Source organism: Aquarana catesbeiana, linkage group LG06 (assembly GCF_042186555.1).
Source record: "Aquarana catesbeiana isolate 2022-GZ linkage group LG06, ASM4218655v1, whole genome shotgun sequence".
NCBI lineage: Eukaryota > Metazoa > Chordata > Amphibia > Anura > Ranidae > Aquarana > Aquarana catesbeiana.
The window spans coordinates 269,380,643-269,669,000 of record NC_133329.1 but is presented as its reverse complement, the minus strand read 5'-3'; positions in this window follow the sequence as shown (position 1 = coordinate 269,669,000).

Genomic DNA, 288,358 nt, shown 5'->3' with positions numbered 1-288,358 from the left:
CCCCGAATGGGTTGAACATAGAGTGGGATATTAATTGTTTTATTAATAATAGTTGAAAGAAATTTTTTCACGGATGATCCTCCCCTCTTTTTATTAATAATAGTTGAAATTTAATTTTTTACAGATGATTCTCTCTTTTTCTTTTACTGATATGTATCTTTATTGGCAATTCATCAACATGCATTTACCCACCATGCGTTTTTAGATATATTTGGACAATTAAGTGTCCATTGTTTGATATATACATCATGATGTTTTTAGTAAAATGTAATCACGTTTATATATTTTTTATTGGAGATATGGCTGATGGGGAACTTAGGTCCACCCATATTTATTTCGGTCTTTATGCACCTTAATCTTATGCACTTTATCATGTGCTTCATACTCGTGAACTAGATGGTAGTGTGGAATACACATCTTTGAGTTGTAGAAGCTGGTTCATGTTTCTACACATTAAAAGAAATTTTGGAGTGTGTCCTGCACTTTTTTTCTTTAGCCACTAGGTGGCGCTGCATGGCATACAGCTTTGCTTTTTATGTATTCCTAGGTTCACACCAAGGAAGGATCCATGTATGGGTGGTTTCCATTGGGCTGGAACGACTAGTAACATAGTACTACCATCCGCCCCTGTTCCCCCTCAGCCAATGAATGAGCTAGAGCGCTATGGCGCTTGTGTATTTAAAGCGCATGCGCGAGCGTGGCCACGTACCCCTGATGACGTCAGTTGTGACGAAACGGCCGTAGGGTCACAACGTAAGCATGTATCGCTCATGCGCGATTGGATTTTAAACGGCGGTGGAGCTTGCTTTATTTCTCCTCGTCAGAAGCTTTGTTTTTTTAGATATTTTTTGTTTCTATAAATTTTTAAATAAATTGGCCAGATCATTCTGCACTATTGGAGTACTTTTCTTTCCTTTTTTGGGGCACTTGTGGTTAAATCTTTGCTGCATCCTGTGGCCAAGTCCTAGCTGTACCCCGTTTGGGAGCCCCTCTTGGCTTGCCATAAGAATACCTGGTGAACACCTGGAGATTATTGGCGAGGACATCTTCTGGATCTACACATCTCTACTGAGCCTGTTTTGACCCCCCTGAATAAGGGTGGTCGCAGGCTGTCCGGTAAGCCTCCAACTTTAATCCCTTGGCGGTGGGCAACAGCTGCGGTGGAATATTGAACCAGAATTTGTGTTGGAGTGTCACTACATTTTGGGACTTTTTGCTCATAATTTTTGGGACTGTCTTAATTTTATTTATTCCAATTTTTTCATTGTGATCACTAAGTATAAGGATCAATTAACACTATATAGGTGAATAGAGTTTCTCATCATATGTTGATGTAATTCATCTTTTGTTGCCACATTTCACATAACTCACTTAAAGTTCACCATCTTTACATGTACTTTTATATCACTTTTCATTTTTTGGATATACGCAGGTGTATATGATTTATTTTCAGTGTTATAATACACGCATATGGACACTGGATTATTTTAGATTAAGTGGTATATGGTCTTTATTTACATTATTCACTTATTTTATGGGTCCTGCTTATTTACATATATTATTATGTGCGTATTAGTCCAGCGCTACACTGTTCTATATAATGTCCCTACCATAGGTCACCAAAGAAGCTGCAGCTCCAGCCCCACCTGTTCTTACCTCACAGGGTGACTGATCTCCAAGAAGACCACACCACCCTGCGGATGCTTATCTCCCAACAGGGTTGGTTCCCCTAGGCCAGAAGCTCACCTGGTTATCTTGGCTCCAAAATTACTTTGACACTCACATTTTTAACTCATAAATAAATCTCAAACAGTGCCATGCAGTACAAGAATAATGTGCAAACAAATAAAGCACTGTAATAAATTTCCCTATAGCCACATCAAAAGGCAACATAAACCACAAGAATTAAAATGAATAGCAAAAGAACAATTAAGCAAACATCCATGTGATTTTATGATTCTATGTTTATATTCATATATCCATTCAATAATAAAAGATGCCAAAAAAATTGAACTTCTCGGTGCATTTATATTCTTTCAATTAAATACTTACTATGTGCATATATCCCTTCACCATATGCTCTCACCTTTTTTACCAAATTTTGACCTAAAAGTGGGGTCTTCTTTGTCATGGTTGTTCTGCCTTTCTTCTTTCTACTGATGCTCTTAATTTGCCTCCATCCTCCACAATCCCACGATATATGCATGAGATTCTCTCAAAAAATTATAAAATATATAGTGCTCTCTATATGGATAACTATATTTGTATTAAAAATGAGAATGTACTCAACTTATTATTTGCACTAATACTGGTGCACATCAGTATCCAGGCATGTACTATAAAGTGTGTTCCCTCACGCTACCAAGTGAAAAAACAATTTAAATAAATGATAAATGAAACTGCTGCTAGACCTATAGTGTACACAGTGTACATAAATGAATAAAATGGTGAAGTGATCAGCGCAATTTCTAAATAATGAATATGAATGACAATATAGAATAGTGACATACTAAATGCCACAAACAATAAGTGCAAAATAGTCAAGCTACAGTCCAAAAGATTCTTCCAAATATCTATCAGACAGTCTTTCAAAATAAAATTTCTGTGCAAAGAAACAGTGTTCCCATGACTTCACACAATTGTTTAATGCTCACAGAACTCTCACCTCTGTGAAATGGTGAATCAGCCTTATGGGTATCTTTGGTGGTGGCTGGCTTCCACTTCCAGGCTCCCAGCTACCAGGTCTTAGTAGATCACTCAAGGTTCCGGGTACCTTTATGAAGTGGTCAATCAGCCTTATGGATTTCTATGGTGATGGCGGGCTTCCGTTTCCAGGCCCTCAGCTACCAGCTCTTGATATGTCACCCAGGGTTCCGGGTACCACGTGCGAATACAATAAATGCCTCCCATAGTGTAAAACGTTTAAACAACTAAAGGGTTATTTAAAAGCCAAATGGAATCTTACATAAAAAGAGTTTAAAAGTGCATCAAAGTGCAACAATGGCATTACAGATGCCTCTTACGTCACTTCCGGTCTGCTTTTTACTTCAGGCCATGGCCTAAGTGTTACGTCACGTGACTTCATCAGGGGAACCAGATTGGATCTCAAGTGATGCTATTTATGTGCGGTAACAGGAAGTTGGTCGGCCCCTCCCATTGTCTATACATTATGAGCTACAGATATTACTCTGCCTTTGTATTTAACCAAGAAAATGTCTGCTATGTCATTGAAGAAATTGCCTTCAACAAAATGGCCGCAACATCCTGTTACCGCACATAAATAGCATCACTTGGGATCCAAATCGGTTCCCCTGATGAAGTCATGTGATGTAACATAACGCATAGGGCATGGCCGGAAGTAAAGAGCAGACCGGAAGTGACGTAGGAGGCGCCTGTAACACCGTTGTTGCACTTTGATGCACTTTTAAACTTTTTTTTATGTAAGATTCCATTTGGCTTTTTAATAAACCTTTAGTTGTTTAAATATTTTACATTATAGGAGGCATTTATGGTATTCTCACACAGTACCTGGAACCCTTAGTGACATATCAAGACCTGGGAGCTTGGAAGAGGAAGCCCGCCACCATCAAAGATACCCATAAGGCTGATTCACCATTTTACAGAGGTGAGAGTTCTGTGAGCATTAAGCAATTGTGTGAAGTCACAAGAACACTGTTTCTTTGCACAGAAATTTTATTTTGAAGGGCTGTCTCATAGATATTTGGAAGAATCTTTTGGACTGTAGCTTAACTATTTTGCACTTATTGTTTGTGGCATTTAGTACGTCACTATTCTATATTGTCATTCATGTTCATTATTTAGAAATTGCGCTGATCACTTCATCATTTTTTGTATTATGGATAACCTTCAACAAAATGGCTGCCCACACACTTTCAGGCTAGCTTTGTGGCGTCACCGGCTCCTCCCAACGCGTTGCATCATCAAATCACATGACTTCACATGACGTCATCAGAGGATCATATTTTTACCACTTACGGGTAAGTTTTCCCCTACTTGCCGAGGACTTGTTCAGGCAGCTCAAGGAAGAAAGGAAGCTATAGCTGAGCTGTCTAGGAGAAACTCTGTGTAACAGGAGTTAATCGAAGCCTGGTTTCATTGGATGTATGCAGAGTGGAACACTGGTCATCATATTTACATGGACTGGGTTGAACTGATCAAACCAGATTACTCCTACACAATTGTACATCAGGTGCACAGCCCCAACCCGATCAGAGAAGATCATGCTCCCAGATTCTAATTTCTAAGTTTGAATAGAGACTTAAAGTTGTTTTTACCTGCAATTCCATTTCTTCTGTTTCAAGTTATTCTGCCAAAGTATTTATGCTGTTTATTGTGTTTTTGTAGTTAATGTATGCCTTGTACTTATGTAAAAGTTAGTCGCAGCCAGGACGGCATGCCAAAAGGGGAGGGCGAGTGCAGGCAAGTTGAACTGTGCTCAGGCTGGGGGAAAGGGCTAAATATTACTAGCTCAGTTCCTGGGCTTTTGGTCCTAGCCAGCCCACCTTAACGCAGTCAGGTGTTCCATCCTGCGTATATTGGCTATAGTAGACAGGAGCTAGTGGGAGGAGAAGGAGACAGTTAACACCATGGAATTACTCTTTTTGTCGCTAGTAAGATAAAGGCAAAACAAAATATACTCTCTTATAAGAAGATAGTATTAACAGCGCTAATAAAATTAAATGAAAGTACTCAAATAGTCTATGGCTAATAAATACAATAGCACTAAACTCTTGAATGAACGAGAGTAAATATAAACATAAAATTAATAATAATAAAACAGAAAGTTCAATGCAGTGGCATGAGAAACAATAGTCCCAAATCGATCATTCATACAGATACCAGCGATAGCATGTAATACACCAGCGGTAGTATGTGAACACCACTTGTAACTACTGCATAAACTCAAGGTTTTCTTATGGACAGTTCATTACATGCAGTGGACCACAGTCAAGATAAGGAATTGTATTCCTTCTGGAGTGCACATATCCATGGGTAACTAAACCTTCACCACATCAGCGCATGAATACCCCCTATGGATGTAAGCTTACCAGAGGTAAGAAAAAGTCAAGCCTGTCATTTTCTTTCTCCCTTAGATCAGCTCTTCCACCACCAGAATCCCTCAGTCCTCCTCAGTCAGGATAATGCAATGCCATGGTAAACACATGTAGGAAATAGAAGGGGAGGCTCTCCATAGTGTAAAATTGTTTATTGAAAAGAATCCACAAGAAACCCCCCTTATTAAATGCGCTTACACAATAGAAGTTAAAAAACAGCCTGACATAATCAGCATCGGCTCACCGCTGGTCGGAGCTCCGAACGGCCCACCCACCACGATGAGTCCCGGGATGACGCTGCCTGTCTCCAGCTGGTAGGTCGCGTGGTCACGCCCTGACACGTTTTGTAATTCCGTCTTCAGAGGGTGAGGCCACGCAACACGACTCTACAATTAAATAGCACGGGAAGCGTCATCACCACGGGAAACATCAGACTCATACCCGCCCCTCTGTGGAGGGTAAACAACTGCAATGCAGCATCCCATCCATTCATAAAAGCTCACTCTATGTTAGCACCATATTACTAGGCTAATCATTACCCATGCTTCTCAAAATTCATAGTGTATAATATAAATACATTAAGTAATCATGTAATCGTTGAAATGTGTTACCGGAATTGATACAAATCAAAATCCCAGCATTATATTGAAATATTGATCATAACATCAAATTAGATCATCTTCTAGAAAAGGTTTGATTAAACACACATTGTTGAAAATACCCAGATGATGATATCTATTAAACAGTAGAATTTCAATCTAAGATACATCAATATAAATACCCATAGCTAAAATACCTACTAGGTTCACTAAAAAAGAAATAGGTAATGTGCCTTTGTATCGAGCACAAATTCTCATAAAAAATTCACATAAAGGATTAATTCACCAGCACATTGGAAAATCTACATGAAACAATTCTTTTCAAACGCCCATGTTTGTATATTACATACATCAGGTAGATATGATAGCTAAAGATGCACCAATATTAAAATACTGATACTAAAATACCCAGATAATCATAACTGTGGAATTGCAAAGTTTCAATCCGAATAGACAAAAGTAAACCAATATCGATACCCATAATTAAATCTGATTAAGATGACGACTAAAATCGTAAACTGGAGGGATATATTCTCTGTCTTCTTTCAAAAACAGGCATACAATCCCAAAATATAAGAAAAAAATGAATCTAAAAAAAAATGTTCTATAAATCCTCCAGTATACTGGAAAATTAATTAAAATCAAGTAAAAATAAAAAAAAAAAAATAAAAATAAAAAAAAAAAATAAAAATAAAGTGAACCATGCACCTTATCAGTATAACATAGACTACAGTAATTTAGTCATAAGGAGTTAATACTACAATGCAACATAGAACCCTAGAAAAATCAATAATGGGAGCCCACTAGTATCAATAATTGCTAATAAAACAATTTAGGTTGAGTTCAATATTCAGCCCATTAGGGCTAAGTGTATTGGCCATAAATATCCACAATGATTCACGCTTCGATATCTCTCTGACCATGTTAGCTCCTCTCCAGTTGGGGGTTAATTTGTCAATACCCCAAAATTTAAGGCCCTCTGGATTCCTATCATGCTTCTCCCTGAAATGCAATGATACGCTATGTTCTTTGTATCCTATCAGGATGTTATATATATGTTCTGACACCCTTTTGCCTAAAGTCCTTTTCGTATGTACATAAGGCCGCACGGACATTCTAAGGCATACACTGACATGCATGATATGAATTCTTTGATCTGGAATTCCTTACCATTAGCTGTTGAGGTAAAGCTGGTCAAACCCCTCAGATGTGTAGTGACTTGCTGACAAGACCTACACTTTCTACATGCATAGAAACCTGCTCGGTCCCAGAACATTTTCGTTTTGTTCGGAGGATCCAGTACCTTTTTGACCACCTGGTCGCCAAAAGAAGAGGTCTTTCTGTATATAAATGGCGGATTAACTGGTAGGTGCATACTCAGCACCATATACTCCAATGTTTTCTAATGATGGTCTCTATTTCACGATATTGTTCATGGTACCTGCTTATAAAGCCTCATTCGTGTTTAGAATCTTGTTCTTTTGTTTTGGGGACCAGACAAGCTTTTTGTGAATTAGAGCCCACCTGTGCTATCAACTTTTCCAGAGGTTGAACCTTGTAACCTTTTTCCACAAAACATTTTTTAATTACTTCTACCTGAGTCACATAATCGCTATCTAGTGTGCAATTGCGGCGTATACGTGTGAATTGCCCTTTAGGTATATTGCGCAACCATTGTGAGTGATGCCCACTCTGTGCTGGGATATAATTATTGTGATACGTACTCTTAAAGAACGCCTTAGTATACTGATGATCCTCTCCCTTCCTTACAGTAACATCCAAATAGTGTATTTCCTCCTGACTCCAATTAAATTCTAATTTGATGTTGTTAGCATTACTGTTTAACCATTGAGTGTATTCAACTAGGGAGGCCTCGGTGCCCTGCCACACCATAAACAGGTCATCTATGTACCGTTGGTAGAAGACCAATTCTTCTCTCCTGTTTCGGTATATCCACTTGTCCTCCTATTCACTCATGAACAAGTTTGCCAGGCTTTGCCCATTGCAATGCCGGTTTTCTTGTTTTCTTACAACAGCAGCTTGTATTTCATCTTATTTTATTTTTTAAAGTGGATTCATTTCCACTTTCTCTTTGTCATCCTTTGAGCGCTAGGACCAGTGTTGTTTATCAACCCTGGTATTTGTTTTATCTAGTAAGATAAAGGCCCTCAGCCTCCTTGCAGGTTTGGAGATGCCCGGAAAGGAGAGGCGTAGCAAATAATGAATAGGGTTTAGGGGATAGTCACATTCAATAGATTATGTTGAAGGGTCTGGACAAAGGCCCAAAAGGGTTTAATAAGGAAACAATCCCAAAAAATATGATAATGAGTGTCTACATCAGTACTGCATCTACAGCGAATGCGGGAGGCTTCTGGGTTATGAGCATGTAAGATATCTGGGGTCCTATACCAAAATAGGAGGATTTTTAAAGCAGTCTCTCTCTGCGCCATGATTCATGGTACCTTAGAGGCAGATCCCCAAATGTTATCCCAATCTGTTAGAGAGATAGATTGTTGAAGAGCATGAGACCATTTGCTCATATAGGAATGACTAGACTCGGTCAAGGGAGTAGCTTCATGAAGGAATTTGTATATGGCTGAAATCAAATGAGGTTCATGTGGACCCCTAGCACATAAAAGTTTGAAACCAGTAGGTTTTTCCAGAGATAAGCTAGGAGATTTGGCATCTCGGAATCTGATATTTAGATTGTATATCTGTAAAGGGTAAAAATTCATGGGTCAATGGGTGAACTAAGTGACGGAGTCGATAAACCCCTGCTTGGGTCCAGGGAAGCACACGGTTATAGGATAAGCTATCAGGCATATCTGGATTAAATAATACATTCAAAAGTGGGGGGCAAGGAGAAGAGAGAGAATACCCTCCAGAACATTGTTTCCAAATTGATAATGTGAATAACATTGGGGCCAAACAAAGACTTCTTAATTGAGGCATACAGTATCTCACAAAAGTGAGAACACCCCTCACATTTTTGTAAATATTTTATTATATCTTTTCATGTGACAACACTGAAGAAATTACTTTGCTAAAATGTAGTAGTGAGTGTACAGCTTGTATAACAGTGTACATTTTCTGTACCCTCAAAATAACTAAACACACAGCCATTAATGTCTAAACCGCTGGCAACAAAAGTGGGTACACCTCTAAGTGAAAATGTCCAAATTGGGCCCAATGTGTCAATATTTTGTGTGGCCACCATTATTTTCCAGAACTGCCTTAACCCTCTTGGACATGGAGTTCAACAGAGTTTCACAGATTGCCACTAAAATGTCCCCTTCCACTCCTCCATGATGACATCACAGAGCTGGTGGATGTTAGAGACCTTGCGCTCCTTTACCTTCCATTTGAGAATGCCCCACAGATGCTCAATAAAAGATGCTCAATAAAAGTTTAGGTCTGGAGACAGGCAGTGGTCATCTTGGAGGTGTGTTTGGGGTCATTATTATGTTGGAATACTGCCCTGCGGCCCAGTCTCCGAAGGGAGGGGATCATGCTCTGTTTTAGTATGTCACAGTACATGTTGACATTCATGGTCCCCTCAATGAACTGTATTTCCCCAGTGCCAGCAGCACTCATGCAGCCCCAGACCATGACACTCCTACCACCATGCTTGACTGTAGGCAAGACACTTGTCTTTGTACTGCTCACCTGGTTGCCACCACACACGCTTGACACCATCTGAACCAAATACGTTTATCTTGGTCTCATCAGACCACAGGACATGGTTCCAGTAATCCATGACTTTAGTCTGCTTGTCTTCAGCAAACTGCGGGCTTTCTCGTGCATCATCTTTAGAAGAGGCTTGCAGCCATGCAGACCAATTTGATGCAGTGTGCAGCGTATGGTCTGAGCACTGACAGGCTGACCCCCCACCCCTTCAACTTCTGCAGCAATGCTGGCAGCACTCATATGTCTATTTCTCAAAGACATCCTCTGAATATGACGCTGAGCATGTGCACTCAACTTCTTGGGTCGACCATGGCGAGGCCTGTTCTGAGTGGAACCTGTCCTGTTAAACCATTGTATGGTCTTGGCCACCATGCTACAGCTCAGTTTCAGAGTCTTGGTAATCTTCTCATTGCCTAGTCCATCTTTATGTAGAGCAACAGATCTTTTTTTCAGATCCTCAGAAAGTTCTATGCTATGAGGTGCTTCCAGTGAACTTCCAGTGACCAGTATGAGAGAGTGAGAGCGATAACACCAAATTGAACACACTTGCTTTCCATTCATATCTGAGACCAATTTGGATATTTTCACTTAGGGATGTACTCACTTTTGTTGCCAGCGGTTTAGACATTAATGGCTGTCTGTTGAGTTATTTTGAGGGGACAGCAAATTTACACTGTTATTCAAGCTGTACACTCACTACTTTACATTGTAGCAAAGTGTCATTTCTTCAGTGTTGTCACATAAAAAGATATAATAAAATATTTACAAAAATGTGAGGGGTGTACTCACTTTTGTGAGATACTGTATATCGGTCCAAAGGTGACCAAACCATAGAACATGGGTGTACAGGGGATGTAATTTCCATTTCAATCTTAGACAATCTATTTGGGGTGCAACGTGATGAACAAGAGATGATAGCTCGTAAATGTGTAGCTTTTTAGTAAATCTGGTGCTCCCAGGCCACCCCTAGATCTCAAAGCCTGGACCACCGACCCTGCAATCCTATGGGAAGCATTATTCCATATGAAATTAGGGAAAGTTCTCTGAAGTAGTTTAAATTGAGATAATGGAATCGGAACTGGGAGTGTCTCAAACAAATATAGCAATTTCGTGAGTATAGACATTTTAACATTGTTAATTCTTCCAAGGAGAGAGAGGGGGAGGGTAGTCCAATGCTTCAATAAACAGTTATTTTCTGTAAACAGAGAAGGAAAGTGGGCCTGATAGAGGGTGGAATAGGAGCTGGTTATATAAACACCCACATATTTGAGCGTATGGGGACATCAGTGGTAATTTAAATTTTGCTGGAGAGTGTTAGGGAGGAGCAAGGGAATATCTATAGAGAGGGCCTCAGTTTTGGTTTGGTTAATCCTGAAACCTGATAAAGAACCAGAATAGTTTAAAATCTTATGTAGTGAAGGGAGAGACGTAAGCGGTGAGATAATGTTAATGGTACATCATAAGCAAAAAGGGAAAGCTTGCACTCCCGTTGTCGCTACAGCTCCCCTTGGTTGAGAGTGAATGGCGGTAGCAAGAGGTTCCAAATTAGGGATAAAGAGTAAAGGTGAGAGGGGACAACCCTGCCTAGTACCATTACTCAAGGGAAACGATTGTGACAAGTTGTACTTGGGAGGTGGGTATAGAGTATAATGCTCGCAGAGCATGGATAAATGGACCGGAAAAACTGTAATAAGAGAATAGCAAACATAAAGGACCAATTCAGGCGGTCAAAGGCCTTTTGGGCATGTAGTCTTAAAACCAGGGCAGGGCGTTTAGTTTTGGTTAGGAGATCTATGAAGTAAATAGTACTTCTGGCATTATCACCTGCATGTCTAATAGGGACAAAACCAACCTGATCCCTGTAAATTAAGGATGGGCATAATAGTGAAAGTATATTTGCAGCGATTTTTGTAAAAATGGTATAGTCCAAATTTAATAATGCAATGGGATGGTAATTATCAGGGACTGACAGATATTTGCCTGGTTTTGGAATAACTGTGATGTATGCATGAAGAAATTGGGGATGAGGAATAGTGCCCTTCATCAGGGAGGCAAAAAAGGTTTAACAGATATGGAGTTAGAGTTAGGAAAAGGTTTTATAATAAGAGTAAGGTAAGCCGTCAGGGCGTGGGGATTTATGTGATGGCAATTGTTTGATGACCTCTGCTAATTCTTCAGCTGTAATAGGCATGTTTAGCTTAGATCGATTTGCTGAGGATAATTTGGGTAGCTGCAAGGAGGCAAAGAAGGAGTCAAACTGTTCCTGTGTAAACTGAGAATATGAATCTGCACTCAAGCAGTAATATAGCTTGTGGTAAAAATCCCCAAAAACTTTGGATATAGTACGAGGACAGTAGGTCAGAGTACCGTCTGGTCGGAGCAGAAAATCAGGTATGGAAAGAAAAGGGCGGGGTTTAAGCCTGTGTACGAGCATTCTATGAGGTTTGTTGGCATAGTCCTAAAATTTTTGTCTAGCCCATAATTTTGACTTTGAGATATTACCCATATCTAAAGACTTAATACAGTTACGTAAAGAAACAACAGCACGTAGACTTTCCACCGCAGGGGAGAGGAGCAAACGCACCCCTGCAGTACGTAGTTGGTCAAGCAACAGCAATTTCTGAAGAGTGGATTCCCATTTTAAACAAGATCTAGCAGAGATGCATTCGCCTATAAAAATGGCCTTATGGGCTTCCCCTACGGTGGAGGTCTCCGACACTATACCATCATTAGGTTGGAAGAACTCCGACAACTTCTTCAGAAGTTGATCCTTGTGTGATGAACGTGGGTGTCAGATCCCTGCCCTCCTCGCTAACTGGCAACGAAGGACCGGCCAACCTCACACCACGCTGTCACTTACGTAACAATGCCACTCTCAGCTGCGCCCAGCACAAAGATTTTCCAGCTTGCGGGACCACAATCTAGGTGCGAGCAGCCTGAGAGTGATTGTCACTGGGCTAATTACACAATTAACCCTCTAACTGCCACCCCCGTTTAAAAGACCGAGTCGGGGGAGACTCGTAATTTTAGCAATACCAATTATAATTTTAGAATAAGCGTCTGCCACGCACACTGCCACCACAGACAGGTCTGCTCAGAGTCTTACTCTACAACAGTAGTGCCCTTCAAGAGGCAGGTTCGTTTATAGCTTGCATTAAGAGCTTTAGAGACAAGGTTAACACTTTTCAACATAAGGGTTTATTATGAAAAGGTCAAAGTTGATGCAAATAAAACATTTACAGAAAAAAGATGTTTCAAAAGATAAAGACAATATACAGCCACAAAGAAATAAGGTAGAATTGGGAAGAAAGAATACTTGCAATTAATGTCTGAGGGTTGATCAGAGTTCGATCGATGAGCTAGGTAATCGGTTCTCGACTTGGCAGATGTTTCTTCTTGGATGGTAAAAGGAGAACTGACCATTGTTTTGGCATCTCCTCTTTTCTGTCAAATCAAAGGGGGTGTTGACAGCGACCAGTGACCAATCGTCTGGTCATCTTGTTTAGGGGTTGGTTGCTGGGAGGTGTCTACACTCATGACCACATCCCAGGTAGATTTTGTGATACATTCATATATCTGCATCTATAGTGTTTACAGACTGCAAATATCCATATTATTATTCAGCGTGGGATTTCCTGCAAAACAAGTCTAAACATGCAATATCTATAATGTATAGTCTGCTTAGGAGTTATAAGTGGTACCAGTGGTTTCCCATATGACCTGACATAGGGGTGTCTGGACTTGAAACGTTACATATTATCTGAGGAAACTAAATATGTCCATATTATGGCTCTGCTACTACTAAGTCGGAAGTTATGAAACATGCTGAAATTTCATACTTATCCCACTGAGGTGTATTCAAACATTTTACAACCAGGGCCTGTTGGGTCTCTGAATGGAGAGGGTGACAGTTTTACGACAGGCCTGAACACTGCCCTTTCAACAAGCTGTTTTTCTAATGACCTAGCCTGGTTCTGTTTTCTCTGTTGAGATAACCTTTTCTGTTGAACTTAAAAAGCTTTGAATTCCTAAGACAAGGGAGGAGGGAGGAGGGAGTTCAAATTTCTCTGTAATGTTACATGGTTAGCCAAACTGTCATGGCTACTTCCACACAAGACGGCAGCTAGCTACAGCTTTTCATGTCCCGTACGTGATATCATTACACCTTGATTTTAGGAATCCGGAGGAAGGATTCTTTGAGAGGCCAATGACATGTTTTTTTAGTCGGAGTAGGCGAGATCCAGAGGTATGGGTGCATGATCTGATCATGTTATAGGAATAATTTCTGAGGATACCAAATGTGTGCTGACTAGGGATGAGCTTCGTGTTCGAGTCGAACCCATGTTCGACTCGAACATCGGCTGTTCGCCCGTTCGCCGAATTGCGAACGATATGGGCCGTTCGCGCCAAATTCGTGTGGCGCGTCACGGCCCATAATTCACTGCGGCATGGCAGTGCATTGCTTGCTGATGATTGGCCAAGCATGCACTATGACCCGCATGCTTGGCCAATCACAGCGCCGCCTGAACAGAGAGCCATAATTGGCCAAAGCCAAGGAGGCTTTGGCCAATTATGGCTCAGGGGATTTAGTACACGCCCCACACTATATAAGGCCGCCTGCACGGCAGCCCTGTGTAGTGTGTGTTCCGGCGTTCATTGAGAGAGAGAGAGAGAGAGACAGACAGTGTCATTTGATTTGAGTTAGATAGATTAGGCAGAACAGTCAGTCAGTTAGCTGCACTTACAGTGTATTGTGTATATATATGCATCCCAGGTGTTGCATATATATATATACACTGTATTCAGTTTAGCTAGATCCGTTCCTGTTATCTTCTAGACTATTTACATTTAGTGCAGTGCGTCCTGCTCACAGTGTTCAGCTAGATCCGTTCCTGTTATCTTCCTACTGACAGGCAGGCTTGTCTGGTTACAGTATATAAAGCTACCTGAAGAAAATTACTGGTGTTCTATTTGATCCTATTAGTACCACGGTCAGGCAGCTAGACTATTTACATTTAGTATAGTGCGTCCTGCTCACAGTGTTCAGCTAGATCCGTTCCTGTTATCTTCCTACTGACAGGCAGGCTTGTCTGGTTACAGTATATAAAGCTACCTGAAGAAAATTACTGGTGTTCTATTTGATCCTATTAGTACCACGGTCAGGCAGTTAGACTATTTACATTTAGTACAGTGCGTCCTGCTCACAGTGTTCAGCTAGATCCGTTCCTGTAATCTTCCTACTGACAGGCAGGCTTGTCTGGTTACAGTATATAAAGCTACCTGAAGAAAATTACTGGTGTTCTATTTGATCCTATTAGTACCACGGTCAGGCAGCTAGACTATTTACATTTAGTACAGTGCGTCCTGCTCACAGTGTTCAGCTAGATCCGTTCCTGTTATCTTCCTACTGACAGGCAGGTTTGTCTGGTTACAGTATATAAAGCTACCTGAAGAAAATTACTGGTGTTCTATTTGATCCTATTAGTACCACGGTCAGGCAGCTAGACTATTTACATTTAGTACAGTGCGTCCTGCTCACAGTGTTCAGCTAGATCCGTTCCTGTTATCTTCCTACTGACAGGCAGGCTTGTCTGGTTACAGTATATAAAGCTACCTGAAGAAAATTACTGGTGTTCTATCCCAGCTTAGTGCAGCTACAGGCCATTAGTATGTCTGGAAGGCCAAGAAGGAGAGGCAGACAGTCACAAGCCAATAAGAGAGGGCAAGCAGGCTCTGTGTCTAGTGCTGGTCGTGGAGACGGTGCATCCTCATCAGCACGTGGCCATGGGACACGCTGGGCCTTTTTTTCGGCAGCTGGCCGTGTTGAGCCGCAACATGCGGAAGACTTGGTCGAGTGGATGACCAAGCCGTCCTCATCCTCCTCATCCTCTCTCACCCATGCCCAGGGTGCTTTGTCTGGCAAAGCAGCGGCCTCTTCCCTCAGCTCAATGTCATCAGTGACTCCTTCCCTAGCTCCACCATGTCCTCATGAGGATTCCCTCGAACTGTTTGACCACAGTGTTGGGTACATGCTCCAGGAGGATGCCCAGCGTTTGGAAGGCTCTGATGATGATACTGAGCTCGATGAAGGCAGTAACATGAGCACGGACAGAGGGGGTGCCCAAGAAGGACAGCAATCTGGCAGTCATGCTCCCCCTGCTGCAGCATACTGCCAGGTTTGCTCCAGTGATGAGGAGGGAGGGGATGATGAGGTCACTGACTCAACGTGGGTGCCTGATAGGAGAGAGGAGGAGGAGGAGGAGGAGGAGGCGGCACATCACCAACGAGGCAGGATGCCCTCCAGGGGCCAGCCTAAGGGCAGCACATTGACTGCATCACACCCCAAAGCTCCACATGTGCAGGGCGCTGCAGTCTCTGCGCGTTATTCAAAAAGTTCTTTGGTGTGGGCATTTTTTGAGACGAGTGCATCAGATCGCACCGCTGCTATTTGCAACATATGTCTCAAGCGTATCTCACGTGGCCAAAACATCTCCCGCTTGGGTACCACATGCTTGACCAGACATATGTTGACCTGCCATGCAGTTCGTTGGCAAGCGTATCTAAAAGACCCACACCAAAGAACAAAGAGGATCTCTCCTTGCTCCTCATCAGCTGAGATTTCCAACCCCACTAGACCTCCAGTCCTCTCTGAGACCTGCAGTGAGAGGAATGAAGGTGTAGAATTAGGTGTGTCACAGCCAAGTACTTGTGGGCAATCTGCTTTTGGTACACCGACGTCAGATTGTACCAGGCAAATTTCCCTGCCCCAGCTGCTGCACCGCCGAAAGAAGTTTGCTCCCAGCCATCCACATGCCCAGCGGTTGAATGCTAGCTTGGCAAAATTGCTAGCACTTCAACTGCTGCCTTTTCAGTTGGTAGACTCTGCCCCCTTCCGTGAGTTTGTGGAATGTGCGGTTCCTCAGTGGCAGGTACCCAAACGCCACTTTTTCTCACGGAAGGCGATTCCGGCTCTCTACCGGCATGTGGAAGGCAATGTCCATGCCTCGCTGGACAGGGCGGTCAGCGGTAAGGTGCATATTACCGCTGACTCATGGACCAGCAGGCATGGACAGGGCCGTTACCTAAGTTTCACGGCACATTGGGTGACTCTGCTGGCAGCTGGGAAGGATGCAGGACAAGGTGCAGTAGTGTTGGAGGTTGTTCCGCCACCACGCCTCCAAAATGCTGATTGTGACACACCTCTCTCCTCCACCCCCTCCTCTTCTTCTTCCTCCATGGCCTCTTCCTCGGAACCAGCGGTGCTCTGTAGTCGTTCAAGGGGCTACGCAAGTACGCAGGCCAAAAGATGCCATGCGGTGCTTGAGCTGGTGTGCTTGGGGGACAGGAGCCACACTGGGGCAGAGGTTCTGTCAGCTCTGCAGGGGCAGGTTCAGAGGTGGTTGACGCCACGCCAACTTAAGGCAGGAATGGTGGTTTGCGACAATGGCACCAACCTCCTCTCTGCCCTCCGACAGGGACAAATGACCCATGTGCCCTGTTTGGCTCATGTCCCTAACTTGGTGGTGCAGCGGTTCTTGGGCAGGTACCCAGGCTTACAGGATGTCCTGAGGCAGGCCAGGAAAGTCTTGTGCATTTCCGCCGGTCATATAATGCCAGTGCTCGGCTGACGGACCTCCAAAAGGAGTTTAACCTGCCCAAGAACCGCCTAATCTGTGACATGCCCACCAGGTGGAACTCAACGTTGGCCATGCTGCAGCGGCTGCACACGCAGCAGAGGGCCATCAATGAGTACCTGTGCGACTATGGCACCAGGACAGGGTCAGGGGAGCTTGGTTTTTTTTCCCCACGCCAGTGGGCCATGATCAGGGATGCATGCACTGTCCTGTCACCATTCGAGGAGGCCACGAGGATGGTGAGCAGTGACAGTGCATGCATCAGTGACACTGTCCCCCTTGTCCACCTGTTGGAGCACACGCTGCGTGGAATAATGGACAGGGCACTTGAGGCAGAACAGAGGCAGGAAGAGGAGGACTTCCTTAGCTCTCAAGGCCCCCTTTATCCAGACAGTGTTCCTGCGTGCCCGCCGATCACACAGGAAGAGGAGGAGGAGGAGGAGGAGGAGGAGGAAGATTGTGTCAGTATGGAGGTGGAGCCTGGCACTCAGCATCAGCAGCAGTCTTTAAGGGATCAGTCCCAAGAAACACATGGACTTGTACGTGGCTGGGAGGAGGTGGCTGCGGACGTTGTCGTCCTTAGTGACCCAGAGGACTCCGGACCGAATGCCTCAGCAAACCTACGCTGCATGGCCTCCCTGATCCTGCAAAGCCTGCGTAAGGATCCTCGTATTCGTGGTATCAAGGAGAAGGACCAATACTGGCTGGCAACCCTCCTTGATCCACGTTACAAGGGTAAGGTTGCGGACCTTATCTTGCCATCGCAGAGGGAGCAGAGGATGAAACATCTTCGGGAGGCCTTGCAGAAAGGTCTGTGCAATGCGTTCCCAGAGACTGGGAGGTTACAAACTCCTGTTTCTGGACAACGTGTTGCTGAGGCTTCGGTCAGTCAAAGAAGGAGCGGTGGAGAAGGTGGCCGTCTGACCGATGCGTTCAGACAATTTTTTGGTCCGCAGCCCCAAGGTATGATCGGTTCCAGCAACCATCGCCAGCGTCTGTTTTACATGGTGCAGGAATACCTAGGGGCAAGATCAGACTTGGACACCTTTCCCACCGAAAATCCTCTGGGTTACTGGGTCTTGAGGATGGATCACTCGCCAGAGCTTGCACAGTATGCAATTGAGCTACTGGCCTGTCCTGCATCCAGCGTTCTTTCGGAACGCACATTCAGTGCTGCTGGAGGCGTGGTAACCGATCACAGGGTGCGTCTGTCCACCGACTCGGTCGATCGGCTGACCTTCATAAAAAGGAATGAGTCTTGGATCACCACCAGCTACCAAGCACCTGATGCTGATGTAACCGAATAATTTTTTTTGAAATCTCAGATCCCTTCAAAGATTGCCTATGCTGATGTTGAGTGACTATCCCTGAGTAATTATCCTCTTCCTGCTCAATCATCACGCTGATAGCTTGTAAGAACATTTTTGGTTCTGGGCGCCACCACCAGTGCCTAAGGCACAATTTTTCAGCCCCTGTTTAACAGGGGCGTGTTAATTACAATTTTTGATGTAATACTTTGCAGCAGGGCTCGTTCCTGCATTCCAACTAGAGTGTCTGTGAGGGGTTGCAGTGTTGTGGCACCAGCACCAGTGCCTAAGGCCCAATTTTTCTGCCCCTGTCTAACAGGGGCGTGTAATTACAATTTTTGATGCAATACTTTGCAGCAGGGCTCGTTCCTGCGTTCCAACTAGAGTGTCTGTGAGGGGTTGCAGTGTTGTGGCACCAGCACCAGTGCCTAAGGCCCAATTTTTCTGCCCCTGTCTAACAGGGGCGTGTAATTACAATTTTTGATGCAATACTTTGCAGCAGGGCTCGTTCCTGCGTTCCAACTAGAGTGTCTGTAAGGGGTTGCAGTGTTGTGGCACCAGCACCAGTGCCTAAGGCCTAATTTTTCAGCTCCTGTTCAACAGGGGCATGTAATTACAATTCTTGATCTAATATTTCACAGCAGGGCCCTGTGAGGGCTTACAGTGTTGTGGCCACAGCAACACCTAAGGCCCAAATTTCTGCTGAGTATATAGGGCAGGACCCTACTTTCAAACATCTAACTTACAAACGACTCCTACTTGCAAACGGAAGGAGACAACAGGAAGTGAGATGAAATCTACCCCTAGGAAGGGAAATTCTCTCCTGTAAGAGTTAATATGGGAAAACAATTTCTCCTTTCCACTGATGCTTTCCAATCCTTGTTCCACAAAAAACCCAAATTTTCAAAAAACATTTTTCATTGGGACAAAAAGTGAGGTGAAATCTTCTGAAGAGGAGGAAAGACAGCAAAACAAATGTCACAGGGGTGATAACCCTTCCCTATGTTTTCCAAAAAGCTTAAAAAAGATTTTTTGGCTGGAGCTAAACGCTTTAAAAATTTACCCGTTCAAAGTTACAAAGAGATTCTACTTAACAACAAACCTACAGTCCCTGTCTTGTTTGCACCGCCTGTATACTGCTGTTCAGAGTATATAGGGCCTTTCCTTATTTTAATTTGGGTGCGGGGTTCCCCTTAATATCCATACAAGACCCAAAGGGCCTGGTAATGGACTGGGGGGTACCCATGCCGTTTGTCTCACTGATTTTCATCCATATTGCCATGACCCGACATGACATTAAACCCGCAAGCAGTTTTAAATGAGATTTTTTCCTTTAAAAATGACATTTGGTGCAGGGACTGTTCTAAACACGGGAAACACGAGCCACTTTACAGGCCTACTATAGACACACCCCAGGTACGATATTTAAAGGAATATTTCACTTTTTTTTTTACTTTAAGCATCATTAAAATCACTGCTCCCGAAAAAACGGCCGTTTTTAAAAGTTTTTTTTGCATTGATACATGTCCCCTGGGGTAGGACCCGGGTCCCCAAAACCTTTTTAGGACAATACCATGCAAATTAGCCTTTAAAATGAGCACTTTTGATTTCGAATGTTCGAGTCCCATAGACGTCAATGGGGTTCTAACGTTCGTGCGAACTTTCGGTCCGTTCGCAGGTTCTGGTGCGAACCGAACCGGGGGGTGTTCGGCTCATCCCTAGTGCTGACACAAAGAAATTATCTAAGTGGGAATAAAGTTTATGTGAGGGCGAGTAAAACATAAATTGTTTATGAGTGGGATGTTTGACCCACCAGGAATGAAAAAGGTTGTGGGATCTAATACATTTTTCAAAAGATGTGGACAATCTTTGGGTGTGAGTTGATGTGGTAGTTTTGAAAAGAGTGTGTTCTATCTTTAGTTGGAGACATGCACATATTAAAATCCCCACCTATGATCATAAAGGGTTGTGAAAAGGTTTGCATTTTCACAAATACCTCTGTAAGAAACCCTATCTGCCCAGAGTTAGGTGCATATATATTAACCAAGGTGAAAGATGTCATCATGTAAGCACAGTTCAGGAGAAAAAAACGGCCATGAGGGTCAAGAAAGGATGATTTGATCCGTACTGGGCATGTACGTTTTATTAAAATCACTACACCAGCCTTCCCAGAAGGGTCTGAAGCTACGAAAGGGGTGGGAAATAGTTTGGAGGCAAATTTAAAGGAGTCCTCTGCTTGAAAATGAGTTTCCTGGACCATGATCACATCTACTTTAGAAGATTTAAATTCCTTCAAAGTTAGCCATTTCTTATAGATAGAGTTCAAACCTTTGACATTACACAAAAAAATACTTAAAGCCATAACGGACAGTATATAAGCAATGCAATTGTCATCCAATCAAACAAAATAGAAAGTGTTGTCCATGGTGTACAAGAAGAAAGAGTCATTAGTGGACAAATATTCAAAAGAGTTAAAGAAACATCAATGAAGATAGGAGTTGTAGCCAAACACAGGTCAAAAAAGGACCTGCGAAAAATAATAATAAAAAATACAACATTGGTGAGAAGCCTGAGGGAATCCAAACCCTCCAGAATCCAAGGCCGATGCCGAGGACAATGGAGAGCAGCATGGTGGCTCACAATACCAGGCAAGCAGGTCCGTCACCTTCCGAAGAGCTTAAAAAGTAAACAAAATGAAGAACCAAACAAATATTGAGAACGGTGGTAGCAAGTAGTCCCACAGGTGAGGAAACCAGATCCCCACACCAGGATCTTCAACTTGTAGAGTACAAACCATATTCGTATATACAGATCAGCATGGATATCAGTAGAAAGCCATCAGGTGGGGTATCCAGAGGAAGCAGCCATTGAGGGATGGAAGAAGCTTTCTGTGATCTCTGCCACACAGGAGTCCAGACCTTTCCAGTAGAAAACGCCCATGGAGTAGGAAGGGGCAGTTGAAGATATTCTTCAGGAAGTGATGGGAGATCTAGGTTGCGTAAAAAGACTTCACTTTTGTGGAGATCCCGCATGGAATATTGTGCCCCATCTCTGGGGGCTGACAGCCGGAAGGGAAACCCCCAGCGGTAAAGAACCTAATGGTTTTGTAGGTGGGTAGTGACAGGTCGCAAGCTCCCTCATTTAGCAAAAGTGATATATGATAAATCACTAAAGATTTAGATTTTGGTGCCTTTGTAATCCAGTTGGGTTGTGAGGATTTCTTTACTTTCGTAGTAGTGAAAGTGAACAATAATGTCCCTGGGATTAGCACCTGGTGGTGGTTTTGGGGCCAAAGATCTGTGGGCCCTATCAAGGCGCCAATCTATATCTGGAATGTGGGGAGCCAGGGTAACAAAAAGGCCCAAAAGATAGGGATGTATCTCCTAGTCACTTATGGACTCAGGGACTCCACGGATCTGTAGGTTCTTTCGGCGTTCCCTGTTTTCCAGGTCTTCTTGCTGCATTTGAATTTGGGAGACTGTATGTTTAAGGGCAGCATTATCTTCTTCTAGGACATGTACATCCTGTATTAGTTCATCAAATTTGTTTTCAAGGGTATTGGTACGTTCTCCTAATTGGGTAATTAACCCCCTGAGTTCATGTGCAATTTTCCCCACCTCTCTGGAAATATTATTGGTTAAATCCTGCAGCAGGGCTTGCAGCTTTACATCCAGGACTTCTACAGTAACTTTCGCAGCGAGCCCCATTATTGGTATAGGTGGGACCCCTTGCAGAAGACCCATCTGTGATTGCAAGTGGATAGGTGGGCTCCGGCGGGTCATCCAGAGTACCCGAGGCCAGGGATTGCGGCCTAAGCAGGAACCGCTCCATGAACTGGGGAGGCCATGACTCGGTACAGGGCTGGGAGATGTTTTTCTGATGTCCAATCTTACCCATGGAATGCCTGGGCTCTTCCAGAGGTAGATGGTGTAGCTCCCGTGGTGATAGGTGTAGTCAGAGCAGAGTGGGAGCCTCAGAAGGGAAGACGGGGACTGGAGCCAGGAGATCATGTGTCCGCCATCTTACAAGACTAAGATGTTTTTCATATTGAACTTTTCTGCCCTGTTAGATTCTTCACATGACCACAGTCTCTGCCTGATCCCAGGCATTGATGAGCTGGCTCTGAGTGAAAGGTATCCCCGCATGCACAGGTGCAGATGACCCCTCTCTCACGCAGTTACATATTTCAATTTTTTTTATGAATCACTGGACCAGCAGGCAAGTTTTTTTTGTGTTGAGACCTTCACATATCTTTAATATTGATTGGACCCTGGGCAAACATTTTCTTGCCACCCCCCCCCCCATGCAATTTCGCTCTCCGCCTGCCTGCACACCATGGACTGGGGTGGTGAGGGAACCCATCAATAGACAGAAAACTCCTAGGGATCTTAGAACTCCTGGGATCAGTGGCAGTGCTAGGGGGAGGGGAGGGTGTGATCAATGGCAATGCTGATTTTTTTTTTACCAACTACCAATATAAGGAGGAGTTTCAATACTGGCCACCAATGTAATAGGGGTTTACACTGACCACTAATGTAAGGGGGACCTTCACACATTTGTGTTTTGGAAATGCATGTAAAATCAGTTTCCTAACACCACAGAAACGTGCTGCCCTTTAGCAAATACACAGCAGTGCCATTAATAGTTAATGGCACCCTCATGCATCTGCTGACATGTGCTGTGCAACCGTGTGATTTTGAAAAAATGTTAGGGACTTCTTCTGCATTTCTAGCGCTTAGAGCAGTCCATTGAAATAATTGGGCTGCCCTACACGTCACCCACTCTGTCAGTACACCTTTGCATCCTAAAACCCCTGCTAACCTCTGCACCCCAAACCTCCCCCATCCTCTCCACTCCAACCCTCAACCCCTTAAACTCTACCTTACTCCTCTGCTCATCTTTGCACCCACCTTCCTTACCTTTATACATCCCCTCTATGCTCACCTGCGCACCCAAACTGTAATTCCTTCTCTGCCTATCTCTGCACACCCCATACTACCCCCCACCAATTTGCTTACCTTTGCAGAACAGACTGGTGTTAGGCTGAATGACCACAGTTGCAAGCAGGACTTTCAAGCATACCCCTTTATCTCCGCAGTGGGCAGCATTCAGTATCGGTGATGGTGTATATGAACTCAGGGGGGCATGCTATACATATGAATGCTGCCGCTATTTACATATCAATGTTGGTTATTTACATGTAAACACAGGGTCTGCAGTTGAGTCATCAGTACACAACAATAGGGCAGAGCTGGGCAGCATTAGTAGCAGCACTTTACACTGAGATATTGGGACACAGCAGGGGACTAAAACTTCAAGGGAATTTAAACCGGGATAATTGGCAAGTATGAGGTAGCTGTTTTGGGCCCCACAACAATGACAGGGCCCAGGACAGCTGCCCCTTTTGCCCTGCCTTAACTGCTTGACATCCGCGCTATAGCCGAATGACGGCTACAGCGCGGACCTGAATTCCCTGTGCACGTGCCCTGCGCGCGCCCTGCAGGGCGCGCGTGGAGCGCGCTGTGATCACCGAGTCACTGAGACTCGGGTGATCACCGATCCAAGTAAGGGGCTGGTCCCGGCCCCTTACCATGTGATCAGCTGTCAGCCAATGACAGCTGATCACATGATCAAAACAAAAGCTCTGTGATCGTTTTTTTTTTCTCCTCGCGCTGACAGTGCGAGGAGAAAAAAAAGCCGATCACCGTCTCAGCAGCAAGGGACATCGGTCCCGAAGAGGAGGAGGCAATAATGCCTCATACGTGCCTCAATTGTGCCACAAGTACCCCCTGCCAGAGCCACCTGTTATTGACACATCACAGTGCCCACAGTGCCCACCAGTGCCACGTATCAATGCCCATAAGTGCCACCTATCAATGCCTACAAGTGCCACCTATCAATGCCCACCATTGCCACCTAACAATGCCCACCAGTGGTGCCAATCGGTGCCACCTAGCAGTGTACAAGATCAGTGCCCATTATTGCCACCAATCAGTGCCCATCACTGCCACCCATCAGTGCCCATCACTGCTACCTATCAGTGCCCATTGGTGCCGCCTCATCAGCGTACATCAATGAAGGAGAAAAATTACCCTTTTAAAAAATTTTATAACAAAATATAAAAAAAAATAATTTTTTTTTTTTTTAAATTCGCTCTTTTTAAATTTTTTTAACAAAAAATAAAAACCGCAGAGGAGATCAAATACCACCAAAAGAAAGCTCTATTTGTGGGGAAAAAATGATAAAAATTTCATTTGGGTATAGTGTTGCATGACCGCGCAATTGTCATTCAAAGTGCATCAGTGCTGAAAGCTGAAAATTGGTCTGGATAGGAGGGGGGTTTAAGTGCCCTGTAAGCAAGTGGTTAAAGACGACCCTGACACTAACTAACAACTTTGAGGTAAACAGGCCATGTCCTTGGAAGCTACCTAGGTCTTACAGTGAAAGGGGAAATAGCACAGTAAATGATTGAATGTCTTGCAATCATTCATTCTTTCTTCATAATTCTCCATTTCTTCCTTGACAAAGCTCAGCCTTTCAGAGCATATATAATTCTATTGTAATGCATGGAAATCGAATATTATGGATGTGATATAGGGGTAAAAAAGAGCATGCACATACACACCGTTTTGTATTTCATTCTTAACTAAGTACTAGAAAGTGGAGGTTCTGTAATTCAAAGATTGCACTAAAGCTTCTAATTCTGTCTAGCATTAAACTATACAGAGTACTGTGCACTGTGTGGCAAGTTATTATACCTAATTCAGAAATCATTGCATATACTGTATAGTTTCATTTAAACCCACTGCAGATGAAATTAAATGAATTGTCACTGTTACACATTTCAAATAATTAGGACAACAGTGCTGAAATTACACTAGAATATATTGATTACACATTATATTGGGATTATAACAGTGTTTCTCAAACCTTTCTTTTAAATACCATCTAACAGGTCATAGTTTCCAGTTCTCTTTTTCTTGTTTTTCTGGAGGATAATTAAAGATACAAATACCGGTTAAAAAAAAAAATAAAAGTATGGCGACTGTCAATTACAACCATTGGTTCCTAAGATTCCCTCCTTCCTTAGGGACACTAAAGATACAATAAATGCTTTAAAACATGTGAGGTGTGATCCAGACTGTCTCTTGGTCACAACTCATTTATATTATTATAGTTATTATTATTATACACGATTTATGTAGAACCAACAGTTTATGCAGTGCTTTACAATGTAGAGGGGGGACAGCATAATTACAATACAGTTCAATACAGAAGGAACAGGAGGGCCCTGCTCATAGAGCTTACATTCTAAAGGGAGGGGGTGGTGGTACAAAAGGTAATAGATTTGGGGAATGATTTAATGGGGGTGGCTCGGGGACAGTTGTTAGGTGGGTGTGGGATAGGCTTCCCTGAATAAGTGAGTTTTCAGGGATCTCCTAAAGGTGGACAGGTTAGGGGTTGATCATATATACCGGAGTAGGGAGTTCCGGAGGATAGGAGAGGCTCTGGAGAAGTCCTGAAGGCGAGCATGAGAGAAGGTAACAAGGGAGCTAGAGAGCAGGTGGTCCTGGGAGGAGTGGAGGGGGCGATTTGGACGATATCTGCAGATGAGGTTGGTGATGTAGCTGGGGGCGATGATGTGGATGGCCTTGTATGTTGTGGTTAACATTTTGAATTTTTTACAATGGGGTAGGTGAAGCCAGTGAAGGGATTAGCAGAGAGGGGAAGCAGTCACAGATCGTTTAGTGAGGCGTATTAGTCTAGCAACAGCATTCATAATAGACTGAAGGGGGATAGCCTGCGTATAGGTAAGCCATTAAGGAGAGAGTTGCAGTAGTCAAGGCGGGAAATAATCAAGGCATGAATAAGTTGCTTTGCGGTGTCATTAGTCAAGAAGGGTCGAATTCTGGAGATTAGGGATGAGCTTTGTGTTCAAGTCGAACCCATGTTCGACTCGAACATCGTCTGTTCGCCCGTTCGCCGAATTGCGAACGATATGGGCCGTTCGCGCCAAATTCGTGTGGCGCGTCATGGCCCATAATTCACTGCGGCATCGCAGTGCATTGCTGGCTGATGATTGGCCAAGCATGCACTATGACCCGCATGCTTGGCCAATCACAGCGCCGGCTGAACAGAGAGCTGTAATTGGCCAAAGCCAAGGAGGCTTTGGCCAATTATGGCTCAGGGGATTTAGTACACGCCCCACACTATATAAGGCCACCTGCACGGCGGCCCTGTGTAGTGTGTGTTCCGACGTTCATTGAGAGAGAGAGAGACAGACAGTGACATTTGATTTGAGTTAGATAGATTAGGCAGAACAGTCAGTCAGTTAGCTGCACTTACAGTGTATTGTGTATATATATGCATCCCAGGTGTTGCATATATATATATATACACTGTATTCAGTTTAGCTAGATCCGCTATTGTTATCTTCCTACTGACAGGCAGGCTTGTCTTGTTACAGTATTTACAGCTACCTGAAGAAAATTACTGGTGTTCTTTTGATCCTATTAGTACCACAGTCAGGCAGCTAGACTATTTACAGTTAGTGCAGTGCGTCCTGCTCACAGTGTTCAGCTAGATCCGTTCCTGCTATCTTCTTACTGACAGGCAGGCTTGTCGTGTTACAGTATATACAGCTACCTGAAGAAAATTGCTTGTGTTCTTTTGATCCTATTAGTACCACAGTCAGGCAGCTAGACTATTTACAATTAGTGCAGTGCGTCCTGCTCACAATGTTCAGCTAAAACTACAAGTTAGTGGGGTGCGTCCTGCTCACAATGTTCAGCTAAACCTACAAGTTACTGCTGTGCGTCCTGCTCACAGTGTTCAGCTAAACCTACAAGTTAGTGTGGTGTGTCCTGCTCACAGTGTTCAGCTAAACCTACAAGTTAGTGGGTGCGTCCTGCTCACAGTGTTCAGCTAAACCTACAAGTTAGTGGGGTGCATCCTGCTCACAGTGTTCAGCTAAACCTACAAGTTAGTGCGGTGCGTCCTGCTCACAGTGTTCAGCTAAACCTACAAGTTAGTCGGGTGCGTCCTGCTCACAGTGTTCAGCTAAACAAGCAAGTTAGTGGGGTGTGTCCTGATCACATTGTTCAGTTAAACCTACAAGTTAGCGGGGTGCGTTCTGCTCACAGTGTTCAGCTAAACCTACAAGTTAGTGTGGTGCGTCCACCTCACAGTGTTCAGCTAAACCTACAAGTTAGTGGGGTGCGTCCTGCTCACAGTGTTCAGCTAAACCTACAAGTTAGTGGGGTGCGTCCTGCTCACAGTGTTCAGCTAGATCCGTTCCTGTTATCTTCTTACTGACAGGCAGGCTTGTCTTGTTACAGTATATACAGCTACCTGAAGAAAATTGCTGGTGTTCTTTTGATCCTATTAGTACCACAGTCAGGCAGCTAGACTATTTACAGTTAGTGCAGTGCATCCTGCTCACAGTGTTCAGCTAAAACTACAAGTTAGTGGGGTGCATCCTGCTCACAGTGTTCAGCTAAACCTACAAGTTAGTGGGGTGCGTCCTGCTCACAGTGTTCAGCTAAACCTACAAGTTAGTGCGGTGCGTCCTGCTCACAGTGTTCAGCTAAACAAGCAAGTTAGTGGGGTGCGTCCTGCTCACAGTGTTCAGCTAAACCTACAAGTTAGTGGGGTGCGTCCTGATCACAGTGTTCAGCTAAACCTACAAGTTAGTGGGGTGCGTCCTGCTCACAGTGTTCAGCTAAACCTACAAGTTAGTGTGGTGCGTCCACCTCACAGTGTTCAGCTAAACCTACAAGTTAGTGGGGTGCGTCCTGCTCACAGTGTTCAGCTAAACCTACAAGTTTGTGTTGTGCGTCCTGCTCACAGTGTTCAGCTAGATCCGTTCCTGTTATCTTCTTACTGACAGGCAGGCTTGTCTTGTTACAGTATATACAGCTACCTGAAGAAAATTACTGGTGTTTTTTTGATCCTATTAGTACCACAGTCAGGCAGCTAGACTATTTACAGTTAGTGCAGTGCGTCCTGCTCACAATGTTCAGCTAAAACTACAAGTTAGTGGGGTGCGTCCTGCTCACAATGTTCAGCTAAACCTACAAGTTAGTGCGGTGCATCCTGCTCACAGTGTTCAGCTAAACCTACAAGTTAGTGCGGTGCGTCCTGCTCACAGTGTTCAGCTAAACCTACAAGTTAGTGGGTGCATCCTGCTCACAGTGTTCAGCTAAATCTACAAGTTAGTGGGGTGCATCCTGCTCCCAGTGTTCAGCTAAACCTACAAGTTAGTGCGGTGCGTCCTGCTCACAGTGTTCAGCTAAACCTACAAGTTAGTCGGGTGTGTCCTGTTCACAGTGTTCAGCTAAACAAGCAAGTTAGTGGGGTGTGTCCTGATCACAGTGTTCAGCTAAACCTACAAGTTAGTGGGGTGCGTCCTGCTCACAGTGTTCAGCTAAACCTACAAGTTAGTGTGGTGCGTCCACCTCACAGTGTTGAGCTAAACCTACAAGTTAGTGGGGTGCGTCCTGCTCACAGTGTTCAGCTAAACCTACAAGTTAGTGGGGTGCGTCCTGCTCACAGTGTTCAGCTAGATCCGTTCCTTTTATCTTCTTACTGACAGGCAGGCTTGTCTTGTTACAGTATATACAGCTACCTGAAGAAAATTGCTGGTGTTCTTTTGATCCTATTAGTACCACAGTCAGGCAGCTAGACTATTTACAGTTAGTGCAGTGCATCCTGCTCACAGTGTTCTGCTAAAACTACAAGTTAGTGGGGTGCATCCTGCTCACAGTGTTCAGCTAAACCTACAAGTTAGTGGGGTGCGTCCTGCTCACAGTGTTCAGCTAAACCTACAAGTTAGTGCGGTGCGTCCTGCTCACAGTGTTCAGCTAAACAAGCAAGTTAGTGGGGTGCGTCCTGCTCACAGTGTTCAGCTAAACCTACAAGTTAGTGGGGTGCGTCCTGATCACAGTGTTCAGCTAAACCTACAAGTTAGTGGGGTGCGTCCTGCTCACAGTGTTCAGCTAAACCTACAAGTTAGTGTGGTGCATCCACCTCACAGTGTTCCGCTAAACCTACAAGTTAGTGGGGTGCGTCCTGCTCACAGTGTTCAGCTAAACCTACAAGTTCGTGGGGTGCGTTCTGCTCACAGTGTTCAGCTAGATCCGTTCCTGTTATCTTCTTACTGACAGGCAGGCTTGTCTTGTTACAGTATATACAGCTACCTGAAAAAAATTACTGGTGTTCTTTTGATCCTATTAGTACCACAGTCAGGCAGCTAGACTATTTACAGTTAGCGCAGTGCGTCCTGCTCACAGTGTTCAGCTAAACCTACAAGTTAGTGGGGTGCGTCCACCTCACAGTGTTCAGCTAAACCTACAAGTTAGTGTGGTGCGTCCACCTCACAGTGTTCAGCTAAACCTACAAGTTAATGGGGTGCGTCCTGCTCAGAGTGTTCAGCTAAACCTACAAGTTAGTGGGGTGCTTCCTGCTCACAGTGTTCAGCTAAACCTACAAGTTTAGCAGCCTTTTTTTCGGCAGCTGGACGTGTTGAGCCGCAACATGCGGAAGACTTGGTCAAGTGGATGACCAAGCCGTCCTCATCCTCCTCATCCTCTCTCACCCATGCCCAGGGTACTTTGTCTGGCAAAGCAGCGGCCTCTTCCCTCGGCTCAATGTCATCAGTGACTCCTTCCTTAGCCCCACCATGTCCTCCTGAGGAGTCCCTCGAACTGTTTGACCACAGTGTTGTGTACATGCTCCAGGAGGATGCCCAGCGTTTGGAAGGCTCTGATGATGATACTGAGCTCGATGAAGGCAGTAACATGAGCACGGACAGAGGGGGTGCCCAAGAAGGACAGCAATCTGGCAGTCATGCTCCCCCTGCTGCAGCATACTGCCAGGTTTGCTCCAGTGATGAGGAGGGAGGGGATGATGAGGTCACTGACTCAACGTGGGTGCCTGATAGGAGGAGGAGGAGGAGGAGGAGGCGGCACATCACCAACGAGGCAGGATGCCCTCCAGGGGCCAGCCTAAGGGCAGCACATTGACTGCATCACACCCCAAAGCTCCACATGTGCAGGGCGCTGCAGTCTCTGCGCGTTATTCAAAAAGTTCTTTGGTGTGGGCCTTTTTTGAGACAAGTGCATCAGATCGCATAAGGTGCATATTACCGCTGACTCATGGTCCAGCAGGCATGGACAGGGACGTTACCTAAGTTTCACCGCACATTGGGTGACTCTGCTGGCAGCTGGGAAGGATGCAGGACAAGGTGCAGTAGTGTTGGAGGTTGTTCCGCCACCACTCCTCCAAAATGCTATTGATTGTGACACACCTCTCTCCTCCACCCCCTCCTCTTCTTCTTCCTCCATGGCCTCTTCCTGTGCTTTGTCCTCGGAACCAGCGGTGCTCCGTAGCCGTTCAAGGGGCTACGCAAGTACGCAGGCCAAAAGATGCCATGCGGTGCTTGAGCTGGTGTGCTTGGGGGACAGGAGCCACACTGGGACAGAGGTTCTGTCAGCTCTGCAGGGGCAGGTTTAGAGGTGGTTGACGCCATGCCAACTTAAGGCAGGAATGGTGGTTTGCGACAATGGCACCAACCTCCTCTCTGCCCTCCGACAGGGACAAATAACCCATGTGCCCTGTTTGGCTCACGTCCTTAACTTGGTGGTGCAGCGGTTCTTGGGCAGGTACCCGGGCTTACAGGATGTCCTGAGGCAGGCCAGGAAAGTCTGTGTGCATTTCCGCCGGTCATATAATGCCAGTGCTCGGCTGACGGACCTCCAAAAGGAGTTTAACCTGCCCAAGAACCGCCTAATCTGTGACATGCCCACCAGGTGGAACTCAACGTTGGCCACGCTGCAGCGGCTGCACATGCAGCAGAGGGCCATCAATGAGTACTTGTGCGACTATGGCACCAGGACAGGGTCAGGGGAGCTTGGTTTTTTTTCCCCACGCCAGTGGGCCATGATCAGGGATGCATGCACTGTCCTGTCACCATTTGAGGAGGCCACGAGGATGGTGAGCAGTGACAGTGCATGCATCAGTGACACTGTCCACCTGTTGGAGCACACGCTGCGTGGAATAATGGACAGGGCACTTGAGGCAGAACAGAGGCAGGAAGAGGAGATCTTCCTTAGCTCTCAAGGCCCTCTTTATCCAAACAGTGTTCCTGCGTGCCCGCCGATCACACAGGAAGAGGACGAGGAGGAGGAGGAGGAGGAGGAGGAGGAGGAAGATTGTGTCAGTATGGAGGTGGAGCCTGGCACTCAGCATCAGCAGCAGTCTTTAAGGGATCAGTCCCAAGAAACACATGGACTTGTACGTGGCTGGGAGGAGGTGGCTGCGGACCATGTCGTCCTTAGTGACCCAGAGGACTCCGGACCGAATGCCTCAGCAAACCTATGCTGCATGGCCTCCCTGATCCTGCAAAGCCTGCGGAAGGATCCTCGTATTCGTGGTATCAAGGAGAAGGACCAATACTGGCTGGCAACCATAACCAACCAATATTCGCTGGTTGCGGACCTTATCTTGCCATCGCAGAGGGAGCAGAGGATAAAACATCTTCGGGAGGCCTTGCAGAAAGGTCTGTGCAACGCGTTCCCAGAGACTGGGAGGTTACAAACTCCTGTTTCTGGACAACGTGTTGCTGAGGCTTCGGTCAGTCAAAGAAGGAGCGGTGGAGAAGGTGGCCGTCTGACCGATGCGTTCAGACAATTTTTTGGTCCGCAGCCCCAAGGTATGATCGGTTCCAGCAACCATCGCCAGCGTCTGTTTTACATGGTGCAGGAATACCTAGGGGCAAGATCAGACTTGGACACCTTTCCCACCGAAAATCCTCTGGGTTACTGGGTCTTGAGGATGGATCACTGGCCAGAGCTTGCACAGTATGCAATTGAGCTACTGGCCTGTCCTGCATCCAGCGTTCTTTCGGAACGCACATTCAGTGCTGCTGGAGGCGTGGTAACTGATCACAGGGTGCGTCTGTCCACCGACTCAGTCGATCGACTGACCTTCATAAAAATGAATCAGTCTTGGATCACCACCAGCTACCAAGCACCTGATGCTGATGTAACCGAATATTTTTTTTTTAAATCTCAGATCCCTTCAAAGACTGCCTATGCTGATGCTGAGTGACTATCCCTGAGTAATTATCCTCTTCCTCCTCAATCATCACGCTGATAGCTTGTAAGAACATTTTTGGTTCTGGGCGCCACCACCAGTGCCTAAGGCACAATTTTTCAGCCCCTGTTTAACAGGGGCATGTAATTACAATTTTTGATGCAATACTTTGCAGCAGGGCTCGTTCCTGCGTTCCAACTAGAGTGTCTGTGAGGGGTTGCAGTGTTGTGGCACCAGCACCAGTGCCTAAGGCCCAATTTTTCTGCCCCTGTTTAACAGGGGCGTGTAATTACAATTTTTGATGCAATACTTTGCAGCAGGGCTCGTTCCTGCGTTCCAACTAGAGTGTCTGTGAGGGGTTGCAGTGTTGTGGCACCAGCACCACCACCACCAAAGGCCCAATTTTTCTGCCCCTGTTCAACAGGGGCATGTAATTACAATTCTTGATCTAATATTTCACAGCAGGGCCCATTTCTGCACCCACCAAGAGCGAGTGAGGACTTACAGTGTTGTGGCACCAGCACCACCACCACCACCACCAAAGGCCCAGTTTTTCTGCCCCTGTTCAACAGGGGCATGTAATTACAATTCTTGATCTAATATTTCACAGCAGGGCCCTGTGAGGGCTTACGTTGTTGTGGCCACAACAACACCTAAGGCCCAAATTTCTGCTGAGTATATAGGGCAGGACCCTACTTTCAAACATCTAACTTACAAACGACTCCTACTTGCAAACGGAAGGAGACAACAGGAAGTGAGATGAAATCTACCCCTAGGAAGGGAAATTCTCTCCTGTAAGAGTTAATATGGGAAAAACATTTCTCCTTTCCACTGATGCTTTCCAATCCTTGTTCCACAAAAAACCCCAAATTCTCAAAAAACATTTGTCATTGGGACAAAAAGTGAGGTGAAATCTTCTAAAGAGGAGGAAAGACAGCAAAACAAATGTCACAGGGGTGATAACCCTTCCCTATGTTTTCCAAAAAGCTTAAAAAAGATATTTTGGCTGGAGCTAAACACGTTAAAAATGTACCCATTCAAAATGACAAACAGATTCTACTTAACAACAAACCTACAGTCCCTGTCTTGTTTGCACCGCCTGTATACTGCTGTTCAGAGTATATAGTGCCTGGTGGCCCCACACCTTTCCTTATTTTAATTTGGGTGCGGGGTTCCCCTTAATATCCATACAAGACCCAAAGGGCCTGGTAATGGACTGGGGGGTACCCATGCCGTTTGTCTCACTGATTTTCATCCATATTGCCAGGACCCGACATTACATTAAACCTGCAAGCAGTTTTAAATGAGATTTTTTCCTTTAAAAATGACATTTGGTGCAGGGACTGTTCTAAACACGGGAAACATGCGCCACTTTACAGGCATACTATAGACACCACCCAGGTACGATATTTAAAGGAATATTTCACTTTTTTTTTTTTTTTACTTTAAGCATCATTAAAATCACTGCTCCCGAAAAAACGGCCGTTTTTAAAAGTTTTTTTTGCATTGATACATGTCCCCTGGGGTAGGACCCGGGTCCCCAAACCCTTTTTAGGACAATACCATGCAAATTAGCCTTTAAAATGAGCACTTTTGATTTCGAACGTTCAAGTCCCATAGACATCAATGGGGTTCTAACGTTCGTGCGAACTTTCGGTCCGTTCGCAGGTTCTGGTGCGAACCGAACCGGGGGGTGTTCGGCTCATCCCTACTGGAGATGTTGCGGAGGTTAAGGTGGCAAGATTTAGCCAGTGATTGGATGTGGGGGCTGAAGTAGAGGTCAGAATCAAGGATTACACCCAGCACCCTGGCATGTGTGGAGGGATCAGTGGTTGTGCTGTGGACCTTAATGGTAAAGTCACGGGGGGGACTGGGAAGTAGGGATGAGCTTCGAGTTCGAGTCGAACTCATGTTCGACTCGAACATTGGCTGTTCGCAAGTTCACCGAACAGCGAACAATTTGGGGTGTTCGCGGCAAATTCGAATGCCGCGGAACACCCTTTAAAAGTCTATGGGAGAAATCAAAAGTGCTAATTTTAAAGGCTAATATGCAAGTTATTGTCATAACCCCCCCAGGGGACATGGATCAATGCCAAAAAAAGTTTTAAAAACGGCCGTTTTTTCAGGAGCAGTGATTTTAATAATACTTAAAGTCAATCAATAAAAGTGTAATATCCCTTTAAATTTCGTACCTGGGGGGTGTCTATAGTGTGCCTGTAAAGGGGCGCATGTTTCCTGTGTTTAGAACAGTCTGACAGCAAAATGACATTTTGAAGGAAAAAACTCATTTAAAACTACCCGCGGCTATTGCATTGCCGACAATACACATAGAAGTTCATTGATAAAAACGGCATGGGAATTCCCCAAAGGGGAACCCCAAACCAAAATTAAAAAAAAAAAATGACGTGGGGATCCCCCTAAATTCCATACCAGGCCCTTCAGGTCTGGTATGGATATTAAGGGGAACCCCGGCCAAAATTTTAAAAAAAAAATGACGTGGGGTTCCCCCTAAATTCCATACCAGACCCTTCAGGTCTGGTATGGATTCTAAGGGGAACCCCGCGCCAAAAAAAAAAAAAAAAACGGCGTGGGGTCCCCCCAAAAATCCATACCAGACCCTTATCCGAGCACGCAACCTGGCAGGCCGCAGGAAAAGAGGGGGGGACAAGAGTGCGGCCCCCCTCCCTCCTGAACCGTACCAGGCCACATGCCCTCAACATTGGGAGGGTGCTTTGGGGTAGCCCCCCAAAACACCTTGTCCCCATGTTGATGAGGACAAGGGCCTCATCCCCACAACCCTGGCCGGTGGTTGTGGGGGTCTGCGGGCGGGGGGCTTATCGGAATCTGGAAGCCCCCTTTAACAAGGTGACCCCCAGATCCCGGCCCCCCCCCTGTGTGAAATGGTAAGGGGGTACATAAGTACCCCTACCATTTCACGAAAAAAGTGTCAAAAATGTTAAAAATGACAAGAGACAGTTTTTGACAATTCCTTTATTTAAATGCTTCTTCTTTCTTCTATCTTGCTTCATCTTCTGGTTCTTCTGGCTCTTCTGGTTCTTCTGGTTCTTCCTCCGGCGTTCTCGTCCAGCATCTCCTCCGCGGCGTCTTCTGTCTTCTTCTCCTCGGGCCGCTCCGCACCCATGGCATGGGGGGGAGGCTCCCGCTCTTCTCTTCTTCTTTTCTTCTTTTCTTCTTTTCTTCTCTTCTTCTCTTCTTCTTCATTTTCTTCTCCGGGCCGCTCCGCAATCCATGCTGACATGGAGGGAGGCTCCCGCTGTGTGACGGCGCTCCTCGTCTGACAGTTCTTAAATAACGGGGGGGGGCGGGGCCACCCGGTGACCCCGCCCCCCTCTGACGCACGGTGACTTGACGGGACTTCCCTGTGGCATTCCCCGTGACGTCACAGGGAAGTCCCGTCAAGTCACCGTGCGTCAGAGGGGGGCGGGGTCACCGGGTGGCCCCGCCCCCCCCGTTATTTAAGAACTGTCAGACGAGGAGCGCCGTCACACAGCGGGAGCCTCCCTCCATGCCAGCATGGATTGCGGAGCGGCCCAGAGAAGAAAATGAAGAAGAAGAGAAGAAGAGAAGAAAAGAAGAAAAGAAGAAAAGAAGAAGAGAAGAAGAGAAGAGCGGGAGCCCCCCCCCCATGCCATGGGTGCGGAGCGGCCCGAGGAGAAGAAGACAGAAGACGCCGCGGAGGAGATGCTGGACGAGAACGCCGGAGGAAGAACCAGAAGAGCCAGAAGAACCAGAAGATGAAGCAAGATAGAAGAAAGAAGAAGCATTTAAATAAAGGAATTGTCAAAAACTGTCTCTTGTCATTTTTAACATTTTTGACACTTTTTTCGTGAAATGGTAGGGGTACTTATGTACCCCCTTACCATTTCACACAGGGGGGGGGCCGGGATCTGGGGGTCACCTTGTTAAAGGGGGCTTCCAGATTCCGATAAGCCCCCCGCCCGCAGACCCCCACAACCACCGGCCAGGGTTGTGGGGATGAGGCCCTTGTCCTCATCAACATGGGGACAAGGTGTTTTGGGGGGCTACCCCAAAGCACCCTCCCAATGTTGAGGGCATGTGGCCTGGTACGGTTCAGGAGGGAGGGGGGGCCGCACTCTCGTCCCCCCCTCTTTTCCTGCGGCCTGCCAGGTTGCGTGCTCGGATAAGGGTCTGGTATGGATTTTTGGGGGGACCCCACGCCGTTTTTTTTTTTTTTTTTGGCGCGGGGTTCCCCTTAAAATCCATACCAGACCTGAAGGGTCTGGTATGGAATTTAGGGGGAACCCCACGTCATTTTTTTTTTTAAATTTTGGCCGGGGTTCCCCTTAATATCCATACCAGACCTGAAGGGCCTGGTATGGAATTTAGGGGGACCCCCACGTCATTTTTTTTTTTTAATTTTGGTTCGGGGTTCCCCTTTGGGGAATTCCCAATGCCGTTTTTATCAATGAACTTCTATGTGTATTGTCGGCAATGCAATAGCCGCGGGTAGTTTTAAATGAGTTTTTTCCTTCAAAATGTCATTTTGCTGTCAGACTGTTCTAAACACAGGAAACATGCGCCCCTTTACAGGCATACTATAGACACCCCCCAGGTACGAAATTTAAAGGGATATTACACTTTTATTGTTTGACTTTAAGCATTATTAAAATCACTGCTCCTGAAAAAACGGCCGTTTTTAAAACTTTTTTTTGCATTGATCCATGTCCCCTGGGGCAGGACCCAGGTCCCCAAACACTTTTTATGACAATAACTTGCATATAAGCCTTGAAAATTAGCACTTTTGATTATTCATGTTCGTGTCCCATAGACTTTAACGGTGTTCGCATGTTCGAACGAACTTTTTTCCTGTTCGCATGTTCTGGTGCGAACCGAACAGGGGGGTGTTCGGCTCATCCCTACTGGGAAGGAGGAAATATAACAAGCTCAGTTTTAGCAAGATTGAGTTTGAGAAAGTGGTGTGACATCCATACTGATATATAATTCAGTAAGTTTGAGATCCGTGAGGAGATCGAGAGGGTGAGTTGAGGTGTGGAGAGATAGATCTGGGTCTCATCGGCGTAGAGGTGCTATTGGAAGCCATGGGAGGTTATCAATTGGCCCAGGGAAGAGGTATAGAGCGAGAATAGGAGGGGCCCAAGGACGGAGCCTTGGGGTACCCCAACAGAAAGAGAAAGAGGAAGAGGAGCGGAGGAGATGGAGTTGTAAGTGACACTGAAAGTGCGCTGAGATAGGAAGGAGGAGAACCAGGATAAAGCAGAATCACAGAGGCCAAGGGAGTGTAGTTTGCTGAGGAGGAGCAGGTGGTCAACTGTGTCGAAGGCAGCAGAGAGGTCTAAGAGTATGAGTATGGAGTAATGGCCATTGGTTTTAGCAGTTAGTAGGTCATTGGTGAGTTTTAGTAGGGCAGTTTCAGTGGAATATTGTGGACGGAAGCCAGACTATAGGGGGTCGAGAAGGTTGTTGTCCGTGAGGTAGCGACTCATTAGGTCATGGACAAGGCATTCGATGAGCTTGGAGGAAAATGGGAGCAGGGAGATGGGTCTAAAGTTATTCAAACAGGTGGGGTCTAGTGAGGGTTTTTTAAGTATGGGGGTAACCAGTGCATGTTTGAGCAGGGAAGGAAAGGTGCAGGAGGAGAGGGAGAGGTTGAAGATGTAGGTTAGGGAGTTAAGGATACCGTGGGAAGGTGGGCGCAGTAATTGTGAGGGGACAGGGTCCAGGTGACAGGTGGTGAGGTGGGCAATGGAGAGGAGTTTATCAACTTCATCGGTGGTAACTAGGCAGAAGGAGGAGAGTATTGAGTGCGGTGTTGGACCTGATGTGTTGGGTAGGGGAGGAAGTTGAATGGTGGGTATCTCCTTGCGAATTGTGTCAATTTTGCTTTTGAAATGGTTGGCAATCTGTTGAGTGGTAAGCAAGTTGGTGGGTGGGGGCAGTGGGGAGTGAAGGAATTAAGGGTAGAAAACAGTTGATGAGGTAATTCGTTATATACAATAAGTCCCTATAAACAGTGACAATAGATTTTTGATCTGTTAGTCTTTTTTATGAAACACAACTACTTTTGGTACAGAAATAAATATTACTTACAAAAAAAGGTAAAGTAAATTTGCACCAAGCCTGGCAATCCTTTTTTAAATCTTATTGGGAATGGGATGCCATCTATAATTGCCAGAGACCTGAGATTTCATTATGGAAAAGGTACATAGGCAATGCCCTCCTTTTATGGCAGGTCATTATTGAGCCTCTTTACACCTCCTTGGCCCAGCTGAATAGCATGGAATTACATGAAAGTGATTTTTTTGGACTTGACTATATATAAAACAGTGAATACCAACTGTGGACAAGGACCTATTTAAAAAACAGACCACAATGGTTATTTCCCATGGGCTAGCTGTCACCACTCTTCCTGGTTGAGAGCTATCACAAAAGGGCAATTCTTTTGGGACAGAAAAACATGAAGACAAATTTGAGAGGATTTGAATGGTCCTTTATTACTACATATTGAGACCAACATTATATTGTAAATAAGATATTAAGAGAGCTTTGGGATATAATAAAGAATGACAAGGTGCTCCAAAGGTTATTTTAAGAAAGCTCTGGCTTTTAGGGATAACATTTCCCCGAATCTTGTTGAACAGCTAAGTAAAGTTTCTCTGTTTGGGGGATTGACTGGGTTGTTCCCGTGTAAAAGATGCAGGGCATGTAAGCGAGGTAATCCAAATATAGTCCACACAAAATCTTTCACATTAGTGCTACTAATAACAGTTACAATATTAACGAGTTCATTTGTTCTACTAAAAATGTGGTGTACCTTCTCCAATACCCATGTGGTCTACAGCAGTGTTTCTTAACCTTAAACGTGAACCTTTTTCTCTATGCCTTCTATCCCTGGCTCCCCCCAGGCGGTGAGTACATCTCATCATTGTCAAAAGCTAAACTAGATGCTAGCCTGGAAGCGATGTACAATAGACTTTCTGCAAAATTCCAATCTGAACTGCACAAAACCTCCCATACACTGTCGCAGGAGATTGCAAATCTGGGTACTAGGACTGACAGGCTGGAAACTAAACACAACAAACTAGCCCTGGCATATAGTGATCTCAGTAAAGAGCATGAGACATTATCAACAGCATTTAACCAAATACAGTCACAAGTAGGAATGAGCTCGATGTTCGGGTCGAACATGAGTTCGACTCGAACATCGGGTGTTCGCCCGTTCGCCGAATATCGAACATTATGGGGCGTTCACGGGAAATTCGAGCGTCCGTGGAATGCTCCATAATGCACTGCAAGATCGCAGTACATTGATGTATGATGATTGGCCAAAGCATGCACCTGAACTGCATGCTTTGGCCAATCCCAGCACCCTCTGCTAAGAGAGCCATAATTGGCCAAAGGCAGGGTGTCTTTGGCCAATCATGGCTCAGGAGGACTAAGTCCACACCCCACACTTTATAAGGCTGCCTGCACGGCAGCCCTGTGTAGTGTTGTTGGCATGGATGGAGACATAGCTTGATTTAGATTTCAGCAGGCAGGTTATTCAGTTAGTGGCAGTGCATTTAATATATATATATATACAGTCAGTCTAGTATATATATATATATATATATATATATATATATATATATATATACACACTCTGCATCCTGTCAGTGTAGCCTAGAGATCTACATTCTACAGTGCATTCCGTGGTGTACTATTTCTAATCTACTTCAGGCGGTGTATTTGATATATATATATATATATATATATATATATATATATATATACAGACAGTCTAATATATATATATATACACTCTGCAGCATCCAGTGTAGCGTATATCTACAGTGCAACCATAGTGCAGTTGCTACTACTTTTCTGGTGGTGTACATAACACACAATACAGTGCAACCGTAGTGTAGTTTCTACTACTTTTCTGGTGGTGTACACATTATACAACAGTGTAGCCATAGTGCAGTTGCTACTACTTTTCTGGTGGTGTACACATTACACAATACAGTGCAACCGTAGTGCAGTTGCTACTACTTTTCTGGTGGTGTACACATTATACAACAGTGTAGCCATAGTGCAGTTGCTACTACTTTTCTGGTGATGTACACATTACACAATACAGTGCAGCTGTAGTGCAGTTGCTACTACTTTTCTGGTGGTGTACACATTACACAATACAGTGCAACCGTAGTGCAGTTGCTACTACTTTTCTGGTGGTGTACACATTATACAACAGTGTAGCCATAGTGCAGTTGCTACTACTTTTCTGGTAGTGTACACAGCACACAGTACAGTGCAACCATAGTGCAGTTGCTACTACTTTTCTGGTGGTGTACACAGCACACAAAACAGTGCAACCATAGTGCAGTTGCTACTACTTTTCTGATGATATACACATCACAGAATACAGTGCAGCCATAGTGCAGTTGCTACTACTTTTCTGGTGGTGTACACAATACAGTGTAGCCATAGTGCAGTTGCTACTACTTTTCTGGTGGTATACACATTACACAATACAGTGCAACTGTAGTGCAGTTGCTACTACTTTTCTGGTGGTGTATACAGCACACAAAACAGTGCAACCATAGTGCAGTTGCTACTACTTTTCTGGTGGTGTACACATTACACAATACAGTGCAACTGTAGTGCAGTTTCTACTACTTTTCTGGTGGTGTACACAGCACACAATAGTGCAGTGTGGTGTTGCCAAACAAAATATACATCATGTCTGGAAGGCCACCAAGGAGAGGCAGACGCTCACAGGCCACTAAAAGAGGGGAAGTAGGCTCTGTGTCTACAGTCAACAGTGCTGGTCGCAGACATGGGGCATCGTCTGCAGGTGGCCGTGGGGCATGCTTGTCCTTTTTTTCTGCTGCTGGCCGTGTTATTGAGCCAGAACGTGCAAAAGAGTTGGTGGAGTGGATAACAAAGCCGTCCTCATCCTTCTCATCCTCTGTCACCTAGGCTCAGAGTAGTTTGCCTTCCAATGCAGCTTCCAAAGTGGCCTATTCCACCGACTCCTTGTCTACAGTCACTCCTTCCCTAGCCCCACCATCATGCATGGAGGAGTCCCCCGAACTATTTGACCACAGTGTCGGGTACATGCTGATGGAGGATGCACAGCGATTGGAATGCTTCGATGTTGGTTCCCAGGTTGAGGAAGAGAGTAACGTGAGCCTAAAGAGAGGGGGTGCCCAAGAAGGACTAAAAACTGGCAGTCATGTTCCCCCAGCTGCAACATACTGCCAAGTTTGCTCCAGTGATGAGGAGGGAGGGGATGATGAGGTCACTGACACTTCTTGGGTGCCTGATAGAAGAGAGGAGGAGGAGGCACAACTTCAACGAGGCAGGATGTCCTCTAGGGGGCTACTTAAGGGCAGCCACCTTACTGCATCACACCGCAGAGCTCCGCAGGTGCAAGGCGCTGCTGACTCCCTGCTGATTTTGAAAAGTTCCTTGGTGTGGGCCTTTTAGGACACGTGTGCAGCAGATCGCACCGTTGCTGTTTGCAGCCTATGTCTGAAGCGGATCAAGCCTGGCCAGAACAGCAGCCGCTTGGGCACCACATGCTTGACCAGACATATAACTACCTCAGATGCAGTCCGTTGGCAACAGCACTTGAAGACCCACATCAAAGACAAAGGCGGACTTCTCCTTGCTCCTCATCTGGGATCTCTAACTCCACTATACCTCCAGTCCTCTCAAAAACCTGCACTAAGAGGAATGAAGGTATAGCAATAGGTGTCCCAAGTACTTGCAGCCAGCTATCTGCTATCAGTACACCTCCATTTGATTTTAGCAGGCAAATTTCCCTACCCCAGTTGCTAAACCGGAAGAAGAAATTCAGTCCCAGCCATCCACATTCTCAGCGTCTGAATGCTAGCTTGGCCAAATTTCTAGCACTGCAACTGCTGTCTTTTCAGCTGGTAGACTCTGCCCCCTTCCGTGAATTTGTGGAATGTGCTGTACCTCAGTGGCAGGTTCGAAAACGCCATTTCTTTTCATGGAAGGCCATTCCGGCTCTCTACCGGCATGTGGAAGGCAATGTTTTGGCCTCGTTGGACAGGGCGGTCAGCAGTAAGGTGCATATTACCGCTGACTCATGGTCCAGCAGGCATGGGCAGGGATGTTACCTTACCTTCACGGCGCACTGGGTAACTCTGCAGGCAGCTGGGAAGGATGCAGGACAGGGTTCAGTATTGTTGGAGCTTGTTCCACCACCATGCCTCCAAAATGCTAGTGGTCATTCTGCCACAGCTCTCTCCTTTACCCCCTCCTCTTCTTCTTCCTCTATGGGCTCTTCTTCTGATTTCTCCTCTGAACCAGCGGTGCTCCGTAACTGGTCAAGGGCCTACGCAAGCACTCAGGCAAAAAGATGCCATGTGGTGCTTGAGTTGGTCTGCTTAGGGGACAGGAGCCACACTGGGGCAGAGATTCTGTCAGCTCTGCAGGGGCAGGCTCAGAGGAGGTTAATATCATGCCAGCTTCAGCCAGAAATGGTTGTATGCGACAATGGCACCAAGGGATGGTTTTCAGTCCCCAGAAACCCAAGGAGTTTTACGTGGTTGGGAGGAGGTAGTTCCTAACAATGTCATCCTCAGTGACCCAGAGGACTCACAATCAAATGTGTATGCAAACTTATGCTGCATGGCCTCCCTGTTTCGGCAAAGCCTGTGAAAGGACTATAGGATTCGTGGTATCAAGGAGAGGGATCATTACTGGCTGGCAATCCTTCTTGATCCACATTACAAGGGTAAAGTTGCAGAATTCATCCTGCCTTCACAGAGGGAGCAGAGGATGAAACTTCTTTAGGAGGCCATGAAGAAAGGTTTGTGCAATGCGTTTCCAGACCCTGGGAGGTTACAATTTCCTGGTGCTGGACAACGTGTTGCTGAAGTTTCGGTCTCTCAGAGAGCGGTGGAGAAGGTGGCCGGCTGACCGATGCCTTTAGTCATTTTCTTAGTCCTCAGCGCCAAGGTCTGATCAGTTCAAGCAACCATCACCAGCATTTGCATTACATGGTGCAGGAATATCTTGGGGCAAGAGCAGACTTGGACACCTTTCCAACACTGGGTTGGAACTGGGTTACTGGGTCTTGAGGATGGACCACTGGCCAGAACTTGCTCAATATGCAATTGAGCTACTGGCCTGTCCTGCATCCAGCGTTAGTTCTGAATGCACATTCTGTGCTGCTGGAGGGTTTGTAATGGATCATAGAGTGAGCCTGTCCACAGGCTCCATTGATAGGCTCATATTCATAAAAATGAATCAGTCTTGGATCAGCAGCAGCTATCAAGCACCTGATGCTTATGTAACTGATTGATTTTTCTATGGCTGTGGGATCCCTTGAAGACTGCCTATGCTGAGTGACTATCCTATTCCTCCTCATTCTTGATGATGCTAGCTTCCAACAATATTTTTGATTTAGGGCACCACCACCACTGCCTAAGGCCCAATTTTTTTGCCCCCGTTTAACAGGGACATGTAATTACAATTCTTGATATAAAATTTCACAGCAGGGCCCATTCCTGCACCCACCAAGAGTAACTGTGAGACCTTACAGTGTTGTGGCACCACCACCACCCAAGGCCCAATTTTTCTGGACCTGTTTAACAGTGGCATGTAATTACAATTCTTGATATAATATTTCATAGCAGGGCCTGTTCCTGCGCCCAAAAAGCGTAACTGTCAGGGGTTACAGTGTTCTGGCACCACTAACACCTAAGGCCCAATTTTCTGCAGAGTATTTAAGGCAGAACGCATAGTATATATACTTCTGTTCAGAGTATATAGTGCCTGGGGCACCCCCATGCCATTTTTTTTTAATTTGCCGTTTTTCTCAATTATTTTCATGTATATTACCGGGACCCGTCAATACATTACAGCCGCAAGCAGTTTTAGATTACCCTATATACTCGAGTATAAGTCTAAATTTTCAGCCCCTTTTTTGGCATGTAGCAGCCAGCGTGTGCTACATAGCACTTGGCAGCCTCTCACTGTTCAAAAGCCACGCCTCCTCCTCGTCTGTGATAGGCAGTCAGTGTAAAGCCTATCACGGACATTCTCTCATCCTCGTCCGTGGTATGAGGATGAGAGAATGTCCGTGATAGCCTGACCGCTGACTGCTGGGAAATGGAGTTTTCTGCCTATCATGGATGAGGAGGAGGCGCGGCTTTTGAACAGTGAATGGCCGCCGCACACTCTGATCGGTGCAGAGCGGCACACGGAGGATGCACAGGACACAGGTAGGATGCACACAGACACATGCACACAGACACATGCACACAGGTACATATACACATGACACATGCACACATACACAGGACACAGGTACATATACACAGGTACATATACACATGGCACATGCACATATACACAGGACACAGGTACATGACACATATACACAGGACACAGGTACATGACACATGCACATATACACAGGACACATGACACATGCACATATACACAGGACACATGCACATATACACAGGACACAGGTACATGACACATGCACATATACACAGGACACAGGTACATGACACATGCACATATACACAGGTACATGACACATGCACATATACACAGGACACATGACACATGACACATGCACATATGCACAGGACACATGACACATGCCCAGGACACATGGAGGTATACAGCTGCAGATGGGCATTGTTGACCCTCTTTTTCCACTTACAGTAGCTGCTGCATTTCTCACCCTCGTCTTATACTAGGGTCAATAAGTTTTTCCCATTTTTTTGTGGTAAATTAGGGCCTCGACTTATACTCGGATCGACTTATACTCGAGTATATACGGTACTTTTTTTCCTTTAGAAATGTCATTTTGCTGTGGTATTGTTCTAAACATGGGAAAACTGTGCCACTTTACAGGCATACTATAGACACCCCCCCCCCCCCCCCCAGGAATGATATTTAAAGGAATATTTCATTTTTATTGTTTCACTTTAAGCATTCTTAAAATCACTGCTCCCAAAAAAATTGACGTTTTTAAAACTTTTTCTTGCATTGATACATGTCTCCTGGGGAAGGACCCGGGTCCCCAAACACTTTTTAGGGCAAAAACTTGCATATAAGCCTGTAAAATTAGCACTTTAGATTTTTCACGTTCGTGTCCCATAGAGTTTAATGGTGCTCGCGTGTTCGAACAAACTTTTTTGCATGTTCAGATGTTCTAGTGCGAACCAAACCGGGGTGTGTTCGGCTCATTCCTAGTCACAAGTGGAAGACCTGGACAACAGGAATAGATGCAATAACTTGCATTTGCGTGGTATCCCAGAGTTGGTCACAGATCTGATTCCCACTGTCATCAGGCTGTTCAAGTCTCTCCTGCCAGACTGCGAATCTGCGGCCTTTACATGTGACAGGATCCACAGGGTCCTTAGACCGAAACCCACAGTGGATAAACCGCCACACAACATTATCCTTTGCATGAAGGATTTCCTTATGAAAGAAGACATCCTACGGGCTGCCAGAAACACGCCACGTATCACCCTGGATGATTATACTGTTCAAATCTATCTGGATATCTCGTCCACCACATTGGACAGATACAGGGGTATGAAAGAAGTCACCACAGCACTTCAAGCGGCTCGGATCTGCTACAGATTAGGCTTTCCATTCAAATAGGTGATTCCGCATAATGGCTCCACATATGCTGCCACGACGGTGCTGGAGGGTCAAGAGATCCTGGTGAAATTGGTCCTCTTGGATGCAGAAGTGGTACATCGCCCACCCTTGACCCCCAGGCCATCTGAAATCTGGCACACATCATCTCCCAGACGGGATAGAAGAAGATTTCGATATGAAATTGGTTAAAGGGGACAACACTTAATGAAGACACACGGATACAGATAACTCTATGAACAGCTCCGTTTGATTCAACAACGATGCACTTTCAGTTTTAAAGCATCCATTTTGTCAGGAGCCTGTCCCTTGGTGCTGATGCATGACCTCCCCACCCAGCAATGATGCCAACTTTTTTACAGCAAGGTTCCTTTTACTGGCTCCCTCTTTTGTTTTAGAGCCAGGGTATGCTGTGCAGCTGGGTTCAAGACCTAGCTGTCTCAGTTTGGATGTTCTATTTTCAGGATATGAAAATGTTCCTGATCCCATTTGCTTTTTGTTTCTTAAACATTTTCTGATTTTTTTTTTATCTTGTTGTAAATCTCAGTTGTTCTTGATCATTCAGTTTCTTATAGGTTCTCATGAAGTAGATAAGATCATGGTACCTTCATTTGATGATTTGGTTTTATCTGGGTTGTCCTCAATTTGTCACCAACAAGATGTGGCAGCACCTCCTACAGCAATGGAGAATGAGGGTCTAGGCCCCACATTTGACAGTATCCTAAACACCTGCTGTTCACTTATTCAGCTGAACACACACCTTAATCTTGTCTAATGGCAATTAATTGCATCTCACATAATGTCAAAGGCTTTAACTCACCCATTAAAAGGCGTAAGACCTTCTCATATTATAAGCAACTCAAGGCTAAAATGTTATCGATTCAAGAGACACACTTCTCTGAATCTTCCCACCCCAAATTCTTCCACAGAACATTCCCACAATCTTTTTACACCCTTCATTCCTCGAAGAGTAGGGGTGCTGTCATATTTCTACACACTTCCTTCCCATTGGAAGTTCATTAGCTATACAAAGATAAAGAAAGTCGCTTTTTTATAATCAAAGGGGTCATACATAATCGGGAGCTTACTATTGCTAGCATTTACATTCCCAATGACTCCTCTGCCTCCTTCTTCACACCCTTTTTTGATATACTAGCAAAATTTCAATTCCTGCATATGATTATAGGTAGGGGCTTTAACATGGTAATGAACCCCACACTGGACAGGTGTACAGCTTCCACTAGTTCTAGATATAATAAGGGGTAAACAGTGCTGATCAGCAGACATAAAAAGGACCCTCAGAAGCAAAGTAAAAACTTTTTTTTATTGTTAAAAAAATAATAAAAAATTGATCATTCAAATCACAACCTACACCCCAGACTTCACCCCAGCACAATACTTACTCCACCACACATCCCTACTAGTGTCATCTTATAAAAAATCCCTCACCCCTCACCTGATCAATGCTGCCACTCAGTGCATACCGGTTCATTGGAGAACCACTAACACACCTACAGTCGCCGAATGGATTAACCGCGTAGACAAAATGGCAGAGATGGAAAAACTTATCCACCAAGCCAAAGAAAACCCCACTAAATTTCAAACCAAGTGGGCCTGTTGGATACATTATAGACACCCCATGAGCAATGGCAACCCTCATATCAATACTTGAACGCTCATATATGGAAGGATAATATGTACCCGACTGTGTCGCCCAGGCATTCCACCACCCACCTCCCCCCCTTTACCCTCATATCTTGCACACCTTACCCAACACCTTATACTACCCAGATTCACCATCTTGAGATACCAGGTCCACGGACCTCACCACCCATCCTGCAAGGTGTATCACACCATTACGACCTGCAACAGTTATACCTGCAACTACCTAATCTCTTACACAAGGGCCTTTACCTGACCACAAACAAACCACCTATAAACTAAATATTTTATGCATTTCATTGACCCCCGCCCGTTCACAGTTAGTTCCCTATAGGGGTGTTCGGGCAATGGGGTGGGCTGTTAAGGTTTGTCTCTACCTTACATGCAGTGGAGGATTAAGGTGGTCATGGGCCCCTAGGCTACTTTTTGTGTGGCCCCCTCCTAAGCATGCTTTACCAGAAAATAAATTATTTAGTGCCATGTGTAAAAGGGTAGACCTATATTACATGCCTCAAGTGCAACTCTCAGGTCTACAGCCCAAGCACATTCAGACATGAGCCTACTATAAACAGCAATGCCACAGAAAAAAAGCATTCAAAATAAACCTGCAAGCTGGTAACAGATTTTACCTTTCTAAACCAACAGTCAGGCCAAAAACGTCTGCAGCAGCTCCTGTTTAACTGAGGCAAAATCACAACATCCTGACAGAGACCAATCGAAATGCTGTGTAATATTCCAATAAAATAAAAGCCATACAAATACCATAAACAGCAGCAGCAGCACATAAAAGCAAGCAATAATCAACAGCAGAACAATCATATGTTCCAACGGCAGGAAGTGCCAGCATCCATCGGCACAGCCTGTCCATCGGACACCACTGCAGTCCAGGAAACGGACCAGACTCACTCCCAGGATATCTGGCAGCTTTTGCCAACATGCTTGTTCACTATGTACCTTTGTGAGTACCTTTTTACAGTTTTATTAAACTCCATGTTTTTTACTGCACTTAGAGTGGCGCCTTTGTTTCATTTTCAGAGTGCATATAACACGCACCCTAACATTAAGAGGGAAGTTTCAGGAAAAAAACTTCCCACAGCCCCCTGCACAGTACACAGCGCCCCTGCACAGTACACAGCGCCCCTGCACAGTACACAGACCCCTTTCCCTGCACAGTACACAAACCTCTGCACAGTACACAGACCCCCTGCACATAACACAGCCCCCTTTCCCTGCACAGTACACAGACCCCCTGCACATAACACGGCCCCCTTTCCCTGCACAGTACACAGACCCCTTTCCCTGCACAGTACACAGACATCTGCATAGTACACAGACCTAAAGCCCCCCTGTACTCCCAGGAGACCCCCAGTCTCCTGGGAAAGAATACTCTAAAGTTGAGAAAACATCACAGTGTTACACTTATTGTTATACTTATTTCAGGCCCTGCTTATTAAGATATCTAAGTCCTATCTTATCAAACTCCAAGCACTCTTGAATAGGTTCATTTGAATGACAAACCTTCTAGATTCTCTAGGGAAGTGCAGTATCGCTCTAATAGACAAGGTGGCCTAGGAGTCCCTATTGTGGCTGTATTACTTAGCCAGTAGATTTACACAACTGGCTCAATGGAATATAAAAAATTCACAGGTCCCATGGGTCAGATTTGAGCAAGATTTTATTGCCCCATTCTACCTCCCGGGGCCTCTGAATTGGGTTTCCGGAATCAGGTAGTAGCTCACTCGTTGAAACTATGGGATTTTCATAAATTGAAATTAGCTCTTATTTCAAAAGTCCCCCCATGTGCATCATTCCTGGGGTATCCCAGGCTCCCCTCCGCCTTTGAGGACCCAGATGCTCTTCATTGGTGGAGTACCCAGGGTTTGACCACATTGGAGAATTTCCAGCAAGACTCAAAGTTTGTCTCATTCTCCCAGTTGCAGGCCCAAAAAAAATATTCCAGCAAGAGAATTTTATCATTATCTTCAAATCCACCATTTTTCTCAGACACACTAGTTATCCCATCGGACTCGCACACCTTTTTTGAATCCCTATGCCAGACTGCCCCTAGACAGAAGGACTTAATCTTAGGGCCCCAAATGAAACCATATGACCCTTTGGGAAAGGGAATTACATTTGGAATATGATTACCTGGTCTGGGAAGCAAACTGGCAGAATATGCATAAGTGCACTAAATCTCTGACCATATGGGAAACAGCGATTAAATTATTTACCCGCTGGTACTATACTCCCACACGATTATGTAGGATTTACCCGCAGGCCTCTTCATCTTGCTTCCAAGGCTGTGCTCTCCCGGGTTCTTTTTGCAAGTGTTCTGGGAATGTGAATTTCTGCAACCTACTTGGAAAAAACTCTAGAGCTGATAAATAAGTTGGCGGGGAGGCACATAACTCTGACTCATATCCACTGTCTGTTATTTGGTAAAATCCCAGATATCCTGAAACACCTAATGAAACTAATACACACTATTTGTATTGCGTTGCGATGGGCAATCACCCTTAACTGGAAGTCTAATACAGTCCCATTCACGCAAGTCATCTCGCGTGTTGATCAAATAATGTTATCCGAAAAAATATTTCATACATTGCATGACTCCATTCCTACCTATGATGCAAAGTGGAACCCTTGGTTCATCTATCGTCTTCAAGAATGACCTGAGTTATTGTTTTCTTTTTATTCTTTTCTGTATTGGTCTCTTCTGGTTGTGGTTTTGTTTTATATACCATATAGTTGCTTAGATCATACTGAACCAACATCTTTTAGTATATCTTCGAATGAATACAATATTTGGATGATCAATATATGACCTTGTATGCTAATTGATTTTTCAATATGTTGGTTTATATCTGATATCATTTTGTACTGTAAACCTCTTTATCTTGATAAAAACGCTTAGTAATCAAAAGAATAGACTCACCGATCTTTATGACAAATGAAGAACTCAAGAAGTGTTATACTGGTGGATTTTCACCCCAAGTGTCTCCAGATTTGGCAGCCATGGATATCCTATTCACAGCAACAAGGATTTAATCACTATCTCCTATCTATATGACTAGCTGATAAGTAGCCCCCCTAGAATTTCTTAACCCTTCAACCCTGATTTTCTCTGTCTTTACTTTCTTCCCATTCTACTTTCATGCTTCGTGACTGCATGTCCTTTATCTGTGATCCTTAAAACCTCTGTATAAAACTTTCTCTTGTGGAATATTACTGGCTGTGCTGGATAGTCTTACACACCTTCTATGCTGCCTTATGTTTTGATACTATTTCCTCTACATAGGGGTATGTAAATTACATAATTTGACACTATTTTACCCTATCTATATCTTTCCAACCATTCACTCTGTCCCCACTTAAAGAAGTTGTACATTTGATGTGAACTATTCTATTTATCTTTATAATTCAGAATACTAACAACAACTTACAAAGCCATCCACAACTCTGCCCCTGGCTACATCACTATTACTAACTTACAACAATGAGACTTTAAATATACCTCTGATGACCATAGTATACAATAAGATCCAACATATATATGTAGCACCCTCTAGTGTGCTAGGAGTGATAGTACAGTTTGTAAGAGTAGGTAACCTTCCAGGCTTGGCTGGGAGTGGCTCAGGGTAGTGCTGGGTAACTCACGGGTAGTATCACCAGGACCTCCCACTTCTTTCCAGAATGTTCTGGTGTTTTCTGAAAGACAATGGAGAGGGGAGGTGGAGAGGCCTGGGGTGTTCTGAGAAGCCCTGACCAATCCCCAATCTGGATTGGCAGGGGGCAGGCCTCCTTAAATACCCAGGGTCAGCCCAGCTGGGGAGGCATTGATCAGGTGGAAGATGGAGTGTTAGGCTGTCGGGGACTTTGAAGGAGCTCCCCAGTCTGGGGGGTGACCTTGGGCCTGGGCTTTGGTGCGGATGGGACCCTCTTACAACCCACAGAGGTATCCTTACTGGTACGCACAGCAGGAGCAAGAGAGGGCAGCGGGAGAACACTGCCGGGCAAGTCTCCAGGAGTTCCACAGAGGCAGCCAAGAGGGTTGGTGAGTGTTTACACAGTCGGAAGGACTTGGAGGCATGCCTGAGAGGACTGAGATGCAGCAGTCTGGGATGGGTACAGAGCCAGTCTGGAGGATTGTGGTGGCACGGGCAGTGAAAAGGGGCAGCTGCAGCCAGGAGGGAGGGCAAAGCCTGACGAGGTGGTACTGGGGGCAGTAGCCACAGAGACAGCTAGCACTGGGACTTTCTATTTTTTGCTACACCATAGGGGCCCATGGTCCCTACCTGCAAAGGGCATCTGCTTTAGGCCTGGCTGAGCAAGTATCAGGACCACCAATCAGTGCTAGCTGGTCCGGGAAGTGCAAGCAAGTGATGTGGTAGAGAGAGAGAGAGAGAGAGAGGAGATTGTATATACCATGGTGTATATAGTTGGTCTCAATTTTGAATATCAATTATCTGGGCATCTTATAAGTTTCCTATCCTTATCCAAGTTAAATTCCCCTCAATAAGATACAAAAAAGTGCAAGGACTGCTATCATGTCTCTGGTCTGGATGCTTGAAAAGTGTGTGCCTGGCTGGGTGGGGTGACAGACGGACTACTACACTCAGCAGCCCCTACGGGGGTACCCCTAAATTTATAAAAATGCCAATTTTATTTGTGCATAAGTTAAAAATCTAAACTATATAAAAAAGCTGTTGCAAAGAGATTAATCACAGTCTTGATGTATGTCCGTGGAAAAAGGTTTACGTGTTTCATGGTTTTACCGCTTCTTCAGGACCAACAAGGATTTATGCACACAAAGGAATACATACAGTGGGGCAAAAAAGTATTTAGTCAGCCACCAATTTTGCAATTTCTCCCACTTAAAAAGAAGAGAGAGGCCTGTAATTGTCATCATAGGTATACCTCAACTATGAGAAACAAAATGTGGAAACAAATCCAGACAATCACATTGTCTGATTTTTGAAAGAATTTATTTGCAAATTATGGTGGAAAATAAGTATTTTGCCACCTACAAACAAGCAAGATTTCTGGCTCTCACAGACCTGTATCTTCTTCTTTAAGAGGCTCCTCTGTCCTCCACTCATTACCTGTATTAATGGCACCTGTTTGAACTTGTTATCAATATAAAAGACACCTGTCCACAACCTCAAACAGTCACACTCCAAACTCCACTATGGTGAAGAACAAAGAGCTGTCGAAGGACACCAGAAACAAAACTGTAGACCTGCACCAGGCTGGGAAGACTGAATCTGCAATAGACAAGCAGCTTGGTGTGAAGAAATCAACTGTGGGAGCAATAATTAGAAAATGGAAGACATACAAGACCACTGATAATCTCCCTTGATCTGGGGCTCCACGCAAGATCTCACCCCATGGGGTCAAAATGATCACAAGAACGGTGAGCAAAAATGCCAGAACCACACGGGGGGACCTAGCAAGGCAACTTGGAGGCGACTTTAGCGCGACTTCAGCGCGACTTTGAGCAACTTACAACGCGACTTAAAGTCACCTCCATGACAGGAGACTTTGCCTGTGGCCAACCATAGCTAAGCAGCTCCTGTGACATCATTCTTGTTCCTGTTCTCTTTCCTGGTTCCCTGTTCCCTGTGTTCTCTGTTTTCTGCGACCACAATGTTCACTTTGCTTTATTTAATGACAGCTGTCGTAACAGCTGGTGTGGCAGTAATGATGGAAGAAGAAGAGGAAGAGAGGAAGCGAAGGATGAGGATGAGAAGAAGACGTCGCTACTGGATCCATCCTATTATTTCTAATAGAGATAACAGAGGCCAGTTCTGGGCCATGTATGAGAATCTGCATGTGTTTGAGGACAAGTTTTTCAACTATACCCGGATGTCGATCGCAAGGCAAGTACATATCCTATATGTGGATCTACACATTTGAACTAGCCTATTTGTCATATATTTTGTTTAACCACTTAAGCCCCGTCCCATTTTGCTGATCAAAGACCAGAGCACTCTATGCGATTCGGCACTGCATCGCTTTAACTGACAATTGTGGGGTCGTGCGACACTGCTCCCAAACAAAATTGACGTCCTTTTTTTCCCACAAATAGAGCTTTCTTTTGGTGGTATTTGATCACCTCTGCGGTTTTGATTTTGTGCGCTATAAACAAAAATAGAGCGACAATTTTGAAAAAAATGCATTATTTTTTACTTTTTGCTATAATCAATATCCCCAAAAAATATATAAAATACATTGTTTTTCCTCAGTTTAGGCCGTTACGTATTCTTCTACATATTTTTGGTAAAATAAATCGCAATAAGCGTTTATTGATTGGTTTGTGCCAAAGTTATAACGTTTACAAAATAGGGGATAGTTTTATGGCATTTTTATTAATAATTTTTTTAATAGTAATGGCAGCAATCGGCAGTTTTTATTGTGACTGCGACATTATGGCGGACACAGCGGCCAATTTTGACACTTTTTGGTTGCATTGTCATTTATACAGCAATCAGTGCTATACAAATGCACTGATTCCGGTGTAAATAATACTGGCAGTGAAGGGGTTAACCACTAGGTGGCAGTGTAAGGGTTAAGTGTGTCCTGGGGCCGTGTTTCTAATTGTGGGGGGGGGCTGTGTGTGACACATCACTGATCTCTGCTCCGATCACAGCAGAGATCAGTGACAGTGTCACTAGGCAGAACGGGGAGAGTTTACATTAGCATCTCACCGTTCTTCCTCCCCGTGAGACTATCATGGGTATCACGGTAATGTGTGGGTGTAGCTCCAAATGGCTGATATTTCTTATTTTCAATATAGTAAATTAGCTTTTTTATTCATTTTACAGTTTCGATGAATTGCTTCATCTGGTTTACATCCATCTGGAGCGACAGAATACATCATATAGGAGGAGTATCTCACCAACTGAAAGACTAATTATTACACTAGGGTAAACCATCTATTTTTCGATGCACATTAGTATTATATTTGCAACATTATAGTAAAGTCAAGCCTGAGCTCATTTGTCTGGGCTTCTCCAACGGGTCACATGAGTGCAATTCTTTTGCACTCCTGCGCCCCCTTTTCAGTGGAGAGTGATCAGAAGTCCACCTTGTGCAGACGTCACCAAGATCAGTTGAGGCAGCGCATCATCCTCACTTCCAAAGTTCTTTATCCACCAGCTGCCTGGACTGATGGCAGTGCCAGCCACTCAGCAAGCTGCTCTCCGCCCCTCCACATCTCAGCGCTCCAATGAGCGTGGAGGAGCAGAGCAGGAGAGCAGCTGACTAACAGTCAGAAGCTCTCAGCTCGGGGAGAGAACCGAGCCATTGTCGATGTTTGTTGACTCAGTTCTGTGTGAAGAAGCTGCAGTGGACAATTGCAGCATTGGTCCAAAGCTACATCCACCTAGGTAAGTATGATTATTCCAAAAAAAAACATATCGTTGAATAAATTTTGCAAAATTTAGCACACAAACATCCATTAATTTTAGAATAACAAACATATTTTAATATTATAGTGTGTGTGTATATATATATATATATATCTAAACATATCTAAAACATAAACTTTTTTTGTCTTTTTTATTTACAATTGTTCATAAACTGGTTCGTAGCCAGAAGTTACAGAGCTGGTGGAAGGCCTTGGGGATGGTGTTGGTGGGAAATTGTTGGAATGCTGACTGAATTGTTGGTACACTGGTGCGCCAATTGTTGATGGAATTGGGGATGGAGACGGATAGGGGATTGGTGGATGGGCAGGATTCATGGTATTGCCATACTCATCAGAGTATGGACGGAAGCAAGGGGGATAGTAGGGGTGGGTTCTGGGCGGTGGAGGGTTAGGGTATGTATAGTAGGGACCGGATGGTGGTGGTGGTCCAAACACGGGTGAGGTGGGAATTGATGGCTCATTGCGCATACTGGCTTCATGGAGGTCCATCACTGCCTTCTTGACAGCATGCTTGCGCTCCTGGGGAATTTTCTGAAGCATTCCTGCGACCATTAAACCAAAGCCATGATCTTCTGACTGTAGATCCTCTAATTTTTGGTTCATTTTTTCGACAAGTTCTGCAAATCTGTCCATATTATCACTGTACCTTCCCATTGGTGGTCTGCTCCTACGCTGGCTTCTGAGCCGGATAGGCTGAGCTGGCTGCTGTATGTTTGATGAAACCTCTCCTTGGTTGCTCTTCTGTGCTGCTTCAGAATCTTCCAAAAGAGAATGATCCAGCAAAATTGACCCTCCTGCTTCTTGGGATGCTGCTTCTTGAGTTGCTTCTTGAGTTGCAGCCTCTTGCGATTCCTCCTGCCCTTCATCAAGCACTTCCCAACTGGATTGTGTTCTGCATTAAACATAGAATACAGTTAAGGCACCCCCTTATTTATAGAATTGTATAGTATCACTTTACAAATATGAAAGATGTTATCTCACTCTCTCAGATCCATAAAAGGTCTCAGAAACTCCAGTTCGTCTGCGTGAATGTAGGGTACCACCCTTTTAGTTGCAGATCCACTCCTGGCACTCCTGGCATTAATTTTTTGGAGGTACCTCTTAAAGCAGTCGCGCAATCCCTTCCATCTAATTTGTAATATCGATACTGCAAAATATAAATAGGAACATAATGATTATGTATTTTGTCTTTCAGATATATGGCAACTGGTCATTTCCTAATTAGCCTACATTATGAGTTCATGGTGGGCAGGTCGACAATCAGCGGCATCATCAAAGAAACCTGCCAAATCTTATGGGATGTGCTTAACACCATAGTCATGAAGAGGCCTACACCAGAGAATTGGCGGGATATTGCAAAACTATTTTGGAGTCGGTGCAATTTCCCAAATTGCATTGGAGCTATAGATGGGAAGCATGTGCGTGTTATAAAGCCTGTTGGTAGTGGAAGCATGTACTTCAATTATAAAAAATATTGTTCTTTTGTACTGCTGGCCATGGCCGATGCAAACTACTGCTTCACCTATATAGACATAGGATCCTACAGTAGTAGCCGCGATTCACGGATTTTTGCTAATTCCTCTTTTGGTGAAAAGCTACGGGATAACCAGTTAGATATTCCTGAGAACTGTCCTCTTCCTGGCACAACTGAACACCCAATACCCTATGTGTTCATCGCATATGAGGCTTTTGCATTGGGGGAACACTTAATGAGGCCTTATTCCAGTAGGAACCTGACCAGTATTCAACTATCGACTAACAAGGGCAAGAAGGGTGGTTGAATGCAGTTTTAGTATTCTTGCCAATAAATGGCGTTTGTTACATACGCCTATTGCATTAAACATTGAAAATGCAATTATTGCTGTTAAAGCAGCTTGCGTGCTGCACAATTTTGTCCGGATACGTGACGGGTACCGTTTCGAGGATTCCCTTATGCATGACATGGAAAGTGCACACCTCATTGCTACAAGGGGATCCAGCGATGGTGCCACTGTTCGAGAGCAATTTGCTTCTTACTTTCTTTCACCAGCTGGTGAATTAGAATGGCAAATGGACGCCATTTCATAACTGCAGTGATTAAATATATATTTTGCTGCTGTTACTTTTTCTGTAAAGTTTTAGAGCCTGCAGTTTACTGAGTTTCTAATTTTGTCATGCTATGTTACTGTCGTTAATGTTTTAAATACTATTTTTTGGTTACATTTGACAACTGTGATAATAAAGCAATCATTATTTTGGCTGATATTGATCATTCATTATCTACATTTATTAACAATAGAAGTATACATCATTGAAATACTGCACCTGGGTTCTCCATAGGCCCCTTTAACACGGGAGGTGGGGGCATCGGTGGTAAAAACGCTATTTTTAGCGGCGCTTTACCGTCGTTTTAACAGCGTTATTCGCCCACTAGCGGGGCGGTTTTAACCCCTGCTAGCGGCCAATAAAGGGTTAAAATCGACCACAAAGTGCTGCTACAGCGGCGCTATGCCGGCGCCCAGCATAGCGCCGCTGTAGCGGCACTTTGTGGTCGATTTTAACCCTTTATTGGCCGCAACAAGCAGAGTGGCCACAAGTTACTCTTTACCACCAACCTCAAAAATATAACCACCAGGATATTGCCAAAAACACAATGGGGTCCCGCTTACCTTATACGTTTTAGCCAACTACATGTCCACAAGGCAACCTCACCACAAATGCCTCAAACATACAGGTGCCTAAATTCCCCAGGATCTATCCAAGGGCCGCCCATCACTTCACGGGAGTGCATCCTTAAGACTGCAGGTGTGCCCATGGAATGTTGTCGAGCCTCTCCTTCCCCTCTCCTAGGCGCCAGGAGTACCAAAATGGCACCGGACCGAAATTGTGCAAGCCGGAAGTTGCATATACCAAAAAGCCACATCATATCCGGTCCCAACATGGAAGAGCGGGCTTGAACGGGACTCATTGCCAAACAGGCATAAACATAGTAGAAAATGCAAAACACAACAAACCCACATGCATCTCCCAGCAAATCCAAGATCAAAAGGTCCAGAACCCCCAATAAAAAGGCCAAAAAAAAAAAGAAAAACTAACCCAGTGTCGAAATACCAACCAAATCGCTCTCTTCACTCCTTCGAAGACTTCCTGCTCTTCCCTATTTTCAGCCCATCCTCCACAGTTATTACCTTTAGTATCACTTGACCCTCCCTTTTGGATTGTAAGCAGGGCCCTCTGATTCCTCCTATATTGAATTGTATTGTAACTGCACTGTCTGCTCTCATGTTGTAAAGTGCTGTTTTACAACCCCACATCATTTTTTCCTTTTTTTCTGTGTATTTTCAATGCTACCATTTAAGCTACAGTACATGTTCCCTATGGCAGTGCCAAGCTACCCATGCTACTTTTTCAACAACAGTTTATCTGAAAAAAATGAGCTAATTTTACCTCTCAAAGACTTAAATGGGGTTCATTGCTAAGTTTGATGTTTGTGGACTTTGCTATGGGTTCACCAAACCTGGCTCAATCCAAACCAGAGCAGATTCATCCATCCCTAAAACCCATTAGAATTTATTTTCTGAAATACAGAAGAAGAACAGCGTATGACAAAAAGTTAAACTATATGTCCACTGAAAAGTTGGTTTAAAACAAAATGAAATAGTTGTTTTTTTATGCATCTGAATGAAAAGTAATAAAAAAATATTTTATCCATAAACTTTCCAGCATTTACAATAATATAAATGAAAGTTCAGTTAAGAATGAAATTAACAACTGTTTGCTGTGATTGGTTATGCTGGGAAAACAAGGCCAATGAGATTTACTTATCCTGTAGAGTTTCAAGAACTGACAGTGAGCTAAAGAAGGTAAATTTTACTTGCTCTCAGCAAATCTGAACTGTTTGGTGAAATTTCTTTACCTTGGTGCTTCAATCTGCAGTAAATAAATATCGAATGCAAAAATTAAACATTTCAAGCATTATTATCACATGTGATAGTATTGTTTGATCCATGAACCAGTGTTTTAGGCATTAATAACTGCAAAAAATGTATCTGTAATTTTAACTCCTGTTCCACAAAGCTTTTTTTCACCTAGCAAAAAAGGAAAGTGTATGGTTTTAGCTTGAGCTTTTCACCATATTTGCCATGTTATATAAGCACCAGCAGCACCAAGCCCCGAGAACAGGGAACAAGAAAGGGAAAAGGCACGCATGGATAAAAAAAAGATAGAACAGGAGAAGTCTTGGACATGCTTGTATTAAAGGGGAACCCACCTATGATATGCAGTTGAACAAAAAATGCATAAATATTACACAAATAAATTACATATAAAATATATTTACAAAGATAAAAAGTCATCAAAACATATAAAAGTGACACATACGCAAAAAAAAAATTATCTTCAAAAACCGTTTCAACATAAATAAATATGGGAAAAGATAATATTTACAAAAAAAAACAAGTTCTGGCTACAGAAATAGGATCACATCCATGATGGTAAGCAAAATATTGTGCTACTGGGATAAGATAAGGAAGCTGTCATATATAGGTAGCACTACCTATGAAGGAGCTGCTGGTGAAAATGGGTTCTCTGATCCTTGCTACCCACTTCTCAAGCTGCTTCCGTACTGACACACACGTTTTTGTTTTTTTACTTGCTTTGAACAGAAGATTGAACACAAATATTTCAACACTCTGTAGCCAGCTGCTACAAAGAGACACAAGAGGCATGGAATAAGCGATCCTATTGATTATTAATTGGCAAAGTGGTCATCTAACAAATGCAATCAAAGTCAGTTACATTACTCTTATCAGCACTCTGGATGAGCAATAGTTACAACGGAAACAGTAGTACACACAAAGTATAGATAGTAATTAACGTGGTAGCCCAAATTAGCTTACAAAAAAGGAAATTCAAACAAATTCCAAATATAGGTTCAAATCAAAACCAAACAACCTGAATAAGATATCACTATAACACCCGACTCCGCTGAATACAGGCATATGAAGTAATATCCAAAGTGCACATGTATACACATCAATGTTCAAATAAACAGAAACATAATGTTATAAAGTGACAAGTCCACATACAGTGGGGACGGAAAGTATTCAGACCAATTAAATTTTTCACTCTTTGTTATATTGCAGCCATTTGCTAAAATCATTTTAGTTCATTTTTTTTCCTAATTAATGTACACACAGCACCCCATATTGACAGAAAAACACAGAATTGTTGACATTTTTGCAGATTTAATTAAAAAGAAAAACTGAAATATCACATGGTATTTAGACCCTTTGCTCAGTATTTAGTAGAAGCACCCTTTTGATCTAATACAGCCATGAGTCTTTTTGGGAAAGATGCAACAAGTTTTTCACACCTGGATTTGGGGATCCTCTGCCATTCCTCCTTGCAGATCCTCTCCAGTTCTGTCAGGTTGGATGGTAAACGTTGGTGGACAGCCATTTTTAGGTCTCTCCAGAGATGCTCAATTGGGTTTAAGTCAGGGCTCTGGCTGGGCCATTCAAGAACAGTCATGGAGTTGTTGTGAAGCCACTCCTTCGTTATTTTAGCTGTGTGCTTAGGGTCATTGTCTTGTTGGAAGGAAAACCTTCGGCCCAGTCTGAGGTCCTGAGCACTCCATAGAAGGTTTTCGTCCAGGATATCCCTGTACTTGGCCGCATTCATCTTTCCCTTGATTGCAACCAGTCATCCTGTCCCTGCAGCTGAAAAACACCCCCACAGCATGATGCTGCCACCACCATGCTTCACTGTTGGGACTGTATTGGACAGGTGATGAGCAGTGCCTGGTTTTCCCCACACATACCGCTTAGAATTAAGGCCAAAAAGTTCTATTTTGGTCTCATCAGACCAGAGAATCTTATTTCTCGCCATCTTGAAGTCCTTCAGGTGTTTTTTTTAGCAAACTCCATGCAGGCTTTCATGTGTCTTGCACTGAGGAGAGGCTTTACTCTGCCATAAGGCCCCGACTGGTGGAGGACTGCAGTGATGGTTGACTTTCTGCAACTTTCTCCCATCTCCTGACTGCATCTCTGGAGCTGGGCCACAGTGATCTTTGGGTTCTTCTTTACCTCTCTCACCACGTATCTTCTCCCCCGATAGCTCAGTTTGGCCGGATGGCCAGCTCTATGAAGGGTTCTGGTCATCCCAAACGTCTTCTATTTAAGGATTATGGAGGCCACTGTGCTCTTAGGAACCTTAAGTGCAGCAGAAATTTTTTTGCAACCTTGGCCAAATCTGTGCCTTGCCACAATTCTGTCTCTGAGCTCTTCAGGCAGTTCCTTTGACCTCATGATTCTCATTTGCTCTGACATGCACTGTGAGCTGTAAGGTCTTAGAAAGACAGGTGTGTGGCTTTCCTAATCGAGTCCAATCAGCATAATCAAACACAGCTGGACTCAAATGAAGGTGTAGAACCATCTCAAGGATGATCAGAAGAAATGGACAGCACCTGAGTTAAATATATGAGTGTCACAGCAAAGGGTCTGAATACTTAGGACCATGTGATATTTCAGTTTTTCTTTTTTAATATTTCTGCAAAAATGTCAACAATTCTGTGTTTTTCTGTCAATATGGGGTGCTGTGTGTACATTAATGAGGAAAAAAATTAACTTAGCTTATGATTTTAGCAAATTGCTGCAATATAACAAAGAGTGAAAAATGTAAGGGGGTCTGAATACTTTCCATCCCCACTGTATATATATATATATATATATATATATATATATATATCCTTCCTCCTAGCGGCCACTTGGATGGTCTTGATACCCTGAGTACTGGCAGCAATGTTTTTGCATACAGAAAATACACAGCTACTGAGCAGAGAAAGTTGAACTCTGGAGTTGAAGGGGTTACCATCCCTGGAAAGCAATGCTAGTGTTAATGGGACGTGCAGAGCCAGCAGCAGTGTACAGTGGGGTTCGTATGGGAATGCAAATGCTGAGTGTCTGTTGAGGAGGTGGGAAAGTGTACCAGCAGAAATTGTGTTGTTTTGTCTCTGAAATGCGTGCCGGGGTTACCAAACCCTAATCTACAGCAAAGCTAGAACAGGACAACTGCCTGGTGTTCAGATATGAACTCCTGTGATAAACTTGGACCCTACATGTGACAATTAACACTAAATCACAAAACTGTAATACACATCTTAGAGAGAAAAATTATACAAAAATGAAATTGTCCTCATTTTCTGTTTTGACCTTTTATTAGACAATTGCCTGCAAAAGAATAATTACAATTGCAACCTCAAACTCAAAATATTACAAAGTATTATTAGCCAAAAGTACAATTACAAAACAGCTTATTCTTCTAACAGCGCACTGCTGGAATATGCAAAATTTGGTAAAGCATCATTATGGCTTCACAAGTGTGCACAAAGTGTGATTATGTTAGCAACAAAATAGAGGCTTTGTCAGCTTTTGACACATGAAGCTAACTGCTGCTAAGCTGGATGTATTTTTAAATAATGTTTGACACAGACAGAGATGTCAAGCTACCTTGAGTGGAATAAAATAGCATATTAAAATCATAATTAGAAGCATTTGCTTAAACAATAAAGTGTTCCACATAGCAGTTTATTTCTAAAGACACTGTCACTGTAATTAGTCATCCTGGTACTTATAAAAGCACTTTAGCTTCAGGAAGTTGTGATTTCTGAAATTTTAGGTTACGCAAGGTTATAGCACCTCAACCCCTTCTGTTTAAAACTTTCTGACCTTGGGTGGTTTCAATGCCCTATTCGCATTCATGTGTTATTTCAAGATCTGATTTATTGTATTGGAACATAACAGATTATGTGCTGAGCAGTATAATGGAAGCCCATGCAGCATTTTTATTGTATACATGTGAATGCATTATTAGCCCAATGTTACACATCTATCTAACACAATTTAAAGTTTCCTTCAGCTGTTTTTAAGTAAGTTTTTCTCTGTCAGTTTTTTGAATACGCACTCCCCTGTGGCCTGAAAATGGAAAAGCTTTCAGTTTTTAACATACAGGTATCACTGCCTGCAAAGTCTTTTCCTAAACACTTTAGAGCTAACAAACTCAAATGACATTGTGTTGGTGGACTGAATGTTGTTTAATTCCCGCCTCCTCTCAGCAACCCTTTAACTGGGTGTTAATTTCGGGAAGCAGGGTGAACTTCCTGATCATGTGGTCACTGGCTGTCAAAGTGTTCACATGATGAGGAGTCTGTCCTTCTGGATGCACACAGTGAGAGTGCTCCTAGCACAGAAACCTCACCTACCATAAATACATATGTGTGGTGTGTGGGTGTTAGGGCCCACCCTCGCTGCCACCACACATACATTTCATTGTCAGGAACAGGTTAAAGGGTTAGTTCACCTTTGCCTGTGCAGATAAGAGATACTGTATCTGTGAATAAAGAAAAACTGTGCCACTTTATCTAAAGTTGGATACTACTCTTATGCCCCGTACACACGGTCGGACTTTGTTCAGACATTTCGACAACAAAATCCTAGGATTTTTTCCGACGGATGTTGGCTCAAACTTGTCTTGCATACACACGGTCACACAAAGTTGTCGGAAAATCCGATCGTTCTGAACGCGGTGACGTAAAACACGTACGTTGGGACTATAAACGGGGCAGTGGCCAATAGCTTTCATCTCTTTATTTATTCTGAGCATGCGTGGCACTTTGTCCGTCGGATTTGTGTACACACGATCGGAATTTCCGACAACGGATTTTGTTGTCGGAAAATTTTATAGCCTGCTCTCAAACTTTGTGTGTCGGAAAATCCGATGGAAAATGTCCGATGGAGCCCACACACGGTCGGAATTTCCGACAACACGCTCCGATCGGACATTTTCCATCGGAAAATCCGACCGTGTGTACGGGGCATTACTATAGGTGTAGGCCATTTGCGTACTTTCTATATTTCCCAAAGCCTGACTAAAAAACTCCCAGAGATGGCATCATCCTTCTTTGTTGCTAGGATGTTGCTAAGACACTCCCAGTTACTGCTGTTACTGCTCAACCCCACCATCTTGGGAGTAAACTCTCAAACCCCCATACATGTGTGGTTCTTTATCTTCTCCATAGCAACACATTACTGAGCTCAAAGCTACTGTGAAAGTGGAGTGTATTAGCAATGTCCTAACAACAAGGCAGGACATAACGATACCTTATCTTTGGGAGTTTTTCAGTCAGGTTTCAGGAAGAACGTAAATGAAATACACATATAGCATGGGCATCATTTAAGTTTGGTCAAAGCTGCACATTTTATTTTTGTTTTTTTGGTAAAAGTAAACTAACCTTCAGGCTCGGTTCACACTAGTGCGATGCGTGAACCCTGCAAATCCACTGCGGGTTCCCATATCGCACCTGACTCGCAAGGCAGTTCACACTGCACTATGCATACTGCTGGGAGTGTCAATACAATGTTAATGACACCCCCATTTCAGTTTGCATATTGCATGGGTGTGTGTAATGTGTTAAAGTGGCCACTTAAAGTCACATCAAAGTCGCATTTGGAAGACAGGGACAGAGTGTTGCCAACCTATAACAGAAAGTACCTAAGCAAGGACCTTCATGAAAGGACCAAAAGCTATTATTTGAATCAAAGCTTCAGATGTCTAATTTTTGATAATTGTTTTTTTGAAATGGCAATAACACATTAACCACTTGCCGACCGCTTAACGCACATATACTGCGGCAGAATGGCACAGGCATCCAAAATCACGTAAACCCACATATATGCATCCAATGACATCAAATCATAAATGTAACAGATGATAAAAGTAAAGTCCATAGATATAAAGGAGCTAAGAGGAATCCCCTGGTAATTCTCCATGGAAATCAGGTGAGAAAGTGAAAAACAAACACACCCTGCACAGTGATCCTCCACCACCAAACATATGTGCTTACCAGATGGAAAGTACAATAAGGCACGTCTCAGGACTATATCCAGGTCAGGTCCAGATACCGCTATAGATGATAAGCGTATAAAATGGGTCCCAGTAACCTAAATGATATCCCTCCGTACAGCGTGGCTCCAACCATACCACAACCCGAATTAACCACATAAGGGTAGAAGAAAGGCAGCCATAACTTGAATCAGATAAGGTAGTTTATTTAACCGGTTCAATACAGGGCATTTTCATCCCCTTCCTTCCCAGGCCAATTTTTAGTTTTCAGCGCTGTCGCACTTTAAACGACAATTGCGCGGTCGTGCGACATTGTACCCAAAAAAATTGACGTCCTTTTTTTCCCCACAAATAGAGCTTTCTTTTGGTGGTATTTGATCACCTCTGCGGTTTTTATTTTTTGCGCTATAAACAAAAGAAAAGCGACAATTTTGAAAAAAACACTATATTTTTTACTTTTTGCTATAATAAATATCCCAATTTTTTTTTTAAAAAACAAATTTTTTCCTCAGTTTCGGCTGATACTTCTACATATTTTTGGTAAAAAAAAATCGCAATAAGCGTATATTGATTGGTTTGCACAAAAGTTATAGCGTCTACAAAATACAGGATAGATTTATGGCATTTTTAAAAAAAAAATATTTATTTTTTTAGCAGCGATTGCGATTTTTTTTCGTGACTGCGACATTTTGGCGGACACATCGGACACTTTTGACACATTTTTGGCACCATTCACATTTATACAGCGATCAATGCTATAAAATTGCATTGATTACTGTGTAAATGTGACAGGCAGTGAAGGGGTTAACCACTAGGGGGCGGGGAGGGGTTAAGTATGTTTCCTAGGGAATGATTCTAACTGTAGGGGGACGCACAAGGGGAGGAGACCGATCAGTGTTCCTCCGTTCTGGGAACACAGATCGCTCTCCTCAGAGCTGACAGGCTGTGGATCTGTGTGTTTACACACACAGATCCACGGTCCGGCCCGGTTAATGGGCAATCGCGTGTGCCCGGCAGACATCGCGACCGCCGGGCACACGCACTGGGTCCCGAGCAATGCGGCGGGCGCGCGCGCACGCCCCCGGCGGCGCGCGCGTGCCCCCTAGACGGCCGGGAATCCCAGGACGTCATATGACATCCACCCAGGATGGGAGATCCCATCCCAGGACATCATATGACTATAGCTGGGTATTGAAGTGGTTAAAATAGGTTAAAACACTTACAAAATAGTTGTTGCAAAAAGAGCATTCGCCAGCCGGCAAGCGAGCCCCCATTCAGAGTTGAGTGCGATGACGTCAAAGCGTCAACCTCCCGACGTATGTTTCGTCTTGTCACTGACGTCGTCTGGGGATGACATGTTGCACATGTTGACTCCTTGCATTTTCACTTTTTTAGTTTTTTTCTATATATGTTTTCTGTTTGTTGTGTTTTCTCCACAGTTAAACTGCTGCTTTCTTGGGGGGTTTTCTATGATAGCGCTGGGATTTTTCTGTTTTTTCTGTAGGCAAAATCACATACCTGGTGCCCGAGGTGGTCGGCTTCATTAGGGGAGTGATCCAGGCTGAGGGGGAGGCCACTCATTTGTGGCCACCCCCTCGCGATCGATCTCAATGAATGACAATCTTCCTCTGCTGCTGTAATGTAAACAGCGGCAGAAGAAGTGATGTCATCTCTCCTCAAGCCGGTCTTTTCGTTCAGGCGCCGAAGAGAAGACATCGATGTGAGTTGCACAACACTACATTAACAGTAGAACACACTAGGCACATTTTTCACCCCCCATCACCCCCCGATCACCCCCCTGTACCCCCTGTCACAGTGACACCAATAGCAGTTTTTTTTTTTTGCATTGGTGTCAGTTTGTGACAGTTATAAGTGGTAGGGCAGTTAGTGGTAGCCCCCTTTAGGTCTAGGATACCCCTTAACCCCCCCTAATAAAGTTTTAACCCCTTGATCACCCCGTCGCCAGTGTCACTAAGCGATCGTTTTTCTGATCGCTATATTCTAATAGGGGAATGGCGCTGTTCACAGACAATTGAAAAACCAAAAAAATGAAAAAATATTAAAAAATTGACAATATGTGAAAAGTGTACACCAAAGTCCACAACAGACTGAGTGAAAGATTCCTGCTAAAATACTGCAACCTATTCCATTGCGTGTATTACGTAAGATGTGGGTGTGCAAATCACTACCATTGGTGAAAAATAAAAATCATATGAAATATAAGAAATAAATAAAAGTGACATTTAAAAAATATCAATATTTAAAAATCCCACTGACGTGCCCAGTGACATAAAAAATATATGTAAATAGGCCAAGTGACATAAAAAATATTAAATATAAAATATAAACATCTGTAGTTCCTCTGACATAGACTGTGAGAATCAAAAATATAAGTGCAAACAGAATATGTATATATATTATAATAAATGGATCAATCAAGAAAATGTATCAATCAAGAAAATGTAAAAAAATAGAATGGACTAATATGTGGATGTGTGCAACCAAAAAAAGTGAAATAATTAATGTGCACCCATAAAAATAGTCCAATATAAATTGTCCAATATATGTGAAGGAGATCCCTGTACACAGATTGTATGTGTATCCAACAGGTGTATAATCCCCAGCAGGTTTTCAATACTAATGTATCCGTGTTTTATAAGCCCCCACTTGTGCCCTCACTCATCAGAAAGCCCAACCCCTGCAGGGGTGAAGGGCATGAGTAGATCCTGTGGCCGAACTCCTTCCCTCTTAATCCACAGTGTTCCTTATGATGGTATCCACCAGAGTAAATCCATGTGTATGGAGAAAAAAGGAACCCCTTATAGTGTAAGTCCATAAATCCGTAATCAGTATTGAAAACCTGCTGGGGATTATACACCTGTTGGATACACATACCATCTGTGCACAGGGATCTCCTTCACATATATTGGACAATTTATATTGGACTATTTTTATGGGTGCACATTAATTATTTCACGTTTTTTTGGTTGCACACATCCACATATTAGTCCATTCTATTTTTTTACATTTTCTTGATTGATACATTTTCTTGATTGATCAATTTATTATAATATATATATACATATTCTGTTTGCACTTATATTTTTGATTCTCACAGTCTATGTCAGAGGAACTACAGATGTTTATATTTTATATTTAATATTTTTCATGTCACTTGGCCTATTTACATATATTTTTTATGTCACTGGGCACGTCAGTGGGATTTTTAAATATTGATATTTTTTAAATGTCACTTTTATTTATTTCTTATATTTCATATGATTTTTATTTTTCACCAATGGTATCGATTTGCACACCCACATCTTACGTAATACACGCAATGGAATAGGTTGCAGTATTTTAGCAGGAATCTTTCACCCTGTCTGTTGTGGACTTTGGTGTACACTTTTCACATATTGTCAATTTTTTAATATTTTTTCATTTTTTAGTTTTTTTCAATTGTCTGTGAACAGCGCCATTCCCCTATTAGAATATATTGTAGTACGTGGATTTCACTCCGGTGTCTTCCGTTTGCCTGGGGTTCTGCAGTTGCAGTTCCTTGTTGTTATTGATCCTAAGCGCGGAATATTTGATCTCCATCGTTTTTCTGATCGCTGTATTAGTGTCACAGGTGACGCTAGTTAGGGAGGTAAGTATATAGGTTCACCGTCAGTGTTTTATAGTGACAGGGACCCCCATATACTACCTAATAAGGGCTTTAACCCCCTGATTGCCCCCTAGTTAACCCTTTCACCAGTGATCACCGTATAACTGTTATGGGTGACGCTGGATAGTTAGTTAGTTTGTTTTTTATAGTTTCAGGGCACCCTCCGTTTATTACCTAATAAAGGTTTAACCCCCTAATCACCTGGCAGTGATATAAGTTAAGTTTTAGGGTCAGATAAGGTCTGCGGCACCCCAGGCAGCGCCAGGTTAGCGCCAGTACCGCTAACACCCACGCACACAGCATACACCTCCCTTAGTGGTATAGTATCTGAACGAATCAATATCTGATCCGATCAGATCTATACTAGCGTCCCCAGCAGTTTAGGGTTCCCAAAAACGCAGTGTTAGCGGGATCAGCCCAGATACCTGCTAGCACCTGCGTTTTGCCCCTCGGCCCAGCCCAGCCCACCCAAGTGTAGTATTGATCGATCACTGTCACTTACAAAACACTAAACACATAACTGCAGCGTTCGCAGAGTCAGGCCTGATCCCTGTGATCGCTAACAGTTTTTTTGGTAGCGTTTTGATACAGTCGCTAACAGTCAGGAGCTTTTTTGCCTGTGAGTCTCACTAGTGTACCACTAAATTTAGAGCCCAAAATGGCAAATCGAAGATACACTAGTGAAGAGGCCTACACGTTTCTGAGCATGACAGTGAAGAGGAAGTCATTCATCTGTCAGATTCAGGCTCAGAATACGATCCTGTAGATGACAGTGGCTCCATGACAGATAGCTCTGACGACAGAGTTGTGGTCCCTGCCAAGGTCAGGCGTACCAGACCCCGAACTTCTTCTTCTGTCATTGATGTGCAAGAACCGCAGGTCCCTTGTATGGAGCAGAGCAGTACTAGCGCCGCTATTCCTTCTCGTGAACTGGCAAACACCAGCGGCCTAGTACACCCTGGTTGTACATCCAGCACTGCACTGACGTGGCGAGTCCCATAAGTGCAGTTCAAGCTGGCGAGGTGGCAAGCACAAGTAGTGTCCCACTGCCACCAAGAAGACGAACACAGGCCCATCGTGCCCATAGTGCCCTTCCTGCTGCATTAGCCAATCCTAATTAGAAACCCACCACTTCTGCAGCACCCGTACTTCCCCCATTCACTGGCCAACCCAGCATTCAGGTGGAAACAGTTGATTTTACGTCACTTGATTTTTATTCGCTGTTTTTCACCGAAGATCTCTATAGATCTATTGTGGACCAAAGCAATTTGTACGCTGGTCAACACATCGCCACTATTCCCCAGTCCTCCCTTGCCAGAGATTGGAGACCAATTACGGTCTCCAAATTTAAGCTCTTTCTGGGCCTTTCCCTCAACATGGGCATAACCAAAAAGAGCGAGTTGCGGTCATATTGGTCCACTGACCCAATTTACCATATGCCCTTGTTCTCTGCCTCCATGACCAGGGCACGATACGAGCAGATCTTGCAGTTCATGCACTTCAATGACAATGAACTCTGTCGTCCTCGTGGAGACCCCGAATACGATCGGCTCTACAAAATTCGGCCCCTCGTAAACCACTTCAACCAACGTTTTACAGACTTGTTTACTCCCCATCAAGTTGTCTGCGTTGATGAGTCCCTGATTAAGTTTTCTGGCCGCTTGTCATTCAAACAGTACCTTCCCTGCAAGCGTGCCAGATACGGGGTCAAGATGTAAGAGCTCTGTGACAGGGCCACAGGCTATACATGTAGTTTTATGGTTTACAAGGGAAAAGATAGTCACGTAGAGCCGACAAACTGCCCTGACTACATAGGAAGCGCTGGCAAGATTGTGTGGGACTTGGTGTCACCCTTATTCGGAAAGGGGTACCACTTGTACGTGGACAATTATTACATTAGCGTGCCACTTTTTAGTCACCTTTTTGATCATCAGATTGGAGCATGTGGCACCGTGCAACCTAATCGCCGGGGCTTTCCCCAGCGGCTTGTAGATTCCCATCTTAGGCTGCGGGAGAGAGCCTGCTTGCAGTGTAATAATTTGCTCGCTATGAAGTGGAGGCATAATAAGAATGTTTTCGTTCTTACCTCCCTTCATGCAGACACGACGGTCCAAATTCCTACGGTGACTGGTGTTGTGGAGAAACCCCTCTGTGTCCACGAATATAACCAAAATATGGGAGGGGTGGACCTCAATGACCAGTTGTTGGCGCCGTACCTAGTTGCACGTAAGGCCAGACGCTGGTACAAAAAAGTGTCTGTTTATTTATTTCAATTGGCTTTGCTGAACGCTCATGTGCTATACAGAGCTTCAGGATGGACCGGATCCTTCCTTAATTTCCAGGAAGAGATCGTCAGAGCCCTCCTGTTTCCAGACGGTGCTCCACCTCACCTTCCCCAACCAAATGCAGTAATCCGGCTGCATGAAAGGCATTTTCTTTATGTCCTCCCGAGTACCCCTACCCAACGAGCCCCCCAAAAAAGATGTTGTGTCTGCAGCAAGCGCAGATATAGGCGTGACACCTGCTATTATTGTCCCTCCTGTCCTGACAATCCTGGTCTTTGCATTGGTGGATGTTTTGAACGCTACCATACACTAGTTGGGTATTAGCGTAGGGTACAGCACTGCACAGACTAGGACACACTTTTACAGGGTCTCCCAAGATGCCATCGCATTTTGAGATACCCGAACCTGGAAACAGTTACAGTTACAAAGGTTACAATTACAAAAAAAAGTAAAAAAAAAAACACAAAAAAATATATAAAATAAAAAAAAACAAAAATAGTTGTCGTTTTATTGTTCTCTCTCTATTCTCTCTCTATTGTTCTGCTCTTTTTTACTGTATTCTATTCTGCAATGTTTTATTGTTATTATGTTTTTATCATGTTTGCTTTATAGGTATGCAATTTTTTATACTTTACTGTTTACTGTGTTTTATTGTTAACCATTTTTTTGTTTTCAGGTACGCCATTCAGCTGCAGAGCAGATTTATTTATCTTGACAGCAACAGCGTTTGCTCCCACGATACATAAAGCCGTGACTCTAGCGATGTCGGAGGTGATTTCACCACCACAGTTACATACTTCAGCATATATGCCGAAGCATGGGGGCTGCAGGGGCAGAGGAGCAATTTGCTCCTACCTTTTGCGGGAGGATGCCCCCATGCTTCGGCATATATATATTTTAGGCACAGGTTGCGTTAAATGTTTTATTTTTTACTATTTTTTTTTGTATTTGCTTTGCAGGTATGGTAAGTCTTACTGTTATACTATAATGTTACTTTGTTTTATTGTTAACCATCATTTGCTTAGCAGGTACGCCATTCAGTTGCAGCGCGGATTTATTTATCTTGACAGCAACAGCGTTTGCTCCCACAATACATAAAGCCATGACTACAGCGCTGTCGGAGGTGATTTCACCACCACAGTTACATACTTCAGCATATATGCCGAAGAATGGGGGCAGCAGGGGCGGAGGAGCGATTTGCTCCTACTTTTTGTGGGAGGATGCCCCCATGCTTCGGCATATATATATTTTAGGCACAGGTTGCATTAAATGTTTTATTTTTTACTTTGCTTTTATTGTATTTGCTTGCAGGTATGGTAAGTCTTACTGTTATACTGTAATATTACTTTGTTTTATTGTTAACCATCATTTGCTTAGCAGGTACGTCATTCAGTTGCAGCGCGGATTTGTTTATCTTGACAGCAACAGCGTTTGCTCCCACGATACATAAAGCCGTGACTCCAGCGCTGTAGGAGGTGATTTCACCACCACAGTTAAAAAAAGAGCAATAATGCCAAACCATGGGGGCAGCAGGGGCGGAGGAGCGATTTGCTCCTACCTTTTGGGGCGGATGGCCGCATGCTTCAGCATATATAAATGGTGCATGTATGCCCATCATTAGAAGTGGGTGGATGAAGGGAGGTATTCTAATTGTGGGCATACCCACCGATCAATCTCTTTTTTTTGTTCAGCCCACAGGCTGCATGAAAAAAAAGTTTACAATATATGCCCAACAAGGACCAGCAACGTACTGGTATGTTGCTGGACTTTGAGTGGTTATACCAGAATGATGCCTGCAAGTTTAGGTATCATCTTGGTATCATTCTTTTCAGCCAGCGCTCGGCTTTCATGTTAAAGCAATCATAGTGGCTAATTAGCCTCTAGACTGCTTTTGCAAGCAGTGGGAGGGAATGCCCCCCCCCACTGTCTTCCATGTTTTTCTCTGGCTCTCCTGTCCCAACAGGGAACCTGAGAATGCAGCCAGTGATTCAGCCAGTTGACCATAGAGCTGATCAGAGACCAGAATGGCTCCAAACATCTCTATGGCCTCAGAAACCAGAAGCTACGAGCATTTCATGACTTAGATTTCGCCGGATGTAAACAGCGCCATCGGGAAATTGGAAAAGCATTTTATCACACTGATCTTGGTGTGGTCAGGGTCTAATAGACCCCAATTTTTTAAAAAAAAGAGTATCTGTCACTACCTATTGCTATCATAGGGGATATTTACATTCCCTGAGATAACAATAAAAATGATTAAAAAAAATAAAAATAAAGGAACAGTTTAAAAATAAGATAAAAAAGCAAAAAAATAATAAAGAAAAAAAAAAGCACCCCTGTCCCCGCCTGCTCTCGCGCAAAGGCGAACGCAAGCGTCAGTCTGCCATCAAATGTAAACAGCAATTGCACCATGCATGTGAGGTATCACCGAGAAGGTCAGATCGAGGACAGTAATTTTAGCAGTAGACCTCCTCTGTAAATCTAAAGTGGTAACCTGTAAAGGCTTTTAAAGGCTTTTAAAAATGTATTCAGTTTGTCGCCACTGCACGTTTGTGCGAATTTTTAAAGCATGTCGTGTTTGGTATCCATATACTCGGCCAAAGATCATCTTTTTTATCTCATCAAACATTTGGGCAATATAGTGTGTTTTAGTGCATTAAAATTAAAAAAAAGTGTGTTTTTTCCCAAAAAAATGCATTTGAAAAATTGCTGCGCAAATACTGTGCGAAAAAAAATGAAACACCCACCATTTTACTCTGTAGGGCATTTGCTTTAAAAAATATATATAATGTTTGGGGGTTCAAAGTCATTTTCTTGCAAAAAAAAATGTAATGTAAACAAAAAGTGTCAGAAAGGGCTTTGTCTTCAAGTGGTTAGAAGAGGGGGTGATGTGTGACATAAGCTTCCCAATGTTGTGCATAAAATGCCAGGACAGTTCAAACCCCCCCCACATGACACCATTTTGGAAAGTAGGCACCCCAAGCTATTTGCTGAGAGGGAGGGGGGGGGTGCTGCGCTACCCAAAGGGTCTATGCTTATTGGTATTGTTAATAATTCCTACTGGTTAATGGGACAAGAGGCCTCAATAAAATGGAATAAATAAACGTACGTAAAAAAATCGCATGAGTTGGAGTATGAATGGGTGTAGTGGCTAAAATACGTTGCATATATGTTGATCCAACAGGTGATTGATGTCAATATAAATATAAATATAAATATAAACAATAATACATGTATGTTGATCCAAAGGTGATAAATATAAGTAAAACCAATTCAACATGGGTTTAAAATTATTCAATCCAATAGTACAATATATCAAAAGTGCTCGTGCTCTCGTGCCTTAAATAAAATAATCCAAACTAATGCATATGCTAAAGTGCAAAATGAAGCAATGATATTACAAAAAATCGATGTATCAAGTGAAACAAACAAAAAGAGGCATGGTCGCCTAATCCTGATGTTGCGACCTGTGCAAAAGTGCAAACACAGTGTAAGTGGTCACGTGAATAAATAAATAAATAATTAATCCAATGTCCTTGCTAGTGTCCACAAAAAATTAATTAATAGGTAATCAAGTGTCCAAAAAAATCCGTGCAGTCTAAGACAAAATTAATCAATGGTGCACAGAGGAACAGTGCTCAAACACAGCAATAAAAATGACAGTGGGGTGGTGGTATGCAGATAAACCACTCTGTGTCCTCTTCATGCAGCATGCGCTAGTGTAGGTAATGGCCCCTTACCTAGCGGTGCTAGGTCAACCGCATATAAGATGTTAAATCCCACGGTCCTGGGTCTCTCCTGCGTCTCTGTGTCCAAGCTTGCTGGCTCTGCAGGATCCTATTGGGGGCTGGGTGTATCTAGTTGTGGTCCTAATTGGGGTCCTGGGGCAGTGCGGCTCCTAGCTTCTCCTCCACATCACATCTCAAATGTATGTAAAATATAGGACAAGGTACCCAAATAGTGAAGTATGTTTTTCTTAGGGTCACTTTATTCACATATACAATGTACAAAGTACTCACATTAAGCAGTTTTTTCTACAGCGTTGTATCCTACGAGCGGCGAGCTCGCAATACATTCAGCAGAGAAAGGGAAACAGAAACAAGCCTATTCCGTCCCTACGCGTGACGTCACCGATCACGTGACTTCTTCCCCTGAAGAAGTCACGTGATCGGTGACGTCACGCGTAGGGACGGAATAGGCTTGTTTCTGTTTCCCTTTCTCTGCTGAATGTATTGCGAGCTCGCCGCTCGTAGGATACAACGCTGTAGAAAAAACTGCTTAATGTGAGTACTTTGTACATTGTATATGTGAATAAAGTGACCCTAAGAAAAACATACTTCACTATTTGGGTACCTTGTCCTATATTTTACATACATTTGAGATGTGATGTGGAGGAGAAGCTAGGAGCCGCACTGCCCCAGGACCCCAATTAGGACCACAACTAGATACACCCAGCCCCCAATAGGATCCTGCAGAGCCAGCAAGCTTGGACACAGAGACGCAGGAGAGACCCAGGACCGTGGGATTTAACATCTTATATGCGGTTGACCTAGCACCGCTAGGTAAGGGGCCATTACCTACACTAGCGCATGCTGCATGAAGAGGACACAGAGTGGTTTATCTGCATACCACCACCCCACTGTCATTTTTATTGCTGTGTTTGAGCACTGTTCCTCTGTGCACCATTGATTAATTTTGTCTTAGACTGCACGGATTTTTTTGGACACTTGATTACCTATTAATTAATTTTTTGTGGACACTAGCAAGGACATTGGATTAATTATTTATTTATTTATTCACGTGACCACTTACACTGTGTTTGCACTTTTGCACAGGTCGCAACATCAGGATTAGGCGACCATGCCTCTTTTTGTTTGTTTCACTTGATACATCGATTTTTTGTAATATCATTGCTTCATTTTGCACTTTAGCATATGCATTAGTTTGGATTATTTTATTTAAGGCACGAGAGCACGAGCACTTTTGATATATTGTACTATTGGATTGAATAATTTTAAACCCATGTTGAATTGGTTTTACTTATATTTATCACCTTTGGATCAACATACATGTATTATTGTTTATATTTATATTTATATTTATATTGACATCAATCACCTGTTGGATCAACATATATGCAACGTATTTTAGCCACTACACCCATTCATACTCCAACTCATGCGATTTTTTTACGTACGTTTATTTATTCCATTTTATTGAGGCCTCTTGTCCCATTAACCAGTAGGAATTATTAACAATACCAATAAGCATAGACCCTTTGGGTAGCGCAGCACCCCCCCCCCTCTCTCTTTTTATATCTCATTCGGGCTTGTGTCTGGGCCCTTATTTCGGTGCATGCAGCTGTCCAGCGATATATGCTTTATACAGTTTTATAAGTTGAGTTTGTATCTTGTACGATCGCTAAATTTTTTTCCAATTTGGTAGCGCAGGAATAGCTCCCGTTTTTTATTTGCTGAGAGGCATGTTGAGTCCATGGAATATATTATATTGTGACACAAGTTGCGGGAAAAAGACAATTTTTTTTTTTTTGCATATAGTTGTCACTAAATGATATATTGCTCAAACATGCCATGGGAATATGTGAAATTACACCCCAAAATGCATTCTGTTGCTTCTCCTGAGTATGTGGATACCACATGTGTGAGACTTTTTGGGAGCCTAGCTGTGTACGGGGCCCCGAAAACCAAGCACCGCCTTCAGGCTTTCTAAGGGCGTAAATTTTTGATTTCACTCTTCACTGCCTATCACAGTTTTGGAGGCCATGGAATGCCCAGGTGGCACAACCCCCCCAAATGACCCTATTTTGGAAAGTAGACACCCCAAGCTATTTGCTGAGAGGTATAGTGAGTATTTTGCAGACCTCACTTTTTGTCACAAAGTTTTGAAAATTAAAAAAAAAAAAAAATTTTTTTTCTTGTCTTTCTTCATTTTCAAAAACAAATGAGAGCTGCAAAATACTCACCATGCCTCTCAGCAAATAGCTTGGGGTGTCTACTTTCCAAAATGGGGTCATTTGGGGGGGTTTGTGCTATCTTGGCATTTTATGGCCTTGGAAACTGTGATAGGTAGTGAGGAGTGAATCAAAAATTTACGCCCTTAGAAAAGGCAGTGATTGGTTTTCGGGGCCCCATATGCAGCTAGGCTCCCAAAAAGTCCCACACATGTGGTATCCCCGTACTCAGGAGAAGCAGCAGAATGTATTTTGGGGTGTAATTCCACATATGCCCTTGGCATGTTTGAGCAATATATCATTTAGTGACAACTTTGTGCAAAAAAAAAAAAAATTGTCACTTTCCCACAACTTGTGTCAAAATATAAAATATTCCATGGACTCAACATGCCTCTCAGCAAATAGCCTGGGGTGTCTACTTTCCAAAATGGGGTCATTTGGGGGGGTTTGTGCCATCTGGGCATTTTATGGCCTTCAAAACTGGGATAGGTAGTGAGGAGTGAAATCAAAACTTTATGCCCTTAGAAATCCTAAAGGCGGTGCTTGGTTTTTGGGGGCCCCGTATGCGGCTAGGCTCCCAAAAAGTCCCACACATGTGGTATCCCCATACTCAGGAGAAGCAGCTAAATGTATTTTGGGGTGCAATTCCACATATGCCCATGGCCTGTGTGAGCAATATATCATTTAGTGGCAACTTTTTGTACATTTTTTTGTTTTTTTGTCATTATTCAATCACTTGGGACAAAAAAATTAATATTCAATGGGCTCAACATGCCTCTCAGCAATTTCAATGGGGTGTCTACTTTTCAAAATGGGGTCATTTGGGGGGGGGGGGGTTGTACTGCCCTGCCATTTTAGGACCTCAAGAAATGACATAGGCAGTCATAAACTAAAAGCTGTGTAAATTAAAAAAAATGTACCCTAGTTTGTAGACGCTATAACTTTTGCGCAAACCAATAAATATACGCTTATTGACATTTTTTTTACCAAAGACATGTGGCCGAATACATTTTGGCCTAAATGTATGACTAAAATTGAGTTTATTGGATTTTTTTTATAACAAAAAGTAGAAAATATCATTTTTTTCAAAATTTTCGGACTTTTTTCATTTATAGCGCAAAAAATAAAAACCGCAGAGGTGATCAAATACCATCAAAAGAAAGCTCTATTTGTGGGAAGAAAAGGACTCAAATTTAGTTTGGGTACAGCATTGCATGACCGCGCAATTAGCAGTTAAAGTGACGCAGTGCCAAATTGTAAAAAGTGCTCTGGTCAGGAAGGGGGTAAATCCTTCCGGGGCTGAAGTGGTTAAAGTCCCTTTTTTTAAAATTTAAAAATAACAAACATGTTATACTTACCTGCTCTGTGTAGTGGTTTTGCACAGAGCAGCCCAGATCCTCCTGGCCCCTCCCTCCCGCCGAGTGCCCCCAAAGCAAGAAGCTTGCTATGAGGGCATCCGAGCTGAGCTGCTGCTCTATGTGTCCATTCAGACATGGATCCGTGGATCATCCCCGCCCCCTCTTTTTCCTCATTGGCTCACTGACTTTGATTGACAGCAGTGGCAGCCACTGGTCCCGGACAACCGAGTCTCTTGTGTAACATCTCTAGATCTAGATGGGGCTCAGGTAAGTATTAGGAGGGCTTAGGGGGGCTGCTGCACACTGAAGGTTTTTTTATCCTAATGCATAAAATGCGTTAAGATAAAAAACCTTCTGCCTTTACAACCACTTTTGGGCTGAGTTCATACTAAGATCGCATGCGGCTCACACATGGTCCGGTGTGTCCCTGTTCGCCATTTAATTTTTGACTGAATTCTGAACTGAAACAAAGCCAAAGATGCACAGGACCCCTGTGCAATCCGCTGTGTGAACCGGCTCCATAGAGAGCTGGTCAAAATCTCCTGTGATGCAAACTGAATGCGGGGAAACCCACATTCAATTCGCTCTAGTGTGAGCCCAGCCTAAAGCTTACGGTATATAATAGTGCAGTGATTAGTTTTACATATTCATTAGTAAAAAAGGGATACACTTTAACTAAGAAGTTGTCAAGTGGTATAATCTAAAATTATGATTGTGTGCGACTTGTTTAGCAAATAATTCTTCCATACTAGAATCACTATCATTTGTAATGTTCTTTGAAATGGGTATTGATGGGGAAACAGCTGTCAGGTGATTTTCCCTCCAAAATACTACATTTTCATGGAACCTGATAACTTTCTTGTTAAAAGTCACAGTTGTAAGACTTGTAGCCATACATTAACCTTTATCTCATGTTTTCTGTTGTGAGCCTGCATTTGTAACACCTCTTACTGTTGACTTTGTTGTCCATAGAAGCCAAATAATTGTTTTTCCACTGAGGAAAAAAAGAAAGAAAAAAAAAAAAAAAACAAGGAAGATATATAGGGGCAAAAGCTTACTTTTGTTCTGGTTTCCTTTGTTATTTTTTTTTTTTACAACTAGCCCCCTATAGTGTTAATTAGGTTTTCACAGATCAGAACTCCGAAGACAATAAGAAAACTCTTCTCTGAGAAAAAAGCTTATATTTGTGTCTAATGAGGCCTTTCTTTCCTGAAGGGCATATTTATACACATACAATGTAAGTAATCACAATAAAGTAAACTGTAAAAAAAAGAATGTTTAATTTTGTGCATTGTGTGCTGGCATTTTAAGTTACGGTGAAGCATCTCTAGTGTAGAGTGGGAAATTACTAATAGAATATAGATAGGAGTGTTACATTAAATGTTAAAGATTCTGCATTTGCCTTTAACATATTTTAAAATACGCTTTCATGTTTGCATTCTGCAGTATAATTACTATACATTTTTTGCACAAAAATTAGGATTTTGCCATGGTCTATCTAACTAAAGTCTGTTGTTAAAATCAGCCAAAATGGTGGTGCCAGCATCATCATAATTGACCTTCCAGACTCCTGAATGCCTGGACTTGTAGAGCACAGAAAAGTATTTACTGTATACTGATTCCTCCGTAGGAGCCTGGTTGATCAGTTATTGATGATGTAAGCAGTCACCATTTTGGTCACTTTGGTTGACTTTCCCTACCTAAATCTAAATCCCCCCTATTTAATATTTCCCCTGCATCACCATCTTCATCTTGCGACTCATTCTTTATTGCTCACATGGATACTGCTAAAATAAAAAAGTGTAGCGCTATATATTATATAGACATATAGGTCAAAAACCACAATCAGTAAGTGCATATGAACAGTAAATAAAAACCTATCACACCTTGTATGACCATAAATATGGATTGCACAATAAAGTAACACTGTGTTATGTAACAAAAACAGTATAAAGTGAAACAATATTTAGTAAGTCTTAATTGACAAATATAAACAATAAATTATAATTGAAAGACCGTGAAGGTCCAGCAAATCTAACACCATAAAATTATGCAAAAAAGAAAAAAGTCCTAAAACATAAAAGTCCACAATATTAGTTGTAGAGAAAACGTGAAGAAAAAACCACCACCAAAAGTCTATGGAGGTTACACGTTAAGAGTGGTGGATCTGTGACTCCCAGGTTCGCAAGTAGACAGAATTAACCGAATCTGGCCAGTAGGTGGGCTACGGAAGAACCACAAGTGGACAGAGGGTCTAAAATGGTGCCGGGGCCATCACCGGAGACATCAAGAGGCTTAATGACTTGAGAAGACATACGTCATACAAGTCAGAAAGGCTTATTGACCAACCGGTCTGGACAATGTGTCTTTTCAGATGTCGTCAGCATACAGCAGAAAAGGGGAATGACAGCACAACTTCCACATCCATAGGCATTCCGACATAGGCCAAACGGGTATTCATATGCATGGCATACTAGCACATTATTTAAAACTTACCTTAAAACAAAGCCCTCCAGTGGCACGCTGTCACTGCGTGTGTGACACTTTAATACCGCTTTAATAACTGTGCTAGGCATATTACAATATTATTTTTTAAAGAAAAGTGAAATTTGTCTTTCAGCTTCCAATATTTTTCTTTACTGATTTCTGCATGGATTTGTTCCAAACAATGGCTCCACAAGCATATTGTTTCAATGTTTTCCATAAGTTTGTATTATTACAGATACCCCATTTGCTCTATAATTCAGGAAAGTAATGATAGGTTCGCTGGTGAAAGGAAATTATATTATAGGATCCTCTGAGAGCAGGAACTGATGGGAGTGTCTGTTTTTTAAAGTATAATCAGAAGAGACGTTGATAGATCAAGCTGAGGTAGAAGAGAGAGGTATAATGCAACAAGTACCAGATTCAAAAAGGGAAATAATTTACTTTAATAATTTAGCTCTTTTATTTTGTAATGCTATCCATTTATCTATTGTACATTATACAAGCAACAAGATCTTTCATTAGGAGAAGGGATGAGCTCAAGGTTTGGTCTTAATACAGTTTTGGACTAAGCTTTGGCTGTTCAGGAACTCCTTGACATGTATATTAGACCCTCAGGAGGAGGTTAGCTTCTCAGCAGACTTAAACACAAGTGTGTTTATGTGTCTGTGCTGATGGACGGGAGAGATGGGGGCTGTGCTGGATGGGACAGGAGTAGGGCTACTCGGTCCAACTATCAATCTCTCCAATATTTATTAATAGATTACCTCAATAATATGTTGTACATCAAACATGCTTATCACCTACTCAACTGCCCAAAATTTTATGTATGGTCACTCCAACTGTATATGATGTAACGAACTTTAGGTAGATTTAATGCAAATCATTTGGGGTTGTCAGATTATATATGACTTCTGGAATCAAGTGATTACTGTGCTTACCACTTTACAGCAACTCCCTGTACACTTGGCATTTGCTAATTTGGGACATTATAGGTAGATTTCATGCACCTCATTTGGGGTTGTTAGATTAAATCTGACTTCTGGAAGCAAGGGATTACTGTGCTTACCACCTTACAGCAACTCCCTCTTTCCTGTATACTTGACATTTGCTAATTTGAGACACTATACTGTATATTAGTGCGAGAAAAGTTATATATGGCTCACAAAGTCATAGCTATTAAACGGATGATTCCATACTCTCCTACTGTAGCCCAGTGTAAATCATCGATTAATTAGATGTTACACTGTCATTTATTGTATAGTCATTGTGCCACTATGAGCGGTGTGCTCACCACACTACAACATCCATTGGTTTGTAGAAAAGCTAGATCAGTGATTCTCAACCAGGGTTCCTCCAGAGGTTGCTAGGGGTTTCTTTAGCATGGGGCCATTTCTGCCACTCGGATAAGTTCCCACCGATACCATTGATCTTTTTAGCTATCTGTAAGGAGGTAATTCTTCCCAATGACCACAAGTGTAAGGACCATTCTTCCCACTGACCATCACACTCATGAGTTGTAGATTTCTAATTTTTAGCGGGGTTTCCCTGAGACTGGAGAACTATTTCAAGGGTTCCTCTGTGTTGAAAAGGTTGAGAAAGGTTGAGAAAGGCTGAGCTAGATGCTGACAAAATTTACAGTGCAAAGCTTAGTATCAAAAAAAGTACAGATCTCGTAATGAAAAAAAAATGAATTTGACTGTATATGCAAATATGTTTGAATGCTTAAAGCAGAGAATATTTGCCCAAAATGTATAGGCATAATCTCATGCATATGTGTGAATGTATTCACTTTCTTCACAGATGTCTGGTGACTAAAATATGCGATTTCATAGACATCTGATAAAAGGCATAGATATTTTACAGACTATGATGACTGGAATATGTATTTATTGATACAGTTGCTGGCTGTGCAAGAATCAGCATGGCATGTAATATTCCCAGAATAAAGATGCAATTCAAGAAAAGCTGTTTGAATTGCAAAGTAAGGCTACTAGGGTTCCTTCGGTTCGGTGTTATATTTAATATGTTTTATGAATGCAGGTTTAGAATTCTGTATTTATACATATGTTCATAAGAGGAAAAGTTGGGGTGTTACTTTGCATTTTTAATAACTTCTTAATTAGACACTTTTCATCCTGTAAGTTTCCATGCCGACAGGTTGTCACTTCACTTGCACTTGGGAGCTGATTGCAACATTTACACCTGGGTTTTGGCTGATTGAGCAGCTGCTCCTCTAGGAATATTATCTTTGTACTGGGAGCCAAATGCAAAGTTTAACACACGTCTGTTTTATACCTGATTATAATATGTAATGTTAAGAGTCTGATATTACAGGTTTTATGCCCGAAAGGACTTACAGATTAAATAAACATGTAGAGTAGAAATGTTTGCTTAGGAAAAAAGATACTAAGAAGAAGGTTTAAAATATAATCAATGGCCAGGTAACAAAGCAAAATATTGTTACACGGCATATGCTGATGCTGCTCTGCAGTTTATTGCACTTGGCATGTTACAAGTGTACCATGCTTCTCAGACTGCGTTAACAAGGTGAACATTTTATATCATCATTACAAGGAAGGTCCGGCACATGTTGAAAGAGCCTCTCTCTATTTATAAGAAATACAATCTAAATATTGTTGTAGGGATCTGCTGCTCTCTACTGTCCATATTTGTAAAAAGCATTACACATGTGCATTAGTTTTCGTCCAAATGCATTTTCATCCGAATTTTGGGTATTTTCGTTATCATTTTAACAAACAATAACGAACGCACAGAATCTGAAAACTGAAAGATCCAACATAAACAAATGCTTTATTTTCCTTTTAGTTGTGACAACAGTTCGATATAGATAGGAGATTCGACATGATGCTGACAATAGCGATCTGTGTCCATCGAACCTGTGGTGGAATGTGCCTAACCTTAGCTCTATTAGTTCAAGATTATTCTACATAGAGAGAAAAGATTCGACATAGAGAGAAAAGATTCAAAATTATAGAGACAATAGCAAAAAAGGTTGAATGTGCCTAACCTAACTCTATTAGTCCAAGATTATTCGACATAGAGAGAAAAGATTCCACATGAAGATTCGACGAAGCAGTCGCCGCGAGCGGACATTAATGGTCAAATGCTCCGCCCATAGGCTATAGAAGAATTCTAATGTTGGTTGACTAGTAATAATAATTAATAAATATAATAATTACTAGTGTCATACAACATTAGAAATCTACTATAGCTTGTAGGTGGAACATTCGACCGGAAATGTACGATTGAGGAGTCGTACAGTTTAGCTGCTCCGTCGAATCTTCTTAGAACATTCAACAGACACCATAAGCCTTCAATGACAGATTCAACCTTAATTATTTCGGATTTTCAGATGAATGCATTTTTTAATGAAACAAAATAAATAAAAACAAATTTAGGGAGAAACTAAATAAATGTATTTTTCCGACGAAAACGAATGTTCGAAACAAAATATATCAGTGTGCACATGTCTAAAAAGCAATAGCTTATATTTTTCACGTATTTATGTACATCGCTTTCTGTCTCTGTGTTCCTGGGTTAGAACCCCCAGAAGAAGGAAATGGAGAGAGAGAGGAGCTGACACCTGACCACATGTCTCCATCAAAGAACTGTGGCTAATTCAAACCAGAAGTTGCAGTTTTTAGGCAAGTGTTCCTATGTTAATAGTTTATTATTGTTGCCCATAGCTTCTGAGAGTATATTTATATATATGTGTGCGTGTGTGTGTGTGTGTACACTGTGTGGGCTAGAGCCAGATTAGGTATTCAATGGCCACTTGGTAGTTAGAGGTCCAGTTGCATGACATATCGGAAGCTACTGGGCACTAAGACGCAGAGTAAATAGTCTGACTCTGAGTTCTGGTGCCATACCATGATTTATGGTGATGACAAGCTACATTCCAGGTGGGTTGGACAATGGCTGGAGCATCTCCTCATCATTGTAGATCTTGTCTCCGACACCAAGATGGATGCCACACAATAGCGGCTGGTGTTCTTTTTGGGGGGGGTCACGGGCGGCACCCCCCCAGGTCGGTCAGTCAGTAGGTCGGGGGCCCCGGACTTAGCTCATCTCACGGGCAGTGCTATGGGCAGTGGCTTCACTCTGGGCTTTTTTCTCTAGCTGTTTCCCCTGCATCTCCTCCTTCTGGCGGACAATCAGATCTGATCTCCTTTTGGCCAATTGGGTGATGGGTCTCATGACCAGCTTCATGATTGGCCGGGAAGAGAATCAGTGTTACAATAGTGATTATTCATTCGCTGTTGTCACACAACTGGGTGGGATCGGAGAGCAGTGCTCTGCGCCCCAAGCCCACCCTTTTTTGAAGCCACTTAGAGCCTCTGGCTCTAATCACGTGCTTAAACCCCCCCCCATTGGAGTCCATGCGCCCAGTACCCTGCATGTAGATTAGGGGGCCGGCTGCATAGATGGGGGGTGGAGACCCTAATGGATGGGCCGCCAATGATGCCACATCACAATCATCCTCATAGGCCCCTGAAACTGAACTTTGCTGCAATATTCATCTGGAGACATCTCTTTTTTTTTCCATTACATACTTTTTATTCATTTTCATATTGCAAAATTTAAAAACATACAGGATCATAAATCGATATGAAATATTGCATAATACAAAAAAAGAGAAAAAAAAGCTGTTATTATTTTATATTACCTCTCCCTCCCTCCCCTCCTACTACTCCCAACTCTTCACCACACACCAACTAATCTTTAGTTATACAAATCAAGTTATCTATTATCTGTCGAAAACAGGCAAAGGGAGAGAAGAATTCCACTCTAATGCCCCGTACACACGGTCGGATTTTCCGATGGAAAATGTCCGATCGGAGCGTGTTGTCGGAAATTCCGACCGTGTGTGGGCTCCATCGGACATTTTCCATCGGATTTTCCGACACACAGTTGGAGAGCAGGAGATAAAATTTTCCGACAACAAAATCCGTTGTCGGAAATTCCTATCGTGTGTACACAAATCCGACGGACAAAGTGCCACGCATGCTCAGAATAAATAAAGAGATGAACGCTATTGGCCACTGCCCCGTTTATAGTCCCGATGTACGTGTTTTACGTCACCGCGTTTAGAACGATCGGATTTTCCGACAACTTTATGTGACCGTGTGTATGCAAGACAAGTTTGAGCCAACATCCGTCGGAAAAAATCCTAGGATTTTGTTGTCGGAATGTCCGAACAAAGTGTGTACGGGGCATAAGGGGAAAGAAACGATATAGGAAAAAGACCATTGTGGGGAAATAGATGGAGGAGACGGTAGTATGGTGGGGAGCAGGGTCCCCCCAGCTCCCCCCTTCCCCTCATAAGGGGCAACCCATCTCCTTCAACCAAGGTCCCCACAATCTTGCAAACTTCCTGAGGTTATTTTGTCTAATATACACCACTCTCTCACTCCAAACCATTGAATTGATAGTCTCAATCCAAAGCTTCACAGTTGGGGGAGCCTGCCATTTCTGTGCTATATGTCTCCTCACTTGGAACAGACATCTCAGCACTGGTACAGTAGTACCAGATGGAACTCTATCTTCCTCCAAGCTCCCTAATAGACATGTCTTGGCCACAGGTTCTAATGTAGTCCTGAAGATTTTATTTATCCTGTCAACTATCTCTACTCAGTATCTAAATAGTTTTGGACAATTCCACACCATGTGGATACGATCTCCTGTCGCTTTACATCTGGGACATTCATCGTTTGGTTTCCATCCAAGTTTAAACATTTTTTTGGGGGTATGGTAGACTCTATGGATTAGGAACAGGTGAGAGACTTTCTGCGAGGGGGAAATCGAGACCAGGGCTCCTTGTGCTAAGATCTTATCCCGTTGTTCCGTAGTTATTGTCCCTACGTCTCACTCCCATCCCGCTCTGCTCTTCAGGGGTCCCGCTCCACTCATAATTCTATCCCCCAAGTTGGCGTACAATGTGGAAATTAAGCCTTTAGTTGAAACTGGTTTCATTATTTTTAGGAGTACCGGAATCTGAATCCAATCAATGGTTTGAGATCTGAATTGAGCTTGAATGTTGTGTCTAATCTGGATATATTTATAAAACGCCTTGTTTGAAATATTAAATTCCCGTCTTAAATCTAGGAATGGTTACCCTCATATAAATGAATTAACCAGCTAATGCCCTGTCTTTCCCATTCCCGGGGTCTCTCTATACCCCTTATTTCGGCCAGATTTTTGTTACGCCATAGAGGGGTATATTCAGTTACCCCATTATACCCCATCAATGCCTTTGTTACCTGCCACACTTTACTAACTAGTACTATCATTGGGAATCTGTGAATAAAAGAGTCTGCTTCTAATGCCTCCACTAGTGTGTTATGTGGGGCTCCCATTATCATCATTTTATTGCTGGAGTTCCCACCCCCTAGGACTCCACAGTCCACTAGATGTTGGAGCTGAGATGACAAAAAATATAATCTCGGATGCGGTATCGCCATACCTCCTTCTTTGATCGGTAGTTGCCTGGTTTGCAGGCCAATCCTAGATTGGCCCTTTTTCCAAATGAAATCCCTATACAGGGATTCAATCTTCTTAAACCACTTCTGACCAATGCAGGTTGGAGAATTATGGAGTATATACAATATCTGCGGGAGCTATATCATCTTAATTAGGTTACAATGCCCTGCGACAGACAAAGGGAATGTCTCCCTTTTGCTTTAATTTCAATAGCAATGGGGCTAAATTATCATTAACATATTGGTTTATATCATTAGTAATCCAAACGCCCAAGTATTTTAGCTTGGTCGTTACTTTCAGGAGGGAAATTCCCGGCAGTAACTGGTCACCAAGTGGATCGGCTGGTAACAGAGCCGACTTGTCCCAATTAATGACCAGACCAGAAAGTTGCCCAAACTCGCCAATCATTTGTATTACTATATTTAACGAGGATTCAACATCTCCAAGGAAAAACAAGACATCATCTGCATACAGTGCAATTCTTTCATCTTCCAGCTGGCGCCGGAACCCCTGTATGTCTAGTCGTGATCTAGTCATAATTGCTAGGGGTTCCATTGCTAGAGCAAACAATAGGGGAGATAGGGGACAGCCCTGTCTTGTCCCTCTCTCCAGCTGAAACATCTCTGAATGTTCATTACCAATCTTAATTCTTGCTCTAGGTTCATTATAGAGTAATTTCACCCATCTAATAAAAGAGGGGCCAAACCCAAATCGCTCCAGCACCTTCCATAGATAGTCCCGTTCTAGACTATTGAAGGCCTTAGCAGCATCCAAGGCCAAGATGGCCTTGGGGCCTAAGTTTTCAGTTGGGATATGCATGTTTAAAAAAACTCTTCTAATGTTGGTGCTAGTTGATCTGCTGGGGATAAAACCTGACTGGTCAGGATGTATCAGCTCATGAATACATTTATTTAGGCGGGTTGCTAAGACTTTGGCCAAGATTTTAACATCAGTGCATAATAATGAAATTGGGCGATAAGAAGAGACGTCCTGTTGATCTTTCCCCTCCATGTGTGTTATGATAATGGTGGCTTCCGACATTGAGTTAGGGAGTCTACCGCTATCTAACGCCCATCCCAATGTTTTCAACAGTTCAGGAAGTAGTACCTCGCCGTAACGTTTATATACTTCTACCGGAAACCCATCCAGGCCTGGTGATTTTTGATTAGGCATCCCCGTCACTGCCCGTTTTAACTCTTCTAGAGTCACTGGTGCCTCTATATCTATTCTATCCTTCTCTGACAAGGTCGGGATTGATATTCGCTGAAGGAAATCATCCGTTGTTACAACCCCGCTCCCCTGGTAGATTTATACAGAGACTTATAATAATCGCTAAATACATGCATTATCTCTAACGCATCAGTAGTAATGTCTCCACTTGATGTCCTAATCGCAGAGACAGTAGAAGGGGAAGTGTTAGATTTAATCAGAAGGGACAGGGTACGCCCGACCCTTTCCCCCTCACCAAAATAACACTGCCGCTGGAATATTCTTCTATTCTCCGTCTTTCTAGTAATTGCCATTTTATAGACTTGTTGCTTGTCTAGCATTCCCTCTGTCTGTCAAGGGTTGGGTCTTCAACATATTGCTTCTCTGCCTGGATCACTTCATTCCTAATTTCTCTTTCCCATTCTCTCTATTTTCTCTTAGTTTTTGTCACTTGTTGAATTAAGAGGCCTCTAAGATAGGCCTTCATGGTGTCCCAAACCACCCCAGGCAGTGCCATGCCATTATTAATTCACCCCCAATATTTATTGTCAGCACCAGCGGTGAGTGGTCCAAGACCCCTCTTGGACCATACTCTATATTACTTACTAACGGTATTACTTCCCTGTTGCCCAAGGCAATGTCAATTCTAGAGAGAGTGAGGTAAGAGCTTGAAAAGCAAAAATACTGCGTTTCTTGCGGATAGCACATTCGCCATATATCACTCAGACCCATTTCTACCAAGAATCGAGATAGCCGACCCTCACCGGTTATGTTGGATCTATCTACCAGCGGGAATTACTTCGTTAAATTACTCCCATTACTTCGTTAAAATCACCCACCGCTATTATCGGGGTTCTTGTTTTGTCCAATACAAACTCAAATAGCTTGTGTAAAACCTCTAACTTGAAAGGAAGGGGAATATAAATATTTGCCACCACAAAGGGTTTATTTTCAATTGAGCAGAGCAGAAATATATACTGGCCCCGTTCGTCAATGCAACTCTCTCTGCAGGAGAACGCCACTCCTCTCCCAACCAGAATACTCACCCCCTTGAATAGGAGGAGTAGACTGAGTGGTATTGAGCTTGGAACTTCCGATGTGGGAGTTGAATCGCAGTGTCAGTGGTTAAATGCGTTTGGATAGGGCCAAATAGAATAGGTGAATTCCTGGACATGGAGGTGTGAAGACACGCTAGAGTGGAGCTCCGGGACTACCATGCTCTCCCCGACCAAACAATAGCTGACCAATAGGTGTCATTGCGGCATGAAGACAACTCGGGAGTACAAGACACGATCTACATTAAGGAAAGCCCAGCCTCCTGCCTCTCGCACGGTACAGGGAGATATACAGCAATATTTTGTCTCACCTTCAAGAGAATCTCCAGGCGTGATAGTGGCTGCTTTACATTCAAACCGGGCTAACAGCACTAAGACGAGCCCGTCTGCTCCACCCCTTATGTCGGACTGTAAGCTGGAAACTCCGGCGTCTTTACATCATGCGCAGGTCGAAGCCGGCGACCCCCAGAAAGCTGAGGATACAGACAGGGTGGAAGGAAACATCCGAGCATTGCTGAGAGAGCTTCCCACACGCCGGGATATCGAGGCACTGATTCTCGCACCGCCAGGATATTCAAGCGGTAAGAACAGACATTGAAACACTTGCGGAGAGGGTGAGTACAGGAGAAGGAAAAGTGTCCTCCCTTGAACAGCGGGTAAAAGATATTGAAAAAACACAGATTTCCCAGGCTGATACAGCGGTGGACTTACAGCTTCATATAGAGGTTTTGGAAGATAGGAGCTGCCGAAATAATCTGCGGCTTCGGGGTATCCCTGAAGAGACTGAGGTGGAAGACCTCCAAAAAATAGTGAAAACTATATTCCAAATGGCCTTAAAATCCCCTCAGATGACGGTTGAGTTAGATAGGGTTCATAGAGCCCTGGGCCCTAAATCAAGAGATCTAGAGAGACCTAGAGATGTTATATTTCGGCTCTATAGTTATTCACAGAAGGAGCAGATACTCAGAGCTGCGTGGGGAGCAGGGAGTATTGACTTTGAGGGGAACCCTATTAAAATCTTGTCGGACCTTTCTCGGGCTACCCTCCAGCGCAGAGCATGCCTACGACCAATTTTAGATTTACCCATTGGCGGTGACATTTCGTAAGGCATCATCTGCATATACGCTCCGTACATCAGCAGATCTTCCGGGACTATTTTCTTTTATGGAAATGCTACCTATACAGATTCCCAATTGGCTCTTTTACATTCCATATGGAGGGGGTAGAATGGGCCCCCAGAGCAAGCAAGGTCGTGGAAATCATACTCAAGTGCCATAACAACAGCAGTCTTGATGTGGATTTCAAAAGCTCCTGATGGGCACAGAATTAGGAGCCAGAACTTAGACCTTTTGTCCAATTATGTGAAAGAGGTGACAAAGAGGACATTAGGGGACATTTTTCAAAATTCCTCCTAGCTTAGATCCGTAACTTTGGCCTCTGCCTTATGTATTAAAATAATTATTTTGGGGAAGTTTTCCCCTTTTTTTTTTTTTTGAGAAAACGCTAAAGGCTATTGGCAAGACAGGATAGGAATGTATTTACTTATGGATTTAGATAGGCCCTTTACTTAGGATGCATTAAGAAGATAGCTAATTGCATTCAGTGTTGGGCAAATGCCCTTTTTTCCTTTTTTTTTTTTAATTTTTTTTTTGTTTTGTTTTTTTGTACTGGGAGGGCATGCACCTGATGCCTCATAGCACTTATTAGGTAATTAATTATTCACACCTGAAAGGGTATCTCCCTGTCCCTTTCTTTTTAGCACAAATGGAAATTTTCTTTAGGAGCTTGTTAATAACACGATTTTGTCATATTGCGTTTAATGCAACTTAAAAGAATATTGCCCTTTTTCTTTTATTGTTCACATTTGGTTGGAATAGTTACACAAGGTTTTTTGGTTTGGATATCACGGTGTTTTTTCTGAGATGCAGTTTCTGCAACTTGTATTTGATAATTTTTTTTTCTCTTTTTTTTCCCTAACACTCACTTGTGTTTTAATTTACCGAGGCATCAGGTGTTTTTTCCCTCCCTCTAAAATGTTAATGGTACTTGTTTATCTTTAGAGTTGGTGGTTTTGTTTTTTTTTTTCCTCCTTTTACTGGCTGAGCTTGCTAGTAGCAATATTTTGGTTAGCGGTAGCCTCTTTAATATGTATATATATATGATATATTTGGGAAAGACACCCACCCCCTTTTTTTTTTTTGGGGGGTATTGTCTAATATATGTTAATGTTAAGAGGCTCAAGCTGGGTTTGGGAAAATAAGAATCAGAAGGAATATGAGTGCATAGGTCCGCTTTGCTATATACTGGGGCTTCTCTCTTCTTTCCCCTCGTTTTCTAGAGTTGGTATGATATTTGTCTTACTTATTTATTTATTTATTTTTATGGGCACATTAGTAACACGATTTTGCTATGCTGTGGTTCTTGCAACTTTAAAAAGGATATTGCCTTGGTTGGGGTTTTTTTTTTTGTCCTAATCCATTGAAGCAACAGGTATTTTCTCCCCCCTTTTTAGAATATTAATGGAATATGTTTTTTTTTTTTTTTTTTTGGGATACATATATGCGAATGCGTGTGTAGGAGTGTGTATGTATATATATATATATACGTGGGTATGCATATCTGGTAACCTGCATTGTACTTCTTGTAATAGGAGTTTGGTTAAAGATTAGGCCGTACCTAAGCCCTCCTGTAAACTATCTGTTGGTGGTACAGCAGATAGTAGAAAAGGAAGAGAGACCAATATAACAAATAATGTAGATAAAATCAAATAGGGGGCCCGCCCCCATTTTTTTTTTTTTTGAAGGTGATTGTAAGGTGGATATAGTAGAGAAGATCAGCACCTCTCCAACTTGATAATGTAGAGGTGGCCCTATGTAGTCATACACATAATTTTTATTATTGATTTAAAAGGTCTATTAGAGAAGAGAGATGATCTCAGAAAAGGGGAACCCTTAGATATAGGGGAATATACCATAAGTTTTGGATTATAAGCTGCCAATTATATGATAGTAATCTTACGATCCGCAAGTTGATATCGTGTAGTAATATAGGCATTCTTATATACTGTTCGATATAATTCAGATGGTCAATTTCTTTCTATAAATTTTTTTTTTTTTTCTTAAACATGGTCGGGTGAGACAGGTACACCCGGAGCTCTACCCCCGACCATCTCTATCTACAACCCCACATAGGCCAACGCTCAAGCACTGGTTTGGACCGGCGAGCGTTTTAGCAGTAATTTTTTTTTTTTTCCTCCCTCTCTCTCTCCCTATCATGGAAACCCTCAATGTATTCTCGCTTAATGTTAAAGGCTTAAATACGCCAGAAAAAAGGAGGATGCTCCTACATGATTTGCAGCGTCTTAAATCAGATGTTGCATTTATACAGGAGACGCACTTTAGAGATGATAAAGTACCTATTTTGAAAAGCCGGTCATATCCAACAGTTTATCACTCTGCCAATCAAATAGCGAAATCAAGGGGGGTGTCTATTATCCTCTCGAGTAGAGTACCATGGTGTTTTGTAGACGTGGTCAGAGATCCCGGAGGGTGCTTCCTGTTTGTAAAGGGCAGAGTGGGCGATGTCGGGGTCACATTGGCGACAGTATATGCTCCCAACATACAGCAAGGGACTTTTTTGGATAAAACGCTTAAGCGCTTGATTGAATTTTCAGAAGGACAGCTGATTTTAGGAGGAGATTGGAATATGTCATTAAATCCAGTGGAAGATACTTCCACTGGACTGTCATCTATCTCTCTTAGTACACGGAATGGTATTGCCCAAATCTTGCACAGGAATCAATTGATCGATATATGGCGTTTACTCCATCCTACAGAAAAAGACTATACTTTATACTCCCTTCCTCATAAATCCTATTCTCGCATAGATCTCTTTTTTATTCCACATGCCCAACTTCATTCGGTACGAACTGCCACAATAGGCTCTATTACTTGGTCAGACCACGCACCTATATTCTTGACATATGACCTATATAAATCTCGGATGAACAGACCCACTCAATGGAAACTGAACGAGAGCCTTTTACAAGACAAAGACATACTGGAGGATGTAATCAAAGAATTAGAATTTTATTTTAGCACCAATGATACCCCAGACTGTGATCCCGGAATTGTCTGGGCAGCACATAAGGCAGTTATTAGAGGAGTGTTGATCAAACATGGAGCTAGGATTAAACGGAAAAGGGCAGAACAGCTTAAATTATTACTGGAGGATTTGGCCTCTTTAGAGCTTCGTCATAAACGGGCTCAGTCCTCTTTATTAGAGAAAGATCTTCTGGCTAAAAGAGCACAAATTTTGGATCTTCTTCAGTTTAAAGCGAAGGCAGCATTACAAATTTGTAGGAAATCTTCGTATGAGTCTGGGGACAAGTGTGGGAGATTTTTAGCAAGGTCTTTGCATGAGCAGAAATTAAGGAATTATATCCCATACTTGATTACATCTAATAGGCTCAAGGTCACGAAACCATATGACATAGCACGAGAATTTCAAAAATTTTACAACTCTCTATATAACTTGCAGACACAACCCCCTACCCAAGCCCAGATAGATCAGTATCTTTCGCGGACATTAATGTCTCAACTGTCAGATGAAGATAGAGATAACCTTGAGAGTCCCGTAACTATGGAAGAACTTCAAGAAGCTGTAAAGGCTACTAAAATGGGTAAAGCCCCAGGGCCCGACGGCTTGACGGCCCAATACTATAAGGTATTGCTTCCCTCTCTAGCTCAATATATGGTTAAATTATTTAATGCTCTTGGTACATCAGCAACATTAACACAGGACACCTTGCTAGCCCATATTTCGGTAATACCGAAGGAGGGGAAAGACCCAGCTTCCTGTGGAAGCTATCGACCGATCTCTCTGCTTAATTTAGACCTTAAACTCTTTACCAAAATTTTAGCAAATAGGATTCAACAGTATATCCCAAATCTGATACACCTGGACCAAGTAGGATTTATTCCTACACGTGAAGCAAGAGATAATACTACGAAAGTCCTGAATCTTTTACAGATAGCGAATAAAACACAGACACAATGTGTGTTTATAAACACAGATGCAGAGAAAGCCTTTGATAGGGTGAACAGGAGTTACATGCTGGCAGTTCTGCGATATGGAGGATTTGGGAGTAAAATGTTGCAGTGGATTACCTCCATTTACTCTCGTCCGGCAGCCTGAGTTCGGGCTAACGGAGTACTATCAGAGACTTTTTCAATCTCTAATGGGACACAACATGGATGTCCCTTGTCACCACTCCTGTTCGCCCTATCATTAGAACCGTTTCTCTGCACAATATGTCTAAATCAGGATATCACAGAAATACAGATTGGGGAGGATCAATGTAAAATTTCAGCGTATGCAGACGATATGCTATTCTATCTTACGAACCCTTTGATCACAATTCCAAATTTAATGAGAGAATTTTAGAAGTATAGTCTAGTTTCCAATCTTCGTATTAATCTCTCTAAATCGGAGGCAATGGGGGTCAATTGTCCTCAAACATCAATTGAGCAACTTAAGCAAAATTTTAAGTTTAAATGGACGGATAAAGCGTTATCATATCTGGGAACGCTGATCCCACCCAATATAGGTAAGATTTTTGAGTTAAATTTCCCCCCATTGCTTAAAAAAGTTAAGAGTTTACTGGATAATTGGAAAACAGGCTTTCACTTATGGCTTGGGCGTTGCAACATCATTAAGATGAGCATCCTCCCCAAATTTCTTTTTCTTCTACAGGCACTGCCAATACGTATACCATCTTCATACTTTAAACAAACTCAGAGGTTAATTTTTGATTTTATTTGGGCATATAAAAAATCTCGGTTGCAACACAACCAACTAACACTTCCAAAAAGATTTGGAGGACTGGCGGTCCCAGATATACGAAAATATTATCAAGCTACACACTTGAGCAGAGTAATTGACTGGAATAGACACAAAGACCTCAAACTTTGGGTACAGATAGAACATGCCCAGGGTAGTGATTTAATTAATTGCAAGATAGATATAAGGATACGTTTTTATTGTGAGAAATTATATTGTGTTATCCTGTTCTTCTGTATGTGTACTGGAACTTGTCTTATGATTGAATAAAGATATAAAATTAAATGCGTTTGGATAGACAAATACCAGGGTTGATAAACAACTCCAGTCCTAGCGCTCAAAGGATAACAAGAAAAGAGTGGAAATGAATCCGCTATATATACATAAGATATAAATTACAAGCTGCTGTTATAAAAGGGAAATACAGGGATAAAATCAAAATATACCGTATTTATTGGCGTATAACACGCACAGGTGTATAACACGCACATTCATTTTAAGAGGAAAGTTTCAGGAAAAAAACATAAATTATAAATAAGAAACTTTGAAGCAAAATAAGGGTCAGTGCCCATCTGCAGCCTCACCATTGCCATCAATGCTGCCTGATCAGTGCCCATCTGTGACCTCACAAGTGCCATTAATGCAGCCTCATCAGTGCACATCAATGCAGCCTCACTGTTGCCATCAATGCAGCAGCCTCACCATTGCCATCAATACAGCAGCCTCACCATTGCCATCAATGCAGCAGCCTTTACCATTGCCATCAGTGCAGTCTGATCGATGCCCATCTGCAGCCTAGAGGGGACAGGGAGGGGGGCGGGACGAGCGCCGACAGATTACATACAGTGAAAATTTCCTATGATAGACAGAACAGTGGTCCAATGGCGGCCCAGGAGACGGGACTTCCTGTTACAGAGGCTGCTAAGTAAACAGAAGATTCTCACTGTAAGCTGATGGCGCTCGTCCCACCCCCCTCCCTGTCTCCTCCGAGGCAGCTAAAATTGAAGTATTGGCGTATAACACGCACACGCTATTTGCAACCGATTTTGGTGAAAAAGTGAGTGTTATACGCCAATAAATACAGTACTCTCTTATAAAAAGATAGTATTAACAGCGCTGTCGAAATTACTCAAAAATACTCAAAAGGTTGAGAGTAATGAACACAATAATACTACAATCTCAAATGAATGAGGATAAATATAAGAATAAAAATAGTAATATAACAGAAAGTTCAATGCAGTGGCCTAAGAACCAAAAGTCCCTATACAATCATTCAAAAAAATACCAGCGATTACTCAAAAATACTCAAAATGTTGAGAGTAATGAACACAATAATACTACAATCTCGAATGAACGAGGATAAATATAAAAATAAAAATAGTAATATAACAGAAAGTTCAATGCAGTGGCATAAGAACCAAAAGTCCCTATACAATCATTCAAAAAAATACCAGCGATAGCACATAATATAGCAGCGGTGGTATAAGAGACATTAGTAACAACTGCATAAACTCAAGGTTTTCTTATAAATAGTTCATTGCATGCAGCAGACAGTTGAGATAAGGGAAGTGGTGTGGTGAAGGTTTATTAACCCATGGAAAGGTGCACTCCAGAAGGAATCTAATCCCTTATCTCAACTGTCTGCTGCATGCAATGAACTATTTATAAGAAAACCTTGAGTTTATGCAGTTGTTACTAGTGTCTCTTATACCACCGCTGCTATATTATGTCCTATCGCTGGTATTTTTTTGAATGATTGTATAGGGACTTTTGGTTCTTATGCCACTGCATTGAACTTTCTGTTATATTACTATTTTTATTTTTATATTTATCCTCGTTCATTCGAGATTGTAGTATTATTGTGTTCATTACTCTCAACATTTTGAGTATTTTTGAGTAATTTCGGCAGCGCTGTTAATACTATCTTTTTATAAGAGAGTATATTTTGATTTTATACTGGTTAAATGCGTTTCCTGCAAACAGAGTAATCCGGGCCCACTCCCCTTCAATGTCAAGAGAACCATAGTTCTCTTAATTGGATCCCTCAGGCCCCAGACATTCCATGAGAATATACTAAAATTCCTTACTTGCATAGTAGAATAATGAAAAAATAAAACAAAATAAAACAAGACTAAAAACCTAGAAGCTACTAAAAAAAGAATAATCAACCTAATAAACTTGCTCGCACCACCCCATCCCAAGTGATTCCTCCAAACTATATATTCCTCCCTCCCTCCCTCCCTCCCTCCCTCCATATCTTTCCCCTCTCACTATTCGTGCCTTCCAATGTGTTAATGTTTGTGATGTGTGGTTCTTAACCCTCACCCTACCTCTGACCCCGCCTCACACAGACTCCCTCCCACCCAACCCTCCCTTACCCCCCCCCGTGCCTGTCAGCGCCATCCCTAAGGGCTTCACCTGTGACCTGACCATTCACTTCTTCTCCTCGACTATTATGCATTCAAACCAAAAAAGTGCCTCCCCCCTCCGCTCTCTCCATTTTAACCATATTAACCAAACAATCTTAATTCCATGATATTTTAGTGACATTACAGTGTTATCACAGTAATTGTGATATTCAATATTCAAGCCAAAGCAACCCAGACAGAAAAAAAAAAAAAAAGTGGAGGGGGGGGAGGGAGAAGGGGGAAAAGGAGGGCCAGCAAGCCCAAAGAAGTACAATATAATCAAACCCCCCTCTCCCCCTCCCCCCCACCCCACTCAAACAAGGCAGTTCCGCGCTCAAATTTTCTATAGATCCTTCCTATTTTCCATTTCTCCACTTCAGACGGTGAGTTAAAAAATAGAGTTCCACCCAATGCTGTCACCCGCAGTCGAGTTGGGTACAGCAAAGCATATGCAATCTTGTAATTCTGCAGAGTTCGCTTAATTGGTATAAATTCTGCTCTACGCTTCTGGAGATCTGGCGAAAAGTCTGGGTAAAATGAGACCCTAACCCCGTTATACATAATGTCCCCCATCTCTCTGGCCTTCTGTAATAAAATCACCTTATCATTATAATTGACGAGTTTCAAGAGTAGTGGCCTAAAAGGAACTCGGTGGGCTCTTTCAATCGCAAATAGTGATGTAAAAGTGGAGGCCCCAAATATTTCCCTAAACCACCCCTCAAGGAAAGCTATGGGATTGGGACCCTCACTCCATTACGGTAGGCCTATCAGTCACACGTTGTTTCTACGGCTTCTATTTTCCATTTTGTCGAGTTTAGCAGCCTGCATAGCCATTTGTTTCTGCAACTCTTTGATTTCTTGATTTAATGGATACAAATCATCCTCGACAGCACTTAGTCTGTCTTCTAAAGCTGTAGTCCTTTCCACGGTACTACCCAGTACCTGACTCATTGCGAGTAATTCTTCCTTAATACTTTTTAGCTGGCTATCAAGGCTAGAAATTGAGTCTTTACAGGCATTAACGGCATAAAGTACATCCCTTAATGTAGGCTCCTCGTTCTCCAATATAGGGCCGACTGCAGAGGCTGCCCCAATTCCTGCAGACCTTGTAGTTATAGAACCTGATTTTCCTCCCCCCAACCCCTTATTACTCACAGTTTTGTTGGTGGGTGGGGTGGTAGGGTTTGAGGATAGCTGGCCATGTCTCTGATGCTGGCCCCATCTGGGTTTTAAATTGTGCCACTGGCTGATGGTGACCTCCCTTGGCAGGCGACAGGGAGGTTGTATGAGCAAAGCGTTCCGGTTTTACTGCTGCAGCTGCAGCTGCAGCAGACGCTTGATTCGCCTTCTCCTTCTACCTTGCAGAGTGTGTTTTTTGGGTCCCATCCTGGGGTGGCAGCTCGTCAGGTGCACGTTTGCTAAGCATGCTGGGATAGAGTAATCAATTTGGACAAAAACTGTTAAATACTGTTGTATACTGTTAAATGCTGTTGTATAATATAAGGTACTGTTATAGCAGTTATTACAGAGAGGAAAGGATTTGGGTCACCTAGCGGCGCTCACACCTCACTCCCCTCTCACTCCGTATTATCTGAGCAAATTGCTGTGATGCTGGCAGATCCTGCACTCTCCCGCGAGATCACGGGTGGGAATACAGATGGCTTCACTCTGCTTTTGGTTTTGACTTCAGCCTCGCACACTGCACTCTGCACGGTCCCAGCAGCGAGCTCCAGCGCGCAGCCCAGGGGAGAACAGGAACACAGGGAGAGCAGCTCTAGGACTATCACGCAGTCTGCCCCGGCCAAAGATGACGAGGCCACCAGAAAAGTCGGTACAGACGATACGTGGATAGAGAGCGGAGTTGAGACACTCACGCTCTCACTCACACACATCCTCCTTCGTCTGGTCACGCCCCCCCAGCCTTACAGAATTCAGACATCTCTATTAATGCCTACTGTATATATACCTGAGTATGTGTGCACAGTAGGGATGAGCCGAACAGCCTCCTGTTCGGTACGCACCAGAACATGCGAACAGGAAAAAAGTTCGCTCTAACAGGTGAACTCTGTTAAAGTCTATGGGACACGAACATGAATAATCAAAAGTGCTAATTTTAAAGGCTTATATGCAAGTTATTGTCATAAAAAGTGTTTGGGGACCCGGGTCCTGCCCCAGGGGACATGGATCAATGCAAAAAAAAAGTTTTAAAAACGGCCCTTTTTTCAGGAGCAGTGATTTTAATAATGCTTAAAGTCAAACAATAAAAGTGTAATATTCCTTTAAATTTTGTACCTAGGGGGTGTCTATAGTATGCCTGTAAAGGGGCGCATGTTTCCCGTGTTTAGAACAGTCTGACAGCAAAATGACATTTCAAAGGAAAAAAGTAATTTAAAACTACTCGCGGCTATTGCATTGCCGGTCCGACAATACACATAGAAGTTCATTGATAAAAACGGCATGGGAATTCCCCACAGGGGAACCCCGAACCAAAATTTAAAAAAAAAATGACGTGGAGGTCCCCCTAAATTCCATACCAGGCCCTTTAAGTCTGGTATGGATATTAAGGGGAACCCCAGCCAAAATTTAAAAAAAAAATGACGTGGGGGTCCCCCTAAATTCCATACCAGACCCTTCAGGTCTGGTATGGATTTTAAGGGGAACCCCGCGCCAACATTTAAAAAAAAACGACGCGGGGTCCCCCCAAAAATCCATACCAGACCCTTATCCGAGCACGCAACCTGGCAGACCGCAGGAAAAGAGGGGGGGATGAGAGAGTGGCCCCCCCTCCTGAACCGTACCAGGCCACATGCCCTCAACATTGGGAGGGTGCTTTGGGGTAGCCCCCCAAAACACCTTGTCCCCATGTTGATGAGGACAAGGGCCTCATCCCCACAACCCTGGCCGGTGGTTGTGGGGGTCTGCGGGCGGGGGGCTTATCGGAATCTGGAAGCCTCCTTTAACAAGAGGACCCCCAGATGCCGCCCCCCCCTGTGTGAAATGGTAAGGGGGTACGTACCCCTACCATTTCAATAAAAAACTGTCAAAAATGTTAAAAATGACAAGAGACAGTTTTTGACAATTCCTTTATTTAAATGCTTCTTCTTTCTTCTATCTTCCTTCATCTTCTTCTTCTGGTTCTTCTGGCTCTTCTGGTTCTTCCTCCGGCGTTCTCGTCCAGCATCTCCTCCGCGGCGTCTTCTATCTTCTTCTCCTCGGGCCGCTCCGCACCCATGGCATGGGGGGAGGCTCCCGCTCTTCTCTTCATCTTCTTCTCTTCTTCTCTTCTCCATCTTCTTCTTTTCTTCTCTTTTTCTCTTCTTCTCTTCATCTTCTTCTCTGGGCTGCTCCGCATCCATGCTGGCATGGAGGGAGGCTCCCGCTGTGTGACGCGTCTCCTCTTCTGACGGTTCTTAAATAACGGGGGCAGGGCCACCCGGTGACCCCGCCCCCCTCTGACGCACGGGACATGACGGGACTTCCCTGTGGCATTCCCTGTGACATATGATTCTCACACAGACCTTCACTGGATGTAGGGGGATGACTTCTGATATTTGTGTGTGTTAATTACTCTCTCTAATTTTGTAATTTCTTAGATGGTAACTCTCACTTGGTGAACCTTGATGAAGGACTCTCCGAAACGCTTTGGTTCAGTGAGACTTATTACATTCCAATTTTTGGTTTTCTTTCCATTGCCATGCAGTGGTATCCCTAATTTCATGTCCTTTGCCTTTGATGTATTCTATTGTATATATTGTTTGTATCTGATTTATATATTTTGTTAATTTTTTGTCGTTTTTTGATCTTTGTAATAAAATTATATTTTTATACTTATATTGCATTATTTATGGTAGTGCCTTAAAAATCCCACCCTAGGGGAATCTTTTGAACTCTCTACAGTGATTCCCCATACATCGGGAAGCGGAGAAGCTTTGTGTGAAGTATTCTGTCCACACAGCAGAAGTGGTTGTCAGCAAAGTCTGAAGCTGCCATAGGACACTGCCGTAGTGCGGCCGACTAACGAGCGGAGAGCTGGTAAACATTCAGCACAGCACATCCACTAGCGCTTGTTGACTTACTTCCCTCTGGTGGATGAGAACATGACGAGCCTGCCATATCGTTGAGGCATCCAAGCTCACGGTCAGCACCCTAGCACTGGGAAGGAAGGCGGTAATGTTATCATTGCAACATTCACTTACACTCTACTGCATTTAAGCTTTGAAACTCAGCTAGTTATGAACTGTGAGATCAAGGGGATAGACCCCGATCCCGCCTGTTGTGATGGTCATTCTGTCAGCGCAGACTGTGTACTGATGACGGCCAAGGAAGATACTTGGACTATTTAAAACTCACGCTAATCTAGGCCATCCTCCTTATGACAACTGTCATCCTAGCACCGCCTGACTATTAACCGGTTTTGCTCTGAGCCTACAGATTTTTAAACATTGCTATTACATCTAGTCCTACTGTAAATTAGACACTTTTCCAGGTTATGCCTTTTGCATGCGCAAGTAACTGTGCTATCTCAATTATCTTCAGCATATCCCAAGAGGACTATTAGTCAGCACTATTTGCAAACTCACAGACGGCTTATTTTCTGTTGGCCAGTACATTTCAGTTGCCATTACCTCAGTCAGATTTAGATTCTCTGTTCACCCAGGGGGCCACACATGCATAGTTTCCCCTGCATTTTTTCCTTACTTTTGATAATTTTTCGACATTGGCGACTGGCTGCTATGGGGGTTCTATGCACGTGTGGTAATCTAGGCGCCTACACTGCATGTGTTGATTGTTTGTTATTTGTTTGTTATTGTGTGTCTATTTGTCTGTTTATCTGTTTCATCGGCACACCACATGTAATCTTACATCTGGTGTACTGTTTTATGGTTGCTCACAAGGACCAATTAAGCTTCCATGTGAAGCAATATGTTTTATATATTTATACTTTTGTTGTTTTGATAATTCAATAAAATGTGGCATTGATTTTTACTCACTCTCACCTTTATTGCCCTCTCTGGCCACTAGTAGCTACCTTTGTTCCAGGGTGATCCTCCCATGTGATTTTCCTTGGGATAATAACATATATTTTTTGCATGCTGTTTATTGGCTATGGATTAGAGCCTCCTATATGGAGGAGTGGCGGTGAGTGAGCAATTACCACTATATCAGTGGCTAGAGCTGCAAGTGTGGTCACCTGAGTTGTGGTGTGTCTCATCTCTACTCTCCACCTTTCCACTGACCACCAATGTAAGGAATACCTTCTCTAATGACCACCAATGTAAGAGGGGACTGCCCAACTGACTACTATTGTAAAGGGGTACTAAACTGACCACTAATGTATGGGGTCATTTCCATGCTTACCACTAATGTGAGGGAGCATTCCAGTTTTCACTGTCTGTATTTTTATTTTCTGGACATTATTATTTGATTAATTTTAATTCTCAATTATTATTGAAAATAACCTGATTGTATAGAGCAAGGGGTTTAAAAAATGATCCAACTTGGGTAGGCCACAGTCTTTATTCTGTTATTATGATATCTGAAACTCACTGTAGCCTTCCATGTGCTGGCATTATATATTTTTAACAGGGTTTCTCTAAGGTCCTAAAATTTCTCTTCCATCTGCCTTTAACCCCACCCCCTCCGAATCATACCAGGTCACATCATGCCTTCATCACTGGGAGGGTACCTTGTCAAGAGAGTTTCCCTGACAAGGCACTTTGTCCTAAAGTTAATAGACAAGGGCCACATCCCTTGCCCAGAAACACACACGTACAAGACGACGTCCTTTTATTTAAATAAATAAAAAATATAAAAATAAACATTGCCCCCAATGTTGATCCAACATCACTAACATCATCCAGTGATGTATATTCAAAGCCAATCACAATGAATGATGCCTGTCAACTTAATGACACAATGGTAGGTAATGGGGGGGAGTGGTGGTTGCGCTGTGATGGGGAGAGAACCAGAAAGGGGGGGGGGGGGGGGAACTATACTAAACTAGAGTGTATGTAACACACATGCCAAATACCCTAAAAAAAGGGGGTCTATAACACATAAAATAACAATAGCCCACTGACTAGTGCCTGTGATAAGTGATTAAATTAACCAATAAATGTATAGCATGAAAGAAATAAATGGCATCCAAATAAATAATACATATAATGAAGGTGCAAACAAGCCAATGAGATAATAGCGAATGGTGAACAATGGGTGAATACAATATTAAGTGCATAGGTAGGTAGAGTGATATAAATAAATCCCATTAATAAACATGATACAAAATATAAAACATGTGAAACAATAAAAATATATATATAAAAATATATGGAAATATATAGAAAACAATCCCGCCACCAATGTGACACTTCTGAGTAAAGTCCAGAACCACAACAATGGATGTGTCAGGGGTAGAGGGGTGATCTGCGATGGGGGCACCTCAGTGTAACCTCTAAGGTAAGGGGCCTGTGCACACTGAGGTGCCCCCATCGCAGATCACCCCTCTACCCCTGACACATCCATTGTTGTGGTTCTGGACTTTACTCAGAAGTGTCACATTGGTGGCGGGATTGTTTTCTATATATTTCCATATATTTTTATATATATATTTTTATTGTTTCACATGTTTTATATTTTGTATCATGTTTATTAATGGGATTTATTTATATCACTCTACCTACCTATGCACTTAATATTGTATTCACCCATTGTTCACCATTCGCTATTATCTCATTGGCTTGTTTGCACCTTCATTATATGTATTATTTATTTGGATGCCATTTATTTCTTTCATGCTATACATTTATTGGTTAATTTAATCACTTATCACAGGCACTAGTCAGTGGGCTATTGTTATTTTATGTGTTATAGACCCCCTTTTTTTAGGGTATTTGGCATGTGTGTTACATACACTCTAGTTTAGTATAGTTCCCCCCCCCCCCCCCCCTTCCTGGTTCTCTCCCCATCACAGACAACCACCACTCCCCCCCATTACCTAGTTTTGTTTTGTCTGTTTGGAGCAGTACTATAGGTGTTGCAGCAGTGTCCCTTTGTTAGTTTAGGAGTCCGCCAGCAGCGCAGGAGTTTCTCTTTTGTTAATGACACAATGACCCTAGCCACAACAATCCTCTCAGTCTTACACCTGTTGCTAATCATTAGTTAAAATCTGTCACTGACGGGGCTTGGTCATGACCATATTCTGTTACACAAGTAGTGGCGAAGCTAGACATTCTTTCACCCGAGCCAAAGACTCAGTTTGGCACTTCCCCCCTCTCCGAAAAGGACGGTGTCAGTAGGGCATCTTATTGGCTCCCACTGCTGTCAATCAAAGCCAGTGACAAGGGAGCGGGGGACGAGGGCTGAGTCCCACTGTCTGTGTCAATTGATGCAGCAGCTGGACTCAGGTGTGAGCACGAGTGCCCTTATGGGAAGCACCTTCTCGTGGGGGAACTGGACCAAGGGGAGGGGCCAGGAGCGCCGGCAGGGGATGTGAATAGAGGAGGTTGCGGCTGCTCTGTGCAATTCCATTACACAGAGCAGCTAAGTATTGACATGTTTGTTATTTTCATTTTTTTAAATTACCTTTACAATTACTTTAAGAGGAGAGGTTGCGGGCAGTACAAACATGGCTCAGCCACATGTTTTTACACCCCCTTTCCCTACCACAATTGTAAAGAAGCCCTAAAAGTGAAAACACAATGTACAGTGTCTCCTGAATAATCTATCAACTAACACATAGGGTCATTTAAGGAATTCTTACAACGATCCACATGAGCAAATCCTTAAAGTGGAGTTCCACCCAAAAGTGGAACTTCTGCTTATCTGATCCCCCCCCCCCCGATGCCACATTTGCCACCTTTTGGGGGGGCAGAGTGGGTACCTGTTTTTGATACGTACCCTTCCCAACTTCTGGTGGATGCCACCGCGGTAGAGTCTGTCAGAAGTTCGGCCTCCTCTTCCTACCCCCGCCACCAGGACATTCATACATGTGCAGTAGGGACCCGGCAGTGAAGCTGCAAGCCATGCTGGAGTGCTGACATCGCTGGATTCCAGGACAGGTAATTGTCCTAATATTAAAAGTCAGCAACTACAGTATGTGTAGCTGCTGACTCTTAATTTTTGGAGGGGGGGGCTGGAACTCCACCTTAACTGAGTATAGCAGGTTCTCATTGCACTGTACCTGTACTCTGTGTGCTTCAGCAGTTTTACATCTGTCTGGGTCAAGTTCTGGCATCTTCTGCTGGCTTCTGTCCCCACACACTGTTCCGCGCACCCCCTACTAACCTATACACAGAACTGTGGGGGCTTCCTGAGCTTCGTGGAACAAGTCTGATAGGGGGGTGGGTGGAACAGTAGGTGGGGACAGAAGCGGGCATAGATCGGGAGAGAGAACACAGCATTCACTGCTGCTGGCTCTCCTCCTCCTTGTGCTGACAGGAGAAGTGATACCACTGTCACTACTCCTGTCAGTGACGGCACCCCCCTCAATGATGCAGCACCCAAGGCAGGTGCCCCCCTGCCCCCCCCCCCCCCCCCAGTTTTGGCCCTGTACACAAGACAATATATTGTGGGCATATTATGTCAAAGACATCACCTGGGATGCTCGCTGGCTTGCTTACAATGTTAAACAAGCTAGTGGGTGGTTGAGCTGAAGTTGTAATTTAGTGACAGTCTGCAAGAATGTGTACACATCATGCTTTCCTATTTAAAATGAATAGGACAAATGTCAGAAAACAGACGCAGTTAACTGAAGGCAGATGTGCAGCAAGTGGCCCCACTATACAATTGCACTTGATGGAGTAGTACAGCCTTGTTTTTTTATTTTCTTAAAATAATAAACATGTCATACTTTACGTTCACTGCCCAGTGGTTTTGCTTTGCACAGAGCAGCCTCGATACTTCTCTTCTGAGGTCCCCCGCTGGTGCTCCTGGCAACCCCACCACACACACATGCATGCTCGCTTCTGAGCCCTGCTCCGAGTGTGCATAGGACACACAGAGCAGAGGACGGCTCCGCCCCTCGCTCTCTCGTCACTTGCTCTGATTGACAGCAGTGGGTGCCAAGTCAAGAGCGAGAGACCTCGGAGAACCTCTTGTGCGCATCGCTGGATCAAGATCGGGCTCAGATAAGTAGTTAGGGGGGCTGTGGAATGAGAATGCAGTAAAGTAAAAAAGACCTTCTGTCTTTACAAACACTTTAATACAAAGTGTGCATAACCTATTATCTGAGGAATTTTTCATGGCATAGGTGAGACAGATAACTTCTGTAAATAAACTTTTTTGGGATGCAATTAAAATGAGCAAACTCATTAGAGTGTATTTATAAATGCTTTGCATTGCAATTCACCTAGAGAAAATGTGTGTGTGTATTTGATCATTAGTTGTGTACACAAGCATGATTCTATTTTACTTCTTCACTGTCTGCTTTTCTTTTTTTTTTTGTGAAAAAATTTAGTGAAACTAATAAAGAGCCATTTTATTGTGCAAGAACAGGTTCAGGATTTTTGAAAGGAGCTTCTGTAGTCTTTAAGAGCCATTTAAAGTCCACTGAACTTTTATACTTCAATTTTGACTATTCCCTTCAAAGCATTTCTCCAAAATAGAAAAATTTTGACGGTATCTTGACTTGTGTTGGCATTTTGAGAAAACCCCGAAAAAAGTAGATTCCTTTTTCCCATCCCCCACTATTAATACTCAATGACAAACAAATGTATTAAAAAGAATCAACTGTGCTCTACCCCCACTCTTTTGTCGATACACTCATCTTTCCATTCTCTCATTACCATTCTTGGCTATAGTTAACCAATGTTACAACCACCTCTTTTTTGCCAGTTGCATTATTTTCTATGTGCCTGCATCTGCATGTTCTGCCTGTGCCTGCATGGGTTTCTGCCGGGTACTCGGGTTTCTTCCCATACTCCAAAGACATGCTGGTAGGTTAAATTGACTCCTGTCTAAATTGACCCTAATACTAATATGTGTATAGTTAGAGACCTCAGATTATAAGCTCCTTGAGGGCAGGGACTGATGTGAATGTGCAATATATATATACAGTATATTTAAAGAGCTGCGTAAATTGATGGTGCTATATAAGTATCTATAATAAATAATAAAAAATAAATTATTCTAACACACGAGGGCTTAACTTTGGAGTTTTTACCAGTACAACAATGCATCTCACATGCATTGAATTGGCTACCATCCATTACTCATTGCTCAAAGAACAAACAGTACCAAAGAACACAGCCAAGCCATGATCTATTTTATTTATGTGTTATAGTGGTGTTTAGGACACCTGAATGTAACTTGGATATTACTGTGAGGTTTTGAATGACTCAATTGAAAACATGAAACATCTCAGGATGATTATGATTGGGGATTAATTAACCACTTGCCGACCAGCCGCCGCAGTTGTACTGTGGCAACATGGCTTGGCTGCGCGAATCGCCGTTATGTTACTTCGGTAACATAGATGGCCACTAGGGGGGCACATGCACGCTGCCGGAGGCGCGCGTGCACACCCCCTGCTCGCCTACAGAGCCGATGCTAGTGCCCAGCGTCGAAATCACTGCTGGGCTCCCGTGGTCGCTCGGGGCACACGGAGAACAGGGATCTGTGTATGTAAACACACAGTCTCCAGTTCTCTGAGGGGAGAACAGACAGATCGTTGTTCATACAGAGTATGAACAGCGATCTGTCATCTCCCCTGCAAAGTCCCCTCCCCCTTCAGTTAGAACACACACTAGGGAACACATTAACCCCTTGAGTACCCCCTAGTGTTAACCCCTTCCCTGCCAGTGACATTTTTACAGTAATCAATGCATTTTCATAGCACTGATCGCTGTAACAATGCCAATGGTCCCAAAAATGTGTCAAAATTGTCCAACGTGTCCGCCATAATGTCGCAGTCCTGATAAAAATCGCAGATCGCCGACATTACTAGTAAAAAAAATTAATAATAAAAATGCCATAAAACTATCCCCTATTTTGTAGACGCTATAACTTTTGTGCAAACCAAGCAATATACGCTTATTGTGATTTTTTTTTTACCAAAAATATGTAGAAGAATACATATTGGCCTAAACTGAGGAAAAAAATAGTTTATATATATTTTTGGGGGATATTCATTATAGCAAAAAGTAAAAAAATATTGCATTTTTTTCAAAATTTCACTCTTTTTTTGTTTATAGCGCAAAAAATAAAAACCGCAGAGGCGATCAAATACCACCAAAAGAAAGCTCTATCTGTGAGAAAAAAAGGACACCAATTTTGTTTGGGTGCAACGTCACACGACTGCGCAATTGTCAGTTAAAGCCACGCAGTGCCGAATCGCAAAAAGTGCTCTGGTCAGGAAGGGGCTTTTTTAAAGGGGCATTTAAAGATTGTTGACAAGCAAAAACTGATTTTATAGAGTGGCCACAGAGTCCCCATCTCATTACAATAAATCTACAGAGCGTTTCTAAGAAGTGTTATACATCTGCTTGTTGTAATTGTGGACATATTTTCAAAGCAAAGCTTGGGGAGTAACCTGCTGTCCATTAAAACCACTGAGCCGCCTTGAGAAAGGGAAAGTGAAACATTTTTAGATACTTGTTTTGTACTACAATACTCACTTCATTTTATTAAATTCTCAAGCTTGGGGGGGTTGTGAAATAAATACATAGTTGCCAACAGTCCCGATTTTCCCAGGACAATCCCGATTTTGGGACCCTCGTCCCAATTGGAGGCTGTCCCAAATCGGGATTTTCCATAAGGAAAATCGGGAATGTTGTTTTTTTGCTTTTGGAGCAGCGGGCTCCAGTAAAATGGCGGCCGGCGCCGCCGCTCTATCTTCCCCCTAGTGTTGAGTGGAGAGAGGAAGGGGGGTCGATCCGTGCAGCCAATGAAGCGGCTTCTTTAGCTGCACGGCCCCTCCCCTCTCCACTGAAGCAAGCAGAAGACACAACGCCGTCGCCGTGTCTTGCCGAACGTTCCCCAGCTCCGTACTGTGCAAGCGCTGCGCCTACGCAGTACAGGGGGTCCTTCATTGCCGAGGGGAACTTTCTCGGCAGAACACTGGCCGCTCCTGCACTGAGCGGGGGCTGCATTGAGGGGGGGCTGCACTGAGGGGGGTCTGCACTAATAGAGGGGGGCTGCACTGAGGGAGGGTCTGCACTAATAGTGGGGGGGCTGCACTGGGGGGGCTGCACTAATTGAGGGAGGTCTGCACTAATAGAGGGGGGCTGCACTGAGGGGGGTCTGCACTAATTGAGGGGGGATCTGCACTAATTGAGGGGGGATCTGCACTGAGGGGGGTCTGCACTAATAGAGGGGGGCTGCACTGAGGGGGGGCTGCACTAATAGAGGGGGGGCTGCACTGAGGGGGGCTGCACTAATAGAGGGGGGGCTGCACTGAGGGGGGGTCTTCACTAATAGAGGGGGGCTGCACTAATAGAGGGGGGGCTGCACTAATAGAGGGGGGCTGCACTGGGGGGGTCTGCACTAATAGAGGGGGGCTGCACTGAGGGGGGCTGCACTAATAGAGGGGGGCTGCACTGAGGGGGGTCTGCACTAATAGAGGGGGGCTGCACTGAGGGGGGCTGCACTGAGGGGGGGCTGCACTAATAGAGGGGGGGCTCCACTAAGGGGGCTGCATTAATAGAGGGGGGCTGCACTGAGGGGGGTCTGTACTAATAGAGGGGGGTCCGCACTGATGGAGGGGGTCTGCACTGATGGAGGGGATCTGCACTGATGAAGGGGGTCTGCACAGAGGGGGTCTATACAGACTCTGCCGGGGGCACCTGATGCAAGGACAGACTCTGCCGGGGGCACCTGATGCAAGGACAGACTCTGCCGGGGGCACCTGATGCAAGGACAGACTCTGCCGGGGGCACCTGATGTAAGGACAGACTCTGCCGGGAGCACCTGATGCAAGGACAGACTCTGCTGGGGGCACCTGATGCAAGGACGGACTCTGCTGGTGGCACCTGATGTAAGGACAGACTCTGCCGGGGGCACCTGATGTAAGGACAGACTCTGCCGGGGGCACTTGATGCAAGGACGGACTCTGCTGGTGGCTCCTGATGCAAGGACGGACTCTGCCGGGGGCACCTGATGTAAGGACAGTCTCTACAGGGGGCACCTGATGCAAGGACAGACTCTGCCGGGGGCCACCTGATGCAAGGACGGACTCTGCCAGGGGCACCTGATGCAAGGACGGACTCTGCTGGTGGCACCTGCTGCAAGGACGGACTCTGCTGGTGGCACCTAATGCAAGGACAGACTCTGCTGGTGGCAGGCGACGTGGCTAGTGACACGCTCAGGGATCCCACTGATTCGGCATTATGGTGAGTTGAATGATTTAATTTTATATTACAATGTAATAATAGAAATAATGCGCTTCAATCATCCTGACACCATAACAACCATGGTGCCGGGATGATTGAAGCTTTAACACCAGGCGTTTGGAGTATCTTTATCTGCTGATTGTTAAACTTTCTAGAATACACATATTTCTATTGTGTAGGATCTGGGGCTGCTGTCCCGTCATTCCCCTCGCCCCCTTTCCTTCTCCCCCTTTCCCTCTCCATCCCTCATTCATCTCAGACTCTAACCACACCCTCTTGAGCCACGCCCATTTAAGCCATGCCCACTTTCACATAAGCCACGTCCACTTTTCACGTAAGCCATGCCCATTTTTTGCAGCGGTGCGCTTAGTGCGCCGCACTTAAGTTTTTGCTAAGCCACGCCTACAAACGAATACCCCGCCCCCTAATTATTGTACGGCCCGCCTACAGCCAAAAAAGTGTCCCACATATTTTTTTTGCAATGTTGGCAACTATGTAAATAAGGTTGCGATTTTCTTGTTTTCTTGCCACTTGCTAGCCTTATCTTCCAGCAGAGATAGTCAGAGAAGGATATATTAAGCATTACTTTAGGCTCTTTAGTGCAGTTAAGGGAATGATATTTACAGTTGAAAATATAATTTTTTACCCCTTTTGAGAGCTTTTGAAACCCCCTATTTGCAAATTTACCAAGTTTTACCAAGGTAATTTTTATTAATATATTTCTGTATTCTGGGGAAAGGGTTACATGAACTGCTGAAATAGATGTACTGCATGTGTATTGATTTAACTCCCATTGCATATGTAATTCTCTTTTTCCATTCTTTTGTTGTTCACAACTCTGCCACTGGACACAGCAGATGACAGATCAGTGTACCGCCCCTCTGCTGGTACCATGTGTTGGCTGTGACCAATCACAGCAGTTCACACGATAATTGTACACAATGAATGGATTTGATTCATGCCATTCATTGTGTACTATTGTTTTGATCTCTGTGATTGGTCACAGTGATCACATGGTACAGACCAGGCCAATCCCATCTGCACCATGTGATTAGCTGTGGCCAATCACAGCTAATCACAACAATACACACTGAATGTGTCAGGGACATGCTGGCCATAGCATGGCTGAAGCTCCAAGGCAAAGGCCAATGCGCATTTGCAGGCAAGTTCATGCAGGTGCCCGTTTAGCTGGGCATAGGCAAATGCCTATGTGCATGCTCACAAATATTCGCACGCAGATGCAAGTGCCTATGCGCCCATGCGCACATGTTAGCCATTAATGTGGGTGCCAAATGGCCTACACTAGTGCTTTGCTGTCTGATCTGCAGCTTTACCCATATACTTGTTCCTGTGATCTCTGCTTGATTTCTGTGTTTGACCCGGCTTATCCTGACCACGCTTGCCCTCCACCTATCCTGACCTCAGCTTGCCTTAAGACTTTATTATATCTCTCATCTGCTTGATATCCTGTCGCAATCTCTTCCTGCACCTTAACCATTCTCTGCCTGCTGTTTATGCTTGTTTCTGATCATCTGATCTTTACTGACCTGGCTTGGCTTTACTGTATCTAATTATCCGTCTGTCCTGCTTTGCATGGTGCCTGGTGACGCCGGTCCTCCTTCTGCTGTGTTTCTGCAACTACTGTTCCTGCTGCCATCCGCTGCTTCAGCTATTCAGCCCAGCTCTGGTGACCCACCTCCCACACACCTCTGTGACCAATGGAAGATCTTGCAGGAACTCTACCTCGCCGTGCTCTCGTGGCCACTGTCGCAACACCAGTGGTCCTTGAGCTGGGGTTGTACGAGAGGTATCCCTCTTTATGTCAGGCTCTGCCACAAGGTACGTGACGTAATGAATCTATTTCATTCAGCAAAAATTAATATAAAGATACATAATTGTTTTGGACTTTACATGTACCGCCTTGGGTGTAATAAACACTGACCACTTATTTTAAAAACAATTTTACATATCTTTATTCAAAATATTCCACAATATCTTAAAAAATATTTGTTTTAAAAACAAATTGTCACTTTGGTTGTCCATGATAGTTTTGTACTGGTCTTGAGATATGATTTTTGTAGCCAATGCATTTTGCAAGCTGACCTGTTTCGCCAGGGCCTCAGATCTTGTTAAGTAGTGTAATAACGTACAAGAAAAAATCATAAATGAGACAATCAATATTTGACAGTGAATCACGTTGTATGTTATGTTCAGTTTCAAAAACATTTAACTAATGGGGGAAAGAGAAAGAGGGAAAAAACATTTGGTGGAGGGGGATTATGGTGTGGGGTTGTTTTTCAGGGGTTGGGCTTGGCCCCTAATTCCAGTGAAGAGAACTGGTATGCATCAGAATACCAAGACATTTTGGACAGTTTCATGCTTCCAACTTTGTGGGAACAGTTTGGGGATGGTCCCTTCCTGTTCCAACATCACTGCGCACCAGTGCACAAACAAGATCCATAAAGACATGCTTGAGTGAGTTTGGGGTGGAGGAATTTGACTGGCTTGCACAGAGTCCTGACTTTAACCTGATAGAATGCCTTTGGGATGAATTAGAGCGGAGACTGTGAGCCAGGCCTTCTCGTTCAGAAGCCAGTGCCTGACCTTACAAATGCGCTTCTGTAAGAATAGTCAAACATTTCAATAGACACACTCCTAAACCTTGTGGACAGCCTTTCCAGAAGAGTTGAAGCTGTTATAGCTGCAAAGGGTGGGCCAGCTCAATATTGAACCCTACCGACTAAGACAGGGATGCCATTCATGTGTGTGTGAAGGCAGGCGTCCCCTGATCAGCAGCATCTCCTCAGAGGGGAGACCAGAACAGGTAATCAGGGCACTGATTACAGTAAAGCCCCAGCAGTGCCCATCAGTGACACAAATCAGTACCCATCAGTGATGCCAGTCAGTGCTGCCTTTCAGTACCCATCAGTGCCTGCTCATCAGTGCTGCCCATCAATGCCTCTCATTAGGGATGAGCTCGTTGTTCGGGTCAAACATAAGTTCGACTTCAACATCGAGTGTTCGCCCGCTCGCCGCATAATGTTCGCCCGTTCGCCAAACAGCGAACATTATGGGGCGCTCGCGGAAAATTAGAGCACCGCAGAATGCCCCATAATGCACTGCGATATCGCAGTGCATTGCTGTATGGTGATTGGCCAAAGCATGCACCTGACCTGCATGCTTTGGCCAATCACAGCGTGCTCTGCTAAGAGAGCCATAATTGGCCAAAGGCAGGGAGCCTTTGGTCAATCATGGCTCAGGGAGGCTAAGTCCCCCCCCCCACACTATATAAGGCTGCTTACACGGCAGCCGTGTGTAGTGTTGTTGGCGTGGAGAAAGCTTGAGTTAGATTAAGCAGGCAGGTTATTCAGTTAGTGGGAGTGTAGTTGATATATATATACAGTCAGTCTAGTATATATATATATATATATATATATATATATATATATATATATATATATATATATATACCGTATATACTCGAGTGTAAGCCAAGTTTTTCAGCACATTTTTTTGTGCTGAAAATGCCACCCTCAGCTTATACTTGAGTCCTCCTGGCGCTTTTTTAACCCATCTGCAGCCTTATTATCTCTCGGCACTGTGATATATTCAGTCTAGTCGGCGCGGCCGTGCAGTGCCCCACCTCCTCCTCGTCCATGATAGGCTGAACACTGACTCACTGCTGGGAAACCGAGTCAGTGTTCCGTCACGGATGAGGACGAGGAGGAGGCGGGGCTTTGGTACACTGCATGGCTGCCGACTAGACTGAATATATCACAGGGCCGGGAGATAATAAAGCTGCAGAATGGGCACAGCACCGGAATCAGGTACACGAGGCAGGGAGATGGGCACAGAGAGGCTGAGGCACGGCTTCCAAAATAGCATAACCTGGATATTTTAATGCATATCTATGGATTCCAAACAAGTATGAGTGAAAGCTGAAGGCCATTTATTATCTAATATGACATTTTTATATGATGTGGCATTATACTATCTGCAGATGGACACAGTGAGGCTGAGGCATGCAGATGGGCACAGTGAGGCTGAGGCATGCAGATGGGCACAGTGAAGCTGCAAATGGACACAGTGAGGCTGCAGATGTGCATTGCTGACCCTCTTTTCCACTTACAGTAGCTGCTGCATTCTCACCCTAGGCTTAACACTTACATTTTCCCAGTTTTTTGTGGTAAAAGTAGGTGCCTCGGCTTATATTCGGTATATATCAGTAATGGTGAACCTTGGCACTCCAGATGTTTCCCATGATACTTATCTACACTGCAGAGTGCATGAGCATCATGGGAAATGTAGTTCCAAAACATCTGGGGTGCCAAGGTTCGCCACCACTGGTATATATATATATATATATATATATATATATATATATATATATATACAGTATCTCACAAAAGTGAGTATACCCCTCACATTTTTGTTAATATTTTATTATATCTTTTCATGTGACAACACTGAAGAAGTTACACTTTGCTACTGTGTAAAGTAGTGAGTGTTCAGCTTGTATAACAGTGTATATTTGCTGTCCCCTCAAAATAACTCAACACACAGCCATTACAGTTACAATTTTTGAAATAATAGTTAAGCAGGGCCCGTTCCTGCCCCCAACAAGAGTAACTGTGAGGGGTTACAGTGTTTTACATTGAAGAAAATAGCTGAATGGCTGCATCCCGAATAACGCCTTTTATTCGTGGCAAATTTTGCCACAAATAAAAGGTGTTATTTGGAGTGCGGCTGTTTAGCTGTTTTCTTCAATTTTCTACATGATTGCAGAGCCTGCACCTGAAGTTGTGAGTGGGGAAGGCGGCTATTAGAGATACCAACATGCTTGGAGTGACATCGCTACCTCACAGGTTACAGTGTTCTGACGCCACCAAAACCAAAGTCCCAATTTATCCTGTTTAACAGGGGCATGTAATTACAATTTTTTAAATAATAGTTAAGCAGGGCCTGTTCCTGCCAACAAGAGTAACTATGAGGGGTTACAGTATTCTGGCACCACCAACACCTAAGGCCCAATTTTTCTGCAGAATATATAGGGTAGACAGTATAGTATATATACTGCTGTTCAGAATATATAGTGCCTGGGGGCCTTGGAGACCCCCACGCCATTTGTTTAAAATTTTGGTGCGGGGTTCCCCTTAATATCCATACCAGACCTGAAGGGCCTGGTATGGATTTTGGGGGGGACATCCACACCATTTTTTTTTGTATTTTTGGTATGGGGTTCCCCTTAATGTTAATACCAGACCCAAAGGGCCTTTGGGGGGGCACATAATTTTTTTCAATGATTTTTATCTATATTGCCCGGAATCCGACAAAACATTACAGCCGTGAGCAGTTTTACATGAAAAATTTTCCTTTAGAAATGTCATTTTGCTGTGGTACTGTTATAAACATGGGAAAGATGCTCTACTTTAGAGGTAGACTAAGAAAAACCCCCAGGCACGATATTTAAAGGTATTTTTTATTTTTATTGTTTCACTTTAAGCATTATTAAAATCACTGCTCCTGAAAAAACTGCCGTTTTTAAAACTTTTTTTGCATTGATACATGTGCCCTGGGGCAGGACCCAGGTCCCCAAACACTTTTTATGGCGATAACATGCATATAAGCCTTTAAAATTAGCTTTTTTGATTTTTCATGTTTGTGTCCCATAGACTTTAACGGTGTTCGCAAAAATGTTTTTCTTGTTCGCATGTTCCGGTGCGTACCGAATGGGGGGGGGGGGGTTCGGCTCATCCCTAATTAATGTATTATATGCATTAAGATAAAAAGGTAAGGTAAAAAACCTTCTGTGTGATTCTACTTTTCACCACTCCTTCTCCTCATCACCAAAACACCAACTCTCCTCCTCCTCTTAACCGCCAGGATACCAACCTTACTCCTCCATGTTCTTGCCTTCTGTTGTCTAGCTTAACAAAAATGGAAGTATTAAGGAAAGCATTCAGCTGGTTCTGAGACAGCTGAAGTCTTCCTCTACCTCCTGGTGCTGTGCCTCCAGTGCCTGACCTGTTCCAGTAAGCTGTGTTTGCTCCAACAGAAACACCAAGGGGGTTGTGTCGCTGATTCCTGCCTTGTCGTGACTCACCATTCCAGTCACCGCTTTAAATGGTAACAAGATTTTGCATGAATCCTGAATCATGAGCCACTGATATGGTAAAAAAAATGCTAGCTTCCTAAAGCCTTTGCACAGAAACTCATTGATGGTCCACTTCTGCTGGTGCAGCCACTGCACCATGGTCAGTTTTGAGCACCTGCTGGTTAGGACCGCTTAAAGTGGCCACACATTTGTCTACAGTACTGTACCATATCCTGGAAGCCAGGGTACCTAACCAGAAACTACTGAACCACCAGGTTCAGGACATGTGCCAAACAAGGTACGTGTTAGAATCTGTCAAAGGGCAGACAGAAGGTTGGTGCCATTGCCACATACAACCTTGCCTGGCACAAGATGACCTCCCGCTGAAGAACTGACAGAATCTCTGGTTCAAAGTGACTCCTGTCCCCCAGCCTAGACAGGTATTGCTACAGTCTCCATAGAAATGACTAAGGCATATGATTCATTTTTTTTCTTCAACCAGGGGGCGGAACAAAAAAAATGATTTGATTCCCCCATCCACACATTTCACTGTGCCTTTGTATTTTGACAGTGGGGAGACTTCCCCGCCACCAGAATACAGTATGATTAGATTAGTGCTGCCGGCTATAGCCAGTGATGCTGATCAAGTGGAAGTGTTCCATCAGGTAGATTGACTTCCGTACAGCCACCCTGCTCATACATGGATTGATATTTGGCTGGTCCTCACTTAACCGGACACATTTCAATTCATGTATGGCCAGCTTATGGCCGGGCTCTCTCATTCCTCCTTATGATCCATGTAGTCCCTCCTGTGTACCAGAGCAGGGACAATGGATGGAAGATTGAATCTTCAATAGTCAATCGGTATGCATCCTTGTGCAGTGTGTAAACAGACAGATCTCAGTTCTGTCAGGAGTGAGGAGACAGATCTGTTGTTCTTACTGATTAGGAACAATGATCGGTCTCCTCATCTAAGCAGTCCCATCCCCCCACAGTTAGAAACACTCCCTAGGACACACATTTAACCCCTAGTGTTAACCCCTTCCCTGTCAATGATATTTATACAGTAATCATTGGCTATTTTTAGCTTTGATCGCTGTATAAATGTTAATGGTCCCAAAAAAGTGTCTAAAGTGTTTGATCTGTCCGCCACAATGTCGCAGTCCCACTAAAAATCGCAGATCGCCACAATTACTAGTAAAAAATAAATAAATAATAAAAATGCCATAAATCTATCCCCTATTTTGTAGACACTACAACTTTTGCACAAACCAATCAATATCCGTTTATTGTGATTTTTTTACCAAAAATATGTAGAAGAATACATACCGGCCTTAACTGATGAAGAAATTTGTTTATGTTTTTTGTATTTTTTTTGGATATTTATTATAGCAGAAAGTAAAAAATATTGTGTTTTTTTCAAAATTGTCGCTTTTTTTTGTTTACAGTGCAAAAAATAAAAACTGCAGAGGTGATCAAATACCACGAAAAGAAAGCTCTATTTGTGGGAAAAAAAGGACAAAAATTTTGATTGGGTACAGCGTTGCACGACCATCAATTGTCAGTTAAAGCGATGCAGTGCCGTAGCGCAGAAAATGGCCTAGTCAGGAAGGGGGTAAATCCTTCCAGGGCTGAAGTGGTTAAAGTGTTTTTTCACTTTTGCAGTCAAATTTGAGAAAACTGAGAGAAAAATGAGGTCATATCTACCATCACTTCTGCTGAATGCTGCCCACTGGGGAGGTAAAGGAGCATGCTTGAAAGTCCTGCCTACAACTATAGTCATTAAGCCTACCATCAGCCTGTTCTGCAAAGGTAAGCAAATTGGAGGTAGAACCCTTCTTCAAAATAACATGGTGCCAGAGCACCCTGAATTTTGGTGCATGTGAATACGCACATCTCAGCCAATGCATGAGGGTGTCATGAACAATTAATGGCACTGCTGTGTATCTGCTAAAGAACAGCATCGCGTCAGAAAAAGCGATTTTGCATTTATTTCCGACACACACAAATGTGAACGCAGGCTAAATGTCTCAGTTACATTGGTGCTCGGTGTAAATCTTCTCATCACATTGGGGCTTGGTGTAAAATCCTTTCATTCACACTCAGAGTGAAGGTCCCCCTCACATTGGTGGTCAGTGTAAATCCCTCTTTACATTAATGGTTTCTGTGAATGCTCCTATTACATTAGTGGTCAGTGTAAATCCCCATTACACTGGTGGCCAGTGTAGAAACTCCTCTTTATATTGGTATAGACAGGGGGGGTTTTAGGGGGATTTTTGAGGGTGCCAGCAAATAGTAAATATGAATACTAGGGTATATATAAAAAATATAACAAAGATTTTATTAATATATACAACACATAATTAAAAGATTGATTATGCTTTTGGTACATGAGTGCACCTAGTCTTGAAGAATGTTGGAATCTAGTCACTCAAGGTGACAATAGGGTGATTATCATGATATGTTTCGTCACCCAGGGGCTTCTTCAGGGCTATATCAGTGTAATATATTAATCAATTTATTATATTACACTGATAAATACACAGATCTCAGCCTGGTCTGTTCGGGAATTGATTGGCCTTCACTTGTGCTATCCAGTGATTGCCACCTTGTTATCTGGCATCCAGCTGTAGGCAGAAGAGACCGGATGTGGGTGAGCGAGGCAGTTGAAATTGTAATCTATAATGTTTTGTAAGTAGTTATTGTATTTGCTCTTAACTATGTTCTGTTTTATGCAGTGCTACATCTTTTGTCTTTAACATAATCCCTGAAGAAGCCCTGGGTAGCGAAACATGTCGGTGACTAGATGCCAACCTTGAGTGACTAGATGCCAACATTCTTGAAGATATTTTCATGCACTCGTGTATCAAAAGCTTAATCAATCTTTTAATTATGTGTTGTATATATTATGAAAATCTTTGTTATATTTTTTATATATACTCTAGTATTCGATTTACTATGTACTGGCACCCTCAAAAATCCCCTTAAAACCCCCCCTGTCTATACTTCCATTTCACGGATTTGTTGGTGCCTTTCCAACATCCCTGAAATCACTATCCCTTTCCTATTTATATTGGTAATCGTTAAAAAAATCCAAACATGCATTTGTGCTCAGTTTTCAAATCCTGCCTTACATTGGTGGTCCATGTAGAAGCCTCCTTTAAATTGGTGGTGATTGTAAGTCCCCCTTACATTGGTGGCCAGTGTAGAAATCTCCCTATTGGCTGTTGATGTAAAATCCCCCATTACATTGGTTGTCAGTGCAAATTCTTCATAACATTGGTGATCAGTAGGGATGAGCTTCGAGTTTGAGTCGAACTCATGTTCGACTCGAACATCGGCTGTTCACCAGTTCGCCGAACAGCGAACAATTTGGGGTGTTCGCAGCAGATTCGAATGCCGTGGAACACCCTTTAAAAGTCTATGGGAAAAATCAAAAGTGCTAATTTTAAAGGCTTATATGCATGGTATTGTCATAAAAAGTGTTTGGGGACCTGGGTCCTGCCCCAGGGGACATGGATCAATGCAAAAAAAGTTTTAAAAACGGCCGTTTTTTCGGGAGCAGTGATTTTAATAATGCTTAAAGTGAAACAATAAAAGTGTAATATCCCTTTAAATTTATTTCGTACCTGGGGGGTGTCTATAGTATGCCTGTAAAGGGGCGCATGTTTCCCGTGTTTAGAAGAGTCTGACAGCAAAATGACATTTCAAAGGAAAAAAAGTCATTTAAAACTACTCGCGGCTATTAATGAATTGCCGGTCCGACAATACACACAAAAGTTCATTGATAAAAACGGCATGGGAATTCCCCACAGGGGAACCCCAAACCAAAATTATAAAAAAAATGACATGGGGGTCCCCCTAAATTCCATACCAGGCCCCTCAGGTCTGGTATGGATATTAAGGGGAACCCCGGCCAAAATTAAATAAAAAAAAATGGTGTGGAGTCCCCCTCAAAATCTATACCAGACCCTTCAAGTCTAGTATGGATTTTAAGGGGAAACCCGCGCCAAAATTAAAAAAAAAACGGCATGGGGTCCCCCCAAAGATCCATACCAGACCCTTATCCGAGCATGCAACCTGGCAGGCTGCAGGAAAAGAGGGGGGGATGAGAGAGCGCCCCCCCTGCACCGTACCAGGCCACATGCCCTCAACATTGGGAGGGTGCTTTGGGGTAGCCCCCCAAAACACCTTGTCCCCATGTTGATGAGGACAAGGGCCTCATCCCCACAACCCTGGCCGGTGGTTGTGGGGGTCTGCGGGTGGGGGGCTTATCGGAATCTGGAAGCCCCCTTTAACAAGGGGACCCCCAGATCCTGGCCCCCCCCTGTGTGAAATGGTAAGGGGGTACAAAAGTACCCATACCATTTCACTAAAAAACTGTCAAAAATGTTAAAAATGACAAGACAGTTTTTGACAATTCCCTTATTTAAATGCTTCTTCTTTCTTCTATCTTCTTTCTTCTATCTTCTATCTTCCTTCGGTTTCTTCCTCCATCTTCTTCTTCTTCTGGTTCTTCTGGTTCTTCTAGTTCTTCCTCCGGTGTTCTCGTCCGGCATCTTCCTCCGCGACGTTGGCGTCTTCTTCCCTTCTTCTCCATGGGCCGCTCTGCATCCATGATGGCATGGAGGGAGGCTCCCGCTGTGTGATGCTTCTCTCTTCATCATCTTCTCTTTATCTTCTTTTTGGGCCACTCCGCATCCATGATGGCATGGAGGGAGGCTCCCGCTGTGTGACACTTCTCCTCTTCTGACGGTTCTTAAATAACCGGGTTGCCCCGCCCCCCCTCTGACGCACGGGGACTTGACAGGACTTCCCTGTGGCATTCCAGAAGAAAGAAGATAGAAGAAAGAAGAAGCATTTAAATAAAGAAATTGTCAAAAACTGTCTCTTGTCATTTTTTAAATTTTTGACAGTTTTTTAGTGAAATGGTAGGGGTACTTTTGTACCCGCTTACCATTTCACACAGGGGGGAGGGCCAGGATCTGGGGGTCCCCTTTTTAAAGGGGGCTTCCAGATTCTGATAAGCCCCCCGCCCGCAGACCCCCACAACCATCAGCCAGGGTTGTGGGGATGAGGCCCTTGTCCTCATCAACATGGGGACAAGGTGTTTTGGGGGGCTACCCCAAAGCACCCTCCCAATGTTGAGGGCATGTGGCCTGGTACGGTTCAGGAAGGGGGGCGCTCTCTCGTCCCCCCTCTCTTCCTGTGGCCTGCCAGGTTGCGTGCTCGCATAAGGGTCTGGTATGGAATTTTAGGGGGACCCCATGCCATTTTTTAAAAAAATTTTGGCGCGGGGTTCCCCTTAAAATCCATACCAGACCTGAGGGGTCTGGTATAGATTTTGAGGGGGACCCCACGCCATTTTTTTTTTTATTTTGACCGGGGTTCCCCTTAATATCCATACCAGACCTGAAGGGTCTGGTATAGATTTTGAGGGGGACCCCCACGTCATTTTTTAAAAAAATTTTGGTTCGGGGTTCCCCTGTGGGAATTCCCATGCCGTTTTTATCAATGAACTTCTATGTGTATTGTCGGACCGGCAATTCATTAATAGCCGTGAGTAGTTTTAAATGACTTTTTTTCCTTTGAAATGTCATTTTGCTGTCAGACTGTTCTAAAAACGGGAAACATGCATGCCTTTACAGGCATACTATAGACACCCCCCAGGTATGAAATTTAAAGGGATATTACACTTTTATTGTTTCACTTTAAGCATTATTAAAATCACTGCTCCCGAAAAAACGGCCGTTTTTAAAACCTTTTTTTGCATTGATCCATGTCCCCTGGGGCAGGACCCAGGTCCCCAAGCACTTTTTATGACAATAACTTGCATATAAGCCTTTAAAATTAGCACTTTTGATTATTTATATTCGTGTCCCATAGACTTTAACGGTGTTCGCGTGTTCGAACAAATTTTTTGCCTGTTCGCATGTTCTGGTGCGAACCGAACCGGGGGGTGTTCGGCTCATCACTAGTGATTAGTGTACATTTCCCTTTTTTGATAATATTTTTTGAAATTTTTTGAAATAGGTGTTTTAAACTAGCCCTGCTGGAGGTAAATGTCTTTTTTGCATGTGTACGCTGTAATATTTTTCTCTGCTGTATGGTCTTATGGCTGCACCAGCTTTAATGCATCTTTTAGGGTGTGCCCCCCAAATATCTTGTTTGTCTATTGTATGGATTCTGACCAAATCTCTTTGGGTGAAGAGCACCCCACTCTCTCATTAAGTACCTCTCCTCATTAGTGTCCACTTGTGTCATGGGTGGAGACCTCAAAGTTCTCCCATATAGAAAAGTGTATGCTCATGGTTCAGAGAAGTAGGATCTCCCAATCTATGGATAGTGTAGGACCCACTAATCATGGGGTACTTTGTTGCAGTAAGTGGGCTTAGCACCATATAGCAATATGGTGTGAAAAAATACCCATATTTTTTGATAATATTTTTTGAAATTGTCTAGGTGTTTTAAACTAGCCCTGCTGGAGGTAAATGTCTTTTTTGCATGTGTGCGCTGTAATATTTTGCTCTGCTGTATGGTCTTATGGCTGCACCAGCTTTAATGCCTCTTTTAGGGTGTGCCCTCCAAATATCTTGTTTGTCTATTGTATGGATTCTGACCAAATCCCTTTGGGTGAGGAGCACCCCACTCTCTCATTAAGTACCTCTCCTCATTAGTGTCCACTTGTGTCATAGTCGCCCCAGGGGGTTAGTCAAGGTTTTATGAATTTTAGGCAATGAGTAAATAATTGACAAGCAAGGGGCCAGAGGTACCAGATGTTCTCTCTCTTTCTTATTTAAGATCCCCATGTCAAAGCCTTTCTCCTGATTTTGAGTCTAGCTGCTATTTATTGTAAGTCTCAAAACATGTGGAGAGCAAAATTGCATGGAAGAGGGGGCCCAAGAAAATGCTTGCCCAGGGTCCAGTCAATATTAAAGATGGCCCTGCTACAATGTCTCTGTCCCCACAAAGACTGGAAATTATCTGAGCTATCCCTCGTTAACGTAAAATACGGGAGGCAAATTTCAGCATTTTTACCCTTTGTTAGGACAGTCAGTGTTCAAATCAATTTGCAACTGAAAATGAAGAGTTGGGTGCACAGTACAAACAGGAATAGGTTAAAGAGTAATGTTACTTTTGTTGAGAAAAAACACTCCCCTCTGGGTGATCTATGTATATTACAAGGATTTTAACAAACTTTGTTGCAGATTCCTACCTTTTGTTTTTCTGTGTGTTTGTCTGTGTCCATGTGGTAAGTGAATCTAATGAGAGTGGTTTAATAATTATCAATCAGATGCTGCACCTGCAGGGCTCTAATGAGGAAAATTGCAGGGTCTGCATCCCTTTAGATGTGATTTCCTATTGGGGGTATCTCACCAAAAATAACATTTTTGTTGCAGGGGATGCCTGATATCTGACTTCTATCTTAGTGTAGATTTCTGCTAAAATCAGTGAGCCATTCACACAAACAGGAAATTGTTTCTGGGGGGTGTTCTGTGTACAGAACACCTCCAGGTAGCCATATTGTATTGCATTTTACAGAAAATGACAGTGCTGCAGGTGGAAAAGGAAATGTCATTTTTAATAACATCTAATTACAATATGGTTTGAGTTGCAATTGTGTGTGCTATATTATTTTTTTTATTTGCTATTTTTTTCCCATGAAAGTGGAGTTACTGCACAGCCCCCTCCTACAACTTACAAAGCAGGGGGAGCTTGTTAGGATTTGTATGCAAGTAAAAAGGTTATCCTGCAATATTTAAATTGTTTTAAGTTATACTACGTTAATGAGAACATATAAGAAATGTAGAGTAGGTGTTATCCCAATTTGTCTGAAAAAACGGAAATACTGTTTAAGCATTCAGGCAAAGTTTAGGTATATATCAGTTATATATCAGGAGTCAGACTTCATGCACAAATAAATTCGCCTCAGAATATGAACTCCCATACCTGAGGGTAAAGTCTTGAAGAGTAGCACTTGAAGAACAAAGAGTTGTGCATGCAAAAAAAAAATGAAATGAAGATAGGCAGAAGTCATTATAACATCTCTCTTTCCACTTGCCGACCGGGCCATAGTCGAAAGACGGCTGCAGCGCGGTCGGCTAGTTCTGGGTGGACGTCCCTGGGACGTCCTCCCAGAATACTGCTCTCGCGCGCCCCCTGGGGCGCGCACCCGAGAACTTCCGTGACCGCCGGGTCCAGAGGACCCGGCGCATCACGGATCACGGTAAACGGCCGCTAATCGCGGCCGTTTACCATGTGATCGCTCCGTCAAATGACGGAGCGATCACATGTCAACAGACCGGCGTCATGTCATGACGCCGGTTCCTCCCTCCCCTCTGTGTACCGATCTGTACAGTGCGAGGGGAGAGGGGGAGGGATCGGATGGCAGCACCGCTGTGGGCTGTATGTGTAGTGCTCACAGCGGTGCTCAGTGACAATTGCAGTCACATCCATCCATCCCTCCATGCTCAGCCATCCCTGCAATACTCTGCATAATACCCCGCAATACTCTGCGTAATACCCCGCAATACTCTGCGTAATACCCCGCAATACTCTGCATAATACCCCGCAATACTCTGCATAATACCCCACAATACTCTGCATAATACCCCGCAATACTCTGCGTAATACCCCGCAATACTCTGCGTAATACCCCGCAATACTCTGCATAATACCCCGCAATACTCTGCATAATACCCCGCAATACTCTGCGTAATACCCCGCAATACTCTGCGTAATACCCCGCAATACTCTGCATAATACCCGCAATACTCTGCGTAATACCCCGCAATACTCTGCGTAATACCCCGCAATACTCTGCATAATACCCCGCAATACTCTGCATAATACCCCGCAATACTCTGCATAGCACCCCGCAATACTCTGCATAAATACCCCGCAATACTCTGCATAAATACCCCGCAATACTCTGCATAAATACCCCGCAATACTCTGCATTATACCCCGCAATACTCTGCATAAATACCCCGCAATACTCTGCATAATACCCCGCAATACTCTGCATAATACCCCGCAATACTATGCATAATACCCCGCAATACTCTGCATTATACCCCGCAATACTCTGCATTATACCCCACAATACTCTGCATTATACCCCACAATACTCTGCATAATACCCCGCAATACTCTGCAATATACCCCACAATACTCTGCAATATGCCCAGCAATACTCTGCAATATACCCAGCAATATACCCTGCACTACTCCGCAATACTCTGCAATACCCCGCAATTTTTAACCAGTTCCCGCCCACAGTCATATGACGTCCTTGACTTTGAGCGGGGATATCTGAATGATGGGTGCAGCTACAGGCATCATTCAGATATCAGCTTTTTCAGCCGGCGATTCCCTACACCATAAGAATGATCATAGTGGCTGTTCCACTGCTTGATCGTTCTTACGGGAGGCGAGAGGGGACGCCCCCCCCCCTTCCCGCCACCCTCCGGTGCTTCTACCGACTCACCGCTACGATCGAAGCCAAGATCGTTTTTTTTTTAATTTCAGGCTTCCCAGCCTAGAGGTGAGATGTGGGGTCTTATTGACCCCATATGTCACTGTAAAGAGGACCTGTCATGCCATATTCCTATTACAAGGATGTTTACATTCCTTGTAATAGAAATAAAAGTGATCAAAAATTTTTTTGGGGGGGAAAAAGTGTCAAACTAAAATAAATAAAGTAAAATAAACAATAAAAAAAAAAAAAAAATGTTTAAAGCGCCCACATTCGTGTGCTCGCATGCAGAAGCGAACACATACGTAAGTCCCGCCCACATATGAAAACGGTGATCAAACCACACATGTGAGGTATCACTGCGAACGTTAGAGCGAGAGCAATAATTTTGGCCCTAGACCTCCTCTGTAACTCAAAACATGTAACCAGTAAAAAATTTTAAAGCGTCACCTATGGAGATTTTTAAGTAGCGACGTTTGGCACCATTCCACAAGTGCAATTTTGAAGGGTGACATGTTAGGTATCTATTTACTCGGCGTAACTTCATCTTTCACATTATGCAAAAACATTGGGCTAACTTTACTGTTTTATTTTTTTTTAAAGCACAAAACTGTTTTTTTTCCAAAAAAAAGCGTTCGAAAAATTGCTGCGCAAATACCGTGCGAGATAAAAAGTTGCAACAACCGCCATTGTATTCTCTAGGGTCTTTGCTAAAAAAAATATATATATAATGTTTTGGGGTTCTATGTAATTTTCTAGCAAATAAATTATTATTTTTACATGTAGGAGAGAAATATAAGAATTGGCCTGGGTGCTCCAGAACGCCTGGAGGTGCTCCGTGCATGTTGGGCCTCTGTATGTGGCCACGCTGTGTAAAAGTCTCACACATGTGGTATCGCCATACTCGGGAGTAATAGCAGAATGTGTTTTGGGGTGTAATTTGTGGTATGCATATGCGGTGTGTGAGAAATAACCTGCTAATATGACAATTTTGTGAAAAAAAAAAAAGAAAAAAAAAATCTTGATTTTGCAAAGAATTGTGGGAAAAGATGACAATTTCAAAAAAACTCACCATGCATCTTTCTAAATACCTTGGAATGTCTTCTTTCCAAATAGGGGTCATTTGGGGGGTATTTGTACTTTTCTGGCATGTTAGGGTCTCAAGAAATTAGATAGGCCATCAGCACTTCAGGTGTGATCAATTTTCAGATATTGGCACCATAGCATTTGGACTCTCTAACATTCACAAAGACCAAATAATATACACCAAGTTGTACTTATTTTTACCAAAGATATGTAGCAGTATAAATTTTGGCCAAAATTTACAAAGAAAAATTACTAATTTGCTAAATTTTATAACAGAAACAAAGAAAAATTCATTTTTTTACCAAATTTTCAGTCTTTTTTCTTTTATAGCGCAAAAAATAAAAAACCCAACGGTGATTAAATACCACCAAAAGAAAGCTCTATTTGTGTGAAAAAAAGGACAAAAATTTCATATGGGTACAGTATTGTATGACTGAGTAATTGTCATTCAAAGTGTGAGAGCACCGAAAGCTGAAAATTGGTCTGGTTAGAAAGGGGGTTTAAGTGCCCAGTGGTCAAGTGGTTAATTGAGTTCCTTTTAAAATTGAAGATCAGAATACATTTAAGAGGTATGCAGAAAATTCTAATGGGCTCATTAATCTTTTTAAAGTGCATTTAAATTGTTCAGTGCACTATACCTTTTTTTTAGTACTTGAAGGGTTAAACATAGTTGAAATGTCACCATCCTCCTCATTTAATGCAAACAGTATAAAACCTGCCTTTGTGTCAAAAAATAAATGTGAAAGTAGTCCAAGTTCTCTGTTACACTTGTATCCTAATTTTCAGCAAATCATTTCACCCGGTCAGACTGGATGGAAATGATTTTGCTTCCAGTAAATAGGATCATATACATGCAATTACATTTTTATCAAGTTTCATTATGCCATCCATTTGCAGATTTGAACTTTGTATTTCCATCCAATCTGCAAGGGAACATGACACAAATTATAAGTGGACAAGAAGGATAGCTGATGGAATGGTAGACTGACACAAAATAACCAATAGACAAAGACAAGACCATTCTTTCAATACTTTTGTTTTTCTTCTTGACAAAGAGAAAAATAAATAAAAGCAGAAAAATACATTTATATAATTTATGACTAATATTTTTTCTTAAAACTATTATTATGTTTCTATGAAAACCATCAAGCAGTGCAGAATTGATATTTTAATTGCTTACAGACATTAAGATAGCTGAATAATAAACATCCAGTAATGAAACTGCCACTTCATCCAATATCAACATATTTTAAGCCCCCTCCCCTGTCTCTGCTTCTTATAGACAGGCAAACAGGGATGTGTAATATACATCTGCATATATAACAGATGTAATTGGGTCTTACCTAAGGTGTGATACACTTTCTGTCTCATTATTTCACATACTGACACAGTTATAATGAATATGTACTGTAAATGCTTTTTAAAAGTTTTTTCAAATTAAAAAATTTCCTAAATGCACTCAAACATTTTATTCAAGTTTGTACCATATGCTAAAATTAGTTCAATAACTCAAAGTGACACTAAACAATATCCCAGTTCTCCAAAACTAATCCATGCATACCCACCAATTAATTACTGTTTATTTTTTTTTCATAAATTTGTTTCTTACTGTGTGACTTTTCATTTTTTTGTAATGCCCCCCACGAGCTACCAAACCTCTCCTTTCCTTCTCAATCCTGTTTGTTTCGATTGAACAGTGCACATTAGTTGCGGTCAGGTGCACTGCTCTATGCACACTGCAAACCCCATTGTCCCTAGACCCTAGGCCATCTTGGGAGTAAGCAAGAGATAATGCCTATGTTTCCACATACAATGGGACAGTGGAGACTGGAGAATGAGTGTATCCACCCAGTCTGGATTGGATCACAGTAGCAAAAAGGGATTTGGAGATTATATTGTGAGGCTGAGACCAATAGCAGTGTTAGAGTTAAATATACATACTTGTATATATATATATATATATATATATATATATATATATATATATATATTTTTTAAACAAGAGTTGCATGTCACTTGTCTCAGGAGATCTGGTGTGAGATTTGGTGGTGTCACTAATGTGCTGCTCACTAATAACCATTGTGGAATTTCTAATATGAGCAAGTAAAGCCCTGCTGTTATCAGGGTGACCATCTCACCACTGACACACAGCGCAGGTAAAGATCCACTGCAGGGAGTCCACAGACAATACTGATGAGTAACTCTTCTATTGTCATCTTTTTTGGAGAAAAGCTTACAGTTTTAATTTCTTATTTAATATTTATTTGATTATGTATCCACAATGTTCTCCTCTGTTGGTGTTTTGTAGGAAGATTTAACATAATAACATATGTTAACATGTGACCTGATGAAGTCTGAAGAGGAAATATATAGGCAGGAGTAGTCAGTGACTTTATCATGCCTATATTCCATGACCTGGAGTTGTGGCTGATAGAGACATTGGGTCATTTATACTAGTGTAATCTGTGCAATCATTATTAAGCTCCACAATTTATATTTTATAAATATTAAAAAAAAAAACAGTTTTATGCCATGCTAGCTTATTTCTTCTGGTTTTAAATTCTTTTGAGAAAACCGTGTGGTTGGAAAATTAACAAAACTGGCGGGAGATTGCATATATATATATATACAGTATCTCACAAAAGTGAGTATACCCCTCACATTTTTGTAAATATTTTATTCTATCTTTTCATGTGCCAACACTTAAGAAATGACACTTTGATATAATATAAAGTAGTGAGTGTACAGCTTGTATAACAGTGTAAATTTACTGTCCCCTCAAACTAACTCAACACACAGGCATTAATGTCTAAACCGCTGGCAACAAAAGTGAGTACACCCCAAGTGAAAATGTCCAAATTGGGCCCAATTAGCCATTTTCCCTCCCTGGTGTCATGTGACTCGTTAGTGTTACAAGGTCTCCAGTGTGAATGGGGAGCAGGTGTGTTAAATTTGGTGTTATTACTCTCACTCTTTCATACTGGTCACTGGAAGTTCAACATGGCACCTCATGGCAAAGAACTCTGAGGATCTGAAAAAATAATTGTTGCTCTACATAAAGATGGCCTAGGTTATAAGAAGATTGCCAAGACCCTGTAACTGAGCTGTAGCACGGTGGCCAAGACCATACAGTGGTTTAACAGGATAGGTTCCACTCAGAACAGTGCCTCACCATGGTCGACCAAAGAAGTTGAGTGCATGTGCTCAGCGTCATATCCAGAGTTTGCCTTTGGTAAATAAACATATGGGTTCTGCCAGCATTGCTGCAGAGGTTGAAGAGGTGGGGGGGTCAGCCTGTCAGTGCTCAGACCATATGCCGCACACTGCATCAAATTTGTCTGCATGGCTGTCATCCCAGAAGGAAGCCTCTTCTAAAGTTGATGCCCAAGAAAGCCCACAAACAGTCTGCTTGTCTTCAGCAAACTAAGGACCTGTATTACGGGAACCATGTCATGTGGTCTGATGAGACAAAGACAAACTTATTTGGTTCAGATGGTGTCAAGCGTGTGTGGTGGCAACCAGGTGAGGAATACAAAGACAAGTGTGTCTTGCCTACAGTCAAGCATGGTGGTGGGAGTGTCATGGTCTGGGGCTGCATGAGTGCTGACGCCAATTGTAGCTGGCCAGCTAAGACCTGTCCTAGGTTGCTAATGTGACTTACATGCATATACAGCTAGACCTGCTAATAACCTTAATATAGTTTATATGCTCACATGTGAGAGATAAAAGCAGAGTTATTTACTGTGACTTTATATACGGATGTCATATAACAGTTGTATATTGTGTTCACAGAAACAAAATGAGAAAAATGTGCCTTTTAAAATTCATTATATGACAGTAAAGGTAAGTTCACAGCAGAATTGAAACCAGAAAGCATAGAGTTGAGCCTTTGTGACTCATCAGGAGTTTTGGTCAATCACAGCCAATCTCACACTGAGCAAGAGTCTTGGCCAATCACATCCAGCCTAACACCCATTATTTTTGTCTGGAAATTCCCCAGCACACTGATAGAACTCATTACCCCAGAGAGAGTGGAGCTGAACAGTTAAAGATCCAGTCATAGTTCGGTTTTATGGAAGCAAGTGGCCAAAATAGGTATTCAATACAGTTATATATGTTACTATTGTTAAATAATGTGATTATAACTGTATACTGAACTAGTTATGTGTTCACTTATAGTTCCACCAAACATCATAGCAAACGTTCAAACAAGCAAACAAGCGTGCAAACTGCAATATCAAACAAGTAAAACTATTTCTTAAGTCTCAGATATACCTCTCAGAGAGATCATAAAGTGTCTAAGGTACTTTAAAGTGAAAGTACAGATACTGAAGAGAGATACCATTTTATGTAGAATGACAGGATCGAACAGTTGAACCGCCATTGTGTTATACTTTATTCAACACATGTTTGTACATGCACTGTCTCCTGCGAAATTGTCAGTGTTATATATGAAGAAAAGCTGAAGTTAATAAAAAAGAGGTTTGGTGTACTCTTTAAACCTACTGCTTCCATAGAATGGTGCTAGAGGAATTATAGAGTAAGAGATAGTCTTGTTTGGACTAAAAGGTCAGAAATTAAAATTCTTCTAATGCCACAGCGCATAAGGCACTTCATAGTGCTGCGCCTGTCACAGAAATGAGGAGCTACAGTTTATTTTGAAGGAACCATGAATGCCAACATGTACTGTGACATACTGAAGTAGAGCATGATCCCCTCCCTTTAGAAACTGGGCCACAGGGCAGTATTCCAACATGATAATGTCCCCAAACACACCTCCAAGATGACCACTGCCTTACTAAAGATGCAGAGGGTAAAGGTGATGGACTGGCCAAGCTTGTCCCTAGACCAAAACCCTATTGAGCATCTGTGGGGCATCCTCAGACTGAAGATGGAGTAGAGTAAGGTCTCTAACATCCACCAGCTCAGTGATGTTGTCATGGAGGAGTGGAAGAGGACTTCCAAAATATTGACACTTTGGCCCCTATTTGGACATTTTCACTTAGGGGTGCACTCACTTTTGTTGCCAGCGGTTTAGACTTTAATGGCTGTGTGTTGTGTTATTTTGAGAGGACAGCAAATCTACACTGTTATACAAGCTGTACACTCACTTCTTTACATTGTAGTAAAGTGTCATTTCTTCAATTTCTTCAGTGTTGTCACATGAAAAGATAGAATAAAATATTTACAATGTGAGGGGTATACTCACTTTTGTGAGATACTGTGTATATATATATATATATATATATATATATATATATATATATATACTGTGTATATATATATATATATATATATATATATATATATATATATATATATACTGTGTATATATATATAAACGTTTCACGCTGCATAGTCTCAAAAGAGAGAAAGGTTTGGGACTTTGAATGAGGCATTAAGTCAGGACCAGCAAGCAGTCAAGGTAGAAAAAATATGTTTTATTCCTCTACAACCATTAATGGCAAAATTGTAGTATCATACATGGATAGAAACATGGAAAACATAGTAGAGCAAAACCATGTGGATAATCATATTGCATGTCAGCAATGTCATAACAAAAAATGAATGAATAAAACTGTCCTCCATATTAACAGATCAATGGGGCAACATACCAAAACATTGAATTACAGTCTTACAATATAGCACTGTACAATTGAAACATATGGAACCAACTGTAGAGCATGTAGCATCAGTGTAAGCCTGACACATTTCATGGGATAATACACACTCTTCAGGGGCGGATGCTGCATAAATCTATAATAAAACATCGAAAAAATATAACAGTATTCGATTAGTTGACCCAGGGCAAGGAAGATGATTGAAGCAGAGGACAAATAACATCCCTGGATACTTACGTCGGCCTGGTATGTGCGGTTAGATAGTGAGGACTACTAGAAATGTTACATTTTACACAATATTGCATCTCTGGGTTCGAGTCGGTTTGGGCTGTTTGACCAGGTGGGTGATCAGGGCCCATGTGCTGTCCATCCTCGGGATCTGCGATGTCCCTCCCCCTCCCCTCCCTCTTCCAGCCTGTTGACTGGAGGCGGGGGATCGGGCGGGTATAACCGCTACGCATCAGTGCCACGGCACCACCCCAAGTGTGTGATGCCCTGTTGGGTGTTTGATTGGCAGCGTGTGTTTATCCATCTTTGACTGACATTGTGAGGAGATGTCCAACCCCTCGGTGGGTGGCTCTGGCGGCTCTGGTAAGGACGCCTCCCATTCACTGTCATGTCAGCATGACGTTGGGTGGGATGCAGGCCACACAGGGAGTCTTTAACATGCTCACTTGGCATTACACTGCCTTGTGCAGCTCACCATGCACACACTTTTATTTTGTCCAAACTTGGTTTAACCCTGGTATGTGGCATACCTATGTCTACTTCCACACTCTATTGATTTCTACTCTCCTTCATTTGGTTATGGGCTTGTCCTATTTTCTTATTTTATATACCAGCATTGATAGTTACACATTACATTCATACGCACAGATAGTGGAGCCCATTCTCATTATCACTTGGACATTTTCTTTGGGGACTTTTAGTGCTCCCTGTTTCTTCCTGCACCCCAATACCTCAGCTCCTGTGGAGGACATTTCTAGTGGTCCTCGCCATCTAGCCGCAAATACCAGGCCGATGTAAGTATCCAGGGATGTTATTTGTCCTATGCTTCAATCATCCCCCTTTCCCTGGGTCAACTATTCGAATACTGTTATATATATATTCTATGTTTTATTATAGATTTATGCAGCATCTGCCCCTAAAGAGTGGGTATTATCCCACGAAACACATTGGGCTTACCCTGATGCCACATGCTCTACTAATGGTTCCATATTAGTATTATTAATGGTTCCACATGCTCTACTAATGGTTCCATATGTATAATGTAAGACTGTAATTCAATGTTTTGGTATGTTGCCCCATTGATCTGTTGATATGGAGGACAGTTTTTTTTTTCATTTTTTGTTATGACATTTATGACATGCAGTATGATTATCCACATGGCTTTGCTCTACTATGCTTTCCACGTTTCTATTCATGTATTATACTACAATTTCGCCATTCATGGTTATAGAAAAATAAAACATATTTTTTCTACCTTGACTGCTTGCTGGTGCTGACTTTATGTGTCATTCAAAGTCCCAAACCTTTCTTTTCTTATACAGAACCAGGGATGGAGTTGCATGTTACCATGCATCTCATTCAAAGGTCAGTCCTGCCCTTTTCTTAGTCTCAAAGAAGGAACAGTTTCCAAAGAAAAATCGCTCATGTAGGCCATTTATCATTATCATCATCATCACAAACTGGGTAACATAACTACCATGGTGTTTCAAAGTATCACACTCCCCTGTCATGTGGTGCTGTTAGATATGCCAGACATGCTCTTATGATTCCAGCAGCTGCCTCCTCCTCTCTCTTTCCCTGCAGCTCCTACCTTTCCTGCGGCCACTGCAGGAAAGGTACACCTCTTGGGTGGAATCGTTGTTGCTAGGCAATGGGTTGGCTCCATCTGCCTAGCCTCCTCTCTTTCCGTTGGCTAGCAGTGCTGTGGGGCTGTATTTAAATGTTAAATGTTTTTATGGTGGCTGCATGTGACTGAGGCTGTGCTGTTTTGTTTTTATATCTATTACAACAGGAGGGCTTGCCTAATGGGAAGAAGTTTGCTACTGTGCAGGACATAACAGGGAATAGTCTTAGCAGGATCTGAAAGGAGATTAAAGCATAGCTCCCAACTGTCCCTGATTTTGAGGGACAGTTGGGAGTTCAGTGCTCGCAACCTTTCATTGGCTTTTCTCCAATCAGCTGGTACCATTCCAGTCAGTAGACTATCAGTAAAAATAAAGAACCATGGTCTGAGTTCCCTAAGTATCCTCAGGTGCAAGCCATCTGGTCCTGGTGATTTATTAATGTTAAGTTTCCCAAATCTATTTCTAATTCTGTCCTCTGTTAGCCATTAAGGGTGCTTCTTGTGATGTGTCATGAGGACAAACACTGCAGTTTTGGTTACTGAAGCCCCCAATTCCCTCGTGAAGACTGAGGAGAAGAATAAATTCAATACCTTTGCCATCTCCTCATCCTTTGTAATCAGATGTCCTTCCTCATTCTTTATGGGGCCAATATGATCTGTCCTCCCTTTTTTACTGTTTATATACTTAAATAATTTCTTGTGCTTTTTTTGCTCTCCTCCGCTATGTGTCTTTCGTGTTCTATTTTAGTCGCCATAATTGCACCGTTACATATCTTGTTGCATTCTTTGTAAAGTCTGAATGCTGATGATGATCAGCCTTGTATTTTTTGAAGGCCTTCTCCTTTGCTTTTATATGCATTTTTACATCGGAATTAAGCCATCCAGGAATTTTGTTTATTCTTTTAAATTTATTTCCCAATGGGATGCACTGGCTACAGCTCTTATTTAATATGCTCTTAAAGCAAACCCATCTCTCCTCCATGTTCGTTGTTTCTAAGATTTTATCCCAATTTATATCTTCTAGCAAGGTTTGTAGTTTAGGGAAGTTGGCTCTTTTGAAATTCAGTGTCTTTGTGTTCCCCTTGTGCTTCCTATTTGTGTGATTTATACTGAAGCCAATTGGCCTGTGATTGCTGTTTCCTAAGCTGCCCCATATTTCCACATCCGTGATCAGGTCTGTATTGTTGATAATCAGTAGATCTAGTAACGCCTTGTTTCTAGTTGGTGCGTCTACCATCTGACCCATGATATTGTCCTGCAAGACATTTAGGAACTGGCGAGCCTTAGATGAATGTGTGGTACCCTCTGCCCAGTCTATGTCTGGATAATTAAAATTCCCCATTATGATAATACTTCCTGCTAATCCAAACTGTGATATGAGGTCCGTCTTCCCTGTCCTCCCTCAGGTTAGGGGGGCCTATCGCATACTCCCAGTATTATTTTCCCCTTTTAGCTTCTCTACCCATAAGGATTCCACCTCCTCCCTAGCTCCTTTATTGATGTCATCTCTCACATTCACTTGTACATTATTCTTGATATATAGGCATACCCCTCCCCCTTTTTTACCCTCTCTATCCCTGCGATAAAGGGAATACACTTAAATGTTTGCCAGGCAATCATGAGAGCTGTTGAACCAGGTCTCTGAAATTCCCACAAAATCTAAATCCTCCTCGTTCAACAGTATCTCTAGTTCACCCATCTTGTCCACCAGGCTCTTGGCATTGGTGTACATGCCACATAATTTAGACCGGTCGCATACTGTCCTCTTATTGAGTGTTCAGAGATTGTTGCTTTACTATGTTTATCTAAGCATGACAGGTGGTAAGAATTCTCCTGAACTTAGATATTTGCTACCTTCCAACTACCTTACCTCATACACTCCACACTCAAAAGTTAGCACCATGCGAGGTCAAGAAGTTGAAAGGTCAGTGAGGTTCAGAATTCAACCAGAATTGACTTGTGACTCTCTGATAGCCTCAGCACTGACATCTCCCATACTTCTACTCTGACAGGTTCTTTTTAAAGTCTGTGTTTGAATAGAAAAGGCTGTTGTCTGATTGTGTTTTTTTGTAACTTAGACTTACCTTGCCACAAGATAACATTCTGTGGTGCTTGAGGCTGTGAGGATATTCAGCACATTGTATTATCAGATTTAACCAGTGAGGAAATTCTTAAAAATGAATAGTCAATGGGCTTGTGGGCACGCTCCACTGATTTGTGCTGTTTCTTCCTTGCAGCTGGAGGAGAAATGTCATGTTATAAGCTAATACTGGCATGTGAAGGAATTAACATGACAGCCCTGACACAGCTTGACATAGGGTGCTATAATGTGACACATCAGCCATGAAATCACAATAACCACAGCTTCCCTAATACCGGAAAGGAGCACAATGGCTTCTAGGCAGACAGGAATAAGTAACATGCTGTGAGCAAAATGTGAGTTGGCAAGAAATATGTAGAATACTATAGTGGGCAGTCTGCAGGTGACTTATATCTAGAAGCACTAACTTCATTGCATATAGCAAGTTAGTAAGATATCCAAATCTGCTATAAGTACTGAAAACAGGGCAATGCTAACATAAAGAAAAATTATAGGAATAGAAGGATCTAAGTTGGATTGTGTATATCACAAACAAGTGACTGTATACATTACATGATTAAAATGTTCATCTCAGCTCAAAAAGCAAAGAAATAAACATATTGATTACAGTTAATGTGTAGATTGAGCAGTCGCTATGCCAATGGATTGGGTTCAAACCCCAATTCCAGGATTCTGCCATTCCTTAAAGCAAACCCCCCCCCCGTCCATGCACCAGTAGCTCCCATACACTGTATAAATTTAAAAGAATCCAGCACACTTACCTTAAATCCAAGTTTCTATAACCACTCCAGACCCGCAAGATTTTCCCCTCTTCCTGATCAGGCCATTTTTTGCGATATGGCACTGCGTCGCTTTAATTTACAATTGCGCGGTCGTGCAACACTGTACCCAAATGAAATTGATGTCCTTTTTTTCCCACAAATAGAGCTTTTTTTGGTGGTATTTGATCACTTCTGTGGTTTTTATTTTTTGTGCTATAAACAGAAAAAGCCCGACTAGTGTAGGAAAGATTAGTGTAGGGCTTGTAGGCACTGGTTGGGCTCTTAAAGTAGATATAAACCCTTAAGTTACAAGCACATAAATAGTTTGGCTGCAAGTGTCAAATCATGGTGTTTTTGGGTGCCTAGGAGGCACAGGTGTAGTAACTAGCCCCGCTTCCTCCCACCCGTGAAAATGTATGCCTGTCAAAATAGCTGCAGTGTAGGGATGAGCCGAACACCCCTCAGTTCGGTTCTCAGCAGAACATGCGAACAGGCAAAAAATTTGTTTGAACATGCGAACACCGTTAAAATCTATGGGACATGAACATGAATAATCAAAAGTGCTAATTTTAAAGGCTTATATGCAAGTTATTGTCATAAAAAGTGTTTGGGGACCCGGGTCTTGCCCCAGGGGACATGTATCAATGCAAAAATAAGTTTTAAGAACTGCCTTTTTTGGGAGCAGTGATTTTAATAATGCTTAAAGTGAAACAATAAAAGTGGAATATTCCTTTAAACTTCGTACCTGGGGGGTGTCTATAGTATGCCTGTAAAGTAGTGCATGTTTCCCGTGTTTAGAACAGTCCCTGCACAAAATGACATTTCTAAAGGAAAAAAATCATTTAAAACTACTCGTGGCTATAATTAATTGTCGGGTCTCGGCAATACACATAAAAGTCATTGAAAAAAACGGCATGGGATTTCCCCACAGTCCATTACCAGGCCCTTTGGATCTGGTATGAATATTAAGGGGAACCCCGAACCAAAATTAAAAAAAAAAATTGCATGGGGATCCCCCCAAATTCCACACCGGGCCCTTCCAGTCTGGTATGGATATTAGGGGAACCCCGAATCAAATTTTTTTTTTTAAAATGGCAAGGGGGTCTCCCTCAAAATCCATACCAGTCCCCTCAGGTCTGGTATGAATTTTAGGGGAACCCCACGCCGAATATTTAAAAAAATCTATACCAGACCCTTATCCAAGCATGCAACCTGGCAGGCCTGAACCGTACCAGGCCACATGCCCTCATCATGGGGAGGGTGCTTTGGGGCAACCCCCCAAAGCACCTTGTCCCCATGTTGATGGGGACAAGGGCTTCATCCTCACAATCCTTGCACGGTGGTTGTGGGGGTCTGTGAGTGCGGGACTTATCGGAATCTGGAAGCCCCCTTTAACAAGGGGACCCCCAGATCCCAGCCTCCCACCCTGTGTGAAATGGTAATGGGGTACAAATGTACCCCTACCATTTCACAAAAAAAGTGTGAAAATGTTAGAAATGACAAGAGACGGCTTAGGACAATTCCTTTATTTAAAAATAAAAAATAGAGGTGCATGCGCGGCAGCTTCTAAGATGGCCACCGGCTTCTAGAGCTCCGCTCCACCACTGCCCACAGACCGCCACCATAGCCATCAGAGCGGACCCCCGCACACCTCACAGGGATATTCGAGCGGGGGAAGACCCCTGGGAACAAGCACAGCATAACGGCGCACATCCGGAGAAGCCTCTCGGGCCAGATGACCGCAGCGGCCATCCTGGCCAGCTATGCTAAAATGGTGGTGGCCCCACAAGGCTCCCTCACTACAGGAGACACAGAGGAATCCATTGCGGATCAGGACTCTCAGCGCTCACCTTCCCCAGGTACAGACTTTCCCCCCCTGCCTCTGGTTACTTCACCCACATCCACTGAATCCCTGCTTGGCCTTTTGGGACCCTGCTTTCCCTTCACTCCCATGATGGACCCTCATACAGGCATGCTGTTATCTGTGACAGAATCCTCTGCAAACTCTCCTGTACCCACAGACTTCCCATCCATGATGGAGGCTTTTTCCCATTTACTATCTAAAAGCCTGGCCCTGAATGCGGCACAAATAACCTCCTCCATCCATGCTGATCTGCAGCAACTGGGGCAAAGGATAGACTTCTATGAAAAGAAAGGTGACCAGGCAGTTTCCCGTATCAACCAAAACTCAGCCAGATTACAAGACATGCAGGATCACCTTGAAATAGCTTTTGCCAAAATCGACGATCTCGAAAATAGATTGAGACGATACAATTTCCGCATTAGAGGCCTCCCAGAAGCTGAAAAGGACACACACGCTGCAGTCAAACGCCTGCTGAGAGACCTCATTCCTGACATATCAGAACACCGTCTGGAGATCGATAGGGCACACAGAGCCCTGCAACCTCCCCGCTCTGATGGGCTCCCCCGCAATATAATCGTGAAGCCTCATTTTTATTCGGTTAAGGAGGAGGTGATGAGAAGATCCAGGGGAACTGATGACCTCAAGCTGCTCGGTCACAGGATTCAGATATTCGCTGACTTATCGCCGTACACGGTACAGAAGAGGCGTTCTCTCAAACTGCTGATCCAACATTTGATCGAAAAGGAAATTACCTACCACTGGTCATTCCCCCTGCGCCTAAATTTTGCATACAAAAATAAAAACTATGGCTTCTCAACCCTCGCTGAAGGCGAACGCCTCTTATTGCATCTAGGCCTGATCTCACAAGACCCATCATACCCCCAGCAGGGCAGAAATACTCCAGATTCTACGAAACGACCACCACCAGTGAGCCCACTGCAACCTTCCTGGCTGAAACAGAATTCCAAACGCACCAAAGAAAATTTCCCTACTTGATGGTTTGGCCCCCTTAGTATCAGGGCTCTAATCCGGAACTTTCCTTTTGTCTACTGCGGTCCAGAGTTACTCTTTTGATTCTACTTAGAACTTACTCTTCTCGAGGGTCCATGGGCTTTGCGGACATTCTACAGCTGGGTCCTTGACTGTGGTCATCCCTTCTGAAGAGACTCTCCTGGAGAACGGCCTTTACTGCACTCCTTTTGGGACTGTGGGGAAGATGGGAAGCTCGTGCCCCCCTGCAGGACACTGGCTCTCACAAGCTACTTAGGATAATTTTTGGGGCTTTGTGTCTAGCTTTATACTCCCATTAGTGGGCATTCAATTGGGTCTTACCAGAGGGGAGGAGGGAAATGAATTTATCTAAATTACCCTATCTGGAATTATCTCCCCTCAATTTAAATTATAGATACAACGGCTTTGGCCTTCCGGACAGTAGGGAAAGTCTATCTCCCTCTTGCTCTGGGAGTCAGGATTCTCCCCATCTTGATCTATCTTCCCCCCTGGGCTCTACGGAGGAGGACTGAGCCCCTCAGGGGGAGGATAGATGAGATTACAAATTCTCTGTTATGTTTCCTTTTACATTTAGGTTGTTCATGTTTTTTTTGGTTCGCTCTGACAGTTACCTCAAGGAAGATTGCCTTTTGACATCCTCCTTTTTTATAGATATGTTCCACTGGTGGCAGGGCAGGGGTGGTTCCAGTGCACCTCCATTTGGAACCAAGAGTGCAGTTAATTCCATTGCTTCTTTTACCAGCTGCTCCAAGGGTGGGGCACCGGCCCTCTCAGGTTATAGGGTCAGGATGGGCTCCCCCATCCTACCCTGGGAATTGGGGGGCCTGGGGGCCCCCTAGTTTCTAAGCAAGGTTACTTTTGTTTACATATATATTTGTTACTGAATGTTGATATAACTCTTGTGCTTTCTCTCCTGCTCTCTTACATCTCTTTTCTCCCCTTCCCCTCCCTTATGTATTTGAACGCTCACAGGCTCCGGGTTCGGCTTCGATCTCTCCTCCCAGGTCTTGACAAGACGACTTCCACCACACTAGGGCTCCTGGGAACCCCGAGCTCCATCCGGCACGGTAAGATCTTTAACACAATCCTGACCTCACCTCCCATATATAATGGCTAACCCTCCCATTAGGAAGCATACTCTCAAAATCATATCTCACAACGCTCAGGGACTCAACTCCCCCATTAAACGCAGAAAACTTTTTCAACTTTACAAGTCCATGCACACAGATGTCCTCTTCCTCCAAGAGACTCACTTCCCCACATCTTACCAACCCACGTTTCTTCACCAGCACTTTCCCCAATTTTTCCTCGCTTCTGCACATAACAAAACAAAGGGCGTTGCCATTTGCTTCGCCAAACAAATTAATATTGCGCAATCAGAAACTGTGTTGGACCCCCAGGGCCATTTCATTTTAGTCTCAGGGACCATTGATGGAGATTTATATACCTTTGTCTCCCCCATCAAGGGTCAGAAAGGTTTTTTTGACTCCCTACTGCATAAACTCCAACCACATCTTAAGGGCACAATATTCATTGGCGGGGACTCCAACACAGCTTTTGATTTCTCCTTGGATAAGACGGGTTCTGGTATCCCTACACCTAAACGCCCTTCCAGACAAAGTGCTAACATAGCGAAACTTCTACATGAGATGGGATTGATAGACATTTGGAGGGAGATTCACCCACATTCTAAAGACTACACATATTACTCAGCTCCCCATGATTCCTATGCCAGGATAGACCACATCTTCACTAGACCCTCTACGATCCCTTTGGTTTGAATTCCAAGATAGTGGACACCTCCCTATCCGACCACTCAATGGTCACACTGGTAACTCAAAGAACCTCGGAACGTACTAACCCCCCAATGGCATCTACAGGAATCTATATTAAGTGACCCCATACAGTGTGCCATCATAGAAGGAGCCATCAAGGAATACTTTAATATCAATTCTACAAATTATGTCTCCCCTGAGATTGTGTTGGCTGCACACAAGTCAGTAATCAGGGGGAAGCTAATCCAAATTACTGCCCAGCTTAAGTCGGAACACAAAGCGGACATGATTAAACTCACAGCAGAAGTCCCTCTCAAGAGCTCACAAGCTAAACCCTTCCCCAGAATTGCTAGATAAATTGGATAAAGCTCGGGCACTTCTAAACCTGAATCTCACTACAACAGCTGAAAAACACCTCAGATGGTCGGGGGCTAAATTCTACTCCCAAAAAGACAAGATTGGCTCGAAACTTGCGGTTAAGCTCAGCCCCAAACCTAGATCATTAGTCTTTCCAAAAGTGAGGCTACAATCCGGGGATCTTTCTCAGAACCCCGCTAAGATAATGGAAGCTTTCCTTCAATACTACGTGGAACTTTATAAACCGCGACCCCCTCATTTAGCAAAACCACAGCAGGAATTCTTGAACTCCCTCTTATTGCCCTCCCTCTCTAAGGAACACAGGGACTTACTTGAAAGTCCTTTCTCCCAGTCAGAAGTTCTAGATACAATTAATTCTCTAAAAATAGGTTCTGCTCCAGGTCCAGACAGATTTTCCACGGGGTACTATAAGAAGTTTGCACTTACACTAGCCCCAGACATTTCAAAATGTTTTAACTTCCTCAGAGAGGGTCCTTGTCACGGAACGTCCCACACTCCGCTTGAGTGCTTCCGTCATATACCGCTTCCTAAGTTCTGGAACACAAGTCCAATGGATCTGGCTATAGGAACCCCAAGAACTAGACAACACCAGTCTTGGAGTACATCAGAACTGCCTTTTATTTTGAGATTTCACAGACCTTTATACAGCAGGGATGACTGAAAGCTAACCTAATTAACATGAGCTAATTTACTACAAAATGTACCCAGACCAGATGACAGACTTGTAGGCACCGAGCACACATTAATATAAACACAATAGCTGGAGCTAATTACAACTAACAATACAAACAACAATCTCCCCCCTCCTCAGCCCAGACCATTCGTCTATTAACCAGTGCTGGTGGCTAATGTGATCAGCTCTCTCAATTAACATAAACAACAATGGGTGAAAAGACTCTTAGAGCCACACTAAACACATTATAGCAGAATTGATGACATTAGCATTTAACAGTACGAGTCCCAATGGTATAAATCAGTCACCATTCTAATATGGCATATAAAGGGTTCCAGAGTCTGTGTGTTTTGGGGGGACATGGAGCTGAATCCATAGTAACATAAACCCCAGGGTCCCCAGGCATACAGCTCACAGAGAGCACCATTCCCCCAAATGCTAGGGCCCATAATCGGTGGGCAACAGGCTTGCATACAGTCCTCTCCAACAGCTTCCGTCCCGGCCAGGTCCGTGACATTTCTCCCCTTTCGGCAGGAGACTAACACAGGAGGAGACCCCAGACGGGTTGACTCCGAAGTTAGTAAACAGCTCCAGTCCTCTACTGCCTGTACCCACACAGTACCCCAAATAAATTATTCCAAACAGAGTATCACTCACCCAGCCAACCTCTCTGTCATGCTGTTGGGGATCGGGGCCCACTGCCCAGCATCCCTGGGGTATACAGGTGGAGACTGAAGTCCCATCCACCTTCACAGGAAATCCATCCTCTGTTAGTTGAGGGCAGAGTCCAGCAGTCCTCGGCCCTGTTGCCAGCCCTTCTGCTGGAAACTCCACACCATCTGTTCCGGCTAACTGTTGGAGAGGGAGGCCGACTGCCCCGCCTCCCTGGAACTCTGTAGTTGTTGCTGGTGCTGGGCAGAGGTTGGTAGCACTCTGCCCTGTTGCCAGCACTTCTGCTGGGGACTCCGCATCCTCTGCTCCAGCTAACTGTTGGGGCAGGCAGCTGGCTTCCTCCCCTCCCAAACTGTGTAGCTGCCATTGGGGAGGTGAGCCGGCTGCTTCCTTTTCCATTCCCTCATCTGGCTGCTGGGACGACATGTCGATGGTACTGTCTCCCAGGTACACGGATCTTTGCTGGGGAGGAAAGCCCACTTCCTCCACCCTGGCCAACTGTTGGGGAGGGACAACACACACCTCCTCTCCCTTCTCCCCCTGTATCTGCTGCTGGGAAGTGATTGCCATCTTCTCACCCTGAGCCTCCACAATTGCTGCAGATGTGGGGCAGAGGTCTTGGACCCTCTGTCCGGTTGCCAGCACTTCTGCTGGGGGTTTGCTAGGTGGTTCCTCCTCTACAGAAATGTCTATTAAATCCCCAGTCTCTGGAAGTGGTAAAAGTGTGGGACAGAGGTCTTGGACCCTCTGTTCAGTTACCAGATCTTCAGCTGGAGAAGTTTGTTTTAACTCCATAGATGCTGCTGGCAGAAAATCACATGTCCCTGTCAGTGTTGTGGGAGAAAGGCCGACTACCTCTTCTCTCAGGAAGGCCGAAGCCACTGTTGGTGCTGGGCAGAACACAGTAAACTTTGGCCCTGATAGCAGCTCTTCTGCTGGAGGCTCATCAGGTTGTTCTTCCTCAGCAGAAAAGTCTATCAAATCCCATGTCTCTGCAACTGATGTCGGGGAATAGGGGTTCACCATCTCCTGTCCATGGAACCCAGAAGATGTTATCATTTCTGGACAGAGGTTAGCAGAGCTCTGCCCTGTTGTCAGCACTTCAGGTTTGGGGACGGCAATCTCCGGATTTTCCACTGCCGATTCTCTGGCATGCTGCTGAACTTGTTCTAGCAGTTTCCTGTATGCCCTTTCCAGATGCTGTTCCTTCCTTAGCAAATGGTCCAGATCAGGTTTGAGCTCTGAGACCCCTGCAAGACCGAGCATAGACTCTCTATAGTCTCTCATGTCCTCAAGGTCAGGTTCCCCTTCATCACCAAACATAAAAAGATCTGTAAGGTTCTCCCACAGCAATCCAGGGCCGCCAAAGTCATATCCCTCCGGAGAGCATTCTGTTGTCTCCCCTAAATATCCCTCCTCTGCGTGCCATTGCAGAGCCCGATATCGATTGTCCAGCTCTATCTCCTGCTGGACCAACCTGTCCAAATCAGTCACCCATTGCTCCTGGGGCTGCTCTCCCAGGAATGCCATCCGCAATGCCCGTTGGTCACTGGCCCGTTGCTCTTGGGTTGGAAAGCACTTGCCCTGTTTTATACCAGGGAGACGGAGGGCTGCAATCCAGAGCTCCACCCGAATCAGCTGCCTGAGCTCCAGGTATTCATCCTCAGACACAGTCCTGGTGTACGTTGAAAGGATGATCCGCAGCAGCCCCGGGAATTCTGATGCCAGGTCCATATCTCCGCTGGGGTGACTGAAGTCTGCTATGCTGATCTTGGATCCAGTTGGAGGTTTGGATGTCCCAGACTTCAGACTTCAGGAAGCTTTCCCGCTGCTTGCCACCAATGTCACGGAACGTCCCACACTCCGCTTGAGTGCTTCCGTCATATACCGCTTCCTAAGTTCTGGAACACAAGTCCAATGGATCTGGCTATAGGAACCCCAAGAACTAGACAACACCAGTCTTGGAGTACATCAGAACTGCCTTTTATTTTGAGATTTCACAGACCTTTATACAGCAGGGATGACTGAAAGCTAACCTAATTAACATGAGCTAATTTACTACAAAATGTACCCAGACCAGATGACAGACTTGTAGGCACCGAGCACACATTAATATAAACACAATAGCTGGAGCTAATTACAACTAACAATACAAACAACAATCTCCCCCCTCCTCAGCCCAGACCATTCGTCTATTAACCAGTGCTGGTGGCTAATGTGATCAGCTCTCTCAATTAACATAAACAACAATGGGTGAAAAGACTCTTAGAGCCACACTAAACACATTATAGCAGAATTGATGACATTAGCATTTAACAGTACGAGTCCCAATGGTATAAATCAGTCACCATTCTAATATGGCATATAAAGAGTTCCAGAGTCTGTGTGTTTTGGGGGGACATGGAGCTGAATCCATAGTAACATCAACCCCAGGGTCCCCAGGCATACAGCTCACAGAGAGCACCATTCCCCCAAATGCTAGGGCCCATAATCGGTGGGCAACAGGCTTGCATACAGTCCTCTCCAACAGCCTCCGTCCCGGCCAGGTCCGTGACAGTCCTCCTTTAGGATCAGACCTAAATGCAGCTTATATCTTAATGATCCCCAAACCAGAGAAAGACCCCAGTGAGGTTGGAAATTATCGCCCAATATCATTAATCAATAATGATATTAAGATCCTAACCAAAATTATGGCAAATAGGGTGTCAAGCTTCATTCCGTCATAAATCCACAGAGATCAGGTGGGTTTTATTCCTGGACGGCAAGGTACAGACCAAATTAGAAGGACCATTGACATTATATCCCTTTTACAATCCCACTGGGATGGTGACCCCCCTCAAAAGGGTTTTCTATTATCAATTGACCTACATAAGGCCTTTGATTCTATAGACTGGACATACCTGTTTGACATCCTACAAAAATGGGGATTTGGTCCGTACTGCCTAAATCTGATTCGCTCCCTGAACTCCAACCCGACAGCACAGGTGCGTCTGATGGGTAGATACTCGACTTAGTTCCCTATAGGCAGAGGCACCAGACAGGGGTGTCCACTATCCCCCCTCCTATTTGCAATAGCTATAGAAACCCTGGCCATAGCTATCAGATCAAACCCAGACATTAAAGGGGTACAGTGCGGAGATCAGGAACATAAATGCACACTCTATGCTGATGACCTCATACTGTATATTACCTCCCCACTCATCTCCATTCTGGGGATATGTAAAGTTCTAAATGCATTCAGTGCAGTGTCAGGTCTGACGGTTAATATGAATAATTCCACCGCGCTGAATGTTACGGTACCTACTGGCCTTCTTTCACAACTCACTAGCAATTTTGACTTCCCCTGGGCCCATGGGACCATCCGATATCTTGGAATCAGCCTTACAGAGGACATCAGTAGCCTCTTCAAAGCTAACTATCCCCCTATGATTTATAAATGCAGGGGGGAACTTGATAAATGGTCTAAGTGTGGTCTGTCCTGGCTGGGAAGGGTTCACGCTGTGAAAATGACACTTCTTCCACGCCTCCTGTATTTATTCCACTCCCTTCCAATCCCACTCACAAGAAGTTTCCTCCGCAAACTCCAGTCGGAAATTTTACGCTTTGTCTGGGGAAAGAAGGGATACAGATGCCCGTCCAGCATCCTTCTTCGCCTTAAATCTCAGGGCGGACTGGGACTACCAGATCTTTGGGGATACTACCAGGCTGCTCAATTGGCTTAAATATCAATGATCTTCTCTAAGGGTCCAAAACCAGACTGTCTCTCTATAGAAAGAAGAGCGATGCCTCTTAACACCCTTGACTACCTCCTGTGGTGTGACCCAAAAAACAGACCAGCCATAATGGCTCCCACCCTGTCACACTCCATATCACTCAGCACCAAGATATTCAGACAAACTAACCTGACCTCTCCTCTAAAACCTCTATCACATATTTTTCATAATGCTGACTTCCCCCCGGGAGTAAACATACAAGCAATTAGTTGGTGGACTGATAAAGGTCTCTATCGGATCGGTCACTTCCTTACCCCAACTGGCCCACTAACCCTATCTTACTGTAAGAAAAAACTCGACATGCCGAACTTGAAAAAATTTAGATTCACCCAAATTTCACATTTCCTACATACTATTTGGTGTAACAATTCGGAACCTCCATCCATAACCCCTTACGAACACTGGTGCTCGAATATACAGGACCAGAAAGGGGGCATCTCCTTGATCTTTACGGTGCTCATGACAAAACCTGACAAACCAGTATACGCTAAGACCTGAGAGGAAGATACAGGCCGAACGTGGACATCAGCAGAATGGTACAGATCCTGGACTCGCTCCTTCAAAGGTACTTGCAATATCTCTCTTATAGAAGCCAGCCTAAAGGTTATATCAAAGTGGTACTATGTTCCTTCCAGATTGGCAATGATTTTCCCTGGAACATCCCCTCTATGTTTTAGAGGTTGTTCGCTCGAGGGCTCAGTGATTCACACTTGGTGGACCTGCCCTCGTATTAGAACTTTTTGGCAGAAAATCTTCCGAATAATCAGTAACTTATTTAAAACATCAGTAACCCCCAACATACACATAGCTCTCTTTAATCAGAATGTTCCTGGTTTGCCTAAACACTCACAAGTAATGTCCTATTTTATTCTTTTAGGAGCTAAAATTACCATTGCTAAATGTTGGAAAAAGCCCACTATACCCCTCAAGAGTTGTGTTAGGAAAATTTTGTGGATTATGTCTCAGGAGCATTTAGTAGCAAAACTCAATGATAGAGTGGGGAGGTTCATGACCACTTGGGAACCGTGGGCCTCACTTCATAGCATTAATCTCATTCTGGGAATGACAGCAGTCATCTCCCACCCTTAGGGTTGCACTGCAAATTGGAGGGCACTACCTTTATTGCCTTCCACTACCTCTCCGGCGACAGCCTCTAGGGGAATGGAAGTGGACTCTGGGGGGTCACTGCACACACCTTCAGGAAGATCCCATTGGGGAGGGGTGTGTGGGGCGTCCCGGTCAGTCCATAACCAGTATTGCGGAGGTGTCTATGGGCCCCTAGGGAAGTCCTTTCATTGATATAGCCTACTTGTCAATTAGCACATCTTTCATTGTTTATTTATAGTGTACCTTAGCCTGTAGCTATATCTCAACATTCTTTTTTGGTTACCCATAAGGATATTGTTTCAGTACTCGATAGGTATGAGTTCATTGTCCTTATATATGCGCTTATATACTGTTCATCATATAAAAATTAATAAAAATATTTGAAATAAAAAATAAAAATGTCCCATGTAGTCCATTCTACTTCTTCTCTTGCTCCACCGACAGACCGAAAAAAAAAAAAAAGCTGCACCGACCTTCCTCCATGGGAGGCACCTGCCATATGACGCGTCCTTGCAGGTGACAGTTCTTTTATAACTGAGGGTGGGGCCACCCGCTGATGTCCCCAGGTGACCCCCACCCCCCTCTGACACACAGGGACATCCCTATGGCTTCCCTGTAGAGTCAGAGGGGGCAGGGCCACCCTCTGGTGTAACCAGGTGACCCCGCCCCCTCTGACGCTACGGGAAAGCCATAGGGATGTCCCTGTGCATCAGAGGGGGGCGGGGTCACCCAGAGAAGTCAGTGGAAGGCCCCGCCCCCTCTGACACTACGGGGAAGCCATAGGGATGTCCCCGTGCATAATAGGGGGCGGGGTCACCCGGGGATGTCAGCAGGCGGCCCCGCCCTCAGTTATAATAGAACTGTCACCTGCTAGGACGCATCATACGGCGGGTGCCTCCCATGGAGGCAGGTCGGTGCGGCTTTTTTTTTCTTCAGGTCTTGTTGTTGTGGGCATGCGCAGTGTGCGGGAGATTGGACGCTGTAAAGCTTTGAGTAGTGAGCGGAGGCGTCTGGTGTTGGTTGCGGAGAAGGACATGTGGCTGTGAGGAAGAGGACGAGACAGTCCCGGGCTGGAGTAACCTGAGTCCCCAGTGTTGGGCCTTCCACCTGGACATGTAGTGGATGGATATATTTGCTTTATTGCATTGGGGCCAGCTTAAGACACACAGCAAAGTGGAATGGTTATCCCATAATGAACCAAAGGCCCATTTATACTAATATCTGGTGAGTGACCAATTCATGTGGTGGTGGTGTTGTCACTGGAATTAAGTCACATTAATCACGAATGAGGCACTAAGAGCACAGAAACAGCACAACTGTAGTGGATAGCCCACCCAGGGATCCACGCTCTATCAGCACACGAGCACAATTGGACTTTAATTGGTTTATTCAATAATTCTCTATCAGCACACAAGCACAATTGGACTATAATTGGTTTATTAATGTGTTTTATATAATCATTGGAAGATACATAAGTGGTGTTATTAATTATTAGTGATTATTTAATTGGTGTATATGTAGATTTAATCATGTCACCTATTTGATTGGTTTAGATAAAGCGGGTTTTTTTGTTAATATCCATACCAGACCTGAAGGGCCTGGTATGGAATTTGGGGGGACCCCCATGCAATTTTTTTTTTAAATTTTGGTTTGGGGTTCCGCTTAATATTCATAGTAGACCCAAAGAGCCTGGTAATGGACTGTGGAGGAATCCCATGCCGTTTTTTTCAATGACTTTTATGTGTATTGCCGAGACCCGACAATTCATTATAGCCGCAAGTAGTTTTAAATGACTTTTTTTCCTTAGAAATGTCATTTTGTGAAGGGACTGTTCGGGTCAAACTCATGTTCGACCCGAACATAAAGCTCATCCCTACTGCAGTGGTTAGAGAAACATTTATTAACGCTATTAGTACTGTATCTTAGTGTTTCTGCCTCCTGCTCAGGCTGGTTGTTAGGATGCCAGCTGCTATTCAGCTGTCAGCTGACAATTCCCAGCTGACAGGTGAGTGTAAACAAAGCATTGGAGATGGCAGATGACATGTAGAAAAACAAAAAAAAACTATGTGGGTCCCTCAAAATTCATACCAGACCCCTATCCAAACATGCAGACTGACTGGCCAGAAAAGTAGGGTGTGCTGCCGCTGACCCATACCAGGCCATATGTCCTCTATATGGGGGGGGGGGGTAACCTTGTCAGGGGGGACTCCCAGGCAGAGCACCTTGTCCCTATGCTGACCCAATACCCTGATCAAATGATTGCGGGGTTGTGTGGGCAGGGGAAGGAATACAATTTCTGCCTCCGCCATCTAGAGCAGGGATCCTTAAACTATGGCCCTCCAGCTGTTGCAGAACTACACATCCCATGAGGCATTGTAAAACTCTGACATTCACAGACATGACTAGGCATGATGGGAATTGTAGTTCCTGAACACCTGGAGGGCCACAGTTTGAAGACCCCTGATCTAGAGATTGAGTTTCATTCATTGAAGCTATATTACAGCCTCTATGGATGCAGGAGGGGGATGAAATGGTTAGCATAGTCAGCACTCATGATGAGCGCTTATGGCAGGTCCTGTGGCTCATTTTAAACCCTCTGTTACTGGAAGATTACAGCTTTGATTTCAACACAAGTTCACTTCTTAAACAACAATTACTTTACTTGATCAGCAAAATGATAAACTTAAAGGGAAGTTCCGCCGATTTTTTTTTTTAAAGGTCAGCAGCTACAAATACTGCAGCTGCTGACTTTTAAAATATGGACTCTTACCTGTCCAGGGCACCCACGATGTCGGCACCCGAAGCCGATCTGTCCCTTGGCTCTCGGGTGCTGCCGCCGCCATCTTCAGTAGGGGAATTAGGAAGCCTTGCGGCTTCACTTCCTGGTTCCCTACTGCGCATGTGTGACTCGTGCTACGCGTTTCCACTGGTCCCTGCTGTCTCCTGGGACCCATGTGTCTCCCAGAAGACAGCGGGGGGGGCGGGAAGTGGCGTAGATACCCACGGGTGGCGTGTGTATCTATGCCCAGAAGTGAGAGCAAAATACCTGTATTAGACAGATATCTGCTCCCCCCTGAATAGTGCCAAATGTGACACCGGAGGGGGGGAGGATTCTGAAAAGCGGAAGTTCCATTTTTGTGTGGAACTCCACTTTAAAGGCACAGTCAAGTCTCAGATTGCAAAACACAGTAGGAACATAAGGGGGCTTTTTACATGCCCCTTTCAGTGGGGATGGGGGAGCGAGATCAGAGGAATATTTCAGCTACTTACTTCATTGTAAGAAATGTCCCTTGTGCTGTTTTTTTTTTTTTTTTTAAAGTGTAACTCCACTTTTGTTGAGAAAAAACATTCCCCTCTGGGTGATCTATGTACATTGCAAGGAGTATAACAACTTTTGTTGCAGATTCCTACCTTTAGTTATTCTGAAGAAAACCATGTGTGTTTGTTTCTGCCTCTGTTCTGAGTAGGTCTAATGGGAGTGGTTCCATAATTAACTGTCAATTGAGCAACAGCAGGGCGCTAATGAGGAAATCTGCTGGGCTTGCATCCCGTTAGACGGGTTCCTATTAAAAGTATCTCTGCAAAATTAAATTTTTGTTGCAGGGGATGCCTGAAATCTGACTTGTATCTTAGTGCAGATTTCTGGGAAAATTGGTGAGCCAATCACACAAGCAGGAAATTATGTTTCTGGGGAGTGGTCAGTACACGCTCTGTGTTCAGAACAACCCCAGGTAGCCATATTGCAATGCATTCGCAGAAAATTACAGAGCTTAAGATTGAAAAGGAAAGGTAATTTTTAATAACATTCAATTGCAATATGATTAGTGTCGCAATTATATGCGCTATATTATTTTTTCTTTATTTGCTATTTTCTTTCCCCACAAAAGTGGAGTTACCCTTTGACTAAACATAGGCTTTGATTTAATCTACTCATTATACTGAATAAAAAAAAGGTGTCAAAGCCACAACTACCTAAAAAAGCACATTGTGTAATCTGAATCAGATGAGGTGTTAATAAAAATGTAATAAAAAAGTGCAGCACAACCAATAGGACTATGAATACCTTAAATCATGAAAAATAAAAATTACTGGTATATAATATATTACTCAACATAATAAATAATAAAATCAAATAACCCAACCAGGTTCTATAAATAAAATCATCCCAATAAAATGTACATATCAATACATGCAGTCCTTTAATTAAAGCCCATATTAATAAAGCGTATAATCCTCTATACGTGCCTCTGTTTATTTTGTAATCACCACTTGTGCTTCATCACCTGTGACACAATCTGCTCACCTGGAGAAATTGACCTAAAGTATTATTAGCTCATCATGTGCTTTGTCGCCAACTGAGGGTATTGTCCATGTCCTATGGATCTCTCCAGATGCACCAACAGGACCACCTCCTCCTTCTCCAAATACTGGGCTTCAGGTACAGGATAATACTTCCCAAATACTCATTTATATCTCAAAAGTAATAAAAGGCCATCATTGTGTATTTAATTTAAACACCACTTCTCTTAAAAGAAACCAAAATCAACTCACAATTGAAGTGTACATTAAGCCAGTGCACTGTGATATGTTCACTTTAAAACATCAGCATCGCCCCCCCTAAGAAAATGGCATCGGTATCACTTCTGTATGTATACTGTCGCTGGGTAACTTTGCAAAGAATAACTTGGTTAAAGTCTGACTTGACAAGGAGGTCCTGACCAGGTATAAGACTAATAGGCAGGTGGTTGTTGCTCGCAAAAGCCAGTCAGTCAGTCTGACAAGCCAGGCTCTTCCTTCCTCAGCAGAGCCATATGCAAGAATAAATTGTGTGTGTGTGAATGTACACACTGAAGTATGGCTCTGTGTGTTGGCCTGTTCAGTCTGAAGGACAACAATGTGGAATACTGTCTGGTACAAGGAGAGATAGTGCTATAAGAGGCAGGGAGCCTATACAGCCCTAGCAAGAAAACTCAATAGCTGAGTCTCATTTGTCTGTGGGAGACAGGAAGGTCTGCATGGACAAATTTTAGCCAGGAGGCAGAACAAATTCTATCAAATTGATCCTGAAACCCATGTGGGAAACTTGCTGACATGAAACTTTCTTTCAAATTAAAGGGAGCAGAACCTTATGTTTACTGTGACTTGAAATAGTTAGTTTGAGCCAAGCTAACCCAAACAAACTATTTCCTGTGTCTGCTGGGCATGCTAAATAAACCGTATGTGGCATTGGCTACATTTAGTACAGAGCTTTATTCCAGCAGCAATATAGGGGCATGCTATCTTGTTCCCAGAACAAAATTGAATTAGGCTGAGTGCTATTTAGCCATTTACAAGAAGCTTTGTATTTTACAAATGAATACAAAGCTACCTCTGATTGGCTAAGGTGGAGAGGTGGGCAGATGATCTTACGATTTCTGCCAGGCGGAGGAAGCTTTCTAGTCATTCTTAGAATACAAAGCTCCCAGTAAATGGCAGAGGAGCACTCAGGCCAACTCGATCTTATTTAAGTAGCAGGATAAGTCCCCATCCTGCTGCGGGAACACAGTGCTGTATACTCTTTGTAGCTGATGCTACATACAGTTTATACAGCGCACCCAGCAGGCACATCTGTTAGTGATAGAAATAGTTTGTTTGGCCCAGCTTGGTCTAAGCAAACTATTTAAGGTGACAGTGAACATGAGGTTAAGCTTTTAAAAGTTGGCAAGTGGATAGAGTCCTTGAACGCTACCCTAAATGCTAAATCTTTACAATTAGCATACAACAGCTGTGATATGAAAAATACACATACCCCTCTTCTATACATTACACTAGAAAAGCAACCTATTTACCCACTTGCTGTCAAGGGATATTTTTTTTTTTTTTAAATCAGCATGTTTTGCTAGAAAAGTACTTAGAACCTCTAAGCATCATATATTTTTTAATAGCAGATGTAAGAGAACTATTAAAATAAGCCCGGCGTGCACACGTGCGCATGCTCAGGGACAACAGCAGATTCCCAAATGCACCAATGCGCGTACCTGACGGACTGTGTGCACATGCAGGAGCGCATCCCTAGTCCCAATTGGTGCCAGACAGCCTATTTAAAGGGTGCTCTGACTCTTGAACAGTGCTGACTGGTCTTCAGCTGTGTCCTGATATCCTGAATCCTGTTTATACCTTACTTGATACCTGTTGCTGAACTTGGCTTTCCTTGACCCTGCCTTTGGACTCTGTTATATTCCTGACTTCTGGTTCCTAATCCTGGCTTCCCATTTGACCTTGCATCTGCTTAATGCCTTGGTATCTTGCTGCCTGCCTGCTACCGAACCCTATCCTTGTGACCTTGCTCCTTTTCCTTGCTTGGCTCAACGCTATCCTTGAGTGCCTGTGCTGGCTGCCTGTCATCCCATTTTCCTTGGGTCCAGTATAATTCTCTCTCAAGACTACAGGAAGTTCTGGCAAGCCACATAACCTGAACCTGCAAGCTGGTTGGAGTTCCCCTTTATCTAGCTGATCTACCGAGCATTATTCCAGCTCCTTACCTAATGTTCTGCCTGAACTACCAAGCCTACAACTCCATCTGCAAACTCTGCAAGCAACACTTACAGACACTTGTGTTCCTCCTGATCCTAGCCACTATCAGTTCCACCTTCAGTGGGGCTTGGGCTGGAGATACAAGAGAGGCCGACCTCGTTAATTTAGACTCCTACCAGGTACTTGACAGCAGAGGTTCATCTGTGAAGATTTGCACAAGTTTTGGATTAAAGCTTTCTACAATCTGCAAGATAATAAGTGCAGCGCTAAGGTTGCAAAAAAAAGGAAGGTGATAAAGTTATATGTAATATAAACATATAAATAGCATAGAATTATACAGTATGTGATACAAACATGTAAGTGACATAATAGCACAAACTCCAATCATAATAAATGTGAATAAATTATATAGTGTAGTGACTGCACTACACCCAAAAGTCCACATTAAGCAGAATGATGAAATACAGTCCAATTAGGTTTGTGATCCAATGTGCATGGGAAGAATTCCTGACATTACTGGGAATCTTGAAGTGAGGAAATAGAAGCAAACACCACCACCGTGAAAGAGGGAGGAGGCTTACCGGATGATATTGACTTGGCGGGGCGTATACTACCCAAGTCAACAAGGCTTGTTGGATTCAAACCACCCAATGGGGGACAGCAGGTCTCAACTCGGTAAGTCAGTCAACCTTAAACAGTCATTGGATGTTAACTGAAGGCTTCAGGAGTTTCAAGAAACGTGGAAACTTATTGTCACAGAAAGGGTATCATGTAATAGAGAAAGGGAGCTGACATAGCGTGATACCGCTTAAAAAAGTGGTAATTTTATTAAAAATACGAATTCAACACTCACATTTGGTAGAAATGTATAAAGCATGTAAAAGCATGAAGGCGATGTTGGGGGTAGGGAACGGCCGCAGTTAGCTGCTTCTGTCGGCCGATATCCCAATCCCCCACACAGGGGAAAACAGGGAGGGGGGACTATTGCGGTACTGGATGTAACTCAATATTTAGTAAGAACAGGTAAAGAGGGAGGTAGTAGTATGATAAAAATTCAATTTTAATAAAGAACAATATTAAAAATTATTACAGTATCACATACAGTTGTAGTTCAAAGCAAAAGCAATATATACAACCATACGGATTACACCCAATAATAACGATGGATACATATATAGCTTGAATTCTCGACTGGTTTCGCGGTTTTCACCGCTTCCTCAGGAGAGCAATATCTATAATGCAGCATAGAAAAAATTGTAATAAATACAAAAAAATCAACAAGTACATAAAGAGAGTTATTGTTGCAGCAAAATCATTGAATAGTACATTAAACAATCACATACAAATTAGCTACAGTAAGGATAAGCTCACCCGTTCAGGAATTCTCTGTGGGTATGTAAAGCCCCATGTAATTCCCCCTGCGGCGAACACAGGGGATAGCAAACAGCCTCTGGTGGATAAATTTTAAATAATTAAATTATATGGGTCACTGGACCAAGAGATCAAAAGAGGATGGAGTATAGGGGTGCCAGTGATGTAGCTCTAAGATTTAAAAACCAGTGTGCAGAAAACAACAGGAAAAAATGAGTAGTGATGGAAAGAGGGAATGCAAAAAAAATGGGAAAGGAGAGGAAAGGAAGTGGGGAGGGAGGGGGGAGGGAGATGGGGGAGGGGGGGAAAGGGGGGGGGGGAGGGGGGGGAGGAAGGGTTGGGTTTAAGGGGCCAGATCTTCCCTACTCTTAAAGATCCCTCAGCGGACTTTAAGAAAACCTGGGAAGATATCCTAACTAAAAATAGTCTTGAACTAATTGGACTACTTATTACCCAATATACCCTTGATATGACTCTTCTTGACAATGACATCGAGCGACTCAATACCGAATACTCTCATTTGACCGACAATACGGTTTTCAAAACCAAGTGGAAAGAACTTAGAGAACGCTTGGAAATAATGAATAAGGACATTATTGTCAAGAAACAGATTAAATTTAGCAAGGATAAAGCTGCCTTCACTGAGGGCCTGGCCTACCATTGGCCTGGGAGAGGCCGGGGTAGACGAGGCCCTCCTCGTACCAACAATAGAAACTTCACTATTGATATTGAATCAGATTCATCATTATCTTCCACTGTATCTTCCTTAAGTACCACTCAATCTAATATTTTATCTGCACTTAATTCCTCACGTAAGAGACTTCGTTTTGGGGGCAATACCCCACCAACGAACTCCAAAAAGGATAAGAAAGGCCCAAAAGGCCCTAGATCTACCCAGGCACCCCCTACACAAACTTCACATGATACTAATACCCCCTTGGAAGGGGCAACTGGTCACTGCACACTGCACGGCACAATTCCCAAAATCTTAAATTCGGCTTTAATGACAAATAAATATACAAAAGTTAATGAGGACGCTATTTTTTTAGACCTGAAAAAACAACAGAGCAATCTAGATGCTTACGTCCTAAAGCCTCCACCGTCTCAGTAGAACTCTCCCCTTCATTCCACACTGACCGTAATGTCATAAACCTCACCCCCTACACACTTAATAGCGAGGAAATCTCGCTGTTACAGTTAGGTCTGGGTTTTTGTCCTCTTGATGCATTAAAGGTTACTGAAACAATTAAGGACCTGTACCTCTTTGCACGTAATTTAACTTTCAGGTTTATTTATGATAAGGATCGCATTAACCTAGGACTGGAGCGTGAGCTCGCGGAGCGTACCAAAGGTTTCTCTATGGAGGAGTTCAGGGCGCTCCACGACCTGATGCTCCTGTTCGATGAAGGCGATACCGGAGACCCCGCATCCTCACAAGATTGCGGGGGTCCCGATGTTGTCCCTTCAAACGAACCTGTAGCTGGGACAGCTCTTTTGGCTCTCCCTGCACCTAATATGTCTGATCCCTCGGTTACTCTTAAACAAACACCTTTGCCCAAACCCTTTCGCCTACGATCTCGTAGGTTTCCCGATCTCAACACTTGCCCTGAGATATGGGCTTTTCTTCGAGCTACAATCAGTGACCTCAAGAAACAGAAATGGCCCGACTTCCCCCCAAACCTTGACCCTAGTCAGATCCGAGCTCTTCGGTCCTTGCAGCAACGCTCTGATGTCGTGATCAAACAATCAGACAAGGGCGGTAACATTGTCCTTATGACCAATTACCAATACCAATCTATGTGCCTCGCCATTCTTAACAACAAACATTGGTATAGACCCATTTCTGCTACACACGTATCTTCCTTTGCACAGGAACTCCGGGCTCTTTGCACTGAGGCCTACCTTGCAGGCCTCATTGACAAAGACACCTTGGAGTTCCTGGTCCCCAAATTTCCCCGTACCCCCACCTTTTACTCCCTACCCAAAACCCATAAAGATGTGCATGTCTCTCCGGGAAGACCCATAGTGTCGGGGATAGGCTCTTTAACAGACAACGCGAGTAAATTCGTTGATGCTTTCTTAATGCCCCATGTTCGTAGCCTCCCGTCCTACATCAGAGACACCACCGACCTATTGCAACACCTTGAGGGTATCCAGATCCCTCCGGACGCCCTGCTCGTGGCTGTTGATATTGAGGCTCTTTACTCCAGTATCCCCCACGAGCAGGGCGTACGGACGGCTGGATCCTTCTTAGCTGAACAAGACACAACGACCTGGCCTTTGAATCAGTTCGTATTGACATTATTGTATTTTATTTTGACCAAAAATTATTTTACCTTTAATGATCAATTATTTTTACAAATACAGGGTGTTGCAATGGGGACGTCATGCGCCCCAGCATATGCAAACTTATATCTAGGCGGCTGGGAGCGACATATCCATGCTCATGATCAATACACGGAATTTTTGAACGATATCCTTTTATGGTATCGTTTCATTGATGATTTATTTATGGTATGGACGGGTTCTCGGGACAAACTTTTATTATTTTTACGTCAACTTGATAACAACGATCTAAATCTCAAATTTACTTTCAAAATCGAGACTGAGCAAATCCCCTTCCTAGATCTATTAATTATCAAACAACCGGACGGGACCTTGGGCACTGACCTCTACAGAAAACCCACTGCTGGGAATACTTTGCTGTTTGCTACCAGTGCTCACCCAAATTCTCTGGTACGGAGCATACCTTATGCCCAATACCTACGTTTACGCAGGAATTGTACACATGACAGCGACTTTAAATGTCAGGCCAAAGCATTGCGCGAACGCCTCTTACAACGAGGCTATTCTTCTACCAATTTGCGCAAAGCATATAATAAGTCCTTGTCACACTCACGGACTTCTCTACTTTTCAAAGGCAGGAAACCTTCCCCCCCTACAGAAACCGCAAGATTCATTACGACCTATTCCGCACACCATAACGTACTTCGTAATATTCTCACCAAACATTGGCATCTCTTGGCTGAACATCACACACTGACCAAATATATCAGACACACACCGGAAGTGGTCTTCCGTAGAGCGCGGTCACTACGTGATCAACTAACTGCCAGCCATTATAACCCCTCTAAACCCGTGAGGAGTGGCCCCAACGGCACATTTCAATGTGGGGAATGTCCCCGGTGCCCTTGGGTCCACGAAAGTAGAATTGTGGTTCTACCTAATGGGGAGATTTTGGTCCCAGGGACCTTTGCCAACTGCGGTACAAAGGGGGTGATTTATCTCATGAACTGTGTATGTAAAGCCTTTTATGTGGGCAAAACAATTCGGGAACTTAGACAGAGAATCGGTGACCACCTCTATGACTCAGAAAACGGCAAATTGACTACCATCGGCCGACACATTGGCCTATACCATAGATTCGATAACTCCGTGGCTAAATTTCTGGTACTGGAGGTGGTTCCACCCAGTCCCAGGGGTGGCGATTGGGATCGCTCGATACTCCAAAGGGAATCCCTTTGGATCGATCGACTCAATGCCACCATCCCCCCCGGCCTAAATGAGTCAGTGTCCTACAGGGCCTTCTTATGAGGCCTTGTCCTATATCTTTTTTTTTTTTTTTCTTTTTTCCTCCCCCTCCCCCCCTCCCCCCCCCTCTTTCTCTTCCCCCTCTTTTCCGGTTTTCCGCCACTGTTGGGCTCTACCATTTTATATGCTGCCTTTTCTGCTCAGGGTGTACCCTCAAATGCTGTTAGTTGTTGATATTCCGATATCCATATACAGAATCAATGTATTCTTTCTCTCCATTTTATTATGTTTTATAATGTTGTCATTTGTATTGCTGTTCAAGGATAACCTCCCCCCCCGTTATCAGGCTCTGTTGGTTTTTGTTTCGCCTCGATTCTTCTCCCTGCGGCGGACACATGCTCGCCCTGGCAGCCTCAGGGCTGCTTGTGTCTCCGTGTCTGGGAATTTGATTCCCTTGACAGGAACACGCGCTTGCGCAGTAGCACTTAGTGTGCGCCTGCGCAGTGCGGGCGAACAGACCCGGTGACGTCAGGGACCGCCTCTCTCACACCATCCCTGACTTCCGGGTTGGGGTGCTCTTATAGCGGCCGGTCATGGCCGCTATGTGAGCCCACAGCCTCCTGACGCCGCGCTAATTGAGGATCATCTTTCTGGGTAAGTCCTGCTCTCCCTCGTTTTTTATCTTTAGCCAGTTCTTTCTTCATCCTGTACCCTTCGTTCCGCATTAAGTCTACCCAATATAGCCTCTTCATGTAACGCCACTTGCAGCGTTAATGTTATATCAGGGTAATTTTCTCCTCTGTTGTGGACCAATACCTCCCAACCTGATATTGTTCTATATCTACTGCCAATCCACATTACCTACATTATGGTAAACTTTAATCCCAGTTTGTGGTTTATATTGCCTCTTGTTTGTGGGCAAACTCCTTTTTATAGTTGTGGATGGTAATTCTAATATAAACTTTGATTGCAGTTGCTACGGTGACCTCCCTCCTCTGTACATATCAATGGTTTCAGCTCATTGCTACCTTAACAACGTTTGGGTTTTCCAACTTTTTTGTTATATGATCCTCTGTTATGCCGTCCTCATTCATTCCAGCTCATGCGCCTTTCAACTAATTAACGTTTTAGCGGTAAGTGACAGCTCGCAATCCCTGTGTGCAGTTTTTTTCTGTTCTGACCTGTTTTCTACACATATGGAATTATTGGGTTTTACTCTTCTACTGACCCTCTACTGTTCCCCCCTCCCCTTCCTTCCCCCCCCTCCCCCCCCTCCCCCATCTCCCTCCCCCCTCCCTCCCCACTTCCTTTCCTCTCCTTTCCCATTTTTTTTGCATTCCCTCTTTCCATCACTACTCATTTTTTCCTGTTGTTTTCTGCACACTGGTTTTTAAATCTTAGAGCTACATCACTGGCACCCCTATACTCCATCCTCTTTTGATCTCTTGGTCCAGTGACCTATATAATTTAATTATTTAAAATTTATCCACCAGAGGCTGTTTGCTATCCCCTGTGTTCGCCGCAGGGGGAATTACATGGGGCTTTACATACCCACAGAGAATTCCTGAACGGGTGAGCTTATCCTTACTGTAGCTAATTTGTATGTGATTGTTTAATGTACTATTCAATGATTTTGCTGCAACAATAACTCTCTTATGTACTTGTTGATTTGTTTGTATTTATTACAATTTTTTATATGCTGCATTATAGATATTGCTCTCCTGAGGAAGCGGTGAAAACCGCAAAACCGGTCGAGAATTCAAGCTATATATGTATCCATCGTTATTATTGGGTGTAATCCGTATGGTTGTATATATTGCTTTTGCTTTGAACTACAACTGTATGTGATACTGTAATAATTTTTAATATTGTTCTTTATTAAAATTGAATTTTTATCATACTACTACCTCCCTCTTTACCTGTTCTTACTAAATATTGAGTTACATCCAGTACCGCAATAGTCCCCCCTCCCTGTTTTCCCCTGTGTGGGGGATTGGGATATCGGCCGACAGAAGCAGCTAACTGCGGCCGTTCCCTACCCCCTGCCTCTTTTTGTACTAGACATTTGGGATGATGGTACTTTTATCTGGTAATCAAATTCTTCTAATCTAGGCGCTCTCCCCTATATGAAGGCGATGTTGACGGAAGGTCTACCCATCGCGTTTCAACTGCACAGTCATCATATGGGGTGTGGACCCCCTCGGAAAACATCGCTTAAATGAGAATAATGACCCCAGAGTTTGCTTGACACCGGACGTGATCTCAAATGACATCACTTCCTGTCTCCGTGTTTAGATCTTAAATAAAAATAAGAAAGTGGTTTAAACACATAAATGGATTGTATGAATATAATACTGACAATAGCCAGTGTTTCCGAATGGCATAATAGACTGTATTGTGAATGTATCATACATTAAAATGCTTAGTCCATTAGCCAAGCCTCATTGTGAAGACGAGGCATGGTTCCCCAACTGTCGTCTCAAAATCAACAAGCCTCGTTGTGAAACTGAGGCTTGGATGAGTGACTTCCTCTCTGTGTATCATTATTGTATCATCATTGGGGCGGCACAGTGGTGTAGTGGTTAGCACTCTCGCCTAGCAGTAAAAAGGGTTGCTGGTTCGAATCCCAACCACAACACTACCTGCCTGGAGTTTGCATGTTCTCCCTGTGCTTGCGTGGGTTTCCTCCGGGTACTCCGGTTTCCTCCCACACTCCAAAGACATGCTGGTAGGTTAATTGGCTTCTGTCCAAAATTGGCCTAAGTATATGAATGTGAGTTGGGAACCTTGGATTGTGGGCTCCTTGAGGGTCGGGACCAATGTGAGTGCGCGATGTTGTGGAGTGCTACGTAAATTGACAGCGCTATATGGGTAGTACCTTAAAATAAAAATAGGGATAATTGTAGACACACACACCCACACTCACTTAGGATGGACTGGTGTCTTTATTCAACCTTACTAACTATGTAACTATGTAACTTGGTGTGTTACAGCATTAGGTCCATCAACCAAGCCACGCTGTGAAGTCGAGATGTGGCTATATAGCTTCTATCCAAACCAAGCCTCGCTATGAGACCGAGGCGTGGATTGGTAACCTCCACCTTGCACACCGACCAAGCCTCGCTCTGGAAGCGAGGCCCGGTAAAGCAATCATAACGTAAACAAAAAACATGACGGGCTTGTCACATAGTATATACAGGTTTCATGCCCGTCTGCAAATAGGTAAATGTAACAAAGGAAGAAAAAAAAAAAAAGGGAACCAGAAAAAGTCAGCCCGTCCTACATAGTAGAGATGGTAAAAAAAGAAAAAACAAAATTTGTAATACAGGAACCCGTAAGGTCTGGGGTGTACATTGATTGTGAGTAATCCTACAAGTGTAGACAGTATTGAGTGTTGTCCCCAATCTAAATCAAATATGGTAAAAATGATAATATACAATTTACAAATGGATATTAAAAAATGTGCATAAAAAAGACAAAAATCATTCTGAGTATCGGTATTAGGCTCTATTTATAAAAGAGTTAATGTCCCACTCCACGTTCATCCCCTGTGGGTGGTGAGTCTGTAATTTATAGCTCCAGAAGGTTTCGAGTCTGGATACCCCTCTAGTTTTACCTCCACCTCTCCATGGATGAGAAAATTGAGATGGGATGAGCAATTGAGTACCTTTTGGGTCCCGTGCATGGTGTTGTCAATAGTGACGGGGAACTGTATGTTTAATACTACCCAATTTTATTAAATTGATGTGTTCCATGACTCTGGCGATAAATGAACGAATGGTTCTACCGACATATTGCTTCCCACAAGGGCAAGTCAATAGGTATACCACACTGGTTGTGGCACAAGTGCAGAATTGTTTAATGGTATAAACTTGGCCAGTTACAGTCAAATGGAATTCCTTAGTAGCTCTACATCCACTAATGTTGTGTTGGCAAACAGAACACTTTTTACAAGGATAGTATCCTACCCAGTTGTGGAAGAATGTAGGCCTGATGGGGGATTGATAATAGAAGGTGCAATCTTGTTTTTAAGTGAAGGTGCACCTCGATATACCACCTTGGGTCTCTCAGGTATAATGGGGCCAAGTACTCTATTGAACTTCAAAATTCCCCAGTGCCGTATAAAAATGATCTGTTTTTGCTGTGTTGAAAACCCGGTAAGAAATGACCATTTGAAATTGTCATCGCCCTCTCTCTGAGGTTTATCCGCCAACAGTAGAGCTCGGTCAGTATTCAATACCATATTAAGATCTCTATCGACATCAGCCTGATTATATCCTTTATCAAGGAATCTTTCTCTCAAGATGTTAGCTTGGGACCTAAAAGTGGAAATGTCGATACAATTCCTGAGTAGACGCAGGAATTGGCTTTTAGGAACCAAACTCAGCCATGACTTGTGATGACAGCTGTCCATGGGTATAAACCCATTCCTGTCAGTAGCCTTAAAGTGGGTATTCAATATAAATTGTTGCTCTGACCTTTCGATCACCAAATCCAAAAAATTAATCTTGGAAGGACTGGACTGGTAAGTCAGAACAATCTCGCGATCGTTATCATTGAGTGTCAAGAAAAATTCCTCCAATGATTCCGAAGTACCAGCCCACAGGAGGAGGACGTTGTCTATGTACCTGGCCCACAGTTTCAACTGTGGGTGATCCAGGGCATAGACTAGGGTTTTAATTCCTTGATTTTAAGCCACAAAGAAAAATCGTTTCTTGTTCCATTGGCCCCACACATCCCCATCATTTATTATTTGCCCATAATCCATGAAAATCATTGCGAAGCCCCCCCAGTCCATTATCAGCCCCTTTGGGTCTTGTATGGATATTAAGGGGAACCCTGCAGCCAAATAAAAAAAAAGGAAAGGTGTGGGGTCCCCAGGCCCTATATATTCTGAACAGCAGTATACAGGTGGTGCAAACAAGACAGGGACTGTAGGTTTGTTATTAAGTAGAATCTGTTTGTAATTTGGAACTGGTACATTTTTTACGTGTAGCTCCAGCCAAAAAAAACTATTTTTAAGCTTTTTGGAAAACATAGGGAAGGGTTATCACCCCTGTAACATTTGTTTTGCTGTCTGTGCAACCGTTCAGAAGATTTCACCTCAGTTTCTGTCCCAATGACAATTGGATTTTGAAAATTTGGGGTTTTTAGTGAAACAAGGAACTCTTACAGGAGAGAATTTCCCTTCCTAGAGGTAGATTTCATCTCACTTCCTATTGTCTCCTTCCATTTGCAAGTAGGAGTCATTTGTAAGTTGGATGTTTGAAAGTAGGGGCCTGCCCTATATACTCTGCAGAAATTTGGGCCTTAGGTGTTGGTGTTGCCACAACACTGTAAGCCCTCACAGTTACGCTTGGTGGGCGCAGGAAGGGGCCCTGCTGTGAAATATTAGATCAAGAATAATAATTACATGCCCCTGTTGAACAGGGTCAGAAGAATTGGGCCTTTGGTGGTGGACGGTGTGGTGGTGTTGCCACAACACTGTAAGCCCTCACAGTTACTCTTGGTGGGTGCAGGAACGGGCCCTGCTGTGAAATATTATATCAAGAATTGTAATTACACACCCCTGTTAAACAGTAGCAGAAAAATTGGGCTTTAGGCACTGGTGCTGGTGCCACAACACTGCAACCCCTCACAGATACTCTAGTTGGAGCACAGGAATGAGCCCTACTGCAAAGTATTCCATCAAAAATTGTAATTACACGCCCCTGTTATACAGGGGCAGAAAATTGGGCCTTAGGCACTGGTGGTGTTGCCACAACACTGCAACCCCTCACAGATGCTCTAGTTGGAGCGCAGGAATGAGCCCTGCTGCAAAGTATTGCATCAAAAATTGTAATTACACGACCCTGTTAAACAGGGGCAGAAATATCCCGAAGATGTTTCATCATCTGCTCCCTCTGCCATGGCAAGACAAGGTCCGCAACCTTACCCTTGTAACGTGGATCAAGGAGGGTTGCCAGCCAGTAATGATCCCTTTCCTTGATACCACGAATACGAGGATCCTTCTGCAGGCTTTGCAGGATCAGGGAGGCCATGCAGCGTAGGAGGCATTCGGTCCAGAGTCCTCTGGGTCACTAAGGAGGACATTATCCACAGCCACCTCCTCCTAGCCATGTACAAGTCCATGGGTTTCTTCGAACTGTAAATGATCCCTTGAAGACTGCTGCTAATGCTGAGTGCCAGGCTCCACCTCCATGCTGACACAATCATCCTCCTCCTCCTTGTCCGCTGCCTGTGTGATCCGCGGGCACGCAGGAACACTGTCTGGATAAAGGGGCCTTGAGAGGTAAGGAAGTCCTCCTCTTCCTCCCTCTGTTCTGCCTCAAGTGCCCTGTCCATTATTCCACGCAGCGTGTACTCCAACAGGTGGACAACAGGGACAGTGTCACTGATGCATGCACTGTCACTGCTCACCATCCTCGTGGCCTCCTCAAATGGTGACAGGACAGTACATGCATCCCTGATCATGGCCCACTGGTGTGGGGAAAAAATACAAGCTCCCCTGACCCTGTCCTGGTGCCATAGTCGCATAGGTACTCATTGATGGCCCTCTGCTGCATGTGCATCTGCTGCAGCATGGCCAACGTTGAGTTCCACCCGGTGGGCATGTCACAGATTAGGCGGTTCTTGGGCAGGTTAAATTCCTTTTGGAGGTCAGCCAGCCGAGCACTGGCATTATATGACCAGCGGAAATGCACACAGACTTTCCTGGCCTGCCTCAGGACATCCTGTAAGCCCAGGTACCTGCCCAAGAACCGCTGCACCACCAAGTTAAGGACGTGAGCCAAACAGGGCACATGGGTCAGTTGTCCCTGTCGGAGGGCAGAGAGGAGGTTGGTGCCATTGCCGCAAACCACCATTCCTGGCTTAAGCTGGCATGGTGTCAACCATCTCAGAGCCTGCCCCTGCAGAGCTGACAGAATCTCTCCCCAGTGTGGCTCCTGTCCCCCAAGCACACCAGCTTAAGCACTGCATGGCATCTTTTTGCCTGTGTGCTTGTGTAGCCCCTTGAACGCCTATGGAGCACCGCTGGTTCCGAGGACAAATCAGCACAGGAAGAGGACATGGAGGAAGAAGAAGAGGTGGGGGTGGAGGAGAGAGGTGTGGCAGAATCACCACTAGTAGAATTTTGGAGGCGTGGTGGCGGAACAACCCCCAACACTACTGCACCCTGTCCTGCATCCTTCCCAGCTGCCAGCAGAGTCACCCAGTGCCCGGTGAAAGATAGGTAATGTCCATGCCTGCTGGACCATGAGTCGGCGGTAATATGCACCTTACCGCTGACCGCCCTGTCTAGCAAGGCATGGACATTGCCTTCCACATGCCGGTAGAGAGCCAGAATCACCTTCCATGAAAAAAAGTTGCGTTTGGGAACCTGCCACTGAGGTACCGCATATTCCACAAACTCATGGAAGGGGGCAGAGTCTACCAACTGAACAGACAGCAGTTGAAGTGCTAGCAATTTAGCCAATCTAGCATTCAACTGCTGGGCATGTGGATGACTGGGAGCAAACTTCTTTCGCTGGTGGAGCAACTGGGGTAGGGAAATCTGCCTGCTAGAATCGGACGTTGGTGTACCGATAGCAGATTGCCCGCAAGTACTTGGCAGTGGCACACCTAATTCTACACCTTCATTCCTCTCAGTGCAGGTTTCTGAGAGGACTGAAGGTATAGTGGGGTTGGAGATCCCAGCTGATGAGGAGGAGCAAGGATAGGTCCACTTTGTTCTTTGGTGTGGGTCTTTTAGGTAGTGTTGCCAACGGGCTGCATGGAAGTTCGACATATGTCTGATTAAGCATGTGGTGCCCAAGCGCTTGCTGTCTAAACCACGCTTGATATGCTTCAGACATATGTTGCAAATAGCAACGGTGTGATCTGCTGCACTCGTCTCAAAAAAGGCCCACACCAAAGAACTTTTGGAATAACGCACGGAATCACCAGTGCCCTGCACTTGCGGAGCTCTGCAGTGTGATGCAGTCGGTTGGCTGCCCTTAAGCTGGCCCCTGGAGGGCATCCTGCCTCGTTGGAGATGTGCCTCCTCCTCCTCCTCTCTCCTATCAGGCACCCACGTAGACTCAGTGAGCTCATCATCCCCTCCCTCCTTGTCAAACCTGGCAGTATGCTGCAGCTGGTGGAACATGACTGTCAGTTTGTTGTCCTTCTTGGGCAACCCCTCTCTCTGGGCTCACGTTACTGCCTTCCTCAAGCTGGGTACCATCAACGAAGCCTTCAAAATGCTGCGCATCCTCCTGCAGCATGTACCCGACACTGTGGTCGAACAGTTCGGGAGACTCCTCGGGGGGCTAGGGAAGGAGTAACTGATGATGACCTCGAGTCCAAGGAATAGGCCGCTTTGGCACCTGCATTGGCAGCCAAGGTAGCCTGGGTGACAGAGGATGAGGAGGATGAGGACGGCTTGGTCATCCACTTTACCAACTCTTCGGCATGTTGTGGCTCAACAAGGCCAGCTGCTGAGAAAAAGGACAAGCGTGCCTTACGGCCACATGCTGATGAGGATGCACCGTGTCCATGACCAGCAATGTTGCCTCTAGACACAGAGCCTGCTTGCCCTCTTTTAATGGCCTGTGACTGTTTGCCTCTCCTTGTTGGCCTTCCAGACATACTGTCTTTGATGTATTGGAATAGGTACACAAGGAATGGCGTGCAGTGAGATGTAGCTGCACAAAGCTGGGATGTATATATATATATATATATATATACTAATTATACTGCAGGTAGCTGAATCGCCTGCCTGCCTGTTAGGAAGAAAACAACAGGAATTGTCTGCAGTTAGCTTTAGCTGCACACTGCGCACAGGATACAGTACACTGACTGAAAATACTGCAGCTGCCTGCCTGAAGTATTATTAAGAAGAGAACACCAACAATTGTCTGCAGTAAGCTTTAGTTGCACACTGTGCACAGGATACAGTACACTGACTGAGAATACTGCAGCTGCCTGCCTGTGGTATTATTAGGAAGAGAACACCAGCGATTGTCTGCAGTTAGCTTTAGTTGCACACTGTGCACAGGATACAGTACACTGACTGAAAATACTGCAGCTGCCTGCCTGAAGTATTATTAAGAAGAGAACACCAGCAATTGTCTGCAGTTAGCTTTAGTTTCACACTGTGCACAGGATACAGTACACAGACTGAAAATACTGCAGCTGCCTGCCTGAAGTATTATTAAGAAGAGAACACCAGCAATTGTCTGCAGTTAGCTTTAGTTGCACACTGTGCACAGGATACAGTACACTGACTGAAAATACTGCAGCTCCCTCCCTGTAAGAGTATATTAGGAAGAGAATAACAGGAACGGATATAGCTAAACTGAATACAGTGTATATGTATATATATATATATATATATATATATATATATATATATATATATACAACACCTGGGATGCATATATATATACACAATACACTGACTGCAGCTAACTGACTCGCCTGCCTGTTCTGTCTAACTCAAATGAAATGACACTGTCTCTCTCTCTCTCTATCTCTCAGCACGCCGGAACACACTACACAAGGCCAACTTCCAGGGGGCCTTATAAAGTGTGGGGTGTGTACTAAATCCCCTGAGGCATAATTGGCCAAAGCCACCCTGCCTTTGGCCAATTATGGCTCTCAGTTCTTACTGCGCTGTGATTGGCCAAAGCATGCGGGTCATAGTGCATGCTTGGCCAATCATCAGCCAGCAATGCACTGCGATGCCGCAGTGAATTATGGACCGTGACGCGCCACTCGAATTTGGCGCGAACAGCCCATAATGTTTGTAATTCAACAACGGTCGAACGCTTGATGTTTAAGTCGAACTTACGTTCGACTCGAACTCGAAGCTCATCCCTACTGGTTACAGCGGACAACAGATCACTGTAATGGGCCAGTGCTGGTACTATGTGTTTATTGTGACTGATTCAAAGATAGATGCTTGTATGTTCCCACAAACTTAGTTCAATGAATTTCGCAGCATGGCTGCAGCTTTCTCAGGGACCTTGCAGGAGCATCTAGAAGATTAAAATAGCCAAACTACAGAATACAAAATTATCTCATAAATTCTATACTGTAAAATTGGGGTTGTTTAGCTCAAGTGTAGCACCCGCTAGTGAGAACTGTCCTCACAAATGTTTCCTTTTGAGGGCTTGTTGGCCCACTTTTATTAAAGAAAAATCAAAGTTCCAGAAATGAAAACAAAAGTGGTTTCCCTCGCAGGGGGTTTTCACATCAGCATTAAATGACAGCATGTTCAGCCTCCTAGCTCACCCATGCAAAATTGCAAACAAAAATACCAAGCAGCCTGGCTCTCTTCAGCAGCAGCACCACTGCTCAGGCTCCCACGCGGAGCCCTCTTGACCCCTGTCAGGCTCGGGTCTCCTCTGGCTACTTCAGTGCACACCTGCACTCTCTGGGTTCTCCAGTGCACACCTGCACGCTCTGGGTTCTCCCTAGAAAGCCTGCACTCCTCGGGAGGGTGGAGCCCAGAACCATGGTCCTGACTCTACTATCAGGCCCACACACACCTGAACAATCAGTGTGCCGGTGAGTCTCAAAACCCGGACCCAGGACTGGGGATTTCATCCAACCCAGATCTCTAAGAAATCCCTGGGCTCCAGGTCCCAAAGTGGACTTTACTAAATAATGGGAAAATTGAAAACCCAGTTTCCTCCCAAGCAAGCTAATATTGGAGCCCCTCAACCTGCCTGGTTGAGAATCCTGGACCCATACACTGGTGGGGTACCACACTACCACAATACACACAAAAAAATCCAATATAATTTACAATGGAATATACAAAGAAGGCTTACCACAAAATGTATATATGCTCAGATTAGTTTGTATTCTGTAAAATGGATATATTAATGATTCATTCCAGTTGTTATTTGAAAAAAATGCCACACCAGCCATATGGTTACACTGCACTGCTCTGGTGACAGTATGTAAAAAATGTAATTGCCTAAAAAATTGTGACAAAAAAATTACAACTTCACAAAACTCACCATGCCTCTTACTAAATACCTTTGACTGTCTACCTTCCAAAAAAGGTACTGTACTGGCATTTTAAGGCCATCAGTACATCAGGACTGATCGATTTTCAAATTTATATGCCATAGTTTGTAGACTGTATAACCTTCCTACAGACTAAATAATATACACTGATTTGGGATATTTTTACCAAAGAAATGTAGCAGAATACATTTTGGCCTACATTTATAAAGAAAAAGTATTTACTTTTTCAAAATTTCAAAATTTTCAAAATTTCATAACAGAAATGAAGAAAAACGTGTTAAAAAAATAGGGGCTTTTTTCATTTACTGTATGTAGCAACAAATAAAAAAAAACAGTGGTCATTAAATACCACAAAAAACAAACAAATTATATACATTTCATTTGGATAAAGTGTTGCATGACTGAGTAATTGCCATTTAAAGTGTGACAACACCGAAATCACTCAGTTTCAAGGTCAGTTTCTGACCTAAAGGTTGCCCTTTAATGCGTTCTCCCAAACAAACATGCAGATCTTGTTTAGAGTCCTGTAAGCAGTCATCCTTTCAACCAGCAGCCGGCACTCACAACAGAGAGAGTAGGAAAGAGAGCACAGAGCATCAGTTAGCTCACATATATAAAGGCTGTGGATAGCTAAGTCTGGCTACTGACTCGGTTAAATTGATGATAGGCAACTCCTATCCTCATATTGATTAGTGGTTCCAAATTAATAATAACTACTGCAGTAGGGAACAAACACAAAAGATACGCTCAGCATCTTTCCAAATTACTGTTCTGCTTTATTATGACGCAATTGAAGGTTTTTATGCACATGATTACGTAGGTATCACATTAATATTACAATTGTACATTTATGGTAACAAGGGGCGTTACATAGGCAGGCTAATTCTAATCAGGACTCGAAAGAATGTAAACATTTACTGAAAACATTATTAGTGCTGTTGCACAGTGAGGGCAGTGTGCAATACATACAAAATACAATACAATTATATACAGAACTTACAAATTTCCATTACAGTCTCCCCTCTTTTGATCAATATTTTGATCACTAACCATACCTGCTATCACCTTTAACCTGGAACCTCCACACGCTTAGTGGAGGTAGTCCTGGCCAAAGAAGCAAAAACTCCATTGTGGAGAAAATAATAGCTGAGCAACTTTTTCATTACCAAAATGACTTTTCATTGTGAAAAACAAATGATTGATCAGACATATTTACAGAGTACTGGCTGTACACTCCTGTGGCCAGAATGGCCTTCTAGCTTAATTGTTGGCATGCTGACTTATCAGCATATGTAAACAGACAATTCTACATAAAATGGAAGACATACAAAAGACAAATATGACTTCAACTTGGCTGAACTACTTTTCAAATATATATATATATATATCCCTTACAATTAAAGTAATTGAATAAAAAAGTACCCTAGACTGTGATCACAAGAGGGAAACAAATCAAACACAGAAATTTCTTTAATTTAGTCATTTTTGCAGTGTCTGGTGTGGATCCAGGTGACTTTTTCTTCACGTTTTGCAAAAACTGTACATGAAATAGATGCTGTATTGAGTCTCCAAACATTTCCTTATATATAAATGTCTCTTAACAATCCACAAGTCACCTGGCTTTAGTTTTAGATCCTTCCAAACTTTTAGGATCTGGAATTGGGGAGAAGACACATAAATGAGGTTGTCAAAAAACCTTAAAAGATCAGCAACATTCTCTGTGAGATCCGAATGAAGGACTTCAGCTGCTGAGACAAAATATAAGCAAGTGAGTAACACACTCCCAAACCAAATCTCATAGGGAGAGAGCCCAACATCCCCCTTAGGGGCTTCATAAAATATAAGAAAACATTCAGGCAAAAGTTTTCTAGTTTCTTACTCTACTTTGTCCGCTACATTGTAGACAGTAAGGGGTGTAAAAATAAAACCTCAAAACTTCTAGTAAGGACTCTCCTATAAAAAATGATTTCTTTTGTTACTCTCTGTACCTTCTGCACTCTATATTTACAAACTACTTCTGACAACACTTTTTACTGTGGCCTTTGCAGTAGCATTTGCCACTGGACATCCAAAAAACATGTCCATACAGACAAAATGCATACTCGTAAGATCCTAACTTGGGCATCTGGATATATCTTTTATGTAATCTCTGGGAGGGATGTTCAGCTTTTGGTAACACCTTTGGTAACAGGTAAAACAAGAAGTGGTATGTTATAAAAACAACTGTGGAGAACCCTGGCTCTATCCCATGCTCATTTACTAAGGCAGCCATAACTTCTTGTGACTGATGACACGGTCCATGTGTCAAGCTGGAGGGAAAATGGTGGCTGGCAGACATAAATGATCACCTTTTCCAAAGTCCTGTTTCATAAGAAGTTGCCCCCTGTGGACCACTTGTTCTTCTCGTTCTGGGGTCCTTAAAGTTTAATTATTAATCCCAGCTATACTGGGCCAGAACTAGGGTGGAATCTGTGAGTTGCACAGACCCATCAAGTGTCCAGGGCTGTAATTGCAGCATCCTTAGTGCATCCTGGTCTGCTTCCATGTGTGAAAGTTAATATGGCTACCTCAGTAAGAACCTGGAAGGCTGAAAACAGCCGATCAAATTAACTTGGCATGCTTGGTTGGTTTACCTGCTGAAGTAAAAACAAACTTCTGGCCCTTCAAATGGAACCAAAAGCTCTCTATATCTCGACTATCTATATAAATATAAACTCTTTTTATAGCTCACAGACTTTGCTAAAACATGGAGCTCTGCTTCTTGAGCTGGGGAAAAAGGATCCAATGACTTTGAATACAGAGTATCCTTCTGGGTGATAAACTGCATACTCAAATCTACAAAAAATGTAATATCTGGGTCTTCAGGGAGTGTGTCCCGCACTGGGCTCACAGCAGCTGATTCCTACACCATCAATTTAACACACGTGTCTTCCTTTTGTCTCCAGCCTCCTCCAATAGAGGCAATAAGGTGGCTGGATTCAAATGTACACATTTTTCATTGTTAGATTTGTACATAAACAAACTCATATTTTAAACCTTTCATTAGACAGACATTTAGTTATCTGTATATTTGCTGCACAGAATGTCGGACCATTAAAAATTAAACGTTTGACCAAAACAATATCTAACTTTGTCTAATAGCACCTTTGCATAAAAGCTGCAGCTCTGATATATCGGGATGAACCATTCATTACTGGGTCCAGTTTGCATAAATATATTACAATGGCTTGTTTTCTATCACGCTGTTTGTGTAAGAACTCCAGTTTCATGTTTCAAAAGACAACTTCTTCCTGGCAATATTATAATAAATGATAACAATACCCTGCGGTCATGCAGAGATGCCCATAAATCCAAAATATTCTTCTGCTTATACCACTGTACTTACAAGAAAAAGGGGCACATCATTTCACAATCCACACATTCTGCTTTGGATTTCAAAAATAAAAATAAATAAAAACAAAAGGACCAACAATCTGTACGATGGACCAGAAAGCATCAAAAACTATAAAACAACTGGCTGCAGGCGGCATCTATCCTAACAGGGTGTGTGGACTTGATGTGATGGGTCTGTTATATTTAAATTTTATTTAATATTACTCTTACATCATGGACCGCACATCAAGTTATTATCAAAAACCTTAAAATTTCATTTTTATAGAAGAACTTCTTATGTATTCCATCCATCTTGGCTTTGTTAAATATTATGGCAGCTTTATTCAAAATAACAACCTCATCTTAATCTTTTTTTCTCTCAATAAGGGCTTATTGTATAAATGTAAAATGACAAAATTGTTATCTTAATCTAAACTAATCCCATTCATTACAAATTTCCCCAATAACCTGAATTTAATTTCCAACCAAAGGTTGTCTAAACCAGTTTCAATATATCTATATTATTAATAAAATTGTTAAACTCATATTAGAAATGAATACTCATTATTTAATTTTACTTAATTTCCTTTTTTTAAATGCACTGTTTCCACTATCAAAGGATATTCAATTTGTGTAATACACAGTTAAATGTAACCTTCATTTTACCATGTTTGGAAAACAGATTCAAAATAATTGTGATCACATTGTTTACCATTAGATTCGTTAACCTGGCACATTTTGTTATAAATGTTTTGTCTAAAAAACAGAAATTGGCATGGTGTCCTTCCAGCTTATCACTGACCTCTCAGGGACATTCTTTCAGGAGAGCACAAAGGAGGGGGTCACATCGTCACATCTGCGTACATGACACACACAAGCAATAGAACTAAAGGTCCCAGCATTCGCACACACATACACCAATATCTCTCTAAAATCGCTTACATTTTTCCCATTTGTGCACAACACATGCATATCATTCTCTCACTTTCTTTTAACTCTCATTAATATTTTCCTGTCTAAATTCTACTTTCTTTATTTTGTTCAGATATCTTTTATATCTAGCTTCTATGATCAGACGGGCAGCCAGAGTGCTCATCCCATCTTCCCTCTCTGACAACATATAAAGTATTCTGTTTTAACTCTCATTTCTCTGTTTCTGACTCTAATAGTTATAGTGCCTGACTCCAAATTCATCCCACAACTTAACATGAAAATGTCCCTTTCTGTCTAGTGTTAATGTCACCCTTGATCCATCCTGCTCACATAGATAGCTGTTTCTCTAGCTGTTTACTCTGCATGATTCTTAGTCCCTGTGGACTTTGGTAACCCAGTTACCCAATGTGGATCCCTGTCCACTCTAACCATTAATCTAGGGGCTCAGTATAGGCGGAACCGCACCTTTGGTTCATATGTAGCGCTCCTCTTGCGCTGGGCATTTTTGAGGGTCTCTTACCCTTCATTCCCTTACTTAATTCAATGCCCATAATGACTGGCCAGTCTTCTCTCTTCTCTACTTGTGCCTATACCCTCTTGCCTCTAAACTACTTTATCTAGCAGATGTACTACATATACCTGTGAACAGCACTCTTCTTCCCTTTCTTATCTATAACACTCCAATGGACAATAGACAGGGACAACATAACATATAACCACCAATCAATACAGTTCTATTAAGGGGAGTAAAATAGGTACCCTTTGTCCCGAAAATGCCTTACCGATCAAGGAAGTCTGATAACTCAAATGTAAGCAAAAGGCTTACCTCAGCCGGCTGATTATCAGAAATTCCCGGATCGTCTCAAGCTCCTCGTTTCGGATACTCAGGGTCACCTGGAATCCCCTCCTAAGGCAAAGCTCGCCATGCATGACTCGGTTAAATTGATGATAGGCAACTCCTATCCTCATATTGATTAGTGGTTCCAAATTAATAATAACTACTGCAGTAGGGAACAGACACAAAAGATACGCTCAGCATCTTTCCAAATTACTGTTCTGCTTTATTATGACGCAATTGAAGGTTTTTATGCACATGATTACGTAGGTATCACATTAATATTACAATTGTACATTTATGGTAACAAGGGGCGTTACATAGGCAGGCTAATTCTAATCAGGACTCGAAAGAATGTAAACATTTACTGAAAACATTATTAGTGCTGTTGCACAGTGAGGGCAGTGTGCAATACATACAAAATACAATACAATTATATACAGAACTTACAAATTTCCATTACACTACCAAGTAAAATGTCGACCTAAGAATGGAGGCTTTTTCCACTCAAAACTCTACAAATGCTCTGGGCTCCATGACCAAGGACAGGTCTTACTAAGATTCTAAGACAACAAAATGTTTATGTTCTCTATATCAGGCACAAACCCTACAGCCCCTTACCATGTGTGTGTAAGAAACTTAGGTAACATATACACTGTTTACAGTCCTGTCAACCAGTACCCTTACCCTTTGCTCAGGTCTAAGGGAATGAGTATATTTTGCCAACATAATGTGAATGCGTGACTATCCATTGGTGTTCTTTTGTTTGGTACTTGGTATTTGTTCTAAACAATATTTAAAGTCTTGTAGAGTAAAAAAATCTAGTGATCCTTACATTGATCCTTTGGTTCAGAGCCATCCACTGTATTGGAGAATAGTCTGTAATTCATTTTAACTGTATGCCCAAATGGTAATGCCTCAATGACTCTAGTGCCCACTTTATGTCCAGACACTTCCTTTCCACTATTGAATATTTCTTCTCTGCAGGGGTTAGTTTCCTAATGAGGTGTTCTTGTGTGTTCTTTCTCATTAATTTCCTTGGACAAAACTGCTCTCAGGCCAATATCAGATGCATTTATTGTGCAAGAAATTCTTGACTGAAGCTTGGTGGGGGATTAACCTTCCTGGTTCCTCAGACAATACTGCTTTCAGGTTTTCATAAACTCTCTCTGCCTATTCATTTAATTTCACCATGGGGTTCTTGTTCTCTTTGGTAAGATAAGCAATAGGAGCTGTGATAGTAGCAAAGTTAGCTAGCCAGTCCAATGTTGTGGCCAAATACTGGGCTTCTTTCAGGCCCATTGTGCATTTTTTTCATTGGCTGTTGCAAGTCTTTTGAATGAAATTTAAAACTTCCTGGACCTTCTGGAAGTGGGAATTCCAGTTGAGACTGAAAATGACAACTTCACCTAAATATGTCAATGCATATGCTTTGTGGAGTTTAAGAATGGGGTTGACCATTTTTTGAAATGAAGGTGGCAGCCCATCTGGTGTTACAAAAGCTTTCTGTTATGGGAACCGAACAATACTCTTGGGGATGTATCTGGCGGAACCCAAACTTCCTATCAACTAATCCACTGGAGGATGGGATAAGCAACAAATATCAATATTTAATATTTAACAGCAGAGGACTGTTCTCCATCAGTAGGCAGCAAGGAGGAGGACTGAACCCCATCATCAGACAGCCCTTGGTAGCAGTATGTTACTTCAAAGGGGACACCAGCTCATTCACACTCTTTGGGTCTTGATACCTAATGCACCACTGTATTTTAACTGGCAAGGCTCTGATGTAATGATTGCAGAATACATGCTCTAAAACCTAAGCAGCATTGAGCAACTCCAGTTGCAAACACTTACTTGTAAGGTAGAACAAATCATACATCTGGAACCTCGCAAGCTTTCCCGGGGTATATTCCCACTTAAAAACATGTTTTACTTCATAGCCATTGTTATCCTTGAGCATGGCTAGGATGTATCCTCTGAGTTTAGGACTTTATGACATCCTGAGGGGGCACTCATCTGCTCTGCACACTAAGGGGTTATTCTCCTGTAAAAGTAGGCCTCTTTGAGCTCCCCTGTTAAAAAGTATCTTAGTGCATTCGCCCACTGCTCCTCTGTAGGGATGAGCCGAACACCCCCCTGTTCGGTTCGCACCAGAACATGCGAACAGGAAAAAAGTTCACCGTTAAAGTCTATGGGACACGAACATGAATAATCAAAAGTGCTAATTTTAAAGGCTTATATGCAAGTTATTGTCATAAAAAGTGTTTGGGGACCCGGGTCCTGCCCCAGGGGACATGGATCAATGCAAAAAAAAGTTTTAAAAACGGCCGTTTTTTCAGGAGCAGTGATTTTAATAATGTTTAAAGTCAAACAATAAAAGTGTAATATCCCTTTAAATTTCGTACCTGGGGGGTGTCTATAGTATGCCTGTAAAGGGGCGCATGTTTCCCGTGTTTAGAACAGTCTGACAGCAAAATGACATTTCGAAGGAAAAATTCCATTTAAAACTACCCGCGGCTATTGCATTGCCGACAATGCACATAGAAGTTCATTGATAAAAACAGCATGGGAATTCAACACAGGGAAACCCCGAACCAAAATTAAAAAAAAAAAATGACGTGGGAGTCCCCCTAAATTCCATACCAGGCCCTTCAGGTCTGGTATGGATTCTAAGGGGAACCCCGCGCCAAAAAAAAAAAACGGCGTGGGGTCCCCCCAAAAATCCATACCAGATCCTTATCCGAGCACTCAACCTGGCAGGCAGCAGGAAAAGAGGGGGGACGAGAGTGCGGCCCCCCCCTCCTGAACCGTACCAGGCCACATGCCCTCAACATTGGGAGGGTGCTTTGGGGTAGCCCCCCAAAACACCTTGTCCCCATGTTGATGAGGACAAGGGCCTCATCCCCACAACCCTGGCCGGTGGTTGTGGGGGTCTGCGGGCAGGGGGCTTATTGGAATCTGGAAGCCCTCTTTAACAAGGGGACCCCCAGATCCCGGCACCCCCCTGTGTGAAATGGTAAGGGGGTACTTACCCCTACCATTTCACTAAAAAACTGTCAAAAATGTTAAAAATGACAAGAGACAGTTTTTGACAATTCCTTTATTTAAATGCTTCTACTTTCTTCTATCTTCCTTCATCTTCTTCTGGTTCTTCTGGCTCTTCTGGTTCTTCCTCCGGCGTTCTCGTCCAGCATCTCCTCGGCGGCGTCTTCTATCTTCTTCTCCTCGGGCCTGACTCCTGAAAAAACGTCCGTTTTTAAAACTTTTTTTTGCATTGATCCATGTCCCCTGGGGCAGGACCCGGGTCCCCAAACACTTTTTATGACAATAACTTGCATATAAGCCTTTAAAATTAGCACTTTTGATTTCTCCCATAGACTTTTAAGGGGTGTTCTGCGGCATTTGAATTTGCCGCGAACACCCCAAATTGTTCGCTGTTCAGCGAACTTGCGAACAGCCAATGTTCGAGTCGAACATGAGTTCGACTCGAATTCGAAGCTCATCCCTACTCCTCTGATACCTACTCATGTTCTGTAACTCTCTCAAAGACAGGGACACCCAGGAACAGTCCAAGCAGGTTTGTCCTGCCCTAAAATTCAACAAGACAGCAAACAAGCACAGTTTCCATGTCAGAGGACAGCAAATCCATAGCATAAAGCAAACAAAACATCTGCTCATGTAAGCTAAACTCATGTCATGTCCTGCCTAGCTAAGTGCCACCAAATAGGTTCCCCAAAACAAAGAGGCACCTCTTGTACCTTTTAGGCCTCATACACACGGACATTTTAAAAATGGGCTGTAAAGCTAGTAACAGCGCCTTGAAAAAAAGCAGAGTTAAAAACACGATTTTATTAACGTTTTGATGTTGCGTCAATGCGCGTTTAACGTAGTTTGTAAGTGTTAACGCTAAGGCGTGTTTTTTTTTTAAAAAAACATCCCTCTGCTATTTTCCACTCCCAAATTACCCACATAAACATTTTTACAACTTAAAAACACTGACGCTAAAAAACGTCAGTATAGCGCTAATGAGCGTTTTTGAGCTTTTTTCGGCGTTGGCGTCAAAACAGCTCTAGAGCTGGAGCCTCAGAATGAGCTGGTCCTTGTTTTTTTTCTTGGAGCTTAAAAACGACTATGCCTGTTACAGCTCAAAAATGCCATGGTGTGTATGAGCCCATTGAATAACATAGAGTGGCGTTCTTAAGCAGCAAAAAAAGCTCAAAAAAGCCGCTGTTAAAATGTCTGTGTGTATGAGGCCTTACTGTGCTGTCAACAGTCAGCCTTATTACCCAGCAGTATGCTGTCACAGCAGAGAAAGGGAGAGAAAAAAACAGTGCAAGAATCGTTCAGCTTAAAATGTTTGTTTTCTCTGAATTGAACAGAAACTCCGGAGCCCCTCACATTTAGGTGAGAAACCTAAGTGATACATACACACCGTCCATAATACTGTCAGCCAGTGGCTCACAATATGAATATATATGTACTGTACATACACACACAATCACATATACAGGCAAGGAGATGAGAAGACTACAATAGAAATTGTTGGACTGGATGACTATTATCAAATGTTATATCTCAGCTTAGCCTTAAAATATTTGACTGAATCCATTACAATTTAAGTACAAAAAAGATCACAAGACAATTGGGCAAAAAACATTCATTTTTCATTACAAAACCCCCCCCATAATTTTATCAGCTGCTCCCAGCTAGCTTATTCCTCTAATTGCCTCCTTGCTCATCTGAAATAAATTAAATGTGGAATACTTTATGCTCTAAAAATGTGTATGTGATTGAACTTCATTTCAAACATCAAAATTCTTTTAATGCTTGAATGGAATGAATTGCAGTCAGGTTAATTAATGGTTTTTGTGTTGTAAAGGTGTTAATAATTGCTTTTTCTGCTTAAAGATATAAATACTATGGTATGCACATTACACTCCTAATAACATTAAATATCTTTATACTAAATTGAAACTGAGCTTGAAGAACATAAATCAGCTAAAATTATATTTATAGCAGCTAGGGTATTTTCAAAGTCCCAAAGTGAATAATGGCTTGGACCATGTTTTCCAGTATTGAGTCTGACAACAACAAAACACTGTTGAAAGTTTGCAACAGCAGTTGCCACATTATATGAATATGCAGTTCTTATATGAATATGCAGTTCTCATATGACAGGACCATAGAACTTGTTACTGATAAAGCATAGCAACGTAGCATACGCCATGTGTGTGAACAATGCTTTGATAAGATTTCTCATGTAGGTAACCAGTTTTAGCACAAATTAAACATAGCAATTCTGTTTGTTATGGCAGGAACAGCATCTGTCCAACATCAGCATGTTATCTTTCTATTCCCTATCACAGGAAAGACCAAACTTTAACAAATCTTATTGTCAGACAGCTGGACCTTCAAACTGCCAAACCAAATTTCTGGTGAATGAGTGCCATTTGCATGAGTGAGACCAGGTTGCCAATCCAGTTATGACAGCCACCCATGAACGAGTATATATCACGTACCAATGCATACTTGTCAGCCTGTTCCTGAACAAGATCACATGTATCAGTGCCAAACTACACATCACTGCCATAGTCATATTCTAAAGCTGGGTATATATGTACCAAAATTTGTCTGGTTCAGAAGGAACTGGGTGAATTTCTGTATGTGTGTACCCATCTGTTCAACAGAAGCTGTTCTAATGACTGGCTTCTGTCGAATGATTCTGCTGGAAAGCATTCAATCAGCGCATGCAAGTATTAGCTGCAGCGCTGACCAGTATATTTTGATGGTGGCGGGGAGAGGAAGTCTTCACTGTCAGAATTTAGTAGAGCAGTGGGAGAGATCCCTGTGCCCACATCGCTTGTGTGGATACAGGGACCTATGATGTTTTTTTCTGTTCAACAGGCTGGTTGAACAAAACACTATGCATATATACCCCGCTTAAGGCTCAACTTCTGCATTAGCTTCAGCTGTTTCTGAGGGTCAGCTTAGCATGCAAATTATTGCTAGACCCTGACAAAATGGGAACATGACCAGTGCTGTTTCTAGGTGCCCTGGTCTCCTTTTCAGTAACTATTGCTGTCATCACAAGTATGACTTGCCTATATTTTTACTGTACTGAGAATGTCTTGTATGTTGTAGCACCCTCTTAGATAGGTTGCTAGGAAAGCTAGTTAAATTTAGTTCTTTTTGGCTCCACTGTAATCAGAGTAGTTTGTGATTGCTTTGGGCTGTTCTGAGCTTCACTGCATGCAGGTGTAATTGTTTCCCCCTACCTTCTGGAAGGTTCCAGAATGTAGTGGGCTGGAAAGGCAAATCAGCAACTTTAATATTTATGTTGTCTTTATACTGCTGCCCTTCTAGCTAGCCCAGCCGGAATTCTACATGTTAACTAGAGGAATGTCTGACTGATACTTAAAGCGTAACCTCGACTTTTTTGAGAAAAAAACATTCCCCCCTGGGTGATCTATGTACATTACAAGGACTATAACAACCTTTGTTGCAGATTCCTATCTTTTGTTATTCTGAAGAAATCCATGTGTGTTTGTCTGTGTCTCTGGGCCTAGTGGGTCTAAGTGGGTCTAATGGGAGTGGTTTCATAATTATCAGTCAACTGTGGCAACTGCAGGGCACTAATGAGGAAAGCTGCTGGGCCTGCATCCCTTTAGATATGTTATTATTGGAAATTTTTGTTGTAGGGGATGCCTGAAATCTGACTTCAGGGAAAATTGATGAGCCAATCACACAAGCAGGAAATTATGTTTTTGGAGAGTGGTCAGTACACATTCTGTGTACAGAGCAACTCCATGTAGACATATTGCATTGCATTTATAGAAAATTACAGTGGCTGCAGATTGAAAAGGAAAGGTGATTTTAATAACATTCAATTACAATATGACCTGTATCGCAATTGTATACGCTATATTATATTTTATTTATTTATTTATTTTTTTATTTATTTTCTATTTTTCCCTAAGTGGAGATACCCTTTAAGGGAGTCATCCAAGTATCCAGGAACATTATGATTGCAGACCTAAGTGTAGGATCCTGGTGACTCTTGCTGCTGCTATCCCTTGTTCATCAGTTTTAGTACTTGCCTGGCCTGGGATATTTATGATGGTGTCTCAATGTTGTCCAATTTTCTGAGCCTTTGGGACTGTCCTAAGAAGTAATGACAATTTGGAGAGTGTCCTCTGATTACTGTTCAGCTTTCATGAAGTATCCCACAGCTCCTTATGCATACATAGCAATACATTTAAAAAAAGGCAACCTCTAGACTGTTCATTGAGCTAGCAAAGTAACTGTTACCGTGTGACAGGCCGCTGTTGCACTAACCTGGGAAAGGAACCTGTGGCAATTCAGTGGCCCTTGCGGGGGTGAGTGCAACAATGTTTTATATCTATTCTCAAACTTCTACAAGTAACTGTATTTTCTCTCAGGGCCCATTCATACCTATGCATTGTTAGTGCATTGCAGTGGCATTTATTTACAGTGACACCCCAAAGTACCAAAGCCACGTGGCTGCGGAAGAGAGGGGCAGAGTGTTGTCACCCTATAACAAGAGTAAGGATGGGCCGAACAGACCCCTGTTCGGTTCGCACCAGAACTTTTGAACACTGCGAAAGTTCGGACCCGAATAATGAACCCCATTAAAGTCAATGGGACCCGAACGTCAAAAAATCAAAAGTGCCTGTTTTGAAGGCTTATATGCAATAAAAAAAAGTTTGTGAAAAACATCATTTTTAAATGATCAGTGATTTTTTAGTTTTTACTTTCAATAGTTTTTATTGGAATTTTTCTTACAAAACAGAAAATGAGATAACGAAAAAGAAAAAACAATGATAAGTTTGCAAATAATATGTTATGGATCATTTGGGCATATAGATACACACGATCAGATTTTCCGCCAACAAATGTTTAATATTAGCTTGTTGGCTGAAAGTCCGACCGTGTGTATGCTCCATCAAACATTTGTTGTCGGACTTTCCGCCAGCAAATGTTGGCTAGCAGGTTCTCAAATTTTCAGTCCGACGCACAAAAATTCACGCATACTCGAAATCAAGCAGAAGGAGCCACACTGGCTATTGAACTTCCTTTTTCTTGGCTCATCGTACGTCTTGTATGTCACCATGTTCCCACGTTCATAATTGTTGACCAACATTTGTGTGATCGTGAGTATGCAAGACAAGTTGGAGCCGACATCCTTTGAACAAAAATCCACGGTTTTGTTGTCGGAAAGTCCGATCGTGTGTACGGGGCATTGGTGTAAGAAAACAGAAATAGACTTGAATAACGTCATTAGATCTTTGAGTAGTAAACAAACAATATTATTTTTGTTGGTAATCTATCGTATTGATGGGTATGCTAAGGAATGCTATTATATTTTGGTCTGGCCTTACGATGCTCCCTCCAGCTGACGCCCCTCGGGGATCATGCTGCGTTCGCTATCCAGAGCCAGCAAGGCCCCTTTATGCCTTTTTAGCAGTATGATTCAGTATGTCTTTTCAAATGTGTGACAGATCACAGTAGGTATGATTCCTTTGCATTGGTGGTTCATCACATACTCCTAGATATAAGAAGGATAAGGTAACTTGGATAATAAGAAAAACAAGGTAGATTGGATGCTGCTTGAAAACCAGAAATTAATATGGAACTGTTTATATGAGCTTCAGAGTTTAAGGTTAGGCGTAGGTGAGTTAGACAGTTATGCTGGGTTTATACCAGTCAAACCAAGGGCGCCAGTGAGGAAATTTTGAGTTATAGTTTCCTTGAGAAGTAGCGAACATTACTACGTACATTATATGTAAGTTGGTGGTTCTAAGTACACCCGCTAGGTTTGGAACTTCAGTACTTTTCCAACGTTTAACTAGTTCTAGTCTGGCGCTGATTAGGATGTGGGAAACTATATTTCTTAGGGACGGAGAAACAACTTCTATTCCTAATGACAATATAGCTAGCCCAGGATTTTTGAGTAGTTGTGAGTTAGTTAATTTTCCTATACTCTGAAAGACGTCTGACCAGAAGGTGTTCAGTAATGGGCATGTCCAAAATACGTGAAATAGCGACCCTCTGTGTCCACATTGTCTCCAGCAAAGCGTATATGACATTAAACTGGCATTAAAGCACAAAAAATGATATGGCGTTAAACTGGCAGTAGTGCACGCAAAACTATATGGAGTTACACTGGCAGTAACGCACACAGAAGTAAATGGCGTTAAACTGGCAGTAACGCAATCAAAAAGACGGTGTTCAACCGTCACTACACTGACGCTATCTGAACTGTCCCTACTCTAGCTATACACTAATGTCAAGATTACTCTAACTATACACTAATGTCAAGAATACTGACACGGTCTCACTACACTACACTGAAACTATCTGAGCTGTCCCTACTCAAGCTGCACACTGTGCAAAGCTGAATGATGGTCCTCCTCATTACACTTACACTATCTCTGGACTGACACTAAACTAATATTCTACACTGACAATTGAAGCAAAATAACACAGTATAGCACATTAACTGACTAATAGCACTGAACAGAGCCTGTTCTATCTCTCTCCACGCCGAAATCCAACTGAAAATGGCTGCCATTAAAAGAATACTTTTATACTGTGGGGCGGGAATGAGCCATGATTGGATAAAGTCATGATGACAGATTCCAATCATGACTCTGACAGTGCTCTGTGCCCTTATTGGCTTAAGCTTTCACTGCTTCAGCCATTTAGGCCTTGCAATGCACTGTTCAGCGCCGCAATGCATTGTGGTCAGTTTGGGGGGGGCGAAAAAACGGTCGAACAACCCGTTTGTTTGGATGTTCACTGAATGCCCGAACAGCAAAAGTTTGGCCCGAACTTATGCTCGGGCCGAATCGTTCGCCCATCCCTAAACAAGAAATGTTGGAATCAGGACCTTGCTGGCTGGATCACCAGGCATTACTTTAAAGGATAAGTTCACCTTTGGAACATGTTACATGTTCCACCAGTATTTAGGGTGGAACATGTAAAATGTTCAAGCTCCTGCCTACTCTTCCCCTAATCCCCCCTCTCTGTGACAGCAGCCACTGCTCTCATGCGCATTGCTGGATCCAGATCTGGCACAGGTAAGTATTTGGGGGGGCTGTACACTGAAGGTTTTAGCAGTTGCTCCAGAGCTTAATAAATGAGCAGAAGCTCTGGTGACTTCCATCATCCAATCATGTGCAAGCAAAAATGCTGTTTTTTTTTTCATTTTCCTTGCATGTGATTGGGTATTCTTTGCAAAGAAAACCTTTACCTCACTTACTAAGCTCTTGAGCAACTGCACTTTGCAAAGTGCACAGTCTATTTGCCTTTAGTAAATCAACCCCAGGGTCTAAAGGCAAAAAGCTGCTACTCCCATTTCAGAAAACTCATAATGTTGTGTGACAACATTGGTTCACCCAACATTAAATGGAATGTACAAGTAAAATAAGTTTGTTTTAAATAAAAACTAAAAGATGAAAAGCATCAGCTTGAAAACATATACATTTTAAAACAGAAAATAAAATAAAATTGCCTTAAGATTTTATAATTCCTCTTTAATAATGCTCAGCAGAATGTGAGAAGTGAAAAAATACATTTGTTGATTCTTGCGTTGATAAAGTGAGAGGCAGTAAGGTCGGAAGAGGAGCTTTTAAGACCCTAAATCCTCGTACACATGGTACAATTGTTGGCCAACCGAGTGTCTGATTTTTGTCAAAAGGGAGTGTGCCAAGATCTTGTCTTGCATGCTAACGATACACAATTGTTGTGCAACAAACACAAACGTAGTGATGTACTATGAGGGATTTCAGCTCTTGAGAGCCACCCTTTGGGCCCCTTCTCCTAATTTTGTGTTCGGTGAGCATTGATTCCGAGCATGCGTGTTTATACTTTCCGCTTTTGTGTGACAGATTTGTGTATTGACCATACAAAAATCTGACAACAGACCATTGTCTGCTGAAAATTTACTAGCCTGCTATCCAACATTTGTTGGCCGAAAGTTGGACAACAATTGGCAAAAGGAGCATACTAACGGTCAGATTTTAGGACAACAGTCTGTCAACAGACAATCCCCTGCCAACAATTGTATCGTGTGTATGAGGCTTTACCTTGAGACCCCCCCGCCCTCCAAAAAAAAGTAACAGTAGCCACAATATACAGTACTTACATTTATTTAGGATTATAAATATTTAAATGTAGTTAGGGATGAGCTTCGAGTTCAAGTCGAACCCATGTTCGACTCGAACATCGCACGTTCAACCGTTCGTCGAATTGCGAATGATATGGGCCGTTCACGCCAAATTCAAGTGGCACATCACAGCCCATAATTTACCGCGGCATCGCAGTGCATTGCTGGCTGATGATTGGCCAAGCATGCACTATGACCCGCATGCTTGGCCAATCACAGCGCCATCTGTACAGAGAGACGTAATTGACCAAAACCAGGGTGGCTTTAGCCAATTATGGCTCAGGGGGTTTAGTACATGCCCCACACTATATAAGGCCACCTGCACATCACCCCTGTGTAGTGTGTTCCGGCGAGAGATAGACAGAGAGACAGTGTCATTTGATTTAAGTTAGATAGAGTAGGCAGGCAAGTCAGTTAGCTGCACTTACAGTGTATTGTATATATATATATATATATATATATATATATATATATATATATATATATATATATATATATATATATACACATCCTAGGTGTTGTGTATATATATATATATATATATATATATATATATATATATATATATATATATATATATATATATATATATATACACTGTATTTAGTTTAGCTGGATCCGTACCTGTTATTCTTTTCCTACTGACAGGCAGGCAGGTGTTTTTACAGTATTTACAGCTACTTGAAGAAGATTGCTGGTGTCTTCTGATCCTATTAGTCCTATTAGCTACAGTATTTACAGTTAGTGTAGAGCATCCTCTGCACAGTGTGAACCTAAAGCTACCTGAAGAAAATTGGTGGTGTTCTTCTGATCCTATTAGTACCGCAGGCAGCTGCAGTATTTAAATGTTAGTGTAGTGAGTCCTCTGCACAGTGTGCACCTAAAGCTACCTGAAGGAAATTGGTGGTGTTCTTCTGATCCTATTAGTACTGCAGGCAGCTGCAGTATTTACAGATTAGTATAATGCGTCCTCTGCATAGTATGCACCTAAAGCTACCTGAAGAAAATTGGTGGTGTGCTTCTGATCCTATTAGTACCGCAGGCAGCTGTAGTATTTACAAATTAGTGTAGTGCATCCTCTGCACAGTGTGCACCTAAAGCTACCTGAAGAAAATTGGTAGTGTTCTTCTGATCATATTAGTACCGCAGGCAGCTGCAGTATTTACAAGTTAGTGTAGTGCGTCCTCTGCACAGTGTGCACCTAAAGCTACCTGAAGAAAATTGGTGGTGTTCTTCTGATCCTATTAGTACCGCAGGCAGCTGTAGTATCCACAAGTTAGTGTAGTTCGTCCTCTGCACAGTGTGCACCTAAAGCTACCTGATCAAAATTGGTGGTGTGCTTCTGATCCTATTAGTACCGCAGGCAGCTGAAGTATTTACAAGTTAGTGTAGTTCGTCCTCTGCACAGTGTGCACCTAAAGCTACCTGATCAAAATTGGTGGTGTTCTTCTGATCCTCTTAGTACCGCAGGCAGCGACAGTATTTACAGTTAGTGTAGTGCATCCTCTGCACAGTGTGCACCTAAAGCTACCTGAAGAAAATTGGTGGTGTTCTTCTGATCCTATTAGTACTGCAGGCAGCTGCAGTATTTACAGATTAGTATAAGGCGTCCTCTGCATAGTATGCACCTAAAGCTACCTGATCAAAATTGGTGGTGTGCTTCTGATCCTATTAGTACCGCAGGCAGCTGAAGTATTTACAAGTTAGTGTAGTGCATCCTCTGCACAGTGTGCACCTAAAGCTACCTGAAGAAAATTGGTAGTGTTCTTCTGATCATATTAGTACCGCAGGCAGCTGCAGTATTTACAAGTTAGTGTAGTGCGTCCTCTGCACAGTGTGCACCTAAAGCTACCTGAAGAAAATTGGTGGTATTTTTCTGGTCCTATTAGTACCGCAGGCAGCTGCAGTATTTACAAGTTAGTGTAGTGCGTCCTCTGCACAGTGTGCAACTAACCTACCTGAACAAAATTGGTGGTGTTCTTCTGATCCTATTAGTACCGCAGGCAGCTGCAGTATTTACAAGTTAGTGTAGTGCGTCCTCTGCATAGTGTGCACCTAAAGCTACCTGAAGAAAATTGGTGGTGTTCTTCTGATCCTATTAGTACCGCAGGAAGCTGTAGTATTTACAAATTAGTGTAGTGCGTCCCCTGCACAGTGTACACCTAAAGCTACCTGAAGAAAATTGGTGGTGTTCTTCTGATCCTATTAGTACCGCAGGCAGCTGCAGTATTTACAAGTTAATGTAGTGCATCCTCTGCACAGTGTGCACCTAAAGCTACCTGAAGAAAATTGGTGGTGTTCTTCTGATCCTCTTAGTACCGCAGGCAGCTGCAGTATTTACAAGTTAGTGTAGTGCGTCCTCTGCACAGTGTGCACCTAAAGCTACTTAATGAAAATTGGTAGTGTTCTTCTGATTATATTAGTACCGCAGGCAGCTGCAGTATTTACATGTTAGTGTAGTGTGTCCTCTGCACAGTGTACACCTAAAGCTACCTGAAGAAAATTGGTGGTGTTCTTCTGATCCTCTTAGTACCACAGGCAGCTGCAGTATTTACAAGTTAGTGTAGTGCATCCTCTGCACAGTGTGCACCTAAAACTACTTAAAGAAAATTGGTAGTGTTCTTCTGATCATGTTAGTACCGCAGGCAGCTGCAGTATATACAAGTTAGTGTAGTGCGTCCTCTGCACAGTGTGCAACTAAAGCTACCTGAAGAAAATGAGTGGTGTTCTTCTGATCCTATTAGTACTGCAGGCAGCTGTAGTATTTACAGATTAGTATAGTGCGTTCTCTGCATAGTATGCACCTAAAGCTACCTGAAGAAAATTGCTGGTGTGCTTTTGATCCTATTAGTACCGCAGGCAGCTGTAGTATTTACAAATTAGTGTAGTGCGTCCTCTGCACAGTGTGCACCTAAAGCTACCTGAAGTAAATTGGTGGTGTTCTTCTGATCCTCTTAGTACCGAAGGCAGCTGCAGTATTTACAAGTAAGTGTAGTGCGTCCTCTGCACAGTGTGCACCTAAAGTTACTTAAAGAAAATTGGTAGTGTTCTTCTGATCATATTAGTACTGCAGGCAGCTGCAGTATTTACAGATTAGTATAGTGCGTCCTCTGCATAGTATGCACCTAAAGCTACCTGAAGAAAATTGGTGGTGTGCTTCTGATCCTATTAGTACCGCAGGCAGCTGTAGTATTTACAAATTAGTGTAGTGCGTCCTCTGCACAGTGTGCACCTAAAGCTACCTGAAGGAAATTGGTGGTGTTCTTCTGATCCTTTTAGTACCGCAGGCAGCTGCAGTATTTACAAGTTAGTGTAGTGCGTCCTCTGCACAGTGTGCACCTAAAGCTACTTAAAGAAAACTGGTAGTGTTCTTCTGATCATGTTAGTACCGCAGGCAGCTGCAGTATTTACAAGTTAGTGTAGTGCGTCCTCTGCACAGTGTGCACCTAAAGCTACCTGAAGAAAATTGGTGGTGTTCTTCTGATCCTATTAGTACCGCAGGCAGCTGTAGTATCCACAAGTTAGTGTAGTGCATCCTCTGCTCAGTGTGCACCTAAAGCTACCTGAAGAAAATTGGTGTTATCCTTCTGGTCCTATTAGTACCGCAGGCAGCTGCAGTATTTACAAGTTAGTGTAGTACGTCCTCTGCACAGTGTGCAACTAATGCTACCTGAACAAAATTGGTGGTGTTCTTCTGATCCTATTAGTACCGCAGGCAGCTGCAGTATTTACAAGTTAGTGTAGTGTGTCCTCTGCATAGTGTGCAGCTAAAGCTACCTGAAGAAAATTGGTGGCGTTCTTCTAATCCTATTAGTACCGCAGGCAGCTGTAATATTTACAAATTAGTGTAGTGCGTCCCCTGCACAGTGTACACCTAAAGCTACCTGAAGAAAATTGGTGGTGTTCTTCTGATCCTATTAGTACCGTAGGCAGCTGCAGGATTTACAAGTTAATGTAGTGCATCCTCTACACAGTGTGCACCTAAAGCTACCTGAAGAAAATTGGTGGTGTTCTTCTGATCCTCTTAGTACCGCAGGCAGCTGCAGTATTTACAAGTTAGTGTAGTGCGTCCTCTGCACAGTGTGCACCTAAAGCTACTTAAAGAAAATTGGTAGTGTTCTTCTGATCATATTAGTACCGCAGGCAGCTGCAGTATTTACATGTTAGTGTAGTGCGTCCTCTGCACAGTGTGCACCTAAAGCTACCTGAAGAAAATTGGTGGTGTTCTTCTGATCCTATTAGTACCGCAGGCAGCTGTAATATTTACAAGTTAGTGTAGTGCGTCCTCTGCTCAGTGTGCACCTAAAGCTACCTGAAGAAAATTGGTGGTGTTCTTCTGATCCTCTTAGTATCGCAGGCAGCGACAGTATTTACAAGTTAGTGTAGTGCGGCCTCTGCACAGTGTGCAACTAAAGCTACCTGAAGAAAATTGGTGGTGTTCTTCTGATCCTATTAGTACTGCAGGCAGCTGCAGAATTTACAGATTAGTATAGTGCGTCCTCTGCATAGTATGCACCTAAAGCTACCTGAAGAAAATTGGTGGTGTGCTTCTGATCCTATTAGTACTGCAGGCAGCTGTAGTGTTTAAAAATTAGTGTAGTGCGTCCTCTGCAAAGTGTGCACCTAAAGCTACCTGAAAAAAATTGGTGGTGTTCTTCTGATCCTCTTAGTACCGCAGGCAGCTGCAGTATTTACAAGTTAGTGTAGTGCATCCTCTGCACAGTGTTCACCTAAAGCTACTTAAAGAAAATTGGTAGTGTTCTTCTGATCATGTTAGTACCGCAGGCAGCTGCAGTATATACAAGTTAGTGTAGTGCGTCCTCTGCACAGTGTGCAACTAAAGCTACCTGAAGAAAATTAGTGGTGTTCTTCTGATCCTATTAGAACTGCAGGCAGCTGCAGTATTTACAGATTAGTATAGTGTGTCCTCTGCATAGTATGCACCTAAAGCTACCTGAAGAAAATTGCTGGTGTGCTTCTGATCCTCTTAGTACCGCAGGCAGCTGCAGTATTTACAAGTTAGTGTAGTGCGTCCTCTGCACAGTGTGCACCTAAAGCTACTTAAAGAAAATTGGTAGTGTTCTTCTGATCATATTAGTACCGCAGGCAGCTGCAGTATTTACATGTTAGTGTAGTGCGTCCTCTGCACAGTGTGCACCTAAAGCTACCTGAAGAAAATTGGTGGTGTTCTTCTGATCCTATTAGTACCGCAGGCAGCTGTAATATTTACAAGTTAGTGTAGTGCGTCCTCTGCTCAGTGTGCACCTAAAGCTACCTGAAGAAAATTGGTGGTGTTCTTCTGATCCTCTTAGTATCGCAGGCAGCGACAGTATTTACAAGTTAGTGTAGTGCGGCCTCTGCACAGTGTGCAACTAAAGCTACCTGAAGAAAATTGGTGGTGTTCTTCTGATCCTATTAGTACTGCAGGCAGCTGCAGAATTTACAGATTAGTATAGTGCGTCCTCTGCATAGTATGCACCTAAAGCTACCTGAAGAAAATTGGTGGTGTGCTTCTGATCCTATTAGTACTGCAGGCAGCTGTAGTGTTTAAAAATTAGTGTAGTGCGTCCTCTGCAAAGTGTGCACCTAAAGCTACCTGAAAAAAATTGGTGGTGTTCTTCTGATCCTCTTAGTACCGCAGGCAGCTGCAGTATTTACAAGTTAGTGTAGTGCATCCTCTGCACAGTGTTCACCTAAAGCTACTTAAAGAAAATTGGTAGTGTTCTTCTGATCATGTTAGTACCGCAGGCAGCTGCAGTATATACAAGTTAGTGTAGTGCGTCCTCTGCACAGTGTGCAACTAAAGCTACCTGAAGAAAATTAGTGGTGTTCTTCTGATCCTATTAGAACTGCAGGCAGCTGCAGTATTTACAGATTAGTATAGTGTGTCCTCTGCATAGTATGCACCTAAAGCTACCTGAAGAAAATTGCTGGTGTGCTTCTGATCCTATTAGTACCGCAGGCAGCTGTAGTATTTACAAATTAGTGTAGTGCGTCCTCTGCACAGTGTGCACCTAAAGCTACCTGAAAAAAATTGGTGGTGTTCTTCTGATCCTCTTAGTACCACAGGCAGCTGCAGTATTTACAAGTAAGTGTAGTGCGTCCTCTGCACAGTGTGCACCTAAAGCTACTTAAAGAAAATTGGTAGTGTTCTTCTGATCATATTAGTACTGCAGGCAGCTGCAGTATTTACAGATTTGTATAGTGCGTCCTCTACATAGTATGCACCTAAAGCTACCTGAAGAAAATTGGTGGTGTGCTTCTGATCATATTAGTACCGCAGGCAGCTGTACTATTTACAAATTAGTGTAGTGCGTCCTCTGCACAGTGTGCACCTAAAGCTACCTGAAGAAAATTGGTGGTGTTCTTCTGATCCTATTAGTACCGCAGGCAGCTGTAGTAACTACAAGTTAGTGTAGTGCGTCCTCTGCTCAGTGTGCACCTAAAGATACCTGAAAAAAAATGGTGGTATTCTTCTGGTCCTTTTAGTACCGCAGGCAGCTGCAGTATTTACAAGTTAGTGTCGTGCGTCCTCTGCACAGTGTGCAACTAAAGCTACCTGAACAAAATTGGTAGTGTTCTTCTGATCCTATTAGTACCGCAGGCAGCTGCAGTATTTACAAGTTAGTGTAGTGCGTCCTCTGCATAGTGTGCACCTAAAGCTACCTGAAGAAAATTGGTGGTGTTCTTCTGATCATATTAGTACCGCAGGCAGCTGTAGTATTTACAAATTAGTGTAGTGCATCCCCTGCACAGTGTACACCTAAAGCTACCTGAAGAAAATTGGTGGTGTTCTGATCCTATTAGTACCGCAGGCAGCTGCAGTATTTACAAGTTAATGTAGTGCATCCTCTGCACAGTGTGCACCTAAAGCTACCTGAAGAAAATTGGTGGTGTTCTTCTGATCCTCTTAGTACCGCAGGCAGCTGCAGTATTTACAAGTTAGTGTAGTGCGTCCTCTGCACAGTGTGCACCTAAAGCTACCTGAACAAAATTGGCGGTGTTCTTCTGATCCTCTTAGTACCGCAGGCAGCGACAGTATTTACAAGTTAGTGTAGTGCGTCCTCTGCACAGTGTGCAAATAAAGCTACCTGAAGAAAATTGGTGGTGTTCTTCTGATCCTATTTGTACTGCAGGCAGCTGCAGTATTTACAGATTAGTATAGTGCGTCCTCTGCATAGTATGCACCTAAAGCTACCTGAAGAAAATTGGTGGTGTGCTTCTGATCCTATTAGTACCGCAGGCAGCTGTAGTATCTACAAGTTAGTGTAGTGCATCCTCTGCTCAGTGTGCACCTAAAGCTACCTGAAGAAAATTGGTGGTATTCTTCTGGTCCTATTAGTACCGCAGGCAGCTGCAGTATTTACAAGTTAGTGTAGTGCGCAGGGGCGGATCCAGAGTCTAGTCTCGGGAGGGGCACTGGCAGAAAAAAAGGTGTTGCTTACAGGGCCAGATTAAGAGCAACATGGGCCTGGTGCTAAGGATTTTGGTGGGCCTTTTTATGGAAATAAATAAAATGAAAACACAAACAATTTTTTGTTAAATTTAAATTAAAGAGAGAGAGGGGTGTGAGACGGTGGTTGAGAGGGGGGGGTGATAGCGAGATGGGGGGGTTGAAAGAGAAGGGATGAGTGGGAGGGGGAAAGAGAGAGAAAGGGGGTGAATAAGAGAGAGAGAGGGGGTGAGAGAGGGGACGAGAGAGAGGGGGTGAGAAAAAGGGGAATAGAGAGAGGGTGAAAGAGAGAGAGGGTGGTAGGGGGTGAAAAGGGTGAGAGAGAGAACAGGGTGAAAGAGAGGGGATGAGAGAGAGAGGGGGTGAGGGGGGTAAAAGAGAGAGGGGGGTGGGAGTGAGTGGGTGAGTCTGTGGGAGGCACAGCATAGTACATAACATGGGGGGGGATAGCACCGTACATTACATGGTTGGCACAACACATTACATGGTGGATACATGGATACAGCACATTTAATGGTGGGCAAAGCACAGTACATTACATGGTGGGCACAGCACATTACACGGTTGGCACTGCCCAATACAGCACATTACTAGGTAGGCACAGTTCATTATATGGTGGGCACAGCACATGACATGGTTGGTACTACACAACACAGCACATTGCATGGTGGGAACAACAGCACATGCACACGGTGGGCACAGGACCTTATATGATGGGCACAGCACATGACATGGTGGGCACTGCACATTACAAGTGGGCACTGCACATTATATGGTGGGCACAGCATATTATATGGTGGGTATTGCACATGGCATGGTGGGCACTGCACAGCACATGACAAGGTGGGCACTGCATGACACCACATGACACAGTGGGCACTGCACGACACAGCACATTACATTGTAAGCACAGCACATTAAATGGTGGACACCGCACATGACATGGTGAGCCCTGCACAGTACATTCCATTGTGGGTACTGCGCGGCACATGCCATGGTGGACAATCTACAGCACATTACATGGTGAGTACAGCACATTAGATGGTAGGCATTGCATGGTGCAGCACATGACATGGTGGGTTCTGGCGTGCGTTGTGTACAGGAAGATGGGTTCTGGCGTGCGTTGTGTACAGGAAGGTGGGTTCTGGCGTGCGTTGTGTACAGGAAGGTGGGTTCTGGCGTGCGTTGTGTACAGGAAAGTGGGTTCTGGCGTGCTTTATGTACAGGAAGGTGGGTTCTGGCGTGTGTTATGTACAGGAAGGTGGGTTCTGGCGTGCTTTATGTACAGGAAGGTGGGTTCTGGCGTGCGGTGTGTACAGGAAGGTGGGTTCTGGCGTGCGGTGTGTACAGGAAGGTGGGTTCTGGCATACGGTGTGTACAGGAAGGTGGGTTCTGGCGTGCGGTGTGTACAGGAAGGTGGGTTCTGGCATGCGGTGTGTACAGGAAGGTGGGTTCTGGCGTGCGTTATGTACAGGAAAGTGGGTTCTGGCGTGCTTTATGTACAGGAAGGTGGGTTCTGGCGTGCGGTGTGTACAGGAAGGTGGGTTCTGGCGTGCGGTGTGTACAGGAAGGTGGGTTCTGGCGTGCTCTATGTACAGGAAGGTGGGTTCTGGCGTGCGTTGTGTACAGGAAGGTGGGTTCTGGCGTGCGGTGTGTACAGGAAGGTGGGTTCTGGTGTATGTTATGTACAGGAAGGTGGGTTCTGGCGTGCGGTGTGTACAGGAAAGTGGGTTCTGGCGTGCTTTATGTACAGGAAGGTGGGTTCTGGCGTGCAGTGTGTACAGGAAGGTGGGTTCTGGCGTGTGGTGTGTACAGGAAGGTGGGTTCTGGCGTGCGTTATGTACAGGAAGGTGGGTTCTGGCGTGCTTTATGTACAGGAAGGTGGGTTCTGGCGTGCGGTGTGTACAGGAAGGTGGGTTCTGGCGTGCGGTGTGTACAGGAAGGTGGGTTCTGGCATACGGTGTGTACAGGAAGGTGGGTTCTGGCGTGCGGTGTGTACAGGAAGGTGGGTTCTGGCATGCGGTGTGTACAGGAAGGTGGGTTCTGGCGTGCGTTATGTACAGGAAAGTGGGTTCTGGCGTGCTTTATGTACAGGAAGGTGGGTTCTGGCGTGCGGTGTGTACAGGAAGGTGGGTTCTGGCGTGCGGTGTGTACAGGAAGGTGGGTTCTGGCGTGCTCTATGTACAGGAAGGTGGGTTCTGGCGTGCGTTGTGTACAGGAAGGTGGGTTCTGGCGTGCGGTGTGTACAGGAAGGTGGGTTCTGGTGTATGTTATGTACAGGAAGGTGGGTTCTGGCGTGCGGTGTGTACAGGAAAGTGGGTTCTGGCGTGCTTTATGTACAGGAAGGTGGGTTCTGGCGTGCAGTGTGTACAGGAAGGTGGGTTCTGGCGTGTGGTGTGTACAGGAAGGTGGGTTCTGGCGTGCGTTATGTACAGGAAGGTGGGTTCTGGCGTGCTTTATGTACAGGAAGGTGGGTTCTGGCGTGCGGTGTGTACAGGAAGGTGGGTTCTGGCGTGCCTTATGTACAGGAAGGTGGGTTCCGGCGTGCTTTATGTGCAGGAAGGTGGGTTCTGGCGTGTGGTGTGTACAGGAAGGTGGGTTCTGGCGTGCGGTGTGTACAGGAAGGTGGGTTCTGGCGTGCTTTATGTACAGGAAGGTGGGTTCTGGCGTGCGTTGTGTACAGGAAGGTGGGTTCTGGCGTGCGGTGTGTACAGGAAGGTGGGTTCTGGCGTGCGGTGTGTACAGGAAGGTGGGTTCTGGTGTATGTTATGTACAGGAAGGTGGGTTCTGGCATGCGGTGTGTACAGGAAAGTGGGTTCTGGCGTGCTTTATGTACAGGAAGGTGAGTTCTGGCGTGCGGTGTGTACAGGAAGGTGGGTTCTGGCGTGTGGTGTGTACAGGAAGGTGGGTTCTGGCGTGCGTTATGTACAGGAAGGTGGGTTCTGGCGTGCTTTATGTACAGGAAGGTGGGTTCTGGCGTGCGGTGTGTACAGGAAGGTGGGTTCTGGCGTGCCTTATGTACAGGAAGGTGGGTTCCGGCGTGCTTTATGTACAGGAAGGTGGGTTCTGGCGTGTGGTCTGTACAGGAAGGTGGGTTCTGGCGTGCGGTGTGTACAGGAAGGTGGGTTCTGGCGTGCTTTATGTACAGGAAGGTGGGTTCTGGCGTGCGGTGTGTACAGGAAGGTGGGTTCTGGCGTGCGGTGTGTACAGGAAGGTGGGTTCTGGTGTATGTTATGTACAGGAAGGTGGGTTCTGGTGTATGTTATGTACAGGAAGGTGGGTTCTGGCGTGCGGTGTGTACAGGAAGGTGGGTTCTGGTGTATGTTATGTATAGGAAGGTGGGTTCTGGCGTGCGGTGTGTACAGGAAGGTGGGTTCTGGTGTATGTTATGTAAAGGAAGGTGGGTACTGGTGTATGTTATGTACAGGAAGGTGGGTTCTGGCGTGCGTTGTGTACAGGAAGGTGGGTTCTGGTGTATGTTATGTACAGGAAGGTGGGTTCTGGTGTATGTTATGTACAGGAAGGTGGGTTCTGGTGTATGTTATGTACAGGAAGGTGGGTTCTGGCGTGCGTTGTGTACAGGAAGGTGGGTTCTGGTGTATGTTATGTACAGGAAGGTGGGTTCTGGTGTATGTTGTGTACAGGAAGGTGGGTTCTGGTGTATGTTATGTGCAGGAAGGTGGGTTCTGGTGTATGTTATGTACAGGAAGGTGGGTTCTGGCGTGCGTTGTGTACAGGAAGGTGGGTTCTGGTGTATGTTATGTACAGGAAGGTGGGTTCTGCTGTATGTTATGTACAGGAAGGTGGGTTCTGGTGTATATTATGTACAGGAAGGTGGGTTCTGGTGTATGTTATGTACAGGAAGGTGGGTTCTGGTGTATGTTATGTACAGGAAGGTGAGTTCTGGTGTATGTTATGTAAAGGGTTCAAGAGAACACTAGGTACAGAGTCCATTCATCCATGTACATCCCAATACTGCACCTCTCCTCCACTGCTAATAACTTCTGCAATCCACACACCTCTCCTCTCCCCTCATCTTCCCATCCCCCAAAGCTCCACCATCCTCCACATGATTACCTTTGTAAAAGAACTTTTCTGTAAACTCCTTTTCAGCTTCTGAATGGCCTGACCAGATAGGAGATAAGGATCGTGATGCAGAGCAAGGAGGCTGTTTAAGGAGCCATGGGAGAGCTGCTCTACCCCCACTTTCAATTAATGCAGAAACTGAAAGCTGAAAAAACATGCCTTGGTACCTTTTCCCCAGCCAGCAATGTAGGAATGCCTCTTCCCGTATACACTGGTTGCTTGACAAAGGGGCGGGTATGAGTAGTAGTCCCGCCCATATCTGACATCACAGCTCTCATCTGACAGGTGAAGTCTCTAGTCCACACTGCACAGTGGACATTCAGATGGCTTGCTCATCCATCCCATTCCCTGGCTGTGCTGGATGTTATACCAGCAACAGAATGTGTATGCTCCCCTCTCCCTCTCTATAGCAGGCCCCGGAGGGGGGAAGGGGGGGCCGGCCAGGCAGGCCCCTTGGGACGCTCGGGCCCCTTACAGGAATACTGCCTGTAGCGGCCCTGCTGACGTCACTCATTGCTAGATGCCAGGCGGCCCTGGCATTAGCAACGAGTGCAGGGAAGAGGCTCCACCCGCCTCCTCCTCCTGGTATCCTGTTCAGCCGCAGTCAGTGGGAGTCTCTCTTGGTGCCGCTGATCGACTGATGTGAGAGAGACTCAGTCAGAGGCAGCGCAGCAGCGGCACCTGTGACAAATCAATCAACATGTCAGTGGCAGTGCTACTCTTTCGGGGGTGGCAATTGCCCTGTTGCCCCCCCCTGGATCCGCCCCTGGTAGTGCGTCCTCTGCACAGTGTGCAACTAAAGCTACCTGAATAAAATTGGTGGTGTTCTTCTGATCCTATTAGTACCGCAGGCAGCTGCAGTATTTACAAGTTAGTGTAGTGCGTCCTCTGCATAGTGTCTACCTTAAGCTACCTGAAGAAAATTGGTGGTGTTCTTCTGATCCTCTTAGTACTGCAGGCAGCTGCAGTATTTACAAGTTAGTGTAGTGCGTCCTCTGCACAGTGTGCACCTAAAGCTACTTAAAGAAAATTGGTAGTGTTCTTCTGATCCTATTAGTACCGCAGGCAGCTGCAGTATTTACATGTTAGTGTAGTGCGTCCTCTGCACAGTGTGCACCTAAAGCTACCTGAAGAAAATTGGTGGGGTTCTTCTGATCATATTAGTACTGCAGGCAGCTGCAGAATTTACAGATTAGTATAGTGCGTCCTCTGCATAGTATGCACCTAAAGCTACCTGAAGAAAATTGGTGGTGTGCTTCTGATCCTATTAGTACTGCAGGCAGCTGTAGTATTTACAAATTAGTGTAGTGTGTCCTCTGCACAGTGTGCACCTAAAGCTACCTGAAGAAAATTGGTGGTGTTCTTCTGATCCTCTTAGTACCGCAGGCAGCTGCAGTATTTACAAGTTAGTGTAGTGCATCCTCTGCACAGTGTGCACCTAAAGCTACTTAAAGAAAATTGGTAGTGTTCTTCTGATCATATTAGTACCGCAGACAGCTGCAGTATTTACAAGTTAGTGTAGTGCATCCTCTGCACAGTGTGCAACTAAAGCTACCTGAAGAAAATTAGTGGTGTTCTTGTGATCCTATTAGTACTGCAGGCAGCTGCAGTATTTACAGATTAGTATAGTGCGTCCTCTGCATAGTATGCACCTAAAGCTAACTGAAGAAAATTGGTGGTGTTCTTCTGATCCTCTTAGTACCGCAGGCAGCTGCAGTATTTACAAGTAAGTGTAGTGCGTCCTCTGCACAGTGTGCACCTAAAGCTACTTAAAGAAAATTGGTAGTGTTCTTCTGATCATATTAGTACTGCAGGCAACTGCAGTATTTACAGATTAGTATAGTGCGTCCTCTACATAGTATGCACCTAAAGCTACCTGAAGAAAATTGGTGGTGTGCTTCTGATCCTATTAGTACCGCAGGCAGCTGTACTATTTACAAATTAGTGTAGTGCGTCCTCTGCACAGTGTTCACCTAAAGCTACCTGAAGAAAATTGGTGGTGTTCTTCTGATCCTATTAGTACCGCAGGCAGCTGTATTAACTACAAGTTAGTGTAGTGCGTCCTCTGCTCAGTGTGCACCTAAAGATACCTGAAGAAAATTGGTCGTATTCTTCTGATCCTATTAGTACCGCAGGCAGCTGCAGTATTTACAAGTTAGTGCAGTGCGTCCTCTGCACAGTGTGCAACTAAAGCTACCTGAACAAAATTGGTGGTGTTCTTCTGATCCTGTTAGTAGCGCAGGCAGCTGCAGTATTTACAAGTTAGTGTAGTGCGTCCTCTGCATAGTGTGCACCTAAAGCTACCTGAAGAAAATTGGTGGTGTTCTTCTGATCCTATTAGTACCGCAGGCAGCTGTAGTATTTACAAATTAGTGTAGTGCGTCCCCTGCACAGTGTACACCTAAAGCTACCTGAAGAAAATTGGTGGTGTTCTTCTGATCCTATTAGTACCGCAGGCAGCTGCAGTATTTACAAGTTAATGTAGTGCATCCTTTACACAGTGTGCACCTAAAGCTACCTGAAGAAAATTGGTGGTATTCTTCTGGTCCTATTAGTACCGCAGGCAACTGCAGTATTTACAATTTAGTGTAGTGCGTCCTCTGCACAATGTGCAACTAAAGCTACCTGAACAAAATTGGGTGTTCTTCTGATCCTATTAGTACTGCAGGCAGCTGTAGTATTTACAAGTTAGCGTAGTGCGTCCTCTTCTCAGTGTGCACTTAAAGCTACCTGAAGAAAATTGGTGGTGTTCTTCTGATCCTATTAGTACCGCAAGCAGCTGCAGTATTTACAAGTTAGCGTAGTGCGTCCACTTCTCAGTGTGCACTTAAAGCTACCTAAAGAAAATTGATGGTGTTCTTCTGATCCTATTAGTACCGCAGGCAGCTGTAGTATTTATAAGTTAGTTTAGTGCGTCTTCTGCACAGTGTGTACCTAAAGCTACCTGAACAAAATTGGTGTTGTTCTTCTAATCCTATTAGTACCACAGGCAGCTGTAGTATTTACAAATTAGTGTAATGCGTCCTCTGCACAGTGTGCACCTAAAGCTACCTGAACAAAATTGGTGGTGTTCTTCTGATTCTATTAGCACTGCAGGCAGCTGTAGTACTTACAAGTTAGTGTAGTGCATCCTCTGCACAGTGTGCACCTAAAGCTACCTGAAGAAAATTGATGGTGTTCTTCTGATCCTATTAGTACCGCAGGCAGCTGTAGTACTTACAAGTTAGTGTAGTGCATCCTCTGCACAGTGTGCACCTAAAGCTACCTGAAGAAAATTGGTGGTGTTCTTCTGATCCTATTGGTACCACAGGCAGGCAGCTGCAGTATTTACAGTTAGTGTACTGCGTCCTCTGCACAGTGTGCACCTAAAGCTACCTTAAGACAATTGCTGTTGTTCTGCTCCTAATAATACCACAGGCAGGCAGCTACAGTATTTACAGTTAGTGTAGTGCGTCCTCTGCACAGTGTGCACCTAAAGCTACCTGAAGAAATTGGGGGTCTTCTTCCAATCCTATTAGTACCTCAGGCAGCTGTAGTATTTACAAGTTAGTGTAGTGCATCCTCTGCACAGTGTGCACCTAAAGCTACCTGAAGACAATTGCTGTTGTTCTGATCCTATTAATACCACAGGCAGGCAGCTACAGTATTCAGAGTTAGTGTACTGTGTCCTCTGCACAGTGTGCACCTGAAGCTACCTGAAGAAAATTGGTGGTGTTCTTCTGATCCTATTAGTACCACAGGCAGGCAGCTACAGTATTTACAGTTAGTGTACTGTGTCCTCTGCACAGTGTGCACCTAAAGCTACCTGAAGAAAATTGGTGGTGTTCTTCTGATCCTATTAGTACCACAGGCAGGCAGCTGCAGTATTTACAGTTAGTGTACTGCATCCTCTGCACAGTTTGCACCTAAAGCTACCTGAAGACAATTGCTGTTGTTCTGATCCTATTAATACCACAGGCAGGCAGCTACAGTATTTAGAGTTATGCCCCGTACACACGGTCGGACTTTGTTCGGACATTCCGACAACAAAATCCTAGGATTTTTTCCGACGGATGTTGGCTCAAACTTGTTTTGCGTACACACGGTCGCACAAAGTCATTGGAATTTCCGATCGCCAACAACGCGGTGACGTCAAGCACGTACGACGAGACTAGAAAAGGCCAGTTCAGAACCAAGCGTGTCACCCTTTGGGCTCCTTTTGCTAATCTCGTGTTAGTAAAAGTTTGGTGAGAGACGATTCGTGTTTTTTCAGACTCGTGGTTTTCAGATCGTTTTCTGCCGTTCAGTTTGTGCTTGTGGGTTTGTATCTGCTCTTCAGTGTGTTCAAGCAAGTTCCGCGTGACTTTTAGTCATTGTATTCTTGTTCGTTTGTTACTGTTTTTCAGGTCGCTCTTCACAGGCCTTGCTGTTCTTCAGTGCGTTCTGTTACTTCGTTCTGAGCAGCCAACCGTTTTCTAGCCATGTTGCGTATACCTACTCCTCGTAGAGTTCGTGCTGTGCGGGGGCTTGGTGTTGGGGTCCTGACCTTGACACAAGTCCAGTCCATGAACAGGGTGGGGAGGAGTTCATGGACCAAGAATTGGTTGCTTCAGCGTGACTAGTTCTCTCATATGCCTTTCTCAGGATGACGGACCCCGTGTTTCACCGGCTGTTGGCTTCGCTGACCCCTTATATTAGCAGGCAGGATACCTGCATGAGGCAAGCCATCACTCCGGAGCAGAGGTTGGTCGCTACCCTGCGGTATTTGGCGACAGGGAGAAGTCTGCAGGACTTGAAGTTCTCGACAGGCATCTCCCCCCAGGCTCTGGGTATCATCATCCCAGAGACCTGTTCTGCCATCATACAGGTCCTGCAGAAGGAGTATATGAAGGTAAGATTTTTATCCTTTAATATCACATTTCATTGTATTTAATATGTGCTAATATATTGTATTTCTTTCCTCATTCCCTAATTACCATGATTGTAATATGCTGTGAATGTCTCCTTTGTCCTCATGCATGCTGGATTTTTATGTAATTAATTTTTTAGGGCCTTCATACAGATTGTCCTTCAATAACCTCCCCAGAATGTTCTCTCCTGGCCCTATATTCACCTCATGTAGTCACTTAACAATGTATTTTATCAGCTCTATAGTAGTGCTTTACCCCAAACACCCCCTAAAATGTTTTGAAATGTTATTTTACCTTTAAATTCAGGCAGAGTGGCAGAGGCTTTTTTTGTGGTGTCCCCAAATCATTTTTAGTAACCCTCCCTCCCCCAACTGCTAAGTCAGCTGATACCAATTCTCTATCTATCCTCAATCTATCTGCTGACTTTGCCAAAGCCATACACACTATACCCATCTCTTTTGTGCTCTGATTTATGGATGATTTCCTCAAAGCATGTAGTGCAAGGGCCTGCCTGTATACTTTCCATTGGTACTGTTTGAATTTTTAAGATACTATTATTATCTTGTGTCAGGTAATAGCAGAATGTTCAAATGTGCTCAAATGTGTACAATGTGTATTTATATCTTTGTATTCGGACACTTCTTACCTGTCCAGTGGGCTGCCAATAGTGTAACTGAGGGGCTGTTCCAAGTAATACCCTGTATTTAGGCATTCATCTTTCTGAAGTGAAGAGGGTTACCTGTCCAAGATTTCCACACCCCCCATAATATTCGAAATGGCCCATGAGAGGGGGGGAGGGGGAATATGATAGGTGTACCTTATACTTTGGTGTTGTTAAATTCCCCTTAATAAATGCTATCTGGAGGTTGCCCCAGAATGTTTGTGCCTAATATGCTTGCCATGTTTCTGAGCAAAAATAGTAATTATTTTTTTTTTCCTCAACAGTTTCCTTCCACGCCACAGGAATGGCAGACTGTGGCCTCCCGATTTGCCCAGCGGTGGGACTTTCCTAACTGCGGAGGGGCAATTGATGGGAAACATGTCCACATCATCCCACCACCCAACTCGGGGTCGTACTATTTCAACTATAAGGGGTTCAATAGTATTGTGATGTTGGCGGTGGTGTCGGCTAATTATGACTTCTTGTATGTGGACGTGGGGAAGAATGGCCGGATGTCCGATGGTGGAGTCATCGCCCAGATGGAGTTCTACAGGCATCTCCAGAATGGCAGCTTGGACTTGCCAGCTCCAGAGGACAATGTGGAAGGACTCCCATTCGTGTTCGTTGCTGATGAAGCGTTTGCGCTGGGGGACCACCTGATGCGGCCATTCCCGATGAGGACCCTCACCCCGGAACAGAGGGTTTTTAATCACCGGCTGGCCAGAGCCCAAAGAGTGGTGGAGAACACATTTGGAATCCTGGCCAGCCGGTTCCACCTATTTCTGACACCTATCCATATGGCGGAGTATAAACTGAACCATATTATACTGGCGTGCTTTATTCTCCATAACTTTTTAAGGAAACATTCGGCCAACTATGCTGGCTCAGTTGGGCCTGAGGCCGGAGTGATACCTGAAACACTGACAGCACTTGAAAGCATCCGTCCTGGCTTGCCCTCCCTGAGTGCCCGTGATGTTCGGTTACGATACCTGGAGTTCTTTGCGGGTAGGGGGGCCATCAATATGCCTTCAAATTTGTAAAGCCTTTTTCCAATAAAACAAAAAAAAAACAAAATTCTTTGTGGACATTTACTGCTTGTGTTTGTTTTAGCTGACCCTGACAGCAACGTGTGGAGTCGTGAAAATGGCGTGATTGTGTAACCTTATACAAAGCACTGTTGGCTGTTATATAATAAAGGCGTATACACTTTTTATACTACAAGTGCTCTTGAAACTGCAATGAAAATGCTCTTGTAGTGCAAAGAAGATTTGCCCTTAGGAAATAACCACCATTTTCTACGAAAACAGCAATTACATCACCACAAAAGTATTGTAGCGTTGAGACAATAATCCACACATTCTTGATTAACAAACTTTTTAATACCTGCACAATCACATGTGCATTTAGAAACGGTTTTTAAAACAAACCAACATATTTGTTGTATAACAATTTTTGGGGTGGCATTATCAAAAATAGAAATGTCCATTTACGATAAAACAGGCCTGTGTAAAACCAACAAGAAAGACAAAAAACTTGAACTTACAAAGTTCACATATGGTAAAACCTGAAGGCAATATCAGACATGAGTATTTAGGAACTGTGTTTGATATTGCGTTCAGATGGGGTCAAATTTGGAAGATGCACACCAATTTACGAATGTCAACATGTGCTAGCTGCCATCACGGGGGATCAAGGGACGTATTTTGGGGGAGCAAGCCCTTCCTCACCGCTACTTTATTATTGAGGAAGGGGTTGCACCCCCAAAACGCGTCCATTGATCTCCCGTGATGGCAGATAGCACATGTTGGCACACTGTGTGCATCCTCCAAATTTGGCTTTTCGAAACATTTCAAAAATATTTTAAACATTGTACCAAACAAAAGTGATTTTGTGGGGTATTAAATTCGCCCCAAAACATCAATGATATTATTATTTTTTTTAATAACATCATTGATTTTTGTCTTGATGTTCTCCAATTCGAAATTACACCCCATGATCTCCCCGATCAGGATCTGGGCACTTTCTGATGTGAAAGGATCTCGATCCCTAACATCACGATCACCAAAAAAGAGAGAAACCAAACAAAAACAGGTATCAAAAATCTGCCAGCATCCATCTCTTACCTGAGCCTGTGGTCGCAGACACTCACCTGTTGTGGTGCCAATTTCCACCACATCTTCTTCCTCCTCCTGCTCCGCTTGTGTTGGGGGTATTTCACCTTCTTCCACAGGTGGGGGGTCTCTGGTCTCCTCGGATGAGGGGTGTCCTCCGAGTCTTTTCTCCCCTATGTAAAACAAAAATGGTATAATTAGCACACAGTGATTTGATGGCAGAACTATAAATAGGAAACATTGCTTGGAAGTGGGGTACAATTGTCAATTTTAGCAGAGTTCCAAGATGTCGCTTGTTTATTGTCCTTTGTCAACCTGCAATACTTTACCTGTTTAGTACAAGCTTCACAGATGGAGACCCCCCTATAGTATACACTGGAGCACCTGTGTGCCCCCCCTAATAAAAATGGTGTTCTTGTGTCCCACACTAGTGCTCCAGCGTCCAGATGTGAAAACAGCTGCTCAGTGTCCTCTCCTTACACAGAATCTAGTTTGCATTTCATTCTAGTAACAAACCCATCTACACAACCAAATATTTTGCATCCAAGTAGGCCCTAAAAAATGTAGGAAAATGCATATGGCCTAAACAGGGCGAAAAAAAAAAATGTTTGATACAAACGAATAATGGGCCCATGAACATTAAAATTGACATTTTAAACTGTACAGTTAAGAAAAGCATATGGAGCAGCACGAACGTAATAAAGACAAAAAGAATAGGAACACAGCACAACTACTTACTTTTTTGCAGCACTCTCCGGATCTTTCGGTACTGCTCGGGCTCTCTTAATTTTAGGTCCGACCACCGCTTCCTGAGCTGATCTTTCGATCGTCGTACCCCAAAATTCCGGTGCAGACTTTTGACCACTTTCGCCATGATCTTGGCCTTTCTGATATTGGGGTTGGGGTAAGGCCCATACTTTCCGTCATAATCAGCCTTCTTCAGCATGTCCACCATCTCCAACATCTCCCCAAAGGACATATTTGTGGCCTTAAATCGTCTCCTTCTGGATCAGGACGTGTCCGGATCCGGGCTTTCTTCCTCCTCCTCCTTGTTGCTGTAATTAGCACGCACCTGCTCTGACTCCGCCATGTGCTCTTCACCCACTGCGCCGAACGAAAAGGGGCGGGGAATAGACTAGAAAGAACGTCAGGGGTGGACGGAGTTACACGCATGCGCAGTGTGTATAAAGCGTAACACGCGTGCGTAGTACATACGATCTGTGAGCGGACGAAGGAGCATTGGACGCGCCGATCGTAAGAACGAAGGTAAGAGACAAACTTGTGCCTATACTGCTTCTAGATTGAGGCCTATATTGTAACAAGATTAGGAGAGTTTTGTCTGACATTAGGCTTTGTCTTGTGTTGTGTCTTGCAGTGAACATGGATATCTTATTAAAAGATAATGACTTCATGTCACTATTCATTGATATGTTAAGGGAGCTGCCATGTTTGTGGGAGATCAACAACCCACATTACAAGAACCAAACAAAGAGGAAGGCAGCACTGGATAAATTGTGGGAAATTGTGAAGCAGGTGATCCCCACGGCAGACATCACATTTTTGAAGATCTTAATTGGTGGCCTGAGGAGCACATATATAAGGGAGCGCCAGAAAGTCCAGGATTCGCAGAGATCCAGAACAGCAGATGACATCTATGTCCCCAGAATGTGGTACTATGACAGGCTGCATTTTCCGGCAGGCCAGACTGAACCCAGGCCATCCCTCTCCAGTCTTCCTTCCACGCTTCCTTCCCCTCCAGCTGAGGCTTCTGACGCCCAACCTGGGCCTTCCAGGCAGCAACATGTGGAGGAGCCCAGATTGAGCCAGGTATAGCATTCCTCTAAATATTGCTGGTTGTCCAATCAATGATGTTGCCTAGATGTTAGTTTGGAGTACTAATTTAGGATTGTGATTGATGATGCAAAAACTAAAACCATGTCCCTTTTTCATACACAGGGAAGTCTCAGCCAGGAGGTGGCCGGGCCGAGCAGGCTGCCTGATCTGCAGGTACCTCCCCAACACCTGGAAAGAGAAAGTGGCAGGAGCAGGAGTGCCCTAGAGGAGGCTGCCATAGGCCTCTTTTGGAGGGCTACAGAGGTCCTGGGAGCACCACACACCGTGGAGGAGGACATTGCTGCCATCATTGCCTCTAAAATGCAGAGGATGGAGGAGGGACAACAACTCATGTGTGAGTCGCTCATATTGGAGGCTCTTAATAAAGGTATGAGGGGCCAAATTACATCTCAGACACACCTTTGCGAACTCACAGATGGTCCTCCTCCTCCTCATGCAGGTCCTCCTCCTCCTTCTCCTCCTCCTCCAGGTCCTCCCAGTCCTCCTCCTCCTCCAGGTCCTACTCCTCCTCCTGCCACATCTCCAACAGCACAGCCACAGCCCGGAAGGAAGCGTGGAAGGAAGACCAGAAAGTGAGGACCCTGGATCCAGTCTGGTCGGCCAAAAGATGCAGCCTCTTGTGGTATCACAGCCTGGGGACACAGATGTCATCTGCTGCTTTCCGGATCTCTGGGACTTCAGGACCAGACTGGCCTCCCTTACATATGGACTCCTCAGGCCACCAATTTTGATGTTCAAGAATTGATGTCTGCCCTGCTGGTCCCAGGCTTCGCTAATTTCTGCTGTTTATTCAGTGTTGCCTCCCTCTTTGTTTGGTTCTGAGCCCTTAATAAAGGAATTTTGTTTTGAATTATACTTGCCTATGTGTGTTTTACTTCAAAAAGGACAGTTTGTTTGTGAGGATTCAGGTACATTTCAAAAATACAATGTGAAATTAATAAGGGACACCAACAACAAACAATCTCCTTGAGATTAAATAATAAAAGATATCAATGGTGTTGTGGTAACTTGACACACAAAACACACACAAAAATAGTCTGTAGTAAAAATAAAAATAACATTAAACAAAGATCAGCCTTGGAAAAAATACAAACATAAAATCTAAACCAAAAATGGCTTTAAATCACAAAAAAAAGAAAAAAAAAAAAATTCTGTCAGATGTGACAAATAACAATATATTCCCGGAATCCCAAGAAAAAAACACAAAAATAAGTTTGTGAGAAGTGTGTGTGAATATGAGCAGCAAAACTACTTAATTCTTGTCACATTATAAAGAAGAAGAGAGTGCGCTGTATTAAACCATTTTTAACATTGCAGCATGACGAAAGTGCTGTATCCATTGCGAACGCTAAGTTTACCAGACCGAGCTGTTCCGTGTCGGAATTTCTTCTGAGCATGCGTGGCACTTTGTGCGTCGGAAAAGGCCACACACGGTCGGAATTGACACGATCGGATTTTGTTGTCGGAAAATTTTATCTCCTGCTCTCAAACTTTGTGTGTCGGAAAATCCGATGAAAAATGTCCGATGGAGCCCACACACGGTCGGAATTTCCAACAACACGCTCCGATCGGACATTTTCCATCGGAAAATCCGACCGTGTGTACGGGGCATTAGTGTACTGTGTCCTCTGCACAGTGTGCACCTAAAGCTACCTGAAGAAAATTGGTGGTGTTCTTATGATCCTATTAGTACCACAGGCAGGCAGCTGCAGTATTTACAGTTAGTGTACTGTGTCCTCTGCACAGTGTGCACCTAAAGCTACCTGAAGAAAATTGCTGGTGTTCTTATGATCCTATTAGTACCACAGGCAGGCAGCTGCAGTATTTACAGTTAGTGTACTGTGTCCTCTGCACAGTGTGCACCTAAAGCTACCTGAAGAAAATTGGTGGTGTTCTTCTAAATCTATTAGTACCACAGGCAGGCAGCTGCAGTATTTACAGTAAGTGGACTGCGTCCCCTGCACAGTGTGCACCTAAAGCTATCTGAAGACAATTTCTGTTGTTCGGCTCCTATTAATACCACAGGCAGGCAGCTACAGTATTTACAGTTAGTGTACTGTTCCCTCTTCACAGTGTGCACCTAAAGCTACCTGAAGAAAATTGGTGGTGTTCTTCTGATCCTATTAGTACCACAGGCAGGCAGTTGATTCTGCTAGCTGCAGTATTAGTACGTATATACATCCCAGCTTTGTGCAGCTACATCTAAGTGCAGGCCATTAGTATGTCTGGAAGGCCAACAAGGAGAGGCAGACAGTCACAAGCCAATCAAAGAGGGCAAGCAGGCTCTATGTCTAGAGGCAACAGTGCTGGTCGTGGAGACGGTGCATCCTCATCAGCACGTGGCCGTGGGTCACGCTTGGCCTTTTTTTTGGCAGCTGGCCGTGTTGAGCCGCAACATGCGGAAGACTTGGTAGAGTGGATGACCAAGCCGTCCTCATCCTCCTCATCCTCTCTCACCCAGGCTAGGGGTACTTTGTCTGGCAAAGCAGCTACCAACGCGGCCACTTCCCTCGGCTCAATGGCATCAGTCACTCCTTCCCTAGCCCCACCATGTCCTCCTGAGGAGTCCCCCGAACTGTTTGACCACAGTGTTGGGTACATGCTCCAGGAGGATGCCCAGCGTTTTGAGGGCTCCGATGATGGTACCCAGCTAGAGGAAGGCAGTAATGTGAGCCCAGATAGAGGGGGTGCCCAAGAAGGACAGCAATCTGGCAGTCATGTTCCCCCAGCTGCAGCACACTGCCAGCTTTGCTCCAGTGATGAGGAGGGAGGGGATGATGAGGTCACTGACTCCACGTGGGTGCCAGATAGGAGAGAGGTGGAGGAGGAGGAGGAGGCACATCTCCAATGAGGCAGGATGCCCTCCATTGGCCAGCTTAAGGGCAGCACACCGACTGCATCACACCACAGAGCTCCGCATGTGCAGGGCGCTGCTGTCTCTGCGCGTTATTCCAAAAGTTCTTTGGTGTGGGCCTTATTTGAGACGAGTGCATCAGATCCCACCGCTGCTATTTGCAACATATGTCTCAAGCGTATCTTGCGTGGCCAAAACATCACCCGCTTGGGAACCACATGCTTGACCAGACATATGTCGACCTGCCATGCAAGCTTGCCTCATTGGCAAGCGTACCTAAAAGACCCACACCAAAGAACAAAGAGGACCTCTCCTTGCTCCTCATCAGCTGGGATCTCCAACCCCACTATACCTTCAGTCCTCTCTGAAACCCACACTGAGAGGAATGAAGGTGTAGAATTAGGTGTGTCACAGCCAAGTACTTGCAGGCAATCTGCTATCGGTACACTTTCGTCAGATTGTACCAGGCAAATTCCCCTGCCCCAGCTGCTGCACCGCCGAAAGAAGTTAGCTCCCAGCCATCCACATGCCCAGCGGTTGAATGCTAGCTTGGCTAAATTGCTAGCACTTCAACTGCTGCCTTTTCAGTTGGTAGACTCTGCCCCCTTCCGTGAGTTTGTGGAATGTGCGGTTCCTCAGTGGCAGGTACCCAAACGCCACTTTTTCTCACGGAAGGCGATTCCGGCTCTCTACCGGCATGTGGAAGGCAATGTCCATGCCTCGCTGGACAGGGCGATCAGCGGTAAGGTGCATATTACCGCTGACTCATGGTCCAGCAGGCATGGACAGGGACGTTATCTATCTTTCACCGCACCCTGGGTGACTCTTCTGGCAGCTGGAAAGGATGCAGGACAGGGTGCAGTAGTGTTGGAGGTTGTTCCGCCACCATGCCTCCAAAATTCTAGTAGTGGTGATTCTGCCACACCCTTCTCCTCCACCCCCTCCTCTTCTTCTTCCTCCATGGCCTCTTCCTGTGCTGATATGTCCTCGGAACCAGCGGTGCTCAGTAGGAGTTCAAGGGGCTACGCAAGCACGCAGGCAAAAAGATGCCATGCGGTGCTTGAGCTGGTGTGCTTGGCAGACAGGAGCCACACTGGGGCAGAGATTCTTTCAGCTCTGCAGGGGCAGTTTAAGAGGTGGTTGACGCCAAGCCAGCTTAAGGCAGGTATGGGGGTTTGCGACAATGGCACCAACCTCCTCTCCTTCCTCCGACCCATGTGCCCTGTTTGGCTCACATCCTTAACTTGGTGGTGCAGCGGTTCTTGGGCAGGTACAAGGGCTTACAGGATGTCCTGAGGCAGGCCAGGAAAGTCTGTGTGCATTTCTGCAGGTCATATAATGCCAGTGCTCGGCTGGCTGACTTCCAAAAGGAATTTAACCTGCCCAAGAACCGCCTAATCTGTGACATGCCCACCAGGTGGAACTCAACGTTGGCCATGCTGCAGTGGCTGCACACGGAGCAGAGGGCCATCAATGAGTACCTATGCGACAATGGCACCAGGACAGGGTCAGTGGACCTTGTTTTTTTTTTTCCCATGCCAGTGGGCTATGATCAGGGATGCATGCACTGTCCTGTCACCATTTGAGGAGGCCACGAGGATGGTGAGCAGTGACAGTGCATGCATCAGTGACACTGTCCCTCTTGTCCACCTGTTGGAGCACACGCTGCATGGAGTAATGGACAGGGCACTTGAGGCAGAACAGAGGGAGGAAGAGGAGGACTTCCTTACCTCTCAAGGCCCTCTTTATCCAGACAGTGTTCCTGTGTGCCCGCCGATCACACAGAAAGAGGACGAGGAGGAGGAGGAGGAGGATTGTGTCAGCATGCAGGTGGAGCCTGGCACTCAGCATCAGCAGCAGTCTTCAAGGGATCATTTACAGTCCAAAGAAACCCATGGACTTGTACGTGGCTGGGAGGATGTGGCTGCGGATAATGTCATCCTTAGTGACCCAGAGGACTCTGGACCGAATGCCTTAGCAAACCTGCGCTGCATGGCCTCCCTGATCCTGCAAAGCCTGCGGAAGGATCCTCGTATTCGTGGTATCAAGGGGAGGGATGATTACTGGCTGGCAACCCTGATCCACGTTACAAGGGTAAGGTTGCGGACCTTATCTTGCCATCACAGAGGGAGCAGAGGATCAAACCTCTTCGGGAGGCCTTGCAGAAAGGTTTGTGCAACACGTTTCCAGAGCCTGGGAGATTACAATTTCCTGGTCCTCCTGGACAACGTGTTGCTGAGGCTTTGGTCAGTCACGGAAAGAGCGGTGGAGAAGGTGGCCATCTGACCGATGTGTCCAGACAATTCTTTAGTCTGCAGCCCCAAGGTCTGATCGGTTCTAGCAACCATCGCCAGCATCTGATTCACATGGTGCAGGATTACCTAGGGGCAAGATCAGACTTGGACACCTTTCCCACCGAAAATCCTCTGGGTTACTGGGTCTTGAGGATGGATCACTGGCCAGAGCTTGCACGGTATGCAACTGAGCTACTGGCTTGTCCTGCATCCAGCGTTCTTTTGGAACGCACATTCAGTGCTGCTGGAGGCTTTGTAACCGATCACAGGGTGCGCCTGTCCACCGAATCGGTCGATCGACTGACTTTCATAAAAATTAATCAGTCTTGGATCACCAGCTATCAAGCACATGATGCTGATGTAACTGATTGATTTTTTTTAATGTGAGATCCCTTCAAGACTGCCTATGCTGATGCTGAGTGACTATCCTGTTATGCTGAGTCACAATCCTCTTCCTCCTCAATTTTCATGCTGATAGCTTGTAAGAACATTTTTTGTTCTGGGTACCACCACCAGTGCCCAAGGGCCAATCTTTCAGCCCCTGTTTAACAGGGGCATATAATTACAATTTTTGATGCAATACTTTGCAGCAGGGCTCATTCCTGTGCTCCAACTATAGTATCTGTGAAGGGTTGCAGTGTTGTGGCATCAGCACCAGTGCCCAAGGCCCAGTTTTTCAGCCCCTGTTTAACAGGGGCATATAATTACAATTTTTGATGCAATACTTTGAAGCAGGGCTCATTCCTGCACTCCAACTATAGTATCTGTGAGGGGTTGCAGTGTTGTGGCACCAGCACCAGTGCCTAAGGCCCAATTTTTCAGGGGCGTATAATTACAATTTTTTATGCAATACTTTGCAGCAGGGCTCATTCCTGCACTCCAACTAGAGTATCTGTGGGTGGTTGCAGTGTTGTGGCATCATCACCAGTGCCCAAGGCCCAATTTTTCAGCCCCTGTTTAACAGGGGCGTGTAATTACAATTTTTTGCAGCAAGGCTCATTCCTGCGCTCCAACTAGAGTATCTGTGAGGGGTTTCAGTGTTGTGGCACCAGCACCAGTGCCCAAGGCCCAAATTTTCAACCCCTGTTTAACAGGGGCGTATAATTACAATTTTTGATGCGATACTTTGCAATACTTTGCAGCAGGGCTCATTCCTGCACTCCAACTAGAGTATCTGTGGATGGTTGCAGTGTTGTGGCACCATCACCAGTGTCCAATGCCCAATTTTTCAGCCCCTGTTTAACAGGGGCGTGTAATTACAATACTTTGCAGCAAGGCTCATTCCTGCGCTCCAACTAGAGTATCTGTGAGGGGTTTCAGTGTTGTGGCACCAGCACCAGTGCCCAAGGCCCAAATTTTCAGCCCCTTTTTAACAGGGGCGTATAATTACAATTTTTGATGCCATACTTTGCAGCAGGGCTCATTCCTGTGCTCCAACTATAACATCTGTGAGGGGTTGCAGTGTTGTGGCACCAGTGCCTAAGGCCCAATTTTTCTGCCCCTGTTCAACAGGGACATGTAATTACAATTCTTGATCTAATATTTCACAGCAGGGCCCATTCCTGCACCCACCAAGAGTAACTGTGAGGGCTTACAGTGTTGTGGCAGCACCACCACCACCACCAAAGGCCCAATTTTTCTGCCCCTGTTCAACAGGTGCATGTAATTACAATTCTTGATATAATATTTCACAGCAGGGCCCGTTCCAGTGCCCACCAAGAGTAAGTGTGAGGACTTACAGTTGTGTGGTACCACCACCAAAGGCCCAATTTGTCTGCCCCTGTTTAACTTGGGCATGTAATTACACTTCTTGATATAATATTTCACAGCAGGGCCCATTCCTGTGCCCATCAAGAGTAACTGTGAGAGCTTACAGTGTTGTGGCACCAGCACCACCGCCACCACCAAAGGCCCAATTTTTCTACCACTGTTCAACAATGGCATGTAATTACAATTCTTGATCTAATATTTCACAGCACAGCCCGTTCCTGCGCCCACCAAGCGTAACTGAGGGCTTACAGTGTTGTGGCAACACCAACACCTAAGGCCCCAATTTCTGCAGAGTATATAGGGCAGGCCCCTACTTTCAAACATCCAACTTACAAACGACTCCTACTTGCAAACGGAAGGAGACAATAGGAAGTGAGATGAAATCTACCCCTAGGAAGGGAAATTCTCTCCTGTAAGAGTTAATATGGGAAAAACGTGTCTCCTCTTCACTGATGCTTTATCACCAATACTTGTTTCACTAAAAACCCCACATTTCATAAAACATTTGCCATTGTGACAGAAAGTGAGGTGAAATCTTCTGAAGAGGTGCACAGACAGCAAAACAAATGTTACAGGGGTGATAACCCTTCCCTATATTTTCCAAAAAGCTTAAAAATAGATTTTTTGGCTGGAGCTACACTTTAAAAATGTACCAGTTCAAAATTACAAACAGATTCTACTTAACAACAAATCTACAGTCCCTGTCTTGTTTGCACCACCTGTATACTGCCGTTCAGAGTATATAGGTCCTGGGAGCCCCACGCCTTACCTTTTTTCAATTTGGGTGCGGGGTTCCCCTTTATATCCATACAAGACCCAAAGGGCCTGGTAATGGACTGGGGGGGTACCCATGCCGTTTGTCTCACTGATTTTCATCCATGTTGCCGGGACCCAACATTACATTAAAGCCGCAAGCAGTTTTTAATGACTTTTATTCCTTTACAAATGTCATTTTGAGCAGGGACTTTCCAAGCACGGGAAACACACGCCACTTTACAGGCATTCTATAGACTCCCCCCAGGTACGATATTTAAAGGAATATTTCACTTTTTTTTCACTTTAAGCATCATTAAAATCACTGCTCCCGAAAAAAAATGACCTTTTTAAAACTTTTTTTGCATTGATACATGTCCCCTGGGGCAGGACCCAGGTCCCCAAACCCTTTTTAGGACAATAGCTTGCATATTAGCCTTTAAAATGAGCACTTTTGATTTCAAACTTTCAAGTCCCATAGACTTTAATGGGGTTCTAATGTTGGCGCAAATTTTTGGTACGTTCGCAGGTTCTGGTGCAAACCGAACCGGGGGGGTGTTCGGCTCATCCCCAAATGTAATATTTCAAATATATGCATTATGCTTTTCATTTAATAACACTCTTTGGGGTTTAAAAAACAAAAAAAGTGTATTGATATAGTATACCCTAAGTGGCAATAGGAACATCTGTAATATAGCTGGTTGCTTTGCTTTTTTATAAATGCAGCCATGAAACATAGAGAGATTTGTCAGAATTACTCCCACAAGAATAGGAATACATTTAAGATACTTTATTTTCAAATATAAACAATACAATTAAAAATATACTTCACTGAGCAGATAAAGTGAAAGCCTGTGTTAGTTGTTATTGGATAGTCAAAATGATAGCAGGTACATGCGGTATTGCTTTTGATACCCCAATGCTTGCCTGCTAAGGCAATAACAGCAAAGAAAAATCTGTCAATGTGTCTCTGTCCAAGATTGTTGTAATCCAAACATGCCAAACAGAACACTTCCCCTGAATTCTACTTATTATACTCTCCCATTTGCTATAAAACTCTCCTTGCCTATGTTCTGTTGAAGCCCTGTTGAAGCTCTACTTGAAGCGTTTTCTCACCTGGACTTGATCAGAGACAATCAATGAAGTCCAGGAGACCAGATACTTCTTCCATTACTTGGAGACACATCAATTGTACACACTCAATATTAAAAAGGAATTTGGAGACCAGGAATCATGAAGCTTACTAAAACTGTTTATACACACAATTATCCTTTAGTGCTGAAGGCAAGTATGTAATGTCAATGATACCTCCTTTTTTTTGCATACAAACTTTTATTCAGGGAAATATGGTGGTACAAAAGAATATTGCATATCAAATATACATTAAGTGATACATTGTAATATTCTATTCAATAGGTTATGAAACAGCATTGTATTTAGAGAATATCAAATTTCTTATACAGACATAAAAAATCGGTATTGGTAATACATTTTTTAATATCAGGTTATTTTAGATTGTGGTTTAGTCAAAAAAGGGTTATTTTAAGTCATTAAGCGGTATATTGTACTGATATCTATCGTGTAACTTGTATCCTTATGCTGAATATTAGACTTATAAAATTAATTGTCTATGGATTGAAATAAAATTTGAGAATATTCAAACCAGGGATCCCATTTTTTTCATAAAATTATGTAGAATTATACAGAATGTGGATTATTTTTTCCATAAGATTTATTGTATTTAATCTTGTCTTCAACTGGTCAATGAGAAATAGGGTGGATTTCCAATGGAATGCAATTAAACAATGAATGGCTAGTGGCTACACATATCGTGTGAATAAGTCTCATTTGTGGTATAGAGATATCTGGGATGGTAGTAAATAATAGGCAATTATTTAAGGTAAGGTTAATATGAATACCAGAGATATTTGTGACACAATCTTCTAGTTGTTTCCAGATATGTGAAATTTTGTCACATTCCCCCAAAAAATGTGAAAAGGATCCAGAGAATGGACAACCTCTGAAAAATGTTGATGGAACAGCTGGAAAAATAGCGTGCAATTTAGTGGGTGTAAGGTACCATCCTGTAAAGAGTTTAACAGCAGTTTCTCTTACTATAAGGGGGTCTTTTACTATAGTGTTGTGGCACTAATTAGCGCTAATTACCATGAATTAGAGCTAATTAGTGCTAAAACGGTATTCACTATAGCGCTGGTAAGAAAATACTCCCAAGATCAAATTTACTGTAGTTCCTTAAAAACAAATAGTGCCCAAACCCGGAGTAGTGCACATGGAAATAATGTTTAGAGCATGATATAATTGCCTAAATGGTATTGAAATATGCGGTATATTGTTTAAAGATAATCTGCTTTTAAACTGTGTGAAAAAGTGATTTCTACACTGAAATATCTTTAAAAGGCTGAGAAGAGATAGATTTCCCGTCTTTGTACAACTAGGTGCCAACACAACTGAGCAAGCTCAGACCTGCAAACAGCTCTCATTTTAGCTCCAATGTTTTTTTTTAACAGGGTGCTATAGTAAATACCAAAATGAGCACTGTGTTAAAGAGTATTTTTTGGCAGTGAAAATCTGCGCTATTATAGTCCACTGCAAATTTTAGCCATTGATTCTAATGGTACAATTGTAACTTCCCCAAATAAATCCTTTTAATGTTGAGATGAAATGTATATTTCTCTGAAATAAATTTTCCTTAAAACATTGCTTTTACTTAATCTATTTTGTTTTAAAGAATGCTAGAATGTGGAATGTTTTGATGTTTTTGTAAAATATATTTTTCTCTGTCACTTTCACTTGTTACTCTCCATCTTACAACAATCTTTACCCAAACTCACACAGGTGTCTTAACAAACCACAAACAATACCATTGCTGATGCAAATTTAAAATGAGTCACAATTTTTTGTGCTTTTTATTATTTCCAAACAATCATAATTTGAGCCAAAAAAGTGATATGTGTACCAACATCAGAAATCAAAATATAATTCCCAAAAATTTGAAGGTAATATTACTATTCTACACTCACCCACAAAGAATCACCAAATTTAACAGAATAAATAAAGAAGAATAACTCTTGAGTAATGTGATTCCACCACCTGTAGTCCAAAGAAATGCAGTATTTATGTGTATTTATGGGTAGGAGCTTTTCATATGTGGCAGCTCTTTGGCTTAGAGGTTAGAACTTCTGCTTAGTCATCCCTGCGTCTGGCTAACATGCTGCTTCATGTAGAGAAGTTGTCTCATCTCCCAGGTCCTAAAAATATGTCTAAATGTAATATTTATGTGTAGGTTCCAACACCATTGTAAATCTTACCAGATGCACTATCTAGCCAAAAGTATTGGGACACATGCCTTTAAACACACATGAATTTTAATGGTAGCCCAGTCTTAGTCCGTAGGGTTAAAATTTGATTTGACCCACCCTTTGCAGCTAGAACAGCTTCTGGGAAGGCTAGGAAGACTGTCCACAAGGTTTACTGTGTCTATGGGAATATCTAACCATTCTTCCAGAAGTGCATTTGTTAGGCCAGGCACTGATGTTGGATGAGAAGGCCTGGTTCGCAGTCTCTGCTCTAATTCAGCCAAAAGGTGTTCTATCGAGTTGAGGTCAGGACTCTGTGCAGGCCAGTCAAGTTCCTTCACCCCAAACTCACTGCTTTGTGCACTGGTGTGCAATTATGTTGGAACAGGAAGGGGCCATCCCCAAACTGTTCCCACAACGTTGGGAGCATGAAATTGTCCAAAATGTCTTGGTATGATGGTACCTTAAGAATTACCTTCACTAGAACTAAGAGGCCAACCCCAACCCCTGAAAAACAACCCCACATCATAATCCCCTCTCCAACAAATGATTTGGACCAGTGCACAAAGCAAGGTCCATAAAGACATGGATGAGTGAGTTTGGGGTGAAGGAACTTGACTGGCCTGCACAGAGTCCTGACCTCAACACAACAGAACACCTTGGGGATGAATTAATGCGGAGACTGCGAGCCAGGCCTTCTCATCCAACATTAGTGCCTAACCTCATAAATGCACTTATGGAAGAATGGTCAAACATTTCCATAGACACACTTCTAAACCTTGTGGACAGCCTTCCCAGAAGAGTTGAAGCTGTTAAACCTGCAAAGGGTGGGCCAAATCAAGTTTGAACTCTACAGACTAAGACTGGGATGCCATTACAGTTCATGTGCATATAAAGGCAGGCGTCCCAATACTTAGGACAATATATTGTATATTGCTTTTGACACTAAGCATGGCTATGGACTTAGGGCTGGTTCACAGCACAGAGATGCAGACAACATGTGTGAGGCTGCCCACTGGCTAAGTGGGTAGCAATTCCGTCTTGCAGCACTGGGGTTGCTGGTTCAATCCCCCAACATCCTAATGCTTGTGCTGAAGTATATATGTTCTCCCTGTGTGGGTTTCTCACCAAAAACTAAAGACATGCTGGCACTGTATTTGTCTTCTGTCGAAATAGTCTCTAATGTAAGAAAGTTAGTTTTGGACTTTAAATTGGAAGCTTATTGCAGCCAGGGACTGATGTTAATGTTTGTTAGCCCTAATAATGCCCAGGGACTTGGACGTTTAAAATTGTAGGGTTTACACTGCAAGGGCTAACACAGTTGCAAATATTATCATGTGTTCCTGCTCATCAGGTGCAATCACTTTAGACATACATGAAGAGACAGATTGAAAGATACTGGTGGACGTGTACTTCTAGTGGGCGTGTGTCAGTGTGCTAACAATACAACCTATGGGCTGCAGTAGGGGGGGTTTGTTTGGCATGGCAAACCAACCTGGCAGACCACAGGAAGGGGGGGTGAGAGAGCGGCCTCCCTCCTGAACCATACCAGGCCACATACCCTCAACATGGGGAGGGTGTTTTGGGGTCCCCCAAAACACCTTGTCCCCATGTTGATGGGGACAAGGGCCCTATCCCCACAACCCTTGCCCGTGGTTGTGGGGGTCTGCGGGCGGGGGGCTTATCGGAATCTGGAAGCCCCTTTAACAAGGGTGCTCCCTGATCCTGGCCCCCCCCATGTGAATGGTCATCGGGTACATTGAACCATTCACCATAAAAAATACTGTGAAATTTTACAAAAAACAATAGCCGGTTTTTGACAATTCCTTTATTGGAAAATGGCTCTGAGTGGTCTTCTCCCTCGAGCCGTGTCTCCCGCCATCATCTTCTCCTGGTGCTGTCTCTCTTGCTGCCGTCTTCTGTCACCGTGTCTCCCACTACCATCTACTTCTCCCGTTGCTGTGTTCTTCCTCACAGCCGTCTTCCTCCATTGTTTTGTCACCCGCTGTCTGGTGTTTCTTACACAGCCATGGGGCTTTACCATCCATTGACGTCACATGAAAAGCCCACCCCTTTCCAGATTCTGACAAGCCCCCCGCCTGAAGATCCCCCCAACACCAGGCAAGGGTCATGGGGATGAGGCCCTTGTCCCCATCAACATGGGGACAAGGTGTTTTGGGGACCCCAAAGCACCCTCCCCATGTTTAGGGCATGTGACCTGGTATGGTTCAGGAGGGGGGGCGTTTGCTCGCCCCCCCCTTTCCTGGCCTGCCAGTTTGCGTGCTCGGATAAGGGTCTGGTATAGATTTTGGGGGGACCCCTACGCCATTTTTTAAAAAATTTTGGTGTGGAGTTCCCCTTAATATTCATACCAGACTCGAAGGACCTGGTATGGACTGGTGGGGGGAACCTACGCCATTTTTTCTTTGATTTTTACTCTATATTGCCGGGAACCAGCAATTCATCACAGCCGCAAGCAATTTTAAATTTTTTCCTTTAGAAATGTAATTTTGCTGTGGTACAGTAATAAACATGGGAAAGATGCACTACTTTACAGGCATACTAAGGACACACCCTAGGCACGATTTTTAAAGGATTTTTTAATTTTTATTGTTTCACTTTAGGCATTATTAAAATCACTGCTCCTGAAAAAAACAGCCATTTTAAAACATTTTTTCCAATTGATACATGTCCCCTGGGGCAGGACCCAGGTCCCCATACACTTTTTATGGCAGAGAATTGCATATAAGCCTTCAGTGAGAACATTGGATTTTGCAGGTTCGAGCCCCATTTACTTCCACTATTCCTGCATATATGATCTGATAGGCATGTTCTCCGGCAATAGCGCTGCTTTCCATTTGCATTGTGCCCAGTTTCTGAGAGTTGAATTCTTAATTTTCCTTAATTGGGCGCTATTTTCCGGGACTGCAGGATCAGTTATCGGTGCTATAGTAAATGACCCCCTATGTGATCTAATACACTTATAAAGGTTTGTGATACAGTTATTCCATTCTTCAGTGGAGAGGGATATATTACAGTCAGATTCCCATTTTAACATGTAAGGCAATTTTTCCTGTGAATCACAATGCACTAAGTAATAGTATATTTCTAAAATTTCTGAAATCAGACCTCTTCCCCTTGGATTTTTTAAACATATCTTTTCGTAGAATGTGGGTGGTTCTATAAATGTGATTTGGTAATGAGTATTGTAAAAGTGTCTGATTTGTAGAAATTTGCAATGTTCAGTATTTGACATTTGATATTTGTCTTTAGAGATGGGAATGATATAAATATAGAATACAGGAAAAGCTATTGTAATGGAAATTTGTATGTTCTGTATATAATTGTATTCTATTTTGTATGTATTGCACACTACCCTCACTGTGCACATGGCACTAATAATGTTTTCAATACATGTTTACATTCTTTCGAGTCCTGATTAGAATTAGCCTGCCTATGTAACGCCCATTGTTACCATAAACGTACAATTGTAATATTAATGTGATACCTACGTAATCATGTGCATAAAAACCTTCAATTGCGTCATAATAAAGCAGAACAGTAATTTGGAAAGATGCTGAGCGTATCTTTTGTGTCTGTTCCCTACTGCAGTAGTTATTATTAATTTGGAACCACTAATCAATATGAGGATGGAGTTGCCTATCATCAATTTAACCAAGCCACTATCCAAATAAATTTATTCATGGAGGGAATTTTGGGTCTCCTAAGAATGTGACATGTGGTGGAGTTTTTGAAATTAAATTGTATTTCTTTTTATATAGTCTTCATAATTGTAGTGAATGGAGCACCAATTAAGCGATGTTAGATTGTTTTGTGGGATGTTCTTTGATCATAATATTCTGGAAAGTGTATAAGGAAGAATGGAGTTATGTTCAAATTAAACCCAGGGAATCTTTGAGTTGGAAATATGCCATTGGGCCATTTGAGAAAGACATGAGAATAAGTAATAATGCAAAAAAGCTGGGAGGCCGAATTTTCCTTTCTGTTGTGATGTGTGTATTACCTTTTGGGATAAGTGAGGATGTGCCTCTGCCCAGACAAATTTATTAATTTCTTTTTGAAATTTCGATATATAGATTTTATTTATTCTGATGCGGATTGCTCTGAATAGATATAATAATTTGGGGAGTATTGTCATTTTTATGGCCATAATTCTGCCTAGAAACGATATATGATAGGATTTCCATAGTTTTAGAGTTCTTCTCAGTTTCATTAATAATGGGATACACTTTTTTGAAAATAAAGATTTTATATCTGGAGTAAGGCGAATCCCTAAGTAGGATAGGGAACCCATTGACCAAGAAAATGTAGATTATTTTTTAAGGGAGCTAAATTTTATTGTAGGTATGTTTATAGGCATGCTAGTGGATTTGAAATGTTAACAGATAAACCGGAAATGGATGAGAATTGTTGTAGAGTTTTGAATAGATTCGGTAATGAAGTGATAGGTTGGGTAATGAATAAGAGCATATCATTAGCGTGCATGCTGGGTTTGTTTTTGTATGTTGTGATACCTGCTGTTTTAACACTTTTTTAAATAATAAATCTATTACACTATGAGAAACCTCTTTCCTCATTCCTGAGCATTGCATTACTACATGCTGGTGTCCAAGTATGCTAGTTTGTTAATGGGATATCTAAAATAACGTGATGTGTATGGTGAGATATCTGCGCTAAACCCCTATACAAATATATATATATATATATATATATAACGTGTTTAGAAACACTCCATATATATGTGTGATTGAGATGAGTGCTGAAACTAAAAAAAAAACAAAATATTCAGTTTGTTTGGATATATATAACAAAAATAGTTGCACTACCCAAACAAAGTGAACTTATTAATGTCCAAAGACAATCGTGCAAAAACAAATACCAATGGGATATCTATCCATACTTTTATCTTTCAATATATTTAGCCCGCAAGGCTAATGAGTGAAAGTATGCAAGTATGTAAACAAAATATAATATAATTTGAAGGACATTGTAACCAGATCTTAAATAGAATACAAGGTTGAAAATGCAGAATATCTATAGGAAAAAATAAATCACCTCTACTTGGAAAATTTGCGCTCCCCCTATGGCCCCAGACACAGAAGAGTCTGGTGGTGCACAGAAGCCAGAAAGGGCGACAAACCAGGTCCCTCATGCACGAAAGGACATCGCCACACCACCCCTGCGGGATCATTCTGTGGATGTGAAGATACCCCCACCGTAACATGAAGGCCAGGGCCATAATCCCCTAAACACATCTAAGGCAACAACAATTTGCTGGCCCAGGACAGGGGAGCACCCGCTTTATATAAACCAAAGGGACCCAGAGGGCATATTAGTCCAAACCTTTATCTGATTAAAGTGTGTATCCTACTGGTCTCAGCGTTTAACTGTTTACCACTTACAGGGGGAGTAAAAGCTACTCCCCCTGTAGGAGTAGGCTGCCAAAAAGCAAGAAGAGAGAAGGAGATAGAGGGAAAGGAGATACAGTGGTATCCCTGAGAGTGTGAATGGAAGGAAAAGAGAAAACAGGAAAAGAGCGAGGTGCCAGGAAAGTCCTATTAGGAGTATGTGATACCTAGATAGAGGGCTATATTGATATACGTTGCCCAGGATTCCCATATTGCCTCACATTTCTGTGTTTTATTTTGAAGCTTAGCCACTATTTGTTCCTGAGTCATAATCCAGGAGATTTTCCTCTTTGTTGACAGAAATGAGACCTAGGGTTTCTTCCATGCCCCAGCGAGTGTAATCTTAGCTCCCAGGAGCATGAAAAAGACCAAGGCCTGCGTATGTTTTGAGACCTTGCCGACTTTATGGCTCAAGAGAGCTATTGTGGAGTCTCGAGAGATCGCCACCCCCCGTAACTTTCCTCAGAGGTAGAAGACTTTGTTCCAGTATGTTCTAATGTGGGGACAGGACCACTGTGTGTGGAACATGGAACCTACTAGGTTACACCCTCTAAAAGATAAGGGGGGAGTATCTGGATAAATCATTGCCAAGGAGTTTAACATTAGCTTCAATTAGGGAGATGTTCGTGATACCTTTGTATGAGCGTTGAAACGTTTGAAACCACTAATTTTGGTCCCACGAAATCTCCACGTCAAGCTCCCATCTCAGACATAGGAAGGTTTGTCGTCTCTACATGCCAGTAAGGAGAAAATATTTGAGATGCCTCCCCTCTGATACATGAGATTGGAACACCATTGTTCATAAAGTGTGGATTTGGGGGGTTCAGGTTTGTCCGGCCATATGGAATTTAAGAAGTGCCTAATTTGGGAGAGTCTGAATTTCTCAGAAGGGGGCATTTCAAGTTTGCTTAAACAGTATCCCAGGGAGATCAGTCCCATTGAGTTAAAGAAGTGGCCTATTCGGAATAGACCTTTATTTAGCCACCAACGAAACGCTTATAAGTTCATGCCGGGGGGGAAGGATTGGTTATGGAATGCCTGTGATAATGGTCTTGTGCAGGAGATTAAGGAAGGCTGTTTGTGCAAGGCATCACACAGGGCCATGGAATGGGAAAAGGTAGGTGATAAGATAGAGGGTCTCAATGCGGAATTTTTCCAAAGCTGCTAGTCTAGTGTATTTAGGGGAACTGCTTGTCTCTCCATAGAGACCCAGTTTGGGCCCCCTGGAGTAAACTATCAAAATTTGCGCTAATTGAGCAGCCTGGTAGTACCACCAAATGTTGGGGGGTCCCAGACCTCCTTGAGTTTTCAAGAGAAAAAGGACATCTTTGGCGCATTGGTAACCAATGCCTCTTCTAGCTATACTTTTAATACCTAAACTATACAGTTTAAAACCATAGAGGAGAATATTAAGTGCATTTTGAATTACCTTTAAGCAGGTGGTCATTCCTTTCCAGTAGGTGGTGGATTGTCTTTGGAGTACTGAGTGATATACTGTATATCGGTGGTTTTGTTTATTACTAAAGATTGCATATAAGCAGTAGGGATGAGCCGAACACCCCCCGGTTCGGTTCGCACCAGAACTTGCGAACACGAACATTAGAACCCCATTGAAGTCTATGGGACTCAAATGTTCGAAATCAAAAGTGCTCATTTTAAAGGCTAATTTCCATGGTATTGTCCTAAAAAGGGTTTGGGGACCCGGGTCCTGCCCCAGGGCACATGTATCAATGCAAAAAAAGTTTTAAAAACGGCAGTTTTAACGAGAGCAGTGATTTTAATAATGCTTAAAGTCAAACAATAAAAGTGTAATATTCCTTTAACCACCTGCTTACTGGGCACTTAAACCCCCTCCTGCCCAGACCAATTTTCAGCTTTCAGTTGACAATTACTCAGTCATGCAACACTGTACCCAAATGATTTTTTTGTCCTTTTTTTCATACAAATAGAGCTTTCATTTGGTGGTATTTGATCACCTCTGGGTTTTTTATTTCTTGCGCTATAAATGAAAAAAGACAGAAAATTTAAAAAAAAAATGCATTTTTCTTCGTTTTTGTGATAAAATTTCGCAAATTAGCAATTTTTCTTCATAAATGTTGGCCACAATTTATACTGCTACATATCTTTGGTAAAAATAACCCAAATTAGTGGATGTTATGTGGCCTGTGTTAAATTTATAGAGTCTACAAGCTATGGTGCAAATCATAAAAAAATGATCACATCTGATGTACTGAGGCCCATCTCATTTCTTGAGACCCTAACAAGCCAGGAAAGTATAAATGCCTCCCAAATGACCCCTTTTTGGAAAGTAGACATTCCAGGGTATTTAGTAAGAGGCATGGTGAGTTATTTGAAATTGTCATTTTTTCCCACAATTTTTTGCAAATTAAGATTTTATTTTATTTTTTTATAAATGACACCCCAAAATACATTCTGCTACTCCTCCTGAGTATTACAATACCACATATGTGGGACTTTTTCACTAACTGGCCACATACAGAGGCCCAACATGCCTGGAGCATCATCAGGTGTTCAAGGAGCATAAATTACCCATCTAACTTGTTGACTACCATTACACTTTTGAAGGCCCTAGAGCACCAGGACAATGGAAATGCCCACAAAATGACCCCATTTTGAAAAGCTAACACCCCAACGTATAATCTATGAGGCATAATGAGTCTCTTGAACGGTTCATTTTTTTCCAGAAGTTTTTGGAAAATGTGGAGAAAAATGAAAACGCATTTTTTTTTACACAAAATTGTCTGTTTATAAGATATTTCCAACACATAGCATTTACATAGCAAAAATAACACCCCAAAATACATTCTGCCACTCCTTCTGAGTATGGCAATACCACATGTGTGAGACCTTTACACAGCCTGGCCACATACAGCGATCCAACATGCATGGAACACTGTCAGGTGTTCCAGGTACACATAGCATGCACATACCAAGAATTACACCCCAAAATACATTATGCTGAGCAAAGGGTAAACAAAAGATTACCTGTGGTTTTAGTAGCACAGTTGTCCACAGGAGCACTGGTCCAGGCAGCAGGCAGGGACTTGGTCAGCAACAGCGAACACAATTTTTCAGGCAGCAGGCAGGAATACTGTCCATAGTCAGTACAGGCAGCAGGCAGGGATACTGTCCATATACAGTCCAGGGTCAGTGCAGGCAGAGATTGTCAGCAGTGCCAAAATATTGGTCTTGGTAGTAGGCAGGAACATGGCCCATGCGCTGTGGTCAGTGCGACAAACAGAGGCATGACGGCAGTAAGTCCTACAGGCAGCAGGCAGAAGTAGGGCCTCATTCAGGACAGAATGGGGACAGGGGTAGAGGCTTCTCCCACCCAAATCTCTTTGAAGCCTCCGAGTCTCCAGACCCTAATCTAGGAATGAGAAAACAAATAAAATAGTTTTCTTCATCCAGAAAAACTATTCTGGAGCCCCTCACATATGTGAGACCCCTGTGTTGAATCCCATTAGTCAAGTTGCAGGGTACAAGATCAGTCGAAGAGGCAGGCAAGAGGCATGGTCAAACAGTCCAAGGTCAGTTCCAGATCAGACAGAGGTATGTACAGAATCGTTAGGCAGAAGCATGGTCGAATAACAGTCCAGGCTCAGTTCCAGATCAGGCAGAGGTATGTACAGAATCGTTAGGCAGAAACATGGTCAAATAACAGTCCAGAGTCAGTTCCAGATCAGGCAGCAGTATGTACAAAATCGGCAGGCAGAAGCGTGGTCGAATAACAAGCCAGGGTCAGTTACAGAGCAGGCAGTGGCATAAGGGGTGTGAAGGCAGGAACTGAGGATTACGTTTACCATACTTCACTAATAATTTAGTGAAGTATGATAACGGCGGAAACATTCACCTATGCAGAGGCCTGGTTGGGAAGGACATTGTGCACAATAATAAGATGTGTCTCTTCTGACTTCTGCTCTGGTACACACCTTACATCTTTTTTGACGTCTTTGGCCTGTTGGTTTGGGAGGGAGTTTATCTGGAAAGTGGCGAATCGACTAACAACATCTGATTGGATGTTTTCTGGTGGGCCGTTCGACAATATAAGGGCAGTGTAAATTTCCTCCTGGTAGCCAAGGAAGGGTTGGGGGTTTTGGGTGGAGTTGCGGTAAATGATATAGGAATTGAATATGGCCAATTGAAAAAAATAAATTGCTACTTTTTTGTACCAGTGGTATGTCCATCTTGTGGCAAGGTATAGTTCCAACATTTGATCGTTGAAGTCGACTCCCCCCATAAACAAATTGTATGCATGGATGCATGTTGGTTTTTGGATGGGGCCATTCCTTCTGGGGATTTCCACATAGGTGTTATTGTGGATGGAATACAACATGTACACATCCCTTCTGTCCCTCCACTTCACTCCCAGAATCTCTTTGGTACGCAGACTTGCCGTTTCTCCTTTTCTTAACTTCTTATTAGCAAGACTTTGAGGAAAGCCCTTCCGATTCTTTTTTATCGTGCCACATGCTGGCGTCTTCTTCCAGAGAAGTGTAGAAGTTGTCTACATACAGGTGGTAGCCTTTCTCCAGTAGGGGGTATATGAGGTCCCAAACAACTTTCCCGCTGGTTCCCAAGTAGTCCGGGCAATTAGGGGGCTGCAGCTGGGTGTCCTTCCTTTCGTACACTATAAAGGCATATGTGTACCCTGTGGCTCGGTCACATAATTTGTACACCTTCACCCCATAGCGGGCCCTTTTGCTGGGAATACATTGCTTAAATTTAAGCCTGCCACTAAATTTAATAAGGGACTCATCCACACATATGTTTTGGTCCGGGGTGAACAGCTGGGGGAATACTTCAGAAAAATAATTTAATATTGGCCGAATTTTGTAAAGCCTGTCATAATTTGGGTCATTTCGGAGAGGGCACTGGGTATTGTCACTGAAATGTAGGAACCTCATTATCATCAGATACCTGGTTCTGGGCATTACCGTGGAGAAGAGCAGCATGTGGTGGAGGGGGTGGATTGACCAATAGGAATGTAATTCATTTTTTTTGGTGAGTCCCATATTAAATGTGAGGCCCAAAAAAACCTTGAACTCCTCCACTGTTAGGTCTCTCCTCTCGTAGGGACGGGCATAATATGATGTGGGATTTTGCAAAATAAATTGCTGTGCATACAGGTTGCACTGGGCCACAATTGACGCCAACATGTCCTCCGTAAAAATTTAATGAAAAAAATTAATTGGGGTAAAATTCTCTGTGTCCACCTGGACTCCTGGCTGGGAAGTGAAAGGGGGAACACTAGCTTCTCCTGAATTAGGAGGAAGCCACAAGGGGTTCTGAAGGGCATAGGGAAGGCTGGCATGGGACCTAACCCTTTGCGGCTGAGGTGACACCCCACTGGTACTTGGCCTTTCTTGCCGAGGTACTGCAGTGCTGGTGGATGGCACTGCGGTGCTGGTGGATGGCACTGTGGTGCTAGTGGATGCCACTGCGGTGCTGGTGGATGCCACTACCTCCTCACCAGAACGCCTTCGTTTGGTGGGCACTGATGGCACTGATGGCACAGATGGGCACTGATGGCACAGATGATGCACTGATGACACAAGTGGGCACTGATGGCACTAGATAGATGTCATTGTGGGCACTGTTGGGCACTTTTTGGGCACACTTTGTGTTTTAGACTGAAAATTTTACTCACACACTGTTCACAGAAGCTCTCTCTCCTCACATGCTGTCTCTGTGTGAGGAGAGAGAGCCGGCAATGAGAGATGATCTCAATTGTTTACATTTGAGATCATCTCTCATTGGCACCGCCATGCACGCTGTAAACGGCCGCTGTGGCCCCGCCCCCCTGATGTCACGGGGAATGCCACAGGTAAGTCCCCGTCAAGTCCCCGTGCATCAGAGGGGGGCGGGGTCACCGGGTGGCCCCACCCTCTGCTATTTAAGAACAGTCAGAAGACGAGAAGCGTCACACAGCTGGAGCCTCCCATCCAATCATGGATGTGGAGCAGTCCGAAAAGAAGATGAAGACAAGAAGATAAAGAGAAGAAGATAAAGAGAAAAAGATGAAGAGAAAAAGATGAAGAGAAAAGTGTCACACAGCGGGAGCCTCCCATCCAATCATGGATGCGGAGCGGCCCGAAAAGAAGATGAAGAGAAGAAAATGAAGATAAGAAGATGAAGATAAGAAGATGAAGAGAAGAAGATGAAGAGAAGAAGATGCCGCGGAGGGAGATGCCGGACAAGAACACCGGAGAAAGAAGCAGAGGATTGGAGGAAGAAGAAGATGGAGGAAAAAACCGAAGGAAGATAGAAGAAAGAAGATAGAAGATGGAAAAAAGAAGACTTTAAATGAAAGAATTGTCAAAAACTGTCTCTTGTCATTTTTAACATATTTGACAGTTTTTTTGTGAAATGGTAGGGGTACTTTTGTACCCCTTAACATTTCACACAGGGGGGGCCAGGATCTGGGGGTCCTCTTGTTAAAGGGGGCTTCCAGATTCCGATAAGCCCCCTGCCTGCAGACCCCCACAACCACCGGCCAAGGGTTGTGGGGATGAGGCCCTTGTCCTCATCAACATGGGGACAAGGTGCTTTGGTGGGCTACCCCAAAGCACCCTCCCAATGTTGAGGGCATGTGGCCTGGTACGGTTCAGGAGGGGGGCGCTCTCTCATCCCCCCTCTTTTCCTGTGGCCTGCCAGGTTGCATGCTCAGATAAGGGTCTGGTATGGATATTTGAGGGGACCCCACGCCAATTTTTTTTTTCATTTTGGCACGGGGTTCCTCTTAAAATCCATACCAGACCTGAAGGGTCTGGTATGAATTTTGAGGGGGACCCCTATGTCATTTTTTTTTTCATTTTGGCATGGGGTTCCCCTTGATGACCATACCAGACCTGAAGGGCCTGGTATGGAATTTAGGGGGACCCCCACGCCAGTTTTTTTTTTAATTTTGGTTCGGGGTTCCCCTGTGGGGAAATCCCATGCAGTTTTTATCAATGAACTTTTATGTGTATTGTCGGACCGGCAATTCATTAATAGCCGCAAGTAGTTTTGAATTACTTTTTTCCTTTGAAATGTCATTTTGCTGTCAGACTGTTCTAAACAAGGGAAACATGGGCCCCTTTACAGGCATACTATAGACACCCCCCCAGGTACGAAATTTAAAGGAACATTACACTTTTATTGTTTGATTTTAAGCATTATTAAAATCACTGCTCCCGAAAAAACGGCCATTTTTAAAACTTTTTTTTGCATTGATACATGTCCCCTGGGGCAGGACCCGGGTCCCCAAACACTTTTTATGACAATACCATGCATATAAGCCTTTAAAATTAGCACTTTTGTTTTCTCCCATAGACTTTTAAAAGGTGTTTTGCGGCTTTCGAATTTGCCGCGAACACCCCAAATTGTTCACTTGTTCGGCGAACTGGCGACAGCCAATGTTCGAGTCGAACATGAGTTTGACTCGAGCTCGAAGCTCATCCCTAATAAGCAGCATAAAGTGTTCCATCTAGCTGCATGAATACTTACTGTAGATGCTGTTGGGCATGTACTCTTTGTTTTGTTTTTTATTGTTGCATATGATGATAACGTGCCATCAGATTGGCTGAGGGACACTACAGGAAGGCATTCAGGGTCCTGGGAACAAGGCAAATTCATTCATTTATTCAAGTCTAACAAAATTTCCAAAAAATCAGCAAAGAGAGTAAAAAAATTGACTTCTCATTCTATTTATCCCTATGTACTGTATCTGTTCTGTTCACATACAGCAATAAGGAATGCTGCAGACTGAATTCCAATTACTGTGTATTCTACATTGATCCAAAGGTGGGCATCTTATCCTTTACTTGCTCTCCGGTTCTTCATTGGTTCAGTGTTTTTTTTTTTACTATGAAGAATACTTCTTGAAATATATAGAGTACAAATGATAAACATATGAGCTTGATTTCCTGAGTACTGTAAACTATTATGTGTGTTTTGCATGCACATTTTCTCCCAATGACAAAATCTGCAGACATATCAATGATATAAAATTAAAGTCTGTTTAAATTGCATCTGTAAAATCAGAATATTCATCAAAGTTCTTTGCGAGATATGCATATGTATGTGTATTACCATGCAAATGTTCTTATTTGCTTTTATCAGTATGACGACTATAGGTAGGCAAGAAAATGAGCTTCAATCTCCATTTTAATGTAAAAATAAAATTACTATTTATAGGCGCATAATCCATAAGTTAAGTTATGTTTACAGCCTGAATTAAGAAAACTATCTTAAATGTTATTTTAATTTACATGCAAACCATCAAAATCAAATCAAGATTTGTAGAAACTTTTTACAGACAGATTAATGATTTATAAACGTATGAGAGTTATTACTAAATACTGGAGACTTCTAGAATTCTGCTTTAGTAAACAAATGTATCTTAAATCCAAACTCCAGCCCAAAGAAAACCCAAAATACAAATTGCCCATTAAAAGATAAAAAAACAAAAAAAAAAAACAGCTTTTGTTGCAGTATGTATCTATTATGCAGAGGTTTTCTCTGTAGTGCTTTTTTCTGCCACTAAATGTCTAATGTCCAGTATCATATATCTATAGCTTGAGCTTGCCTCTGCCTTTGATTGGATAGGGAATACAGAAGCAATGCAATGATGGGTTAATTTCTCTGTGCCCCTGCTTTCTCTTCCTCTCAGCATGCTTCTTTTGAGCAGTGATTGGTTCCTTCCTCTTATATTCCAGCCCTGCTATCCAGGGACTTCAAAAGATGTTGATTCCAGTCTAAGTCAAATTGAATTAAGTACACTGCTTGCGTTCTAAATTATAGTTAACCACTTCAGCTCCGGAAGGTTTACCCCCTTCATGACCAGGCCATTTTTTGCAATACGTCACTGTGTTTCTTTAACTGACAATTGCGCAGTTGTGCAACACTGTACTTAAAAATTGATGTCCTTTTTTCCCCACAGTTTTCTTTTGGTGGTATTTGATCACCTCTGCGGTTTTTATTTTTTGCACTAAAAAAACAAAATAGACAGAAAATTTAGAAAAAAAAGCAGTATTTTTTACTTTCTGCTATAAAACATATCCATTAAAAAATGAAAAAAAATCTAATTTCTTTATCAATTTAGGTCAATGTGTATTCTGCTACATGTTTTTTGGTAAAAAAATCCCAATAAGCATATATTGATTGGTTTGCACAAAAGTTATAGCGGGTCATGTAATATAGTGCCGCGCTAATTACTGATAATTAGCAATCAAATTACCGCAATCACGGTAATTAGCACTAAAATGTAATTCATTATAGCGCTGGTGAAAAAATACTCCTAAAATATTATTTACTATAGTTCCCAGAAAACTGATAACACCCAAAGACTAATGCTGGCCATACACTATACGAAAAATCGGCCGAAAAATCGTTCGTATGGACACTTCGTTCGTTTTTCGGCAAGTTAGTGGGTACAAATCGATAATCGTTTGTGACGTTTTTGTGGAAAAAAAACGAACGGCATGTTTGGAAAATTTCTGCCGAACGTACGATAAATTGCAAGGTTAATGTGTTTCCCGTCCGAACTGCCTGCACTAGGTATATGTAAAAAAACGAACACAAAATTATTTATTCATGACCACTGAACACATTATTGGACATTATATGATGGCACGATCGTTTGCGGTCACGGTCGAACGTTCGTTTTTCGAAAATGGGTTCGGCCGATTTTCTGTATAGTGTATGGCCAGCATTACTCTTGTTAGGACCTGAAGATTTGCACATGGGAATAATGTTTAGAGCATTATATGATCACCTAAATGGTACTGAAATATGTATGTTTGTAATAGTATATTTTTTTAAAGATAATCTTCTTTTAAAGTGTGTGAAAAAGTGATTTCTACACTTAAATATCTTTAAAAGTTAGAGAAGAGATACATTTCCCGTCTCCTTACAACTAGGTGCCAGCACAACTGAGCATGCTCAGACATGCAAACTACTCTCATTTTAACTCCCATGGCTTTTTTACCAAGATTTGCACATGGAAATAATGTTTAGAGCATGATATGATCACCTAAATGGTACTGAAATATGTATGTTTGTAATATTATATTTTTTTAAAGATAATCTGCTTTTAAAGTGTGTGAAAAAGTGATTTCTACACTGAAATATCTTTAAAAGTCGTCTGAGAAGAGATACATTTCATGTCTCTTTACCCACTTCAGCCCCGGAAGGTTTTACCCCCTTCCTGACCAGAGCACTTTTTACAATTCGGCACTGCGTCGATTTAACTGCTAATTGCGCAGTCATGCAATGCTGTACCCAAACGAAATTTGCGTCCTTTTCTTCCCACAAATAGAGCTTTCTTTTGATGGTATTTGATCACCTCTGCCGTTTTTATTTTTTGCGCTATACACGGAAAAAGACTGAAAATTTTGAAAAAAAATGATATTTTCTACTTTTTCTTCTAAAAAAAATCCAATAAACTCAATTTTAGTCATACATTTAGGCCAAAATGTATTCGGCCACATGTCTTTGGTAAAAAAAATGTCAATAAGTGTATATTTATTGGTTTGCGCAAAAGTTATAGCGCCTACAAACTAGGGTACATTTTCTGGAATTTACACAGCCTTTAATTTATGACTGCCTATGTCGTTTCTTGAGGTGCTAAAATGGCAGGGCAGTACAAAACCCCCACAAATGACCCCATTTTGGAAAGTAGACACCCCAAGGAAATTGCTGAGAGGCATGTTGAGCCCATTGAATATTCATTTTTTTGTCCCAAGTGATTGAATAATGACAAAAAAAAAAAAAAATTACAAAAAGTTGTCACTAAATGATATATTGCTCACACAGGCCATGGGCATATGTGGAATTGCACCCCAAAATACATTTAGCTGTTTCTCCTGAGTATGGGGATACCACATGTGTGGGACTTTTTGGGAGCCTAGCCGCGTACGGGGCCCCGAAATCCAATCACTGCCTTCAGGATTTCTAAGGGCGTACATGTTTGATTTTACTCCTCACTACCTATCACAGTTTTGAAGGCCATAAAATGCCCAGATGGCATAAACCCCCCCCCAAATGACCCCATTTTGGAAAGTAGACACCCCAAGCTATTTGCTTTGAGGCATGTTGAGTCCATGGAATGTTTTATATTTTGACACAAGTTGCGGGAAAGTGACAATTTTTTTTTTTTTTTTCTGCACAAAGTTGTCACTAAATGATATATTGCTCACACAGGCCATGGGCATATGTGGAATTGCACCCCAAAATACATTTAGCTACTTCTCCTGAGTACGGGGATACCACATGTGTGGGACTTTTTGGGAGCCTAGCCGCGTAAACCAATCACCGCCTTCAGGATTTCTAAGGGTGTAAATTTTTGATTTCACTCTTCACTGCCTATCACAGTTTCGGAGGCCATGGAATGCCCAGGTGGCACAACCCCCCCCCCAAATGACCCCATTTTGGAAAGTAGACACCCCAAGCTATTTGCTGAGAGGCATGGTGAGTATTTTGCAGCTCTCATTTGTTTTTGAAAATAAAGAAAGACGAGAAAAAACATTTTTTTTTTCTTTTTTCAATTTTCAAAACTTTGTGACAAAAAGTGAGGTCTGCAAAATACTCACTATACCTCTCATCAAATAGCTTGGGGTGTCTACTTTCCAAAATGGGGTCATTTGGGTTTTTTTTTTGCCACCTGGGCATTCCATGGCCTTCGAAACTGTGATAGGCAGTGAAGAGTGAAATCAAAAATTTACGGCCTTAGAAAGCCTGAAGGCGGTGCTTGGTTTTTGGGGTCCCGTACGCGGCTAGGCTTCCAAAAAGTCTCACACATGTGGTATCCCCGTACTCAGGAGAAGCAACAGAATGCATTTTGGGGTGTAATTTCACATATTCCCATGGCATGTTTGAGCAATATATCATTTAGTGACAACTTTGCGCAAAAAAAAATAAAAAAAATAAAAAATTGTCTCTTTCCCGCAACTTGTGTCACAATATAAAATATTCCATGGACTCGACATGCCTCTCAGCAAATAGCTTGGGGTATCTACTTTCCAAAATGGGGTCATTTGGGGAGGTTTTGAACTGTCCTGGCATTTTATGCACAACATTTAGAAGCTTATGTCACACATCACCCACTCTTCTAACCACTTGAAGACAAAGCCCTTTCTGACACTTTTTGATTACATAAAAAAAAAATTTTTTTTTGCAAGAAAATTACTTTGAACCCCCAAACATTATATATTTTTTTAAAGCAAATGCCCTACAGATTAAAATGGTGGGTGTTTCATTTTTTTTTTTCACACAGTATTTGCGCAGCAATTTTTCAAACGCATTTTTTTGGGAAAAAAAAACACTTTTTTAAATTTTAATGCACTAAAACACACTATATTGCCCAAATGTTTGATGATATAAAAAAGATGATCTTAGGCCGAGTACATGGATACCAAACATGACATGCTTTAAAATTGCGCACAAACGTGCAGTGGCGACAAACTAAATACATTTTTAAAAGCCTTTAAAAGCCTTTACAGGTTACCACTTTAGATTTACAGAGGAGGTCTACTGCTAAAATTACTGCCCTCGATCTGACGTTCGCGGTAAAACCTCACATGCATGGTGCAATTGCTGTTTACATTTGACGCCAGACCGATGCTTGCGTTCGCCTTAGCGCGAGAGAAGGGGGGACAGGGGTGCTTTTTTTTTTTTTTTTTTTTTTTCTTTATTATTATTATTTTTTTTATCTTATTTTAAAACTGTTCCTTTCATTTTTTTTTTTTTAAATCATTTTTATTGTTATCTCAGGGAATGTAAATATCCCCTATCATAGCAATAGGTAGTGACAGGTACTCTTTTTTGAAAAAATTGGGGTCTATTAGACCCTAGATTTCTCCTCTGCCCTCAAAGCATCTGACCACACCAAGATCGTTGTGATAAAATGCTTTCCCAATTTCCCAATGGCGCTGTTTACATCCGGCGAAATCTAAGTCATAAAATGCTCGTAGCTTCCGGTTTCTTAGGCCATAGAGATGATTGGAGCCACTCTGGTCTCTGATCAGCTCTATGGTCAGCTGAATCACCAGCTGCATTCTCAGGTTCCCTGTTGAGACAGGAGAGCCAGAGAAAAACACGGAAGACGTTGGGGGGGGCATTCCCTCCCACTGCTTGTAAAAGCAGTCTAGAGGCTAATTAGCCGCTAGGATTGCTTTTACATGAAAGCCGACCGCTGGCTGAAAAGAATGATACCAAGATGATACCTAAACCTGCAGGCATCATTCTGGTATAACCACCCAAAGTCGTGAATGGCGTACCTGAAGACAAAAAAATGGTTAACAATAAAGCACAGTAAACGGTAAAGTATAAAAAATTGCATACCTGAAAAGCAAACATGATAAAACATAATAACAATAAAACATTGCAGAATAGAATACAGTAAAAAAGAGAAGAACAATAGAGAGAGAATAGAGAGAGAAAGAACAATAAAACGACAACTATTATTTTTTATTTTATATTTTTGTTTGTGTTTTTTTTTTTTTTTTACACTTTTTTTTGTAACTAACTTTTATAACTGTAACCGGTTCCAGGTTCGGGTCTCTCAAAATGCGATGGCATCTTGGGAGACCCTGTGAAAGTGTGCCTAGTCTGTGCAATGCTGTACCCTACGCTAATATTCAACTAGTGAATGGTAGCGTTCAAAACATTCACCAATGCAAAGACCAGGATTGTCAGGACAGGAGAGACAATAATAGCGGGTGTCACGCCTATATCCGCGCTTGCTGCAGACACGACATCTTTTTTGGGGGGGTTCGTTGGGTAGGGGTACTCGGGAGGACATAAAAATGCCTCTCATGCAGCCGACTGCATTTGGTTGGGGATGTGAATGGGGGAAGTACGGGCGCTGCAGAAGTGGTGGGTTCCCAATTAGGATTGGCGAATGCAGCAGGAAGGGCATTATGGGCACGACGGGCCTGTGTTTGTCTTTTTGGTGGCAGCGGGACACTACTTGTGCTTGCCACCTCACCAGCTTGAACTGCACTTATGGAACTCGCCACGTCACCAAGTGTTACTGCAGTGCGGGTTTGACTACGACCGGGGTGTACTAGGCCGCTGGTGCTTGCCAGTTCACCAAAACGCTACAAAAAAAACTGTTAGCGATCGCAGGGATCAGGCCTGACTCTGCGAACGCTGCAGTTATGCGTTTAGTGTTTTGTAAGTGTCAGTGATCGATCGATACTGCACTTGGGTGGGCTGGGCTGGGCCGGGTGGAGGGGCAAAACGCAGGTGCTAGCAGGTATCTGGGCTGATCCCGCTAACACTGCGTTTGTGGGAACCCTAAACTGCTGGGGACGCTAGTATAGATCTGATCGGATCAGATATTGATCCGTTCAGATACTATACCACTAAGGGAGGTGTACGGTGCGTGGGTGTTAGCGGTACTGGCGCTAACCTGACGCTGCTTGGGGCTGGTGCTTGCCAGTTCACCAAAACGCTACCAAGAAAACTGTTAGCGATTGCAGGGATCAGGCCTGACTCTGCGAACGCTGCAGTTATTTGTTTAGTGTTTTGTAAGTGACAGTGATCGATCGATACTGCACTTGGGTGGGCTGGGCTGGGCTGGGCCGGGCAGAGGCGAAAAACGCAGGTGCTAGCAGGTATCTGGGCTGATCCCGCTAACACTGCGTTTGTGGGAACCCTAAACTGCTGGGGACGCTAGTATAGATCTGATCAGTTCAGATATTGATCCAATCAGATACTATACCACCAAGGGAGGTGTATGGTGCGTGCGTGGGTGTTAGCGGTACTGGCGCTAACCTGACGCTGCCTGGGGCTGGTGCTTGTCAGTTCACCAAAACGCTACCAAAAAAACTGTTAGCGATCGCAGGGATCAGGCCTGACTCTGCGAACGCTGCAGTTATGCGCTTAGTGTTTTGTAAGTGACAGTGATCGATTGATACTGCACTTGGGTGGGCTGGGCTGGGCCGGGCGGAGGGGCAAAACGCAGGTGCTAGCAGGTATCTGGGCTGATTCCGCTAACACTGCGTGTTTGGGAACCGTAAACTGCTGGGGACGCTAGTATAGATCTGATCGGATCAGATATTGATCCGTTCAGATACTATACCACTAAAAAAGGCGTATGCTGCGTGCGTGGGTGTTAGTGGTACTGGCGCTAACCTGACGCTGCCTGGGGCCGGTGCTTGCTAGTTCACCAAAATGCTACCAAAAAAACTGTTAGCGATCGCAGGGATCAGGCCTGACTCTGCGAACGCTGCAGTTATGCATTTAGTGCCTTGTAAGTGACAGTGATCGATCGATACTGCACTTGGGTGGGCTGGGCTGGGCCGGGCGGAGGGGAAAAACGCAGGTGCTAGCGGGTATCTGGGCTGATCCCGCTAACACTGCGTTTTTGGGAACCCTAAACTGCTGGGGACGCTAGTATAGATCTGATCGGATCAGATATTGATCCGTACAGATACTATACCACTAAGGGAGGCGTATGCTGCGTGCGTGGGTGTTAGCGGTACTGGCGCTAATCTGACGCTGCCTGGGGCGACGCATATCACCGCCGGGCGATCAGGGGGCTAAACCTTTATTCGGTAATAAACGGCGGGTGCCCTGACACTATAAAAAATAAACGAACTAACCAGCGTCACCCGTAACACTTATACGGTGATCAGTGGTGAAAGGGTTAACTAGGGGGCAATCAAGGGGTTAAAACATTTATTAGGTAGTATATGGGGGTCCCTGACGCTATAAAACGCTGACGGCGAACCTAAATATTTACGTCCCTAACTAGCGTCACCAGCGACACTAATACAGCGATCAGAAAAATGATCGCTTAGCGACACTGGTGACAGGGGGTGATCAAGGGATTAAAACTTTATTAGGGGGGGTTAGGGGGGTACCCTAGACCTAAAGGGGGCTACCACTCACTGCCCTAACACTGTAACTGTCACAAACTGACACCATGCAGTAATCAGAAAAAAAAAAAAAAAAAATACTGCTTGCTGTCAGTTTGTGACAGGGGGGGATCGGGGGGCGATCGGGGGGGATCGGGGGTGTAAAGTATGCCTGGCATGTTCTACTGTGTTGTGTGTAGTGTTGTGCACTTACATGTCTTCTCTCCTCGGTGCTGGAACGGAAACTGCCAAGCCGAGGAGAGATGACATCACATCCTCTGCCTGTGTGAAACTACACACAGGCAGGGGAGGATTCCGATTGGCTGGGAGCGATCGCGAGGGGGGGGCCACAATCGGATGGTCTCCCCCCCGCCTCCGAACGCTCCCAGTCAAATGCCGACTGCCGCTGGCACCGGGGGGGGTCCGATCGGACCCCCCGCCCGCGGGAGGCAGATCACGTACAGGTACGTGATTCTGCCTGCCCGTGCCATTCTGCCGACGTATATCTACGTTAGGCGGTCGGCAAGTGGTTACAACTAGGTGCCAGCACAACTGAGCATGCTCAGACATGCAAACGACTCTCATTTTAACTCCCATGGCTTTTTTACCAAGAGCCATAGTAAATACCAAAATGAGAGCTGGGTTAAAGAGCTCATGCAATTTTCTTATTTGAGTTGTTATACATTTACTACTTTGTGCATCTGGGAGTTATTTCCTTTCAATTTAATCTAAACGTTGAAATCATGTTGCCATCTCTGGGTTGATTTGGTTATTACATATTTTTAGGAATAATGTTAGAATTGTCAGTGTACAGTTTCAAATGTTTACTTTGTATGATCAATAAGTAATTATGTAGAAAACTTTTGTCATTTGTCATTTTTCATAAATTGCATATGTGAGCTCGTTTGTGTGCCTCTCGATCGGGCCTCCCCGCTTGCAGTTTGGGCCATCGGATCCCTGTGATGCCTGCATGGTCGCATGCTCCCCGGGTCGGGGATCATGTTCCCTGATGTGTCTTCCCGGCAGGGTGGGGAGCTCAGCCACCTGCGCTCCCCTTGTTTCTCCCCTTGGATGGCCGGGTTTCCCGGATCGGCCGCCCACGGGCATGATCACCCTGCCGGCGGCATCCCTCATCACCTTCGGACGTTGCGTGCAGTGTGCGCACGCGTGCGGGTTCGCGTGTGCGTGCGGCCTCATGACGTCACGTATTTTACGGTGAAGGTGATGACAGTGGTCGGGGCTTCGCCTTGATGGACGCCGAGGGAGCCACATGAGGCCTGCCAATGGTGGCCACAGCCTCCCTCCACACACCGGGGTTGGGGGGCGGAAGAAACGATACCTGTTGTTAATTTCAGTACTAATTAACCACTTAAGGACTGCCTCACGCCAATTTACGTCGGCAAGGCGGCACGGGCAGGCAAAATCACGTACATGTACGTGATTTGCCTCCCGCGGGTGGGGGGTCCGATCGGACCCCCCCCGGTGCCCGAGGCGGTCCCGTTTTGTCCCCCGGCTTCGGAGGTGAGGTGGAGGCCATCCCTTCGTGGCCCCCCCCTCGCGATCGCCGCCGGCCAATCAGATTACTTCCTTTGCTGCTGTATGCTAAACAGCAGCAAAGGAAATGATGTCATCTCTCCTCGGCTCGGTATTCCGTTGCAGCGCCGAGGAGAGAAGACAGGTATGTGAGTGCACCAACACTACACAACACAGTAGAACATGCCAGGCACACAAAACACCCCGATCCCCCCCCGATCGCCCCCCGATCCCCCCCCAATCACCCCCCCCCTCCCTGTCACAAACTGACACCAGCAGTTTTTTGGTTTTTTTTTGTTTTTTTTCTGATTACTGCATTGGTGTCAGTTTGTGACAGTTACAGTGTTGGGACAGTGAGTATTACCCCCCTTTAGGTCTAGGATACCCCCCTAACCCCCCCTAATAAAGTTTTAACCCCTTGATCACCCCCTGTCACCAGTGTCACTAAGCGATCATTTTTCTGATCGCTGTATTAGTGTCGCTGGTGACGCTAGTTAGTGAGGTAAATATTTAGGTTCGCCGTCAGCGTTTTATAGCGACAGGGACCCCCATATACTACCTAATAAATGTTTTAACCCCTTGATTGCCCCCTAGTTAACCCTTTCGCCACTGATCACCGTATAACTGTTACGGGTGACGCTGGTTAGTTTGTTTATTTTTTATAGTGTCAGGGCACCCGCCGTTTATTACCGAATAAAGGTTTAGCCCCCCGGTCGCCCGGCGGTGATATGCGTCGCCCCAGGCAGCGTCAGATTAGCGCCAGTACCGCTAACACCCACGCACGCAGCATACGCCTCCCTTAGTGGTATAGTGTCTGTACGGATCAATATCTGATCCGATCAGATCTATACTAGCGTTCCCAGCAGTTTAGGGTTCCCAAAAACGCAGTGTTAGCGGGATCAGCCCAGATACCTGCTAGCACCTGCGTTTTGTCCCTCCGCCCGGCCCACCCAAGTGCAGTATCGATTGATCACTGTCACTTACAAAACACTAAACGCATAACTGCAGCTTTCGCAGAGTCAGGCCTGATCCCTGCGATCGCTAACAGTTTTTTTGGTAGCATTTTGGTGAGCTGGCAAGCACCAGCCCCAGGCAGCGTCAGGTTAGCGCCAGTACCACTGACACCCACGCACGCACCGTACACCTCCCTTAGTGGTATAGTATCTGAACGGATCAATATCTGGTCCGATCAGATCTATACTAGCGTCCCCAGCAGTTTAGGGTTCCCAAAAACGCAGTGTTAGCGAGATCAGCCCAGATACCTGCTAGCACCTGCGTTGTGCCCCTCCGCCTGGCCCAGCCCAGCCCACCCAAGTGCAGTATCGATCGATCACTGTCACTTACAAGGCACTAAACGCATAACTGCAGCGTTCGCAGAGTCAGGCTTGATCCCTGCGATCGCTAACAGTTTTTTGGTAGCATTTTGGTGAACTAGCAAGCACCGGCCCCAGGCAGCGTCAGGTTAGCGCCAGTACCACTAACACCCACGCACGCAGCATACGCCTTTTTTAGTGGTATAGTATCTGAACGGATCAATATCTGATCCGATCAGATCTATACTAGCGTCCCCAGCAGTTTAGGGTTCCCAAAAACGCAGTGTTAGCGGGATCAGCCCAGATACCTGCTAGCACCTGCGTTTTGCCCCTCCGCCCGGCCCAGCCCAGCCCACCCAAGTGAAGTATCGATCGATCACTGTCACTTACAAAACACTAAACGCATAACTGCAGCGTTTGCAGAGTCAGGCCTGATCCCTGCGATCGCTAACAGTTTTTTTGGAAGCTTTTTATTGAACTGGCAAGCACCAGCGGCCTAGTACACCCCGGTCGTAGTCAAACCAGCACTGCAGTAACACTTGGTGACGTGGCGAGTCCCATAAGTGCAGTTCAAGCTGGTGAGGTGGCAAGCACAAGTAGTGTCCCGCTGCCACCAAAAAGACGAACACAGGCCCGTCGTGCCCATAGTGCCCTTCCTGCTGCATTCGCCAATCCTAATTGGGAACCCACCACTTCTGCAGCGCCCGTACTTCCCCCATTCACATCCCCAACCAAATGCAGTCGGCTGCATGAGAGGCATTTTTATGTCCTCCCGAGTACCCCTACCCAACGAACCCCCCCAAAAAAGATGTTGTGTCTGCAGCAAGCGCGGATATAGGCGTGACACCCGCTATTATTGTCCCTCCTGTCCTGACAATCCTGGTCTTTGCATTGGTGAATGTTTTGAACGCTACCATGCACTAGTTGAGTATTAGGGTACAGCATTCCACAGACTAGGCACACTTTCACAGGGTCTCCCAAGATGCCATCGCATTTTGAGAGACCCGAACCTGGAACCGGTTACAGTTATAAAAGTTAGTTACAAAAAAAGTGTAAAAAAAAAAAAATATATATAAAATAAAAAAAAATAGTTGTCGTTTTATTGTTCTCTCTCTCTATTCTCTCTCTCTATTGTTCTGCTCTTTTTTTACTGTATTCTATTCTGCAATGTTTTATTGTTATTGTTATTATGTTTTATCATGTTTGTTTTTCAGGTATGTAATTATTTATACTTTACTGTTTACTGTGCTTTATTGTTAACCATTGTTAACCATTTTTTTGTCTTCAGGTACGCCATTCACAACTTTGAGTGGTTATACCAGAATGATGCCTGCAGGTTTAGGTATCATCTTGGTATCATTCTTTTCAGCCAGCGGTCGGCTTTCATGTAAAAGCAATCCTAGCAGCTAATTAGCCTCTAGACTGCCTTTACAAGCCGTGGGAGGGAATGCCCCCCCCACCATCTTCCGTGTTTTTCTCTGGCTCTCCTGTCTCAACAGGGAACCTGAGAATGCAGCTGGTGATTCAGCCAGCTGACCATAGAGCTGATCAGAGACCAGAGTGGCTCCAAACATCTCTATGGCCTAAGAAACCGGAAGCTACGAGCATTTTATGACTTAGATTTCGCCGGATGTAAATAGCGCCATTGGGAAATTGGGGAAGCATTTTATCACACCGATCTTGGTGTCGTCAGATGCTTTGAGGGCAGAGGAGAGATCTAGGGTCTAATAGACCCCAATTTTTTCAAAAAAGAGTACCTGTCACTACCTATTGCTATCATAGGGGATATTTACATTCCCCGAGATAACAATAAAAATGATTTAAAAAAAAAAAATGAAAGGAACAGTTTAAGAATAAGATAAAAAAGCAAAAAAAAATAAAGAAAAAAAAAAAAAAAAAAAAAAAAGCACCCCTGTCGCCCCTTGCTCTTGCACTAAGGCGAACGCAAGCGGCGGTCTGTCGTCAAACGTAAACAGCAATTGCACCATGCATGTGAGGTATCACCGCGAAGGTCAGATCGAGGGCAGTAATTTTAGCAGTAGACCTCCTCTGCAAATCTAAAGTGGTAACCTGTAAAGGCTTTTAAAGGCTTTTAAAAATGTATTTATTTTGTTGCCACTGCACGTTTGTGCGCAATTGTAAAGCATGTCATGTTTGGTATCCATGTACTCGGCCTAAGATCATCTTTTTTATTTCATCAAACATTTGGGCAATATAGTGTGTTTTAGTGCATTAAAATTTAAAAAAGTGTGTTTTTTCCCCAAAAAATGCGCTTGAAAAATCGCTGCGCAAATACTGTGTGAAAAAAAAAAATGAAACACCCACCATTTTAATCTGTAGGGCATTTGCTTTAAAAAAATATATAATGTTTGGGGGTTCAAAGTAATTTTCTTGCAAAAAAAAAAAACTTTTTCATGTAAACAATAAGTGTCAGAAAGGGCTTTGTCTTCAAGTGGTTAGAAGAGTGGGTAATGTGTGACATAAGCTTCTAAATGTTGTGCATAAAATGCCAGGACAGTTCAAAACCCCCCCAAATTACCCCATTTTGGAAAGTAGACACCCCAAGCTATTTGCTGAGAGGCATGTTGAGTCCATGGAATATTTTATATTGTGACACAAGTTGCGGGAAAGAGACAAATTTTTTTTTTTTGCACAAAGTTGTCACTAAATGATATATTGCTCAAACATGCCATGGGAATATGTGAAATTACACCCCAAAATACATTCTGCTGCTTCTCCTGAGTACGGGGATACCACATGTGTGAGACTTTTTGGGAGCCTAGCCGCGTACGGGACCCCGAAAACCAAGCACCGCCTTCAGGCTTTCTAAGGGCGTGAATTTTTTATTTCACTCTTCACTGCCTATCACAGTTTCGGAGGCCATGGAATGCCCAGGTGGCACAAAACCCCCCCCAAATGACCCCATTTTGGAAAGTAGACACCCCAAGCTATTTGCTGAGAGGTATAGTGAGTATTTTGCAGACCTCACTTTTTGTCACAAAGTTTTGAAATTTGAAAAAAGAAAAAAAAAAAAGTTTTTTCTTGTCTTTCTTCATTTTCAAAAACAAATGAGAGCTGCAAAATACTCACCATGCCTCTCAGCAAATAGCTTGGGGTGTCTACTTTCCAAAATGGGGTCATTTGGGGGGGTTTTGTGCCACCTGGGCATTCCATGGCCTCCGAAACGGTGATAGGCAGTGAAGAGTAAAATCAAAAATTCACGCCCTTAAAAACGCTGAAGGCGGTGATTGGTTTTCGGGGCCCCGTACGCGGCTAGGCTCCCAAAAAGTCCCACACATGTGGTATCCCCATACTCAGGAGAAGCAGCTAAATGTATTTTGGGGTTCAATTCCACATAGGCCCATGGCCTGTGTGAGCAATATATCATTTAGTGACAACTTTGTGCAAAAAAAAAAAAAAAAAAAAAGTGTCACTTTCCCGCAACTTGTGTCAAAATATAAAATATTCCATGGACTCAACATGCCTCTCAGCAAATAGCTTGGGGTGTCTACTTTCCAAAATGGGGTCATTTGGGGGGGGGGGGTTGTGCCACCTGGGCATTCCATGGCCTCCGAAACTGTGATAGGCAGTGAAGAGTGAAATCAAAATTTACACCCTTATAAATCCTGAAGGCGGTGATTGGTTTTCGGGGTCCCGTACGCGGCTAGGCTCCCAAAAAGTCCCACACATGTGGTATCCCCGTACTCAGAAGAAGTAGCTGAATGTATTTTGGGGTGCAATTCCACATAGGCCCATGGCCTGTGTGAGCAATATATCATTTAGTGACAACTTTTTGTAAATATTTTTTTTTTTTTTTTTTTTTGTCATTATTCAATCACTTGGGACAAAAAAAATAAATATTCAATGGGTTCAACATGCCTATCAGCAATTTCCTTGGGGTGTCTACTTTCCAAAATGGGGTCATTTGGGGGGGTTTTGTACTGCCCTGCCATTTTAGCACCTCAAGAAATGACATAGGCAGTCATAAACTAAAAGCTGTGTAAATTCCAGAAAATGTACCCTAGTTTGTAGACGCTATAACTTTTGCGCAAACCAATAAATATACGCTTATTGACATTTTTTTTACCAAAGACATGTGGCCGAATGTATGACTAAAATTGAGTTTATTGGATTTTTTTTATAACAAAAAGTAGAAAATATCATTTTTTTTCAAAATTTTCGGTCTTTTTCCGTTTATAGCGCAAAAAATAAAAACTGCAGAGGTGATCAAATACCATCAAAAGAAAGCTCTATTTGTGGGAAGAAAAGGACGCAAATTTCGTTTGGGTACAGCATTGCATAACCGCGCAATTAGCAGTTAAAGCGACGCAGTGCCAAATTGGAAAAAGACCTCTGGTCCTTAGGCAGCATAATGGTCCGGGGCTCAAGTGGTTAAGGACACTATTTAATGAGGGTGGATCTGGGTGTGATCCTTCCACATTCCTCCTTGGATGGCCAGACTCTTTTCCTCAACTGTAGGAGTGAGTAAGAACTTATGTTACATCTGACTATCAATGTTTTGTCAGACCCCATAGAATAATAGTTTTACTTATATTTAATTTTGATTTATGTGCACACCAGCTCTGGATGCCGTAGACTTAGATACTTGGCAATATCATGCACTTTTTCTTCAAATTCACACATTATACACACACTCATTGGTTTATATTCCCTTTTTTTTTTTTTTTTTTTTTTCTTGCTGTTTAAACATTCACTCGCATCATTTTCATGCACACTCCTTTTTTAAATATTTTTTTTAATATCTTTTTAAAAAAATTTTTATATTTATATTTTACACGTCATTATTCACTTTGCACATCCTTCACTTTTCCTCCTATGACTGCCATTGTGATAGGAGGACTGTATCATGCACTTTTTCTTCAAATTCACACATTATACACACACTCATTGGTTTATTTTCCTTTGTTTTTTCTTGCTGTTTAAACATTCGCTCACATCATTTTCATGCATATTCCTTTTTTTATATTTATATTTTACACGTCATTATTCACTTTGCACATCCTTCACTTTTCCTCCTATCACTGCCATTGTCAGCATTTAAAGACAAGGTCATCCCTGACATATTTTATATTAGTTATACCAATATAGTTACTTTACTAATATTATTATCCTTCACATGATTAATTCAAGCTGTAATAGATTATTACAACATCTTCTGACCGCCCAACAGATAAATTTAACCAATTACCAACATGGGTTTATTCATGAGCTAATGCTCTGACAATTTTCGTAGGTTCCGGCCCCACCTCCCCCGTGGCATGTTGGTAAGGGGGGCAATTATACGTGTGACTCCTTGCAAGCCATATCAAGTGGATTCCTGTTCCCCCCTCTTCCGGGGTGCTGCTACATGCGGGCACACTGGATGGTCTAGCTGCTATGTGGGGAGGCTCTGATCGAGGGGTACATCCAAACTCAGTGGTAATTATGTGCAAAATGTTACCAAACATGTTGCTAAACAAACTTGCCTATGCTGTAACTCTTCTAAATAAGCTGGACATACTATTATACATTTTTCTTTTTTCCTTAGCAAACTCATCCTCTGAAGAGACCCCAAAATTCATGGGTCGAAACGCATCAGGTTTGTGATGAGATGTTTGCTATTATCTGTATTTGGTATGGGTGTTATGCCCCTCACTACACGTGACTGAGGTGTATTCGGGCACACTGTTAACTCCTCTCATACCAATGCATTCCAGTAGGCGCAGAATCCTTTTGAACTTTTATTGATACAAGATAGAGTAAAACTGTAACAGATACAGACAAAATGCAATTAACAAAGATCATATAATTAGTGCCATCCTAACTATCTAGCTGAAGATACAATTAGTAAACATACCGAAGATGGATCCGGATGGCTAACGTAGAGCTTAGCAGCAGATGTGTATGCTTCCATGGTAGGAAAAGATGAAAATGGTGGAGGAAGCTGATGCAAGGCCTGATGGGATTGAAAGTACGGAGGCTTTGATGTACCAAATCTAGCCAGCTATACTAAATGACTACATGAAATAGATATAGCGCAGTTATGCAAAATGGTCGCTAGATGGCAGCATAGAGCAATCTAATTAAATCAAAAGGGTAAATAGGAAAATCTCAAGCCTTATTAAAGAAGGCATGACAATGGGTATTTCCCCACTTGAGCTCTTAATTTATATTTATATGTTGTTACACCTATCCATTACTTTTCAATAAAGAATTCTAACATTTTACTTAATGCTTTGCTCATATCTATAGTTAGCTGCCTAAAAACCCCGCTTGGGGGACTCTTTCCCATTTTTAAAGAGCATTTTTTAGGAGTGAAAATGAGAGTTATGTAGCCCAATGCTAGTTTCAGCCATTGATTCTAATGGTACAATTGTAACTTCCCCAAATAACTCATTTTCATGTTGAGATGAAATGTATCTTTCTCTCAAAGAAATTGTCCTTGCAACAATGTTGCTGTTTCATAATCTATTTTGTTTTTAAGAATGCTAGAATGTTGAATGTTTTGATATTTTGGTAAAATATATTTTTCTCTGTCACCTTCACTTGTTGATGTCCATCTCACAAAAATCTTTACTCAAACTCACACAGGTGTCTTTACAAACCGCAAACCACCACAAACCATTAAAATGAGTCACAATTTTGTGTGTTTTTTATTATTTCCAAATATTTCTAATTTAAGCCCAAAAAATGGATATACCAACATCAGAAATAAAAATGTCATTCCCAAAAATCAGAGGGTAACATCACTATTCCACACTCACCCACAAAGAACCACCAAATATCACAGAATAAATCAAGAAGAATAACTCCTGACTGATGTAATTCCACCACCTATATGTCCAAAGAAATTCAGTATATCTGTATTTATGTATAGGAGGGTTCCACATATGGCAGGTCAGTGGCTAACAGGTTAGCACTTCTGCTTAGCAGCCCTGAGGGTCTGGGTTCGAATCCCAAACATGCCACTTAACATAGAGAAGGTGTCTGATCTCCCTATGTTGTTAAACATAACTCCTGACTCAGGTCCTTACATAAATTATGTCTAAATGTAGTATTTATGTATAGGAGGGTTCCACAACCATTGTAAATTGTGTCATATATTTTCCATGGGTAAGGACTCTAATCAGCCTTAACATTTCCCCACCAGCACTAATTGTAGCCTCTTACCAAGCCAAAACCCACAAAATGACAGCCGTTTAGCTCTCAGCATGCTGACAGTAATCAGCCATAACCAGCCTTCAAAACAGATGGCATATGCCAGAAACAGGTTGTTCACTGGCTCTCTGGCCTTCCACAGTACATCTGCATTGATTAACTTCTTGCACCCCTGGGACTTAGGACTGTTTTACACCACAGAGATGCAACCTAAAAACATGTCGCAGCACAGTGGCTAACAGAGTAGCACATCTGTCTAGCAACACTGAGTTTCTAAATCCTGCTACGTGGCTAGAGGTTTGTATGTTGTGGTGTTAAAGTTTCTTTTTCACCAGTGATGACATTTTTGATGGGTTTCACATAATGGAACCCCAAGAAATCACATTATAAAGCAAGCAAGTGTGGGTTACAAAATCTAGAACTGGGGTGTTTTGGCCCAGATATGGATGTATAAGTCTGGTGTGATGCTGCAGATATATTTTAATTTTGTTTGCTTATGATTTCCTGTTTTGGACCCTCCACATGCCCAACAACGTACAAGTTCGCTTTGAAACCACAAAGCTCCTGATTCACTCCCTGGTTATCTCTCGCCTTGACTACTGCAACTCACTCCTCATTGGCTTACCTTTAAACAGACTATCCTCCCTGCAGTCCATCATGAATGCTGCTGCCAGACTTATCCACCTTACAAACCGCTCAGTGTCTGCTACCCCTCTCTGCCAATCCCTCCATTGGCTGCCACTCGCCCAACAAATTAAATTCAAAATACTAACAATAAGTTACAAAGCCATCCACAACTCTGCCCCCAGCTACATCACTAACCTAGTCTCAAAATACCAACCTAATCGCCATCTCCGTTCCTCCCAAGACCTCCTGCTCTCTAGCTCCCTCATCACCTCCTCCCATATCCGCCTCCGGGACTTCTCCCGAGCCTCGCCCATCCTCTGGAATTCCCTACCCCAATCTGTCAGACTGTCTCCAAATTTATCCACTTTTAGGCGATCCCTGAAAACTTTCTTCTTCAGAGAAGCCTATCCTGCCTCCATCTAATAACTGCACTATTTTCTCCATTAGCTCATCCCCCACAGCTATTACCCTTTTGTATAACTTGACCCTCCCTCCTAGATTGTAAGCTCTAACGAGCAGGGCCCTCTGATTCCTCCTGTATTGAATTGTATTGTACTTGTATTGTCTGCCCTAATGTTGTAAAGCGCTGCGTAAACTGTCGGCGCTATATAAATCCTGTATAATAATAATAATAATAATAATAAAGTTTGATTTGGAGATTTTTGGGATCAATGATCATGGGCAGAACCTTGGAAATGTGTCATTTTGAGCTTTTCCCTGCCCAGATGTCAGTGCTGAGGCATTTTTTTCATTTGTAAAGAGTATGTATTCCTAATGAACAGATGTGAGCACGTGGGGCTTACCTCAAGAGACAGAAGGCTCCTACAGAAGCTCACCCACCCAGTCCTTTACTGGGTGGGTGAGCAATCCTAGCTAGGTTATTTAAAGGCCTGCTTTTGTGGCAGGTGTTTGGCCTAAGAACAGGCCTGAAATTTTCTTTGCAGTGTGTATATTGGGTTACAAATAGATATTGTTTTTGTGGGTTTTGGGGGTGTGCATAACTCATGACCCACACCCCAGGCTGTTTGATGATTGCTTTTAAATCTCATATGTTAGACTTACAACTGCTATGTAATTATTGAGATGAAAAAGAAGGATCCTGCTAATTCATTCCTGCTGTGTGTGTCAATGTAGTTTGTACGCTGCCTTTTTGGCTTTTGTATTCATTTTGTCTGTTTTTGCTTATGATAATTCTGCCATGTAACTTTTTTGGGGTTTGGGGCGAGGACTTCTGATCACAAAAAAGGCTAGTCACACTTGTTGTTAGCTTGATTTGTATCCTTTCTTTTCTAATGTGATTTTTTTAATTGTGTCTAATTTTTAGTGTTTGTAGATTGTAAGCTCTTTTAACCCCTAAGCTAGAAGGGTAGGATGGGGGATTATAGGGGTAAGGTTGGTGTTGTTCTGGGTAGTGGACGTATCTGGGGTAGTTAAGGGGAGGTCTTGGTGGTGGTACATATGGCACTTGAAATGAAGCTTCCTCACGTGGCTCTGAGAAGGAGTGCAGCACTTGTTCGATAGTGTTTCGCATTTCAAAGTAGCGCTCAGGTTTGACTTTCTTTATTAGAGGGACAAAACTGAGCGCCAGTATAGTATTCGGACATAAAAAAGCATCCACCTTTTCAGACATGTTTTTCAACATTTCAAGTAGGCGCTCACTTATGTCAGGTTGCGATAGAGGTGGTTGCCTCCGTGGTACTTTGGCTGGCAGAACAATGTCTGCAGGAGCAGAGGAGGGCCCAGGGATAGCCTCTGCCACTGCACATTGCTCACCTGGGTTGGTTTCCCACAGATTCGAGGAGCTTTGGATTTGTGACAAATCCTCTGTGCCTTCTTCCAAACTAATCTGGGCTTGGGCCTCCGGTTGTGCCTCCAGTTGGTCATCCATAACATCTTGTTCCTCCCAACTAGCTTCTGTCCTATTTTGAAAAAAAAGAGTGTAACTTAACTAGGCATAATCCAAGTTAAGAGGTTTGTAGATACATAGATGATATACATGAAAACTTACTCCCTCATCTCCACAATGGGTTGCAGAAAATCTAAGTCCTTGGCAAACATATAGGGTACCCTAGGCGCTGCCCCCGAGCCACTCCTTGCTTCTTTGAGATGGTGTATATATTTGTGGTAAGCATCACGCATGCTGCGCCACCTTGTCTGTAAGTAATGCACCGAAAAACAAAAAAATAAAATTAATTTTATTTATGTCTGCTTTTAGGTACCTAGCAACAGGAAATTCATTTGGAAGTTTGCACTTTGAATTTAAGGTTGGGAAATCAACTATTAGTGGCATTGTTAATCAAACCTGCCTAGTCATATGGGAAGAACTGAAGGATTTGGTTATGAAGAAGCCAAACAAACACGAATGGTTGCAGGTAGCGGAGCTATTCTGGCAGCGTTGCAACTTCACTTCCCCAACTGTCTGGGAGCCATTGATGGGAAGCACATCCGCATACTCAAGCCTCCAGCTAGTGGGAGCCAATATTTTAATTATAAGAAATATTTTTCGTTGGTATTAATGGCAGTGGCAGACGCAAATTATAAATTTATTTATATTGATGTGGGTTCTTATGGCAGCAGCTCGGATTCTAGTGTATTTTCACATTCCTCATTTGGCTGCATGCTGCGTGAGAATACACTAGACTTGCCCAGTCATTCTCCCCTGCCCGGAACAACAGATCCTTCCCTCCCACATGTATTTGTAGGAGATGAAGCGTTTGCACTTGCAGAGCACATGCTCAGGCCTTTTTCTAGTCACTCTCTGACAACAGAAAAAAGAGTGTTCAATTATAGGCTTACTAGGGCACGACGAGTAGTTGAATGTGCATTTGGTATACTATGCAATAAGTGGAGATTCATGCATACATCAATAAATCTCAGTATTGACCATGCTATCAGTGCTGTTAAAGCAGCCTGTGCACTGCACAACTATGTGTGGGAATGTGACGGATATCTATTTGAGGATTCCCTGACCCATAACATGGAGGCGGCACAGTGGAATGTTACTAGGGGCACCACTAGTGGTACACATATTCGTGGTGAATTCCAAAACTTCTTTATGTTGCCAGCTGGGGAGGTGCCTTGGCAGATGAATTCTATCTAATCATAAAAAGTGTGTATTGGTTTGCATTATATTATCAGGGCCTTGACAGAGTGAAAAGTATGCTGTAACAAATAATGCTTTTTATCTTAATCTTTTATCTTAATTTTTGTTTATTTAAATAAAAATAATGTTGTTCACATTTGCATTGTATATTCTTTTGCTAGCCTAAGCGAATTTTAGCTTATGAATTAATTTAGGGACCCCTCTCTCGCTGTCTGACGCTGTTATGTGCACAGTGTTGAAGGCATGTGGCCTGGTATGGATTTGTGGGCAAACACACGCTGTTGTTTTTTCTAATATTAGAATAAAAATGGACAACATAACTAAACAATAGGACAGCATCTACAGGTAGTGAAAGGGAATAAAAAATTTACATTTGGCAGCCTGAACTTGGGATGAGCACATGCTCCACTCTGGCAAGATGATTCTGGCAATTTCCAGCCATGCACATTTTTTAACAACGTTGTCCTTATATTTAGGATGCCGGGTGTCATAAATCATCAGTTTCTCCCTCACAAGTCTGATTAGCTCCTCACAATCCATGGATTCCTTTGCCTTTGTTGCAACTTTTCTACCCCTTTTTGCCATGCTTGCTCAGCACACCAAAACAGACAGGGGAGGAACTGGAAGAGGGGGAGGTGTAGGAGGAGGGGAGATCATTTATGTTCACACCGCAACACAGCTGCCAATCAGATGCGTGCCCATGGAAGATAATGGGCTTGTAATTCGCACTGCAATGACCAGAAAACGCACACGTTTTTTGTGCAATGCGCAGTGCGAATGCAACGCACATATGTGAACCAGCCTCATTCAAATGAACCTAGTTTAAAATGTCCTGCAAATTGGATGCATTGTAAGCCGCATCTAATTCGCATAGGTGTGAACCCGGGCTCAAGCAGGGCCCTTCTAACTATATTGTCAAATGCTGGAGCATCATTTCCATGTCTTTTTCTTTTGGCCCAAGTACATTAATGTACCAAATGTTTATATTAATGTTGAAATAAAAAGTTGATTGTTTTTTGCTTTAAGTTTGATTTTTGCGGACTTAAAATGCATATTTTATAAGTGCAAACAATTCATACCCCTTCAAATCTGTATTAAATCTAGTTGCATACAAAATTATTTGGTTGTGCAAGTCCTTGAGTAGAAAGTGTAATGGGGGGAGAACCCCCCCAAAAAAACCTGCTCCAAAGCTGAAATTCAGTGCTCTGCTAATTATTTTGTGGACTAGGTAAGCCATGAAATATGTCAACTAATTGTAAATTCTCTCTAAGCACCAAATTAATGCAAAAATACCCCAAAAACAATTTTTTACAAAAAAATTGGTGTGGGGTTCCCCCAAAAACCATACCAGGCCCTTTGGGTCTGGTATGGATTTTAAGAGGAACTCAACACCAATTTTTTTTAAAAAAATGGCGTTGGGTCTCTCTTAAAATCCATACCAGCCACTTCGGGCTGGTATGGATTTTAAGGGGAACTCAATGCCAAATTTAAAAAAACAATTGGCATGGGTTCCCCCCCAAAATCCATACCAGACCCTTATCCGAGCATGCAGCCTGGAGGTCAGGATGGGGGGGGCAAGCGAGCGCCCCCCTCCTGAACCGCACCAGGCCATATGACCTCAACATGGGGAGGGTGCTTTAGGGTCCCCCCCAAAGCACCTTGTCCCCATGTTGATGGGGACAAGGGTCTCTTCCCGACAACCCTGGTTGGTGTTTGTCAGGGTCTGCAGGTGGGGGGCTTATCAGAATTTGGAAGCCCCCTTTAACAAGTGGGCCCCAGATCCTTCCCCCCCATGTGAATGGGTATCAGGTACATTGTACCCCTACCCATTCACCAAAAAAAGCAGTTAAATGTAAAAAAAATACAAGAGTCAGTTTTTAAAAAGTCCTTTATTGTAAAATACCTCTGAACCGTCTTCTCCCCAAGCTGTGTCTCCCGCTGCCATCTTCTCCTGGTTCTGTCTCTCTAGCCGCTATCTTCTGTCGCCATCTTCTTTTGGTGCCATCACTCCCACCGCTATCGTCTCCTGCCACCGTCTTCTGCCGCTGGTGTGTTCTTCCTCGCCGCCAGTTACCCACTATTATAAAAAAAGGGAGGGTGATCTCTCCGGGTGACTTCATCAGATGGCCACTCCCCATGGCTATGTAAGAGACGCAAGACAGTGGGTGACCACACAACTGAGGAAGACAGCGGTGAGGAAGAACACAGCAGCCGGAAAAGTGGGCGGTGGAGGGAGAGACAGCACCAGGAGAAGATGGCGATGGGAGAGACAGCACCAGGAGAAGATGGCGGCAGGAGACATGGCTTGGGGAGAAGCTGGCTCAGAGCCATTTTACAATAAAGGACTTGTCAAAAACTGACTCTTGTATTTTTTTCAAATTTCACTGCTTTTTTTGGTGAATGGGTAGGGGCACAATGTACCCGATACCCATTCACATGGGGGGGTAGAATCTGGGGGCCCCCTTGTTAAAGGGGGCTTCCAGATTCTGATAAGCCCCCCACCCACAGACCCCAACAATCACCGGCCAGGGTTGTTGGGAAGAGGCCCTTGTCTTCATGAATATGGGGACAAGGTGCTTTGGGGGGAACCCCAAAGCACCCTCCCCATGTTGAGGACATGTAGCCTGGTACAGTTCAGGAGGGGATAAAATATGAGATATTTTTATTTATTTACATTTTTTACTAGTATTTGCAGCAATCAGTAACTTATAGTGGGACTGCAATATTGCGGTGGACAGTCTGGACACTGAAAAATGTTGACACTTTTTGGGGACCAGTGGCACTAATACAGTGATCGGTGCTAAAAAATATGCACTGTCACTGTACTAATGACACTGGCAGGGAAGTAGTTAACATCAGGGGTGATCAAAGGGTTAAATGTGTGCCTGACCAGTGCTTTACTAGTGTGGGGAGGTGCTTGTACTAGGAAATGCCATGGATCGGTGTCCCTGCTTAGCAGAGACACAGGATCCATGTCTTCTGTAGTGACAGAACGGCAATCTGCCGTGTTTACAACTTGTGTACTGAAGCATCGGCGGGTGTCATCAGACATCGAGTCTGCCATTCCCGACAATCAGCAGGCCGCCGACGGTACGCACCTCAAACCCAGAAGTGCAGGATCACATACTAGGTACATGATCCTGTGCAGGAGGGTCGCCTTGCTTCTGTATATCTACAGTATACAGTCGGCAAGCGGTTAATGATGTATTATTCATTACAGAACTGCGCTTATTTCTCTTTTTTTATCTACCTAAAATTCAGCTTTAATGCGCATTTTCACTTTTGCAGCCAAGTTGGGATAACACCTACTTTATATTGGTTACATGTTCCCAGTCACATAGCAACACAAAAATATATACAAATTGCAGCTTGCCTTTTTGATGCTCTTTTCTGGAATTTCTAGCACTGAAGAATCCTACTTAGTTCTCTTTGTTTATAGTGCTCACTATATTAACCCTTTCTGTACTGTGCTGGCAGATCTCATTATCAATTGCAATCTAGATTTGAACAACGTCCTGACAAAGGGTTTAAAACTTGGAAGCTTGCATTCATCTTTGTAATCTGATGAAAGAAAGCCCATCCTGTCCTTGGTCTTTCTATAGGTTCAGACACGCATTGAACTGTAGTTGAAATGCACTTTAACACACCAATCAGGTGGTTGATGAGGTTTGTTTTTATTACAATAGCCAGCAGCAACTTTTCACTGGAATGTTATTTTTCTAGCTCAGTAATATTACATGCTAAACAAAGGTAAAACAAGTAATTATTTAGTGCAATAGTTTACTACATCATTGGAAATTGTATAGCAGTTGATCTTTTGTGCACTCGGATTCATTGTGAAATTAATGTTAGAGTCTCAGGATTTTAAGTAATACCAGCAGCCTTTTTTTTCTTGTTCAAGACTTTCATTTATTCATTTTGTAAGTCAAAACAGTACCAATGAACGAGATTCTTGGTGTATGGGTATTGAATAAACAGATACATCCCATAACATCCCAGAGACATACAAAAGTATCATTGAAAAAAATGTAGATCTAGTAAATGAGTACTTGCTCTTCATATATGTAAGCAGAATATAGTAGATGTCACCACACAACAGTAACAGCACACATGGTTTATGATAAAAAAATAATTAAATAAGCAAGGGAAATACAATATATAAAGAAGGAAATAGTGAAAAAAGAGAAAGGGGGGGGGAGGAGATTAGTGGAATGGAGGAAAGAAGGGGGGAAAGAGAGAGTTCCCGGGGCAAAACAGGCTGATGGTCTGCAGGTGGGTAAAAGTAGGTAGTGGGAAGCCTAGGCTGTCAAGGGAGTAACAGGGATTCATTGAAGTTTGGAGGTAGGAAGTGGGGCCACTCAGGGCTGCCATAGTGTTTCACATTTGCAGACTTAGTCCGGATAGATAGCTTTGATCTTCAGAAGACTTTTTCTTTGTACATTTGTAGTACCTATACATTTATAACATTTCTCATAAAAGCTAAAAGTGACAGCAATTGTACAGTCGTGCTCAAAGGTTTGCAAACCCTGGCAGACATTTTGAATTTTTGGCATTAATATTGAAAATATGACTGAACATGCCAAAAAACTGTCTTTTATTTAAGGATAGCAATCACATGAAGCCATGTATTATCACATCGTTTTTTGGATCCTTTTTAACCACTTGACCACTGGGCACTTAAACCCCCTTCCTAACTTGACCAATTTTCAGCTTTCGGTGCTCTCACACTTTGAATGACAATTACTCAGTCATGCAACACTGTACCCATATGAAATTGTTGTCCTTTTTTTCACACAAATAGAGCTTTCTTTTGGTGGTATTTAATCACCGCTGGGTTTTTTATTTTTTGCACTATAAATGAAAAAAGATCGAAAATTCTTTGCAAATTAGTAATTTTTCTTCATAAATTTTTGCCAAATTTTTTACTGCTACATATCTTTGGTAAAAATAATCCAAATTGGTGTATATTATTTGGTCTGTGTGAAAGTTATAGAGTCTACAAGCTATGGTGCCAATCACTGAAAATTGATCACACCTTATGTAGTGACGGCTTAACTCATTTCCTGAGACCCTAACAAGCCAAGACAGTACAAATACCCCCCAAAAGACCCCTTTTTTGGAAAGTAGACATTCAAAGGTATTTAGAAAGAGGCATGGTGTGAGTTTTTTGAAGTTGTAATTTTTCCCCACAATTCTTTGCAAAATCAATATTTTTTTTCTTTTTTTTTTCACAAACTTGTTATATTAGCAGGTTATTTCTCACACAGCATATGCATACCACAAATTACACCCCAAAACACATTCTACTACTCCTCCTGAGTATGGCGATACCACATGTGTGAGACGTTTACACACTACCTCTTGCACTTTTGAAGGCGCTGGAGCACCAGGACAATAAAAACACCCAAAAAATAACCCCATTATGGAAAGAAAACACCCCAACATATAATCTATAAGGCATATCGAGTCTTTTGAACATGTCATTTTTTCCTACAAGTTTTTGGAAAATCTGGAAAGAAAATGAAAACGCATTTTTTTTACACAAAGTTGTCCATTTATACAATATTTCTAACACATAGCATGTCAAATAATTAATCAGTGTTGATCACATATAAAGTAAATACACAATAATACTTAATCATCAGATGTGCCAGTGATTAATAGAAACCTGTGCTGGTTCCATGAGCCAAACACCAAACATAAAAAACATGAAACTTTAGAAGTCCATAAAAAATGTGTAGAAAAATAGTGAAGAAAACATCAACAGAGTTCAAAGGGGGTGATGCATGGCCAGATGGTATTCACAGAATTTTAGTCGCACCAAATCTGGCGAGTGGGCAGTGAGGAGAGAGGAAGCCGTGCGGACCCCCCCCTTTACTTTCCACCATCTGTTGATGACATCTGACGAGACGCATTTCCCAGAACCAGTGGTTATTATGCTTTTTTGACTTGTCTGGCGTACGCCATTTCAGGTCAATGCTTTCCGGTAAGCCTCCTCTACTCCTGGTGTTGGCCCCGGCACTGATGTACAATCTATGCACACTTGTGGTCTCCCTTCTGCCCACTCGCCAGATTTGGTGCGACTAAAGTTCTGTGAATACCATCTGGCCATGCATCACCCCCTTTGAACTCTGTTGATGTTTTCTTCACTATTTTTCTACAAATTTTTTATGGACTTCTAAAGTTTCATGTTTTTTATGTTTGGTGTTTGGCTCATGGAACCAGCACAGGTTTCTATTAATCACTGGCACATCTGATGATTAAGTATTATTGTGTATTTACTTTATATGTGATCAACACTGATTAATTATTTGACACTATCCATTTTATGGTCATACATTTTTTGGTAGTATTCACCATTTTTATATGTCTTTATTGTAATACACACGGCTGTGGATGTGATATATAGCGCCACACTTTTGTTTCTTTTGTTTTTTTCTGCCTTGAGTCTATAGGTGTGTTGGCTGCTTTTCACTTTTTCTCTAAACGTAGCGCTGTACTTAATTTTTATTTTTTGCTTTCTAACACATAGCAAGTACATGGCAAAAATTACACCCCGAATAATTGTCTGCTACTCCTCCTGAGTACGGCAATACCACATGTGTGAGACTTTTACACAGCCTGGCCACATACAGAGATCCAACATGCAGGCGTTCTAGGGGCATAAATGTCAAATGTAATTTGACTACCTATTACACTTTGAGGCACTGTAGTGGCACTGTAGTGGCATAGATGAGCCATGGATGGGGATGGCTAAGCATGGTTGAGCCATGAATGTGGAAGACTGGATATGGCTGGGTGGGTATGGCTGAGTGTGGATAGGATGGCTGGGTAAGGCTGAGGATGGATGAATGAGCATTACTGAGCATGGATGGATGGATGAATATTGCTGAGTATGGATGGATGGATGAGTATTGCTGAGTATGGATGGATGGATGAGCATTGCTGAGTATGGATGGATGAGTATTGCTGAGTAGGGATGAGCCGAACACCCCCCGGTTTGGTTCACACCCAGAACATGCGAACAGGCAAAAAATTTGTTCGAACACACGAACACCGTTGAAGTCTATGGGACACGAACATGCATAATCAAAAGTGCTCATTTAAAGGCTTATATGCAAATTATTGTCATAAAAAGTGTTTGGGGACCCGGGTCCTTCCCCCAGGGGACATGTATCAATGCAAAAAGAAGTTTTAAAAACGTCCGTTTTTTCGGAGCAGTGATTTTAATAATGCTTAAAATGAAACAATAAAAGTGTAATAGTCCTTTAAACTTCCTACCTGGGGAGGTGTCAATAGTATGCCTGTAAAGGGACACATGTTTCCCATGTTTAGAACAGTCTGATAACAAAATGACATTTCTAAAGGAAAAAAAGTCATGTAAAACTACCATCGTTACTATCACTACTACTTGGGGGGTGTCTATAGTATGCCTGTAAAGGGGCACATGGTTCCCGTGTTTAGAACAGTCTGACAGCAAAATGACATTTCTAAAGGAAAAAAGTCATGTAAAACTACTATTGCTACTATCACTACTAACTACTGTAAAACCACTATTGCTATAATGAATTGTCGGTCCGGCAATACACATAGAAGTTAATTGATAAAAACGGCATTGGATTCCCCCACAGGGGAACCCCGAACCAAAATTTTTAAAAAAATGCGTGGGGGTCCCCCTAAATTCCATACCAGGCCCTTCAGGTCTGGTATGGATATTAAGGGGAACCCTGCGCCAAATTTTTTTAAAAAATGGCGTGGGGGTTCCCCCCAAAATCCATACCAGACCCTTATCCGAGCACGCAACCTGGCAGGCCGCAGGAAAAGAGGGGGGGACGAGAGAGCGCCCCCCTCCTGAACCGTACCAGGCCACATGCCCTCAACATTGGGAGGATGCTTTGGGGTAACCCCTAAAACTGTCTTTTATTTAAGGACAGCAAGCACATGAAGCCATTTATTATCACAGTTTTTTGGATCCTTTTTAAATCATAATTATAACAGAAATCACCCAAATGGCCCTGATAAAAAGTTTACATACCCTGGAATGTTTGGCTTTGGTACAAACTCAGAAGGTGGCACACACAGGTTTAAATGGCAAATAAAGGTTAATTTCCTACATTTGTGGCTTTTTAAATCACAGTTGGTGTCTGTGTAGAAATAGTCAATGAGTTTGTTAGTGCTCACATGGATGCACTAAGCAGGCTAGACACTGAGCTATGAGGAGATAGAAAAAAACAGTCAAAAGACCTGCATAACAAGGTAATGAAACTTTACAAAGATGGAAAATGATATAAAAAGATATCCAAAGCCTTGAACATGCCAGCCAGTACTGTTTAATCACGTATTTAGAAGTGGAAAATTAGGGGCTCTTTTGATACCAAGCCAAGGTCAGGTAGACCAAGAAAGATTGCAGCCACAAGTGGCAGGAGAATTGCTCATTGTCAGAAACCATGAATCCAGGCTGAGACAGAATTACAGTTAAATCACACTTGTTTAATAATAAAAGTAAAAAGAACAAACATAGTCAAAACATAGCCAAAGTTCAGTAACTGGAACGGATAGTCAGCCAAGCCAGAAGTCAGGGATCAATGTAGTGGAACAGCAAGCAGGATCTGGAGCCAGAAGGGATGTCAGTAAAGCAAGTCTTGAACAGGATTGCAGGAGATAGTTTCTGTGATGTTGACCAAGGTGAAGGCAGAGCTCCTCTGGACTTAACGGCTTAAGTAAGCAGGACTGACAAGCAGGATATCATCAAGAGCTGAGTAACTGTGGAGAGATAGGACCTGGCAATTAGCCGACAGCTGAGTGGCCAGCTCAGAGAAGGAAGGGCTGAGCCCAGCCCTGACAGTACCCCCTCCTCAATGACCCCACTCAGAGGACCACCAGGCTTGAGGGGAAAACGTCTATGGAAATCAAAGAGGAGGATGGGGCATGTACGTCCGAGGATGAGACCCAAGAGCGTTCCTTTGGACCGTACCCTTTCCAATGCATCAGGTACTCTATGCGCCCACAGAACCTATGGGAGTCAACAATGGACTGTACTTCATACTCCTCATGGTTCTCAACCTGTACAGGGTGAGGACGTGACACCAAGGTGGTAAAGAGGTTGCAGACCAAAGGTTTTAATAAGGAGACATGAAATACATTTGAAATACACATATTAGAAGGAGGGTCTAATGCGTAAGCCACTGGGTTAATCCTGCAAAGAATAGGGAAAGGCCCAATAAACCGAGGTGCGAACTTCAGTGATTGAAAATGAAGTTGGAGGCTGCGAGATGACAGCTAGACCCTGTCCCCAACCTGGTAGGAAGGCGCAGGCAGGTGTCTGCGGTCAGCATGGAGTCTGTACCTATCATTAGCATGTCCCAAAGCCTCCTGGACTTGTGCCCAGGTGGAACGAAGACCATGGAGATGCTTCTCTAACACAGGAATATTCTGCGGAACAAACGAGTCAGGCAACATGGAAGGTTGGAAACCATAATTCTCCATAAACAGAGACAATCGGGAAGCAGAATTCAAGGCACTGTTGTGAGCAAACTCTGCCCATGGTAATAGGTCTTACCAGTTGTTATGATGGTCAGAAATATAACAACAAAGGAATTGCTCCAAGGACTGATTGGCTCATTCTGTGGCCCCATTAGACTGTGGGTGATACGCAGAAGAGAAAGCAAGCTAAATTCCCAACTGTACACAAAAGGCTCGCCATAACCGGGACACAAACTGACTACCCCTGTCCATGACAATCACCTTGGGTAGCCCATGTAAGCAAAAGGTCTCCCGAGTGGAATACAGTGACACATCTTTGAGAACCGGTCAACCACCATAAGAATAACTGTGTTGCCCTGGAAGCTGGGTAACTCCACAATGAAATCCATAGACAGGTGGGTCCAGGGCCTCTCTCTATTGAGTATGGGTTGTAGGAGGCCCACTGGAAGGTGTCGTGGAGTCTTACTCTGAGCACACACGGAAAAGGCAGCTACGAAGGTGGTTACATCAGCCACATAGACTAGGCCACCAGAATTGTTGGGAAATGGCCCAAAAGTGTTGATTCTTCCCAGGGTGGCTAGCAGCCTTGGGAGAATGGTAAGTCTGGAGCATAGCAGTACAGAGACTCTCTGGGACAAGACAGCAAGAATTTTGTCACCCAAAGGAGAAGTGAGGCTGGTGCGAACCGCAGCCAGAATACGATCAGGAGGAATCACAGGAACCGGAACCAACTCAAACTCCAACTTGGAAGCTGAGGAAAATTGTCGTGACAAGGCGTCAGCCCTTACATTCTTAGGACTGGGTAAAAATGAGACAATGTAATTGAAACTTGACAAGAAAAGAGCCCATTGCACCCTTCTGGGAGAGAGGCATTTAGCGTCAGACAAGAATGTGAGATTCTTATGGTAAGTAAGATTGAGATGTCTCTATTCTTTCAGGGCTAAAATCATTGGCAACAGCTCTCTGTCACCAATCTCGTAATTGCACTCTGCAGGTGACAATTTCTTGGAAAAGTAGCCACAGGGATGCATAGCACTCTCAGAGGTAGGACGTTGAGACAGAAGGGTGCCAACACCAGTCTCAGAAGCATCAACCTCAAGGATAAAAGGTAACGTAGGATCTGGATGTGCCAACATGGGAGCAGAAACAAAGGCAGCCTTGAGACTCTCAAAGCCCTTAATGGACTCTGGAGACCAACTCTGTGGGTTACCGTCCTTTCTGGTCATATTAGTCAGGAGTAGGGATGAGCTTCGAGTTCGAGTCGAGCTCATGTTCGACTCGAACATTGGCTGTTCGCAAGTTCGCCGAACAGCGAACAATTTGGGGTGTTCGCGGCAAATTCGAATGCCGCGGAACACCCTTTAAAAGTCTATGCTAATTTTAAAGGCTAATATGCAAGTTATTGTCATAAAAAGTGTTTGGGGACCCAGGTCCTGCCCCAGGGGACATGGATCAATGCAAAAAAAAGTTTTAAAAACGGCCGTTTTTTCAGGAGCAGTGATTTTAATAATGCTTAAAGTCAAACAATAAAAGTGTAATATCCCTTTAAATTTCGTACCTGGGGGGTGTCTATAGTATGCCTGTAAAAGGGCGCATGTTTCCCGTGTTTAGAACAGTCTGACAGCAAAATGACATTTTGAAGGAAAAAACTAATTTAAAACTACCCGCGGCTATTGCATTGCCGACAATACACATAGAAGTTCATTGATAAAAACGGCATGGGAATTCCCCAAAGGGGAACCCCGAACCAAAATTTAAAAAAAAAAATGACGTGGGAGTCCCCCTAAATTCCATACCAGGCCCTTCAGGTCTGATATGGATATTAAGGGGAACCCCGGCCAAAATTTTAAAAAAAAAATGACGTGGGGTTCCCCCTAAATTCCATACCAGACCCTTCAGGTCTGGTATGGATTTTAAGGGGAACCCCGCGCCAAAAAAAACAAAAAAAAACGGCGTGGGGTCCCCCCAAAAATCCATACCAGACCCTTATCCGAGCACGCAACCTGGCAGGCCGCAGGAAAAGAGGGGGGGACGAGAGTGCGGCCCCCCCCTCCTGAACCGTACCAGGCCACATGCCCTCAACATTGGGAGGGTGCTTTGGGGTAGCCCCCCAAAACACCTTGTCCCCATGTTGATGAGGACAAGGGCCTCATCCCCACAACCCTGGCCGGTGGTTGTGGGGGTCTGCGGGCGGGGGGCTTATCGGAATCTGGAAGCCCCCTTTAACAAGGGGACCCCCAGATCCCGGCCCCCCCCCTGTGTGAAATGGTAAGTGGGTACTTACCCCTACCATTTCACTAAAAAACTGTCAAAAATGTTAAAAATGACAAGAGACAGTTTTTGACAATTCCTTTATTTAAATACTTCTTCTTTCTTCTATCTTCCTTCATCTTCTGGTTCTTCTGGTTCTTCTGGTTCTTCCTCCGGCGTTCTCGTCCAGCATCTCCTCCGCGGCGTCTTCTATCTTCTTCTCCTCGGGCCGCTCCGCACCCATGGCATGGGGGGAGGCTCCCGCTCTTCTCTTCTTCTTTTCTTCTCTTCTTCTCTTCTTCATTTTCTTCTCCGGGCCGCTCCGCACCCATGCTGGCATGGAGGGAGGCTCCCGCTGTGTGACGGCGCTCCTCGTCTGACAGTTCTTAAATAACGGGGGCGGGGCCACCCGGTGACCCCGCCCCCCCTGACGCACGGGACATGACGGGACTTTCCTGTGGCATTCCCCGTGACGTCACAGGGAAGTCCCGTCAAGTCACCGTGCGTCAGAGGACTTATTTAAGAACTGTCAGACGAGGAGCGCCGTCACACAGCGGGAGCCTCCCTCCATGCCAGCATGGGTGCGGAGCGGCCCGGAGAAGAAAATGAAGAAGAGAAGAAGAGAAGAAAAGAAGAAGAGAAGAGCGGGAGTCTCCCCCCATGCCATGGGTGCGGAGCGGCCCGAGGAGAAGAAGATAGAAGACGCCGCGGAGGAGATGCTGGACGAGAACGCCGGAGGAAGAACCAGAAGAGCCAGAAGAACCAGAAGAACCAGAAGATGAAGGAAGATAGAAGAAAGAAGAAGCATTTAAATAAAGGAATTGTCAAAAACTGTCTCTTGTCATTTTTAACATTTTTGACAGTTTTTTAGTGAAATGGTAGGGGTAAGTACCCCCTTACCATTTCACACAGGGGGGGGCCGGGATCTGGGGGTCCCCTTGTTAAAGGGGGCTTCCAGATTCCGATAAGCCCCTCGCCCGCAGTCCCACACAACCACCGGCCAGGGTTGTGGGGATGAGGCCCTTGTCCTCATCAACATGGGGACAAGGTGTTTTGGGGGGCTACCCCAAAGCACCCTCCCAATGTTGAGGGCATGTGGCCTGGTACGGTTCAGGAGGGGGGGGGCCGCACTCTCGTCCCCCCCTCTTTTCCTGCGGCCTGCCAGGTTGCGTGCTCGGATAAGGGTCTGGTATGGATTTTTGGGGGGACCCCACGCCGTTTTTTTGGTTTTTTTTTTGGCGTGGGGTTCCCCTTAAAATCCATACCAGACCTGAAGGGTTTGGTATGGAATTTAGGGGGAACCCCACGTCATTTTTTTTTTTTATTTTGGCCGGGGTTCCCCTTAATATCCATACCAGACCTGAAGGGCCTGGTATGGAATTTAGGGGGACTCCAACATCATTTTTTTTTTAAATTTTGGTTCGGGGTTCCCTTTGGGGAATTCCCATGCCGTTTTTATCAATGAACTTCTATGTGTATTGTCGGCAATGCAATAGCCGCGGGTAGTTTTAAATGAGTTTTTTCCTTCAAAATGTCATTTTGCTGTCAGACTGTTCTAAACACAGGAAACATGCGCCCCTTTACAGGCATACTATAGACACCCCCCAGGTACGAAATTTAAAGGGATATTACACTTTTATTGTTTGACTTTAAGCATTATTAAAATCACTGCTCCTGAAAAAACGGCCGTTTTTAAAACTTTTTTTTGCATTGATCCATGTCCCCTGGGGCAGGACCCGGGTCCCCAAACACTTTTTATGAAATTAACTTGCATATTAGCCTTTAAAATTAGCACTTTTGATTATTCATGTTCGTGTCCCATAGACTTTAACGCTGTTCACGTGTTCGAACGAACTTTTTTCCTGTTCGCATGTTCTGGTGCGAACCGAACAGGGGGGTGTTCGGCTCATCCCTAGTCAGGAGCTTGACCAGAGACAAGACTTTATGAGTAAACTTCGGATAATAGTTGACAAAGCCCAGGAAACGCTGCAGAGGATGTAAACCCATGGGTCAGGGCCACTGTAGAACTGCCAAAAGTTTCTCTGGGTCCATCGAAAAACCAGCAGTGGAAATTACATAACCCAGGAATTTAACCTGTTCCTGATGGAACTCGCACTTCTGGAGTTTACAATAGAGATTGTTCTCTCTTAGTTTCTGAAGCATACGACAAACATCTGTTTGGTGGCTTTCCAGGGTCTTGGAAAATATTAGGATATCATTGAGATAAACCACCACACATAACTGCAACAAATCTCGGAGGACATCGTTAATAAATTCCTGGAAAACTGCCAAGGCGTTATGAAGGCAAGAAGGCATTACGAGGTACTCCTAATGTCCTGTTCTGGTATTAAACACAGTTTTCCACTTGTCGCCCTCCTTAATCCTCACACGATTGTACGCCCCTCTCAAATCAAGCTTCGTAAAAACCGTTGCTCCCTTGAGGCGGTCAAATAATTCCATTATTAATGGAATCGGATAGGCATTCTTAATCGTGAAACTTTTGAGACCCCTATAATCAATACAAGGTCTCAGTTCACCACTCTTCTTCTTCACAAAGAAGAAACCAGCACCAGCAGGAGATGAGGATTTGCGGATGAAACCTCAAAAAAGTGCATCTGCAACATACTCCTCCATGGCCTTATTCCCTAAGACCGACAAAGGGTAAACCTGCCCACAAAGGATATGGCACCAGGTTGAAGGTCAATTGTGCAATCATACGGCCGGTGTGGAGACAAACTACTGGCTTGACCTTTGTCAAAGACATGGCTAAAATCACAGTACTCCTCTGGCAGGGAGGAGACTGAAGAGGTGCACAGGACCTTGGCTACCTTCTGGGAGCATGTCTCACTGCATTGTGGTGACCAGGAGAGATCCTCAGCACAGAGCCAATCAAAAGAAGGGTTGTGCCTCTGTAACCAAGGATAACCAATAACCAGAAACCAGAAACTTAGGTGAGGAAATAACTTGGAATAGGATTATCTCATGGTGAAGAGCCCCTACGGCCATGGACAACAGAACCATCTCATGAGTCACATGGGCAGGCTGTAGAGGTCTCCCGTCAAGAGCCTCAATGGCAAGTGGAGTGTCACGCAGCTGCAGCGGAATCGAGTGCTTTGATACATAAGGCAGCATCAATGAACAGGCCTGCAGCCCCAGAGTCGATTAGAGCCTGTATTTCGATGGACGACTCAGCCCAAGAAAGGGTGACTGAAACCAGGGGCTTATCCTTCTGGATAACTGGGGATGAAACAACGCCACCTAAGGTCTGTCTGTGACAGGACCTCAAGGTTCGGGCGTTCCCTGGATGGGTAGGACAAGACTTCAAAAAGTGACCTGCCTGGTCACAATAAAGGCACAGTTTCTCCCTCCTCTTAAAGGCTCTCTAATCTGCAGAGAGACGCGTGAAACCCAAGTGCAAGGGTTTACCTTCACTGACCGACTCTGTACCAGGAGGCATGGGAGGTGAGAGAGGCATGGGTGGGACTGCAAAGCTCGGAGACAAACATACAGGAGGCTTCCGCAAGCGCTCCTTAACCACTTCAGCCCCTGAAGGTTTTACCCCCTTCCTGACCAGAGCACTTTTTACAGTTCGGCACTGCGTCGCTTTAACTGCTAATTGCGCGGTCATGCAATGCTGTACCCAAACGAAATTTGCGTCCTTTTCTTCCCACAAATAGAGCTTTCTTTTGATGGTATTTGGTCACCTCTGCCGTTTTTATTTTTTGCGCTATACACGGAAAAAGACCGAAAATTTTGAAAAAAAATGATATTTTCTACTTTTTCTTCTAAAAAAAATCCAATAAACTCAATTTTAGTCATACATTTAGGCCAAAATGTATTCAGCCACATGTCTTTGGTAGAAAAAATGTCAATAAGTGTATATTTATTGGTTTGCGCAAAAGTTATAGCGCCTACAAACTAGGGTACATTTTCTGGAATTTACACAGCCTTTAATTTATGACTGCCTATGTCGTTTCTTGAGGTGCTAAAATGGCAGGGCAGTACAAAACCCCCACAAATGACCCCATTTTGGAAAGTAGACACCCCAAGGAATTTGCTGAGAGGCATGTTGAGCCCATTGAATATTCATTTTTTTTGTCCCAAGTGATTGAATAATGACAAAAAAAAAATAAAAAATTACAAAAAGTTGTCACTAAATGATATATTGCTCACACAGGCCATGGGCATATGTGGAATTGCACCCCAAAATATATTTAGCTGCTTCTCCTGAGTATGGGGATACCACATGTGTGGGACTTTTTGGGAGCCTAGCCGCGTACGGGGCCCCGAAAACCAATCACTGCCTTCAGGATTTCTAAGGGCGTACATTTTTGATTTTACTCCTCACTACCTATCACAGTTTTGAAGGCCATAAAATGCCCAGATGGCATAAAACCCCCCCAAATGACCCCATTTTGGAAAGTAGACACCCCAAGCTATTTGCTTTGAGGCATGTTGAGTCCATGGAATGTTTTATATTTTGACACAAGTTGCGGGAAAGTGACAAATTTTTTTTTTTTGCACAAAGTTGTCACTAAATGATATATTGCTCACACAGGCCATGGGCATATGTGGAATTGCACCCCAAAATACATTTAGCTGCTTCTCCTGAGTACGGGGATACCACATGTGTGGGACTTTTTGGGAGCCTAGCCGCGTACAGGGCCCCTAAAACCAATCACTGCCTTCAGGATTTCTAAGGGCGTACATTTTTGATTTTACTCCTCACTACCTATCACAGTTTCGGAGGCCATGGAATGCCCAGGTGGCACAAACCCCCCCCAAATGACCCCATTTTGGAAAGTAGACACCCCGAGCTATTTGCTGAGAGGCATGGTGAGTATTTTGCAGCTCTCATTTGTTTTTGAAAATAAAGAAAGACGAGAAAAAAAAATTTTTTTTTTCTTTTTTCAATTTTCAAAACTTTGTGACAAAAAGTGAGGTCTGCAAAATACTCACTATACCTCTCATCAAATAGCTTGGGGTGTCTACTTTCCAAAATGGGGTCATTTGGGGGTTTTTTTTGCCACCTGGGTATTCCATGGCCTCCGAAACTGTGATAGGTAGTGAAGAGTGAAATCAAAAATTTACGGCCTTAGAAAGCCTGAAGGCGGTGCTTGGTTTTCGGGGTCCCGTACGCGGCTAGGCTCCCAAAAAGTCTCACACATGTGGTATCCCCGTACTCAGGAGAAGCAACAGAATGTATTTTGGGGTGTAATTTCACATATTCCCATGGCATGTTTGAGCAATATATCATTTAGTGACAACTTTGCGCAAAAAAAAATAAAAAAATAAAAAATTGTCTCTTTCCCGCAACTTGTGTCACAATAGAAAATATTCCATGGACTCGACATGCCTCTCAGCAAATAGCTTGGGGTGTCTACTTTCCAAAATGGGGTCATTTGGGGGGGTTTTGAACTGTCCTGGCATTTTATGCACAACATTTAGAAGCTTATGTCACACATCACCCACTCTTCTAACCACTTGAAGACAAAGCCCTTTCTGACACTTTTTGATTACATAAAAAAATAATTTTTTTTTGCAAGAAAATTACTTTGAACCCCCAAACATTATATATTTTTTTAAAGCAAATGCCCTACAGATTAAAATGGTGGGTGTTTCATTTTTTTTTTCACACAGTATTTGCGCAGCGATTTTTCAAACGCATTTTTTGGGGAAAAAACACACTTTTTTAAATTTTAATGCACTAAAACACACTATATTGCCCAAATGTTTGATGAAATAAAAAAGATGATCTTAGGCCGAGTACATGGATACCAAACATGACATGCTTTAAAATTGCGCACAAACGTGCAGTGGCGACAAACTAAATACATTTTTAAAAGCCTTTAAAAGCCTTTACAGGTTACCACTTTAGATTTACAGAGGAGGTCTACTGCTAAAATTACTGCCCTCGATCTGACGTTCGCGGTGATACCCCACATGCATGGTGCAATTGCTGTTTACATTTGACGCCAGACCGATGCTTACGTTCGCCTTAGCGCGAGAGCAGGGGGGACAGGGGTGCTTTTTTTTTTTTTCTTTATTATTATTTTTTTTTTATCTTATTTTTAAACTGTTCCTTTCATTTTTTTTTTTTTTAAATCATTTTTATTGTTATCTCAGGGAATGTAAATATCCCCTATCATAGCAATAGGTAGTGATAGGTACTCTTTTTTGCAAAAATTGGGGTCTATTAGACCCTAGATTTCTCCTCTGCCCTCAAAGCATCTGACCACACCAAGATCGGTGTGATAAAATGCTTTCCCAATTTCCCAATGGTGCTGTTTACATCCGGCGAAATCTAAGTCATAAAATGCTCGTAGCTTCCTGTTTCTTAGGCCATAGAGATGTTTGGAGCCACTCTGGTCTCTGATCAGCTCTATGGTCAGCTGGCTGAATCACCGGCTGCATTCTCAGGTTCCCTGTTGAGACAGGAGAGCCAGAGAAAAACACGGAAGACGTTGGGGGGGGGGGGCATTCCCTCCCACTGCTTGTAAAAGCAGTCTAGAGGCTAATTAGCTGCTAGGATTGCTTTTACATGAAAGCCGATCGCTGGCTGAAAAGAATGATACCAAGATGATACCTAAACCTGCAGGCATCATTCTGGTATAACCACTCAAAGTCGTGAATGGCCTACCTGAAGACAAAAAAATGGTTAACAATAAAGCACAGTAAACGGTAAGGTATAAAAAATTGCATATCTGAAAAGCAAACATGATAAAACATAATAACAATAAAACATTGCAGAATAGAATACAGTAAAAAAGAGCAGAACAATAGAGAGAGAATAGAGAGAGAGAGAACAATAAAACGACAACTATTTTTTTTTTATTTTATATTTTTGTATGTGTTTTTTTTTTTTTTTTTTACACTTTTTTTTGTAACTAACTTTTATAACTGTAACGGTTCCAGGTTCGGGTCTCTCAAAATGCGATGGCATCTTGGGAGACCCTGTGAAAGTGTGCCTAGCCTGTGCAATGCTGTACCCTACGCTAATACTCAACTAGTGAATGGTAGCGTTCAAAACATTCACCAATGCAAAGACCAGGATTGTCAGGACAGGAGGGACAATAATAGCGGGTGTCATGCCTATAACTGCGCTTGCTGCAGACACGACATCTTTTTTGGGGGGGTTCGCTGGGTAGGGGTACTCGGGAGGACATAAAGAAAATGCCTCTCATGCAGCCGACTGCATTTGGTTGGGGATGTGAATGGGGGAAGTACGGGCGCTGCAGAAGCGGTGGGTTCCCAATTAGGATTGGCGAATGCAGCAGGAAGGGCACTATGGGCACGACGGGCCTGTGTTTGTCTTTTTGGTGGCAGCGGGACACTACTTGTGCTTGCCACCTCACCAGCTTGAACTGCATTTATGGGACTCGCCACGTCACCAAATGTTGCTGCAGTGCTGGTTTGACTACGACCGGGGTGTACTAGGCCGCTGGTGCTTGCCAGTTCACCAAAACGCTACAAAAAAAACTGTTAGCGATTGCAGGGATCAGGCCTGACTCTGCGAACGCTGCAGTTATGCGTTTAGTGTTTTGTAAGTGACAGTGATCGATCGATACTGCACTTGGGTGGGCTGGGCTGGGCCGGGCGGAGGGGCAAAACGCAGGTGCTAGCAGGTATCTGGGCTGATCCCGCTAACACTGCGTTTTTGGGAATCCTAAACTGCTGGGGATGCTAGTATAGATCTGATCAGATCAGATATTGATCCGATCAGATACTATACCACTAAGGGAGGTGTAAGGTGCGTGCGTGGGTGTTAGTGGTACTGGCGCTAACCTGACGCTGCCTGGGGCTGGTGCTTGCCAGTTCACCAAAACGCTACCAAAAAAACTGTTAGCGATCGCAGGGATCAGGCCTGACTCTGTGAACGCTGCAGTTATGCGTTTAGTGTTTTGTAAGTGACAGTGATTGATCGATACTGCACTTGGGTGGGCTGGGCCAGGCGGAGGGGCAAAACGCAGGTGCTAGCAGGTATCTGGGCTGATCCCGCTAACACTGCGTGTTTGGGAACCCTAAACTGCCGGGGACGCTAGTATAGATTTGATCGGATCAGATATTGATCCGTTCAGATACTATACCACTAAGGGAGGTGTACGGCGCGTGTGTGGGTGTTAGCGCTACTGGCGCTAACCTGACACTGCCTGGGGCTGGTGCTTGCCAGTTCACCAAAACGCTACCAAGAAAACTGTTAGCGATCGTAGGGATCAGGCCTGACTCTGTGAACGCTGCAGTTATGCGTTTAGTGATTTGTAAGTGACAGTGATCGATCGATACTGCACTTGGGTGGGCTGGGCCGGGCAGAGGGGAAAAACGCAGGTGCTAGCGGGTATCTGGGCTGATCCCGCTAACACTGCGTTTTTGGGAACCCTAAACTGCTGGGGACACTAGTATAGATCTGATCGGATCAGATATTGATCCGTACAGATACTATACCACTAAGGGAGGTGTACGGTGCGTGCGCGGGTGTTAGCGGTACTGGCGCTAACCTGACGCTGCCTGGGGCTGGTGCTTGCCAGTTCACCAAAACGCTACCAAAAAAACTGTTAGCGATCGCAGGGATCAGGCCTGACTCTGCGAACGCTGCAGTTATGCGTTTAGTGTTTTGTAAGTGACAGTGATCGATCGATACTGCACTTGGGTGGGCTGGGCCGGGCGGAGGGGCAAAATGCAGGTGCTAGCAGGTATCTGGGCTGATCCCGCTAACACTGCGTGTTTGGGAACCCTAAACTGCTGGGGACGCTAGTATAGATCTGATCGGATCAGATATTGATCCGTTCAGATACTATACCACTAAGGGAGGTGTACGGCGCGTGTGTGGGTGTTAGCGCTACTGGCGCTAACCTGACACTGCCTGGGGCTGGTGCTTGCCAGTTCACCAAAACGCTACCAAGAAAACTGTTAGCGATCGCAGGGATCAGGCCTGACTCTGTGAACGCTGCAGTTATGCGTTTAGTGATTTGTAAGTGACAGTGATCGATCGATACTGCACTTGGGTGGGCTGGGCCGGGCAGAGGGGAAAAACGCAGGTGCTAGCGGGTATCTGGGCTGATCCCGCTAACACTGCGTTTTTGGGAACCCTAACCTGCTGTGGACACTAGTATAGATCTGATCGGATCAGATATTGATCCGTACAGATACTATACCACTAAGGGAGGCGTATGCTGCGTGCGTGGGTGTTAGTGGTACTGGCGCTAATCTGACGCTGCCTGGGGCGACGAATATCACCGCCGGGCGATCAGGGGGCTAAACCTTTATTCGGTAATAAACGGCGGGTGCCCTGACACTATAAAAAATAAACGAACTAACCAGCGTCACCCGTAACAGTTATACGGTGATCAGTGGTGAAAGGGTTAACTAGGGGGCAATCAAGGGGTTAAAACATTTATTAGATAGTATATGGGGGTCCCTGTCGCTATAAAACGCTGACGGCGAACCTAAGTATTTACTTCACTAACTAGCGTCACCAGCGACACTAATACAGCGATCAGAAAAATGATCGCTTAGCGACACTGGTGACGGGGGGTGATCAAGGGGTTAAAACTTTATTAGGGGGGGTTAGGGGGGTATCCTAGACCTAAAGGGGGGTAATACTCACTGCCCTAACACTGTAACTGTCACAAACTGACACCAATGCAGTAATCAGAAAAAAAAAAAATACTGCTTGCTGTCAGTTTGTGACAGGGGGGGGTGATTGGGGGGGGATCGGGGGGCGATCGGGGGGGGATCGGGGGTGTAAAGTATGCCTGGCATGTTCTACTGTGTGTGTGTTGTGCATTTACATGTCTTCTCTCCTCGGCGCTGGGACGGAAACTGCCGAGCCGAGGAGAGATGACATCACATCCTCTGCCTGTGTGAAACTACACACAGGCAGGGGAGGATTCCGATTGGCTGGGAGCGATCGCGAGGGGGGGCCACGATCGGATGGTCTCCCCCTCGCCTCCCAACGCTCCCAGTCAAATGCCGACCGCCGCTGGCACCGGGGGGGGGTCCGCTTGGACCCCCCGCCCGCGGGAGGCAGATCACGTACAGGTACGTGATTCTGCCTGCCCGTGCCATTCTGCCGCCGTATATGTGCGTTAGGCGGTCAGCAAGTTGTTAAAAGAGAGTCTCTCTCTGAGTCTGGAGTCAATGAGGATGGCAAACGTGATCAACTTCTCCAGCTCAGTGGGTATATCTTGGGATACTATCTCATCCTTGATCCTTGTATCCAAGAGACCATGAGAAAAAGCAGCCATGAGGGCCTCATTGTTCCACTCAACCTCTGCTGCCAGAGTACGGAATTCAATGGCGTAGTCGGCTACAGTTCTTGTACTCTGTTTGATGGACATGAGGCACTTGGCAGCAGAAGCGGAGCATGTAGGAACGTCAAATACCCATTTAAATGTCTCCCATAGAGGGATTGCCCAGGCCAAGGCTCTCTCAGAAAGCAAAGATATCACTAAACTTACTTTGCTTCTGTCTGTGGGAAACGCCTGGGGCAGCATCTCAAAGTATATCTCAACCTGGTTGAGAAACCTTCTACATTGGACTAGATCACCACCAAATCACTGGGGAAGCAGAGCAGAACCAGACATACCTCTTATAGAGGTAATACTTGAGGCGGGTGCCTACACAGAGACTGGAGCAGCAGCAGCGTCGGCCTGCAACATAGGTTGTACCGGGGCGGCCACAGTGGGAGGTTCCAGGTAAGCTGTGTGACTCAGGAGCATTTGTAACGTCATGGCAAGCTGATCCATGTGCTGATCCCATTCATCCAATCTGGAAAAAATAGGCAGGACTGACGAGCAGGATATAATCAACAGCTGAGTAACTGTGGAGAGATAGCAGCTGGCAATTAGCCGACAGCTGAGCGGCCAGCTCAGGGAAGAAAGGGCTAAGCCCAGCCCTGACATTTAGGATACAAAGATAAACCCACATGTAACCACAGGAGAAATATAGGCTGCTCTCCAAGATGGCGTGGTTGTTTTTAACCTCTTCAGCCCCGGAAGATTTGAATGACCAGGCCATTTTTTGCGATTTGGCACTGCGTCATTTTAACTGACAAGTGCGTGGTTGTGCAACGTTGTTCCCAAACAAAATTGACGTCCTTTTTTTTACACAGATAGAACTTTCTTTTGGTCGTATTTGATCATCTCTGCGGTTTCTTATTTTTTGCGCTATAAACAAAAAAATAGCGACACAATAATTGTACAAAAACACAATATTTTGTACTTTTTGCTATAATAAATATCCCCATTTAAAAAAAAAAAAAAAAAAAAAAAAAAGCTTTTTTTACAGTTTAGGCCGATATGTATTCTTCTACATATTTTTGGTAATAAAAATTGCAGTAAGCTTATATTGATTGGTTTTCACAAAAGTTATAGCATCTACAAAATAGGGGATAGATTTATAGCATTTTTATTATTTTTTTTACTAGTAATGGCAGCGATCTGCAATTTTTATCAGGACTGCGACATTATGGTGGACACATCGGACAATTTTGACACATTTTTGGGACCATTGGCATTTATACAGCGATCAGTGCTATAAAAATGCATCGATTACTGTAAAAATGTCACTGGCAGTGAGGGGGTTAACACTAGGGGGCAATCAAGGGGTTAACTAGACATGTGCACACTGAAATATTTAGTTTCGGAATTTCGCTTTTGTCCGAAAAATAAATGTATTTAGTTACTCCCGAAATTCGTTTTACTTTATTTCGTTTTTCGTTAAAAACTTGCATTCGTCCGAAAATCGAAATTAATTAAGGTCGAATCTGTCATTAAAGGCTTATGGTGTCTGTCGAATGTTCAAAGTAGATTCGATGGAGCAGCTAAACTGTACGACGCCGCAATCGTACATTCCGGACTAATTTTCCTGGATGCATTTGACCGGAAATGTACGATTGCAGCATCGTACAGTTTGTTTAGCTGCTTCATCGAATCTTCTAACTTTCGACAGACACCATAAGCCAAAAATTCACGTTTGTATGTTTTCGTTTCTGTGTCGAATCTTCATCGTTCATGATCATTGGTCTACTCTGCCCCAGCAGTCAGCCAACCAAACTTTCACATTCGTCTCTCAATCGCAAGTGCAATGGCGGCCGCAAAATCCGACGCTGTATCTGTCTCAGATATGGCAGCAACCCATAATGAAGACATGGAGGAGGGCGTTCCTGGGCCTTCTATGAAGGCAGCAGCAGCAACTAGACATGTGCACACTGAAATATTTTATTTTGGAATTTCGTTTTCGTCCGAAAAATAAATTTATTTAGTTACTCCCGAAATTCGTTTTTATTTATTTCGTTTTTCGTTAAAAATTGCATTCGTCCGAAAATCCAAATTAATTAAGGTCGAATCTGTCATTGAAGGCTTATGGTGTCTGTCGAATGTTCAAAGAAGATTCGACGGAGCAGCTAAACTGTACGACCCCGTATAGTTTACCTACTCCGTCGAATCTTCTTAGAACTTTCAACAGACACCATAAGCCAAAGTACGTGTGTACTTAGTTCTAGCTATTTTACTGCTCCTCCTCTTTGGTTACAATCAGCCAATAACATTCATCATCATCATTATTTTTATTTCACTTCCTCCACCCAATTCCAGCAGCGATCTTTTCTCCCCTACGTTGAATCTTTTCTCTCTGTCGAAACTTTTCTCTCTACGTCAAATCTTTTCTCTCTGTGTCGAATCTTTTCTGTCTATGTAGAATAATCTTGGACTAATAGAGTTAAGGTTAGGCACATTCGACCACAGGTTTGATGGACACAGATTGTTGTCAGCATCATGTCGAATCTCCTATCTATATCAAACTGTTGTAGCAACGAAAACGAAAATAAAGCATTTGTTTATGTCGGATCTTTCATTTTTCGGATTCTGCACTTTCGTTATCATTTGTTAAAACGATAACTAAAATACCTGAAATTCGGGCGAAAATGCATTCTGACAAAAATGAATGCACATGTCTAGCAGCAACATCCCCAACACCAGCATACAAAAATGGGCGCAAGAGGAGGACACAAGCTGCAACCAGCAGGAAGCATAACCTTACGTGGACTCACATTGAGTCCCAGGTCCTTGTAAGGGACATGCTTCCTTGATGGATGCAGCTGTGTGGCCCCCACCCCAGGGAAACCACTCAGGAGTAGGGATGAGCTTCGTGTTCGAGTCGAACCCATGTTCGACTCGAACACTGGCTGTTTGGTCGTTCGCCGAATTCCGAACTTTATGGGCCGTTCGCGCCAAATTCGTGTGGCGCGTCACGGCCCATAATTCACTGCGGCATTGCAGTGCATTGCTGGCTGATGATTGGCCAAGCATGCACTATGACCCGCATGCTTGGCCAATCACAGCGCCGTCGGTAGAGAGAGCTGTAATTGGCCAAAGCCAAGGTGGCTTTGGCCAATTATGGCTCAGGGGGTTTAGAACACGCCCCACACTATATAAGGCCGCCTGCACGGCGGCCCTGTGTAGTGTGTGTTCCGGCGTTGAAAGAGAGATAGATAGACAGAGAGACAGTGTCATTTCATTTGAGTTAGATAGATTAGGCAGGACAATCAGTGAGTTAGCTGCACTTACAGTGTATTGTGTATATATATGCATCCCAGGTGTTGTATATATATATATATATATATATATATATATATATATACACTGTATTCAGTTTAGCTAGATCCGTTCCTGTTATCTTCTTACTGACAGGCAGGTTTGTCTTGTTACAGTATTTACAGCTACCTGAAGAAAATTGCTGGTGTTCTTTTGATCCTATTAGTACCACAGTCAGGCAGCTAGACTATTTACAGTTAGTGCAGTGCGTCCTGCTCACAGTGTTCAGCTAAAACTACAAGTTAGTGTGCTGCGTCCTGCTCACAGTGTTCAGCTAAACCTACAAGTTATTTTTTTGCGAGCTCTGCACAGTGTTCATCTAAAGCTACAAGTTAGTGCAGTGCGTCCTGCTCACAGTGTTCAGCTAAAACTACAAGTTAGTGTAGTGAGACCTCTGCACAGTGTTCATCTAAAGCTACAAGTTAGTGCAGTGCATCCTGCTCACAGTGTTCAGCTAAAACTACAAGTTAGTGTAGTGAGACCTCTGCACAGTGTTCATCTAAAGCTACAAGTTAGTGCAGTGCGTCCTGCTCACAGTGTTCAGCTAAAACTACATGTTAGTGTGGTGCGTCCTCCTCACAGTGTTCAGCTAAACCTACAAGTTATTTTTTTGCGAGCTCTGCACAGTGTTCATCTAAAGCTACAAGTTAGTGTAGTGCGTCCTGCTCACAGTGTTCAGCTAAAACTACAAGTTAGTGTAGTGAGACCTCTGCACAGTGATCATCTAAAGCTACAAGTTAGTGCAGTGCGTCCTGCTCACAGTGTTCAGCTAAAACTGCAAGTTAGTGTGGTGCGTCCTCCTCACAGTGTTCAGCTAAAACTACAAGTTAGTGTAGTGCGTCCTCACAGTGTTCAGCTAAAACTACAAGTTAGTATAGTGAGACCTCTGCACAGTGTTCAGCTAAAACTACAAGTTAGTGTAGTGCGTCCTGCTCACAGTGTTCAGCTAAAACTACAAGTTAGTGTGGTGCGTCCTCCTCACAGTGTTCAGCTAAACCTACAAGTTATTTTTTTGCGAGCTCTGCACAGTGTTCAGCTAAAGCTACCTGTAGAAGGTTGGTGGTGTTTTCCTGATCCTATCACTACAGCAACTACTAGTGCTGGTCGTGGAGACGGTGCATCCTCATCAGCACGTGACCGTGGGACACGCTTGGCCTTTTTTTCGGCAGCTGGCCATGTTGAGCCGCAACATGCGGAAGACTTGGTCGAGTGGATGACCAAGCCGTCCTCATCCTCCTCATCCTCTCTCACCCATGCTCAGGGTACTTTGTCTGGCAAAGCAGCGGCCTCTTCCCTCGGCTCAATGTCATCAGTGACTCCTTCCCTAGCCCCACCATGTCCTCCTGAGGAGTCCCTCGAACTGTTTGACCACAGTGTTAGGTACATGCTCCAGGAGGATGCCCAGCGTTTGGAAGGCTCTGATGATGATACTGAGCTCGATGAAGGCAGTAACATGAGCACGGACAGAGGGGGTGCCCAAGAAGGACAGCAATCTGGCAGTCATGCTCCCCCTGCTGCAGCATACTGCCAGGTTTGCTCCAGTGATGAGGAGGGAGGGGATGATGAGGTCACTGACTCAACGTGGGTGCCTGATAGGAGAGAGGAGGAGGAGGCGGCACATCACCAATGAGGCAGGATGCCCTCCAGGGGCCAGCCTAAGGGCAGCACATTGACTGCATCACACCCCAAAGCTCCACATGTGCAGGGCGCTGCAGTCTCTGTGCGTTATTCAAAAAGTTCTTTGGTGTGGGCCTTTTTTGAGACGAGTGCATCAGATCGCGCCACTGCTATTTGCAACATATGTCTCAAGCGTATCTCGCGTGGCCAAAACATCTCCCGCTTGGGTACCACATGCTTGACCAGACGTATGTTGACCTGCCATGCAGTTCGTTGGCAAGCGTATCTAAAAGACCCACACCAAAGAACAAAGAGGACCTCTCCTTGCTCCTCATCAGCTGAGATCTCCAACCCCACTATACCTTCAGTCCTCTCTGAGACCTGCACTGAGAGGAATGAAGGTGTAGAATTAGGTGTGTCACAGCCAAGTACTTGTGGGCAATCTGCTTTTGGTACACCGACGTCAGATTGTACCAGGCAAATTTCCCTGCCCCAGCTGCTGCACCACCAAAAGAAGTTTGCTCCCAGCCATCCACATGCCCAGCGGTTGAATGCTAGCTTGGCAAAATTGCTAGCACTTCAACTGCTGCCTTTTCAGTTGGTAGACTCTGCCCCCTTCCGTGAGTTTGTGGAATGTGCGGTTCCTCAGTGGCAGGTACCCAAACGCCACTTTTTCTCACGGAAGGCGATTCCGGCTCTCTACCGGCATGTGGAAGGCAATGTCCATGCCTCGCTGGACAGGGCGGTCAGCGGTAAGGTGCATATTACCGCTGACTCATGGTCCAGCAGGCATGGACAGGGACGTTACCTAAGTTTCACGGCACATTGGGTGACTCTGCTGGCAGCTGGGAAGGATGCAGGACAAGGTGCAGTAGTGTTGGAGGTTGTTCCGCCACCATGCCTCCAAAATGCCACTACTAATGATTGTGACACACCTCTCTCCTCCACCCCCTCCTCTTCTTCTTCCTCCATGGCCTCTTCCTGTGCTTTTTCCTTGGAACCAGCGGTGCTCCGTAGCCGTTCAAGGGGCTACACAAGTACGCAGGCCAAAAGATGCCATGCGGTGCTTGAGCTGGTGTGCTTGGGGGGCAGGAGCCACACTGGGGCAGAGGTTTGTCAGCTCTGCAGGGGCAGGTTCAGGGGTGGTTGACGCCACACCAACTTAAGGCAGGAATGGTGGTTTGCGACAATGGCACCAACCTCCTCTCTGCCCTCCGACAGGTACAAATGACCCATGTGCCCTGTTTGGCTCACGTCCTTAACTTGGTGCAGCGGTTCTTGGGCAGGTACCCGGGCTTACAGGATGTCCTGAGGCAGGCCAGGAAAGTCTGTGTGCATTTCCGCCGGTCTTATAATGCCAGTGCTCAGCTGGCGGACCTCCAAAAGGAGTTTAACGTGCCCAAGAACCACCTAATCTGTGACATGCCCACCAGGTGGAACTCAACGTTGGCCATGCTGCAGCGGCTGCACACACAGCAGAGGACCATCAATGAGTACCTGTGCGACTATGGCACCAGGACAGGGTCAGGGGAGCTTGGTTTTTTCCCCACGCCAGTGGGCCATGATCAGGGATGCATGCACTGTCCTGTCACCATTTGAGGAGGCCTCGAGGATGGTGAGCAGTGACAGTGCATGCATCAGTGACACTGTCCCCCTTGTCCACCTGTTGGAGCACACGCTGCGTGGAATAATGGACAGGGCACTTGAGGCAGAACAGAGGCAGGAAGAGGAGGACTTTCTTAGCTCTCAATGCCCCCTTTATCCAGACAGTGTTCCTGCTTGCCCGCCGATCACACAGGAAGAGGACGAGGAGGAGGAGGAAGATTGTGTCAGTATGGAGGTGGAGCTTGGCACTCAGCATCAGCAGCAGTCTTTAAGGGATCAGTCCCAAGAAACACATGGACTTGTACGTGGCTGGGAGGAGGTGGCTGCGGACCATGTCGTCCTTAGTGACCCAGAGGACTCCAGACCTAATGCCTCAGCAAACCTATGCTGCAAGGCCTCCCTGATCCTGCAAAGCCTGCGTAAGGATCCTCGTATTCATGGTATCAAGGAGAAGGACCAATACTGGCTGGCAACCCTCCTTGATCCACGTTACAAGGGTAAGGTTGCGGACCGTATCTTGCCATCGCAGAGGGAGCAGAGGATGAAACATCTTCGGGAGGCCTTGCAGAAAGGTCTGTGCAACGCGTTCCCAGAGACTGGGAGGTTACAAACTCCTGTTTCTGGACAACGGTCAGTCAAAGAAGGAGTGGTGGAGAAGGTGGCCGTCTGACCGATGCGTTCAGACAATTTTTTGGTCCGCAGCCCCAAGGTATGATCGGTTCCAGCAACCATCGCCAGCGTCTATTTTACATGGTGGAGGAATACCTAGGGGCAAGATCTGACTTGGACACCTTTCCCACCAAAAATCCTCTGGGTTACTGGGTCTTGAGGATGGATCACTGGCCAGAGCTTGCACAGTATGCAATTGAGCTACTGGCCTGTCCTGCATCCAGCGTTCTTTCGGAACGCACATTCAGTGCTGCTGGAGGCTTTGTAACCGATCACAGGGTGCGTCTGTCCACCGACTCGGTCGATCGACTGACCTTCATAAAAATGAATCAGTCTTGGATCACCACCAGCTACCAAGCACCTGATGCTGATGTAACCGAATAATTTTTTTTGAAATCTCAGATCCCTTCAAAGACTGCCTATGCTGATGCTGAGTGACTATGCCTGAGTAATTATCCTCTTCCTCCTCAATGATCACGCTGATAGCTTGTAAGAACATTTTTGGTTCTGGGCGCCACCACCAGTGCCTAAGACCCAATTTTTCAGCCCCTGTTTAACAGGAGCGTGTAATTACAATTTTTGATGCAATACTTTGCAGTAGGGCTCATTTCTGCGTTCCAACTAGAGTATCTGTGAGGGGTTGCAGTGTTGTGGCACCAGCACCAGTGCCTAAGGCCCAATTTTTCAGCCCCTGTTTAACAGGGGCGTGTAATTACAATTTTTGATGCAATACTTTGCAGCAGGGCTCGTTTCTGCGTTACAACTAGAGTATCTGTGAGGGGTTGCAGTGTTGTGGCACCAGCACCAGTGCCTAAGGCCCAATTTTTCAGCCCCTGTTTAACAGGGGAGTGTAATTACAATTTTTGATGCAATACTTTGCAGCAGGGCTCGTTTCTGCGTTCCAACTAGAGTATCTGTGAGGGGTTGCAGTGTTGTGGCACCAGCACCAGTACCTAAGGCCAAATTTTTCAGCCCCTGTTTAACAGGGGCGTGTAATTACAATTTTTGATGCAATACTTTGCAGCAGGGCTCGTTTCTGCGTTCCAACTAGAGTGTCTGTGAGGACTTACAGTGTTGTGGCACCAGCACCACCACCACCACCAAAGGCCCAATTTTTCTGCCCTTGTTCAACAGGGGCATGTAATTACAATTCTTGATCTAATATTTCACAGCAGGGCCCTGTGAGGGCTTACAGTGTTGTGGCCACAATAACACCTAAGGCCCAAATTTCTGCTGAGTATATAGGGCAGGCCCCTACTTTCAAACATCTAACTTACAAACGACTCCTACTTGCAAACGGAAGGAGACAACAGGAAGTGAGATGAAATCTACCCCTAGGAAGGGAAATTCTCTCCTGTAAGAGTTAATATGGGAAAACATTTCTCCTTTCCACTGATGCTTTCCAATCCTTGTTTCACAAAAAACCCCAAATTTTCAAAAAACATTTGTCATTGGGACAAAAAGTGAGGTGAAATCTTCTGAAGAGGAGGACAGACAGCAAAACAAATGTCACAGGGGTGATAACCCTTCCCTATGTTTTCCAAAAAGCTTAAAAAAGATTTTTTGGCTGGAGCTAAACACGTTAAAAATGTACCCGTTCAAAATTACAAACAGATTCTACTTAACAACAAACCTACAGTACCTGTCTTGTTTGCACCGCCTGTATACTGCTGTTCAGAGTATATAGAGCCTGGTGGTCCCACACCTTTCCTTATTTTAATTTGGGTGCGGGGTTCCCCTTAATATCCATACAAGACCCAAAGGGCCTGGTAATGGACTGGGGGGTACCCATGCCGTTTGTCTCACTGATTTTCATCCATATTGCCAGGACCCGACATTACATTAAACCCGCAAGCAGTTTTAAATGAGATTTTTTCCTTTAAAAATGACATTTTGTGCAGGGACTGTTCTAAACACGGGAAACACGTGCCACTTTACAGGCATACTATAGACACCCCCCAGGTACGACATTTAAAGGAATATTTCACTTTTTTTTTTTTTTACTTTAAGCATCATTAAAATCACTGCTCCCGAAAAAACGGCCGTTTTTAAAAGTTTTTTTTTCCATTGATACATGTCCCCTGGGGCAGGACCCGGGTCCCCAAACCCTTTTTAGGACAATACCATGCAATTAGCCTTTAAAATGAGCACTTTTGATTTTGAACGTTCGAGTCCCATAGACGTCAATGGGGTTCTAACGTTCGTGCAAATTTTCGGTTGGTTCGCAGGTTCTGGTGCGAACCGAACCGGGGGGTGTTCAGCTCATCCCTACTCAGGAGTGGAAGCGGGAGAAGTGGGAGGAGATCTCCAGAGAGGTTGAGGAGACCTATCGCCATTGGCGTGACCCGACTGCCCGTCGCAAAAAATTCAGCGACATAAAATGGTAAGTAACGTGTCTGATTATTTTTTTTTTTACATTTTAACCACTTCAGCCCGGAGGATTTGGCTGCCAAATGACCGGGCCACTTTGTGTGATTCGGCACTGCATCGCTTTAACTGACAATTGCGCGGTCGTGTGACTTTGCTCACAAACAAAATTGAAGTCCTTTTTTTTTCCCCACAAATAGAGCTTTCTTTTGGTGGTATTTGATCACCTCTGCAGTTTTTATTTACTTTTTGCTATATAAGTATCCCCAACAAATATATAAAAAAATAATTTTTTCCTCAGTTTAGGTCGATATGTATTCTTCTATATATTTTTGGTAACAAAAATTGCAATAAGCTTTTATTGATTGGTTTGCGCAAAAGTTATAGCGTCTACAAAATAGGGATAGTTTTATGGCATTTTTAATAATAATTTTTTTTACTAGTAATGCTGGCGATCAGTGATTTTTATTGTGACTGCGACATTATGGCGGACACATCGGACACTTTTGATGCCATTTTGGGACCATTGTCATTTATACAATGATCAAAGCTCAAAAAATGCACTGATTTTACTGTGTAAAAAATGACATTGGCAGGGAAAGGGTTAACCACTAGGGGGCGCTGAAGGTGTTAAGTGTGTCCTAGGGAGTGATTTTAACTGTGGGGGGATGGGCTACCAGTGACACAACACTGATCACTGCTCCCGATGACAGGGAGTAGAAGATCACTGTCCTGTCACTAGGCAGAACAGGGAGATGCTGTGTTTACATAGGCATCTCCCCTTTCTTCAGCTCCGTGACACGATCGCCGTCACACGGCGGACATCGGACACAGCCGTACCATTCTGCTGATATATATCGGCGTGAGCTGGTCAGCAAGTGGTTATAAATGAAATCACATATTATGCCCAAAAACAAGCCCCCCCCCCCGCCCCCCCACACACACAGACACACACACACATAAATATGTATTATTGCTATCACATGTGATGTCAGTACAGTTAAGTTAATTTTTTTTTTTTAAAAGGAATAAATAATTTTCAATTTATCCTCCCTCCTGTGAAAAACCAAATTTGCGCATAGGTGTGCCTAGCCTACACATGAAAGCATAGTTTGCAGTTGCACATGTTAAATATATTATCGCCACGATCATTTTAAGAGGAATATTTCCATGGCCGTTATTTGTTCTTAGTTATCACTAAACTGTGCAGTAAGTGCTTTTAAGTTCCACTTGACCTGACCACCTGTAGGTTACGCCCCCTTTCTGACCAGGCCATATTCTGCTATATAGCGCGTTGCCGCTTTAAACTGCACGCTCCTGCGATGTACTACCCAAATGAAATTTATGCTATTCTCCCGCCACATATAGAGCTTTTATTGGTGGCATTAGATCACTGCTGGGTTTTACATTTTTTGTTATTGAAAAATTAAAAGAGTTAAATATATAAAAAAAAGTGTTACGGTGTCTGGACTTAACCAGCTTGCGGACCCACCATATGTTTAGTTACTATGGGGGGGTCCACATCCGCAAGTATGTTAATGCTTTGCAAAAGAAACAAGAAAGGAAATTTTACACCATA